At 39.3% G+C, this 243793-nt stretch overlaps 12 protein-coding genes across 17 annotated transcripts; 2 read left to right on the forward strand and 10 right to left on the reverse strand.

Annotated features, from left to right (window-relative positions):
* Positions 1-24965: 24965 nt before the first annotated feature.
* LOC137198149 (CD59 glycoprotein-like) lies at positions 24966-27941 on the reverse strand. Its single transcript, XM_067611809.1, has 3 exons — positions 27854-27941; positions 26148-26255; positions 24966-25260 (listed from the first exon to the last, which is right to left on the reverse strand). The coding sequence occupies exons 1-3, from the start codon at positions 27906-27908 to the stop codon at positions 25100-25102; spliced, it is 324 nt and encodes a 107-aa protein (XP_067467910.1). The 5' UTR covers positions 27909-27941; the 3' UTR covers positions 24966-25099.
* An 11444-nt stretch (positions 27942-39385) lies between these two features.
* Positions 39386-52485, forward strand: slc39a4 (solute carrier family 39 member 4). Its single transcript, XM_067612840.1, has 12 exons — positions 39386-42845; positions 45373-45711; positions 47097-47292; positions 47608-47789; positions 48210-48393; positions 48861-49033; positions 49381-49578; positions 50039-50143; positions 50593-50647; positions 50757-50909; positions 51026-51213; positions 51327-52485. Exons 1-12 carry the CDS (start codon positions 42636-42638, stop codon positions 51453-51455), a joined length of 2112 nt encoding a protein of 703 aa, XP_067468941.1. The 5' UTR covers positions 39386-42635; the 3' UTR covers positions 51456-52485.
* Positions 52486-56238: 3753 nt separating this feature from the next.
* Positions 56239-68785, reverse strand: recql4 (RecQ helicase-like 4). The gene is made up of 28 exons (XM_067612842.1): positions 68380-68785; positions 68127-68160; positions 67878-67996; positions 67599-67745; positions 67275-67432; positions 65818-66937; positions 65645-65727; positions 65451-65550; positions 64906-65092; positions 64380-64490; positions 64062-64223; positions 63830-63922; positions 63469-63605; positions 63280-63363; positions 62744-62932; positions 62413-62595; positions 62075-62276; positions 61687-61880; positions 61305-61388; positions 60670-60807; positions 60421-60561; positions 59922-60207; positions 59185-59314; positions 58861-59027; positions 58577-58754; positions 57854-58007; positions 57657-57765; positions 56239-56543 (listed from the first exon to the last, which is right to left on the reverse strand). The coding sequence occupies exons 1-28, from the start codon at positions 68461-68463 to the stop codon at positions 56422-56424; spliced, it is 4896 nt and encodes a 1631-aa protein (XP_067468943.1). The 5' UTR covers positions 68464-68785; the 3' UTR covers positions 56239-56421.
* A 1209-nt stretch (positions 68786-69994) lies between these two features.
* Positions 69995-79058, reverse strand: cndp2 (carnosine dipeptidase 2). The gene is made up of 12 exons (XM_067612844.1): positions 78842-79058; positions 77227-77304; positions 76675-76818; positions 76345-76507; positions 74506-74594; positions 72599-72799; positions 72420-72504; positions 72115-72275; positions 71841-72005; positions 70957-71098; positions 70428-70575; positions 69995-70200 (listed from the first exon to the last, which is right to left on the reverse strand). Exons 2-12 carry the CDS (start codon positions 77284-77286, stop codon positions 70134-70136), a joined length of 1425 nt encoding a protein of 474 aa, XP_067468945.1. The 5' UTR covers positions 77287-77304; positions 78842-79058; the 3' UTR covers positions 69995-70133.
* Positions 79059-80725: 1667 nt separating this feature from the next.
* Positions 80726-85173, reverse strand: LOC137198859 (zona pellucida sperm-binding protein 4-like). The gene is made up of 12 exons (XM_067612843.1): positions 84931-85173; positions 83790-84074; positions 83595-83707; positions 83271-83460; positions 82852-82974; positions 82573-82745; positions 82078-82175; positions 81757-81905; positions 81458-81635; positions 81234-81369; positions 80905-80979; positions 80726-80827 (listed from the first exon to the last, which is right to left on the reverse strand). The coding sequence occupies exons 1-12, from the start codon at positions 85118-85120 to the stop codon at positions 80819-80821; spliced, it is 1719 nt and encodes a 572-aa protein (XP_067468944.1). The 5' UTR covers positions 85121-85173; the 3' UTR covers positions 80726-80818.
* A 993-nt stretch (positions 85174-86166) lies between these two features.
* On the reverse strand, positions 86167-93772 carry dus3l (dihydrouridine synthase 3-like (S. cerevisiae)). Its single transcript, XM_067612846.1, has 16 exons — positions 93475-93772; positions 93136-93232; positions 92586-92856; positions 92146-92497; positions 91598-91674; positions 91224-91313; positions 90939-90980; positions 90574-90726; positions 90284-90400; positions 89517-89582; positions 89171-89281; positions 87769-87865; positions 87498-87573; positions 86781-86969; positions 86541-86669; positions 86167-86435 (listed from the first exon to the last, which is right to left on the reverse strand). The coding sequence occupies exons 2-16, from the start codon at positions 93210-93212 to the stop codon at positions 86363-86365; spliced, it is 1920 nt and encodes a 639-aa protein (XP_067468947.1). The 5' UTR covers positions 93213-93232; positions 93475-93772; the 3' UTR covers positions 86167-86362.
* Positions 93773-94814: 1042 nt separating this feature from the next.
* Positions 94815-98701, reverse strand: LOC137198863 (transcription termination factor 1, mitochondrial). Of its 2 annotated transcripts, XM_067612848.1 has the most exons (3): positions 98602-98701; positions 97860-97972; positions 94815-97198 (listed from the first exon to the last, which is right to left on the reverse strand). In XM_067612848.1, exon 3 carries the CDS (start codon positions 97147-97149, stop codon positions 95992-95994), a length of 1158 nt encoding a protein of 385 aa, XP_067468949.1. In that variant the 5' UTR covers positions 97150-97198; positions 97860-97972; positions 98602-98701; the 3' UTR covers positions 94815-95991. The 2 variants fall into 2 exon arrangements, with proteins under 2 accessions (XP_067468949.1, XP_067468948.1); XM_067612847.1 differs by lacking the exon at positions 97860-97972.
* A 7267-nt stretch (positions 98702-105968) lies between these two features.
* On the forward strand, positions 105969-176719 carry akap9 (A kinase (PRKA) anchor protein 9). Of its 5 annotated transcripts, none has more exons than XM_067612849.1 (55): positions 105969-106215; positions 117409-117681; positions 120981-121025; positions 122750-122809; positions 125911-126060; positions 126633-126788; positions 126930-127127; positions 127262-130129; positions 131580-131660; positions 132591-132738; positions 132939-133009; positions 133110-133230; positions 133480-133577; positions 133664-133766; positions 134270-134504; positions 137226-137286; positions 138252-138539; positions 138756-139034; positions 142044-142180; positions 142499-142695; positions 144545-144777; positions 150169-150331; positions 152589-152683; positions 153177-153294; positions 154395-154433; positions 155348-155580; positions 157010-157129; positions 160161-160337; positions 160887-160991; positions 161611-161763; positions 162330-162416; positions 162843-163874; positions 164950-165087; positions 165176-165220; positions 165345-165485; positions 165725-165769; positions 165925-166758; positions 167240-167297; positions 167824-167942; positions 168267-168455; positions 168560-168727; positions 169274-169379; positions 169533-169728; positions 170620-170770; positions 170942-171280; positions 171648-171944; positions 172079-172296; positions 172974-173079; positions 173251-173445; positions 173724-173927; positions 174146-174378; positions 174502-174596; positions 174692-174842; positions 175280-175410; positions 176188-176719. In XM_067612849.1, exons 1-55 carry the CDS (start codon positions 106168-106170, stop codon positions 176229-176231), a joined length of 12375 nt encoding a protein of 4124 aa, XP_067468950.1. In that variant the 5' UTR covers positions 105969-106167; the 3' UTR covers positions 176232-176719. The 5 variants fall into 5 exon arrangements, with proteins under 5 accessions (XP_067468950.1, XP_067468951.1, XP_067468954.1 ...); XM_067612850.1 differs by having other exon boundaries at positions 172082-172296; XM_067612853.1 differs by lacking the exon at positions 162330-162416.
* Positions 176720-176858: 139 nt separating this feature from the next.
* On the reverse strand, positions 176859-183621 carry cyp51 (cytochrome P450, family 51). The gene is made up of 10 exons (XM_067612854.1): positions 183262-183621; positions 183045-183143; positions 182172-182348; positions 181867-181993; positions 181273-181447; positions 180701-180820; positions 179981-180176; positions 179463-179558; positions 179140-179308; positions 176859-178678 (listed from the first exon to the last, which is right to left on the reverse strand). Exons 1-10 carry the CDS (start codon positions 183421-183423, stop codon positions 178500-178502), a joined length of 1500 nt encoding a protein of 499 aa, XP_067468955.1. The 5' UTR covers positions 183424-183621; the 3' UTR covers positions 176859-178499.
* Positions 183622-184883: 1262 nt separating this feature from the next.
* krit1 (KRIT1 ankyrin repeat containing) lies at positions 184884-192801 on the reverse strand. The gene is made up of 17 exons (XM_067612856.1): positions 192592-192801; positions 190781-190950; positions 190268-190424; positions 189885-189977; positions 189681-189810; positions 189348-189591; positions 188785-188900; positions 188456-188599; positions 188166-188322; positions 187728-187835; positions 187176-187332; positions 186792-186943; positions 186513-186679; positions 186229-186316; positions 185915-186121; positions 185324-185440; positions 184884-185098 (listed from the first exon to the last, which is right to left on the reverse strand). The coding sequence occupies exons 2-17, from the start codon at positions 190880-190882 to the stop codon at positions 185009-185011; spliced, it is 2229 nt and encodes a 742-aa protein (XP_067468957.1). The 5' UTR covers positions 190883-190950; positions 192592-192801; the 3' UTR covers positions 184884-185008.
* A 1994-nt stretch (positions 192802-194795) lies between these two features.
* rpz2 (rapunzel 2) lies at positions 194796-197142 on the reverse strand. Its single transcript, XM_067612857.1, has 2 exons — positions 197024-197142; positions 194796-195837 (listed from the first exon to the last, which is right to left on the reverse strand). The coding sequence occupies exon 2, from the start codon at positions 195784-195786 to the stop codon at positions 195097-195099; it is 690 nt and encodes a 229-aa protein (XP_067468958.1). The 5' UTR covers positions 195787-195837; positions 197024-197142; the 3' UTR covers positions 194796-195096.
* Positions 197143-205323: 8181 nt separating this feature from the next.
* pard6gb (par-6 family cell polarity regulator gamma b) lies at positions 205324-239385 on the reverse strand. Its single transcript, XM_067612858.1, has 3 exons — positions 239048-239385; positions 233580-233802; positions 205324-206962 (listed from the first exon to the last, which is right to left on the reverse strand). Exons 1-3 carry the CDS (start codon positions 239117-239119, stop codon positions 205881-205883), a joined length of 1377 nt encoding a protein of 458 aa, XP_067468959.1. The 5' UTR covers positions 239120-239385; the 3' UTR covers positions 205324-205880.
* Positions 239386-243793: the final 4408 nt, after the last annotated feature.

Below are 243793 nucleotides of genomic sequence, written 5' to 3' on the forward strand. Positions count from 1 at the left end.
AAGATCTCGGCTTTTTATTCAATCCTGCACCATCTTATGCATATATTTGATAAAAATGCAGAGCAGATGCCTCAGAACCAAAGGTTTCAGGGTGGCAGTCACAAAAAATTGTAATCTAGATGCATTTATCTCCTTTTAAACGACATAAATCATAAATCAAGCATTAGACATTGAATATTATTCAGGAAATATTTTCTGCATTGTGTCGTTTTTATGCAACCTGAGGCATCAGAGGTCAGGTGTGTTTGAAATATGTCCTGCAACTCATGACTCTGACTCTGATTTCAGCTTTGACGTTGAGAGAAAGACACGCAGAGAGGAGGAGGAGGGCGGGGTGAAAGGATAAAATCAATCATTAGAGTCTATTCACTCCGTCTCTATGGTGCCAATGGAAAGGCTCTTAACCTGCTGACACACACACAGGAGCTGTAATGAACAGTCGAGGGAGTCCATTGCCCCTTCTGTTCACATTTAGACTCTTGATTGGGCGACACCTTTGACCATGGAGTTCAAAAGGTCAAAACAGTGACCCTCAGGACAGATCTGTGCGCATGTGTGTGCGGCATTAAGAGGTGTAAGGTCCATAACAAGAGCTAAAACTTGAATATTTTGATGGAGAACTTTAATGGTCAAACACTGATGAGAGTTCAGACTAAATTTTATGAATAAACACATCATAAAGGGGGGCAGAGTGTATAGCGAGTCATGAACTCGAGGTCTGTTTGGATGTGTGGGAACTCCAGTCTGCAGATGACAGCTCGTTAACAGAAGGAGATTTGACCGCCAACCCCAATCACTCTCTTTCTTTCTCTCCCCTTCCCCCCTCAGGCTCTGCAGCAACAAGGTCAAACACAGAGGCGGAATGGGGGGCGAGATGTAGACAGGAAGGTGTTTATGCTGATATTTCACTTAAGCACACACACACACACTAAACTCACTTTTTCTTTGTGTCCAGTCCTGATCAGCTTTTTCTGAAAATCCAGCAGAGTATTGTGAGATACTGCCAAACAATCAGTAACAGGGAGCCCTGGTTCAATTACAGCCAGGAACCTTTGTTGTACATCATACCTGTCTGTCTGTCTGTCTCTCTATCTCCAAATGTTTTCTACAATGTCAACTATCACATAAAGGCAAAAAATCCTTTTAAAACACAAAATAAGGAACCCAGAAATACAGGAAAGATGATATAAACATAAGACTTTTTGTTATAAGATATCACATTACAAGCTGGGCCCAATAATGCACCATGAGTCTTATTGTTTGCAGTGTAAAGGTGAAAACCTTCCTCTCCCTCATTAATTACTGCCCCGATGTCCTTGAGCAAAGCATCCTTTAGTACTGGCATCTGCTCCGGACATACAGTGAGTGTTAATGAAGACGTTTTGATTGGAGCAGGTGATTCGATTTTCTTGCGGGAATAACTCAGCTGTACAATTAGAGGATATTTCACTTGTGAAAAGTTGTGCATATTTCTGTGGAGAGATTGTTAACCTGAAAAGTCTTTCAGTTCCTGAGAAGAGAAATGTTTTTTAAAGTGTTTACTGCTTCTTGTGGAGAGAAGCATGAGCCATCAAACTCTTTTTCAGTCTAATTTCTGTTCATTGTCTCACTGAAATTGAGGCAAAGACATTCTTTTAAACCAAAGACAGCTCAGCTTGTTTCACTTGCACACGCTGAAAGTGTGGGTATTGTAATTGAGGTAACTGGTTGTTTATGTTTTGTGCTGCTCTGCAGTTTGCTTGTTTGCAACACTGTACCGTATGTTAAAAATAGGCAGTAAGTGGAGCAAAACAGCAGTAAAAAGTTCACACAGGGCAACTCGAGGTCAAACTGTTGAATGGAAACACACTAATAAAAGGTCTGCGTAAAGTGAACGTTATTATCAAGCAAATACCTGAAGAAGATATATATTTCAGAGCCCCTTCTTGTGATTAAAATCATATTAATTCCTAATTTCTTATCATTTCTGCCTTCTCTGTATGATCTTTGCCAAATGTGACAGTAATTGCGGGATGCAGAGGCACATGTCAGCAGCGGGATCACTACCTGCAGAGAAGAAGACTGACAAATACAGAAGAGACAGTAAAGTGGGAGAAAATCATGCATTAAGATCCTGCCAACAGAGATCAATGACCAAAATTAAATTCTAAATAACAAACTAGATTCTTTTGCAGTGTAAAGACTGAACAATGTATGACAAAAGAAAAAAAATAAACAAATAGAGGGAAAGGGATGGGTAGGTGTAGAGATAGAGGGAGGTAAAGAATTGGGCCAAGCAGGGATCAGCTTCACACTGAGATCACAGACATGGAGCGCTGTTTTCCTATCTCTTATTTCTGCTGTCTGTCTGTTTACCTCCCTCGCTCCATCTTTACCTCCATCACTGTCTTCTTTTTTTCTCCGTGTGTCTCTACGTCTTAGTCTTTCTCACACAGAGACCGAGAGACAGATAAGATAAGCAGAGACAGAGATGCAGCAGTAAAATCAGGCAGTTATAGAGAAGAAAGACAAGAGGAAATGCAAATAGTTGTTTTATGGCGGGGTCAATGAGAGGAACAATACTTCTCTCTCTCGTTTTTTTTTTTACTCTATAGGCTGTGGACACAGCAATAAGGCAAGAGAGCAACAAACAGTGAGGGTGACAAAAAGACCACACCGTGATCGATAGACATACCCACCAAAAAAACAAAAACAAAATTGTTTTCCTGCTTTCTAGATCCCATTACACCAAACAGTCTATCCCACCATCTACTGCCATCACTGGATATTGGGTAAAAAACAATCAATTTCAGAAATAATAATGCAATTTACAGTATAAGTTATAATCTAATAAAATTTTTGCCAATAATGATGCACTGTTCCCCAGATTCAGACGGTTCTTCCTACTCAGGGAATTTATTCAAATATTATTAAACACTTTTAGGTTTCTATTTATTTTAGTTTTTTTGAGAATTAAATTGTAGCACCTACAATGACAATGTCTTATGTAATTCATTTGCTTTTGCCTACAGCTTTAGAGAAAGCATTTCTTAAAATTGTATATGAAGTCTGTATAGCATGTCTGTGAGTGTATGTGTGTGTGTGCGTGTGTGTGTTTTGTATGATTGGGCAGATTGTGAGGAGAGGAGCAAACGAGAGGAGCTCATGATGACAAAAAATAACATGCACACACTCATACATATACACAGGAAGAAAGGGAACGAGGAGCTTAATCATCTCCAATCAAGATGTTATTGATTTGATGCTTGATTTCTCTCTCTCTCTCCTAACAGCACCTGGCTCTTGTCACAGTAGGACACTGAGGCTCAATAGCAGCAGAGACAGACAGTTATACATCATTATCTTTCTGTCTCACACGCGTACAAACACACACTTTCTCTTTTGAAACACACACGCACACACACACACACACACACACACACACAAAACACTCTGTCTCTCTCGGTCTGCTTCCTGGTCATTGGCTCCGAAACCAAACACACACAGATGTTTTCTGCTCCCTTCTCCTCTCCAATCACGATTCACCGCTCATCTGCAGCCACAACAACTACACACAAACAGAAGATGCTTCCGGTTTTTCTTGGATATTTAGGTGTTTCCATTCAACTTCACATCTCATCTGCTGTACAATAACCTGCTTAATCTCATGTCTGATCATCTTTTCAAACCTCAATGTGATTACCTGTTGTACAGATGCAATGTATCCCAATTCCCTTCTATATACAAATACTATAACATACACATTATGTCCAGCAAATAATGCGAATGATAATCAAAGTTAGTGTAAATGACAGTAATATTGTTGACAGTTTTGTACTGACAGAACAACTGTAAACACTATTAATTTCCGATGTGGTCAGTCAACGCGTCATACAAACCAGTTCAGTTCAGATCGACCATAAAATGACCTTCACACACCAAGACCGTATTTTTATCAGTTCTCTACAGAATCAATGGCACACTCAAAGTAGAAATATTATTTGGTCGATGAAATCTTCTCAACATGTACGTACGTTTATGAGCAGGTTGTGTCTGTTGTGTTGTCAGAGAAACAGTCAAAGGCATCACAAGGGATTCCCCAGATGTGTGTGTGTGTGTGTGCGTCAGTGTCGGTGTGTCTGTAGCCGTATGTTAATCAATGCCGTTAATGTAGCAATGAATTAGTAGTTTAGATGTCACGGGACGCTTAACACAGCTGATCCTTACCAGACACCCACAGAAACACACACACACACATACACACACTCACAACCCACAGGACCCCTGGGGACCACAGGCGGACATTGTATAGTAGGCTAATTATCCCAAATTGCTAAAGTAGTGGAGATGGTATGTGTGTGTGTGCTCTCACAGCTGCTCCTGGTGTCAAGCCTTTGATAGATGAGAGATAGAGAGAGTGTTCATTTACTGCTCGGAGACACACACACACACATGCACACACACCTGACTGCTCATTTATTGGTCTAACAGATTGGTCTTTTGTTGCTCAGTCGCTGGTTCACACTGGAAGAACTGCTGAAGTTCACACTATGATGCTCAGGGGGAAAATGCACCCCGTCATAAGCCATAAATGCTTTAAATGCTGCAACCAGGCCTTGTATGAAATTTGTGGTTATAATTAGGAAATAAGAAGCATCATAAACAGACAGCAGTTTAACAATGAACAGACGCAGGGGAGAATAAGTGTGTGATGGGTGAGTGAATACGATTGCCTTCAGCTCTGACAACCAGGAGTCCCAATTCACTTACAGGGGCTTTCTGTTGTCAGGGAAGTTTTCTTTTGCAAAAGTTTTTTCACTATACCATGACCCAAAGTTTCAGCCAGTATTATCTGTTTAGATTACTCTCTGGATATTTTATTTGTTTAAACATAAGCATGTGTTGTATGTTTAGTGCTATGGACAGTCAGTCGGCCCAGACTGAAATATCTCAGCAACTATTAGACAGATTGCCATGAAATTTGGTTATGCAGCAATATATCCTAACATCTACTGGATGGATTGGCACAAAATAATTTTGTACAAACATTCATGTGTCCTTGACTAATCAATTTGGTGATCTTCTGGCTTTTTGTCTAACAGCACCATTTGTGGTTTTGAATAAAATGTCTTGACAATTATTGAATGTATTGCTATGAAATTTGGTGCAGACATTCATGTTCCCTTCAAGATGAATTGTAATAACTTTGGTAATCCTCTGATTTTTCATCAAGTACCATCATCGGGTAAAAAATTTAGTTTCTGCACAACTTATGACATTCTCATCAGCCTCAGCTATATGTATAGTGCTAATTAGCAAATATTAGCATCCTAACAGGCCAAACTAACATTATGAACATTGTACACATTATACCTGCCTGACATTAACATTTAGCTCAAAGCAGTGCTGTGGCTATGTAGCCTCACAGAGCCTCACAAGACATTTATTAATCTGTTTAAATAAAAATGATTAATCATTTTAGTATCAATCACGGCTTTATAAGATGTATAATACTACCCATATGCTATATTTATTTTAATTGAGCCAAAAATGTGTGCTCCTAACTGCTATTTCCCCTTAAACTCTTCACCCCGAAAAAGCACAGAAGCAGCGACAACCCACCAATACTGCAAAGCCAATATGAGTTTTATGAGTTCTCTTCACCTTACTTTTGTTGTGATATGGTCGTGCCCCGAAGAAAAAACAAAATCTTTAATAACTTCCTATCATACACAAGCATCATAGGATCAGAGCAAAAATTGTGAGAGCAGCAAAGCACTGTTAGTGAGCTCAGACTTTAATCTAAGATTTGTCTTCTTCTTTGTCTTCTCCTTTTTTTCTGAGACAATGCTTCCCCCCCCTTTCCTCTCCTCCCTCCTTCCATCCATCCATCCATCCATCTCCTCATTCCTCCGTCCCTCCATCTCTCCGTTATTGATGAAGTGACGGGGCCACAGGCTGAAAGACACCACCTCATCTGGTTTAAATTACCTACAAACCGCACACACACCTGCACCAGCACCACTACGGCTGTGTGTGTGGGTGGAAAGGATGGGGCGGGTGGGTGAGGAAGGGGGGATAGTGCCTCTGGGATAGGTGGTGGGGGAACGCCCATGACCCCGACCATACAGACAAACACACACACACACAACAGGAAGAGAGCAACAGAGCGGGTGGGGTGTGAAATGAGCTGTAAGGCAGAGGGGATATTAAGCTGCCACATGTGTTCTGTTTACTATTCTCTAATTAACCCCCAGGCTGTCTTATAGACTACACGTACACACTCGCTCACACACACACACACACCTCGTCTTGTCTGCAATAAATTGGCTCTGGTGTCATACAGTCTGAACATCAACAGTGATATTGTGTTGATCCAAACACACATTTAAACTGATGCAACTGTGGACAACAAAACATCTTTGTTGCAGTGTTAAAGCATACAGAACTGCCAGCTAACTGTATATTAAGGATATGTTTGTGTGAAGAAGCTGACCTCCAAGTTTGACTCCTTTACCCGTCTCATGGTGTACAGAGGGCAGCCATCTTATTCATGTCGATGATGGATGGCTCACCAGGAAACACAGACTGGAGATGTATGAGTTTCCTCCACCTGCACCATTTTGTGCGGCCAAAAGAAAGATTAGAGTTGGGTTTAAGGACTCTGTGTAACTGACTAAATGTATGAAAGTAACTACTGGACAGAAATTAGAAGGGTTCTTATCATTGTGCTTGTTTTAGTACATTTAGCCGTCATAGCAGTTAAGGAATGTAAATATTGAAGAATTCTGCAAAATGAAAATTTTACGCAAAACTCTCACTTTCTACAATGTCATGACATTACATGATGGCTAGGCATGATGGTTATGGCAAATAAACTATGGTTGAGGGTTATGATTAGGGAAAAAAAATGTTAAGAAGTTAATAACAAACAAAAACAGTTAATGAAAAGGAAAATGTTAATTGCAGGTCTGTAACAGGGAGCAAACTCTGGTGCATGAAAGTGAGACATGATACACACCCATCCACCACCCCGACCTCCACACAATTACTCGCTACATTAAGGACACACTACTTATTGCATTGGTAATGATCGTTGGCATTGGACGTAAATCGTTGCTGGTGTGGATTCATCCAATATGGATGTAATTCGTAGGGCTGGATTGCATTCATGCTGTTCACGTTAAATGTTTACATTTTCACGAAAATGCATCATATGTTTGCAGCCTAACAAACATGGTTTGCAATTACTTTCTCATAAGGAAATTGTAAATCCCAAATTTCTGAATATTTAGGAAACTGTATTGCTGTCATTCATGTTTACTAGCAATCTTCTTCTTCCCAGCCTTTTGCTGGCAAATTGCAATATTTCTTTGCATTTGATGTGTAGCCATAGCCAGCCTGGTATGTTACATTCATGCAATTCTTTGTATTATTACATTTGCACATTTGCACAATAGTTGGAAATAATGCAGGGAGGAATAGCACAAGCAGAAGCAGCGACAGGGATCATGATGTTTGATTAAGAGCTGCAGACAACCAGCACACCTCCAACAGGTAAACTACTTATTTTACTTTGCAGTACTGTGTAATGGAAAAACACTCACAGCATGCCAGCTCGAACTGAGTCATGGCTCGGTATGACTAACCCCAAATCAATGGAAAAATGCCATTATGTTAGTGGAGCGGAGCAGTATACTCACATGCTGTGTGTGGAGCAGATGACCATATAAAGAAATCCTTCACAAGCCGGCGTTGGCGTGGGCTAAAAGTAGAAAAAAGTGCTGGAAACCAAGTGTTCAGATCAGTATGAAGCTGGTGCTTTTTGCTCACAGGGATTAATTCTACATACGTTTACCTCATTATTTGACACTTTAGCCACGTTTAATATGAATGTTCGACATTGTGACATTATATATATGACTAAAATAAGGAAAACCCCTGTTCCCCTGTAAGCCAGGAAACATTACAAAGAGTTTGTAGCTATCTGGTTAATTTGTATTTCACAACTTTTATCAGGTCTGTATTATTGTTATAACTTCTCAAGATATCCTATTGCTAGAGTACAGTGACAGTTTTATGTACACAATAACCTTGACTTACAACACACAGTGTAGATTGAAAGAACATTACATGAACTTGCTCTCTGCATGTGTGTGTGTGTGTGTGTGTGTGTGTGTGTGTGTGTGGGTATGTGTGTCTGTGTTTGTGCACATGCGATGATATCACCTATAATACAATCAGCTGTCACCACTAATGGTCTCATCTGTTCTAATAGAGTGAGTCAGAGAAGAGAAGAGAAGAGAAGAGAAGAGAAGAGAAGAGAAGAGAAGAGAAGAGAAGAGAAGAGAAGAGAAGAGAAGAGAAGAGAAGTGAAGAGAAGAGAAGAAGAGAAGAGGGCGGACACTTGCTGCGTTTTGAGTGTTGGAAAATGAGCGGCTGCTTAATAGAATTCACCATGGTGTCTTTTCCTAAGGTGTCACACACACACATGCACACTGAACACAGAGACACACTCAGGGCTGTGGGAAGTGAGCAAGTCTAATTGAAAAGAACCAAGCAGAGAGAAATCTGATAGCTGCAGTTTGGCCTGAGGGAGGAGGACGAGCGAGAGAGGAGAGAAAGGGAAGAGAGAAGGTGAAGGATAGAAAGGGAGGAGAGATGGGGTGAGACAAGGAGGCAGAGAGGGATATGGGAGGTACAGAGAGAGTGAGAAAACTGATTGAGATAAAAACATTAGAAGACAAGAGAGAGTAATAAAGACAGATGTCATGAGGTGAAGGCTTCTATTTACTTTTTTTTGATGGATTTTACTTTCCACCAGTGGTATCTAGCCACTTTAGTTTAGTTTTTTCCAGGTTTGAGATATCTATCCTTCCTACCAAAGAAATAGTGCAGACGAAAACTGTTCTGTTCACAACTTGTCCTGTGGATTGATATGGGACCATAGACTGTAAAAAATATGGACGTAGCCACTATGATGTCACCCATTGGTTTCTGAAGAGTGGTTTTGAAGCTCAAAGTGGGCAGTGCCTGACTCCGCCTAAGTCCAGGCTAATCCAAAATGGGCAACAAGGTGGAGCTGAGGCGAGCCAAATGAAGCCTGGTTGTTGAAACAAGCCAACTAGCGGCTAGCGACCTGTCACTCAAAGCGGATACATCCTTCATTATGCATAACTTTACAGCTTAATGAAGTACAGTTGTCATGAAAAGGTAAACATGTTTATTTCTGCTGTAAAGTTGGGCATTTTAACATGGGGGTCTATGGGGATTGACTCACTTTTGGAGCCAGCCTCAAGTGGCCATTCAAGGAACTGCAGTTTTTGGCACTTCTGTGTTGGCTTCATTTTTCCGCCCTGGAGGTTGCCACTTGTGTGGGACATTGTTTCTGGGAGGAGATATTGATGATAAGTTTCTTTAAATGCAATTTTTTTTTCTGAGACAGATATCTCAAAACCTGGACAAATAAAACCAGATTTGTCTGCATGTTCATTAAGTGTAAATAAGGGATTTTTGTAATGTGGGTGAAAGGATGTTTAAAATCAGAGAAGCATTTTCTGTTGCTTTATGGTTGAAGTTGTATAAGTGTTGCTGCAAACAAACTGTAATGTTGGTCTCAGTGCTGACTCAGTCAGAGCTGTCACTGTTCCACTTTCCTCTGGTCTTGAACATTTTTCATATTATAGGCTGTTTTTATTTCTGGCTCATGTGATGTGTCATCATTTTTATTTGTGACTGACATCTCGTATACAGTAAGTTACAGGGCTGATCAGTTGCACACAGAAAAATGAAGGCACTAACTGGAACCAAAAATGGTTCTTGAGTGATGCCATTGAAGAACAAAGGCCCTTTAGGAATTAGGTTGCTCAAAGAACCCCCAAAGGTGCATGAAAGGACTATCAAAAATGGTTCTTTGAGGCACCATAAGAGGAAAACTAGTGCAAAAATGGGTGACTATATTCAATGAAGTTCTTTGTGGACTTTGTTTTTAATGGTTATTCAACCAATTCTAAAAAAATATTAATGGTTCATTGAGTATTTCAAATTGAATCATTGTGTGTAGGGTGAAAAACAGTATGAACACATCGCTCTTATATGAAAGTAAGCATTATCCAATATTTTTTTGAATTTATTTGAAAATATTAAACATTTCAGTAAAAACAGGCAAGTTCAACTGTTAAAAGTACAGCCGGCATCAGGAAATATGATTGATACACACAGTACATACATACAGATTTATATGCATACAAAAACTAAATTCATGTTTAATTTTCTCTGTTCCAAATGAATGTTTGACACCATTTAAAAACTGATATTCTGAGCAAAGCCTATATTAAATGAACCAGTTTGTTGGTTTATTTTGGAAAAACTTCACAATGTCTGTCTGGTAGAGATACAACAGCTAGAGTTTTCTCAGGCAGGCAGAGTGTTGCTTTAGGGCCCCTGTATCAAGATTTAATTTGGTGTTTCACAAAATAGTATTTAGAATTTGGTTTCACAGACACAAACAGTTTCTGCCTTCTCCCTAATTAAATGCTTTTTCCCCTGATAGCACATCTGACCATCTTTTCTTCTTTCTTCTGAGGTTGTTGCAGGTTTCACAGGGAGGACCTCGGGGTCTTTTAACCCACAGCACCATGACAAAATAGAGAGAAAAGGGAGCGACAGTCCTGCATAATGTCCCTTTGTCCTGCCCACACACTTACACACACTCACACACACACACACACACACACACACACACACACACATACATAATGCGATGGGCACACAAAGTTTAGACACCGTCATGGACTAATGAGAGGTAAGAGTAATTTGTGTTACTGAGATATAGTAACAGCAAAGGACACAAAGTGAATTATATTATAACCCAAACAAAGGCCACATGCACACACACACACACACACACACACACACACACACACACACACACACACACACACAACAGCACAGTCTTTGTCTTGTTTCCACCGTCTTAACTCTCACATGTAATTAGCCTCACTCTCTCTGTCCGTCGCAGATACCGATAGCACAGGAGGGGGTGTTTGAGTATGTGTGTGTGTGAGTGGGTTTGGGGACAAGGGGGGTCCCAGCGTCTCAAGGGACAGGTTATGACAAATAAGATTAATGTGTCCCCTATTTCCAGACTGGTGCACTGGCCTCTCCTCTGTTCACACACACACTCATGTAATAAAAAAACACACATACACGCCTCCCTGATAGCTTTTTCTCTCAGGAGAGGGTCCATATGGGGAGTACAGTCGAGAGGGAGTGTGTCTGTGTGTGTGCACCCTGATAGGACGTCACCTCTCGGTCTTTTCCTTTGTTGTCACACACAACTAAAGAGCAATTATAGTTTGAAGATGCAATCCAGAACCTAAATTCTGTCGATATTAATACAGCTGCATTATTTTATCTTTGTATTAAAGTTTTAAACAAAGACATTGTATATCTGATCCAATAAATGTACTTATATATAAACAAAACAGGAACAGCAAAAAACATAAAAGGGAATATAGATACATAAATAAAAATAAATGTTCTAATGACTGTAGCATTTTGTCAACAAAAGACTACCATGGAGCAAATACCAGTAGAACTTTGTCTAATTTAAAGTATTGTTTCTGTGTAAAATTAAGAACAAACAGGAATATCTGGATGATGACATTTGCATTCAGGTGTAGTGAAAAAACTTTAAAGGACAAGTGGTCCTTTATTCAGTTGGTTGCAATCTTCAACCTCACCACTAGATGCCACTAAATCCTATGCACTGCCCCATTAAAAGAAAATAATCTAAAAATCAAACTATTGAAGCAACTTTTTCCATTGTAGGTCTAATATATTCTCTAAAAATATATTGGCAGCAAGTTTAAGTGTAATAATTATATGGATTTATCATTTTACAGTGTTTTTGTTTTAGAGTTTCTGTAAAACTTAATTTGCTCAAACAAAAAAAGAGGTTTGAGTTTCAATTTAAGAAAGACGTTGACTGGCATTATGGTGCAAATGTACATTTTGCTGTTTTTTCAGACTGATACATTTTGCACTACACATTGTTTTATTTTAGTTTAAATAGTTAAAATTTAGAGTACTTTAAGTAGCACATAGTAGTAAGTAATAGTAAGTAGTACTTATGAATATGACTATGTATGTAGAATATGAACTGCATTTTGAAAAGTTATTTGGTAATTTTATAAACATGTACAGATAGCACAAAGTTGTATCACACATCTTATACCATGTTATGAGTTATTTCAAGACCTTCATTTATATTTCTACTGCAAGCTTGTTTCCAAGATAATATATCAACAAGTCTTACAAATTAGACAACATATGTCGCTGATCCATGCCCTCCAGAATGACACAAAAGAGCCCCTATTTGCAGGATGACATAATTGTTTCATAAATAAAAACGTTTTATGACATGACAACACTGTGAGTTTGATTGGATTTGGGCACCAAAACAACTTGGTAAGGTTTAAGGAAAGATCATGGTTTGGATTAAAATAACAACTTGTTTACAGCTAGGGATTGGTTAGTTAAAGGAAGCTAACACTGACTGTCATAGGAAACAGTGATCTCCTGTGTTTAAGTCTGCTGTTTTGTTGACCCACATATCCACCCCAACCTCCTCCCCACAGGGAGGTTGCTCTATAATAATGTCACTTTTCCCTCCTTTGCTGCTGGCAGCAAGGAGTTATAATTCCTACAGCCACTATAGAAGTTTTTTTCTAATTTTTTGGCTTTTTACTGGAATAACTACTGCCCTCATTTTTCTTGGGAGGACAGTCTCTAATATTTAAGAAGTTCTGTTCATCAAAATGTTTTTAAAAACACTATTAAGCAACATTTTATTCATTAAAAAAAAAAAGTTAATTGTATTTCTATCACTTTCTGTTTTTCTTATTTCCTAAAGTTGACAGATATTTGATCATCTGCTGGCAGCATTTGGCTGCAGTTTCAACAACAAACACAACATGTCATCTCATGGTTCAGGTGGCCCGACTCCTGCGACGAAACTCGTTCCATCAGAGGAACATGAGAGCTGATCTGAGTTCAGTGATGATAATGCTGTCAGGTGTGTCAGCAGGCACACTGATGCCCTCTGAGGATTGAAAATGTGTTTGGTGCATTCAGTGGTGGTGCTCACTGAGAACAAGTCATGCACTCACAAGCTCTGCTGAACCGGCACGCCCTGCCCATTTTCACCCTTGACCTCAGCTCTATTGGCTCTCCATGCTTGAGTGGTCATTATGTATGACCAAGACAAAGAGGAAATCTGTCTGTGTGTGAGACAGATACAGAGAAAGAGTGAGAGAAAGCAGGAGAACTGAAGAAACTGTGAATTTATACATATGTGTAACTTTATATAGTACAGTTAACACACGCACGTTTGCTATGTTGGTGAGCTGCAGTTTATTTGAGGTTGTCAAAAATTTACTCCTGCTCAAAACATTTCAACATATGTTAAAATTACATGATGATATGACACTGTTTACTGCACGCTAGATGCCCTTACAGGATATTTTTTGATTAAAGGTCATTTTTTTAAAAGTAATTAGCTTATTTTAGGCCAACACATCTAATTTTTCACTCATATTTTCAATTCATCATATTCTTTGTATATGCAAAAAGTCAAAATAAAGTCAAGTCAAATTAATTTACAGAGCACATTTAAAAATAGTAAGTGTTGACTAAAGTGCTTTACAGATATATTTAAGATAGGGATATTTTCAGGGCCAAACTTCTGTCTCACTTTCATTTAGCTGAAGAAAATTTTGGTCATCCAGGGATATTGAATTTTCTAAAGACATACCTCAATGAAAGCATATATAGTGAAAATAAAATAGGACCTAGGGTGGAGCCTTGGGGTGCACCACAGGAGACATTAGAAGAAGAGGATGAACAATTATCAATATTAATATATATATATATATCAATAATTAATACAGATCTGTGTTGCAGGTATGATTTAAACCACTATAGTGCTTTACACTGTAAAAACAACTTTTACATGACAAAACCCTGCCTGCCTGATCAATAGATGGACAGTCTTTTTTGTCTCACGTTTCTCCGTCCTGCACATGTTTGTTTCTCACAAAGCAAACAAACAATGAACACATAGTCACACATGCACATACAATAAATATCAAGGCTCCTATATATATCTTCCGTAATGGTGTTAACAAAAAAAAGTGCTGATTTGATTTTCCCCCGCTTTACTGAGGGCCTCTTTTCGTCCCTGCCACACACGGTCAGATTTTGCTGCTAGGCGGAAGTAACCGCCCACTAAACACTCTGATTGTCTAAGCACAGATCAACTCACAAGGTGGCCTGGGGTCAGATTTTGATGGATGGAAGGCTATGGTAAACATGGCTGCAAGACTGATAAGACCTTACCAGTTTGAGCCTGAATCACATTCAGATCATTCAGGTGAAAATGACCAGGAACCACATTTTAGAAGAGGGCAGCAGGACGTTTTTGAGTGGTGAGTTGAGTGTGTTTTTATTTTAGTAGGTAACATTTTAGATAACAACGGTTTGTCAGCTAGATAAGTGGATAGCTAGCATCAGGGGTGATTCTAGGATCATACCTTTAGGGGGGGCTGTTTTAGAGTGGACAATCAGTCAGTTAATGAAACCTGAGGCAAAAACTCAATCATAATGACCAGAACTTTCCAAAGTAAGTTAGAGATCGAGTTATTGCAAAGCAGATATGAGAAGAAATGTACAAAACATTGTTTCAGTCTCTGAACCACAAGGGGACAGTCCACTATTTCATCAAGCAATGAGAGAAGCATCATACAATACAGATATTGTCAAATCAGGCCATCCCTCCAATCTGTGCGCCTGGGCAAGAAGCAAACTGATAAGAGATAACAATCTGAGACCAAAAACAACAACAAGAAAAACAACTTTGAAAAAGTTCAGTGGCTGCAGCAATAAGAGAAAGAGTGTATGAGTCACATTTTCTGAATGCTGTACAAATATGGCCTATATGGCATGATGACAAAAAAGAAGCCATTACTTTTTCTAAAAAAAATGGGGGTGAAACTCATCAAAGATCCAAGTGACAAATGGCCCAAAGTACCATGGTCAGAAAAAATTACATCAAAGTTTTTGACTTCACACAAACCCTCACTTTATTGTGCAGACTCAACACAGGGCATCACCCATGTACCCCAATCCCCAAAGGTGCTGATTTTCAATTTACATGCATTTCTGCCCTCAGACAAGTTCACAAAATCTAACATTGGAGGGCTAAAAATGATTGGCTGCTGTGGATGAGCACACTGTTGCTGCCTCACTTAGAAGTTGCTAAATATTTGACAGCCTGGGGATCAAGCCTTAACCGTGAATAGTTTCCAAATAGATTAGATTTATTTTCACAGAGAATTAAAGCCACTTACTCTATGAAAAAGAGACTACTTTTCCCGTTTCATGCTTCAGCCGATGTTTACCTTTCTATAGGTGCACTTGTGGACATTGTGACTGGATGCCCACCGAGATGGAGTATGTGTGCTGCAGGGAGATACCTCAGGTAACGTTACAATTATTATCTGGTTTATATCACTGCATCCACATAACCAATAAAATTGTGGAAAAGGGTCCATAGTGGGTGACAGTACATAAAATAAAGGTGGGAACTATGTGTGCTCAAAAACACTTAGCATCACCTTTTTCCCTTTGTTCCCACTTTTTTTTAATATAATTGTCATATGTAATTTAGCGGTCTATGTAATGTTTTATATAGGTCAGAAGAAGATGTTACCAGCTTCCTGACCCACTGCAGTGCGTGATGGACCACCCAGGCCTGGAACCTGTCTGCCTGAACCCGTATTCACTGCAGAATGCAATGAATATTTACAGGGCTGATTATAGGCCTCTGTGAATCAGAGACATGACAAAGTATGTATTAATTTTGCTGGTGATTCACGTTTTGTCTGAAAAAATAAATAAAAAAATCTGCAGCTGTGGGATGTTATTCCACTCATGTAATCCAGACGTACTCAATGAGGTTGAGGTCATGAGAGAAAGCAAGCCAGGGTAGCACCTGCACAGCACAAAAACACTTCAACCCTATTCAGCACCTGTGGGTGCCCTGGACTGCAGCATCAGGAGACATGACCCTCTACCAACCAAAGGCTTCACCAGGCTGTTCGGGAATAACATTTCACAGCTGCAGATCCATAGGCTTCATTGGCTCTATGTGCAGGAGGTATTAAGCAGTGGTGGCTGCAGCACACATTATCTGATGGACTTTTTCATGCCAGTGTTACATTGTTTACAACATATATTTCTGAATTAGAGTTGCTATTATATTGTCAGCCCAACACTCTTATAAAATTTAATCCGATGGGATCTCATCTGTGTGGAAATATTATTTGTTTGCAAAAGTTTTTCAATGTGAACTCAAATTATCCAAAAAATATAGTTTAGGCTTGTGCTCATATACTAGTTAACTAAATTAAATTACCTTTGAGGTCTTAATTATTGAAGCTGCCAGAAAACTCTGTTGTACAACACCAAGGAGTGTGAGGGTCACTGTAGAGCAGCAGACAAACAGGCAACAGAAGCTTAAGTATGTTTACGGTAATGGCGCCAGACTCATATTACACCAAATCAGACTAGTTGACAATCAGTTAATAGACAAAACATTGACTCAACCTTCAGCATTACCGAGCAAAACTAACAGCATTTCAAGGGACACTCGATACAATTCAACAATAGTATCTGACTTACTTCCTTCATCACTCTTTCTATATGTGCATGTCAGCCCCAGGGGTATAATCTTTTCCCCTTGTACTCCCACTGTGCTCGTCTCTCCCCTAGATCACAGCCTCTACCCCCAACTGGGACAATGAGTATGTGTGTGTGTGTGTGTGTCATGTCCTCCCAGTGTGTGCATGTCACAGATACCCAGGAGACACACACACCCCATGGGATCTCTGACACACACACACACATATGCCTGAGGGCCCCCAAGAAAGCAAAAAAAGAGAACAAGAGAGAGGGGAATGAATGGATAGAAAAAAATAATTTTCAAAAATCGACACAACTCAATCTGTGGGCGAGGGTGGAAATCATGCGCACAATTTAATTGCTTTCGTTTTATTAGTATTATAGTATTAGTAGTAGGAGGAGGAGGAGGAGAAGTAAGAGTTGTGTGCTTTTCCAGAGCTAAAAAGAGGACATGAAAAAAAAGAGGAAGTAAGAACAGATGAAGTGAAATGGACAATTTCTTGGAGCTAATTGGATTAATAGTAAGCAAAATCAGTGTGGGATGATCTGGTGTGTGCACGTCCATGTGTCTCTGTGTAGCAGTTGTTATGCAAGGACAAGCTGGAGAAAAAGATGGAGAAAGAAGTGATGAGAGATTTACATGGACAGAGAAAGATTTGGAGGAAACGATGAAGAAAGAAAATCATTAAGGGAAGAAGAGAGAGAGAGAAGATGTTCCTCATCTCTGTCCTGGGTTGAAACTAATTGGTCCAGGATTAGAGGAGATTATAAAAAACACACACACACACAAATTATACAAATCCTTCCACTGGTCTGGTTTCCATGGCGATAGTCTGCTGTGCAACAGTGCAACAGCAACAGAGAGAGACAATAAAACCAGTTGCTGGCTTGATTACCAAATTGACACAATTACAGCCAGTTTTAGGAGACTATTTAGAGGAACAGTAAAGCTTATTACAGATCCTTACAGGTAGTGAACCTGTGGCTTTGTTACTATAGTCTCTCACTACAACAGTTTTACAGCCTGTTGACACCAGGCAGCTATATTTAACTGTAAAAACAAGAAAGGAGTGTGTATCCTGCTTTTTATGATCTAGATGAAGCTGTACGAGAAAATAAATCACAAAAAACATAAATATAAAGATACAACAAAGACATTTTAAGAAAGAAAAGTGTTCAGGTAGCAATAAAAGTCAGAATGAACTTGCTGCTGATGATTAATTAGCCCTCTAACCATTTTAACAAATGTTATTTGACAGAAAAAAATGGATAGGCTCATATATTATTGTAATTATTATATTATATTGTATTGTATGTAATGATGATAATGATAATATTATATCTTTATAATGTTATTTTAATATTATGATATTATTATAGTGATATTGCTGTTACATCATATATTTATTATCATTATAACATTAACACTATGTCTTTTTCTTTCTCCCTGCACACATGTGGTACTCCTTACTCCACACACCAACATGTTCAGGATCACTAAACACAGATACATATCACAGCCTCTCATATAAACATCCAAACATGCTCCAACACACATTACTCTCACATGGCCTACTTTATCTAATCCCTACTCCTGAATTGTTATCATATCGTCACATACATTGTCGTAACTGCTTCATGGTATTGTCTACATATCTGTCTATTATGTCTATCTTATTTATCTTCTATGTCACTCTTTTTTGTCACACTACTTCAACAATAAAAAAAAGATAGGTTCACAATTTTTCAAGTCTGTCTTAAAGCACAAGACAGGTGTCCATATATATTCCAACACTACTGACGGGTAGTCAGCTTCAGTGTGTCTCTGTATTATACTTTACAGTGTGTTTTTATTATACTGCATATACGTTGACAGATTGGTGAATGTGTTTCTCAATTTGCCTGTTTACTTTCTTTGCAGCATTTTTTCCTAAACGCTGCACATTGTATGTATCCTTGAACACTGAATGCATTTTCTTCCTCATAAGCCACTTAAGAGAAGATTTTTTGAATATTTTTTTAATCCTGTTTGTTTACATCCATGTTTACTTGTTAGCAGACTTCTTCTCCCCTACCTTTGTTGGCTATATGTTTTTTTGCATGTACCGTCAACAACTGTCAATCAGTGGAATAACCTGAAACCCGCCACATGAATGTGTATTGTACTGCCTGCATGCTCACACACATGAATGTGCTTCCTTATTCAGCTTCACAAGAGTAAACAAAGCGGGGACCCATTCATGAAAACATTGATCCATAGCACTACTGGTCAAAAGCTTAACAGGGTACCTATGAGTTATGCAGGGTTGAGCTCTCGGGTCACTGTAAAAAAGACTCCAAAATCACAATCTTGTCACTAGAAGGAATAAAATAGAGTAGATTAGAAAATGATAGAATAAAACAGAACAGAAAAGGAAATGTGTCATATTACAAGTAGAAAACATCAAAAGGAGGTAAAGTGGTTTATCTGCTTGCCACAGGTACATATTTCTGTGCTCAAAAAAAGATTGAAGAATATGTTTTGGTGGCAATGAGGGAAAAATAAACAGGGAAAAACTGATGTCTCGGCCTGTCTGATCAGCCCGTAAGAGTGACAGGGAGAAAAACTTGCTGCTTTAGAGTTGAGTACGTTTCACAGACGAAGCGGCAGCGTGACACCAAAGGAAAAAAAAAAACAACAGCTGACACGTTGTAAAGCCTTTGTTCAAGCACTGAAATATATACAGAGCTGGATTTGAAGCCTAAAGCGGCACATGTGAGTGTTTTAGCTGAGATCCATAAGCAGCCATAATCAGACAGAGTATCAGCTGCTTTTTGAAAGGTAGAGGCCTGTTTTTAATTAACAGCAGATGGGTTTTTTTTGGTGTTAGAACAAGAAGATGCCTCAGCGATTAATTGAAGTTTAACATTTTTGAGAAGTGTTCTTGTTCAGTGTGACGCCTCAGGAGCTTTCTGTTTCTCTTTATACCTCTGCCCTTTCCTCCTTCCCTCTCTCTTTCCCAATTTAAACAGAGTCAATGAGACAGAGGACTTTTTAAAATATTAATGATCACTAATACTGAATATCATGAGATTGTTAGTGTTGCCTTGTGCACTGGCTTGAGAAAAAGAAATGACAGTCCTCCCACTGTGGACTCTTTTTGTGATTAATGCAACCAATTAAACTTGATCTTATGGCAGCATTTAAAAAACTGTAAGACATTTTGCATGTGCACTTATTTATTTTTGTGTTTTGTCTAATATGTCATCATTCATCTCTATTTTTTCTTATTAAGTTGAGTATACTTTACAAGGAGCAACAGAAAACAGCTACATATTTAAAAAGGAGAAAAGCATTTTGTTTCCTAATGAGTCAGATTTCCCTTTAAATAACCTGCATCAGTATTGTAAAATCTAACATGACAAGATGTATTGTTAGTGGGCTTAGAGGCCCAATTAAAGAAGTTGTTTGATATTTTGGTAAATGTGGTAAATGTTCTTGCTGAGAATTAGATGAGAGCAGCAGATTCATGTCTGTTTGGTAGATATAGAGCTGAAGCCAGAGTGGATTAACTCAATTTAGCACAAAGACTAGCTTGCTCTCTACTAAGAAATATGACCAAGACACCTACAGAAACTCCCAGCTCCCCTCGGCTTTATGGAGCTTTATAGCAAGTTTCAGTTCATTGTCTAGCTTTCCAGTTCACTGTCACCACTCTCATTGTGTTGTTTTCAGCTACAGCAGGCAGTTGTTTTCAGAGAAAAAGCTCTAAAAATACACTGTACACTACCTGCTTAGCAGCAAATGGCAAACAGACAAAGTTAGCAGCTAGTTGGTGAACATGGTGGAGCATTTAGCAGCTAAAGAGCCACATATTTCCCTTACGAGCTGGTAGAGACCAGAGCCAAAAGAGAGATATATTATTGTACTTCATTCACCAGGTGGACAGAAACATGGCTCCAAATGAATGATAATGTTGCTCCAAAAACTAAATGAGTTCAAAAACAAATGAGTTCTTAGGTCTATTGGTCTTGCAACTTGGCAGATTGTATCTGTGGCCAGACAGAAGAAGCTTGAACTCCTTGTACTGATGAGGAAGGTCATTCAAGCTGGTGCCTGCAAATTTACTGCAGACTTTGACAATACCCTGCAATCTGTTTCTATTTTTGAAGGTAAGTGACCTGTACCAGCAGACAAAGGTGAATGTGAGGACTGATTCAATAAAACAGGAATAAAACATTTTCATGAAAGTACTGTCAACTGTAAAATTCAAAGCTTACAATAAAAGTAAATGCGCTGATGGGCTTTTCCATACGCAGCATCTACATGAGGATCGAAGGTCAGCTTGTCATCAATTGCAGTGCCAAGATATTTGTACTGCTGCACAAACTCCAGAGCCCGATCGTTAATCACTGCAGGAAAGACGACCATAGAATTCTTCCTAAAATCTATTGTCATCTGTTTGGTTTTCGACACATTGATGTCCAAGTAGGACAACTTGCACTAGTCCGTGAATTCAGGAACAGCATTTTTGAAGATTGACAACTCCTCACTAAAATCATAGACTTTAAAACAATTATAAAAAGTGTTCAGTTCATTAGAAAGGTCAAGGTCTAGCTTGCCATTAAGGGAAATTTGACACTTCTTGGACTGCATCCCCATCATAGACTTCACACCCTCCTCATGCAGGGCATGAATTACCAGTACTGATTATGTTCTCTACTTTGTCCTTGTAACTACACTTAGCAAGCTTAAGTTCCTTTTTTAACTTGTTTCTGTAATTCCCTGTGCAAAATCACATTCCCTTGGTTAAAACTGATATTTTGCTGGTTAACTGTGCTCTTTTGACAGATTTGGAGACCCATGGTTTATTATTTGGATAAATGAAAATTGATTACCGGGGTATGACCAAGTCTTTGCAAAAAGTGATATATGCAGACAGTCTCTGTGAGTTCATCCAGATTATCACAGACATTTTTAAACAAGTCCAAGTCTGTGCAAGGATTACAGTCCTGGAGACATTGGATAGACTCCTCTGACCAGACCAGAACTGAACGTCATTCTGGCTTGTTTGTCTTCAGAACCGGTTTGTAGGATGGAGCCAAATACACAATCAAATAAACCAACTGGAGCTCTATGAAAGGATTTATAAGCTCCCTTGACGGATCAATAACAAAGGTCCAGACACTTGACAAGTCGTGTTGGACAAGTCACATACTGGTAAAAATTACACAACGATCCTCCTGATTTACAGTGATTAAAATCATCCATAACAAAGTTTGGTGCATCCGACACAATCCCTTGAAGCTGTTGCACTGTATTTACCATAGCCCGAGTTGCAATGTCAACCGCAGCCTTCGGGTGAATATACACAAGCGTAACAAACAACTGTGGGAATTCCCTTGGTAAATAAAAGGGTCAAGGGGTGCAGACAAGAGTTCAATGTCGAGTGTGCACAGTGCCTAACGACCACTGAGTTGCACCAGTTTTTGTTGACATAGAGACACAAGTCTCCAACCAGTGATTTACTGGTCCCCGTAGATCCTCTGTCAAGGCGAAAGGGTACTCCATAACCTTCAATTTCCAGATTGAATTTTGTTCTTTGAGCCATGTTTCAGTTAAAGTGAGAAGACAAGCATTGTTATACTCTCTCAGGAACTTGACATTTGTCTGAAGCTTGACAACTTTGTAGTGGAGTGACTGAACATTGGCAAGGATGACTGTGGGGAGGGTTATCCGATGGTGGCACTGTCTCTTGAGCCTCTGGCGCATGCCGCCACATCTTCCCCTTTTCCTCACACCGATCGGCTAGGATGCCCAGCTCCAGTTCCCCGCAGAAGGATCCAGCTAGATGATCTCCACAGGAAGAACTGCAGAGGAATTGTGCAATAGCAAGGAACTCACGGCTAAACTGGAGAGGCTCCCAGTGCTCATAAAGTCCACTCAAAAAGTGGCATAAAACCATCAAAAGGAAGAGAAAGCCTGTCAAACTGACATGAGTCATGGTTGCTTCTGTCACATGCAGATACTACACAACTGCTGCTGCATGTCACCATCACCAGCACCATCTCCCACCCTCCATGTATGATAATATTGCAGATAATATAGTGCACTGGCTAACATAAACTGTATTACACTAGGTCATAGAATAAGTAAGTCCATCTTCAAAACATAGCAACAACTTGCATGCCCAGGAGTGTTCATTAGTTTTTAGTGTCCCCTGGAAACTTTTTTTGTTTTGTAACTTTGTTCTGTTTTGTACTGTGCAGCTTTTCTGTATTTGCTTATGCTTTCCCTTTTTACTTGTGTTTTCTATATTTGCAGCATGTTTTGTTTTGCTGTATATGAATGTGTTGTCAAATTGCTGCAGATGTTTTCTTCATTTGGTTGTATTTTGCCTGTTTTTTCTTTAGTTGTATTGCATGTGTTGAGCTCTCAGGGCCATCATTCTTTTTAACGTGTATCCTGTTTATTAATCTTTGTTATATTCGGATTACATAACCAAAGAGTCTTTCTTTGTCACTCACACACACAGACACATGCACATACACACTCACACACACACCTGGTCTTTTCCTCCCTTGTTGGCCAGATGTTAGCTTTGAGATTTCAATGTAAAATCAAGTGTGAGAAATGTTTTTAATTATCTGGCCACCTGGACAGAGTTGTAAATGCACACACACACACACACACACACACACACACACACACACACACACACACACACAGATACACATACAAATGGCATCAAGCAAAAGCATCACTTGCTTTGACGCACACAAATTAACAATTCCCTGTAACCCTTGACTTTCTAACTTAAAAAATATGTATTTTGCCAGAATCAACTTCAATAAATCTCATTTTGTGAGTGGTGAGAACCTCATGAGGATTGAATAACACACACACACACACACACACACACACACACACACACACACACACACACACATTGTTTCAGGTAACAGATGTTGTCCTTCTTTTAATTAAAGTCAACAAATTAAGACATTGTACTTACTCACTGCTGCAGAAAGGCCCCAACACACACACACACACACACATTTCTGTTCTCACCACATTATAATCAGCTGTAGGGGAATAATGCAGCTTGTTTAAAAACTCAATGCAATCTTAATTATTATTCAAGGGCAGCAGCAGACACTCTTACAATCCTGGACTTTGATGTTGTTTTGTTCTTCAGAGTGTTTTCAGGCTGTTGTTGTGCTTTGGCGGGTTCAGGACTCTCAGTGACTGCTTTTGAAACCACAGGTTTGAATCCAGCCTTCACATACGACACGGAGTGGACATGGTTTGTGCTTCAGCCCACTGAGCTACAAAGAGTGTGGTGTCTGTCCAGATTATATATCTTCTTCCCTCTCCATCTGTCACTCTCAATTTCTTAATCTTTCCGTACTGTGTACTGTCTAATAAGAAGGAAAGGTAGACACATTTCATCTTCAAAAAATGCATTTTTTTCTCGCTCAACCGTTGTTGTTGATAATACAGTAAATCTCTTGACTTAGTGAATGGAACACAATTATGTTTAGCTCTAAGCAGCCTTAAAATACCAGACTAACATTTGGTGTGCACTTTAAGATGAACAAACAAACTCAAAATGTTCTCTTTCTCCCAAAGGCATTACTATAATCTCCATAAAAAAATATGTACATGTCACGTTAAAGGTACATTTCAAAAATTCCATCTTATCTGATTTTTGTCTGATATTGAGCTCAAAAAGGAAAAAAAAAATGCTAATGCAATACTGTATTACCATGCCACTTTCTAATAAGGCACCCTTTATAATGGGTTTAGAATTTGTGACTCATAGCTTAATTAATGGTTAAAAATACAATTGTAAATTAGTTATAAGTCCTTAATAATAACAACTTTTGGGTTACCAGGCTGTGAAAAATCCTCTTAGTAAATTGGACCAGACAGCCACTTACCTTCCAGAGAAGGCCTGCAGAGGACCTTGACCAAAATCCATTTATTAATAACTTTTTCAGCATTTATAAATGAATTATCAATATATATAATAGCGTTATTACCAAATACAACAGAAATAGGGCCAAATTATTACAAGAATGAACATAAAATGGCAACATAAAGTGTGTGCATGTGTGAAAGAAAACAGTAATGACTAAGGAAAGAGACATTCAAAGTGCACTTTCTCTAGAAAGACACTGAATATCAGTAAGCAATCCTGCTGATTTTGTTAACAGTAACTGAGACTGAAGTGCATCATGGAACAAGGTCAGTGCACACATTTTGTTAAGATAATACTTTATTGTTGAGTGTGTTACAATGTAAAACATTGTAAGGGACACAAATAATAATCAACAGACAGAAATTACGACTTAAAACTGTATTGTATTTGATCTTTCTTCTTCTTTATAATTGTTAACCGAGGAAATCCTTAATTTTCTGAAAGAAGCTTTTACTTTCACCATTGCAGAGTTTTGACTGACAGCATTTGAAGTCGAAGTCTGGGAGGGCATATCTGACAGCCAGATGCATGAAGTCACACTCTGCGTACCTCAGACATGAAGTGTAGGTTGTTCCTGAAGTGAGACAGTATATGAGAGACACAGCATTAGTCATTTTAACTTTATTGTTACATTGATTATAACAGAGCTATGCACTGAATCTTTCAATGAAAAATACAGGGAAGGTAAGGGAAGTCATTTCAGAGAAAGGCTGATAAAAGACCATTTCAGAGATGTTTCTTCCAAATATGTGTTTAGAAAATAACCAACAAATTAAAGCAATAAAATAAATAAAAAAATGAAAGTTGAATCTGGTTCAGTGCATCATTATTACAACTTCTGGAAGAGGAAGAGTTTGAAGATTCATTATCGGGCTTGGAAATGGTTGTTTGGCAACCTTTGCACAAAACCCACCTACTGTAAATGTTCCTGAAATTTCAGTCACATCTCATGGCCTTCATCAGTGGATGGAGTTTGTTCAGTTGTCATGGAGATGATTCAGCTACTATTACATGACCTAAAATATGGACTTTCAGTCACGTGATAACAATAAAATAATACTTTATTACATAGTTCGGTCACGTGATCACAGCTAAACCATCTTCATGACAGCTGACCAAAGTCTAACCACTGATGAGGGCCATGAGATGTGGCAGAAAACTCCAATAATTGGACTTTTTTCTAAAAAGCCGTCATTGTTTCAGTTTGTAGGTAATTTGTCAAAATTGGTTGGAACCTAGGAACAATGTAATATGATACTCAAAATTTGTTCACAAATTCAGGAGTGCACCACTTAACATTACTTCAGAGTTTATTAACAATAAACAACAGCCAGTGCACTGCAATTAGTGCCGCTCTGCATCCAGTTGCACAGACATGTGTTTTATGTTCTCGAAATAAGATTTTATGGTGTCCTTAACTGTTGGTGGACTTTTCAACTTCGTTTCTTTTATCATTCTTACCCTCACTGGTGAGTTTCAGGCACGTGTCTTCACCTGGGTTACACTCCTGTTCAACCTCACAGCTGCTGGAGGAGCCATGAGGGCAGGAGTAACACTTCAGAGAGAGGCCTGAAGAGAGGAGACAGAGTTCACATGATTGAGGTTATTTTGGTCCAGTCGGTATTTGTGAACATGAACTCATCTCCCAAAGTTTCAAACTATGTGACTGATACATCACATGAACATTTCAGTGCTCATTTCGGTGCTATTATTAGAAGTGTTCATAATTGAAATCAAACTTGATTTAAAGGTACCTTGTGGAGTTTTCTACCACTAGTTGCGCTATAAAGCAATGTTTTTATTAGTTGGCCCATGTTTTTTGTTTGTTTTTTTTAAATGCTGTTGTTTCACATTATTCCATTGATCTACAGGTGGCGGTAATGCATCAAGAAATGCAGCAATGCATCAGCAAAAGAAGACTGCCAGCAAGTAAGCATAGATGTAAACAATACAGGATTCAAAATGTTTTTAAAAATGGCTTTGCGAATGTTTTATATGTTGGTAGACCAAGATCCATCAAGGATGCACACAATGGGCTTGGGTGAGTAAAACACTGGATATAAACAAAAACTTGCTTTAAAAGAAAACAGACTATCAAGTCATTGGCAGAGGCTGCCAGGCGAAACAGCAACTGGCTCTGGCTGAAAAGGAATGACATAACTGGACAACAAGATAACCATCAGCCAGTAGGAGGGGTAAAAGGGGGGGTGCACCTGATGTCACCGTTGAGCCCTCTGGAGATGTTGTGGACCTATCAACAAAACACCAAGGAAGGAGGGTGCCCACCTGATGACCCCCATGAAGCTTCTACTCCTACCTCCACTGCTGGTTATGATTTACAGTCTGCATAAACAGGACTGAATCATTGAGAGAAGAAACCTGGACTCGACTGATCCTCCTGAAGTCTTGTTGCTGCTGGTTATGATTTACAGTCTGCATAAACAGGACTGAATCATTGAGAGAAGAAACCTGGACTCGACTGATCCTCTTGAAGTTCTGTTGCTGCTGGTTATGATTTACAGTCTGCATAAACAGGACTGACTCACTGAGAGAAGAAACCTGGACTCGACTGATCGTCCTGAAGTCCTGTTGCTGCTCGTTATGATTTACAGTCTGCATAAACAGGACTGAATCATTGAGAGAAGAAACCTGGACTCGACTGATCCTCTTGAAGTTCTGTTGCTGCGTTCAATAAAACACCAAGGAAAGAGGATGCCCACCTGATGACCACAGGGAACCATTTACCCCCTACTCCCACTCAAGGAATGATTGCCAATTATAATACAGGACTGTACAACTTATTCCTATGACCTGAACTATAAATAAGTTAAAATCTTGTCAATAAACCAAACCAAACCAAACCAAAAAGCTGTCACAACTGTTCAGAGAGCAAACTGCAAGTTGTGGGACATCATAGAAAATATTATGAATGAATATTTATCACTGACTCTGCTGTAGTGTGAACTGGAAGCAGATGACACAGCAGCAGCACATGCAAACAGCACACTGATCTGCCAAAATGTTCCCTGGGGCTTGTAAGTGCTGAATACGTTTGCTCTTTGAGAAACATGTAATCTTTCTGACTTAGCCCCACTTGGCTGAGCTTTTCAGAGACAAAAAAGAGTGAGCATTAATGAAAGATTCCTTCTTCAACCCCTTTTTCTTACCAAATCCAAACATGGCAAAGCTGACAGCCAGGAAAAACACCACAGAGCTCCTCATGACTGAAAGTGTTGTCACGCCTGAAAATCAAAACAAAAAGGCACAATTCACAAAATCGCAGCTGGATAAAAGGTAGGGGATTAACTTTGTTGAGGTAAAAAAGGATTGGCACATGCAGGGTGTATAAAAAAACATTTTAAAGCCTGTAAAAACAGAAGGCTTCCACACATAACTTGTGCTTCTGTCTTGCTGTCACAATTTGGTAAAGAAAGTTTTCATAAAAACAAAACCAGCCTCATTTAATGTGTTTCTTCTCACCTTTACTGACTCATTTTTTTTTTGGAGCTTTCTTTCAAATAACTGATGAAATATGACTTAAAATTACTTAAAAGTATAAAAAGACAGAGTTTACCTCAATACTGACATAAAGGTATTCATGTTTGATGATCACATTTTGCTGAGTTATCTAAAAAAGTAAAAAATTGGCACCACAAATTGTTAGCCCTGCAGTCATCCAACACTCACCTGTGAATGTGAAGAAAATGATTTTTAGCTCATGAAGAAGAGGCTTTTTGTAACAGTGTCAACACAAAGTAAACAACCAATTTGTTTGGGTTCAGAGTCTATGTATTGATGTATGGATTGGATTCTGTCTAATATATGGGCCAACGGTGTGTTTTTGTGCATCACAGAGAGATTTTTCTATATTTTTTCCTCACCTTTTTTTTCAGATGACAAATGCACATGTGAAGTACATTCAATAATGTGTAATTTGGCTTTTATTTGATATAGAAATGGAGAGATGACACAGCAGTCATTAGAGGGAAAATGAGGGCAGGCAGGGCATTAACCGATTACATATCACATGATTAGGGTACTTCAGGTTGTGATTTGTGAAAAAACACAGTAATCTTATTGTAGATGTTTAACCAGAGATTTGGTAACAACAGAGAGAGAGGAAGAGGAGCAGAGGGCAAAATGTAAGGGGAGGGAGAAAAATATGAAGAAAGAAAAGAAAGTCTTTGCCATGGAGGACTCTGCCTGAACAATGGAGTCATATACTGTGAGCTGGTAAAAAGTTATTGCTGCAAGATTTGCCCTAAACGTCAGTTATGTGTCTAATATCTTTGTCCATCAAAGAAAGAGAGGAGTTAGCACATTTCAGCTGAGAGAAAATGAATCAGTGTAAACCGAACTGATAGCAGGCACCTTCAGGAGAAAAACAAATGATGGACAGCAAAGTCTCAGGGCTGAACTGCTGAAAAGATGCACTGCTCATGTATTGTACGCTTGATATGCCCCAGAGCATACAGTAGGTTTAATTTCAGAAAAAGTTGGGGGTTTAGCAAATAATAAATGATGCTACAAATTGTGTGTTTATCTGTTTATTTATTTATCAGATAAGATACTACACAAGATGTACAACTGTACATACTTTGTTTGATTATGTTCTGATTTTGTAACTTTTTAACTCTCTTCATAATGCAAGAAGATGCAGCTACATAACACAAGAGCCACAGGCTCTGAAAAACAACCCACATTAGCTTTCCTGCTAAAGTCTCCTTCTTATCTAACTTACAAACATAAACATGTCTTGTCCTGCACCTTAGCTTGTGGAACGAGCCACCAAACACACATTCACCAAAAAGTGGCAGGCTAGGTAGCAAATTATATGCTCCGGTGCAGCAGTGCATTAAACAGCATGTTAATGTGCTCGGAAATGTAACTTTGGTCCAGTGTCTGCTGATTGTATGTTTGGTCATTGATCTTCAAAATCCCTGATAGCAACATACTGTCTGCCCATGACTTGTAGCCACAGCAGTTTGTTTTCTTTGTCTCTGTTGTGTATTGTGTAACTCTGGTAGCCTGCCAGCTAATGTCAATCAAACAAAAAGGAGCATTTCTGATATTTCAGACCTGTTTTCTTTATTCTAATAATACAAAACTATTAACAATACATTTTAAAAACATGTTGGACTTTAATCTTAGAACCAGCTGTCTTGGTTCTTGGATTTTCTGCTGTACACACATCACTAAATCACGCGAGAATCCATCTTGTCATGCTTCAAGTTATGCGCTTGTGTCCGAACCACTGGTAGTCAATCAGCATCCTATGAGGATTCTTGCATGATCTCGCGAATCCAGCTGCCTTGCAAGGTAAGATGGTGATAGACAGTGATAGACAGATGGTTCATCCAATCAACTGCCAAGTATTTTTTAAAAGTGCCTGCCCTTTTCCAAACAGTTTTCATGGACAACTTCTGAGATGGGTCTTAGTAACAAACCGTCTGGCGTGTCAGGTTAGAGAAATATGTTTGTGAAAAGGGATTCAACAATGTCTTAAAGGGACAAAAAGTTGTTTGCAATCTAAGAGGGATCTAAAAGGGCCTCTCAGTTTACAGAACACCAACCCAGATCAGATCAGACATGAGTGTAACAGCAGGTCCTGGAAGAACGCTGGTTAATTAGATTTTGTTTGGGTTCAGTGGTTTTCAGTGGTGTTGACAAAGACCCAAAACCTGTCGCACTAAAATTGGACCCAACCCAGAACAAAGATAAGACCTGTTCAGTACAAGTAAGGTCCTCACATTCACCGCTTAGATCTCAATGATCAAATCCATCTGAAATATTTTCACACTGTGTTTTTCTGTTAACAGCAAACACTGCCAGGAGAGCTTTTTTATTATGAAATGTTCACTGTAAAAATGACTGAACCTTCTACTGTTGTCAGCAGTGACACAGGTTTTATGTCAGTAAACATTCAATCAGGACTGAAACTCTCCTCTGGGTGTTATGAGTTTCATAATCCTGAATTCATATTAAGTCTTCATTCTTCCTCTTCTCTCTCTGTAGATCTTTGTAAGCTTCAGAGCCTGCTGGAGGCGTGAAATCAGAGTTCAGACACACAAATACACATGCATCAGAGGCATGAAATCAAAGTTCATGTTGCAGTTTTTCCACTGTGAAAATTTTCTTTATGGACGTGCAGCAGCTTTTTAGCCTTGGTGCTCGGAGGAAGAGAAAAAGAAATCATTTCAATTGAATAATAGATATGATTATATCACAACTTTATTGCAATAAAACCCTGTCTTCCCCAACCTATGAGTAATAACGATCAATTAAAGAGAATAATCTTATTTGGGAATGAGGCCCGTGTCATGTTTAATTCAGAGAACTCATGTGTATCATTTCTCCCAGGGGGAAGCTCAACATTTTCTCACAGAGGTTTAAACGTCGCCATCTGAAAGCTACATGACTTTCCTTTGCCATTGCAGCTATTTAGGCTAATGACTGGCTGTCGTGCTGCTCATTACTTCTTGTCTGAGGCTGGGCTAAAGGCTGGTGTAATGAGGCAAACCAGCACTTTCATTTGTTTCTGGTGCCAGCTTGGCCTTCAGTGGGTTTTGCTGTGTGCCTTTGCAGTGCTCACACCTCAGCCTACAGAGATGTTTTGTACGTGCTAAACAATATTTCTGTTTATCTATTGGCACAGTAAGAAAGTTGTTGACAACCGGTGTTCATTTTCGCACCTGATTTTTTATTTAGTTTTTGGTCTAATTCTCAGTGGATTGTAGATGAATTTAGTTCATAAATCTGTTTTTATCAAGAATATCAGGTAACAGTATTGAGATAGACATAAATATTTCTGAATGCAAGATGCTTCTTATTATTGGTAGAACAAAAGGTCAGACAGCTGAATCAACTTCCAAACAAGAGATTTTGGGGGGATACTGCTTTATTTGTCAGAAGTTAGGCTACAAAATATGTTACTGCATTAAAACAGTCTTGTCCATTTGTCTGTTTTCATTTGCTGGCAAAATATGTAATATATTTTGTCATAATTGTTGTTTTCAATGGTTACTTTTTATTTCATTTTAGTCTCGCTTTTGTTGTCAAGAAAAGGTTATCAACAAATATTTTTCATCAGTTTCATTGACAGAATTAACACAGTTAACAACTTTGTCTTCAGAGGTAGCAGGTAGTTCTTTGTTGGGTAAAAACTAAACTTGTTAGGCAAATCAGAGCTTTCAGTAAATGGTCAGCATTCTTTGGCCACACCGAGGTGTAAAACTGACTTCCCCTTGTCATTTATATGTGGCTAATATTTTTAGTGGTGTGACTTCAGGGAAACTATTGGATGGATTGCCATGAAATGTGGTATTTTTGGGACATTTCTGGTCTCCAGAGGATGAATCTTTATGAATTTGAAAATCCTCATTTTCCTCTAGTGGCACCATGAGATTGACATTTTAGTTTTTGGTGAAATGTCTCAACTAGACTACTGGATGGATTGTCATGAGATTTGGTACAGATATTCAATACTTGAAATAAGTGTGGTGATCTCTTAACATTCATGCAGCACCGTCATCAGGTCAAGACATTAGTGCAGTAATTTGTCCACTTCGGTTTATGACCAAGTACGTCCAAAACTAATGACATCTCCATCAGTGTCAGTTGTACTCGGGAAACATAATGCCATTTTTCAACATATTGGCCAGAGGGTGCTAAATATAAAATGCTAAATGCTCACTGCCAAAGATCTTAAAGGAATAGTTCATTAGCTTGAGAAATGCCATTATTTGCTTTCGTGCTGAAAGAGAGATGAAAAGATGGACATTGATCTTATGTCTGTGTGGTAAGTACAAAGCTTGAGTCAGAATATGTTTACCTTAGCTTAGCATAAAAATTTGTAGCAGAGGGAAACAGCCAGCCTGGCTCTGTCCAACGTGAAAAAATAAGCCTTTACAGATGCCTTATTTTAATCAATCAATATTACAGTCTATCTTGTTTGTTTAACCCGTACATGCACACTTGATTTTATGTAATGTTGAAATATTATAATATAAATTAGTCTCTGCAAATTAGTGAAGGTTATGGAAAGATTGTGTTCAAATGATGAAAATGTTTATATTAATTCCCATATTTTATTATGAACTTGTGACATCCTGTTTATGAAACCATCTGTCACACAAACAGTTTTTTTTCACCAGGTTTTTCAAGTTTGTTGTTGTGAAAGCGAATGGTCAAAGCTCACTCACTTTTGTTATTTCATCATCACAGATTTACGAGAACTGCACAGCTAAACTCTGATTTACACAAACAGTGCAGTAGCTGCTTCAGTATAACACAAATGCTGACAACAGTTTCAACTGACACATTTACAGATTTGAGCAGTTATTGATTGGTTTTGCATAAATATTGTAATGTCCAACAGCAATAAAACAACTCAAACAGTTCTACAACTCTCCCATAATCCCATCTCTTCTCTCTTCCACTCTCCTGTTCTCAATCTGCATTCCCCTTATTTTTCCTTTTCGCCTGTTTCTCTTTCTTTTTCCCATCCCCCCTTTCCTTCTTTTCTCCATTCATTCACTGCCTCACCCTTTATTTTTTTCTGCTCTCTTTACATCTCTCCTCTCTTTCTCCTTCCCGCTGCCACCATTTCTCTCTGTCTTTCTCTCATTTCCCAGTCCACTGAGTTAAATATGGGAAAACCAAACCAATCAGGCCATGACATGGTTATTATTTTTAAATACTGATTTTTTTTAATTCCCTCTCTCTCAGTCATTACCATTCTTTCTCTTCTTCCTTTCCTCCATCACTTTTTATGCACGCTCTTTCTCTCTCAGTATTCTGTCCATCTGCAAGGTTGAAGAACTTCAGAAGATTTAAACGCCTGAATTAATAAATCATTAACATTTGACCAACATGTGTGAGTGGCTTTTTGAGGGTTCTCTGAAAAAGCCTACTTACCATGAATTAAGAGACCATCTATATGCATACAGATATGTATGCACTTCACTATTTTTTTCATTCAGAAGGTCCATAAGAAACCCTGAACGTAGATTTGCACAAACTACATGTATTATGCTAATCGTGCACCAACTGTGCAAAGTTACTCACCTCATCCAGGGATTGAAACACACATGTTTGAGCTATTCCTGTTGAACAGATTCAAAGTGAGCAGTGAGTATTTACAGTATAACATCTTCAGCAGGGATGAGGAACAGCAAATTGGGTGAATAATGCAGCAGGATAAAAGTAAAGAAGGTAGAAAAAGCAAAAAAATAAATTTTTAGCTCTAGTTTATAATCCCTCAAAATGCTTTGCTCAGTGTTGTCCACTGTGTTACTGTGGGTCATCCCCTAATCAGAAGGTTGTGGTTCGATCCCTGTCTCCTCCTGTCCACATGTTGAAGTGTGGCAAGATACTGAACCCCACATTTCTCCCGATGGTTGCCACCGTCAGTGTGTGAGTGTGTGTGTGTGAATGGGTGAGTGAGCAGCAGAAACATTGTAAAGCACTTTAGATAAAAGCACTATATAAATGCAGCTCTCTATTACTTATATATTGCAATTTACAGTAAAAGATGTCCTACATAATGGCATGTTTTCCTCTGTATAATTCCAAGGTTTTATTACCTGTGATGCTCTGATTCAGGTGCCATTCACACTTTACAATTTCTGACTGTCCCAGCTTAAAAGGGATGTATCATGCACATTTCCAGGTCTTTATTTATATTCTGGGGCTCTACTGGAATATATTTGCATGATTTACAGTTTTAAAAAATCCTTATTTTCTCATATTGGTTCTTTATGCAGCCCCTCAGTTCAGCCTCTGTCTGAAACAGGCCATTTTTAGCTCCTTTCTCTTTAAAGGCCCCCATCCCAATAAAATCATTCATACATGTTCGAGTCTGAATTTGATCCAAAATATGTGAGAGGATGATGTGAACCTTAGCAATAAAGGCTAGAGTTTGTGGGCATGTGGGAAAGATCTGACGTCAGTCCAATGGGGAAGTAGAAGAATCTTTGCAAATGAAGCATTCAGAGCACTTGCAAGGAGCATTTTTACATACGTTTGAACTTTGACTATGTTTAATATAGACATCTGACATCACAACTGTATAAAAATACCAGAAAATCACAAAAAAAGCATGGTATGTCCCCTTTAAAGTTAACAGTCATGAGAGAAAAGTCATGAAATTATTGGTCATAAATCCAAAAAGGTGGTCTTAGTTCGTACTCCACCAGCAGGTAGTTTAGAGCTTTGACAACCACAGACAGACAATGTCAAAATTCGGACAGTGTCAGAAATTAATGTCCAAAGTCAAAGTATTCCATGAAAATTTGACATGCAGAATACACTGGCTGAGGGCAATTTTGGAAAAAGCTTTTAAATATATGGCCTGTACAGTCTGACACACATTGCAACCAACATTTTTTTATTAAACCCATCTCACACAGTGTGCCATACTACGAACCTGTGAGACTGCTGTTACTGCACAGTGTGTAGAGAAACTTTACACCTGCTACACACACCAGCGCCTGCACATGAAAAAAGACTTGTAGGTTAGAGGAAAGGACAAACACTCACTGGATCTCGTAGGACAGCAATTTTTATCTTGCCCGGTCATTTTCAGGACACTGACAATTAAGTGGTGTAACTACCCTTTAATTAGATATAGAAGGAAATAGTGTACTCATTAAGGACATAATTAACTTAATCAATGAACGCTAAAGAGCAGCAATTAAACTTCACATATATGTACAATACGTAAACGGGTCATTTGTGTGCGTGTGTGTGTGTGTGTGTGTGTGTGTGTCAGAGAGAGTTTGTATATGTTTTTATTAACTTGTGGGGTCCAAACGTTAACAAGACTATAGAAAAACTCATGGTCAGTCACGTGAGGGTTAACGAAGTTAATAAATGTTTGAGGGAGACAGAGAGGAAAAAAGCCATAGGTAGTATAATTACCCAGAGTGACCTGTGTGCTCATGCATGTAGGACATACCTGTTCTAGCTCTTTCTCTCTCTCTTGATTTTATGCACAATTTCAGGTAACTTCATCTCTACCTCTCTCATCACCAAGTGAACAATACTGCAGCCTAAAATCTGACACAATTTTCTTTAGTGTTGCATTTTCAAACACAGCCTAAGAGATGTAAAATCAGTATATGAAAAGGTGTTTAGTAACTCATTCCATGCGGAAATTTTGCAGAATCAGTTTTTACGCTGTGAAGATTTCCTGATCATCTACAAGTGCTGATCTGATTCAAAAACCAGGCCGCAAAGGTAAGTGATTAAAGGTCTTATCATATAAAGGAAGTATTGCAAGTATTGTAGAAAACTGAAGAAAACAGGAGAAGACAGGTGATCTACAACTGAACCTATAAGTCAACTATTTAACTTTATTTGGATTTGACTCATAATGTTATTAAAGATCATGTAAAGATTCTGCAGCCTTTTAAAACTGTCTCAAAACCCACTGAGGTAAAAGGAACATAAATCTCATCAAGGTAAAAGAGAAACCTTGAGACAAAATACATGGTGGGTGAAATTCAGGGCCATAAAAAACATCTCTGTTAGCATCATCAGTGCCATCATCAAGGTTGTCATGAGAACGACACTTGTTTGCAACATAGTGCTCCATCTCCGTTTTTTTTTTTATCCCATTTTTGTCTTTTTGATATGCAATTTTGATCTATTAAAGGGATTTTACAATCTCAAAGTCTATTTAAAATTTACCAGTCACAGGAAGTACTACACAGCCTGTAAACACAGTTGTAGTAAGTCTTGTAGTGGCTCTAGAGAAGCTTCATCATGTCTGAGAAAATTACTTTGACTTGAAGACTTCACATTTCTACCAGAATACTGTTGTTGTGTAGGTTTGTGGACATTTACTTGGACAGGGAAGTCTAAGATCCAGTGTTTTTTAGCTTGTAGTGACTAAAAGTCAGAATATCGTGGCCTCTGCTGTATTAATTTTTACCTTTTTAAATTTTTTGGAAGTGCAATAGCTGGAGTATTTTTTAATGTTTGGGAAAAAAAACATACATGCAGTCTAACAAAGAGAAAAGCATCCGCTGTGCTGCTCAAGAGTGTCAAAAGATATTTCACGAAGTCATGATGGGATTGAATCCAGACTGTGACCTCTGTTCTACCTCCTACATCTAAATCCTACATCTAAATAAGTAAATGTAGCCTAAATGATGTTCCTTATGAGAACAGAGAGACACAGAAGGTGAAGTTGAAGACATCGCAGTCAGATCTATGAAAGGTCTTGCTTCCTTTTTTTCATTTCCTTCAGTTCTCCCTATTTTTTTTCACTGTGTAGGAAGGACGTGCAGCTCTGTGGGAAATTGTCTTGAGAGATTACCAGTGTGTGTGTGTGTGAGTGTGTGTGTGTGTGTAATCTGACTTATCCTACTTTCGGGGACACATTTCAGACTCAAGACCAGTTAACTGAGGACAACTTGTCCAATAGGGGACAAAAGCCATGGTTAGGTTTCCTAGTCTCCAGGAAATGATGTAATGTCCCCAAAAGTGTGTGTGTGTGTGTGTGTGTGCGTGCATGTGTGTGTGTGTGTGTGTGTGTGTCTGTGTCTGTGTGTGGATTACCAATGTTTGGTATTTATTTCCAGAGCTCCAGAAAGCTCTTTTTGACTTTTTCACAACATGGGGTCTTGCTTCAATCGCATGCCCCCTGTGAGTGTGTGAGTGTGTTTATTTTCCTCTTTCTATGTGTGTCCACTTGCAACATGTGTGTGCCTCATTTTTGCGCATGCTTTTTTGTGCCTATTTGTGCGTGTATGTATGCATGCATGATATGCATTCAGGTATATGTGTGTGTTTGCGTGTGTGTGCGTGTGTGTGCGCGCGTGCATGTGTGTGTGTGTGTGTGTATGTGTGGGTGTGTGTGTCGTCCAGGGAACATATAACTGGATTAGCCGTCATGCTTTTATTTCTGTAATGGAAACATCAGCCTGAGAAAGAAAGTAGGGCTGAGGCTGAGACGATGGGAGAGAGAGAGAGAGACGTTGTTCAGGATGATCTTCTGAGCTTCTTGAATATTTTAGCATGAAAGTCCATTCACGACCTTTGGGAAGAGTGTATATAACAAAATAATCTGAGCTCAAACGTCCACCGACAGTAGCAGCTTTTTAGAGTTTTCAACCACATCTCATAGTCTTCTTCAGTGGATTGGAGATCGAAAATCAAGAGAAAAACAAACATATTTATGACCCTTGGATAGTATCCTTCCAGCTGCAAGAGGACACATACAAACTCACTGTAAATCTTTGTTTTTAATAAAATTATTAAAGTCAAACATCCTTGCAGAAATGATGACTAGATATAATACATGGCCAAAAGTATGTGAACACCCAAACATTACATCCTTAAGTGAGCATCTCATCGTCTCAGAGGCAGGAAACTGAAGAAGCATTTAAAAAATGTATTATCTTGGCAAAAAAAAAAAAACCCTACAGCCAGAAGAGCTATCTAACTAGTCTCACTTGGCAGCTGTCAATCTACTGCACTGAAAACAACAAACATTACTAAGATAATTGTTCTCAGGTACATGCAGTCATGAAAGGCAAACTCAAGACTCAGCAACCAGGAAACACTAACGGGGCATATATGTGTGTTTGGAAAAAGGTGAAGGCAAGGCAAGTTATGGACCTCGTTTTGTACACAGGGGCACTGTCGGGAAACAGGAAAAGGATCTTCCCCAAACTGTTGCTACAATGTTGTAAATGTACTATGGTCTAAAACATCATCAGGTGTGTCCACATACATGTGGTGATGTGTAGATAATAACCGTGACAAACATAACAAATGCCAGTTAATATTTTATGCAAATATATACTGAAATAGAGATGTATGTGTACACACAGTGTAATAATGATGATGCTGTGAGAGTGTCCACAGGTTTTAATGACAGATATGCATGTAAAAATTGTGTGTGTGTGTGTGTGTGTGTGTGTACAGTGGAGGACTTGATGAATGTGTGTGTTGAGAACATCTACAGGTTTTCATGACAGACAACGTAACAGAGAGTGACATGACAATAGGCGGTGTAAAAACAGGTCACTGTACAGTGTGTGTTTTGTCTCAAAGATTAGCAGCGCGGGGGTCACGGTGCGTGAGTGTGTGTGTGTTGGGTGAACAGGGGCAGATGTCCAGGGTCCCATGGCATATGCGGGTTTGTGTGTGTGTTGCTGTCTGTTCATGTGTGTGAAGTGATGTGCAGCCAATCAACTCAATATCCTCTCCTTCAGTGATTTCTGAGGCCGACAGCGAGTGACCATTGACGTGATTTCACGTCACGTTCTGGAGATGAAACAACAGCAGAACAAGTCAGAATCTGTAAATCTCACCACAGTAGATAAAACAAAGCAATATTATACAGTAGTAATGGACTGATGGATTTTGGAGACAATAAAAAAATGTATTGCACTGCCCTTCTGCATTCTCATTTTATTTTACTTACTGCCTTATTTCTGTCTAAACTCTGGGGAAAAACAAGAAGATTAGAATTAGAAGAAAGAAGATTAGACTTATTGTGAGCAATTTTAGCAATTTCACATTGTTAGAATAGAAAAGGATAAGTTCTTTCCTTACTGTTGCTTGTCATTTTACTCACATAGCTACTGTGAATTATTACAAACTATGGTAAAAACAACTTTTTTCTTTCAATCAGTTCACATTTTATTTTACACATCTGAATATTTTCTTGACTTTATGCAGTTATTACGTTTTAAGTAGCATTTAAGAGCACTGTGCAGTAGCAGACAGTGGATATAGTGGAGAAACATTACAAAAGAGTAGCACAATGTTATTTTCCATTAGAAATAAATGAAAGTTCACACAAAAACATCACTTTTCTGTTTCTAAATAAGCAGCCGTTAATGTAAAATCTTAAATCACATGCTAATATCGATCAAATTATAAAGCACAGTATATGAACAAGTGTTATTCATTGTACTTCAGCAATGATTAAAACAGTTTTCCTCAATATAAACTTAACAGCTAACATGTGTAGTTGATCTAAATAACAGAAGGATGCATTTAAATATAATCTGAAATGTGTAATTTTTTTGATTTGGGGACTTACAGAAGTGTCAAAGAACTGGACAACACAGATGCATAAACTGCTGAAATTACACAGAGCAGCTGCACCATCTGCTGGTTGATATAGTCACACACACACACACACACACACACACACACACACACACACACACACACACACACACACACACACACACACACACACACACACACAAATACAGGTTATAAATCCAATTAGAAGCATTATACAGTAGTGTAGCATATTATCAGGGACAGGTGGATGTAGAAAATAAATTTGAATGTAAACTATGTGAAGAAAATTTAAATATACATAGTAAAGGTTTTTTTTAAACTCATGGATAAACTTCTATTTTTGCTTTTGTTTTTGTTTTGTTTTTGATACCTTGAATAACATTTGACAAGTTATTTTTGCCTCTTTTCTTCTCGCTCTGCTGTGTTTACTGTCATTAACTGGCTTAACCTCATTTAGCCTATTTAAAGAAACATCTAAAGGATATTCACAGTGCAATAATCACAGCAGAGCAGAGTGTAGGTGACGTCATTTTTTTGAGATCGTGTTCCTTTCATAAGTGGTGGACATGTTGATGCAGAGTGCATTGCATTACACACAACTTTAATGTTAAACCCAGACAAACATAAAAACATCATGGCATTTGATCATTAGTGCTTCAGGTTTCTGCAGCTGTCATTTGAAAAAACAGAAGAAAGAAATATGTGACTCGCACTTGCAGAATAAAAATGTGCATTCTCCTGGTAGATTCACACTGAAAAGATGTATTTGCTCTATTCAGTTTCCTTTTTTGCCTCTTGGACATTTGTGTTACAGCATTAAGATAAAAACTGCATGAGCCTACATTATAAGCAACATTAGCAAAAACTAATAGTCAAATCACACAAACACAGCATCCAACATTTAACACAGTGAAGTGAAAGTTAATTTTAAACATTGTGTAGATGAAGCCAGATCATTGTAAATAATTAATGAAGCATGTAAAAATGTAGTATTGTCTTTGGTTAGTGTGATTTGTCTGTCTCCTGTTGTAAATCAAGCAAATTGAATGAATGGTTTTGAGAGAGACTGTTTGCAGTTATCTGTACTCGATAAACAGCTGAGTAGAGCTAAAGGAGGTACAGATTGAAAAGTAAGAAAAAGGAAATAAAAAACAGAACAGTATCATAGTTGTTTTGCATTTCCGTGTGACTAAAGTGCATAATTTGATTACCTGTTGTCTGTTTTTGTTTTGCAAGCAAATAGACAGAATAGTTCACATTCTGGTCCTGACTCAGAACATTTCAATCAAGCCCAGAAACCACATTTAATGTGTTTATTACATGTTCTTGTGCTTGGTGTTCCTGTTCTTGTTCAAGTACTGTCAATCAGGAACCTGAGTCAGTGATAACATGGGTTAATCTAAGCCCTGGGCTAAGACTGTCAGGCTCTCTACTGTCAGTAATGTGTATATACAGATATACAAGTATATATACAATACATAAGTATTGAGTCAAACAGAACCAAAGTCATAAGTTGCTGAACTGTAGCAGAAAATCTTTTTTTCTACCTTTTAGGACATATGGAAGTTTCTTGTTGTAATGACTTACCAACTTATGTTTGTAATGAGAACAGTTGTTTTACTGAGATATGTTGGTTTTGTGAGATAACAAGTTTTGTGTTTCATTATAATATGAAACTGTTTTGTTATAACATGAAAAGGATCTCATAATAACATGAAAAGGATCGTGTTAAAAATGAGAAAAGTTTCTTGTTATATCAGGAAACTGAGCAAATATTTTCTGTCATGGTGGGAAAAATACACTGCTGTAGGAAGCAACTGTAAAGATTGTCTTTTTAACTCTTTAAGCTTCTATTCATGAGACTAAAACTGGTCTTTAAAGTTGTATCTTTAATGTTAAAGAGCATTCATCTGTGAACACTAGAAACTTTCACTGAGCCACTGACACAATGTTTAAATCCTTACAAGAGACAATAACCTGCTCACTCTTCAACCTCTGTCCTGTTTTTATAGCTCTTTTTTTTCCTTACTGCATCGTTGAGGAGCTGAAACTGTCTCATACTTGTGTAATGAGACAATTACAGTAGATGTAACAACAAGGAACTTGGACTTGAACTTGCTGACATGTCTGTCAGTGAACTTCTGAGAAAGTTCTTTTCGTTAAATTGTCACCAGTAAAAAGAGGCTGTCGAGTTGGTGAAGCAATGATTGTGGCAGATAAGTTTTCAGGAAGTCATCATCTTACAAGGAAATGTACTCTGAAATCATACATCCCTCTATTTTTGAAAGACATTGATGTTTTTTTGTCTGTAGACTTTCTTAACACGATATGTCAAGAGACACACGATATCTTCACACTCACACAGCAGGTTCCCATTTAGAGATTACACCATCTCCTTAGAAAGTGTTTAGAAAGTGAAGAGTTAGTCCTCTTAATGAATCACTTAAATATCTTAAGTTATGTTATGTTTACTACATTATTGTTGACAATGGCTGGAAGCTGCGGCTCAGTTTTCCCTTCTTTCTGTAAGCACTGCTTTACCAAAAGATAGATGGGAATCTGTTTGTTGTCCTGGTGATGCCTTGGAGAGCTTTAAATCTCATAGTCGACATGCAGGTGTGATGAAGAGACCCTCTCATGCCTTGTGCAGGTGACAACAGAGTATTGTAGGTTAAGCCACGTCTCAGCCAATCACAATCCAGAGTCCAGGTCCCGTAAATTGCAGCCGTTTTAAACAGATAAGAACGGAGAGCTGAGCCCCATACAGCTCAATGTGTCTTTAGAAATACTTTGGGACTGGATCAGCCTGTATCTACCTACTTTGTGCTGTTTCTTTCCTTCTCAATTAATCATTTCTTTGTATTAAAAAGTAGTTGTTGTTTTTTTTTTTAGAGAAAGATGTCTTCCTCCGTGCTGCTGTTTCTCCCTCTGCTCGTCAGTTGGGGTTTATTCGGTTCTGTTTCGGGTTCTCCCGCCGTGGAGGAGGCGTACAGAGCCGTGATCAGCGTCGTGTCTCCAGGACAGCAGCATCTAACCAGGCAGTCCCTTCGCACCCTCTTTAATACACTAGAGAAACGTGTGCAGTGCGGTGAAGTGTCGTGTGAAAAGGTAAGTTTTATTAGGCTAACTCCGCAGACGGGTCAGAGAGCCAGGTGTTAACACTCAGTTGCAGGCTCTGTGCAAAGAGGTCGAGGTCCAAAAGCTATTAACCAGAGACCCTGCTGATAAACTGAATGTCTCAATGGGGATTTCCAACCGTCTTCAAGTGTAATATTATCTAGCGTATATGTATTTAATTAATTTGACACCTTGTATAAGAATGAAGAGTTTCAAAATTTTGATTCACTCTCCACAGTGATAATTATGTCTGGGCTGCAGACAAAACGTCATATTGTCAGTTTTTTTTTCCCCAAGAGGTCCGTTTTTTGTCAATAACCCTTTCAAATACATTGTTTTTTGTTAAAAGTGTTGTTAAAACGGATTATTTCTGTCTATTATTTATTATTTATTATTATTTAATTTGAAGTGCGCACCTGTTGCGCACCTGACTTAGCAGCAGCTCTGACACTAGTGTTTCAATGAAGGATTTTTCCTATGAAGTCACAACATTACTGCACTGTAATCTTAGGATGACGTATTAAATTTAACCAGCAGGTGCTGTGACCAGAGTATGAAATAGCTATGAAGACTTATTTATACAAATTATAAAAATAGTTACAATTACTTACAATGACTCAGTCTGCAAAACCAGGAGAATAACTACTACACTGCTCATAAAGGGTTCTTTTTTCTTATTCAAGAAAGTAACATGTACATCCAAAGTACAGATTTAGTATAAAAATACAACATATGAACATAACATAAACAGAAATTAAGGGGAACAACAACATCAATAATAATAACTTATTTTATATAGCACCTTAAAAAAGAGCAAATAGAAAAAAAGTCTTTCCAAGCCTTTTACACAAAAACTGCACTAGACAAAAATAATCGGTGGTTATTATTATTTCTATAATCACTGGTTGATGTAATTTGTTTTTGCATTTTTAACCAACAGTTGGCTTCACAATATCTTTAGAGCCTTTTCCCATCTGGACGCTACTTACTAAATGCAGTAGTGACTTTCTGAATTGTGTATAAAAGGATGAAACTGAGAATTTGTTCAGTCAAATCTGTAAATTTTCTCAAAAATCTGTTTTTTTCACTTTGTAAGTCAGTCTATAAAAGGGCAGAATAATGACAACTACCTATCACAAGAACCATCTTAGTCTTAGTCTGATTATGGAGCTGTTTGTATTTTTATAATATATATATATATATATATATTAAACAGCTAACTAATTAATAGAGTCGTTTTTTATGAAAGGCACTGTTCAGTATTTGCAGGCAACTTGTAAAAAAACACTTTATCAGTGTGAGTCCTTGAGCCTCCTTCACATCGATTGTAATCTGCTTGAATAGACAGTGCATTTTATTGATATTGATTGATAATATTTACTGTCAAACAACTACAGTAAGAAAGCTGGCAGAGACTGAATGGACAAAAAGCAAAGAGATTGTGAAGAACTGCTTTACTACACTTAATAGTGCTAATAAAGATGAAGATTCGATAAACTAATAAAACTCATTTGAGCTACAATAAAAGTTTAAAATGTTATGTCATGTCAAAGTGTCCGAACAGTTTGACATTGTGAGTTCAAAGCCTTTATTTCCTATTATGACAGTTAAAAGAGTCAGTTCTGCCAAATTCACTTTTACTGCTAGTTATTCAAGCAGGTAGTTTTATTTGTCCAAGTACTGCTTCTTCTACCGCCATTCCTATACAAATGAGGAGAATGTAATTTAATTTGTGCTGCACAAAGCATTGAAACTATATTTATGAAAACATTTCCATTACTGCCCCAAATCCTCAGAAAATGCTGCCAAAACTTTTCATACTGACTATTTCTTCAGTCAAAGTTACACCAATGAAAAGATTAAATTGGAAAGGAATGTTGCTGCTTTAGGGAGGAGGCAGAAATCTCAGAACCTTGGCAAAAAACCCAAAACTATCTGCATGGCTAGATACCACTTGCAGTTAAGTGAGAAAATATGTTTGAGTAAATCGACCCTTTAATAAAACCCTTTCCCTCCCCCAAGTCAAACTAATAGAGCAACTTTTAAGAAATGTTAATTATTGTGTGTCAGAGTTTCTGGGTCACGATAGATAGTTGTCAGTATTTTATGGAGTTTTCATACTTTTACATTATACCCTACTTCCTCCCCTTCTAGTTATCAGAAAAGCTTGATAGAGCTGATATTCGTGATGACGCTAATTCTATGAAAACCTAACCTTGTTTTTAGTCAAATTTAATAATGAAATCAGCATAACAAAAAAAGGGGTTCATGGTCTTTGATTCAATTATCCAAGACCCTGTTGTCACTGCTGTTTCTTTATGTGTGTTTTCATAGAAGTTAAACATGCATACAAAGCTATTGTTCCCTGGAAATTACTTGAAATCCCTGAGTTTGCTAAATCAAACAGTTTCTATAAGGATACAGTGGAACCTGAAATGTATTTGAAAGATCATTTACATTTTCTGTTGCTTAATTTGATGTGTATGAATGTTTCTGTGTGTGTGTGAATGTTCTGTAGTGTAATCTACTAGATGCTGTCCACCAGCTCATCAGCAATCACTCCATTCACGGAGAGGATGAAACCGGAACAGGCAGGGAAAACTTTACCATCAGCGTAGCCGAGTTCCCTGCCGTCGCTGCTGGCTGCGTCCTGTACCTTACTTCTCCTGGCTTGGTGTGTGCTGCAGTAAGGCAGGGGAGGTGGGGAGAGGAGACCGAACACTTCCTACACAAAATCACACATGGGGAACACCATGAAGAGAGAGAGCCGCATCATGACCATGAGCATATAGATATTCATGGATTAGAAACTGTGCTTCAAGAGCTTCACAACCACTATGAGCCTGCGGACAGTGAGGTAAGCATTCAGCAGACTATTTCTTTAGTAAATGTTTAGTATTAGTTCATCTTTGGTCGATCTATTGCTCTGTTTTTACCAAAAGTGATTCAATATCCTCTATAGTTCATAAATTGACAGTCTTGAAAATACTGCATGACAGTGGTTCCATTACTTTTTCTTTCATGCCCCCTTTTGGGAGCTGAAAAAACAGTTTCCCCCCTCATCATGTGTGCCCACCCCACGGTTTGGAAACCAGTGCTGTATGATAAATAAGATTATGCTGACTTAAGGAGCCAGTTTGTAATATTTCTTGCTTTTTTACCCAATTTTTTCACATGACTTTCGAGATCAGACATCAATCATGCACGTGTTCCTCACAGTAGGATATTTCACTCAGGGGTGTGCTTTAGTCTAATCATGGTCCCCTACAGTATTTATCACTCACCATATCTTATCATACTTGGGTGATGCCTGCTAGGTTATGCCCTGAACTGCCACATCAACGTGACACCCATAATCACACTGAAAAATGCCCTCTTGAATGTTTGGCAATGCCGCGTTGCCAGACACTGAACATAATGTTAGTGAGTAAGCATACAAGTAATTGGTCGAGTAAGATTGCATGTCACCGCAATAGTGATCAATCAGCTTAACATGTGGTCTGTTTTTTTGTTTCCTGGAGTCAAAGTCATTATTTGTAGCAAAGCAAAGTGAGGACAACACTGACAAAACAATCAGCATCCCTTAATGATAGTGCACATGCTCAGTGACTGTAACACAAAGTGTGTATTTAATGTAGATGATGACTAACAAGTTAGCTAATTAACTTTAAAATAAACTGTAAGAGAGCTTTCTGTAAATATATGTCAATCATAACTGAAGAGTCCACAGTGCCAAACATAATATTAAATGTTTAACAAATTCAAGTTATCTTCAGGTTAAAGGATAGTTGTGTTATCTGGTTAACCTTTAAATCTTGCTTTGTGAATTATTCCCCAAACCAGCTGTATGATTAAACACCGAAATAATGATTAAACATCAAAAACGATGCTGCTTAGCTGAAATGGCATTCAGCAGGAATGCTAAAAATCCTCAAAATGTCAGCTTAGTGGTTTCTTGACAACTCTGTAGGCCTTTTTCAAAGAAGACATTTTGACATGTCACAGCAGGAAAATCATACGTGTAAATAATAAAATTAATAATGGCTGAATGCCATTTAGCTACTTCAGTTTCAGCTTCCTGGTCTTGTGCATGTTGGCACTGACACACTGTCATGACTCACTGAGACACTTGAATAGAAAGGAGCCATCATTATTATTATTAACACTTTGTTTTTACCACTATGACAAGTTAAAATAACCCTTCTCTTTGTCCTTCTTCTTCCTTATCACCATGGTAACCAGAGCTGTGTAACAACCGGTGACATCATGACAGAAGTTGGCGTACCCTCAGCAGACCAGCCAGTGGGTGCAGTTTTGGGCCGTGTCCTGTATCACGCCTTGCTAGGTCACTGTTTTGTTAGCCAGACCCTGCCCGAGGAGAGCTTCTTCCTGGACTACATCATGAACCGACTGGGGTCCGAGAATTTCACTGTCGGAGGTCAATGTCCTGCACAAACACAGAAGAACACAGACACAAATGCATGCATAGCTGCAGATAGATTCACCACTCAAAAATCCAGACCCTGTTTTTACTGTATTTGAAGTAAAATAGCCACTAAAAGTATAAATCTGAGGATAATTGAAGATTTTCATGAGCAAAAAATAACCAGAAATGTGTAGTAATTTTCTTGTTGTTAATCAAGTTTTTATTTTCTATATTTTCTTTCTCTTCAGTAGTCATCAGTTCTTACTTTAAATATACTTGAATACCAAATGAATCTGGGTGTTCGTATCTTTTATTTGTGCTCTATAGATCTTGAAGCTCTTATGAGGAGTCTGAACCTCGGACCCAACGACCACGAACATGAGCATGAAAATGAGCATGACCACCATGAAGATGAACACACTGACCATGATTACAGAGATGGAAGATGGAGGAAGAGGAGCAGGCATGAACACCATGAGGAGCATGAGAAAAATGCCACCTGGGAGCAGGTATAAATACCAATGTTGCATATGCACAACGATAAAACATTCAGTTATTGATAATGATAGTGGAATGGTGGTACACTTTAAAACTTGAAGATCAGCAGGTAAAGAATATGTGCATTACTGTGATCATGGATAGAAATGGATATATAATTTTTATAATCTGATTAGGTTTGTAGTGGTAAATGTAGTGTTGTTTTGTTTACTTTCATCTCTCTCCCTGCACAGGCAAAATTGTATTTCAACAAAAAAAACCTATTAAACTAACATGAAACAACTTAGTTGTTTTTTCTCTGCACATTTCCTTGTTTTCATTCATCTTTACAAAAAAACACATACAGTATGTAAGAAACAGCTAATGTAATAGTTTATTACTCTACTAGATCACCAGTTTGTGCTTAAATGTTTCACCTTTCCTTCTCCCAGCACTGTTTCTCAGCTGAAGACTTGGTGCTGATCTACAATCTGCCAGAGAACAGCTCTGCCTCCTCTGGCCTGGGTCGGTCTGACTTGGCTCGGCTCAGCCCGGCGCTTGTCCAGCAGATCCTGAGTGGAGCCTGTACAAACGTCATAGAGCCGGTGCATCCAGATGGGCTCACTAAGACAGAGAGTAAGTGTGCATGTATGTGTGTTTGCATGTGGATTAACACGGTAAAAACACAACCTGTCAATCTATGCCTTTGCCTGCTATTAAAAGTATTAGAAATAACCAGTTAACAGTTATTAAAGACTTATATCCCAGTATTTCTTTATTTCTTAAAACATTAATAAAGGTGTCAAGGTAACTTTTCCAACGATTAAAACCAGCATCTATCTTCTCCTCACACCCCACTTTTTGGCATGGAAGCACTTGAATGTGGCTTTCTAATTACAACTACACATGAAATGTTTAAATTCATTGACAAGGTGCAAGCAGGGTGAGTTCAACTATGCACAGATGTTGTCTCCATTTCAAAGACCGAGTTGCACATCATACTCTCTCAGGATACCTGGATGCACAGGTGGTTTTTGAGCTTTCACACTCAACATGTTGACGACTGACCACCTGCTTTTTCTCTATTCTTTCCTTTCTTGTAGGATACCTCTACGCAACCCTTGCCAACATGGTGATAACACTGGTGTCCATGTTTGGCATTGTGCTGCTGCTGTGTACCTCATGCACCAATTTTTTCCAGCTGTGTATCCAGTTTTGCATCAGCCTGGCAGTAGGTTCACTCAGTGGAGATGCCTTACTGCACCTGCTACCCATGGTGAGTGATTTATACATTTTTAAAGCTTAAACAAGCTTTTTCTTTACAACTAGCAAGCCAAAAGACTCCAAAACAAAATTAATATATAAAAAATCGAATGGTTTACATGTTAGGAAGTAGTTGCCTATACTTACATGCCCACATTACAGGCATCATATTCTAATAATCTCAGTCCAGTATTCACTTTAATATATAGCTCTGGTTTGGGGACATTGTGCTATTCTAGTATTTTTCTTAACCACTAGGCCACCAGGGCATCTTCCCAGCTTTGTCATAACATTAACACATGTTGATTTTTGTGTAGTAGATACTTGTTTTGACTTCTTCTTGCGGGTCTGTGTGTCTAGTTTCTAGGCTTACATGTGCACGGAAACGGCGACAGCGGGCATAGGCATTCAGATCACAGTCATGAGGAAGAAACGCCAGAGTACATATACAAGATGTTGGTAGTGATGGCCGGGATCTACTACTTTTACCTGATGGAAACAATCTTCTCTCTGATCACACGTAAAGATACTACTCACCATCATCAACATCATCATGGGGTAAGCAAAAAATACCATACCAGCATAGATAACTGTTAGCATCACACACAACATTATGTTGATGGAATATATATACGGATACATTCACTTACGTTTACTGTAACATTATCATCCCCTGATTATAATAAATTGGAAGGTGGATTTAATACAGCGGTAATCTTGAAGAATATAACAAGAATGTATCTGGACCAGATGTCAAACATCTATATCTATGGGTGTTTTAAGAGTTATGACTTTTCAAAGGCTATGGGTACCTGTTCTAAAGTTGATAATAATCTTATCCTAAATTTTTTAACAACTAAACTTTGCAAAGTTTAGTTAGTGTTAAATGTAAAATAGTCATGAAACGCAGAAAATCAACCACAAGTGAGACAAATCTTCTTTGCTTCTGTGTGCAAAATACTCACTCTTACTCGGTCTAAGTTTCCTCATGTCCTTGCCTCTCTTTTCCTCTCTTTAGGAAGATTCAGAGCCTCACCACTGTGACCACGGGAGGGTTTTAGAGATGTATCAACAGGAAAGGAGACAAAGAGACAAATCACAGTCAGCATCGAAAGCAGACCTGGTGAGAAACAAACTGACATTAATGGAAGTTTCAGGTCGACAACAGATGTTCAGTTGATTCAGTCACTCAGGATACACGCTGCTGCCACGTGAAAGTATGGTCTAAGTCACCTGCGCAGAACAGGCATTTTGTCTCTCATTACAGTAAAAGTCATAAACCCCAAAGAGGTTTTAGAGCTGTCCTTGACCTCTTACCATAACACTGATGTCAGAGTGACATTACAGCCTCCTGGATCCACTAAAGCTCTAAAGTGTCTTACTCATGTAACTCTTATCGGCTGTTAAAATGTATCTTGTAAAAGATGGTTATAAGTTACCTCAGCTGTTGTGATAAACCTTTTGGTACTTTGGTTGATAGCGTGTAGAAACACACCCCTACGAATACATATACGTCATTGAAAAGAACCAAGTGTTAGATTAAATTAAATTTTAGATTAAATTACATTTCAGGTTGGCGATGAGGGCAATGACATATCGTTTTCAACTCCAGAAGAGCGCACCAGAGGTGAGGAAAGTTATTATGATTATCCAACACAAACACAAGCCTGTCATCATTAAACTGTAGTAATTACTGTCCACCACTAACCATAACTTTGTGTGTCTGCCCCATGCAGAACAGCGTCTGTTGCCTTATATGATAACTCTTGGCGATGGAATCCACAACTTTGCAGATGGCTTAGCAATGGGTGCAGCTTTCTCCCTGTCATGGAAGTCTGGTTTGGCCACATCATTGGCTGTACTCTGCCACGAACTGCCACATGAACTAGGTGAGTAACACACACACACATACTGTAAAAACAACTTCTAGTTTGGTCTTCTGGTCTTTTGGTCTTCAAGTTTTAAAGTTTCTTAACACCCTCCTGTCCCTCTTGTTTCTGTCCAGGTGACTTTGCCATTTTGCTCCATAGCGGCGTGTCTGTCCGCATGGCCCTGCTTTTAAACGTCGGCAGTGCCATGACCTCTTTCATCGGCCTGTATGTCGCTCTGTCTGTAGCCACGGACCTTGCTACCAAACAGTGGATAGCTGCCATCACCGCAGGACTCTTTCTGTATGTGGGACTGGCTGATATGGTGAGTGTTTGTGTTTACAGACCAGAAAGAAAAACAGAGTTAGTTTATAAATGATAAAACATACAGTCAAAGACTGCACTCTTATCTCCCTGCATCTCTTTCTCTCATTCCAGCTTCCCACCATGGTTCATGTGAACCACAAGAGACCCTGGCTGATGTTTCTATTGCAGAATATCGGTCTTCTGAGCGGGTGGGGTATTTTGTTGGTACTGTCACTTTATGAGGAGAGAATCAGCTTTTAATATAAAAACGTTCAAGACAAATATATTGTTCTATTCAGTGGGTTCATCTTACTTCTGGTATAATCTATGCAGATCGTAAAAACTTTGAGCAATGTAGAGACACAGTAACGTGTCCGTCACACATTAACACCTGTGTTCTTTTTCTGAGGGTGTTTGTTGGGCCAATGAGACCACCGGGACAGAGAGAAAAAGCTTATCCAGTAAAGATTACAATTTGCTGGGGCATCCAAAGGCCTCAAACTTTAAAACCAATCAATCACAGATGTGATTATTTGATTAGGTTTCAAATGTTGTTCACTGATACCTCAAGTAGAAAAAAACACCCAGTGGCCTCCTTATATATTTTAATCAGTACAGTAGGATGCCATTTTCTCTGGCACACCAGTGGGAGTGAGTGAAATATCAGAAACACCTTATAAAATAATGTAATCCAGTAAACAAACACCACTAACTTCAGAGTTGGAGGGTTTGGGTTAGGGTTATATATATGTGTCTTGTAGGAAACACACATACACACATTAAATAACTTTAATGGGTCAGTAAAAATAACTTTAACTATGACCCATTAAATAACTTTAATGGGTCATAGTAAGTTGATAATCAATGTTGAACAGTTCAAGTCCAACAAAATCCAACACTGTTTTTCTGGTCATAAATGTGCCAGGTCTGAAGTTTATTTTGCAGCATTGATAAGTGTAAAACAAGGAAATCGACTAACATATATATATATAGAGACAGAATATATACAGTAAGTTCCCCTTTTATTTCTTAATGATGTACTTGTATCAAACAGCTTTGTGCAGAGTTGTTCCTTGTGTGCTTTTTATTAAATGTACGTTGATGAGTCAGAGGAAAAAGTCATCTGTCAAAGCAAAAAATATACAGTTTGAATTGATTTTGACTAAACTAAGAATCCCACCACACTAATTATGATGAAGGTAAATGTATAAAAAGTGTTAATATGTTGGAACATACAGTATGATATATATTTTGTACTTTTGTCCAGTTTGAAAAAATTAAAATGCTTTCAAAACCCATTATCGTTTCTAAGTTTCTTCTACTTAAGTAGCTGATGAATGGTGACTGAAAAATTCTGCATTTACACTTTAGAAACTCTCAGTTTTTATTGTTTCTTGGGTGGTTATAACTTTGTAAACTCTGACTAAAAAATCTGAAACATTTAAATTTCAGGCATAAATGTTTTTTTGTATAATGGAGACGGCATCTTTAAACAGCCATGAGACTAGATGAAAAATATGCTAATAAATTAAAGTCAAATTAGAGTTTGACTAATAAATGAAAAATATTTTATTTCTAAACTTGCCTGAATTGAAAACATAAGCCTGTGTCTATAAACATTACTGATGGCAACAAATCTTGAACAGTACAAGAAAACAATTTTGGGAGTGAAATAAAGTCTTAATTCTGTATTTGTGAAAACAGATCACATCAGAAGAATATGTAATCTTAATGTGAATGAATGAAGCCAGAGGTGGAGGACTTTATCTGTCACATCTAATCTGCTAGACTTACAGGTTATATGAACATTTTCATTAGGGACAGAGTCCACCGACAACTCATCATACAAAGAGGGAGACATAATATGTATATGCTTGCAGCTAAGCATGCATTATATATGTATGCTTAGTCATGTGCTGTATGTGTAACCACAAGCAGTCAGACAAAATTATACATTTAATGACAACATTTAGGTTGTGTGCTGATCCTTTAATCATGCCATAAAGACAGGGGTTAAAGTTCTCAGGCACCTTCTCCGACTTCAGGCATAGAGCAGTTTTAAATTCATGTAATACTTAATTCAATACATTGTGCACATTTCCTCCTGGAAAACTTACCAGGCTAACAAATCTTTTCTTGCTTTAATCCCTGTGTAAAGAACAAATAGTGCAGATTACAGTATGTAGCTGCTGACAAAGGAGAACTACGTTCCCCTAAAACCAGCTTTTCAGCAAATTGACATCCATAATTTTGTAATTCTAGGAGGTTTTATGAGCCGCTGGGATCACGTAACTCACTCTACCAATAAAACACTCTAAAACTGGACCTTTGAGCTTCTCATACATTATACTGGATAATGTGTCTTTCACAGTACTGTTGACTGAGACACCAGCAGATTAACAGGAAGACAGAGAAGGATCAAAAGGGGACTTGTTTAGCTGGACGTGTAGTTTTACAACTTCATAAAGAACTTTGTCAGGCGGTAATGTGCTGCAGTAACACAGAAAGATGAGAAAGGAAAGTAGCTATAAATAAAAACAGCTGCTTCTTTGTGGAAGAAATGTGAAGCCAGACTTATTCTGTTTCTGTAATGTCTGAAGATGGAGTTATTGCAACTGCTGCACCTGCAGTGAGTGTTCGAGTGAATGACTGTTATTAAGGAGAGGTGATGAGTAGTGAACTTCCAGGTGAAGTCTGTGGTGGTCATTTACAGTCAGTGGTTGAATGGTCAGCTGAGTTACAACATGTAGGGAGGTGAGGAAGACGACGAAAGCACTGACAGCAGTTGTGGTTGAACTCTCTCTGTAACCTGCCATCAAAAGACCATTTTGTTTCCTTATTGTCTCTCACATTCAATAAAACTACAAATGTGTCTCTCTGCCATCCAGTCACAAACAAAATACGCAGTCATTATTAATATTATGATGGTAGTTCACTTACTACAGAAATCATCATTCTTTCTTTCAAATATACGTAAGTCCCTGCAAAGTTTGACAACTTATTTTTACATTTATTAATTTGGCAGAGGCTTTAGTCTAAAAACTGAAAGAAATGAGGTACAATGCAAGCTACAATAGATCAAGGAGAAGCTTAGTTTACACACATACAACATTTTAACATTTATTAAAGAAACATGTTTATGCTTTGAAATAGATCTTCATCCTCTACTGAATGTCGGAAAGTTCTGAAAATATCCTCAATACAAACATTAGGTCAGTTATCTGATGAGTTATTTACCCTATGATGAGCATGTGTTGTCTTAAGAGCTGCAATGGTTAATCCATCAACAGAAGGTTAAACAGCAACTATTTTGATCATCATTTTAGTCATTTTTCATGCAAAATTTGTCCAACATTTTGTGGTTCCAGCTTCTCGAATATGACGATTTGCTGTTTTTCTTGATCATATATGACAGTGAATTGAACATCTGAAGGTTTTTAACTGTTAGCCAGACAAAACAAGCAAATGGAAGACATCACCATCGCTGCTGAGAAATTTTGAACGTCATTTTTTCCGATTAATCAATAACCAAAATAATCGGTAGTTGCAGCCTTAGTTGTCTTGGAGCAAAATATTCATATGACTTCCTTTCGCCTTGAATTTTGAGTGTTTAAAACCTGCTCAGTACCATTTTAAAAACTCACATTGATCAAGCATCTGTAATTTACAGCACTGATGTTAAACTGTGAATTGAAATTAATGTGTTCATTGAGATGAATTCTTTCTGTTTGGGGGATTCGACATGTGGAACTTGTTACCCACAGAAATCAAAGAGGAATCAGTCATGTTTTCAAGAGTGATCTGGTGCTTGTCGTTTTATATTTTTATTGTATCATTGTAGATTGTTTGTCTCTTGTGCTGTTTTGTTTATTTTCTTGTTGAGTTTTATGTTTTTCTAAGGCCCATCTCAGAATGGGCATTGCAAACTAGCTCAGGCAATGCTGTGGTGAGTGGCATTAATTCATGCTATACACTTATCCCTTTACAAATAAACATTAAATGAAAGTCTTTCTATCACCTCACTGTATGTATGTTGACCCATATATAAGAATAGAAAAGAACTGGGGTCAGTTTGACTTCATCAAACTCATTTTCACATTCCCTTGTTCGTCAAAGCCACTTGTTCAAGAACAAACTTTCCCAGGAGTGTCGGTTGATCATTGCCATCATTGACCTGCCGAACCTTTCCGAGAAGAGGCTGAGTTTTTCCTGTTTCAGCTGCAGAGATATGAGTATTATCACCTGTAAGCTCATACAACCACAATCCTCTAATCCGGTTGAAGCAGTTCCAGGAAAGCGTCACCAATTTTCAGCCTTTTTTGTATGTTTTAATAGAGTCAGTCAGCATGTCTGTAACATCTGTGCCACTGTTCTCTGCATTGCTGCAGCAGCAAAGTTTAAAATTTACCATCAAATAACAATAATGGACACAGACGTGGAAAAATGAAAGAGAGCTTGAGTTACAGTTCAGTCTCTCAGTCTGAGGGTATCACTACACTGTAGTCTGTCAGCCAATATATACAGAATATGCACCTTGGACAGATATCTTTACATTTTATGACAAGTTGTCAGTGTCGCAGCAGATAGGTATTCTTATATGTTCAGAGTTCACAGTTAAAAGACGCTGAAGTGGTTTTATTGTTCTCTTTAAATCATTGTTCATTCAGATAACCTCCTTTCAGCTTGTAATCAGATTAGAAAAGTGGATCAACTATTAAGATACTTCAATCAATACAGGTCAATATTTGCATTCTTGTCACGTTTTAAGTGTCTTGAGTCAACAGTAATGTTGACACAGTCGGATGGTCGGAGGAGATATCAGTTCATTTCTGGGTCAGGTCTTTTTTTTTTCTTTCTTTCTGATGTTTAAGCATTTGAGTCACTGTACTAATAAAAACCCACCAAAAACAAGACAAGAACTTTTAATTAATGTGACACAAATCTTTAAAAAAAACAAAAAAAAAACAACTCCCCCATCTTCTGACTTGCTAATGAAATATTACTAGCAAACTATTTTTAAATAAATGTCACCGCAAGACCAAGCTAGAAAAATACAAATATTTTATTTAGTTTCAGTCTATAAATAAAAACATTTTAAACATCTGTACAAAAGGGGAGCATGTAGAAAACATCACACTTTAAAATAATTTAACATGATGGAGTACAAGTCATGTAAAAAACAAACCCATCTAAACCAGGTCCACCTGTGCTGACCGGCATGTGCATTTCACTTAAAGTGAATGATTTCCTGAGTGGCCAATCTGATCAGCTGGTTGAAGTCAAACTGGATGTACTTTCTCCAGTAGCGTCTATCTTTTCCATAGGTTTGAGCAGGATAACAAGGGCTGCCTGAAACAGAGATTGGAAGTCCTTACGTGAAGCATAAAGATACTCAACTGATAAATGCACTTTGGGCAGAGTTACCCCTGATTTGCCTCTCCCAACAAGTGGGGCAGAAATATTAGATAGTCTTTTAGAAAAAATGTAACTGCAATTCTTTTTTTCACACAGTCACAGTTTTCTGAGCATGCATACAGTAGCCAATGAGATGAAAATCAGCAAAGAGAAGAGAGGACTTTTGAAATGATGACAATGAAGTCTAGAAGCTTACGGTTTTGCTGGACAGCTGTGACTGGGTAAAGGATAAGATAACTTTAAGATATTATCTTATAAATAAAGAGAATTCAATGAGCATGTATGAGAGACAAAGCCACAGGTGGTGCATTGCTCTCCTCAGCAAGATGATCAATATTAATAATGGTTACTTTATAAAGTTGTTTGCTTGCAAACTGAGAATAGATAGATAAACAAGATTTTTGATTTCCTTCTACCAGCCCTATTAAGTGTGACAATGCCAATCTCTTATTTTTCTCAGTGATCTCATATCGCCCTCTAGAGGTTGAAAGTCTATGTTGAAGTCTAACAGGGCAAACAGACATTAATCATAGTAGTGTACTTACGTTTTTTTGTTTTGGTTTTTCTCTCTTTTCCCTCTTTATTTTAAAGTGACATGTTTGTATTATCTGTATTTTTGTATTGTGTCAAAATGTCAAAATGAATAAAAACTTAAATGACCAAAAAAGAGTTAAACCTGCAGACTTGTACCTGTAAATACCTTCATGTTTAACGCAGAGCAGATAGTGATTTTGTAGAAAAAGTACCTTTTATATTGAGTTCTTCCTAAACATATTTAATAGATTATTTGTTCTTAGGATTCAATTATATCTTTAGTATTTATTTTCAAATATTTTTCACGTCAGACAACAAACACCTGTCTCCATCCACCAGGGACGACCATGGAAATAAGTCCAGGACTTTAGCGTTCTTCCCCTGACGACGTCTGATATGTTGTATTTTATAATATCTTAGAGTTGCCAATAAACCTAAAACGGTGGAGACTAGCACTTGAACATCATGTGGGAAGATAATTGAATGCTTTTGTTTGTGTATGTGTGCTCTCACCTATGCCGTGGAGGATTCTCGCAACAGCTCTTCCAGAGAACTTCTCATCACTTCGGTTGGAAAGAAAACTTCTAATGTCCGCTCTGATCTGATTCTCCCAGTCTAACAACTACAAACGAAAAACAAAAACACACATTAACTTCACGTTCACTTCACACATTCAGTTAAAACTCTGATAATCATCCTGTGTGTTTTACCTTAAATTTGTCAAGCTCCTCGGTGTCCACTGGTTTGAGCGCGTGATCTCGGTCTCGTCTCTTGTCAAAGTACTCAGAGAGAAGGTTTTTCAGCTGCAGACTGCGACTCTCATCCAGATCATCTACACAGGACAATACACTTCGGAACGCAACACTGCAACACAACACAAACACACACAAAGTTAAAAACATACAGTATAAAATGAACACAAAGTAAAGTATACAAGTATACAGACGGGCAGAGGATACAGTAGCACACACACACGGTTGCACATACAAAGAGCAGAGACATAAACAGGAATATAAAAAGGATTAGTCAACACACATGCTTACGACTGAGTCAAATCTCTAAAGCTTATTCTTACGGGTCAACTCTTAATTTATTGAGATTTTCTGCAGAGTCTCTACTGGTGATAATGCCGACAATGTGGGCATTTTTAATAATGGGAGAATCAGATATTTCATAACAACCTTTAAAATGTACAGAAAAAAACTCACTGCTCAATTGGAGTCCTACAATATTCATATTTGTTAAGGCAATGTCAATCACACAGTATAAAATAAAGTGCAACCTTCTGAAACCAATAGAAACAATAACTTCCCATTAAAAAACATCTGAAAACACTCTTCCGACCTATCTTTCAGCAGTGTGAACAAAAACATTTGTCAGCTGCACTGGAAATGTGTGACACATTTCAATAGAGGGTGAAAATGTGAGTGCACCTTTTGAAGGCCTTGAAGCAGGCGGTCAGCTGGTAGAGTTGTGTTCTCTCTTGGTCCTGCACTCGATTATGGAGGAACTGACACACTTTGTCCATCTCCTCATCACTTAGGTCGCCATAGGAACGAAAGTAGAAAGACGGGGAGGAGAATTCGACAAGGACACCACTACGTCCGCCAGCTGAAACACAAATATTTATGAGCAATAGTTTCAGTGTCATTAATCAACTTTTAGTCAGTTTATATAATAATACTAAAAATTTAACCAGTGACACACACACACATACCTCTATCAGTGCTCCACTGCAGCTGTCTGAGTCCTCTTTTCACAAGAGGAAGCTGCCATCCCATAGTGTCCGCTACCTCGACAACATCAAACTCCACCTGATCACACGTCTCCACTCGTTCGCCTGCCATCCGCCTTCTGGCCAGCACCACAGCAATCGGAGGGCAGCTGTGGGGGAAAAATAAAAGTTAAATATAAAAAATTGAACACTAGTCCTTCAACAGTTCTATATCTTTATATAGACAAACACATGGTGACGTTTGGTACATTTCTGTGGCTTTTTAAGTCTAGTGTACCCGAGTGAGGACAGACAGTCATTTCATACATTTTTGTCAGTTTCTTGAGCTGTCTTGGTCCATCGTAGCAGCTGACTTTACACACAGAAAGGGTGGAGTGGAGAAGTTCAACAAAGCGCTGAGGATGCAGCTCCAGATAGCAGAGCAGCGTTTCTACACCTGAAACACACACACACACACACACAAAATGAGAGAAATGGATTCAAAAGTGATATTGTTTTGCTCTCCAAGTAGAAAGTTTACAGATTTTCTTGTACATTCTGTATGTTTTAACTGTTTCTTCTGTTTCAGTGTGTATTTGTTTCCAAATTTTCCTCCAATAAACACGGAGAACATCTATACACTACTACTACTGGACTAACTCTGACTAGAACAGTTCTGCTCCAGCCTGTTCTTTTGCGTTTTCACTTGATTTATTGCATTCAAACACACAAAACTCCTCTATTCTAAATGTACTGTTAAAAAAAATAAATAAGTGTATTGCCGCCTCACAGGACTTGACTGGACCAATTTTCTTCAGTCAGGTCAGGCTGAAAATCTGTCTTCCTGGATCATGTAAAAAAAATATATTTTTATTCTTTTTAAAATACATACCAGTAAGAAAAAGAAAAATACCTCAATAACATTAATGATTTCTATTTATATTCTCCACAGGTGTCTTGTATGTGTACCTACTCTCCCACTCACATATCTATCTGCCCAGCAACATATAGCATCTACTTTTGTTTTCATTCATGTCCATATCCTTGTGTATGTTTCCACATACCCTCCTCTGTAATGTCCAGAGCTTCTACTGTCTCCTGGATGGGAATCGCTCTTTCATGGGTGTGACACACTCGCTCTCTGGGCCAATCGCTTCTCTCCACTTCCTGCTCCCTCGGCCAATCACCAGCTGCCATCACCTCCACATCCTGTTGTTTCACTGAACCATCCGTCTCCTCTTCTTTAACTCCCTTCTCTCCTTCCTCCTCCTCCTGCTGCTTCTCCTCTTCCTTTTGTTCAGCTTTATGTTCTTGGAGAAGTGGCTCCTCTGAATCAGGATGTGACACCACCTTTTAACAAAAACACAGTCACGTCACACACTCACTTCCTATACAGATAATATTGTAAGTTGTCCTCAACAAAAATGATCAACAACACATAGTTCATAGACTTCAATTTCTTGGATTCTGAATTTTTCTCTTATCCACTTCAGTGTCCCATTTTTATTGGGTAAAAGAGTAAAGAATAAGTTCAAATTCAAGACCATTTTCCCTTTTAAATACCTGTGCAGCAGAAGGTTTTGGTATGTCTGCATGGTGACTGTAGTCTGTGGACTGCACCATGTCCTGCTGAGTGGAGGGGTTCAGGCTGCTTTCCTGATCACACACATCCATCATCTCCAACAGCTCCGAGTCCTCAATGTCCTCCAAACACAGACAGATACATACATTTAATATCTTGTGTTTTTAGTCTATAGAGTACCATGGTGTCTCTTGAAGCAGCATTTAAACCACACTGACAGGGAGAGTTACCTTAACAAGTTCCTGTTGTTTCTGGTGTATCTGTTTACATTTGCACGGAGGGAAAACTTTCTGGACCAGTCTCTTTACTGTGTAGTAGTCTACTGTGTCTGCGTAGATGTGACGTCGGAGTTCATGGAGGTCCCCGCCCTACACATAAGAACACAGCCATCAAATTCATTTGTAACATACTGTACAGGTGATAGCACCAAGAAACAGACCACCAGAGAACCACATAGTAAGAAAATGTAGCAGTCAAGAGTACTGGTGTGGGAGGAAAAAAAAAAGAAAGAGTACCTTTACCAGTAATACCAGTACCTTTATTACATAACAATATTATATATTACTAGATTTCTAGCATGTTGTACTGTTGTGAGTGTGACATATTTAGGCATGAAGAAGACAAAAAAAGATTCAAGGCACTATAAAGGACGTAGATAAACACATTTATCAGCTACAGCCAACGTAATTGTATTATGCAATAACATGTTTGACATAAAGTTTAAATGCTAAATCATTGTACATGACTGGAATAAACAGCAAAATAACATGACAAATCCAACTGCAAATCCAGTGATTTTGGCCGTAAGCCCTGAAATGTTTAGGGTCAGGTTAGTTCCTTCCTAAATTGACAGTTCAAGTCTTACCTCAGGGTCAAGGAAAAGGTGACAGTGAGCCGGTTCTCCGTCTCTCCCTGCTCTCCCAATTTCCTGAACGTAACTCTCAAAGCTCTGAAAAAACATTTAGAAGTAAGAAAATTCTGTTAAAGATATGACTTGGGCTGTAATAAACACACATTGAAAGACAGATACCAAACAATCTCTCAAAAAAAGATATATTGACATATTAAAATACTGACGAGTAGATATTAAAAGTGTTTTTGATTTCCTTCGTATTTTTTTGTAAAAGTTATCACACTTTTGTTTGTTAGTTGCACTCCGACACTCAGAGCTGCAATAAGAGTCCAAAATATTTCATTGCTCTTATAAATCCAGTATGAAGAGAGACTGGAATTAGACCACTACGCACCTTGGGCATGTTGTAGTGAATGATACCACGGACGTCAGATTTATCGAGGCCCATTCCAAACGCCACAGTGGCCACCACGATTCTGAGCTCCCCGCACATGAAGTTGTTCTGAACCCGACGGCGTTCTGATCCTGAAAGGCCGGCATGGTACGACTCAGCCTGCCACTTCAGCGGTTTACGAATCTTCTTCCTTGCTGAATGTAGAAAGACAGGGTGGTGGGAAAACAAGAGATGAAAACACTGAGAAAATGCCCGTTAAGTGATGTAAACAGTTTTCCGTACAACATTGTAGCTTGAAATATGGTATGTCTGTGTTTCTCTCTTTCCATTTTAGTGAAAAATAAACTAATTTTCGATCAATCAGAAACACAAAATATCCCACCCTTACCCAGTTCTTTCTTTCTCTGTCCTGCAGGGTTGCTTTGTATCTGGCTGCTGTTACTAATTTGGCGGTTTTCTTTCAACAGCACTCCCTGCAGGCAGGTCCTGAGCAACGCCGCCACACGAGCAGTCTCCTCCCTTCTGGTGCAGTAGACGATGATGGAGTCCAGACAACCAAAACGATCACCTTTCAGCAAGGCTACTAAGGCCTTGAAAAATACAGACAGGAGAGACAGAGAAAAAACAAGAGTGAATTCATTTTAATAAGTCACTTCCTTCCAAACCTGCACTCAGTCTAATTTCATCGTTTACCAGGGACACAAAGAAACACACTAATCATCATACCTGATCCTTCTCTCTGTCCATGGACACAGACAGTTGCAGGTTTGGAGGCACTGCTGCAGATCTGACTGCGATGCCGTCCTGATCATTGATGCCCAGATGTTGAGCGATGTCCAGAGCCGTGGACAGCGTGGCCGTAGCAGTGAGTCCCAGTAAGCACTGCACTCCCAAACGCTCCCTCAGTACCTACAAAGACAAATACATCAGGTTGTTTGCATATACACAACAACATTGTTTTGTGGCTGATTGGCTGCTGATCAGCCGACAGTGATTTCAGCTATCATCAGTAGGCAATAATTATGAAAACTTCAACTATGACTTCAGATTTACTCACCTTACAGAGCCTTAGGTAGCAGGGTCGGAAGTTGTGTGACCATTCTGAGACACAATGAGCTTCATCTATACAGGCAAAGGCCACAGGAGGGAGCTCCTGAGCAGAGGGCAGACACCCCGAACCTGAACCACCGCCACCAACCAGAGCCTCTGGAGAGAGGAGTAACAAACACACCTGACCTGACTTCACCTGTAGAAACAGAGAGAGGAAAGCACACATTCTGGGTTGAAAAAAAAAAACAACAACAAATCTAGAGTTTACAGAAAAAAATAATACCGCCTAGTTGTAGCAGGACTGGATTGAAGCACTTAACTATTTCTGGAAACAATTTGTGATTCTTAAATTACATCCATACACAAATGAGGGGGAGGAGAATTATGATGTGACCTGTAGGGATTAATTTTGATACTAGATTTAAAACTTCGTTATTTTTTATTCCCTGATACATGCAGGAAGATGCTGGGGATCTACACACAGAACTGAAGCATTTCATCCAACCCTGATGGCTTCCTACTACTCTTTACTGTGTGCGTTACCTTTTCTATCGCAGCTTCTCTCTGTTTCATCGTCATGTTGGAGTGGATACAGGCTGCTTTCAGCTTGGCTGGAAGGCCAGACAGCTACACACACACAAACAAGACATTCACAACAGAATTTGTTACTGTAACTGTTCTCAAAAAGTATATTTCTTGTTGCTTGATTTGTGTGTGAGAGAGGGTGCGGACCTGGTCATCCATTAGTGAAACTAGAGGTGAAATTACTAAAGTGATGCAGTTTGATCGCTGTGCGTAAAGGTAAGCTGGGAGCTGATAGCACAATGATTTGCCCATCCCTGTTGACAACACCACAAGGGTAGAGAGACCTAAAGAGAGAGAGAGAGAGAAGTCATTGTCATTTGTCTTTGATTTGTTCCTAACCATCAAGAAGGTGGGTCTTATCCAACATAAGTTGGTCACGGGGCAGACACCAGACAGAGAGAGAGAGGTAGACCTAATCACTAATAATTTTACCAGTACTACTTGTGCCATATACATACATATACAGATATAAATACATATAGTACAAGACTGTGCTGCGCGTGTTTACCTGACAGAATCCTCATGATGGCGTCCTCCTGTCCTGGTCTGAACGACTGATAGCCGAGGTCTTTCAGAGCTGCAAACACTTCGGCTGGTGTTGCTGAACAGACACACACACGTCACGGTCATATGGTTGTGATATAGAAATACACATTTTTTTTTAAAAGTCAAATGCATGACTACTTTTATTCACCGAGTATCATTCAGGTTTTCAATGTAATATCACAAGGTGTTTTTACCCTGAACTTTTCCATCATCTTTGAGATGATAAAGTGGTTCCATGGGTGGTGGAGGAGCGGGGCGTTCATAGTCAGGACGAATCACATTCAGCAACACCTCGTCTTTATTGTCCCCCTCCTTCTCCTGGACCCCCTGCTCCTCTTTGATACCGGGAGTTGATGCTGCAACACACAGACACAACAGAACTCACACACGTTAAACACACACACACAAGCATCTGTCATACTGCAACTAAAGCTTCATGATTTTGCAGCTGTTTTTTCTCATGTTTTGTTGCAACATGCTCATTAAATAGGCAGTAAGTTCAACAGGCTTACATAGCGGCTGGGGTTGCAGCGTTCCTGTTGCCCTGGCAACTTCCTCCAGGGTGGGTAGTTCAAACGGTTCCTCCTCAACAGGTTGGTCCTCAGAAACAGGAGGAGGAGGGGCTGTGAAATAGAGGTCAGAGGTTTTTGGTGTTCATTAATAGCAATAATTCAGAGGTGACATTTAGAGTTTTGTGAGAAGTTTCTCCACATAGCTAAAGATGAAGAATATGAATAGAATATGACTAAGTGAGAAGTAGAAAAACAAAGAAATACGTGGAAGCAAACCCTTGCTCTTGTCTCATCATTTCAATAATAGTCACAACAATTCAAGACATTTGACACTAACCTGTGCTGGCTTGTTTCTACAGAGCAGTTTGTGATGCTGAACGATCATTACTACTCTGGACCTGAAGGGTTCGGTTTTGAACGTGATATTTTCTAAAATGTACCCCGGGAGCTTATATTTGTTGTTAACAAGCAAGGAAATTATAAGTCCTTATGTGTGTGTGTGTGTGTGCACGTCACCCTGTGTTACCTCGTCCTTTGCATTCAATGGCCCAGTGTCCAGTCCCTCCACACTTGAAGCAGGTATCCCCCTGGCGATTGAGGCCCCCTCTGAAGCCCCCTCTAAAGCCCCCTCTGAAGCCACCCCTGCCTCGGCCAAAAAATCCACCACCTCCACCAAAACGCTCCCCTTTCAGCTGGAACTTCTGCATGTACAACTGAAACACATACACAGGAGTCAATTTGTGTTACTCTGGATAAATTTGGCTTTATGTGTTTAAGAATCATGCAAAATTGCATGCATGGTTCAGATTCCTGGGACAAAGACATAGTAAGGGCACTCTTGTCTTATTTCCAGTATATCAATAGCAATAAACAAAGTTGGTTTATCAGATTTGGAGGAGAATTCCCCAACAAGAACTGCATTTTATATTTAGAATTTGTTTAATTTGAAATAACAAATATACCTGTAATGTTTTATTATAATACAACCTCCCTAAACACCAGCAGCAATGAATGTTGGACTAATCCTGCATTCAGTCATAAACATACACACGGACACACACTCATACTTACCTGTTTGCGTAGAGCAATCCCTCTTAGTGCATATCCTTTGACATGAGATTTCTTCTTCAGGTTTATCTTCACAAAGTTACCCTCTGCTCCTTTCATGCTTCTGTAAAGTTCAAATTAAGATTTTTTTGTGCACAGGCTACAAAGAAGAGACACTTCAATACCACTTTGCAGTCTGAGAACATGTATGTTCTTACCTGGCTCTGACAGGCTGCGTATAAGACATTCTCTTAGCTCCAAATTCTTCTTCTATTTCTCCTAACAAGTTCTCTTGGGGGACCTTGACAGGAATAATGTTGTACTTAATGCATCCGCACAAAAACTATAACATACAGTATGATCCAGGATGGATATGAATGAATTGCCTTACCTTTTTTGGTACCTTGGTTTCTTTCTCTTCTTCTGGCTCACCCTCTTCCTCTCCCTTTTTCTTGGTTCTCCTTTTCTTCCTTCCTCCTCCTCCTCCTCCTCCTTCAGCTGGGCTGGGGTTTACGTCAGAGCTCCCCTCTTTCTTTTTGCCTTTTCTCTGCCTCTTCTTTACTCCTCCTTCCTCTGTCATCTCTCCCTCCATGTTCTCTCCCTCTCTCTGCCTCTTCCTCCCTCTCTTCTTTGTAACTTTGGATTTGGGATTACTCGCACTGTCGGCTTCTGGTGTTTGAGGTGGTGTCAGTCCTCTTGCCATCTCAATGTCTCCCTCCCTTATCTCTCTGACTTCCACCCCTCCTTTTCCATGTTTCGGTGCACTTTTACTGATTTTTCTGTCACTAGTAATGCTCTCTAAGCTTTCATCTCTGTCCATGCCTAATCTCCCACTTCTTTCTCCCTCTTCTACCATTGCTCCTTTCCCTCCTCTGTCACCTCCTTGCTTTTCTTCTTCAATTTCTTTTCCCTCTGCTCTCTCTCCCTCTTTTTTTGTCAGCTCTATCTCCTGGTTTCCTGCTCCAGGCCTCTCTTCAGCCCCCATCTCTCCAAACACCTGACACCTCTCTAGCCACCTCCTGTCCACAGAGCTCAGCCTGCTGGCAGGAGAGGGCCTTCCTCTCACTCCTCCTCTGAAACTTCCAACAATCTGTGGGCTTCCTCTCAAGCCAGACAAACTGCCAACACCTGCAGCCCCAATGCCTCCCTGTGAAGTTCCTACAGTTTTGGCATTTCCTTTTATGTCTTCTGAAGCTCTTATACTGTCATTTAACTTCCCTGAGACTCCTGCATCTTCTCTTGAGGTTCCTACACTACCCGGAGGAGACAATGATGTAAACAGGGCAGAGGATTTGAATGGAGAAGCAAGACTCGAAGCATTTTGACTTTGTGAACTAATAACTTCACCATTACTACTCTTAGTACTATTATTATTGCCACTACTACTACTAGTAGCATTTACAGGTTCTTCGCAAGACTCTCTGACAGGTTCAAATGGTTGAAACAGTTCCTCAGGCTCCACTGGATGGAGCTCCTTTGAAGCCAGAGATCCTAGACAAGGTTTCACTCTTCTGTAAACAGAGACACAATTAAAAGGAGGGCTTAAAAACAAAAGATTTATTTGTAGAATGGCCATTTGTATTCAAATACATGTTTTTAAGGGGTACCTGGCTTGAAGCAAAATTATTGGAGGGTTGTGAAAGAGTATGAAATAAAAAGAAATATGGAGTATATGGTTGGGCTGCACAAGTCATTACAAAAGAAAAAGAAACTGCTATATTAACTACTTGTATTTCCCATTTGCCACCGGGTTCAATTATCTGATGTTGTATCTCATATTATAACCAGAATAATAATATGTATGTATCAGTGACAATTGCACTAATAATATGGACCTAACATCATTACCTTGGTGAGAAGGGGCTGGATTCAGGATCAGTGGATGTGGTTCTGGCAGTAGCAGCAGCAGCGACGGGGCTGTTTGTCTGTCCACTTTGTCCATCTCTCAAGGAGTTTAGAGGCAACCGACCAGGAAAGCTTGACTTCTTCAATGAGACGGGTCTCTCCTTGAATAACAGGATATGATAATAATAGTACAAAAATTAAGGAAATCTGTTCTACTGTCTATTCTTCTATCCTATAACAGTTAGAGAGCCCAGATTGTTTTCAAGGGTATAATTCTTCTCTCTCTCACCCCAGTGAGTGTGCTGATTTTTTCCAAGTGTGCCTCACCTTACTGAGAGTACCCAGGTTGTTTTTAAGTTTTAGGCCATAGTACTGAGCTGAGGCCTTAAGACTGTCTCTGTCCTGGGTTGTCAGTTTGGGAGAAGACACCGGCAATGTACTGCGATTCAGATGGGCACCCCAACAATCAGCGTCCTAAATAGACAGAGTAGACAAATACATGGGCTTGTTTTGTAACTTGTTTATGCTTATACACTGTCACATTTACACTGTAAACACATTTATACACACAAAAATATGTATGCGCACACACACTTTCTTCAGTACCTTCTGTGCTGCGTGATTCTCAGCTGTAGATCTGGACTGTTCAGTGTATCTACTGGTTGCATCAGTGCTGCTGCTGTTCTCTTTAGCCAGTTTCAGACTGCGATACTCTTTATACAGATCTGGAAAGAAGACATACGATATTGCATTCCTGTGTCCCTGAACAGATTTTTAATGCAAGAGATGGACCAGAAATAAAGATCAAGGAGACAAATCTGTTTATCTGTGGTGAAATGTATAGTCTGTACTCACTCCTGGTCTCCTCTGGGGCTTGGTCAATATCCTCCTGAAAATGAAAATAATAAACTTTTATGAAAAAAGGGAAACAACCTGTTAGCAACACTAACTGTAGCAGTAAGTTGTACGTCCTGTGGATAAACAGAACTATAATGAGACCACGAGAATAATACAAAATACCTCGTTGTAGTAACGTTAACTCAAAACAATGCGTTGCCCTGTCTTTGCTGCCTGCTAACTCTCAGCTATCATTTAACATTTAAATCACCTTGTTGGGTTTCCTCTGGTGCTGTTTGACAAATCCCTGCTCCCAGCTCTTCAGCAGAAGTTTCACGTCGTTGTAGCGATCCATAATGACTGTAAGGTCAATACTCCCACTACCTGACAGAATGTATAATTTAGCTATCTTTATAATAACGCGTACATATTTTGGGGTTACGTGTTAGGTGAAAGCTAATGTTACAGCAACGCAATGGCTTGCTAACGTTATAAACGCAACGTTTTTAGTAACCGTTAGTAACTTTAGCTTCTTATTTCGCCATTAAAAGTTGCTATAACGTTCGCAGACGAGCACTTTATATTTTTAGTCCATAGCAATCACACTGTTAGCTGCTGCCTGTAGTAAGGAGCAAGAGGGTTGTTTACGATTTTCCCGCGCCGGAAATTGACAGCTTGTGTTGCAAGGTTGCAATAATTTTTTTCCTAGGATGGCGAAGTCTTGACCCGCCCTACTCTACCTCTGATTGGTTTATCCTGGTCAATCTCACGCCTCATTCCTAAACCTAGCCAACCCAACCAATGAAGGCAGTGAAAAGTAGCCAATCAGAGGCATCGCAGGGCAGGTCATGACTTCGCCATCCTATGAGAAATGATTTGGCTGCCAGGTTCGCTCCTCGATCCCTCTTTCCGTCAATTTAATTACGCATAGATTTGTCTTTTCTTACCGGCTTCATTTAATGGTTGAAATTAATTAAATAGTGATGACAACATAACGATGATAGAGATAAAAACTGGTCAGCGTAACAATTGTGGAGCTGCCGAATATCTAACCTGTCCATTAACTGTGCCAAAGAGAAATCTGGCATCCAGATTCAGTGGGATGAGCTTGGGCAGCATGTCCTCCTCATTTAAGTTTGAACTATGATGAAGTAGTGTGTAAAATACATAAATCGACAGTGGTGGAATGTAACTAAATACATGTACTGTACTGTAATTTTGAGGTACTTGTACTTTTATTATAAAATACAAAAAAATTAAGTTAATGATTAAACCATTACTTCCCAAACGTTTTGGCTTGTAACGCTTGTGTGTAGGTAGCTGTGGCTCCTTGTCTTGTTACAGATGTTTGAGCTGTTAGCAGTTCCACCAAATAAATAATTGTTCAGGCCCAAAGAGGTAAAACTGTCCAATAGTTTGGGGGGTTGGCCAGCATTGGACTGTTCTTTCCAAAAATCATATGTTGCACATTGTGAGTGTGCTTCTGCACAGGAACCATATGGAAACCCCTACTAACTGATATGGAGCATTTAAGACTAGAGCCCAAACAATACTGTATTTTTGAGGTATTATGGATATTTGAGAGTTAAAAAAGTAACTATATATCATGAGAACTAAACTTATAAGAACCCTCTAGTGGACAAACTACATAATGGAAACCATAAACCATATCTTTGGCATTTCTGTGCTATTTCTTGTTACTTATTGGCCAAAATATATGCCAAAATTAATATGTGATTAACTAATATTAGCCCAAAGTGGCTGGCTTAATATTATTGGCCTTTAAATACAATAACATTATGGGTAATTATAAGATGGTTATTGATGCAGTTCCTTATGGTAAAATCAAAAACATTTACGGCATTAATGAAACAGGACAACAAAAAGAACAAAGAAAAGCTCTTTTATTATCAGGAGGCAGTGTGTATAAAACTGTTCACTGTGGGAGGTATATCATACTAAGGCTATGGCTCTAATAGAGAGACAGAGATGGATATTATTTCACATTTCTCTTAAGACATCAATTTATTCCAGTTGAGACACCTCGTGGAAGTATGCACCCAGCATCTTGACTCCCTGAATGTAGTTGGACCTGAAAAGGCAAAAAAGAAACAGTGATGACTTTTGTGGTAAAAGTAAAAGTCAAACAGATAGACAGTAGTTAAAAATGGCCTTAATGATGTTCTTTTCCCTCATCATCGCCTCTAAATTAACAAAAAAAGTGATTATTTGCTGCTATGGACTCCTCAGCTCCCTTTCCTCTTTAATCACAGTGGCTCAGGTAGAAAAGGAAGTGAAACTCTGCACTGTGACACACACCTGTTGAGTTTTTCATTCTGGGAGTGAGCACCATCATCAGAGGATCCTACGGGAAGCAGCATGACGTTGCGTCCCGTGGCCTCCTGGAAAGTCAGGGTGACGGGGATACTGCCACCCTCACGGGTCAGGTCAGGCTCCACACCGAAGACTACAGCCCAGCAGGGAGGAGAAGAGAAACAGAAGAGACACTCAATAAGGAAAAAATATATATTCGCAAGAGAAGAATGTATGGTGAAAAAAAAAAAAACTTTTAAACATGCAGATAGTTTCAGGGTTTTGTTTTTTTTTTACATTTGAGATGGGGTTTTGCGACTGTTAAACAATTAGAAAGTTGGAACTATATTCTACAGTTGTAACTTCTGACAATGTCAGAGGTCTGTGGATTATTTTGATGAGTTGAGCACCACAAACAAAATTCCATTAATGTCCATGTATATGTTTTTTGTGTGTTTTGATTGAACTGATGGTTGAACTGAGCAGCTTTAATCATATAGATTTCTATCAGTCTTCTATCACTCAGTCTCTGTACCTGTCTTCATGGCCTTTCGACCAGCCATGTAGTGAGGGTGGTTGAAGTCAGACACCCAGGCTTTGGCCCCGTGGCCCATGCATACATTCAATTTGTTGGGGCTCCCCAGCTCAGCAAACTTCTTCTGCAGATAGTCAGTAACCTTTAAATTAAAAAAAGAGAAAAATGTTAGTGAAATCAAAGCACCAAGAAGATTTTTGACTATTTTGTTTGTGAGGACAAGACATTTGAGGTTATGAAACATGCTGGAGCAGACTAATGCTGAATCAGTCTCGTATTTTAAAGGATTCCTGATAATACACATTTATAATCTTGCATTTTAATGTGATTTTAATGTGCTCTCAATTTTGTGTGTATTCATGGTATGTCACTTGTTTTGTTCGTGTGTTTTTTTCACTTTCACATGAAACACCTGGTAAACTTCTTTTTGACAAAGGATATTAAAGCAATGCTCTGTTAATGTATTACTATATATATTTTTATTGTAGTGGTAGGGGCCACATTACAATATCTTCAACATTTCAATAACTCCACTTGTCCTGGAAAATGGAAGAGGACCCACATTGTTCACTGAGTTATTGTCTTTGAGTATCTTAGTAGCTTTTTGGCCAGTTTGTTATCATAAGCACTGCACAAATACAGGCTGCTCTGTAAAATCTGCTTTACAAGCAACATTTTAGTTGTAGATGCAATATTCTTTTTAAGAAAGCATGACTGGGTGAATCATCATTGTGTCACACTTCCACTAAGGGACTCAAGTGGTTGCCACAATCATAAAGTTTTAAATTCCACTGGTGGATGTTCCACACCACAACCTTTACAACGGTGCAGTCACATGAATACTACCAGATGACAAAGATCATTATAATGTATTTCAGGTCTACCTGCTTCTCCACAACTTTGGGGTCCATGTCAGGGACGAGGCGGATGGAGAATTTGCCGATGACCTTGCGAGGGATGACGGTCTTGGCCCCTGTTTCAGCAAAAGCCCCCTCAATACCATGAAGGGAAAGAGATGGGTACCTCCAGCGGTGCATTAGGATTTGCTCCTACAAGAAAAAGAAATAAAAACAATTTTCCTAACAATGCAGCAACCAAGAGTAGTGCAGCACAGTTCTACTTTTTGAGTCGTGTTAATAACAGACTTAAATTCCTTGCCTTGGTGTCGTGCAGTAGCTGTCCAACTCCAACATCTTTGCAGTACTCATCCAAGTCAAAATCAATTTTCTCATACAGCTTTTTCTCCTCTTCTGTCAGAGGGGCCACGTCGTCGTGCATCCCAGGAACCAAGATCTTCCCCCTCTTGTCTATCAAGGAGCCTGTTGAAGAAAAGACAAACTAAATGTAAAACTCTCCTAAAATCGTCTGTTCAAATAAACAATTTTTTATTGCCAGTGTCTGCCTTCAAGACTGAACTCAAATGAGCTTTATGAGACTTAAGTTCAAACAGCAGCTTCACTTGCCCATAAGTGCAATGAGGTCGGTCATGGCTTCGTGAACAGAACCGCCAAACACCCCTGAGTGTAGGTCCTTGCAACCGCACTCCACCTGTAAATTTAGAGATCATTTAGACAAGGTTGTTTTCCCCACAGTTTAAATGATTCTGCTTAAAGTTTAAAACAGTGCTGCAATCAGACTTCACCTCGATGAAGAAGTAGCAGATCCCTCTCAGACCATAGGTGATGCAGGGTTTGGTCTTGCCCAGCCAATAGTTGTCAGAGATGCAGACATAGTCCACGTCTTTTAAGAAGGTATCTTTTCGGGCAAAGACCAGTTCGTCCAGGCCCTCAGATCCAGATTCCTCCATCCCCTCGAAGCAGAATTTAATGTTGATGGGAAGCTCCTGCAACACAAATATAAACAGAGAAAAAAAAACGTCTATGTTAATAAGTATTATCACCAGGTCTCACTCTTGCACATTGGTGAGACAAGCAACAGGGAAATCAATTTCATGAGAGCAAAGCTGAAGGTACGCAGGTGGAAAATAACAGTATTGTATGTCGATATTTACTATACTATGTATTACAATCATTTTTTTGTTCTGTACCAAGCTACAGTAAACAGCTTCACTAAATGTCCATCACTGTTTCAGGAAAAACTGAAAAGGTGGTTCAAAACAAGAAGCAGACGACACGACTTGGATAATCATTAAGTGAGAGCTGGGATATGACAAGCCACAAGATTACCTATTTTATCCAGAGACCTTTGACCACCGACCCTGCTGACAGCTCTAAAGTAATCAACAAGCAATTACCAAATCAGCTCTGTACTTTAACACAGAGATAGTCCATTTTTAAAAATAATGCACAATCATTGTGGAAAATGACTCGTTGAAATCTACTGTCCTATATCTAAGTATTTTATATCTTTAATTTATGTTTACTCTATCATTTTACCCTGTATTGTATGCTATCAGTAAACTGTGCACATCTCCTGGAATCAAAATTCACAACTTTTAAAAGGACATTTCCACTGAAAAACACTCAATATTGTCATTTATGTCTTGTATATCAGAGTGAATTTGTAAATAATAAAGTATAATAATAGAGCAGTCCAGTCTAAAGACAGATTGATATTTTATATTATGTAGGTAATGATCAATACTGTACTAGTATTGGTGAACTATCAATACTTCACCAGTGTGGCTTTACTTGTTTGTTTTGTGTGGCAGTTAAAAATCACACTGAAAATCCATAAAATATCCAACATCCAGCTAAATACTCTGATTTTATGCAAGGATGGATAGAACTATAGCAACAGCGCTAATAGTCTTTGCCTTTCAAGACAGAGTGAGTTGCATCTCAGATGCAGGAACCAAAATGTTCTGTGGCTTATGGACTACTGTGATCACTGTCACAGCATAATAAACCACAGCTATATAGTTTGCATTCATCCAAAATAACCAGCATCTCTAGCAATCTGTTATGTAATCTCAGAAGTCTAAAAACATAAAATTAAATTGTTGAACAACGCAAGAGATTGATGTAACCTCAAGTTATCATTCTATTCACTTTCAATAAATTCCAAATCAATGTTAACATTTCCCATAAATTAACACGTTACCACTCTGCCTTTCAAACGGCATTCCAGTCCTGATGTTTCCCATCACATTTCAACCACACCCAACTTGCCAAGTGATAAATAAACAGCTTCAGCTTATTTTTGTACAGAACATAACCAACCTCACGCCAAAGTATATTTGTTCTCATTATCTTCAGACTTGTTCTGTCATGCCTCTATGATTAATATCGGCTGGCTGCACATCACACAAAGTCTTGTTACAGAGGTCTGGTCCCACTTCACTCACAGTTCCCACTTTATGTTTTGGATAATCTACGGATACAATTTGTCTCAGCAAATAGACTAAAGAAAGCTTGATTTGTGTGAGTGTGGGTGGGAACTGCTGTCGGACTCAAAGCACCCCTGTAAACAGGACACTGCAGATGTGGTTTTGTCAACTTCAGCTCTTTTTCTGACCCTGATTACAGTGTGCATCGAAGGGTATAAACAGATACTACATTCTGGATGAAACTGTGGTGGGAACTTTACCTGCTTTATCTTCTGGTGGGCCTCAATGCAGTTAAACCAGGCCAATACTGGACCTTTGTCATCAGTGGAACCTCTGCCATAGAGCTTACCTGCAAAGAGAAAAAAGTGGTTTAGCTTCAAGCCCAAGTGTGTAGAATTTTAATGTGATTGTAGCATCTTATGTATTTGTTTGTTGAAAAATGAGACAAACCAAAAAATTCAACAGGTCAGTTCAAGGTCAGATCAGTTTAGTTTATGTTTATTATAGCTGAATATCAAATATGTCTGTCCATTTTGATGTGAAATGAGCATTACAACTAGTCAAGACTTTGTGTTGCTCAAATACACATTTCCAATAAGAAATGAATAGCTAACAGTGAATCAGTTGTGTCTGGTAAAACATAACGAAAGTAAGAATTGAGATGGACAGACAGGAATGAGACAGGAGGAAGTGAATGTGGGTTTTTCTGTCAGCTGACAGCTCACCAAAAAATGCACGAGAACATCTGGGTAAAAAATCCAGCAAAGAAAAAAGGGAAACAATAAAAAACTGTCCCAATATCTGACAGCAAGGTGAAAAATTAACTTTTTTTGTCCACCGGACAAATGGCTAGTGAATGTTCACATTTTACCAGCCACTCAATAGACTACCATTGTTTTTTTGGCTGGTGAGTGAAGCAAATCTACCAGCCACTTGCATATTTTACCAGCATTTGGCTGGTGACTGGTGCTAATTTTGTGCCCTATCTGACAGTTTACCATCCATATGTTGTCAAAGGTGAGCTTGTCTCATTGATGTGATTTATTGGATATTTATATCAGATATAATTTATATTGTCCTAATCTGTAATACTTTATCTGTCAAGTACATCGGCAGACGAGGAAGCTGATCGGGTTAAATTGTGCTGATGCATTACACAGAGGTTACAGGGGTTATAGAAGTTCACACCCAGTTGCTGTTCAATAGTATAGTATTTGTATTATTGTGGAGTCTAACAATGCAATGGCACCAATTTAAAAGCACTGTGACAAGTACAGACAATTTGTAGATGTGTGAATTGGAACTACATTGATGAATAACAAAGAATAATTAAATGACACATATAAAATACATACAGTATGTCCAAAAAGACTGAACAACATTGTCATTGTAGTAATATATTTCCAGAATAAATGATTAATTTGAGCCATTTTTCCCTCTGAAAAGCTGAGTGCATTACTGATCGATGTTGAAAACAGCAGTTCCAGTTAAACTTCACCTGTGAGTTTGGCAGATAAGACATAATTAAGTACTCTACCCTAAAACATAAGGTGACCGGGTCGGACTTTGGAAATATATAGTGATATGATCACAGGTACAAAGCAGATAAAAGTTCAAAGAGCATTTAAACAAGAAGTTGATTAAATGATGATTAAAATAACTTATCTGCTCATGAAAGAAGCTGATTGACGTTGCCGTTATGTGGTAGTGAGATATGAATGACACCGACACATGTGTTAAAGAGGGTTTGATATTAAATTACCAGTTTCATTTTACAAAGGGCGAAAAGGTCATTGCTCAGTTAAACTGTATTTTCCATACTGTTCTTTTTGTTTCTGGTGGGGGAAACAGTCTCTGTAGGGAATATGAAGGCTTTTATGTCAGTAACATTTGATATTGTAAACTTTCTGAAAGTAACCCTGAATTTTATAACATTGCGTATCTTCTTACTGCCCAAACAGCATTCCAGTGTCTTTCAATAACTTCCAGTGAAGCGGTTTCGTTTTGACTGGAAAACTTTCCGGATCATATTGAAACAGCTTCAGGGTTGTTCTGTACAGGACTTGACCAAACAGAAACCGAATATATTCTGCTCTCACCATCTTTCTCCACCAGAGTGAAAGGCTCTGTATCCCATCCGTCATCGATACTGGCTGGCTGGACATCAAGGTGACCATAGATGCACACAGTCTTCTTGCCTGGGTCTGACCCCAAACGCCCCAGAACGATAGGTGGCAGGGGGATCTCCTCTCCAGTGGAAAGCTGCATGGTCAACAGGTATAATGACTATCAGCTGCTAAATTTGTAGGGTACTTGACTGCTTTCAAACAACAAAAATAGTCAAAGAGGCTCCACACTGCTAAATAGGGCAAATTTGAGTTTTAAAAGCAGCAGGTTATATAGGAAAACACACTCTCACACACTCTGACCTTCTGTTTGCCGATGTCCACCAACTCCACTGTTCCCCCCAGCCTCTCAATGTCCTTAGCCGCCATCTCCATCATCTTCTTGATCTCCCCGCGCTTCTCTGGCCAAGCGGACACACTCTGGACTCCCACCCACTCTGCAAGGCGCTGGCAAAGACAAACAATTCTGATCAAACCTCTGCATTGTCTAAACAGAAGTTTAATGTTCACACGTTGTTAGAGCTTCGTTCAAACTGTAAAATGGAGCCAGAGTGAGCGTTTCTAAGCACATTTAGACTTCTGTGAAGTTTAACTACAGCTACAGTTATCATGACACTGAAGCCAATGTGATTTCATGTGGTCCAGTGGTTTTACATTTATGACATTTGGCACAAAAACTCTAACTGACTCCGAGTGAATGAGTTACAATGCTGCTGAAGACTGCTACTTGATCAGGTAAAGGCAGACCTTTGGCTGCAATCTAATCACTGCAATGATTAGTTGACCTAACAGCAAGAGGTCCAATAGGGAACATATTGAACTATTAAGTCAAAATGTTCCTCAGAATGAGCTTACCTGCACATAAAGATCCTGATGTTCGTCCACATACTTGAAAAATGCTGGGAGATGAGCCATCTTTGCCAGTGAGAGGAGCTGAGGGTTAAACAGGCAGAATGGTGTGAGACTCTACCTCGAGGCCTGTGTTATCTTATGGGAGGATAAAAACCCCGCCCTGCCGCAAACCTGCTGACAATTGCTGTATTGTAGCTCCTCTGTCATGCACACAATTTGCCGTAGTGCCAGGAAGTTAGGGTTGTGACAGCTGACTGGCCGATTACTTTGTGAATTTTGTTTGCTTTTTATGAGTAGTATGGAGAGTAAATGTCAAGACACAAAAGGCACAAATTAGGAAGTTACATCATAAAAAAGTACCATTATGGGAGAGGACTCACTTCCCTCCCTCTCAGCTGTATTTGGAGACATTTATCACATCACTGAAAAATCTTGCCACACATTTTTTACTGATTTAAATTTCATTCATTCTATTCTAATTAAGTACCTCACAGTGATCCTCTTATTGAGTTGAGAACAAATCTTACTAAGATATGAGCAGCAAGTTAAACTATTATACGTGTTATTCACTGATTATGGGAAAATAAGCTCTGAAAATTGCTCTGAAGTGGAAATAAGGAAGTATCAGAAAATTTTCAATAACAGCAGAAGAATATTGTATATGTACATGAATATATACAGTACAATTGGGACATAAATATGCGAATACTACAAAAAATTGTGTAATTATTATAAATATACTTCTGTTTAGAGCTGCAATGTTTAGTCGATTAATCAATTATTTGCCAACTACTAAATTAATCGCCATCTACTCTCATAAAATATGAATCGTTTTGTGCCATTTTTAAGAAGAAAAAATCAAAATTCTCTTATTCCAACTTCTCATTAGTGAATATTTTCTGGTTTCTTTAGTCTTCTATGACAATAAACTGAATATATTTGGGTTGAATATGTTGGTCGGGACAAAACAAGACATTTGGGGATGTCATCTTGGGATTTGGGACACAGTGATGTCTGACACACATTTTTCATAATTTTCACCAACTAATCGATTCATCGAGAAAATAATCAACACATCGATAATGAAAATAGTTGCAGCCCTACTTCTGTTAACTGAACATTATTCATATACAGAATTATTGCAAGATTTTGTATATTAATATATATTTGTACATTGGAATTTGAACAATTACATACAATCAATAAAATAGGACATGAAATAGCAAAATGTGCATTTTACCTAAGGCGGAGTTATGATCTGCTTTTAGAGCTAGCGTTAAACATTGTAGCTATTCATAACTAATAATCTGAACTTCAGTGAATTGAAAATTAATTAGATATTGAAGTTTCGATTTTCCTGTACATAAATACAGAGCTTTTAGCAGAGCAGGCCCGTAGCTCAACAGATTTAAAGCAGCTAGGTAACAGTCTGAGTGACAGTAAGGTTGCTGACTGACTAGCTAAACAGTTAAATATCTCCATGAGTAGCAATAGCTGGGTGAGGTAACGTTTCATTGAATGACAGGTAAACTTTACTGTCAAATAGTGTACAAAGATAGCGGTGCCATCTTCTAAAACAGAGAGAATCAACAAACTACTCGCTCAGTTATAAACTCACTTCCTGTTAATTCCTGTGCAGCTGATTTCCACACGTGACTCTTCTCAACTGACAAACACGTTTTGTGTTTGCAGCTTTGCCGACTGACACACCTCGTAGATAAGCTTGAAGATTTGAAATCGTTTCGTTTTATTCTACGCAACAAAACAAGCGACAGGAGCGGAGAGACTTCAGCACACTGGTGGCTGCTTGATTGTATTCATGGCGCAAAGAATTGTGGGTCAGCGGAGATGCTTCGTAATGGTCCAGAGACCCTGTAAAGGGGAGATGTACCCACTCTGATGAATCTACATGTGTCCCCAAAATGAACAGGATGCATGCTACATAATGTGAATATCCCTTACTGTGATGTACGGTTATGATTGTTTTCCTGTGTCTCTCCGGGGACCCCTAAGGCGTCCTTGACGGGGTTCCAGGGGGTCCTCAGCAAAAAGGGGAATAATTTGTATAATAAGCAACACAATGAAAGAATGTATGACTATTTTGGTTACACTTTCTGTAATAAAACATCTAAAAGAAAAAATCTTATCAGATGGAGGTCCGTGGTCTAATTTGTGTCGGTTTAGGGGTCCTTGATGTGAAAAAGTGAGAACTATTGATGTAAACATTATAAGAACTAGACGTGTTCCAATAATTTTTCAGAAGATGTGTTGTTGCCTTCTATTTCTCCTTTGTTTGGACCTCATTAAAGGATGGGTTCACAGTTCTTCCAAGTCTGTCTTAAACTACAGTCATGTACCCAGCTGAACACTGACATGTTTTTCTTGCTGTGATCATTCCTCCTGTTCATACTGGCTATTAAGGGATCATTTTGTGATGCACTTTTAATGGAAGTGATGGGTGGACAAAATCCACAGTCCTTCTGTGCAAAAAAATATGAGGCTTCAGTTGTCCAAATTAGTCATATCAGTTCAATATCTTGAAAGTCTTTTTGTGCCAAAGTCCCTCTTGTTATGATCCTTCCACGGCAGCTGAACAGGAAAACACAAGAGAAAACTTTCCCAAAAAGACTGCAACTGTGGAAGATATCCACTTTGACAAACTCAGATGACTGAAGGCTCATTATCTTCAGATAAACCTTTAAGTATATTTTTGGTCAGAACTAGGGCTGTGGATTTTGTTACCCATCACTTACACTAAGTATTTGGAAAGGATCAGCATGAATGATTACAGCAAGCAAAACCTGTTTCAATGTTCGTTTGGGCACCTGACTTATTTTATGAAAGACTTGAGAGGTTGTGGATCTGTCCTTTTAAACAGGCACATGTAACAATGGGAAGACACATGAACAGTATTGATTTAAAACCCATATAATAATGCAGTGATTGAGCTTAAATCAGTTCAGCATGTATAGGAAGAGTGGCATTTTTAATTCATACATTTGAATGTCAGTCTTTACATCATGTAGACGTCTCAATTTCAAAATTGTCTTTATTCATTGCAGTTAAAAAAAAAAAAAAAGCCTGTAATTATGCTGGTGCCACATTTACTAGACTTGGTGTATGAAAAATACAATATTAGCTACGTCTCTTAAAAGTGGCAAATTGTATCCATTCATGCATTTCAAATGGAGAAACCCCACGATAAGACAATAAAATTGGGAATTAAATGTCCTGTGCAAACATATGTTCTCCAGAGAATTAACTCCTTTTGAAAACTTGGCAACTATAAATTAAATTGACCTAACGCCCCAGGGACCTCTTCATTTGTCATTATGGCTTCCCACAGCTCCATCCTTAGGCCAAATGGATCACAGTCAACATGATATTCATTGTCCCAATATGATTGATTGCAGTGACTTCATGAACATGTACTACCTTTCATGCCAACATTTTTAAATAGATACTGCATAATGCAGAACAGAAGACACCAAGATCCATGATGTACTGTACAATAAAAATTTTAATTTATGCAAGTTCATTATCCACATTTCTTAAGTCTTCATCTGTAAATCCAAGCCAGTTTTTTGGCAAATTCTTAAGATGCCTAGAAGCAGAAGAAATTGATTAGACATTTTAACCAACATGCTAAAAAAATTTGCAAAGTTTAGACTAGAGACTCACCTTTCCATCAAAGCACCGCTGTTCACACGTCTTTTCACCTGGCCTACAAACCTCAGTAGAGCACATGAAATAGATCTGCAGAGGAAACAGCATGTGAGAACACAGTATTCATACATCCTTTAGTTGCCTTTAAGAGTGCCAAGTGAGGCTAGTTTATATATGTGAATAGACAATTCACACTTGAAATCCAGGCAAAGTGTAGTTAATCTCTCATTTTTAGGTTATTTATTACAGCTTTGCAATCAGAACAATGACATTTGAACGAGGCTGGAATACCAGCCATGCAACTGCCTTTTAGGCCACAATGACTTCCTGAATATTGCACTCACTTCTTCATCTAGGTACTTGTTTGTCTTTTGATCCATAAACTGGAAGGCCCTGACCATGAAGCGCCTGTGGTGGCGATTTTTGGGAAGGTCACTGACTACAAGGACGGACACATTTGGATCATAAGGGTTGGCGCACCTACAGAGACAGAATTAACATAAATTGATAGGTAATAGTTAAGGTGAACCTCTGGACATATGCATTGGGTACACACAGTCACACTTACCCTTCATATATAAGCACCAGAGCATTCTTTGCAGAACGAGGGTAAGCTAGACAATAGTTAACAAGAAGCACTGCATCTGGTTTTGGAGACTTCAGGTGCAGTTCAAGATAAACAGGTTTGCCAAGGAGTAGCCGCAAGGGCTGGTGGTAAGTGGGGAAGTAACTTGAATAGGTCGCATCTGTTGGGATTATACACAGGGAATTGGCATTGAAATCATGAAGTACCAAAATGTAACATTTATGGAGATTCTTATTCCAGCTAAAATAATACATTGTTTGGCAAATGCATGAATACCTGACCTTTAGCAATTCGTAATTGAACACCATATAAGCCATTGGAGATCACTGATGATGGCAAACTGGAACTCGGGATCTTGACCATGTAGCCAACACTGGCCAGCGACTGCGGAGCAGCTCCTGTTTTGCTATAGCGGCACTCAACCATGAATCTAAAAAGGAGACATGGAAAGGGCAATCTTTAAGGTTGGTATACAACATGCATGTACAGATTAAAACTTGAACTCAACAGGACCAGATTATTCAGTTACTTGAATGACTTTGATAAAACTTTGTGCCTACAAGTTGTGCCTATAAAGTGAAATCATACTATAATCCACTCACCTAAGTGGATCACTTCTTGTGATTACACCATACTTCAGGTTCAAAGCTTGGACAGTCGTCTGCACTTCAGCCAGGTAGATCTTTGTCTCACCAACTTCCTATTAAGACAAGTCAACGTTTCTCAGGTGGTGGCTCCAGGTCTAAGATTGTTCTCATGCTGATGACATGAACTTCACACAATAAAGCCACCAAGTCTATGTAGTTGTATGATGAAAATGCACACACTTTAATAAGGGCATTACATACAGGGATATTTCCCCTTCTTTAAAAAGCAGTAGCAATCAAGACAACTGGGATCTTGCAATCTCGACATATTACTGACTAGTCACTTGCTTCAGTCCATTTTCTGACATGAACAAGGTGATTGTCAAGTTTGTCAAGTTGAAGTTTTCCCAACTCAGGATGTGCAACTTAACATCTCTTGAGATTAGGTAACAGTAACATTTTAGCTTAATGCACAGATTTAAGAAAAGTAAAGATGGATGACAAACTTACATAAGAACGAGCTCCACATTCTGTAACTTTAAACTTAAAGATGGCAACCTTGTCATTAACAATGACTGGTTTACAGTTTGTATCCTCAGGAATAATGAGCTTGGTGGGATTCACAGGGATGGATGCAGAGTTGTCACGAATGGCAAAAACAAAGTGTTTATCCCCAGTACACTCTAAAGTGAGAAAAGACAGTTATAAATACCAGAACAGTCAGTAACCAACAACTGGAATACAGAAGTTGCATTTTTTATTAGAAGATTTCTAAAACAGAAGTCTTACCATCCAGTGGATAGTAGCAGGCAGATGTAGAAGAATCCACACAGCATCCCATCTTTTTACAATCTGAGGAAGATATTCCTGACTGACCACAAGTCACCTGCTCCCCAGTGGGGACAGCACAGTCTGGAATAAGCAAGTGCAAAATTAAAAGTTAATGCATTCAAAAGTGAAGAAAAAAAAAAAAAAAAAAAAAGAAGTCAGTCAACAAAACAGCATAGTCCTGTTGTCAGAACTTAGGATCTGGATTCTGTGTCTTTCACATGATCAGGTGCAGTGTTAACACTACATGCACCAATTATGCTCTTGTCCCCTCTCCTCTTGTACTAAATTCTTGGCCATCACATCAGCATCACACAATTTGTTAAGTCCTTTCTGAATCCTTGTATTCAGCTCAATTACTGTATAAATTTTGCACTCACTTTGTGCTGTTGATGGTGTTGATGTTGGAGGTGCAGTAGTTGGGTTATTGCACTTTGAAGGCTCGGTTTGGCCACTGACACGAGGAAACAGGCCAGAGTTAAACTTCTGACCATGATCACAAGATGCGGTGACAATTTGTATCTGACCAAGCTCATCGATGTACAGCAACTGCAGGCTGTAGTGGCCAGTCTAATCATTTTAAAAGTAGAGAGACTTTGCTTTAACATTCAAACAGTATTTCTTTTTTTAGAAACAATAAAATAAGCCAGCTACATTCTTTAGTCTTATTATCAAGATATTAGTGAGCCAAGGCAATAACCTACATGTTGTTTCACATGGCACCCATTGAAGGGTACAGTAAAGCTGCTCTGGGAAGGATTCACAATATAACCACAATACTCTGGAGCTTCCATAACAGACAGCAGGTCCGTCGAGTCTGGAGAGGGAAAATAAATTACTGGAGTTGGTTACTTCATAGCATGCATTCATTGGATACAAAGAAAAGTCCAAGTACATACCCAAAACTTTAGCTTCACTTAAAGAACCTGCTGGCAGACTAATTTGGAAGCTAGCTTCACCACAGAAAACATCAAACCCAGGTGAACTTGGACTGGTAATGCTGGTCCAGCTCCTTGGAGGGGCATCTGTAAGTTCTATGCTGGCCCAGTTCCCTAGATCAGAATCTGCCTCCACCTGGAATCCATGGTCAGCAAAAGGGTCAGAGTCGTCACTGGTGGCAGCACCTTCAGTAAATGCATTTACAGGAATTGTATCTTTGCCATCGTCGTAGTCACTGCTGTCATCTGAAGGAGAGAGAGGGGTAGCTGTTACCAAATGTCATGGGATAGCTAGTCAAAAACTTTGTGTTGCCCAGTTCAATAGTTTTTCACTCAGTAAACCATATTTTTGTTAAAGTCTATGAACTAGGGCTGCAATTAACAATTTTAATTTGATTAATCTGAAGACTTTTTTCCTCAAATCAATTAGTCATTTAATTTATAAAATGTCAAAAGAAAAAAGTGAAAGACATCAATCAGCATTTCCCAAAGCCCAAGATGCAACCTAAAATGTCTTGTTTTGTCCTGACCAACAGTCCTTAATCCAAAGATATACAGTTAATGATCATAATTTAAGAAGTTGGAATCAGAAATTAAGCATTTTCTTTCAAAACACGACATTATCAATCAATTATCAAAATCTTGTCAATTTTCTGTGAATTCACTGATTAAATCGACTAATCGTTGCAGCTCTACTACAAATAAGCAGTTTCTCCTATGGATTGATTTCAGCTCTCATTGAAGAGGTGTTTGAGCCTCTGCGTTCAAAATTTAACATACAAACCAATGAAACATGGTCAGCTAGTTCCATGACCTTACAAACCTTCCCCATTTATAGCCACTGTGAGCGGTTTGTTATACCAGACCAAGTAAGGCCTGAATGTTTTAAAGTTGAGTAAGTGTGTCTGCTTCTGAAAATTCAGCTGTTACAGTTACACTGCCTCACTTTCATTTTCAAAAGTTATGTAGGAAAATACTTCTTTATCTTGTGAAGCGGTTTTCTTGCTACTGTAGCACAGGTTTATGTTGATGAAGAAGTGCGAGAACCCACTGACAGTGAACACAACATATAATAATTTGCGCATCGTTTGAGCTATCTGACCATAATTTGGTAGTCCTTTATCTGGCGATGTAAGTCCTTTCCCCGGCGATGTAGGCACGTGTCCCAACTGTCCCCTCTCGTAGAAATTAACAAGTTGACTTCCGTCGATCGTCTCCCACCGCTGGGCTGAAACCAGCAGCAGAGTCCCGGTCAGGACGACCAGCAGCAGCTCGACCCTGACCCAAGCCATGGATCCAAGTGAAAGCCGCCCTGCAGCTGCTGAACACCGAATAAAGACGTGACCTCGTGCTGAGGTACAAGTAGTGGTTTGGCGTTAATTGACTGCACCTGGCAGGTGGCTAATTGGCACTTGGCAGTCAATTTAAGTGAAAACCGCCGACTGGCTGTGAAAGAAAGACCTAGAAAAAAAGATAAATCCCTTTTCGTGTTTCTTATATGTTACAGTTGTTTCTAAATACATTAATTGACCAAAACTATGTAATATGTATGTAAATGACATTTACTGAACATATCCAACAAGTATCTTGCAAAATGTGCAGGTGGTAGGCCTCAATTCTGGCTACAGAAAACAAGACTGCAGACTTTTTGAAAACTTGAAATGTGGCCGACTTCCAAAGTATAACATCAGTATATATTTTTCAGACCTGAATTGAGATTAATTAGCCAACAAAAAAAAATATTTTTCAGCTTTTCCTTAACTTGGTCAATTAATATTTTAACAGCTATAAATTCGCACCATCAATATTCCTTTTTATGCATTTAATCAACACAGGACCTCTGGTTTCAAATCTGACAAAAGTGAGTCTTCCCTGTGTTGACTTGCATGTTCTCCCTCTTGTCTGTCTGGGTTTTCTTACAGGTGCCGCATTATAGTTTGAGACATTATAATATAATATAGTATTAACAATATTAATATTAACATGAGGACCATAGAATAATATAATATTCTATGGTCCTCATGTTAAGTAGTGAGAATGGACAAAAAAATAAATAAATAAACACCAGCTAAAATCTCCAAAATTAATGTTTAAGCCAGCTATCTTTTCTCCTTAACAAAAGCTAAACATCCATGTGAACAACATGTAGACATTTCAGTGTCATTTACAAGGTATGCCATAATAACTTCCATGGAGACCGCCATGTTTCTACAGTATCCCAGAATAGACAAACCAAACACTGGCTCTAGAGAGGGCCAATCTCCAACCTCACTGCCAGATGCCACTTAATACTACACACTGCACCTTCAAGCAGCAGGAAAAAATAATGACAGAAATATCTTGTGGCAAAAGACTTTAATGCATATATTAAGTATACAAACATTCATGTACGTATACTACTGCAAATAAGTAGACTTTTCAATAGTCTTCATCATTTGAAACGCCATACATTTGATTTCTTTAAACTTTCTTCTTCAGATAAAAAAAAAAAAAATCCAAATATCTGGATATAGTTATAGTACTCCAAGAGAAAATCACTTGTAGGCGTTGGCTTTATGTTTGGGCAAAAAGTTGAAATTCTTCGGTACAGGTCCAAGCAGCATTTCACTGGAAAAAAAGTTAAGAGGTTTTAATCAGAAAGTGCGTTAACATGTATTTAGTCTTAGTGCAGCTTGATGTTAAATGGTGCTTCTTAAATAATATGCTGCTCACCTAATCCTAACCCAGTCCCCAACGTTTTGACTGGCCATCAGTGACTCCAGGTAGTTCCTGCCCATGTAGTAAGGAGGTCTCTCATTGATCTTCTGAGGAACTCGCTCCAGCAGGCCCACTGGAATATATCTGAGAAAGAGAGAGAGACAGAGTTGAAGTGAAAATAGAAAAAACTAAGTTTTATAGTGTAAGAAATACAATATTTTGGAATGCATGTTGTTGTTGCCGCCTGTAACCCACCTGCACATGAAGGAGAGCCACTCCAGCAGGAAAGTGCGGGTCTTCTCCACACCGCGGGTGTCGGAGCCCCAGTGCTCCAGACCATAGTTGCTGAAATCCCTGAGGATGTCCAGTCGCTCGCTGGACGAGATGTCCCAGTGCCTGCTCTCTTTTATTTCAGTGAAGATCCAGGGCTTAATGAGGGCACCCCTGAAGAGACAAAAGTCAAACATGCAAAACTGATTCAAAGTCAAGTTCACTACATAAATTATTCCTCTGATCAAGATTAAATGTGAACATACCATCCACTTAGTTACTGAAAGCACAAGTAATGCACTGCTGATGATCCACCACAGCAAATAAACAGCGAACAACACAACAGAAACACTACATAAAAAAACAACTGAATCACATTCACAAGTATCAGCCTTCAGATAATTTTCCAGATTTATGAATGACATTTAAAGAAGTTTAAAGTGACCATCAGTCACAATGGGGTCAAATAAATTTAAAGTCAAACTGCAGTCATAACAGTCACAAAAACTGTGTTGAGATCAACGGTGTCAAAACGTATCATTATAAAACATGTGCAAATGCCAACGTATGATTAAAAATGACACTGCTGTCCTTTAGGCTAGTAGCCATTGATTGCATTAATAACCGCACAATTATTTCATTGTTGTGTGGTGTTTTCATAACTTTTTCTTTACTGTTTGTAATCACTCAAGTGACACTAACCTTGCAATCATAATACCAGAAACTCCAGTCTCTCTGGCTTTCATGGCATCTTCATAGGACAGAATGTCTCCATTACCTGGGATGATAAAAACAGGTCACCTCAGTTCACCTCATAATCTGCAATAACTACTCTTCTACAACCTGTGGATTGTATAACCTAGACAGTCTTTTCACAGTACAAGGAGGAGTTTTTCTTGTATTTTATGTGCTTCTTAACATTCTACCCTAATCTGTACTATATGCAGGTGCATTTTTTTACAAATCCACATACCAAAAAGTGGGACAGGACTAGCCAGCTTTGAGCAGGTGGAGATATAGTCCCAGTCAGCTAACTTAGTGTAGCGCTGCTCCCTGGATCGGCCATGCAGCTGTAAGAAAATCAGCATTATGTCACCACACTTTAAAACAGACTCATATTTCATTGCAAATATTAAAATGGAAACACAAACAAGGAGCACATTAGATTGCATGACTGATAAAGAACAAGGTACATGGAAAAACACGTCAGGGAGGAATCGTGATATGACAGGCGTAAGCATTTAATAAGAGTCAAACAAACTGTAAAATGGGAACACACCCTCTTAGCTGTGTTCCTTCACATGACACTTACATTTGTTAAATTTATTTATTCAATGTTAAATTGATGACCGGTATCAATATACAATTTAGTGTACAATGATTCCTAATAACAAGAAACAACAGTATATGAAAGGATAGGAGTGTTATTAGCTACATTAAATAAGGTTTTGTATAAATATTTAAAACTTTTAAAATGTGATTTTTTTCTTGACAGTATTTAAACGCACAATATGTAATTTCAGCCGCTAGGGGTCTCTCAATCAAAACAAGCTGCTGCTAACACTTGTTCGGTTTATTTCTCTTATAACTTTAGATCCAGATGTTCGGCCGGTTTCTCCTGGGAGCCGAATTATCCGCAGAGGTCTCATCCTCTCCAAAAACAAACATACACGCAGATTAAAATCGTTAAAAATACTAATTAAAGCTGTTTCACCTAAAAAAAAAAAAAAATCAATATTTCTCCGACGATGTTTGGTGACCACTGGAGGGGCTGTTAGCTGAGCTGCTGCTAACGTTTTCCCAGTTTATTTCTCTGATAACTTAAGATCCAGACGTCCAATGACGAAATCTTTCTTCCGGCTAAAAGATATAGTTAAAAACGACCTAAATTTATCATGAAAATGTGGCTTAAAACTGAATAAAAGTCAATTTATAACAGTTTGTAACGCCGATTTATTATCTTTTATTATCTTGTATGTGTGTAAGTTACTCTTTGGTAGACGCCATTGTAGCGGACAAAAACAAAGCCGCCATATACATCTTGTGCGTGTTTACTCTTTGGTAGAGGAGGTATGACGCCATTGACAGGCGACCAAATGAAACGGTCAGTTACTTTAATTACAGATTTCTCTGGGTTTGAAAATTGTTGGACACATTTGGGATAATCTAAGTACACAACTCAACAAAATATATAACATAGGTCTAGTTGTTTTTAGACATTTTAATGTGGAATAATTACATATTATAGCTTTAATCATGATTTTAACAAATATTGTGTGTTGATATCTTTTCAGACTGCTCAGACCCATGTCTCTTTTTACAGTTGCCACAACTTTTGACATTTATTTATGCTTCCTCTATACTAAAAGACTTACTGTAATCATAGAGACGCCCCAATTCTTCATCTCTGGGATGAGTTTGTGTGCAACGTTGCTTTTCTCCTGAACACCAGTGCGGATCTTGACCGTTAAAGGGACATCAAGGACCTTTAGGAAGATGAAATGGTGTTTAGCCTATAACTTTGTGTAAAAAATTAACATGGAATAGAAATTAAAAACTAATTACGTTGCGGTACAATAGTTTTTACACTTTGTTTTGAATCATTACATGTGGTATTTCTTCCTGGCAACCAATAAGACATCCAGCCCCATAAGATATTCATTGTTTCATTGAAAATATACTAATATAAGGTTAGACATTTGTTTAAAAATGCACACTTACATAGTTCATTCCCTTGATTATCTGTTCAAACTTTCGGGTGCGTGTCATCAAGCCGCAGCCTCCACCCTGATGAGGGAAAGCAAACAAACAGCACATGTCATAGTCTGTGATACTGATGTTTCATATTTCCTGTCTGCTGCCAGTGTCTACGCTCTGCGTGCCGGTGAAGCTCTCTGTCATCCTCGTACCATGTGAGTTCAACTTATCTGCCCTGGCTCATTTACCTTCACATTTATCCAATTTGTCCAATTGATTAAGCCTCAGGTACTGTGGAAAAAACATGTCTGTAGCATCAGAAACTTCACCCACAGGTTTGTGAGGGATATTTTAAAGATTTTATATTGGGTTAAAAGAAATACAAACTGATTTAAAGCTTTAATGTGGGACCTAATCCAACCACACTGGGATACTAGCTATTGATTGAAAACTGAGCACTATTATGAAAATGAAAATTCTTTCCAATTCTATCCATATACATAGGTCTATAGCTGTATTATTTCACCTGATACTTGCATTTTTATGCATTTTTTATTGCATTATTGACTCTCATTATTGCTCACATTGATGGATAACAAAACCAGATTATAAGTCTGTGGAGTTGTTTTCTATGTTCTTTAGAAATTAATAAAAGCTAATAAGCCTGACAGGTTTAACATTGTGGCACTTGCCTATAAAGCTGCAATTATATGGACAGAAGGGATAGAAAACATAAAAGAATCAACAACTTGAACCATAATGTAACTGTGTTTTCATCCCAATGAGACTACCTTCTTGTAGACAAGGTCAATGGGGCATCCTGAGTTGATGTCCACAAAGTCAACATCAGTGTTGTTGTTGATAAGCTCTGCACACCTCGTCATGGTGTCGGGGAAGCAGCCCTCCACCTGGAGACACAATTCAGACTTAAGAAATGTAGTCATCTTCACTCTCACACAAAATCCTCTGGTCACAGAAACACAAACATTGCCAAAGTCTACAAGTCATGTTTATAACATCAGAATGAATAGAGTCATTTAACAGCTCTGAATTGTTCTGAAGAGTTTCAGCAATCCTCCACCTGGACGCCAAAAAGATCTTCACTTTCATGCCTCTTCAGGAGGGCCCACTCTGACTGCTGCCCCTGCAGCAGGTTTGTGCACATGGCCATCTCCCCACAGGTGATGTCTGCTCCGAGGCGCTTGCACACACGTCGGAAAGGCAGATTTCCACACTGAGGAAAGAAAGAAAATCACTTAGTCCAAACCTCGTTTACAGGTCAGCATTTGATTTAACTCACTGTATTACTGGTTCTTTAAAGTGGAGTTTTAAATAAACACATGTCCAAAATGACAGGGAATATGATTGGTTTGGCAGGATTTAAATATATAACTACATCAGTAACACTTCTAACTCCAGTGTATGTTTCACTCCGGTGGTACTTACAGTTGTTAGAGGAGCAAGGTAGAGCTTGTCTTGAAAGTCCACCTTGAACACAGAGACATAAAAAACTCACTTATTATTCATTTAGCCTCACTACAAGTGAGTGATTATTATATCAAGTAAATATCATTTCAAACATATTGTTTATGTCAATATTATTATCAAGTGATTTTCCTTCTAGTTGGCTTTTACAGTCTACATTTAGTTTACATCTATATGGACATTAAATGAGCAAGACAAAGTCCAAGTACAAAAGATGATATAGGAGGAAGGGGCTGAGAATTATACCTGCTTCTTTTCACATGCACGCAACTTGATGACATCTGTGTCTGTCAATGGGCCAACAGTCTTCACTGAAGCTGGTTTCTCCAGGCTGGCCTGCAACAAAGCAAACCAGCAACTTTAGCACCCTTCCAGCTGAACGCACCATTTTCAACTCAGTTCTGCTCTCTACCTGCAGTGTATTTCAGAAGTAGTAGATGAACAGGTTCAATAGTTTAAATAATACATGAGACAGATTTATCGAGGGACCCCAACTGTGAGGAAAAAACTTGTCACTCTATGTATGTGTTGTTAAAAAAAAAAGACGGTATTAAACTGCTGTTTTTGCCAACACGTTGGAACTCCTCACGGTTCAGCAGGTTCTGAGTAGAGACTTTTACCTGTGTTTCTGCTTCAGTAGATGCACACTTTGCCTCTCCTGTTGGATCTGGACATACTTCAGCTGCGTGAGCTTGACCTGGGTGTGTCAAACGACTGAATTATAACAACAAATTTAAATCAATTCACATATCACATTTTATACAAGGAAGTCTGGTAGAAGGAATGTTACAATGTGCAGTAACACTGAGTAACTAAATAACTTAAATCATGATGGCAGTTTCAAACACATTGTCATTAAACACCTGCTCAACTCAAATGGTAAAGTATAATATAGGGCGAGTATAAAATAAGGTGAGCTGAGTTAACAAGGTTCCAACAAGAGCCACAGACAAACCTGATACATTAACTTGCTATTGGGTTCAGACCCACTTCCTATTCACTGCTGATTGTTGCACTTCTGTCAGTGTCAGAATCATTTCAAACCACTTAACAGACTCATGGCAAGACTCAGCAAAGAATATGACTGACAGCGTCATGCTTAAAAAAGAGCACCGGAAGAATATTAACAGTATTTTTATTTTACTCAAGTCTATTCAAAGTCTCTTACCATTCCCTTGCTGCTCTCTTTTGTCTTTGTTGTTTGAAAGTGTTTTGAGGTACTCTGCTGACTTCTTGAAATCCACCGCACGTTTCCTCAGACAATTCTGGAGGTCTTTACTTAGGCTGTTCTTCACCACAGTCCTGCCCTCGTAGGCCTTAACTAGATCTGCTTTCTCCATGGTTTTGAAGTCGGGTGTAGTGTGTGCCTTGGCGAAACGGCAGGAGAGACCATACGCACACTTCCCAAAAGTGTCGTAGAGGTAGCAGCTTTCCCCGATGTCGGCGGGCTTTTCGGCCATGTACGCGGCTACGTCATGGTGAAAGTAGCATTTGTCTCCAAAGGGGCATACCTTGTTGTCCTGAATAGAAGGGAGGATACATGATAACAAACAATCCAACGATCGACAAGTATGCAGCATTTGTGAATGCCTGGTTAAAGCTTCATACCTTAATAACTGAGAGACACAGTCGTTTTTCATCATAGGTGGTGGGCTTTACGTGTGGCCTTGACTTATTCTGCCCCCGAAGTCGTTTACCGTCTTGTTTTCCTGTCTTATTCCTCTCCTCAGGGTCCAGCTTGAGCTTTTTAGTTTCAGGTTCCTCCACAGATGTCTCCTTTGACTCCTCAACTGTCTCATTTTCACTGACCTTTTCTCCTTTTGGGCCCTGCCACTTTGAGTCTATAAACTCATGAAATTTTTCTTTGTTTGTTAGGAATCTGCAAATACAATAAGAGGAGATGTTAGTTCACTGTCAGTCTGGTAGCTTAACTACCTGTGTGTACAGACCATTGTGTGAAATGGAAAAACATGTAAATTTAGCCTGACAAAGTCCTGAGGTTGCATACAGCTAGCATTCATGTGTTACAGAGCTGCAACGATTAGTCAAATAATTGTCAGCTATTAAATTAAACTATGATAATTGATTAATCGTATTAAGTCATTTTTTAAGAAAACAATGTCAAAATTCTATGTGTCACGTTGGTCATTTTACTCACTCTGTTTTGAGGGATGCTTCACCCTTCACAGCTACATCTGTCCCCTTTGCGGAGATTTCTTCTGCCGCTTTTTCCATCACTGATTCACCAATCCTCCCTGTGAAACACGACAATGCATCAGCTTATAACTTTAGATCAAACTGCTGCATATTGTTTAATAGGAGAGCCACTAATTACTCCTAATCTGTACACCTGACACAAGGTAAAACTTTGCATCAACACATTTTACCAGCGTGTAATGTCATATGGTATAATTTAATTGTAATTAATTCAACATTCATATCATATAAGTTGACTGTCTTATTAAGCCGAACAATTCATATTATACTAGTTTCTTACCTGTTGTTATTAAGGTCACCAGAGCTAGCAGCTACTTTAGCATGCTTTGCTCAAACAGTTATATTAACTAAATAATTCTGCTAACAAGCTAACAGCTAACGGACGGCTGTTGACGTAAATAAAACTATGAACAGCTAGCAACTGACGTTGTTTTTATGCCGTTTAAAAGTCTCGTTAAACGCTTAAAACTAGACGAATACAGTTAACTTGGATTATACTTCTGTTTTACATCATCACATGCACAGCAACAATCCACAGCGTGAGGAAGTGTTTGTGCGACTCTTTGGTGAGGTCCGTGGTGGACTGAATAGCGAACATTGGTTCCGCACAATACATATGGACAGAATCGGATCACCTTTGTCATCTGTATATGTACAGTTGTGGAAGAAGTATTCAGATCCTTTACGTAAGTAAAAGTAACAGTACAACAATGTAAAAATACTCCATTACAAGTTAAAGTACTGCATGAAAAATCCTACTTAGGTAAAAGTACACTGGCAGCAAAATGTAGTTAAAGTATTAAAGTAAGTATTGCAGTAAAGGTAGTGGTTTGGTCCCTCTGACTGGTATATTATTATATATGACATCATTAGATTATTCATACTGAAGCATCAGTGTGTGAGCAGCATGTTACTGTTGTGGCGGCTGGAGGTGGAGCTAGTTTGAACTTCTTTATACACAGATAGTTTAATCAAGTGGTTCCCAACCTAGGGGTTGGGCCCCTCCAAAGGGTCACCAGATAAATCTGAGGGGTCGTGAGATGATTAATGGGAGAGAAAAGAAGAAAAAACAAAGTTCTGATACACAAATTTGTTTTCTGTATTTGGACTTTTTCTCTAATCTTTGATTTTTGGTGAAATATTGGATCATTTGAACATCTATTGAAATGAAACCATGTGAGAAGTTTAGGGGGGAAAATCACTATTTGGTGGAGCTGTTAACAACTCAGACATCTGAAATGTGACCCTGACTACATGCTGCTTTTTGTAAGACGTCAAAAGCCAAAAAGGTTGGAAACCACTGGTTTTGTCTTTAACAATGTGTTGTATTTTAAAAGCTTGTTATATTATCCATTGTGTCAGATCTTCATCTGAAAAGTAACTAAAGCTGTGAAATAAATGTAGTGGAGTAGAAAGTACAATATTTCCCTCTGAAATGTAGTGGAGTGGAAGTATAAAGTAGCATCAAATGGAAATACTCAAGTAAAGTACCTCAAAATTGTACTTATATACAGTACTTGAGTAAATGTACTTTTCACCACTGTATAGCATATTTCAGTATAAATATAATGTAATATAAAGATCATATAAAGATAGAAATATAAAAGATGTAGACAGATGTTATTCCCTTGTTTCGATGTCACTTTTATTCAAGATTGCATCTTCACATGAATTCCATGAACAGCTTTTCAACATGAACATGTTGAATAATTTATACATCTTTGACCAGCACAAAAATATAATTTCTTACAGTCATACATGTGCATACTAAGAGAAGTGACTTTTGAGCAGCTGCAATGTTAGAAAAATAGTTTTTGTCTAGATATCACTAGGTGTTGGAGCTCTTGTCAGGAGTCAGTTAATCGACTAGTCAGTCGACAGATAATTGAGTAATAGCTGATTTTGATGATGGATTCAACATTGAATGCCAAAAATTTACTACTTCAGCCTCTTGGTTGTGAAGATCTGCTCCTTTCATTGTCTGATGTGATAGTAAATTGAATGTTTGTTGGACTAATGGTTGGAAAAAAACAAGCAAATTGAAGATGTCACCTTGTCCTTTTTCAGTTTTCACTATTTTCTGATATTTCGTTAGTCAAGAAAATATTTGGCAGATGATTGATAATGAAATAATTGTTACTTGCAGCCCTACTAGAAATATTATTATAAGGACATAATTCTTAAAACAATAGTCAGGTGCTCCCAAATGAACATTGAAACAGGTTTTGCTCACTGTAATCAATCCTCCTGTCCATACTGACTAATAGAAGACCCCCTCCAAATGCACTTTCAATGTAAGTGATGGGGGACTAAATCCACAGTCCTTGTTTTGAGCAAAAATGTATTTAAAAGTTTATCTGAAGCTTATATGAGGCTTCAGCAGTCTGAGTTAATCAAGTTAAGTGGATATGTTCCAGAGTTACAGCCTTTTTAGTAAAATAATTCCCTCTTTCTGTCTCAACAGACGGTGTTTTCCTGTTCAGATGCAGTGGACGGATCATAACAAAAAGCAGGAATTTGACACTAAAAAGATTTTAACAGATATTGACTTGATGTGACTCCTGTGGATGGCTAAAGCTTCAAATAAACTTTTAAATATATATTTGCACAGAACGAGGCTTGTAGATTTTGTTCCCCATCATTTACATTGAAAGTGCATTATGAAGGGATCTTCTAGTGGCCAGATATCATAATTTAGTTCTTGGAAAGAAACCAAAAGACATGATTATCTTGAAGCAAATATTAATGAAAGGCACCACCCATCATTATCTTAACATAATAATACTGGCTGCTACATTCAGTCATCTGGTGAGGCAGCAAGTTTTTCCATCTTTGCCACAAACCGCTTTCGACTAGAGTCCAGGATGTTGATGCCATTCTTCTGGAAGTCATATCCAACTCTCTGCAGCTCCTCTAATCGCCCTGTAATGTTCTGTGTGCTGTAGTCCAAAACCTTAGGCTTCTGCAATATCTGTTTCATTGTAATTCCTCCTTTTAGGAGACAGTCCAGTTTAGAGCTCAGCGTATCTGGGCCAATGTACAGAACCATTGGATAGCTGATGATCAGTTTTTTGATGTCAGATTTCGGACAGCCCAGGGAGACCATCTTCTGCTGAAGGCTTTTAATATTCTTTTTCAGATACTCATTGGAAAGATCAAGAATTTCTGCCCCATGGCCTTGAAGGAGATCCAGTAGTTCAGAGTCAGTCAGCTTAAGAGTAGCTCTCAGGTTATCGATGTTTGTCTTGACTCTCTTTGTGCTTCGGATGAGAATGTAGAGGTTTCTGGATATGACAGTTTTGGCAAACTGCTCTGGATCCTTTCCACCAAGCTCCGCACAGATATCTTCCAGACACTCCACCATCTGCCTGTTGAGCTCTAGACTGTTGGAGAATGTCCGTGGCGCTGTGGTCAGCAGCCGGTGGAGATCTTTGGAGTTGAGTCCCAGCGAGGTCAGAAAATGTATGTTCTTCTCTAAGTTCCCATTATCGCTTGAGCGAAAGAAAGACTCGGGTGAGCGATCCAGGATGCTCACAATTTCTTCATCGGTCTGGAAGATGTTTCTCCACAGCTGCCAGCGTTGTTCCAGGTGGTTGATGGAGCGGGTGATGGCGCGAGGATAGCGGGATATGATGCTGGCGATCGCTTTGCGGCTGGCACCTTTGCTTTGCAGAAACTGAGCAAGGCCTTGCTCATTGGTGAAAGCTTTACGAAAAACCCCTGGCTGACGCTGGCGGGCCATGTTCACATCAACTCCCATAAGATTCAGGTTCTCCAGCAGAGATTCATTCTCTGCGTTCACCGCCGGTTTTGGCTCATTATTTTTTGTAGTAACGCTGCAAAGACTCCTTGGAAAGCAGGTTGTTAACTGTACTGCGTTTAGCCCAAAGGCTTGCTGCAATATCAGTGATCGACGGAGGCTGAGAAGAGCCCTGAGTCCAGGTACTGCTGCCATGTTTAATGAGGAGGGCTACACTGTGGCATCACTGTCAGTGTCAGTGCACCTAAAAGAGGAAAAATAAACATGGCATATTCTGCTGAATAATAACAGAGACATCTAGTCAAAGAATGAAACAAGACTTGATCATATCATCAACTTGGCCATAAATAGTGAACAACAGCTAAATGTTTTTTTATCGGTAACTAATAGGAAATAATGTTAGCTTGATGTCTAATATGATGACATCTTTGATGCTATAATTTAACTGGCTGCGGCAGGTTTCATCATTGCACAAATCACATTTCTGTATTTGTATTAGTGGTGTATTTACTTATAAGAAGCATTGTAATGTAGGCCCTAGTAGCTGTTTTAAGTAGGGATCATTTAAATAATGCTGGGTTGTTTAATCTATAATAATGCATTTTTTTTTTAATTTTATTAATTGGTTTGTGTGTAAAATCTGAATCTGAAGAGTGATAGTGACTACTATAGCTGTCAAATACATCCAGTGGAACAAAAGGTACAATATTTCCCTCTGAAATGCAGCTGAGTAGAAGTATGATGTAGCATAAAATGAAAATACTCCAGTAAAGTACTTCAAATTTGTATGTAAGTACAGGGCTTGAGAAAATGGGACTTACTACTTTCCACCACTGCAATGTTCATATAAAAACTCAAACTCAGCCTATAACCAACTCTTACAGGTCATACTCTGTATTACATACATTAATTAAAGCTGCAAGCAGCGATGAACGGGCCCTCGCGCCTCTGCACACGTCGGGCTGCGGTGCAATCGAAGGGTTTCTGTCACGGGCATGTAGATGTCGTCAGACCCAGGCTGTTTTCAGACAGTGCAAGAAGGAGATAAACATCACTTCCTCTGTCCACTATTTTGCCCATTGTTGGGGCTGCTTTACTGAAATTTTGTAGGGGGCGCTATTCAGCCAGTTTGCATCACTGATGGAATATTGTCATGTAGACGTGTTCAGGCCGGGACTCTTTACCAAACACGTAAAGTTTGGTGCAAACTGGAGCATGTACAATAAAGTTCTAGCAACTTCCTCTGTCATGGAGAAGCATCAAATCTCAACGGTGTGAGGATGAGAATTTTCTGCAGGGTGAGACATGGCTGCCTTGCTCACACCTGTGTCATCAAAATCATGCAATCACTATACTAGTCACTAGTCACTCTCCAGATTCAGATTTTACACACAAACCAATTAATAAAATAAAAAATATGCATTATTATAGATTAAACAACCCAGCATTATTTAAATGATCCCTACTTAAAACAGCTACTACATTCATACATTTGTATTCATCCATACTGTCACAACTGCCATAATTTGGTGTTACTTTTTCAGTCCTAAATCACGACTAACTGAAAGATAGCTTTACCGTGTACTATCTATCAATTCTTCAAGCCTTAACCTTGTTGTAGAGATTAAATAAATCCACAGCACGTACCATATGAGCTCGGTTTCATCTGTCACCTACATACCGGTGAGTCGGAACATTTCTGACAGTCCTATCTGCGTTATTTGTATTGCCACCCCGCATTCTACGAAGACCCGCCTCCTCCTCTGCCGCTGATTGGCTCTAACCATAATATACTAACTTTAACCCAATCATCTCACTCCTCATGCCTCAACCTAACCAATCTAACCAACGCAGACAACGAGTACTAGCCAATCAGAAGCAGAGTAAGGCGTGTGGCAAGCTGGAGCGGAAACATGAAACACCAGAATCTCTATTTGAGCGCCATCTATTGCATTGGAGTAAAAAAGTGTTTTAGGTTCACTTTCAACCACTAGATGGAAGTAAAAGGCTTACAGTTAAACGTTACAGGTTTCCTTTGGGTTCCTACTAAGAAATATTGTTATAATTTTGATGATATAATATAATTTTTTTTTTTTACAATTTTTAAAGAATTAACAATATATTCATATATTTACAGTATTTTTTGCTAATATTCTTGGTATGATCGGTTTAGTTTGTATTGTTCTGTTAAAAAGAAATGTTTCCACAGGTTATAGGTAGGGCTGCAACTAACGATTGTTTTCATTATCGATTAATCTGCAGATTATTTTCTTAATTAATCATTTTGTCTATAAAATTACATAAAAATGGTGAAAAATGCCCATTATAATTTTTTAGAGCCCATGGTGACATCCTCAAATGTCTTGTTTTGTCTTATCAACAGTCTGAAATCCAAAGATGTTCAGTTCACTATCATGTATGACACAGAGAAGCTTCAAATCCTCATATCCAAGAAGCTGCATCCAGCAATTTTTTTTTTTTTTTTAGCATTTTTACATTACTTTTCTTTTAACTAAAATGATAGATCAAGTATCAAAATAGTTCCTGTTTAATTTTCTGTCAATCGACTAATCTTTTAATCAATTAATCGCTGCAGCTCTAGTTATAGGATACATGAATGAATGATAATATCATATGCAATAATACATATTGATTTGGAATTATTTTCACCCTGCTCACAATAATGGTAGTGTTTACATTATAAGGCTAGCAATTACTTTTAGGAGTACAACACAGCAATGTTGTTGGTACGGTACAAAGTACATAAAGGATTCAATTCAACCACTCACATAGCTCTTAGTCCATTCATATGTGTATTTTGATGGTTGGCATGGTTAATATTTTCAGTATGATATAAAAAAATACCAAGTTGTAGAGCTTTGGACTGTGGGTTACAGACATTAATACTTAATGCATGTCAGACATACAGCTGATGTCCTTGTATGTCTGTGAGATACAAGAGAGCATTTACCATGTGGCATGTCTCACAGCTTGGCACTGAAAATTCCACTGACCCACTGCCTCTACTGATGAGTCCCACCACTCATGAATATTTTAATACAGCCCAGTGATATCTTCATTATACAAATGAGCCTTCTCTCCACTGCTCTATGATATTGATGTGATTGTGGTGTTTTAATCAAAACAGCTTTCTCCATGATAGATTGAGCAGAGTCTCAATTTTATTTTGTCTTGGTCATCAACAGGACACAGTTTATTTTTCATCACCACACCCAGTCCCACTCTCCTCCCATTTATCCCAAAGCACTTTTGTCTGCATTTGCATAATGATGTGAGGAACTCTTATGGCCTCATATGCTGCTGCCTGTTTTAATCATTTTAGTGTAATACTCAACAAGCAAGACTGTGGTTGGATTTGATCCTACACTAATGAGATAAAATTATTTTTATGCCTGTGAATCAGAGACTATTCATACATTTTATCGCTTTATAAATTTATATACCTTATGGCTGCTTCCGTGGGAAAATCTTACACTCATTTGCCAGTTTATTAGGTACACTTTGCTACTATTCATTTAGAGTTTATTTCTGTGTCATGCCAAATAATTGGCCCATCCCACATGGTATTACAAGACACCGCTATTTATCAAAAACACAAACAAACAAAAAAACAACATGCATCTCCCGATAAGACATATGCAAAACCAAAGGAAAAAAATACAATATGGGCGTTTCTATATACTTTCAAATAACATGCATATAGCAATTTATGTATGAAAAAAAATCAAATACATTGTGCACTGAAGAGCAGAAGAATGAAAAGAAACACTACAAGCCTAAAATTTCTGATAAAGGGATGGCACAATACCTTAATTTTTTTTGTTTAAACTGTTTTAGGGGTTTTTGATTCTAATTATTAATGTTTAGAGGTGTTTTTAATATTTTGTCCACCTCATTTATTTTAATGAGGGTAGGATTTACAGTAATGTGCCCCTGTTGTTTTAGACTGGATTAGTTTAAGCCAGGTGTACCAAATATGCTGGAAACTATAGCTCCCATGTAGCTCCCTCTGAAAATGTTATGTGTTACTGTCATTGCATGAATATGTCTGCTTTTGTGTTTATAATACTACATGGATGTTCTGTCCTGATCCATTTGCTGATGGCCTACCAGGTAAAGTTGCTGGGGTAACTGCTGACACAGTACTCCTGCAGTGAATCAATAATTCAGAAAGTGACAAAAACTTTCAAATGCTCAGTAGTTCCTACGGACGTTGTTGCACAAACGAGTGTTCACAGGTGGGATCAAATTCGTAAGAATGTCCAAAAGAAGATGGGTGGAATTCAAGATCTGTCAGACTATAAGCTGCTCAGCTCCTGTCAGCCGAAGACACAGAGCGTCATCTCCTGCTGCTGCTGCCGCTGGTATGTTTCAAATCAGTCATCTACGAAGCAGAATAGAAAGTTGCACATTTTGGTAACTTGTGAATGTAGTGGGTTTTCTATTACAAAATACTTTGTATGCATATTGAGCCACAAGGTAAATGGACTGCGGCCTAAAATAGTACTTTATAGATATTTGGAGGATGCCACCAAGGTCATAGTTCAAATTCAGAACAAACATTGTGTTGTCTCTGGGAATTTAGGAGGTTTTATAACAACCTGAGGTCAAGGAGGAGTTTACATTCTACGAATAGACAGTTTTTAGGAAAATTACATTAACATTAGTATCTCTCCACCAAGATAATATTCCTGGAAATGTGGGAATTTAAGAGTATAGAGTAGTTGCACTGTTTAAAAAAAATGTGGAAAATGTGAAAAAACTAAAATAATCATTGAATTTTCCAAACTTTCTTTGATTGCGTTTAGCAAATTTGGACTTATGATAAAGTAATATAACATTTATTTGTATAACACAAAATAAACAAATAAGATACAGGAATAAAATAAACAAGGCAGAATCTAGTAAAAAATTACCTCAGCATTTGTGAAACCTGACTGTGTGCTTGGTTATCACTAGCCATGGTTCCAGGTTACCTCTGAAACATTGCCCACATCTCCAATTGGTTTAGCAATTCATGTAGGAGAATTAATGAATGAATGAAGAGAAACAACACGACAATACATTCTGGCTTCTATCAAGCTCAATTATCACTGCTGAATTATATGCTGAAAATGTCTGCAGATATCACATATCTTGATCTAATGAACCATTTTCATACTAAGATCGATTCGACGTGGAGTCTGTCTGTTAGTAAAATATTGGCCATACTGTTCTTTATCACCTCCATCTGTCCAAGAAACCGATGCCAGTCTCTCATGTTACCTGCTGTCCCATTCAGCAAAGGAAGCTCAAATGTTTCCACCATTGTTTGAGATGTTCACAAAATAGCCCAACCAAGTGTCACGCTGTATGATGTGAAGTGATGTCTGAAGCCTTTATTAGGAGAAAATACAGCTTTGAAAATATTTAGTGTTAAAAAGGAAGCCTTTCAACTGGGACAGCTCTGGCAACCTTTCCTCTTGTTACCATAGAAACTGAACAGACGTTTTTTAAGGAGAATTCAGGCTGCATATGATACAATAAAATCCTGGCCATTATGAAAACTATTATCATTAGACATGTTAATTAAATGTTTTATAAGTATAAGAAAACTTGCCGTATATAAACTGTGACATTAAAAGATTCTGTCACATCTGTACCTCTATTAAAACAGAAAAGACACAAAAACAAAATAACAGAGCCATGTGGTCCAATCAAAATGTTAACGCAACATATTTTCTTTTACTATTTTACCAGCTTTTTATCTCTTTAATGGAAAATGCTTACTTTATTGAACAGCAAGCAAAAGTCTACACATCAGTCATACACAATAACATACCAATAACAATAACAAGATTTTACATACAAAACATACAGTATGATGAGCTTTTTAAAATATGCTGGATTGTTATAGATTTCACTACCTGACAGCAGTTTAAGTTAGCTCCACCTTGAGATGCTGGTTATACGTTGATACATCATTAATAATATTCCAATAGTATAATATGATAAATATTATGCTGAATATTGCCATTTTTTATAATGACTACTTTTGCTTTTGATACTTGAAGTACCTATTGTTGCTAATTCTTATGTACCTGTACTTCATAATTTTTTTAATGCAGGACTTCTACTTTTAATGGAGTATTTGTTTGCTGTGGTATTGCTACTTTTACTTAAATATAATATCTTAATACCTCTGTCACCACTGATCAAAACTGTAGTATTGTGTGGTGTACATTAAAGGATAGATTCACAAATTTTCAAGCCTGTCTTAAAACAACAGTCAGGTGCCCATATGAACACTGAAAGAAGTTTTTCTTGCTTTAATCATTCCTCCTGTTCACACTGACCATTAGAAGATCCCCTTCAAGTCAAGTCAAGTCAATTTTATTTATATAGCGCCAAATCACAACAGAAGTTATCTCAGGGCACTTTTCACATTGAGGAGGTCTAGACTGTACTCTAATTTACAGAGACCCAACATTACCCCGTGAGCAAGCATTTGGCAACGGCAGCAAGGAAAAACTCCCCTTTAATGGGAAGAAACCTCGAGCAGAACCAGGCTCTAGGTGGGCGGCCATCTGCTTTGACCGGTTGGGTTGACAGAGAAAGAAGGAGGGGGAGCGTGAGACACAGAGAAACACAGCAACAACATAATAACAATAATAATAATAATAATAATAATAAGAAGAAGAATAGAAATATGACTAATAATAATAGTGGTAGCAGTGGGCAAATATGACTAATAATAATAGTAGTAGCAGAGGGCATCAAGCTGGACCAAGGGGACAGCAGGCAGTCCACAGCCACAGGCAGCAGGTGGTCCACAACCGAATCACAGTGTTCTAGTGGGGTAATAGAGTGCTATGAACTCTTTAAAATATAATGGTGCCTGACCATTAAGGACTTCGTAGATGAGGAGGACTTTAAATTCTATTCTGGATTTTACAGGGAGCTGGAGAGTTTTTAGAGTCTTGTTGGGACATCCTGATAATAGGGAACTGTAATTAACCAGCCTAGAAGTAACAAATGCATGGACTAGTTTTTCTGCATCTTTTTGAGAAAGGATGTGCCTGATTTTTGCAATGTTATGTTGGTGAAATAAGGTAGTTCTTGAAATTTGTTTTATGTAGGAGTTGAAGGACATATCCTGATCAAAGATAACTCCTGGATCCTTACATTGATGCTGGAGGCCAGGGCAATGCCATCTAGAGTAGCTATATCATTGTGTTTCTAAGGTGTTTAGGGACAAACACAATAACTTCAGTTCTGTCTGAGTTTAGTAGCAGAAAATTTCAGGTCATCCAGGTCCTTATGTCCTTAAGTCATGCTTGAAGTTTCTTTATCTGATTGGTTTCATCTGGCTTCATTGATAAATATAATTGGGTATGATCTGCATAATAATAAAAATTTTATGGAGTGTTTTTCCGAATAATATAGCCTAAAGGAAGCATATATAAGGTGAATAGTATTGGTCCAAGCACAGAACCTTGTGGAAATCTGTGTCTAACTTTTGCGTGCATAGAGGATTCATTGTTAATGTGTACAAACTGAAATCGATCTGTTAAATAGGATTTAAACCAGCTTAATGCAGTTTCTTTAATGCCAATTAAATGTTCCAGTCTCTGTAATAGGATGTAATGGTCAACGGTGTCAAATGCAGTATGAAGAACTAACCAGACAAATACAGAGAAGTCCTTTGACCAATGCAGTTAGGAGATCATTTGTAACTTTCACCAGTGCTGTCTCTGTGCTATGGTGCACTCTAAATCCTGACTAAAAATCCTCAAATAAATTACTGTAATGAAGAAAGTCACACAACTGATTGGCGACTGCTTTCTCAAGGATCTTGGAGAGAAAGGGAAGGTTAGGTATAGGTCTATAGTTAGCTGGAACACCTGGATCAAGAATAGGCTTTCTAAGAAGAGGTTTAATTACAGCTACTTTAAAGGACTGTGGTACGTAGCCTGTTACTAAAGACAGATTGATCATATAGTCATAGTAAAGAGGTGTTAACTAAGGGTAAGACTTCCTTAAGCAGTGTAGTTGGGATGGGGTCTTAGAGAAAGGTTGATGGCTTTAGGATGTGGTTAAAACAGTGAGTGAAGCCAGTTGAAGTTTGTTAAGAGTGAGAATTCAGATAAAATTCAAATGCACTTTCAATGTAAGTTATGGGGATGAAATGATGGGGGATGAAATCCACAGTACTTTTTTAAAGCAAAAATGTATTTAAAAGTTTATCTGACGATAATATGAGGCTTCAAAAATATTAAAAATCCATTATAATTTAGTCATCCTGTTTTCCATGCTGTATTTCTGTAATTTGTCTTTCTTGTTCTATTCTGTATATTCTGTACACACAACATCTATTGCATGTCTGTCCTGGGAGAGGGATCCCTCCTCTGTTGCTCTTCCTGAGATTTCTTCTTATTCGAATCAAGGGTGATTTGTGCTATACAAGATATTGGGCTATAAAAAAAAAGACTTGACATGACTTGACTTGATTTGCCATTTGAGCTAGTCAAATAAAGTGGATATTTGGTTATTTAGTACAAAGTTCCCTCCTTGTTTCTTGACGGACAGTGTCATGTTCAGCTGTAGTGGAAGGATCATGACAAAAAGAGGGATTTTGGCACTAAGAAGTAACTTTGAAAGACATATATGACTATAGACTGATTTGGATGGTGGAAGCTTTATATTAGCTTCAAATAAACTTTTAAATAAATTTTTGCACAGAAGGAGGACTGTGGATTTTGTCCCCCATCACTTACGCTGGCAGTGCATCATGAAGGGATCTTCTAATAGCCAGTATGAACAGGAGGAATGATTACAGCAAGAAAAACATGTTTCAGTGTTCATTTTGGCACCTGACCATTGTTTTAGGACAGACTTGAAAAATTGTGAACCCGTCCCGGACATGCAGTGGCATTTTCTGACAGCACTTGAAGGCAACACTAGTGGAATGCCGGTGGGCGTGGCTGCGAAGGCACCTACACGACGTCATCATAGACGGGTCTCATGTTTACGTGGAAAACATGGCGGCGGACTGCCGACAAGGAGACAGCTCCTAGTAAATGCGAGTGGGAAGTCTCTGGCAGCGAGCTGGAAAATCCAGACGAGATATATTTAGCGAGCTGTTTAGATTCTCCTCGTTGATATCTCGTATGAAGCCGTTTCCCTCTTGTTGCAGCCACAGAGACCGCGGTGATGGAAGACGAGCAGAGGCAGAAGAAGCTGGAGGCCGGCAAAGCAAAGGTAGGAGTTTAGTGTTAGTATAACTCACTCGTACTGCTGTCAAGGCTGTAAAGTAGTGACCTAATGTTGTGAACAGCTTGTTTTCTCATTGTTGGGTCTGTCAGCTGTTATTCCCCCCACCCCAACCCCTCCCTCTCAGCTGTCAGGAAACATGCTCTGACAGCCAGGGAGGGGGGGCTAGCATGGCTGCTGCCCGCCACATACTCCTTTGTCATGCCGTTTCCTTTTACTTTTCCTGAAACTGGAATGCGTGATGCACTGCAATCATATTGATCACCTACCAGTCAGGCCGTCACATCGTTATCGAAGGCTTATAAACGCCACCTGAAGGAGTGAGGCTGTCTGGCTGGTGTAACAGGATTTACAGGACGTAACCCCACTAGCTTGAGTAAACACACCGGCCCCACATGCCAAACTTGTGCTACATTTGCTTCATCACCAATTAGGTCAGGACATCCCCCCCCATTCATCCAGTAACTGTTGTAAAACAGCGTTGATACAGACCTTCAGGATAATGCTTAATTTTTCCCCTCTTTAAAATCCTGCTAGAGATCCACGTCATTTTTATTAATTTTGTCACAGATCTGACGCTCTTTCTGTGCTTTGCTTATTCTGGTGAACTATGGCATGATCTTGCAGAGCCTCTCTGTATGTGGCTGATATTTGTATACTTGTGTACTTAGGTTTGAACTCTGTCAGTAATAATCCTGCAAGGAGATTCACTCATTCATTCATTTATTCATTCATTCAATAAAACCTTTATTTTAAGCCTCAAAAATCATTGAGGTTTCCCTTGTTTGCAATGATGTTGAGATACAGAGTTGAAAAGAAAACACGCAGAGTTAAAGAGATGAAACGAGGACAATACCCAGTGAAAACAATTACACACTGAGGTGAAGTGATTTGAATTGTCTAGGGTTAGCGAGAGTGATCTTGAGTATTGTGCTGAAGATAATAATCTTAACAACAATATCTGACAATATTGTCAGAAGCTGGTCAGACCCGCTCCTACTTCACTGACCTCCACTTTGGGCATATTAATAAATAATGAACAGTATGATAATAAAACACCCAGAACACATGTGGCTCTTGGGATCAAGCATGTACACTCACTGAGCACAATACCAATACAACAGCTCTGCTATAAATTCTACTTTTATGAAGCTTATACCGTTTCCGTTTTTGTTGACATTATCAGAAAGGTGATAATTCTACTTTATGTTTATTATGGAGCTTGTAGTGGGTGGTGGTGTACTTGAGTGAATTATATTGAAAAGTGTTCCCAATATTTTGTCCACCCCATTAACATACACGAGGGTATGCACAGAAGTGAAAAATTGTCATCACCACTCTTGTTAATTGTTCATAACTCTTAGAATTACAGTTTTTGTCAAGCTGAGGTTCTCTATAAACCCCTGCCGAAATTATAGTAAGATTTGGTGTTGAGGGTCAGAATGAATTGAATCAAGCAGACCAAACACTTTCCAAGCTTGATCCTGACACTGCAGAGAAACATTCAACATATGTGTTATCTTTGTTGTGTTATTTGGTCAGTTCACTTTTCATTTTGGAGCTGGTGCTCCGGCTTTTAGGTTTGCACAGTGGGAGAGACCACGAGAAAGACCATCTCCTTGGTTGTGGCTTTGGCATTTTGGTTTATAAAAGGCTCCTCTGTACTGCAGGAGGATTTCACCGCTGTTTTTCTACATGGTACCATGTCACCATGCCCTCACATGTAGGGGAGAAACTTCACAAGATATTTCACTGAATAACACATTGTTAATAGTTAGCAGAGATATCCAGGACTTCATCACTCATTCTGCTAGCCTCATAAATGCAGATTGGATCCTGAAAGTTTAGATCTGCTACAAGACTCAAGTCTGGAAAATATTACAAGAACTGACGAAATCCTAAACAGACATGTGTTGGACCAAAGTGTGAACAGTGGGGAGTGTTGAGATGATGGCATGTCTCTATTTGTTGAAATTATTTTTTTTAGGTAAAAAATAAAGTCCGCATAGCATATGTATGCCTCAAAATGTATATTTATACAGAATCAATGTGATTTTCCAGTTAAAAATTCAAAAGCAAAGACCAGAGACAGCTCAGTGGATAATGTGTTTTTTGAATCAGGTGTAGCATGGGTTCATGTTGATGTATGAGGGACGAGAGACGTGTCAGTCATCTATTGTATTGCCTGCTTGAAATGCTGTCTGTCCCAAGCAAGCGCCTATTGAGTCAGACAAGAGAATGAGCAAAACAAAAATTTTGTGGGCTGGTGTTGCCAGGGTATTGTTCTAAGCCTCTAACTGCAGATGTATTGTTGCCTTCACTTTTCTCTGCTACAAAATGGACCATATTGACATGTGCATTAGCAGCATTATGGAGTATGCAGTACTCGGGGTCTGTTCTCCAGTTACACGACAGATGCACTCTCGAGTATCGTCTTAAAAGCTGTACTTGAAAAGCACCCATCACTGCATCATTGGGCCCTGAGGCGGCGTAAAAATTTTGTGTTAGGTCAAAGAAACTCAGACTTTGATAGAAGGGGAGAAGACTGTGACTTGAACACTCTCTCCTTATTACTTTTTTCTTCCAAATCTCTTCCTCACTGTCTAAATCCAGACTGTCAAGATGTGTCAACATGGCCTCTGTAAAGTCACTTTGTAGTGCCACTCACAGGAAAGAATTGTGTAAATTGTCTGTTGTCGAGAAGCACAGTTACATTTTTATCAATTGAAACATCCACAAGAGATGTTTTATCTGAGTGGTTGCTGCCAATAAGTATGTGTCTCTGCACCTATGGTAGCAATTAATTTTTCATGTAGATCTTTCCTTGTAGTCTGAGGATCAGTCCCGCTCTGTCTGTCCACTACTCTGTCACACACAGTATATTGAACGGCATTGATTTTTAATGAAACTTCAGGGAATATCGTGTGTCATTTGCTGTTCCAGCAGTTGTACTGATTGGCTCAGGGTGAGGGCACTGCAGTGTTGGTTTAATTTGGCCCAAGAGATGCCTGCGTCATTCATGGAAGATGTCATGCTTATTTGTTTCTCTGCCTCTCTGATGTGTCTAGTGCTCAATGATTGAAACCAGTTTTTGCCATTATGATAACGGGGTTTTGTACCCATGCAAAGCTCATGTATCCCTCTGCAAAATGAGACATCATGGCAGTGAATTTCATGTGTTTTCTGTTTGTACTTTTGATCACTAATTGTGACTGAATTTGATAAAAAAAAAAAAAGCGCCTTATTTTCATTATTTACAAACCACTGCCATATATTATATCCTGCAAGGACCTTTTATTGCAGCAACGATAAAGTTTGCCTCGATTGAAGAGACCATTTTCTTATCCTAAAGGTCGGTTTCACTGTCAGGCAGCACTGGAGGTTTTAAGAACAGCAAAAGTACAGGTTAATCTACTTATGAAGACCTGAATGTTAAATCCTGCAGGTGACTAATTATGGACATACCCTGCACAGCTCTGTGATGAACAGACTTTGACCACCACAGCTTCTACAGTTTATTAGTTGACTTATTCGACACTCTTGAGTTTTACTTTTAGGCTGCACTCTTTATCATCTGTAATTTCTTTATTGAATACTTTTAAGCTTTTGTAATGCCATGCTGTGATGCTTGAGAAAGGATTGCCAGGTGATTAAATGAATGTGAAGGTCAAACAGCTTTCCAGTTTTAATTAGCTACAGCCTGGATGATGACGAAACCTAACTTTCTGTGCAGTTCTACAAATGCATGTCATTGCAGCCCTAAACTAATGTATCGATGCCACCTTGGAGCCTGTTGAGGCTTCAGTGTCACTGTGAGAGTACAGGTTCCCAGAGAGGAACTAGTATCTGTTTTCTCAACATAGATAATTCATCACAGCTTTAGTGCCAGTAGCTTGACACTTGGGTTGTATTCACGCGATAATACTGTGTACTGTGTGTACAGTGTATTTAAAAACTCCTTAAGTTCAGTTTGTTTGGTCACAAAATACAATTTTTAGGCCCATGTGGTGTGCTCCAAATAACAGACTTAAAAGTGTAGTTCATCATTTTATTCCAGCTGAACTGCAGTTTGTTATGCATTAAAATATATTCTATAATTTAAACAAACTACAGAAAACAACCTGAAATTTTTTGGTATAAGCTTAAATTTGGGAGGGCCATGTCGTGCTGTTGTACATGAATGGTCAAGGTTTAAAAATTCCGACAAGTCCACTAAAAGACCCATCAGACAGGGTGATTGGATTTGTTCTTTCTCTATCAGTCGATGTGGGTCTAATGTAATAAATTGGTCCTGTGTGTTTATCCTTCTAGCTCAGTTTTTTGCCTCATTGGAGTAGCAGCTGTCTCCAGAGACATTTCCCTGTCGCTCGCTGCCTGCTGTTGTTTCTGGGGTTGGGAGGGAGACTGTGCCAGCCGTCGTTAGGTGGATACTGCTGCACGAGAGCCTCAAAATTTCTCAGTAGATTTCATGAGGACACTTGACTTTGATTGTAAGCGTAGAGTTCATGGAAAGGCAAAGACATGTGAGGATGTTATGTAAATATTTGACAGGCAAATGGAATCAGAGCAGCTTATGATTGACGAGAACGCTTTCTGCTGTGCTTGCTGGCAATGCATTGCCTTAATGTTAAATAAACAGTTCCTTTGATTCTTGTCATCATGTTCAACTGTTTGTTCACTGGCAATATGTACATGGTGAAAATCATTGCTGTCTGAGGATAAACCGCTGAAATGACCCGACTTTCCATTGACAATATTGTGAAGAGACTTCTGCATAGACGCTTCTTTCATCCCTCGTCTTTGCATGTACATATATAATTTATGACCAGTAATCCATTTCACAGATGGAGCTCTTACTGTTTTATTAGTGGTGAATCAGGTGCGGCAGAAGTAGTTGCAGTTGCTTTGTTGTCAGGCCTGTTAGCTATTGTTACTTGCTAACTGGAATGAGTGTAAAGCAAATGATTTAGTCTCTGAAGCAGCTCGGTGTTGACTAACACAATGTTGGCGGCACTGTCACAGACACATGACATGGGAGGTTGTGACCGTCTCCTCTGGGCTCCACAACTTTTCTGTTTTCAGCAATTCTTTGTTTCTCACAGGCAACCAACAAACTACAGAACTCCACTTAGTTATTTATTTATATAATAACACATTTTGTAATTCACACCTGTAAACAGTATATTAAGCAATGACCAGGGGTCACATGTACTTAACTGCTTTTCCAGTTGGTGATGAAGTGCTTTAAATAGACTCGTGCATTCAGTGTACTTTTTCCTGAGGCATAAAAGTTATGATCATCTGAGACGACCATTGAGTTTTCGTACGTCATGAGTTCACAAATGCAAAAGAGTTATTGATGTTGAAAGGTGATTCCTGAGCTTTGCATCTCTATATTTATCATACCTTCCACAATGTTGTCATGTGTTCATTTGTTTCTTTCAAAAGCATTTTAAATGAAGTTTTATCATGCACTGATTTTTGCTATAATGACAGTTGAGATTAATTCTAGTTAAAGCCAGAAGATCAAGATGCTAATGAGCCATAATGTCATGTCATTTGTCAGGTTTTGGTGGTTTTCTTAGTTAGTGATATTCAACCAAATATCTTTTGGATTTTGGACTGTTGGTTGAACAAACCAGGCAATTTGAAGATGTCACCTTGGACTTAAGGAAATTGTGATGGACATTTTTCACTGTTTTCAGATGTTTTTTAGACCAAACAATCAGCCGATTAATCGGGAAAATAATCAGCTGACTAATAGATATTGAAAATAATCGTTAGTTGTTGCTCTAGATCAATCCTGCTCATTGATTCCAACTTTGCCCACAATAGCTAACACACCTAGAGTTATTAAAGGTATAGCCACCTCAGTATAAACATTGTGGCAAAGTATCTTAGAGTAGACAAATTAAAATCAGCTCATGGTTCATACCCTATTATCGTCCAACTGTGCTACAGTGTGTTGTTTCTGTAATGTCTTGAAACTGAAACTTAACCTGATGAAAAACAAATTTAATTTGAGTTTTCATAATTTCTAAAATTACACAAATAAAAGATTTAGACATATAACAACAAATCATGAACAGCAGTGCTCATCCTTAAATCAAAATACTGTTTTTTGTCGCCCACCTCTTTCAGAAACACTAGGTTGTAATTGCATTTTAGTGTATTTTACTGCCTAAAAAAACAGTTTACTTGGATGTTGTTAGTGATGCTGTTAGTCAGCCACTATCAGATGCAGATTTTTAAAAAAGCCTGTGTAAAAAATATGCCTGTGTAAATGTTTTCAGACAGCAGATGGTGGTACACCTACGTAGTCTCTGCTTTCCCAGATGGAGATACAGCTACACAGTCTCCATTACTCCATATGCTCAGCCAATGCTCTGCTCTGCCCAGCCAAGTAGGGCAGCCTGCTATGATAAGCAGCTCACCAACAGCCTGGCGTTTCCTAGATGTTTCCAAAGACTCATGGTTATTTCTGCTGGCAGGTCCACTGCATACTATCGCACACCACTGCTAGTGTGTAATTGTGTCAAAATCAAAGGATAGCCATGTTATTGTGTTATCAGCCTCCTGTTATCAGAACCTCTCTGTCATTGTAACCACCAAATTTTCCACCCTGTATGGCTGTAATGCATTCATATCTCATTCAGTGTGCCCCGGTATTTGATGGATAAAACACTTCTGGAAGTACAGATAGGTGGGTATATTTGGACGAGGGGTGGGGCATGTGTGGAGGTGCAAAGGCACATATCAGAAGCCCTTTGAGCTTTTAGCTGTGAGTTGTAGGTGGGGGACTTGGCCCTGACACCCACTCTTAGCTCTGTCGTGTCAGCCTTTAACCTTTTGTACAGGAACACCAAGCCAGACCTGTTTAAAAATGCTTACTTTTTTTTTGCTGATCTTGCTGCAACAGGAGTGGGGTATACCAGATAGGTTCATAAAATCAGCACTGCCAGAGCAAAGTACTTTAAAGTCAATTAACAATTGCTGAGTTTACTTTAACAACTTAATTGGGACTGCAATTAAGGATTATTTTCATTATTGATTATTTTTCTAAACACCTGGAGCGAAGCATCACTCACTCTCCGGCAGTCTGGAGAGTCTTCGATAGAGCTAGAACAACGTGGGAAAGAGAGTTTGTGCCCCATCTGAGCTGCTATATCATAGCTTTTGGTAAGGAGGTCATTTTGGTCATTGGTCATCAGTGATCCTGCACTGCAGGCATGGACAACGGGCATCCAGTCTAAGGGTTTCATCTGGATACTATCAGAGGGACAATGGAAGCATCAAGGGCAGACATCTGATCTAGACCATATTGGGGGGCATCCTTGATGACAGCCAAAGCCCTGCAGTCAGGTCAGTAGGTGGAGGAACGCCTCGGGGTCTGGCCAGCACCTCTGAAGTTCGTCAGTGTATGGCTCAGAGGGTGGAACTCTGAGGGCAGATGGTTGTGAGGTGTGCTTGAAAAAAGCATTAAAGGGAGCCGCCTCTACAGGGGCAGCATCCAGACAAAGCTGTGAGATGGCCAATAGGATGGCTTGCTTAACTGTGGAAAGACCAGCCTCAGCATCCTCAAGAAGTCTGCTCTTGATCCATGAGAGCCTTTTACTGAGAAGAGGGGGGACCCCCTCTCCAGTTCCTGCTGTTCTGCTTCCTTGTCAGTAAAAAAAAAAATTTTAGCAATAGATAGTGTGTCATCATCATGCTGGCTAGCAACAAAGGCTAGAGTAGGTAGGCCATCCCTTTCATCATAGGTCTGGAGTGGTGGCACTGAAGCAGCAGCGACAGCAGCAGCAGAGGGGTCACCAGCCTGTAAATTAAGAAGGGCCATAATCTGGGCAAACTCACAGGTCAATATGTCTACTTTAAGGGCCGAAGGTTCATCACACTTCTGTTTCTTCTTAATACTGGAGGCATCACCCTGTGTGTGCCTATGGTGCTTCGAACCTGAAGTGGGGCTGAATGCAGGCATTCTTGAAGGAGTTAAGGCAGCCTCAACAATGCCAGATCTGACCAACCTCAGGGTCCTCTGTACCAACGGCATGCAGCTGCAATTAATGCAAGCATTCTCTTTCAGTGCTTTCCTCAGGTGTTCAATGCCAAGGCATGATGGGCATCTGTCATGGCCGCCCTCTGTGCTGAGAGGGACCAAGCAGGAGTTACAAACAGAGAGCATAATAGCTGCAAGGCTAGCAATGCAGCAGAAGAGTGAGAAACACTAGCACCTTTATCACTGTAATGCTAGTGTTGTAGCAGTAGAGCGAGAGACACTCAGCTACAAATCCAGACTGCTAGTGTTGCTGGCAATTCACACAGGTCACCCTGGTAGGTGTAATTGCATGTAATTATTTTTAACAGTGTTAAGTCAGTAGCCAAGGAGTGAAACAAAACACTCTCCACTACGGTTCCCCAACTATCGACACCAGCCATCGTAACAAGGTGAAAACACCTCAGTGAGACTAGTCGGTCAAGTATAAAATCCAGAAGCTAATACAGCACACGATAGCAATTCACCCACAATGAGCGGAGTGGGTAACTTAGCAAGGCACATCCGCCAGAGAAATAAGTCACATGACCTGGAAAAGTCTAACACTTTGTGGTCAGAATTTCAGCAAAACTCCCAGCAGAGATGAGCACCGGCTATGCCGCCTCTGGAGGACAGAATCGTAGCTCCATCTGATAGGTTACGAGGCTACTGGCATAGGTGGTAAAGCACTGATGCTAGCTAGTGCTAACAACATACAAGACCTGCATGTTTAGGTGAGAAAATGAAAAGGACACGACTGCCGGATGCCAGGCCCCGTTATCAGTTTGCTTGCCTCGCCCAGGTCACACGTGTGACTTTGTTAGTATTATGTCTCGACCTTCTGTGCATGCGCATCTTATCCAGATATTTCATACCATCTCTGGCGGTCAGGAAGAATGAAATAGAAGCAGAAAATCCTCACATTGGTGGAGCTGCAGCCAGAGAATTTTGGCATTTTTGTTTTATAAATTTCTGATTGATTAATCAGTTGTTAAAATAGTAGCAGATTTATTTTCTGTAAATCAACTAATCAGTTAATCAATCAGTTGTTTCAGCTTTCATGGACAGTTTACTTGATGCAGTATTTAAACCTGCAATAACACTAACTTTGTCTGTTTGCCATTTGGTTCTGGGCAGGTAGAATACAGCTGGTTTTCAGAGCTTATTTGTTTTAAACAGCTGCCTCTTTCAGCAGAAAACGACATTATGAGAGTTCTAGTGAACCAACACAGTAAATTTGCAGGCCCTAAAACCAAAACAATGAGCTGAAAGACCTTATAAAGTTCTGTAGAGCTGAGTAGCCCCTTTCTCAAACGTTTTCACAAGTAGAAATATGATTATTGCTGCTTTAAACATGTAGCCCCTGAAATAAACACTTTTAAACCAGTAACAATGCTAAACAGTGATGTCAAACCAATGTCCTTATTCTCTGTCATATGGTACACGGGCATTTCCCAGACAGGTGAGCAGGCATTAGCGTGGTATCCTTGGGAACAGACTGTCTATGGCAATCCACGCAGCACCTGTGGTGACACCTGTAGCCCCTGCTGCTGTCTGTCCTGCTCAGCTGACTCTGTCACCTCTTTGCGGTCGCTGGTTGCTCATACATAATGGATATCAGTAGTACTAACTGTCGAGACTGTTTAATTAGTATCATCATATCTGCGATGATGATTAAATGATTAAATGAGTGTCAGTGTGTAAATGAGATCAGTACAGTGTGTAGTGGACTTGGATACAAGTGTAATGATCCAATTGATCAATTTCAATTACTTGTGTACATCATGTCAGCTTAACATTAAAAAATGTCTACAAGCAAACATACACTTAAACATATCTGAAGAGTAAAGAGTATTTATTTGAGTTGAAATGGAGCCATTCTTTCAAAGAAAAAAATATTTTTCTTATAATTAGTACCAAATTGTAGGCCTGCAACTAATGAGTATTTTCATTATCGGTTAATCGATTAGTTGTTTGGTCTATAAAATGTTAAAAAATGATGATCACTGTTTCCTGGAAACCCAAGATGCAACCTAAAATGTCATTTTTTTGTACCAACCAACAGTCCACAACCCAAATATATTCAGTTTTCTATCATAGATTACTAAAGAAACTAGAAAATATTCACATGTAAGAAGTTGTAACAGGATAATTTTCAAGTCAAAACAATGAATCAATCATCAATAGTTGGCGATTAATTTTCTGTCATTTGACTAATTGATTAATCGACCAATTATTGTTATTATCTCTACCAAATTACATTGTTCTTTCCAGAAGACTTCCTAGGGAACTGATAGTTTTTAGGGCTACAACAAATGGAAAGATGATTGTAGAATTGGCATTTTCAAGTTTCTGTTTCTCTTCAAAGGGGAAATTAATGACAGTGAATGAGACAAACCTACCAGCATGATATTACTGTGAATATTAGGGAAGACTTTTGTAATACCAAATATGAAACCTCCATTAGCACAAGCACTCAAGCTTATTAAATAGATATGGAGCATACCCACATAAAAAGTTATTTCTATCATGAGTCCATGGGTCTTAACAATGTGAAACGTTTCCCAGGAAACAAGAGACAATCCTGATTTTTTTTTTTTTTTTTTTTTTTTTTTCTCATTCTGAGTAAAGAGACTGTTTAGACTGATCATTGACATAGTTTAAAAATGTAATCCCTTTAGTCAGGATTAGCACCTGGCACAGCAAGAGGCATGCGTTGGATCATATGGACACAGGGAGGGAGGATTCATTCGGAGCAAGGAAGACGCTTTTATTGGTGCACACAATGTTTCGTTTGAGTTTCGCTAAACTGTGTAGACTCAGAGTAGGTTGATATGTATTTTTTTTTTTAAAATTTGTTAGATTATTAGGATTGACTCTGTGCTAGGAATACTAATGGAGTTTTAAATTTGTTGTAAAGCAAATGGTACTTGCCCTAAAGTCTGAGCAATGTGGTCGGATAAACAAAGATCTGAATGGAAGCTACAACTGGAAATGTAGACCAGAATAACACTTATAAGAGATGGCGGTTAAAGTGTAGCTAAATGCTTTTTTTTTTTTTTTTTTTAACTTCCAAGTACCACCTTTGTAGCAGAAATGATCATTTCTGTCTCTAACTCTGCCTCTCCCCCACCCCTCTTTCTCTCCAGTTGGCTGAGTACCGCCAGAGAAAAGCTCACGCAGACTCCCAGAAGAAACAGAAAAAGAAGAAGAAAAAGAAGCCAGGGGAGGACTCGGAGGGAGATTCGCAAGGAAGGGTGGAGGTCGAGCCGGATCAGCCTGTGGGAGGAGAGGAGGTCTCTGTTGGAGGAAAGGATGGATCACAGGGAGGAAACAAAGACCCACCCACTACGGAGTTCACCTTTGCAAGGACGCTGCGGAGCGGAGAGACAGTCAAGCATGATCAGACCTACACCATAGAGGTAGACACACACACTTCCTAATGTAACGTATCAGAACCATTAATGATTATTGCAAGAATTGGCACATACTGAGTCTAATCCTTTGCTTTCTATTAATAATATGTAAAATATACTTATAATATAAATATATTGTTTTGCTGAAAAAATTAGGCATGTGTGCCACTGAAACTTAACTCAGTTAATACAGAAATAATTGTAATTTTGTCATGAAATCTTAATATATTTTAATACCCTAGAATGGGAACAAAGCAGGTATAAACTTTGCAATTCTTAAGTTTGATCATAGCAGCTGACTTCTTGTATTTTGTGTATTTCCAAGTAGATTATGGTTGTTGTTGTTTTGTTTTTGGGGGGAGGGGGGATTTTTGATCAATTTTCAGACATCGCTTCAGTGAAACCTTCAGACTACTCCAAGAAACCAGACAAATAATGACTTGCTCCCAATCAGTGAACTGATGTGAACACATCTCTTTTTTTCAAGACATCTGCAGCTGATGCATCATGTGAACAAGTCAGCAATCACAATTTAGGTGTTTGAACATTACAACATTCGTTCATTTGTTTCCATGCAAATATTTGCGAGACATGTTGTGACAGTAAGACAATGATGCACCATATGTCACTTTATTTTATGGGATGAATTATTACATCTGATGACACAACATTTCTTTCAGTGATTCATTAGTCATACAAAGAAGGCAAAACATATTATGTAAATATATGATTATTTAAATCTGTCAGCAATTATAGCCATTCAATCACATTTTTATTATGTATTTTGCACACATTCATTCCATTTTTAGAAAGCAGCATTGCAGATGAAGTGCTGCTTGCTCCCCTGATACTGCTTATTTTTGGATTTGTGTGCAGTCTCATCCGTCTGCTCCTCCTGCACCCAGAAAGCTTTTAAACATTTGGTTCTGCAGGTTGATTCTGTAGCTTTTTTTTTATTATTAACACAGACTTATGAGATTAATATGAATTCATAATCACAGATCCTTATTAAAAATGGTCATTGCCCTCTCCTGATTCTTCCTGGAGCTGAATGAACCTGCTTTAGCTGTCATGACAACCACTGGGAGCACCGAAGAGTGCTTCCAGCAGGTAATAATGAAATAAAAAAAATATTTATTGCCTCAGTTCCTTCAGAATATTAAAATTAAGTGTTTTAATAAATGAAAATAGTCCAGTCAGAGATGGATAATTGTAGCTTCACTTGTATTGCATCACTGATTCTCACAATTGAATGAAAACCTCTATTATAAAAAATACTAATTTCTGAGAAATTTTATTTATAAACTTTGTCTACAAGCAAGCATACTCTTCAGCATATATGATGAATAAAGTTTTCAATAATAAATTGATAATGAATTCATAATTTCTTGGGTTTAAATGGAGCTGTTCTTAGCCTATTTTCCCTATAAATCTCTTTCAGTTTTTTTCAAGGAACCTTCATAGAAAATTCTCAGGATATGATGGATCCTTATAATCAGACCAAGAAGCACATTACAAAAAAAAATGTATATACAGAGACCCTTTCTACTTGTTGAAAGGAAATTTATCTTTGACTTTGTATCCCGAGAGTAGAGTTTGGACTTTTCAAAATGCCTCTAATACTCTTTGAGACTTACAGACTTAATGCTATGGTGTTGAACAAAACACAATAAAGTAAAATGGAAGATAAGAAGAATTTTTTTGAGTGTAAATTGCAAACTGAAGTTTTTGGATGTGCTGGGGGTTTTGTCACACTTTAAGCTGCTTATTCCTCCTTTTACATGATACATCACTGGCAGATAATAACTTCATCTTGCACACTATTTGAAACCCAACAACACATGGATGACAAAGATCCATGTTGATGCATTTGCTGAATGGATTTCACATTCACTGACAAAACTACAATCCTTGCAAGGCTTCATTGTAATATAAAAATGGACTTACCAGTCTAAGAAATTTGATTTTTTAAGCTTTACAAACTGGCTGTGGATTCCTATATATTACAAGATAAATAGAAAAGTTGGAGCCTGAACATTCACTAGTCTCAACAAATGATGTTTCTGATAAATAAATATTCTACTTCTTACATTGTTCTGCGTAAAATCAGCTAATTTACAACAGTTTAAAATATATGCAAAAACCCGAGAGCTCTCGCACATATTTTTTTTCTCCATCATTTGAATCCTCTCAGCCTCTTTCATCGGCACTGTGCAGCCACTCTTTCCATGAACCCACTGTACATTTGATGCAGTACGTGCCCACAAAACTACCAGTTGCCATGGAAACAGACAATTGCCTTTAAACAGGTTGAGATGCGTCGGTCTGGTGTGACCAATTCCTGTGGCCTTGCAACACTTTCCAGCAGACCTTAAGGTTGATTGAATGTATGAATGTTTTGTTGCACGGCGAGTTTTTTTTTTACCTTGAGAGTGACCCACATCCTCTCTGTTACAAAAGGCTCTGGGACATATTGTATTTTTCTGCCGCCTGTATGGAAGCTGTTATGTACCACTTACAAATGAAACTCGTGATTTTTAAGAGATTGAGCCATACAGTGCACTATCTGTAAATAATTTACGTAGATAAATTATTTGACCACTTAAAATTTAATGGTTTATTTCCCTCCTATCTTTTTTTTCTCATCTTTTTTTTTTCCGGTGCTTTCTGTGAGCAGGGTGGGGTTGCTGTGGAAACGCAACAACATCAAAGTTTTTCATTCTTCACAGGCATCTGAAAGAACCATGGATATGCTTGTAATTACAAATGCATTAAGTGTGTTGAGTCATTGCTGCTTTCAAGCTGGACTCAGCTGCAAGTAAACTTTACTCTTATCAATGAGGCAAGAACACAGTCTTCACATGTCATACTTGTGGTACATGTACATGGCCAACGTGCTTGTTTGCACACGTTGCTCTTGATGTTCAAGATCTGTTCAATCTATTGACGCAAAACCTGCCATTTCTATCCCTTTCTGGCCCCACACAGTTTCAATTAATGACCTAAGAATTAACCTGAAAATAGATTTCAATAACGCCTGCTATTACTCTGTGGAAGTGCGAAAGGAGCTGTGTGGCAGAAGTAGGTTAGACCCATATTTGAATGCAGAGTGCTTTCTGAAATAGCACGTAAGATAACAAGATAACATTTCAGTGTGTGCATTATCGTTTTTTTATTGTAAGAATTCTGTAATCACAATAATGAATCTTCGTTTTGTTATGACCACTTTTCATTGCACTCATTACTGTTAAAAACTCCTACATAATTGGTCAAGATTGAAACTCGTTTACTCCTCTCTATTGCAGCCTGAGAGTGAAGTGTCCACTACTGCTGAAGACTATTCCTCTGAGGTAAGATGACCTTTCTCAAAATGTTTTATCACTTTGTCAGATGAACTTTCTGTCCTTTCTCTGTTCTTCTTCTCCTGTTCTTTTTGGTAACTCTAAATTAGCTCTAAGAGGTGTGGCTTTGTAGATGGCAGTGTCTGTCGGTTGGCTGGTCCACTACCTTCATGCACACTTAAATATCTCATTAACTATGGGATGTATTGCCATGAAATTTGGCACAGATATCCGTGGAGCATAGACGATGAGTCCTAAAGATGTTGGTGATCCCGTGACTTTTTCTGTAGCACCACCAACACTTTAACATTTGTGGTTTTGAGTGAGACGTCTTGAAAATTATTGAATGGATTGCCATGAAAATATGTACACACATTCATGCCCCCCCGACCCACCAGGATGAACTGTGACAACTTTGGTGACCCCTTCACTTTTCATCTAATGCCATCATCAGGTCAAAATGGCTATTTGTTTGGTAAATTGGTTTATGAGTAAATAGCTGCAAAACTAAAAATGACATTCCCATCAGTCTCAGCTGCACTTTGTCATCGTGCTTATTCGCACATTGGCATGCTAACACGTTAAACTAAGATGGTGAACATGGTAAACATAACACGTACCAAACATCAGTATATTAGCATTGTCATTGTGAGCACATTAATATGCTGACATTGTCGTTAAGCACCACCGTGCCTAAGTACAGCCTGACAGAGATACTAACGTGGCTGTAGACTCTTAATTTTGTGTTTGCAATGTCAAATTTACACTGATTCATCTTTGTTTCATCTCTGCTGATAGGGTTGAGTTATAGGGCCACATCTGCAACTTCATTTCTGTTCTGAAGAATCCTAATTATGAAGCCTCTGGAATGACTGACTGTTTTTTGGAATTTTAGTAGATTGGGGAAGATTTTTCATGTGGCTGATTACTTGTCTTATACACAATTCCACTTTTTGTCAAAGTTTTCATTTATATTTAATTTATAAGCTAGGGTTTTGCATAACTTTCCTGTTGTTTACATTGAAAATCATATTAGTGACCGCAAAGGAGACAAAAGAAGAAATGAAGATAAGTAGAGCACAGAAGTCAGTCAATGGGGCAGCTTATCTCAGTGACACTGAGTCATACTACTGACTGGTGATAAAAGTTTTCATGTGGCGATAAAATTTGTCTTTGATGGATAAATCACTAAATGTCACCTGCCAACTCAGCCACTAATTTTCAGGAAAATAACAAGTGAATATTTTAAGTTTATGTTTATAGTTTTATATTTATTTATTATTATAAAGTTTTTATGTTCCTGTTCTTACACAGTGTCTCTGCTGGCTACCACACACACTCTGACTGTGAGTCATCAAATAAAAGCAAAACAGTTGACTAATGGGACTCCTCAGTAGCATATGATGTTTCCTGATGATTTTCTGTAGTTTATAATTTAAGAGAAGTGATGTGACACTAAATATAACATTAAAAACAATTATTGTGTGATCAAATGAAACCGCTTTAAGTCTACTCACATCAGTAAGAGGATGATTTAGATTATATCATAGCTTTGTCCTAGCAAAACCAACATTTGAAAATACTTGTACTTGGGAATAAATCTTAACACTTTAATAATCACATACTCACGTAACAGCACAAATCTACCCAGTGATGACTTCTGAACATATGTGGGCTCTTCCATCACCGTTTCCACATCTTAATGTTTCACTGACAGCATTGTTAATTAACAGGTAAATGGGTGCCATGAGATGACAGAGAACCTTATGATGTCTTCGAAGGATTTTATCTGGGTACAGTAATCCGATCCGATCTTTTGGCTCTGCTAGCAAACCCACTGGCTGCTGGACTTCACTCTCTATTTGCTTAACATTTAAGTCTTCTGCAAGATTTCCCGTAACCCACTAACCAAGCCTGTTCTATACTGTAGTCTCATTTTAAATGTGATTATATACCATGTTAGGAATGATTTGAAAACTGTGCTGTAGGTAAAAGAAAAAAAAAATCTTATTATCTTTATAAATGATCAGTTTGAGAGCACAAATGGCTGAGGAGTTTAGGATTGAACAGGGCATTGTGACATTTTAGAGGTGTAAATGAAAGCTGCCTGGAGGAGGATGAAGGGAGGGAGTGGTGAATGATGGAAAAGAATAGAGATGACAGTGAAGTGCTCGGAGGAGAGAAGACAGGGTGTTACACAAAGAGATGTTCTCTTTGGATTCACTAAGGTGATGTACGAACAGGGGAGACAGAAAGCAGGGAGGTACTGATCAGTACAGCTGGGATAGATGGAGAAAAAAAATCAGATATGTGGTTGAAAAGTGAGATTCCCACTGCAGTAAGATGTGTGATGTTAATAATGAGTATTAGTGCCTTAACCAAGTTAAAACTAATCTATGGACTAAATATTGTTTCAAATTAGACATTTTTCAAATGAGATTTATCTTTAAGGTTTCATTCCCTCTGTGTGAGATGAAACTTGCAGTAGAACTCATATCTTTTAAAATGTATTTGTGGATTTGAGGCAAAGGCAGATAAGAGACAAAGCAAAGCCGCGGACGTTCCGGCTGACCAAGTTGATACCCTCAGCCTTGCCTCTAGGTGTCATGAAGTGAAGATGATGTCATATGGACAGTGATATGATGATTTTTGATGAAGGAACAAATAACTTATAACAGCAGTCCAGTGCTTGACATTACCCTACAGGTGCAGGTCTGTACCGCGGCAGGTCACTGCCAAAGAGTGGGCAGCTGCCACGTAGGGTAAAGTAGTCGATCTGTTGCCAGCTTTAAGCCGGCGCAAATCAAATAGTCCGGTGCGGGGTTATCAACCCTCCTCAGTAGCCCGGTAGTTTAGTAGGAAGAGATCGGCATCCTCCAGAGTGTTGAAAATCATGTCAATGTCGGTACCTTTAGTTACTCAAAGCCGTGCAGGGTAGAGGAATCCATCTCCCATCGTAGGTCAGAGGGGAGTTCTCCCGTGCCAGCTGCAATATTTTCTCCTTCATGCGAAAGCTGTGGATCCTGGCTATCATGACACGAGGACGTGCCCCGGCGTCAGGTGGCTGCCCCAGTCTGTGTGCTCTATCAACCTCTATTGGTGTGGGGAAGTTAGCAGGACCCAGCAAATCAAACAGAAAATTGGCAAAAAAATCCACAGGGTTTTTACCCTCAGCTCTCTCTGGCAGGCCCACCACTTTGATATTCTGGCGTCTGGAGCGTGCCTCAAGGTCGGTGATCTTCTCCTGGAGCAGTCTGTGACTCGCATCTAACTGCAGATATTGTTGCTTTAGCTGGGTTAGCCTGGGTTAGTGTCATGGTCACTGCAGGCCGCCTCCACAGTCGAAATCCGAGAGTCGTGTTCGGTCAAGGTGGTCTGAGTAGCTTGTAAGGACGCCTCCAGGTTGTTGAACCGGTCTTCCATCCTTTTACTCATGTCGTTTATAGCCGCGAGTATGACGGATGTCTCTGCGTTTGCCTTGGCCACCAGCGGGGTCGGCTCTGGAGCATCCTCATTACCTGCGATGCCAACGCTAGCATTAGCCTCACGTGCTGGGTTTGCAGAGGGTGCTTTTTTGGCATTAGACTGCTGTTTCTGGTCTCTAATGGTAGCCATAAGTGTACTACGAAAAATGAACGTAATGCCCGACTTTTTAGCAGGTGAAAGCAGCAGAGAAATGTTATATTGCTTGAATCTCGATGTATCAGATGGGAGCTCTGAGAAAGTGTGTCTACACCATAACGCGCGCTCTAGCGACCCTGACAAAGCAATATTTGAACAATGTTGAATATAGAACAATGTTTTGCTTGTGCTGAAGTTACAGTACAATGAAACTTGTAGAAACACTGTGGATTGCATTCTTAATTATCTTGCACAAAAGAAATAGCAAATGTTGGCATTTTTCCCACTGATTTCCCTTTAATTACTGTGAGAGTTGACAAAAATCCAACCTAATTCATTATCAACAACCTTCAAATGTCAAGAAAACCAGGAAAGGGGAAATGCATTTTCACAACACTTTTGCAGTTTTTAACAGAGGTAGCTAAACTAGATCTACAACCTCACTGTTTGTCTTTTTATTATTAGCTCAAGTTTTAAGTAACAATCTCGAAGATCTCTGTTTTGTTCTCTTTGGTGGCACCTATTGTGATAAGTGGTAATTGCAGGTGTGTTTTTTGACCTCACTTCCTAGAGATGCAAACAGCGTTGTCTGTGTGACATCATGCTAGAAGAGACCAGAAAAACTTGAAGAGCAAGTCTGTTGTATTAGCTACGCCTACCCTCTCTGGGGGACCAACCACTGCAGGGTGATGGAAAATGCGTCACTAACTGTGCGCCACTTGTGATTTTTTGTGATTTTTTTTTTTTTTTTAAATTTTTGTCGCCACTGACACCCAGTTCTTATTACTGCAAATGCAAGGGCTTTCATCAGTGGGCCACAGGCTCAATCACCATTGTGTTACCTCAGTGATAGATGAGTTAACAGGCATTTATTTAAATGAAAATCTTTGAGATTATTACTTTAATTACCTTTCAGGTAATTAAATAAATTTCTGCTTATAGAACTAACTCAGACAGACTTTTCCTAACTCCTTTGGGTTATTCGCTGCTTGGGTTATAGTGCATTTCGACCAGTATCTTTAAAGCTGGTTTCGGCTACAGCAGTCACCTAATTTGGAATATTTATCTCTTTTAAACAAGTATCCATTTTAAACAGGAACAATTAATAACATTAACATATTTACTACATTCCTTTATGTGGCTCCTGGCTTTTGTAACTAACTACTGTCGCTCTTGGGTGGTGACTAAGTTCTAAGCTAATTTGTGAAACCTCACCTCGTTTGCCTTAACGGAAGCCTGTAAATGCTTTACTAGCTCTTATTTTCTTCCTTAGGAGGAGGTGGAGCCTCTGCAACAGGTAACAAAGGGAGGCACGATGCAGGATATGGAGGATGCGCTAGCTGCAAAGTCGCAGGCAGTGGAGGAACTAAGTCGAGAGCTTGAGGAAATCAGAGCAGCTTTCGGCACAGAAGGAGTACAGCAGGTAAATGTTTTAATTACTGAATTATAGATCCTACTGAGTTTTAGCATGTGTTCATTAAGGATATATTTCTGCCAGTGCATTGAGAAAATGTTGTTAGTGTGAGTTGAGCAGCTTCCTTGTGCCAAAGTTATCAGATTTACAATTATAAGTGATTCTCTTCTGTAATTTTAACCTTTTTTGCCCATAGATGGCTGACACGTTTGCACATGAATGTATCTTCCAGTTTGTTTTCATTTGGTCGCTGATAAATGGGTATAATACTACTGGTGCCACAACATTGTCATACATTTAAAAGGATTTTCCCATCATGAGAATAGACTTGTTGCTCCAAATTTTTATTTACATTGACTCAACTAGTTAATGGTTGAAGTGATAAAAGTGAGAACTGTTTTATTCCTCCACTATAAGGATTTACTCTTCTAAAACACCTATATTCAGCCTTGCAAGTATGTTTCCTTCACTACTTTTTGAAAGCGCTGTCTTGTCCACCTCTCTGTTCTCTGTTCTATCTTGCCATTAATACTTGAGCTGTATATGAGATCATTTTACTCAACTACATTTCACTTTTATAGCTGCAGGACTTTGAGGCTGCTCTAAAGCAGCGAGATGGCATCATCACCCAGCTCACAGCTAATCTTCAGCAGGCTCGTGAAGAGAAAGACGAGATCATGAAAGAATTCCTGGAGCTGACAGAGCAAAGTCAGAAACTGCATATTCAGTTCCAGCAGGTGGGATCTCTTTATGTTATTTACATAATTATTGTTTTCCACTACCTCATGTTATTCATTTGTGTATCATATTATTATTAGGAGCTGTTTTTTACCTTAATTTTTCTGTAACTTTACCACCTGCTGATCTGACATTTACAGCTGCAGGCAGGCGAGACGTTAAGGAACACCAGTCACAGCAGCACAGCAGCTGATCTTCTGCAAGCCAGGCAGCAGCTCATGCAGTACCAACAGCTGCAGGAGGAAATGAACACTGAGGTCAAAAAGAACCAGGAGAGGAACAGTGAGCAGCTGGAGCACATCAGCCAGCTCCAGCACAAGCTCAGTGAGATGGAGATGGTGAGAAGTTGCCTACTGTGTTCATACTAAATTGTCACAAATATAATTTAGACATATTGTGTGTCATTCAAGTGGTCAGACAGCAAGTTTTCAATGTTGCTCCTGTATTTCTAATACTTGTTTTGTCTTTGCAGTCTGGAAGAAGATCAGAGGAATCATTTATGCAAAGGATAAACGAGAAGGACCTCGTGATTGCTGAACATGAAAAGATTATTTTGAGTCAGGAGCAGTCCCTGACAGAATTGAGAAAAAAGGAGGCATCTTTTGCACAAACAATGAAAGAGAAAAATCAGTTAATTTCAGAGCAAACTGCAATAATCACAGAACATGAGCGGTCATTGACACTGCTCAGAGATGAACTTGCTCATGTGGGAAAGACTACAGATGAGAATACTATAGAACAGTTAAATGACAAAGACCTGAGGATAGTAGCGCTGGAAAGATGCGTTTCAGACCGCGACTGCTCTATAACCCAGCTTGAGGATGAGCTGGACTCCACTGAAAATCACCTACATGACCTCCAGCAGCGAATGGCTGCAAAAGAATCCGAGCTTGAAAAATGCCTGGATGAGTTGGAAAGCTGTAAAAGTGAAATGGAGAGTTGTAAATTAGAATTGGAGAAAGAGCGAACAGAGTTAGAAAGCTGCAAAGGTGAACTCGCAACTTCCAAACAAAAGGAGCGAATGTCATCTAATGAAATCATGCAGCTCATGGGCACAGTAGAAGACCTGCAGAAGCGCTATCACAAGGGCAGCCTGTCTGAGAGTGACACCATCCAAAAAATGCAGCAAGAGACTGAGAGGAAGCTTGAAGTTCTCAGGGCAGAGCTGGATGAGATGTACGGCCAGCAAATAGTCCAGATGAAGCAGGAGCTTAATTTGCGTCATGCGGCGAAAGTGGAGCAAATGACTGAGCAACATCGTGCTGAACTTGAGCTTCTAAAAGCACAAAGCTCCACTGATAGTGCTGCTGAGGTGGACACTCTCAATGCTAGAATTAGAGAGCTTCAAGAGACATTAGAGCAATTCCAAGCAATGCACAATAAAGCCACACATGAGCTAACCCAAGTCACCCAAGAAAAGGTCAACCTGCAGGTGAAGGTTGAGGATCTTCTTCAAGATCTCCGTTCTGCTAATGAAAAAGCGGAGCTGGTCTCCCGCAGTCTTACCTCTCAGGAAAGCCAACAAGGTGAACTGCAGCGCCTTCAGGAAACCACTGACAGTCTGAAGTGCCAACTGGCTGCTGCTCAGGAAGCTGCACTAGAGGCAGAGACGAAACACGAATCCGAAATAACCAATTACAAGATCAAGTTGGAGATGCTGGAGAGGGAGAAGGATGCCGTGCTTGACCGCATGGCGGAGTCGCAGGAAGCAGAGCTGGAACGACTGAGGACTCAGCTTCTGTTTAGCCACGAGGAAGAGCTCACCCATCTTAGAGAAGAACTACAGAGAGAGGGTTTCCTAAACACAGAAAACCTTCTCAATGAAGCTGCTATCAAACATGAGAGAGCTTTGGATGAGCTGCGCATTCGTTACGAAGAAGAACTGCACTTGTTACAAAGAGAGAAGGCAAGTTTTGCCACAGAGCGAGATGATCTTTTGCACCAAATTCTTGGCCTGAAAGAAGATCTAAAGCTAGCTTTGAACAGCTCCAAAGCGGATGAGCTCGTCCAGCAGCTTCAGGAACTTCAGGTAGAGCTCGAGGAACTGAGAAGAGGAGGAGAAGAACGAGTTAGAATGGAGAACGAAATTCAGACATTACTAAAAAAGACGGAGGTGCTTGAAAATCAGGCAAAAGAGAAAGAACAAAGTTGGGAGAAAAAATGGAAAGAGGAGGAACGGGAAAAGGAGACACTGACAGAATCTAATAACACTTTGAAAGAGGAGTTGGACTCAAAAATTATAAAAATTGAGACACTCACAGCAGAGAACAATCAAATACAGCAACAAGTAGCTGAGCTTAGCGAGGAAATTGAAAAGCAGAGGAATACTTTCTCTTTTGCTGAAAAGAATTTCGAAGTAAATTATCAGGAGCTGAAAGAGGAATACACATGTCTCATTGAGGCAAAGACACAGTTAGAGGAGAGGACGTTGAAGGAGACACTTGAATTTGAGGCGAAAATTGCCAGCCTTCAGTCACAGATTCGGGAGGTGGAGGAGAGCAGCAAGGATATCAAAATGGAGGAAATGCACACAGATAGTAAAGCTGTGATAGAAAAAGATACTACTGAGCTAATGGAGAAGCTTAATGTTACGTTGAGTGAGAAGGAAAGCCTGGCCGGGAGGCTTTCCGAAGTTACAGAGCAACTGAGGTCTACAGAGAGCAAAGTGGGACAGCTGGAAGAAGACCTGATGAAAGTGAGACAAGAAAATGCCAAGGTCATCGCCCAGAATGAAAGCCTCGGGAAAGAACTGAAAAAGAAGCAAGAGATTATAAGAAAGCAGACGAGAGGGCAGGATGCCCAGAGAAAAGCTAAGCTCGAGCAAGAGGAGCAAGCTGTTGAGCCAGTTGCTTCAGTTCTTTCTTTTGAAGATCATCACCTTCAGATTCAATCTCTGCAAAGGGAAATAGAGGCTCTTCAGTCCCTCTTACAGGCAGCCGAAGCCGAGAGAGACAGCATCCGGCAGACCGTGGAGCTCCAGAAGCTTTCACCGACTCCATCTCCAGCAGCAGCTGTCCAGTCCTTGGGGGAGGTACCTGTTGAAGGACAATCCTCCCCGCAAAAGTCCACAGCCTCAGGGTCAAGCAGGCGCAAGAGACGGCAGAGGTCGAAGCAGGAGCGCAAACTGGGCACTGCTCTCTCAGACAGCAGAGAAGAAAAACAAAGGGAGGAGGAAGAGGAGGCAGCGGTGGAGGAAGAGAGAGCTACAAGTGCCGCAGAGCAGGAGATGCAGCCTCAGATGGAGAGACAGGTTATGTCATGTTCACAAGAGAGGGGCAGTAAGGAGGACTCTGCTGACGGGTACCAGGGAGACGGAGCGAGAGACCACGTCAACAAGCAGGTAAGAACTCACATGCATCTACTGCACCACTTTCTTGTAAAATAGCTCCGCTGCCTTTTCTCTGCCTTTTTTTTTAAAAGTCTGATCAAATTGCATGTTTGATTCAATGATTAAAGGGCTTTTCAAAAACCGTGCATGTCAAAAGAAAGCGCAGTTGAAATTGTATGCTTCAAGTATATCATTTTGACAACTAATGCTGTGATGTTTAATATTGTTATCAGCTTTATCAACAATACATGGACTACATTCATAGCTAGATCAGATTTTAATATTGAAGAGAATATAACGGAGGCATTTCAGCATTGAAATGTTTTCTCTCCAGTGACTAACACTCATGATTGCCGATTGTCGAGTGTCTGCAGGCTTGCTCTCTAAGGTAGCAGCACAGTCGGACTGTTGTGTTCAAAGATATAGACATTCGTTTTTACGTTTGTGCTGACCATTCAACGACATTGAGTGTGCTTATTGTGGGAAAAATAATGTAAAAGACAACATTCCTACACAGTGCAGCCTGCATATAACAGTGATGTGTGAAGACTCCATCAATATTCTGCTCATTTCTACTTTTAAAGGGGATTTATACAATATTTATAGTCTGCTTTTATTTGATGCTGCTCATCCTCAAACTGAATTCGATGTTGGTTTTGAAAAGGACTGAAAAATATATTTTTTTAAAAAACAATCACCCAGTCTGCTGATAGTTATGAATCGTTGCCGTTGTGTAGAAATGTGTACATTCTAGTTTCTTTCCATCCTGCAGGGAGTAAAGGGTTTGAGGTGAGACACCATTTTACCCCAGTCACTTCTGTGTCTGTGTCACTTCAGGCTGTGTCTCAATTACACAAGGCAAAAGAGAGTGTACAGCGTCTGTCTGCCATTTCATGTCTGTGTTTCATGTTGTTTTTCCACCTCCTGGGTTGGAACACCAGATGTGGTCCAGAATCACATTTTCAATACATGATTTATCTGTCCAACAACACACCTGCAATGTCAAAGTATTTTAAAATGGTTGCAAAATTTAGTTATGATACTAAATAACCTCACACAGTACTTGGCACTGGAAAACATGTTTTATTATATATATTATTGATCTTTGTTTAAATCTGTACATTTGTGCACATGAAAAATGAGGTTCTGTGTATAGACAAACATATAGTACATAATGGCATACTTTTAACAAAGATAATAAACAACACATTAAAGAAAGAACTAGAATTCAAATAAAGGCAAAATAGGTGATGCTCAGTCATTTCACTGTGAATTATAGTGGATATTTTAACTAAGAAGTTGCTTTTACTATGCAATTGCTCTCTGTTCCCTCTCAGGAAGTGATCCATAATGCTGCATCTTGTCTTTCTGTCCATCAATGTCTTACTTGTCTGCATTTGTACTGGGGTAATATTTTAGACAATCATAAAAAGTATATTGTTTTCTTCTGCTTGTTTATCAGGTGAGCAGACATGGGACGAGCCACCAAACAAAGCCTGTCGTGTGTGAGGGAGCAGAAGAAGAGGGAGCGACTACTGAGCATGTAAATGTCACTTAAGCTCACATCCTGCCCTTTGGTTTAAAGTGTCAGTTGTTGCTTTGATACATCATACAGTATAAAGATCAATAAATAGATGCTCTTACAGATGAAATACAGTAAATGTGGCGTAAGTTTAGTGCTGAAACAGTCAGTTTCTTAGTAAACCTGTATCATTTTCATAATAGAAGTATTTCTGCTTTTGTTGTTGGTGTGCGTGTGGCATCGGCACATCATAACACAGCCGCCATCTGTTTGTTAGTCACTTATCGTCCCTTATCTGCATGTTTTAAGCAGAAACATCTGATTGGTTGCATGTTTGAAAGGACTCTCTGCAGTTCCTTTGTTGGATGTACTGCGGATGTATCATAACAAAACCTTTTAAATACGGCCTAATTAAAATGTAGAGTGCACTTAAAACCATCTGACATCAAAGGTGACGGAATTGCAATTTCATAATTGTGTAACCTTAACGAATTTATACTAATGCATAATGCAAGAGAGAAAGCGGCCTCTCCTTGCCTTTTGTTCTCTGTGACAGAAGTGATAATAGCAGACCTCTTTTCCTGAACACAGATGGCTTGTGCCAATACTGTCATAGAAATAGGATTGGTGGAATTATGTTATTTAATCATTTATCTCCCCTGATTAGCAAATGGATTTACCATGCTGCATGGTAGTTATGCATGCTGCATAATGTAATTAGTGATAATTTATAATTGACATGTATATAATACTTTGTACACCTTTTTTTATCAGGCTCAGCAGCATTTTCTTTTTTTAATCAGTGTCATTTACTGTTTTCATGTCGACCATTTTTGGGAATATTAAGACAAACATGACTATGTGAAATCAGATTATATAAATGGAAAGGCATATTCCTGTGTGGATTATTCCACCCGTTTTAATGGGATGAAAACTTCTTCCTGTGTCAAGGGTGAGTGCAGGCTGCGGATGGAGGCGCAGCGCATCAGCATGTCTCAGATCCACGCCGCCCAGCTGGAGCTGCTGCATGAGGAGATGGACGCCCGCGCACACACTCTGGAGCTGAAACTGCAGAATGTGAAAGATCACTGTGACCAGGGTGAGCTGATGTGTAGTTTGTTGCCTTTGTGTGCATCTGTGACTTGATTTATCATTCTTGACAAATCAAAACAGGACAGGTTTCTGGTTGGATGACGTATCCAGTGTTATTTATGCCCTTTGTTGGTTATAGTTGTGTTTGTGAGAAACATTTTAAACATTTCAGTAAATTGTCTCCAACTTTCTGCTTATTTTTCACAGATGAGCCAAAAATCTCCAGATACCAGAACATGTTACAAGCTGTGTCGGAAGAATGCAGTGAGATCATTCAGGTAAATATTAAAGACAAGTTGTAGCGGGTAGTTTAGTAGATTATTAATATGCATTGCCAAGGTACCACAGAGTGTAACTATGTTTCTGTTCTGTCTTCAGTCTTTTCGAAAGATGTTTGGTAAAGAGTTCTTGGAGTGTGTTGATGCGGAGGAACGACCGCCCACTTCAATGGAAAGACTAGAAACTGGTGAAGCCACCTCCACTGTACTGGAGGCCAGAGGTAATTTATCTAATAAAGAAATTAAATTACAGTTTAAAACAAGTATTACAAATAATTTAACACACATTTCTGTTGAAGGTAACATTGTGGGCTATATTGAATTCACTTCATACTTACAAGTGCTTAAATTTCTATCTCTGTTTATTCAAACTTGGCAGCACATTTACACATACTCATTTACAATCATCCACTTACTCCGTTGAGATCAGTCAAATTTAATTAAAAAAACATGTTGCATTCTCTCTGTAGAGCTCTACAGAGATCTTCAGCAGATGAAGGGGAGGATTGAGCAGGAACATCATCGACTGTCACAGCTCCAGGCTCTATTGAGAGCTGATGGGAACAAGGTAAAGATAGATACTTAGTTTGTTAGAGGAACAAAGAGGATTACAGTGCCAACAGAAACACACTAACAAATCTGTTGGTTTATTAGATGATGGAGCTGCAGATGGCATTCGATGAACTGAGGAGCAGCAGTGAGAAGGAGATCTCTGACCTGCGTGTGCAAGTTGCCAACTTAAGCCTCTCAAGCAAAGGTAAAGAGTTAAACTCGGCTTCCCCTTGCTGAGATAAAATAAAAAGCAAATAGATCGAGTACTTATGTCACATCACAGAAGCTAAACACAGAGCGGTGTAATAAGATGGTAAGATGTTTAATCTTTTATTTGGGTTTATTGAATATTCTGTCTGTTCTCTGTATTCTGTAGCTGTAGGCTTTAAGGATTTTCCAGGTGTACTGGAGGTCACAGTTAAACCTCACTGATTACTGGCATGCCAGATATAGGCCACACACCCTGAGCTTTTGCCAGTGTGTGTTTTGTGATTAAATGTCTGTAGGTCATCTACAAAGAAATATAAAATAGTGACCCTGCCCCTGCTTTTCAGCCATTATTCATCTAGCATTTATCAACCAATTAATATGGTCATTTGCCACTGCAGTGACCCATTTTCTCCAGAGGAAACATTAAACTTTAATGTAATTGATTCTAATCTGTCCAGTTGCATATTGGATTTCACATTTCACCTCTCCATCGGTTAGATCCAGAGGAGCGGGCCGCTGCACCATCTACCTCCCCTTCCAAGGAATTACAGATGCTGAGGGCCGAGGCACAGGAGAAGCAGCTGCAGTTAGAGGAGAGTCACAGACAAGAGATGGAGCTTCTCAGAGCCCACTACCAGCAGCAGACTGCAGAGACAGAGGAGCGATACGCCACCGAGCTCTTCATGCTGCAGCAGCGACTGCAGGAGGTCACAGGCACTCAGACCCACTACAGGTGATGACACTGTGAAAACACATGACTATTAATTCTTCATTTTTACATATATGGAGTATATTTTCATGTTTTCAGATGTAAGCAAATGCATATGTACAGCAAACTCTCCTCACACAGACACTTTCATAAAAGGAAAGTTAAACACAGGTTACTTATAGCAGCGAACTGCTTTAAACTCAACTCAGTTCACAGTTGAGTTTGCTGAACTCAGAAAATTTTTTAGGGGCTCTTAAAATGTGCTCCACAATAGCCATCTGTTGTGCGGGGCTGAACAGGTGAGCCCAATTGTAGACTCAGAAGAGGAGACAGGAATAAGGTAAATAAGATTGAAGGGCACAGGGAAGATTGGGTGCAGGCCAGGGAAAGCTTGGGCTGACAGCTGAAAACCAGCGCTGAGGCTTGAGTGGGTGGCTGGAAACCAGGAACTGAGGCTGGGGCAAGGGGAGTTAGGGGCTGAGGTAAGAAGGTCTGGAGTGGGATCTAAGGTAGCTGAGAAGAGCAGGGTTCCAGGGCAGGGAAGCAGGGCTGACACAACGAGGGACAGGAGACACGGACCAGAGTCAGAGCAGGCAGAACTGCAGGGGAGAGGAGAAACAGCATCAGCCTAATGATAACAGGCAACAACAAGAGCTGGGTATTTCTAGAGGGCTTGATTATGGTGATGGTGGAGGTGCAGCTGGTGTGGCTCTGCTCTGACTCCAGAACACCTGCAGGGAGAGAGAGGGAGAGAGCCGCTGGGGAAGTGACAACAGGTTAGTTAGACACAGAATGGGATGTGGAGGGATTGTCAGGGGAGGTTGCTGAGGCAAATGTGACACCATCAGTTTCTGAAGTTGTAAGTAAACAAAAATCTATTAGCTTATCTCAGACTTGATAGCGGTTTGGAACAAGTATATTATGATATACAGTAAATCAAAGGCAGTACTGGGTGTTTAACATTTAAATAGCACCATTAATGGATTCATGCAGCCTCTCATTGGTCAGGTGGCATAACTCTCTCCCATACAAAGTACACTTTTCATCAGAGGAACTCATTTTGATAGTTGAATTTTGATGGATTGATATAATAAATGAGTCTGAAGAAAGAAAGTCTAAAGAAAAGTCTGACATGATGCCTTACAGCTAACTCCTAATAGAAGCTGTTCTGCACATTTTGTGTTGCACATGGAAGCAACCTGAACCAGTTCAGTTGACAACAAAACCTCAACTAATGAAATATTCACTATGTTGTTGAAAGCATTATTCATGCCTTTTGTTAGCCCACTAACCTATCAAAGTACATTTTCAGCCATTCCAGATGGCTTCCTGAGAGAGGTGATCACTGAAGTGCTGTGTAGGAAACAAGATCAATGTGACCTTGTAGGCATTACTCACTCAATTTGTTACATTGAAAAGAGTTTTCTGAAAAAAATTCAGGCCCACACTGAAATGTATTAGGTATTTGTTCAAGTGTTAGAGGTGCACATGATCTTCTGTATCACCCACATATAATGCTACGCCTGAATGGCAGATGACACAGAATAAAATGTGAGCCTGTACAGGAGTTTTAACAGTTACTATATTGAGGAATGTTTGAGGAGACCACCTATATTTCTGACATACTGACTGTTTATGCACACATATAAAAATATATCCTATCCAAACTATATTATTCTAAGTGAGTTCTTCCTTGTGGCTCAAGAGAATCACAGTAGTAATATTCCTACATTCAGTTTACTGAAAACTGAGATGCTACTGCCCTCCACTGTTTGATTTGGTAAATATTATTACTACTGTACTTTTCAAGACTAATGACCATATATTTTGAAGGGCAGTGTCTTTGCTTTTATTATCACTTCAGTTTGTGTTGTTCATATTAGTTTTAAATTGTATTTTAGTCCTAAATTTTTATCTGCTGTCATGTGATGTGTCTTATGTGCCTCATTAGTGGCAAATGGTTACATTTATACATTTTTTTGTGATTATGGCAAAAATCAACTAGCTCAAGTGTTTTATCAGGTTCATTTGAAAAATGTATATACTGTAAGGCCAGGGTCATACTTGTATTCTTGCAACTAGAAAGCATGTTAGCTTAGCAAGTCTTGAGTTTTTTACTTGATTGATTTGAAAGTACATAGGATAATCTCCATCATATTGCTGTAGAATTTGTTGTTAATGGCAATCTAGTATGTAGGGCTGCAACTACTGATTATTTTTCATTGTTGATGAATAATGATTATTATTTTCTCTATTAATCAATGTCTTTGGTCTAAAAAATGTCAGAAAATGGTAAAAAAAATGTCGATTACGGTTTCCCAAAGCCCAAGATGCAATCTAAGATGTCTTGTTTTGTCCAGACCAACAGTCTACTATCCAAAGATATTTAGTTTACTATCATAGAGGACTAAAGAAACCAGAAAATATGAAGCTGGAACCAGAGAATTGTAGCATTCATTCTTTAAAAAATCACTTAAAACAATGAATCGATTATTGAAATAGTGGATGTTTAATTTTCCGTTGATCGATTAATCAACTAATAGGTGCAGCTTTACCAGTATTTCAGACAGTAACCTGCTTTCTGATCCTTATGTGTACATTTTAACTATTTACACTGACACTGTACTTACCTGTGAAATAGCAATAAAACACTTAGAGCAACCAGGTAAATAATTTTGGAAAAGAAATCTCCTATTCAGGATTTTAGGACAATTAATTTTGACATTGCATTGTTTCTTTTTTCAGCCTGGCTGGTGTTCAAGAGTCCAGCTCAGAGAAGAATGAGGAGCTCAGAGAGCAACTAAAGGTTTGGCTGCTGCATTTTGCCCTCATCTAAATCTTCCGTGTCACATGCATCACATCTTACTACGGGCTGAAATGTGCACATGCATTAAGACGCTATGGCAGTGAGGGTGGATAGGAGGGAGGCGGTTGCAGCCTTAAGGCTAAAACATGGCCTAAATCCCCAGCTTTGCCCCAGAAGCAGCAGTATGAATGGTCTTATATCTAATGATTAAAAGGGTTGGACGTTACATAACCCGCCTTTATAGCGTGTTACTCCTGAACCAAGCGGACGTTCTCTGGTCATGGTGGCTGCATGAAAGGAGGATTCTGTCTTGCGTGAATGAACTGCACTCCATTTGAGCCATCCCTCACTCACATCACTCCCAACTTTCCATCCTGTCTCAGTTTTGTCATTCACGCTCAGTCCAACCTCAAAACTACCACAGCTCGTGCTCGCTCGTGGCTCTTACATCCTCATGCAGAGATAGAGAGGAAGATAAGAGAGGAGAAGATTGACAGAAGCACAGGAGGAACAACCGGAGAGAAACCGAAAAGAACTGGGCATGATACACTTTCAGATGTTGTATGTTTGGTTTGGAAATATTGAGCTTGAGGCGAGTGGTACTGAAGAAGCTGAATGACTGTAAAATAGACAAGTCAGGGATTCATCACAAGACAAGAGTGGTAGTGTGTCAGGGGAAAATGTAGCTGTAATGTAATGCAAGACAACTCTTTATCGCTCTATCATCCCTGGGAGGGTAGTGGAGAACAAAATGGTGTATTTATCAGTGGCTAAAGATTGGGCGGGGTTTAGCTAAAGTAAAGAGGACCTGTTTATTTCAGGAACAGTCTTGGGGAACATTTTCTTGTTGTCTGCCTCATTTTAAGACACTGTTATCTTGTACATCACTTTTAATGTGCAGCATTACTTGTAGCTTTTCTGTCTAACCATCTCCTCCTTATTTCTACACTCTTCTCTCTGAGCAGGACCTTGGTGTGGAGGAATTGTCAGAGGGAGGTGTTGAGTTGCGCTGGCCTGCCAGTTCTGCAGGCCTGACAGCACAGCTGCAGGTACTGAGGAAAGCCCTCTACCACAAGTATGTCCAAGAAGTAGCTGCTCTGAAAGAGCAGCACAGTAGCGAGCTGAGGAGACTGAGAGAAGAAAAAGAGCAGGAGAGGAAAAGAGGAAGCTCTTTTGACAGCTCCAACCTTGCTGGGCAGTTCGTGCTGGAAGAGAAACAACACTGGGAGAGAGTGGAGGAGGAAGTTGCCAAGGTAGGTGGCCATTTAATTGTGTTTTCATACAACTCTTGTGTCTAGTTTTAAGGTTACAGTAGATCAATTTATCCATATTTTAAAAAATCTGAATGGAGAAACACAATGACAAGAGTTATTCTTTAAAGTTTGACTCCTAAATTGCCCATAACACTCTTTGTCTCTATGTCTTATCAAGTCATATGACACTTTGTTTGGATTCGTATTTTCTGACAGGCCATCGTTCAGATGTCAGTGGAGTTTGCGCAGCAGACTGAGCTGGCCCGACTCAACAAGCGTGTCGGCCAAACGAACACCTCCATGCAGACCCAGTCAGACGAAGAGGAGGTGGAGGAGAGGGAGAACGAGGAACGGGCTCCCAGAGTTTCTCACACCACAGGCGCCTGGCTGAAGGAGGTGGAGAGGGAGCAACTGGAGAGGGAGCTGGAGGAGAGGAACGCAGAGATCCAAAAATTAAAGGAGGAGCTGCTGAAAACGGAATCAGGACCTGAGCAGGTCAGTGTCGCTAGCTGGGCTGTTGCGCCTGAATCACAGTTAATGTGTTGATTTACACTCCGCTTCGCCACCCTTCACAGTTTTCAGTAATTTCAGTGGAGAGAATTCATTACTGCTGCGTCATTAATTTTCAGATGCACTGTGTCGCAATGCAGGCATTGTAATGATCAGATTCACTCTAAATACTGTATCACTGATTAAGCTTGAACTGAAATTGGTTAAAATATTTGTCTATGTGCAGAACTATCAATAATCTGGTTGAAGCTGTTTTTAACCACCATCTGAATGTAAAACTGTGCAGCAACGTGTACTTTTCAGCAACGTTCATGCACTATAGGCAGAGTGGGAAGTTAGTAAAATCTCCTTTTTAAGCTATTTTCAACAAAAAACATACAAACAGTTCATTCAAATATGTGCAACTCTCACCAGAAGTAGCACAGAAACATGTAAAACAAGATACACAAACCTACATATACTCACTATTACACTCTTTAAAAAACAGTACAGAATCCTTTTACTGTTCTATACTTTATTATACTTTATAGTACAATAAACTTATGACTGGAGTCTTTTATTAATGATGTAAGGGGCTAGCACACACCAAAACAACTATAACCAATATCAGAAGAAAACATATCTTAATAATTTGACCATATTTGTTTATTTACTGCTGTCAAAGAAGAATATTTTAGCGTCTAATTATGTTGACATACTTTCATCTATCCACTGTTCATGCACTGGTTTCCTCATGTTGAATTGGGATTTTTTTAATAGCACTCCTCATGCCTTGAAGAGCTAATCCCTGGCCGGGCCTGCTAGGCTTTCACTAACCATTTATTGCATGATTAGGCTTTAACTGTGTGATAGCAGTGGCTGTCAGGTTCAGTGTTCTTTGTTAGATGAGTTGCTCCAACACACTGTAAGTGGTGTTTCAGTGATGATCATCTAGTTAAAAAAAAAAAAAAAAAAAAGTTCTATAACTTCAGTAATTGGGTCAGATGAGTTTTGATGATGAGAAAAATGTTTGAAGTTGTTTAATTTCTGTAAAAACAAACTTGGCCAGAAATGTTCAGAGATGATACATAGAAAACTGTGAACTTTGATGTAGATGATACACTGTAGAAACCAGACTTTTATAGCTTATATTTTAGGCGAATTGTTTACATTCTCTAGACTCTTTAAGATCTAGATGAAGCAGTTTAAATTTTGACGTTGTAGATTTGGCATCTTAAGTTTATGTAACAAGCTAAAAAAAATCAAGAGACTAAACATTTTTAAAACAGAAAAAAAAAAACTGATGTTTGACATCAGCAGTTCAATACAAGAGCTTTTTGTTTGTTCCATATTTAAATTGGGGTGGATACAAAATAAATATTTCAGTATTATGCAATCTCGTGCAATATCACCACAAACCATGCACTCAAAAATTACTGCAAGTTAACAAGTGCTATTATTCTTATTATTAAATAATTACCTCTGATGATTTATTAAACATTTCTGTCTCAAAAACATGTTCACAAGTGTAGTATTTTGCTGGAGTGTATTGGTTCCCAACCTAGGGGTTCCGACTCCCATTACGGGTTAGCAAAGCCTCACAGGGGTTGCGAGGCTCTCTTGATTTTAAGAAGTGTAAGAAAACTTTTCTTTTGATATATGTCTCAGCATCTCATTGAATTTTGTGAAGAAAACAACTACATGTAATTGTGAGTTAAATCTATATTATTACTTACAATATGAACCTAAAAAAGGGATAAGGGCACAGGGTAGATGTGAGCACAAGCCATATTCACAGAGCCTTCACTCTGCTAGTGTAGCAAGCCAGCTGCATTAGAAAAGTATGCAGTTAAAACAACAACAAAGAGCTAATGGCACAATGGCTTAGCATCAGGAAGAAAAGAATACTGAATGTGTCAAAAGAAGCCTGTTAATTATGTATGACAGTAGCTTTATTCATGTATGTATGTATGTGTATATATGTATTAATGTAACTGTAATGGACGAGTACTCATACCACTAAACTTGTCCGTATTTTTCATCTTCGGAAACGAGCATTAAGAATCATCAACTGTGTACATCAAACTCATTCATCTCAACCATTGTTTGTCCAGTCAAGCATCAAGTCAACCAACCTCAGATCACTTTATTTGTATACAGTTCTTTAAACAGGAGCCTTTCCTCAAATTTTTGTGAACAGTATTCCTACAATCATCAATTCCGCAATTATTCCACTTGAAATAACTAGAATCTCAGTCCTCCTATCTGTTGAACATCTCAATCACAGTTTGGTTTAATTTACGGAGGTTCAGTGGTATGGAACACCATCTCGTATTTGAAACTTAGCACCTGCATAATTTAAGAGAGCTGTTAAAGGCTTGTAGTTATCTCTGCAATGTTATCCTTATGGCTTATCTTTGTAATCTGCCCACTAATAATTAGTCATTTTCATTTTATTTAATTACTTTGTGTATGAATGTCTGTTAGTGTGTGCTATCTAGTATTTTGTCTTTTTTTCTCTCTCTTTCTCATCCTTTTAATATTTTTTCAATAGTTTTTGGCTCATGCAGATTCTGCACAGTTTACTGTAGTATTATATTTAATTATCATGTAAAGCAATTTGAACTGTGTTTATATGAAATAGTGCTATACAAATCTGAGAGTGAACAAACTGGAGAAGCACAGCTGCATTTCTAATGTTTACCCAGGAGGTGGAGCTATCGCCTCTCCCTCTCTCAGTGCCTCAGGTGCACCTGTTGCCATAGCAGCACAAAGATAGTAGTGTTTCTCCCAGCTCCAAGGGAGTTAGAAGTGCGTCTTTGTGTTTGTGTTTGTATGTGTCTGTGTGCTGGTTAAAGAGCGGTTTGTCTGCATGAATTTGAATTCAGTTTTACTAATGGTCATGCATACTGCCGCACTGTGGTTTGCTATTTAGAGTTTTCAGGAGTCAATTTATCAAACTGCAACTTTGCAATGACGGGGCTGCTGTCCGTGTTCTCTCTCCTGCCTGTCCAGGCCTTAAAGAAGAAAGAAGACGGCCAAGAAAAAGTTGAGGATGAGGAAGATCCAAGGGGGGCGGAAATAAAGCAGGCTGGTGCACTCAGATTGTCATCGCAGGGTGATGAAGATTCATCCGATAAGGACACTGAAAGGTAGTGACAGAAACTGCATTCATACTGTTCAATAATAATCTACTTTGCACACAGAGATGCTGTGTTTATAAAAGAGAATTCATAATATCTCCTTAACCAGTTGCATGTTTGTTTGTGTTACTGCTGTACATGCATTACAAAAAAATATTAATTTCAAGTTGAAGCCAAAGAAGACTCAATTTTCAGTGTGTGAAAAATATGTTACGCTAATCAATTCAAGTCTTTCCTTTAGCCATTCTTTCTTGAATAACTACAGATATTTAAGAAACTTTTCATTACTGTGGTACGTTTTAACTTTAACTGTTCTGCTGCTTTCAGAAACCTCTTGCGTATGGCCAACGAGAAGCTTAGTCAGGTGCTTGTTGATGTCCTGAAGACTACAGCAGCAGCGGAGGAAACCATGGGCCTCCACATGCAGAGTCTGCGTGATGCGTCAAGTGGAGGTCAGCAGGCTGCACCGCCCCGCTCCACCACACAGAGAGCAACTTGGCAGCCTGTGAGATCTTACGCTGCAGGCAAGTAACATCAGGTGTAACTAATAGTTAATTCTGGCATCCGTGTTTGAGCAACAGGAAAACAGGAAACAGACTACAAAACCTACAAGATGTAATTATGCGTACAATCACCTGAAAGAAAATAGCACTTAAAACTATGCTGTGCTCTGCAAATATTAACACCACTGCAGCTGTGCTTTTTAATAAGTATCCAAGACCATCATTACACTGGCATCCCACATCTAAATTTTGGCATTCTATAGACTGAATCGCTTTGCTTTTAATCAGGCCCGGATAAGAAAAAGGCATGAAAAAACATATTTGCAAAGTTAAACCACATTTTTAGAAAGTTTTAAATCTGTTTTAAATCAGATTTTTAGACTTGAACTTCAGATGAGATTTGTGACACCTGTAACAAAACAGAGCACATAGCATTGATGTCACAGGGAGAGTGTTGTTAGCAACTTGGCTAACTATGCTAAGCAACTAAGCTAACCTCCACTGGATTCTGCTCCAAGACTACATAATTCTATTGTTTGAACAAAGAGTGGGTCCTCCTCCTTTAGCACAGAGTTTGTTGTTTAGTTTCTACACTGGAAAAACACACCAGCAGTTAGCTTATCTATGCAAGTCTATAGTATGTTGTCACCACAGCAACCATTGTAAATAGGTCAATAATGGCTGATGGCTGAGGGACAAATTCAATCTGATCACATGCAAATAATAGTGACGACAGTTAAGCCTGTAATTCAGATGTCAGAAAAATAAAGGATTTGCTTGCAGTCTGAATGGTTCATTATGAATGAATGTGGAGACTCCATGGGAGCTAAAGACAACAAAGTCTCATGTTGACACATAAATCCAGATATAGTTATCTTAATTCCCCCCAAACCATAGCTGCTTATGTTAATCATGGTACAGTCACTCAAGGACACTAGATACATGGTTACTGCTGGTCCAATCATATACCTATATGCAAATTATGGTTCATGCTTGTCAAATTGCATACTTGCATGAAAATAAGCCTATGCAACAGCGGCAGCACTTTATCTAATCGTCTGTTTTTATGTAAATCATTTTCAAATAACGTTCAGCAGTGTTATTCAAGTAAAACACACAAAACAGTAATACAATACAGAGGAGAGACCACAGCACTGAAGATGTGTTGTGGGGCTTGATGTTTTGTGCTCATTTAATTCAATAATTAACTATTTAAATAAATTCATCCTTGACCCCCAATTCTCTAAAAAATATCTGCCACATTACCATAATGAGTTCTTTTATTCAACCATGGAGCTGCTGACATTTCACACATTATGACGTGTCTGATGAAGTCTGATGAAAATAATTAAATTCTGCAGTAACCATCGAGTTGCATATTACCTTAACCTGCCACTATGCTTCAGATGATCCACTGCTCTGTCCTGGCATGTGTGCATGTCTACTGTCTTATAATTGAATCCATACTGCCCCACACTACCTCCTGCTGTCACAATAATCCATTGAGAGTGTGAACTTTAGGTTACAAGGTCAGATAATTAAATGTGAATGATGTCATGCAAACTAGCTTCAGGGCACAGTTAAGAGTACAGTGTACTCTTTCAAACTGGACGATGTATGCGCATACACCCTTAGTGTGGTTATATTTTTAGCCCTGCTTTGCATCCTGTTCTGTTATGAATACAAACTACATCACAAGCTTTTTTTTTTACATTTTACATGGTTGTGTGGTTCATCCATCTGAATTTAGGGCATAAAGGGAAAAAAAAACCTACAAGCTCTCCAAGAAAGCTGTAATAGATTAAGTCACTAAACATCTCAGTGAAATTTAAATGTGTTTAAATGTGTGAAATGTATGTGATCACTCCAGGTCACTCTGCAGAAAGTTGCCAGGGCAGCGAGACCGGCGCAGATGACGTGAGTGTGTGGTCTGGGGAGACGGACGCTGACGAGGGCCTGGAGGTGTCCCAGCAGCTGATGGACAGCCTGCTGCGGGGGGCAGGGACACAGCTAAAGAACGAGGAATATCTGATGGGCATCAGCAGCCGACTCCAGACGGCTTTGGAGAAGATGTTGATGGCCATCAGCGACACCACCAACCAGGTACAAACTGAATGTTGTTGGTTAAGTGATCTGTGATCTATGTTGTCGACTCCCATTCAGAGAACTGATTGGTCAGCTCACTTAATTTTCTTGTCGTACTGCATAAGACACTCTACTAGCGTTTAATCTGAGGAGGTCAACTCTTCTCCCTGATGAAAACTATTAGCAACTATGAATTTTTTTGCAAACAGGTACCCATTCTGTATAATATCAAATAAATTATAATGATATATTATAATTAATAATAAAACTAAATATATATACAGATACATAACAAATACATAAAATAAATAAAGTCAAATAAATGTAAGTCAAAAGTAATAAAGTATAATGTAAGTTAACCAAATGAATGAAGAAAAATAAAATGTCAGTTCAGTCAAATGAGGCTAGACATGAGTTATGGTACAAAAGAGATAAATAGAATTGAGTTTCTGTACAGATACTCAAACAATACTTTTTTCAGTACCTTAGTTTGTGGAACATGAACATGTTTAGTGTTTCACCATATATTTATGTATACAAATTGCAAACATACACTTACACATAATTTAAAACTGATGACAATAATTCACCCAAGTGCCTAAACAGCTTCAAATTAATGAATAAATGCAAAAAACTGACAGAATTATAATATATTATAGAAATATGCCAAACTTCTCAAAGCATCAGTGTTACAAAAATAAAGTATTTTCTAAAGTTTCTTGATTTATGTCGATCAGGATAATAAAGTCAAAGGATGAGTAAACAAGCCTAACAAGCTGACCAAACCTTCATAGCCAATGTTAGATACTGGAATTGATATTCATATTTGATGCTATGGACACAGTTGAGTTTGTACTCACAAAGTAACAAGTGAAATAAAGGAGTTTGAGGTTTCAGAAGGATTCATCATGAACAGTCCTGTGTGTTTGTGCCTAAAAGTTACCAATAAACAGAAAGCCCTAGTGACACATTTAAGCTTTGTCAAAACATTCAAATACCCACACTCAACACTGTCCAGCCCCTCTGTGGGTTTCTACGCCCGTTCATGGAGACATAATGGAAATGAGTCTGCAGAATGTGGCCAGCAACAAAGTTGGTTTGTCTAGAATTCACACACAAAAGAGCTGCCTCATTCCCAGCGGTTGCCTATAGATACGAGCTGTATTTACATGGAGCTTTTGTGCCGCCGGCCAGCCTATCATAGTCCAGTTGGATAGCAGAACTCCTCCTCCACCTCCCCTTAGGCGAACCGTGTAGTGCGCCCGCTGTGTCCAGTGTCAGCCCACAGAGACGGGGCCAGTTTAACTAGGCCACTGAATGTGTTACCGTAACTGACTGCACAGAACATCCTCCCATTGGTTGAAATTCATGCGTTATTCACGCTGAGATGGGTTTTATCATGGTGATCTAAAAATAGCTTTAAAGAATTTTCAAGCCAGGCATCAGTGTTGTTTCAGCATCTACTATCTACAACATTGAGTGTGTGTTGGTCGAATCTTATCTTTTCTCTTTTTTTTTTAAGCTAAATTCACCACATTTTGGTTACAGTACACCCACTCACACCCCTAAACTCTCTCTAAAAACATTATTTTGCATCATGTAATAGAGAATAATCAAACAAATTGATTTTCTCTGCTTGTCATCTTTATTATTATTATTACATATTGTGGCTCTACAACTCATTTACTATGTACATTTGTATACCACAATGTCACAAAGTCAGGAAATTCTGATTTGCTCTAGTAACAGAGGGTTGCTTAGATACAGAGCTGAAATTATTTGCTGATCAATGGATCACTTGAATGATAGGATTGATTGATCAGTATTTTTTTTAAGCAAAAATGCCAGAAAATTCATTGGTTCCAGCTTTAAAATTTAAATATTTGTTGGTTTTCTTGGTCTTCTATAAAAGTAAATAGGATATCTTATAACAAGAAAAAAAAATGTCAACATGGGCTGTGGGAAATTGTTTGTAGGTATCTTTTTTTTTTTTACTATTTTCTGAAATATTATACAATAGTAGTTAATCACAGCCCCAGTAAAGAACCACTGTAGTTTTTACGAGCGGTTTACATTTTACACGATTTACATCTCTTCTAAGAACACGCTATTAACAGCACAATAAACTTGTAATCAACAAAGACTCTAATGGTTTGTTCAATGATTTTCCTGCTGCTATTGATCTAGTGTACATTAGTCTTGTCAGTAAGCATTGCTGGATCATGATGTCTTGCCTGGGAAGCAGCGTTGTGAACAGAGATTGATGTAACAAGCCGGTCAGGAATGTTAAGTGTCTTTGTTGAACTACCGCTGTAAATTATTTGCCTGTAGGAAGGTGTTTGCTCACTCACCTCCCATTATCTACCGGTGAGACGCCACCAATGAAACGTGAAAATTGTTCATGTGCATAAAGTATGACGGTCGACATGCCAAACAGAGACAGTGGGTGGGACTAAGAGGCAGCATGTCAGAACGCCTTAATTGCTTCTTTTTTTTTTTTTTTTTTTGCAACTACGGAGGGTGCAATTCCAGTTTGACAACTTTTTGTGAGAAGGGTGTGTGTTGTCTGTGGGTTATTTGAGTGCCTGTGATCTATTTGCAAATCTACCTGGCTCTCTTGCCCTAAGAATTGAAGCCACACCTGCTCCCCTCCCACTTGTTCTGAACAGTATCCTGCTGTGTGCGATCAATGTAGGAAGTGGAGGAAGAAGCCTCTCTTCTGAGTGGTGAAAACTGCCCTGGAAGTCTGGGATCTTTTTTTTTTTAAAGCACATGGGTAGACAAAGGCAAAGTGAGTGTAACAGAGTGACAGTAGCCTGCCTGAAGTAAGTAAACCTCGCATGACGGGAGAGAGATCCAGCCACAGTGAGTAACGTTATGGTACAAGCGAGGGGATATGCGTGGAGAGGGAATGACAGCGATCCTAGAAGGAAGTAATAAGGAAAGAGTGAGCGACTTTAAAACCGGCCGCTGTCATTTCTCCCTCGGCTGCCTGTCGCTTGGACTAAACAATTAAAAGGGGCCCCTGGGAGGCTTCCCTGCAGGTCGTTGTTGCTACGGCGGCATAGTATTGTTAATGAATCTCCAGAGAGAGAGAGAGAGAGAGAGAGAGAGATAGAGAGAGAGAGCAAGCCAGAGCAGATGCGGGGGTGTGAGCTTCACCGAGAGGCATGATATGGTTTTGCTCTGAAGAAAGAAGGTCAGTAAGAACACACAGAGAGGGCTGGAGATCTTTCAAGAGGGCAAGAAGAGGAGAAATGCTTGCCTTTGTATTTATACACCTCCCGCGGTCATGTTCAGGAATGCCCTTTAAGCTGCTGGACACAGATGTGACTTCCCCCGGCTGCCGAGGATGACATGTTTTGTTAGGACTTTTCTTCTTCCCTGCCATAAATATTCTCACCTTCCCGGATGATTTTCTGTCTCATTATTTAAGGAACTTAGCATGGAACTTATTCTACCTCAGCCAGGCAGCACGTGATTGAGATGACGTGAATGTCGCAGTCTCCAAATGCTGTTTACACTTCTTGTGTGTGCTGCAAACACATAGAAACTGTTGCTTGGAGCTATTCCACAACGTCGCTCACTTGCTTCATCCCCCACTGGACTTTATTCTCATTTTCGGTCGCACGGCAGGCATCAGCTCAGCCTGACGAATCATGGCAAACAGAAAACCCTTTTGATGACTCCAGGAAAGGAGCGCCACCATAATAAAACAAGGTTGGAAGTTCCCCCTTCATCCATCCATCCTTCACCATGGATTCCTACCGCTCTTACTGGAACTCGAGCATGCAGAACACCACGTGGGTGGAAGGGGAGGACCAGGATGTGTACGAGGTAGAATCTCGTGTACCCCTTCCCCGACCTTTTCCGCTCTCCAACACCTTGAATGAGAAAAATGCCGTGGTGGTACAGACCCAGATCTCGCATGTCAATCACAGGACTAACGGTCACCTTCTTAAAGTCATCTCTAAAATCTCCCTGCCCACCCCTCCCTATACAGTAAGTTCACACCTGGTAACCCACAGTTGTACTGTGATGGACTGTGTTTAAATTATACATAGAGAATGTCAGCAGTCTATAATTTAGATGGAGAATATGTGCTGATGGAGAATATGTGCTGATTAATATTTTATTGCTGCATTATCTCACAGCTTGTTTTATGTAGTTCAGGTCCACACATGCAAATGTGATGTTGAGTTAAATGTAATTCCACACAGGTGCACAGCATATCTTTTGTGGTGTATTTGAAACAGTAGGTGAAAGATTATATGACTTCCATGTGGCAGGGTCACATTACCACTTCCTGGTTCCCATAATATTACAAAAAGACCTTTGCTCAGGGAGATATGGAAATCTATACAGTCAGTGTGGAATGAGTGTGGGAGTGCTGTGGGGTTTATTACATTATGATGATATAATAGCTGTTCTGCCAGGAAAAACTGCCTTCTGTCACCTGATCAGACGGTCATAATATAAATGTGATATCATGACCTCAGTACATTTCTGGTGTACCTGTGCATTATTTTGTTATTAAATGGTGTTGTGCCAGTATACTTGTATTGGAGTCTGTCTTAAAAATAATGTACCGTATGCATAGAGCACATGAATAGTGTTGTCAAACATACATAGTTTTGGTATTTCCTGTAAGCTGACAACAAAGTGCTTTTCTTAGTCAGTTTAGAATAATTTAATTAACATAATGACTTATTTTTTCCTCCCTGCTGCAAATCATTTAAGTCAATCAAACTTGACTAAGAGCCCATCTTATACAGTGTAATAAATCATCTGTTTTCTAAATTAAGCCGGCATATATGGTTGAAATGATATCAATAAGAATATCCTCTACTATCAGTATATATCACAATATTTCGACAGCAACACTATAATATGATGTGATCATATCGTCAAGATACAATTCTGCTGAAAATTACTAAGAGATTAAATATAATTATCGCTCAGCTCTATTTCCAAATATGCAAAAGAGGTAAAATTGGCAAACTCCTTCCTCCATGTCACAGGACAGGTGAGTGTAGCTGTTCCTGACAGTGTCATAAACAGCTCATTTCACATTATGAGCAGTTTTTCTGCCATGATACTTGATATATTTACTGCCTTGTATGGGTCAAGTTCCTCAAACACAGGTCTTAAATGCTCACTTCTTTAACACCCCACACCTATAATTTGTAACTTCGGCTTTCTGTTGAAAAGTCCCAAGCCAAGATAACCCTGATTATACATTATAAAATTTCTTTATTTCTTTAGTACTCCTCATGTTAAGAAAACTGATCTATGTTGAGAAAACTGATCTTCATTCATAAATTGTTGGGGTTGCCCCTTTAGGCCAATCGATTAATTTATGTTTGCGGTTCTGAGATAATTTAACACACTGTCTCTTTCCCCTCTTAGCTCGAACATGCCCGGATGACCCAGACCGAGCTGATGCGGGAATCCTTCCGCCACAATCAGGAGATGAACGAGCTGCTGCAGAAGCAGGAGGAGCTGCAGGAGAGGTTGTCCGAGGAGGCGCGGGCACGCGAGCAGCTGGCTCTGGAACTCCATCGAGCTGAGGGTGAGATTTTCTGGTGATGTTTGTTTAACATCAAAAAATCTGCATTAGTCATTTTTTTACAAATATAGATCAGCATGAAATAACATGACATGCATTAGTTAGTTAGTTTGATTAAAATGTTGATCGATTTTTATGTGGGCCTTAAAGTCTGCGATATACCAGCATCCACTGTTTTAAAGCCTTCCGAAAGAAATTTCCTTCAACGTAGCCTTTTTAAACGTTACTCTGATAATGTGTGTCGGCATGTCAGAATGATTACAGAAAACACTGCATTATAGAGCATAAGGAGCTGAAGTGGGAATGCATGTGTGCATGTGTTTGGGGGAGGGGGAGTGTTAAAGGGAGTGATGAGATCAGCTGTTTGAAAGGGAGAGTAAAGGAGTGCGAGACCATCTGTGGTGAGAAATTGACAAATGACAATTTGTGTTTGAACATCTGACTGCGTGCGTTTCAACTAAAATAAGAGGATTTTGTATGTAGATGTTCACTGATGGAAGTGAAGGTATTTCTGTGAGATTTTAAAGAAAATAAATCTCACTGTGAGTGGAACGGCAGTGAGAAGTTTTGCCTCTTGAGAGCAGTTTAAGCGCTGTGACAGATCTTGTTGCGGGGAGCTAACTTAACGTCCCATCCATGTCAGAGACAGCTGGTCCATGAGGGTCAACTGTTCTAGTCTCACACACACACACACACACCAAACCCAGTTGACTTTTAAGTCCCACACTCAATTTATCAAGTGACACAAGAACTACAGTCAATTCGTTCTGTCTGGCTTTTTGGACACACTGAATAATGGTGAGTTTATAGCCATCTCCAACTTTTATATATTGACTTTAACTTAAGTAGCATCCTGTAGCGATGTTTGTTTTCTGTAATCCTATAGAGGTTCTAAAGATGGGCTAATATTTGCTGCCATAAAAAGCAAAGAGGGAGAGCATGTGGCAAGCTTTGGAAAGAAAAATGAAAAACATTATTAATAATAAATGCTACAACACACATGGTGGAGCAGCTGTGCTGAGGTGAAACAAATTCATGTGTAATATCTGGTCATGTGGCATACTTCTCCATTAACCATGAGGGAGTGTTTGAAATCTGCTATGTCTCTTGGACATCTACTTGACCAAATGCCATTGAAGTGGAAGAGAAGAATTCTCCTCCTATTGTGTGAATGATGCATGCAGGTGAAAGCTCAGGGTGCGGCCTTTACAAACTGTGTGTGTGTTGTTGTTGTTTTTTAAATTAACCTAACAAACAGGCTAGGCACTGAAAAAAGATCCTCTTCAGTGACAAGTAGAAAGCAATAGATGTCAGTGAAAAAATTTAACAGGGTGAGAAATGTGTTATGTTTGATCCTGGGAGAAAAGCTAAGACAGATAGCTAAAATGTCATGACGATGTGTTGTCATTTTTGTATTGTACAGTAAATATAATGGTGAAGGAACACTGTGTAGTTGGTGGACGATGTTTTCTTCACTCAGTAATCATGTGCTTTTGATTGCTGTGTATCATGGAGAGATTCCCTCCTTAGGCAAACTTTACACACAGCTTTGGTTCCTGCTCAGATGTCTGAAATGAGTTTATCTATTGACAACACAGGTGACATTTACCGACTGCCTCTCTCTTAGTTTTCAGTAGCACTGAGAGCTCATTGAACCCATACAAGCTACTGTCAGAAAATGTACCTTACTTTACCTTACAGCTGGTCTGATTTTTGCCAGTTTGTGTTTCACAGTTGCACCTACAGTAGATGAATAGATTTCTCACCCATCTATTAGTGTGCACATGCCTCCTTTCTCTTGTCTCTATGAGCTGAATGCCATCCTGGTGCATAATGCTTGCTGACCTGTGAAAGAGCAGTACAGTAGTTATAGAGCATTTCATTGTGTTTACGGCTCAGTCTTAGTCGTACTTCATGTCAAGCAAAATGGGTCAGACATGCTCACTTGTATTCATCTCTTTATTTGCGTGCGTGTTTGCGGGCATCGCCTTATGTTTTTGTTTGTTTTTGTTGTTGTCGGTAACCGTGGATTTTGTATCTCGCTGTTAAGTGTTCATCTGGATGGCTGCCTTGTGTGTGTCTGTGTGTGTGACTGAAGTGAGACAACAAAGCTTAAAGTGATTCCTCTACATCCTTCTGAAGATAGATAGCATAACATGCAAAAACCTGATGAAAGGGAAATACCAAATTGCCTAATATGAATGTGTGTGAGTTTCTGTTTTTTTTCCAACTGTCCTTCTCTCACTTATCCCGCATTCAGGTCTGATTGACGGCTACACGGGCGAACGGGCTGTGCTAGAGGAGCAGTTGCGTCAGAAGGAAGAGCTCCAGCTGAGCCTGGAGCAAGAGCTGCAGGTTAGGCATTCCAGCTTCCAGAGGATGAAAATTAATTACCTTTTTTTTTTTCTGGGATAGCACATGCCTTGACAATGTTGAAGGTAGATTTCTGGGTTTCGCCTCTGGCACAGTATAGCGGTAACACAAGTTCAAACTCAATCCGGTTCAAATTTCTGCCAGAAGAGCCAGAAAAAAAGTATAAAACATGTACATGTAAGAGCAAATGTGAGCCAGAGAGAACTTTTAGCTGCTAGCTCTCTCTCCAATACAAAAACAAGTAAACTTCAGTTGTCCGTGAAATAAACTATATGTTAAGATATGAACACTATGTAAAATACTTTAAAAATGCACAATATACTGTATATGTGCCTATAAGATATAAATCATTACATATTGAAAGACCCTGTTCCTTTACAAATATTGTCTTATCCATGTCAACTCAACTCATTTTGCCTCAAAATATAAATGAAAATAAAGTTGCAAACTAACTTAAAGTCATTTTTCCCTGCAGGTTACAGCTAGCCGGCTGCACGAGTTGGAGCAGGAGAGGCTTCAGATGCAGGAGGAGCGGGAGCTGCTGTCAAGGCAACAGGACGCCATGAGGGAGCACGCTGGGCCCCGTGAGCTTCGTACGTATCCCAGAATTCCCTTAATGGAGAAGGAAAAAAAAATAGGCAGGGATTTGATAAGAATAACCTACTCATAGAAAGGTGTGACATGAAAGGGAAATATTAGGACATGAATTAAGTCAACATGGTCTAAACTTTGTTGCATCATACAAAAAACATAGTGTACATCAGGAAACAAAAACGCAAAATATCACCTGTTTTATGACTGAAAGTTTTCTGTTTTTTTTTTTTTTTATCAAGGCTCAAATTTAAAGAGACATTTTGTTTAGTATAGCTATATTAAAAGGAGTCAAAAGTTACTCACCTAAATTAAAACATAAATTGTTCCTTGAATTACACAAGACAGCATGATTCAGTGTGTCAGCTACATGTCATACAGTAGTTATTATCATTTTTTTCAGCTCCTGTTTCAAAGTGTTGTACTGTATACAGTATATTGACAGTACACAATTCCTTTCTGCATTTATACTGGTTTGAAATGGTTGGAAATGGCTACAGCTTTGATTTAAAGGTGTGCAGACCTCATTTAGATTTCTTTGGTAGTTCTTATTGTTGAAAATGAAAATGAAACATTTGAGATATAAGTGGGCAACATTATCAGTGACAGGAATAAAGACCAAGGATCAAAAAGTCATTAAAAATTTTATTTTAGATGCTGCAGCAGCTTAGTCAGCTTATCTACATTTCTGGGAGTTGTGTCACGAATCATAAATGTACAGGTATTTGCCAAGAAGTACACCGGAAACATGAAGCTTGATAACTGTATCTGCTAATTTTGCACTATAACCCCTTTATTATCAAGAAGGTATCCCATCAGTATCATTCTCTGATAAGAAAACGTGAGTATTCTGTATGTAAGGGTGTACATCTAAAAGGGGCTATTTCAGAAACTTCTTCCTTTCACGACATTTGCTTCTCCATCTCCATCCTTTGGCGACACAGCCTTAACCTACTACTGTGAAACAGACAGAAAAGCACTGCCATCCTATCTCCACCTTTCTCTGACTTTTTTTTTTCTCAAAGAGTTTTCCTGTTCATGACAACAACAAAAAAAAACACAAGAGCATGTTAAATTCCTGTGCTTTCTTATTCTCCTGTAGGCCTAGTTGAAGCTGCAATGGTTGCAGCACCTGAAGCAGGTGTGTCCACTTTGAGCATGGCTCAGTTATATCTATGTTCTTTAATTGTCCTAGCTGAGTGACAGTATATCTCTCTCTAACCCTAATCCAGCAACTCACCAACAAAGCTTGAGAGCTTGCTTGCTATGGGCTCACAAACTCACTCAGTTCAGTCACTAACCTTCGCTTCAGCTTTTCATTTTGATTGATTTTGTCCTGGTTTGTCATTTTAATGTCTTTGAGTCGATGTTAGTCCTCATTTTAGCATGACGAAATGGAAGTAATCTTCAGACATTTATCTGTAGTCATTATTTCCTAATTGTCAATCATCTACTCTCTGAATTGTCTTTTTTTTTTAAGGTTAAACTGTATATTGAGAGAATTTCTTTCAGTGAGTGAGATGATTGGCTGTTCGGGAATTCCCTCTCCCCTGCCTGTAAATGCTTATTGGGCATGGATATTGCAATGTCTGGACTGTCCACGTGTTTGATCTGTCATTCGCACTCTCACACCCTGTTACTTTTGCACTAATCCTGTGGGGGTTTGATCCTGGGTGAACTGGTGTTGGTTGTTCACTGGTGGCAGCAGAAGGGTAAAGAGGTATCATGTTTGGGGGATCATGTTTGATAATGGGGCATTATGTTGGAAAGCGGAATGAGATGTTGGAAGAGCCTGAGGTTAGCCATTTATTCAGATGGAGCGGAGTTATAAAAGTGACTACATTGCACAAGATTTTTTAACACCACATAATTAAACATGGCAAAATCTGATCTTGTCACAAGGCTCACAAACCTCAGACTCTTCAGTAGCTTCATCTCAGCATGCTGTTCATCACCAAAGTTAAATCTGAACAATTAAATAACCAAAATAAGTCAGCTTTAATTTCCAGGCAGTAACACCTAAACCTCTCCTCCTTTCTCCGTCGTGTTCTCTAGACCTGCTGGAGGAGACGGAGAAGCTGATGAAAGAGAAAGTGGAGGTCCAACGTCAGGCGGAGAAGGAGAACGCCGACCTTCTGAAGCAGGTGAAGCTGCTGGAGGCGGAGCTGGAGGAGCAGGTCAACAAGGTGATCGAGCTGGAGCATGCTCAGAGGACGGAGAACGGAGACCTCCAGCAGCAGATCCAAGCTCTTGAGAAACAGCTGGAGAAGAACAGGAGGTTCCTTGATGTAAGTAGCACAACAGGTCAAAAAATGACTTCTGGTATCATGTCACAGCACTATCCACTATGTACCAGAAGAATGCACTATTTTCTAAGGTCAATTACAAAGCTGTTCTTTGTGAGCATCCTTACAACATGCCCAGAATCCTTATCCAAGATCCCATTGTCTTTCTTTTTTTGAAAACACTTTTGCAAAGATCCCTTTTTTTTTCTGCGAAGCACATACTGCTAATTGTGCCTTATTAGTTTTGGACACGGCCAGAGCAACATGAAACCTCATGGAAACAATTTTAAAGCTCATTACAATTTGTATCTTGAAAGATGTGTAATGATGATGAGTGTTTCTCGTTATTAACAGCACTTTTATATTTGAATGTTGGCTTACTTTTGCTTGAAACAGGAATTAGGTTAATGCTACTTAGATGTCCAGGCTCAAGCTAGTCAAAGTAAACTAAGAGCCAACTTAATGATTTCATTTTTTCCCCCACATTTGGCTCATGGTCTAATGAGTTGTGTTCCCATTATCATAATTGGGCCACTTGGCCAGGAGTTGGCATGTGATTGTCTCGATGTGGTTTGAATCCAGATTCTTTCTGCTCTGTTCTGTTGATGTCGGTTACACTCAAATATGAAATGAGCATATTTGTAAATAATTTTCTTTACTGTATTACCAGACATCTGTAGTTTGCTTTAGTCTTATATTTGTCTGTAGTGTGCAGTAAAAATTGGAAATCCAGATATCAGTTGTGTTTCTATTGTGACAGCCAGTAATGCAACATTTTTTCAGTTTTCTCTCGAGCTCAGTCTGACACTCTAACATACTCATCTTTTTTATGAAAATATTGGCCTGAAATCTCAACCATTGTTGGGAACTTGTAAATATTTTCTCTCTAAATCTGAAAGAAAAATTTTTAGATTTTTTAAAAAAGCTGCTGGCACCAACAGCAGATGTGTCACTCCTGCCATGTATTCACATTTATGTGAAATACGCCTAAAGATTTGTTACTGGAGTAAAAAAACAGCACCATATGTCATCTCTTACCTTATCAGATACTCAACATAATGCTTACAAACCCCAAATTATATCAAATCCACAAAACATGGCTGACTAAGTACATCAGCTGGCCCTTAAAGCTTACTGCCTCATTCAGTTCAGACTTGTGTACTACAATGTTGACTAGATTAAAAAAAACATTTAAATATGGTAGGAAAAAATAACACAGATGATTGCTCTCAATGCCTCCAATCATTAAAAAATGTTTATTGGGAGGCTCAGGAAAACCAATTCCTCAACACAACAGTTAGGTTCAAGATGTCTTTGTACATTAGACCAACTCCTTGTAGCTTGCAAGCAAATTGTGTTCAGGAGCTGTTTTAACCTTTCAATTCTTGCTCTATTTATTTCTGTATCTTCATGTCTTTATTTTGGCATCCAGGAACAAGCTGTGGACCGAGAACACGAGAGGGATTTCTTCCAGCAGGAGATCCAAAAACTGGAGCAGCAGCTGAAGAATCCACAGAAGCTTCAGACCGTCTCTGAGCAAAGAAACCAAGAGGTAACAGGAGAAAGCTCTGTTGTTTAGCTAGAGGAACAGGCTGTAATAGAGATGCTTATTTTCTGAGCACAACACTGCTTTGGCCACAAACATTTGGCTCAGAGTCACACAGCAGAACAATAAAGCTGGTAGAATTACCTGTGCTGCCTCGAAAATGATACCAAAGTTGTTGTAGTGGGAATGTTACGCAGGTGAAAGAGTGAGAGTGGGAATAATTCTTGTCTTCTGAACAGTTGGTTTTACTTCCGTGATGAACAAATACATAATGCAGTAAAATTATAAAGAGATTGTGTGATTGCCATAAGATTTGCTGATGTTAAACAGTGAAATGTTGTGGCTTTTATTCAAATTCAATAAGAAGAGATCCATATTTATTAATCCTCCTGAACATCCTAGAGATAATGCTGATAATGGGTTGTATAATAGCAGGAATGAGAATGAGAGGATCACAGTGATATAGAAGAACATCTGAGGACTGTTTGGCTTCAGGATCAGAGGCAGAAAGATGATTGGTCAGATATGGCGATGTCAGAATTCATGAATGTCAGAGACTTTGACAGCGTGGGAAAGTGGAGGATTTGAGCGGGAAGGAAAGTCCAAAATTCACCCATAGAGGAATAAAGGCAAAACTTGAGAGAAAAGATCTTCCTTATTGAATTTTTGCTACATCACTCACTTTCAGATGCAAATATTTATGTCAGAAGGTGACGACCGATTTGCTTTTTCTCTGCACAAACTAGTGATGGTTCGGTGGCTGAATTGAGATGATTCTGCTGAATACTTGTGCTACAGAAACTCACATCACACCCCTGCACAACAATATCACTGATGGGCAACGATCTTGTTTTCTACAGCGTGTAAAAAAATCAGTGCATTTTGTCGATCACATCTTCCCAACTTCTTCAAGTAGCAGAATGTTATTTCATCAAAGCAGAAACCGCTTTCAATTTCACAGTGAATGTTGTTTATTTGCTTTGTCTGTGGTATGAATGCTGTTTGGTTTTTTTTTAGGTCATTTACTGTCTTTTTTTATCAAGTCACCATCTAGCCTCCGATTCACTCTGGGCAAGAAGAAATGTAATTTTAGCAACCCTGCTGTCATGGTATTTCTGCACAATAGAAATGATGGTATTGCTGCATATTTGAAGTACTAAGGTCCTCAAACTAATCGCTTATTAGATCCTTGCCCAGTTTATTGTAAAGACACTGTAAATAGTAAAGACAAACAGTTACATTCAACAAATTCTCCTTTAGAAGATGTAAAATAGTACAATCAGATGTAGAAAATCAGCTGTTCTGGGCTATGACAATGTTTTATTTGACAGACAGTTTGTTCCAACTTAATTAGAAAACGATCTGCATAATATAGTTTCTAATCGCTGTGATTGGTGTACAATAGATAGTTATAAACTTTGTAGTAATATTCAAAACTCTTAATCCTGCAGTGTGTTTTGTGTGCTTCAAACTCACAGGCTAATACCACCAAGATAACCTCTACCATTTCTATAATTTCCAGAGACAGACTCCTGCCACATTTTTATCTCTAAGGACTTTTTGTCTTCCTCTGCTTCCTCCTCGGCTCACCTCTCTCCTTTTGCCCTCAAATTCTCCATCCTCTGGTCCTCTATGCCTCTGCCTTCTCTCTCCCTGGCTTATTGCAGGTGGATGGAGTAACCTTAAAGGTATTGCTTCTAGCTACATATAGAATTAAGTTTCCCCAGAGAGCATTTGCTGCATTATAGTGATCCCGCCCACCCCGTAGCAATTAATGGCCTATCTCTCTCATCCTCTTCTTACTCCTTTGTCCAGTTTGATCCTCCTCTACCGTACTTTATGTATCCTCATTCAGAAGCTACTCAACCTCAAAACATTGTCCTTTTCACTCTGATCCCACCTCTTGTCTCTCCCTCCAATGTCCCAGTATGAACAAACAGTAAATCTCACAGTAGATCAGAATTAACCTTAAATACACTAAATTATCCTCCTGCTTTTTAACACAACAGTTACACCAAGTTCTCTTTTTAGCATATTTCAATTCCTAAGAAATCAGTATGACATCTTTGCATTAGGCTAATCAAAGTCAGAAAATCAATGTATGCCAAATTAAAAGTATAACATTTAAAAGATACAAAATGTAGTCTGTAAAACTAATCGCCCTGCTTGCTTTAACACTGTTTATTTACCAGCCTTTCTTATTTTATCTTTAAATTTCATTAAGAAACTCTAAAACATGAATTGCTTTAAACCTGTTTCTGTGCCAATAAAAGAAAGACTTGCAGGTCTCCTGCTACGTTTATCCTGAATGTCAAGCGGAAAACTGGATAGAAAAACACTCTACTATAGTTCACTAAAATCCATCTGTAAGGGAACCTCAAGGGACATTCTGGTAATGCTTAAACATATATAAATAGCCCATTCTATGCTTGTGAAGAGTCATCTTTCACTCCACTCATATTAATATTTAATGAAGGCCTGCCAGTGAAGGGATGTATTTCATCTGCCTTACTACAATTTCTTCATTTCATAATTCATTTGAATAGAATTTCTTTGGCTCAAGATCCTGAAAATGTACAACAGTATACACAAAATTAATCTTTTATGAAGGACTGTGTCATAATTTCATGATTAACCAAGCAGGGGGAACAGTTTATCATCTAGATATTAATTGCATTTCCAGTTTCTTCATCATCCTAAGTAAACCTTCCTCCTGTTGACCCCTCTTCCTCCCAATCATTGATCTGCTGCTGTTCTCCCCATCTCACAGGTGGATCAGTTACCTGCCAGCCGTCCTCCTGGTTAATGTGTTGCTCTGTGGTTTGTGTCACCCTGAATGAAATCTCTCTCCCTTCTGTTCCCTGCACCTTTTCTCACTCCCGGCCCCCTCCTTTCTCAGGTGGATCAGCTGACCTCCCAGCTAGCTGTACATGTACCAGCTACACTGTAGCTAGTGGTTTCTGAGAGCGAATCTCATTAAACGATCCCCCCTCTCTCTCTCCTGCTCTCCTCGTCTCTCTCTCTCCCTCACTACCAGGTGGACCAGCTGACCTCCCAGCTGAAGGAGAAGGCGGATTGGTGCAGTGAGCTGCTGCTCAGCTCAGAGCAGCTGCGTCGTGAGTTGGGAGAGCGCGACGAAGAGATTGACAAGCTGGAGAGCCGCATCCGTGAGCTGGAGCAGGCCCTGCTGGCCAGTGCTGAGTCCCTGGAGAAGGTGAGGAAGGGGAGGGGGGGGAGGGGGAAGAGGGAGATGAAGGATGAGCTGGAGACTGATGCAGAGACGGCAGTAGAGAAAAAGCCGTAAGAACAATAGCTGTGGAGCATGGCAGAGGGTGTGTGTGAGAGCATGTAGATGAGGTGACAGCTAGAGGAGGAATGGGAGGAGGGAGAGGATGCACAGAGGGGGAGAAAAATGTGTGGGTGGGTATACTTCAGCCACCCCGGCAGTATGCTGTTTGTGATGACACTGAGCTATGGCTAGCAACTGTCAAGATTGCCACCCAGTGTTCGCGGAGGGCTGTGGTGAGTGAACAAAAAGAGCAGTGTAGGAAATGCTCCGAATGCTGCGCTGCTGCTCAGTTGACAAATTGCACAGTTCCAGCTGGACCATAAAGGATACAATATGGACAACGTGCATTTGAATCCTTGAAAATCTATTTTGTCACGAGAGTTTGCTCCTTTGTGCCATTGTGCAAATGTAGTAAATAACTGCTGAGCTAAACATTAGTTTCTTATGTGTGTGTGTGTGTTGTATGTGTCGCAGGTTGAACAAAAGAAGCAGCATGTATCCGTCACCGAGGCAAAACAGTCCACACTGGAGGCTCAGTTACAAACGGAGCGAGAAGCTTTGGAGCGGAAAGAGAAAGAGGTAGTGCACTGTTCACTTTATTCTTTGCGGTTTTTCAAAGCAACCTCATTCTGTTGTTTTAGCCCAGTTTTCAATATCAGAACTCTGATAGCAGACAGTTTACATTAAATGGACATTCATTACACATTTACACGTGCATTGAGAATTATTTTGATGATTTGTTGATGTTGATACTTACTTACTTACTTAATATGTCATAAACTAAAGTGGTTGATTCACTTTTGGAAAACAAGAGCAAGAATACGTGTTAACATACATGTTGTAATAATATTAGGCTATCTGGGATTAGCTTTTTTTGCTCAAATGTGTTTGCAGATGGCACCTGAATCATTATTAAATTCTGCAAAATTTAAACTAGTCAAATGCAAGTATTTTCCTCCACCATGCAAAGGACTAGATTAACATGAAGAAAACAGTGCTGCAGGGGAAAACCATTAGTGCTATACTATCTTATCATATCAAGATCTGCAATTATGTTTAACTACTAGAGCAGTTAGATTTATTAGCTCACTAGTGCCACAGAGAAAATCTGTGGTGTTGGTTTTTCAGTCATATCAGTGAGATGCATGCATTGTGTAGTGTCCTCTAAAGTGCTTGTCATGATTACCTGTTGCCTCAGATCTGTAACCTGGAGGAGCAGCTGGAACAGTTCAGAGAGGAGCTGGAGAACAAGAGCGAGGAGGTGCAGCAGCTTCACATGCAGCTGGAGATCCAAAGGAAGGAGATCAGCAGCCAGCAGCAATACCTAGAAACAAGGGATAGCATGCTCCAGGTAATCAGCCATCCCACTGCAAGGGACATATTACAGTATCTTTACACAAGATTGTAAAGCACAGAGTCTGGTTCTGATGTGAATTGTAGACATTCTCAAAACCTGCAGATGGCTTGTCAGACAGATACTAGCCAAAATGTACTCTTAACACCCACTGTATGTTTATTTTCTGTCTCTTTTCTATTTGCAAACAGCTCTATTAAAAAGTAAATTATAAACTTCTGGTTACTGGTGACCTCTAAACTGTTGACTGATGTGAAAAATGCTAGATAAGCTTGTAATGAAACTGTAAAGTGAACAAAAGGTCTGGCTTATTCACACAACCTACAATGCCTCCCAACAGTCAAAAACTGGACATTTTTTTATCTGTAATAGATCTGATCACAAACCACTTTTTAAAGTTAATTTTGTTTTATGTCAAAGTTTTTTGCCCATTACTTACTGCTGCTGCCAACATGTTTCTTCTGTGACTCAAACGGTGAATTTTCTCTGCCACAAGGCAAACTGGACTTTCACATGACCTTGTTTATTAATAGCCATCACATTATAATCTCTGACTTTTGAAGGTGATGGAGGAGAAGGACAGGGAAATAGCACTTCTTAATGAACAGATCACTAAGCTCCAACACATGGAAACAGCCTCTGATAACAAGGTAACGCAATATGCGTATACGAAATAGAATAAAAGTCTATTTCGAATATGCGTGTATTCGTGGAAGTGCATCAGTGTGTGTTCTCTGGTTTTTATTTTTGTTCGCTTTCATTTTTGTTGGCTCCATTTTTCATTTTTTTGTGGTTTTTTTTGTTGGGTGGTTTTTGCTTGATTTGTCTCGGTAAGTAGATCCACAGCACCATCTTTTGTTGTGAGGTGATCGTTTATTCATTTGAGGTGGCTTATTAAACCTCTGAGTCTCTATAGAGCACTTACAATTTGAGATACAATCTAACATTCATTCTGGCCCCAAAAAAATAATTTCTTGCACTGCAGGGACTCAGACGTTTATCCAAATAATGGGACAGCCATGGACTCCTAAAATATGATATTTTTATGGTTTGATAATGTCTGTCTTACTCTTTAGGAAATTGATGAGCGAGATGAGCTGATAAAAGACCTGGAGTCCCAGGTGGAGTGCCTGCGGAGCGAACAAGAACGCCTGAAGAGGAATAATGAGGAGGAGCTCGACCAGCTGAATGCAGTCATAGACAAACTTCAGCAGGAACTGGCCAATATTGAGCAGAAACAGACTACAGAGGAAGACGAGGACACCCAGGCTGAGCCGGAGAGTGGAGTGTGGGGGCCGAGTAAAGAGGAATACGATGAGATGAAGCAGAAAAAGGACCTGGCTGCCAAAGAGCTTGATAAACTCAAAACAGAGCACAGTAAGCTGTTGGAAACATATCTGCGTTTGAAAGAGAGTGCAGAAGCTTTGACTGAAACAGAAAAACTGGAGAGCCCAGAGGATGAGCTTGAAGAAGCTCTCAGGGAGAAAACTGCTGGCCTTGTTGTCATGCAGGCCCAAGTACAAGCTCTAGAGCAGAGTGCAACGTCCAGAGTGGAAGAGTTAGGTCTCCGCATCCGGGAGCTTGAGGACTTGGTGGGTGAAAAGGACTCTGAGTTAAGCCGCTGTCGCCTCCTTGTGGAGCAAACTCGGAGCGATGCAGATGGTCTCCAACAGAAGGTCTCTAATCTGGAGGCAAATCTGAGGGAGAAAGTGGCTTCAGTGCTCGTCAGTCAAGCCACCTTGGAGGCTTTCCAGGAGCAGCAGGAGCAGCGTCGGCAGTCACAGATATCCAAAGAGGACCAGGAGCTGCAGAGACATGTGGAGCCACATGCAGATGACTTAGCTGAATTTGGTATTCCCCAAATGGATTTCAGTGAACTAGGTCAAGTGAGACAAGCTCCCACAGGGAAGGTTGTCCATCTGACCCAGAAGCTTCGCGAGCTTGAGGCCGGTCTCAGTGGGGTGCAGAAAGACCAGGAGCTCCAGAAGCAGCTGCTCTCCAGCTCAGAGGAGGAGGTTATGGAGTACGAGAGGAGGCTGGCGGTGCTCATGGATCTGCTCAGTCAGATGAAGGTCAGGACGCATCAGAAGACATCACCAGCTGTGGAGGTAAGAGTTCAGAAGTTACTGCTCCTGGTTAAGAAATAGACCTGCTCATAATCCCTCTTCATAACATCACCCCCCATAAAACCACAAAGTGACACTTGTACACTTCAGAGATAACACACGTTAATTAGTGAGCTTTAGAGGTGCTGATGGTGGATTTTGTTAGCTAAAGAGCCAAGCTAGATGTTTCTCTCTGTTTCCAGTCTTTGTGCTAAGCTAACCAGCTTCTGGTTCCAGCTACATATTTACCAGACAGACAGGAAAGTGATATCAATCTTCTCCTCTAATTCTCTGCTGCAAGAATCCAAATAATATAAAATATAGAAACTATTCTTTTAAAGAATTCAGGCGCCTCCTTTAAAGTGTCAATCCAGGGTGTGTTTATTATTTATGGTTATACACAAAGAGAATCCAGAATAACAGGATGTGCTGATAGATGGTGATTTCTTTGCAAATTTGAGATCTCACTGAGAAGGACTTTTAGTTCATATTTGTTTGTGATATAAATAGAACACCATGAAAATATGCAGTGTTTGAAATTTTATTGAGCTGTCACATACTTTCATGTTTTAATAGATTCATTTGAATCAAGTTGATCAAGGACTGAAGTGTCTGTATAGTGATAAATGATGATAGTAGTGTTGAAACTACTGTTACCAACAATACCAATGAGCTCCAGTTCCAGGTTGGACTCATTTTTTTGATAATAAACTGAAATGTTTTTATTAAAGTGTTAATAGAGAGATAGAAGTCTTAGGATGAAAGAAGAACTAGATCTTTTTCATCTAAAAATAATAAATTTAAACTTGCAGATAAAAAGCAGAGTGAGTGATTGCAATGTTTGTACACAGTGTGATCAGAACCAAATCTCTGTACTGTATGGATTCATAAAAGTTTTAGTAGCAGCACTTCTTTAGTCACTAACAGGGCACATTAGTGTAACTTTGAGTATACTCTGATTAATTTTTATCCATTGATAACCCATTGAAGGCATTGTGATGAGGTGTCAGACTCTGAAATACTGTCCCTTACCCAATACAGCTCTGTTAAGTCTGAATCTCTGTGACCTTTTTATCAGGGCGTCTCCGCTCATGACCAGCCGGCTGTGTCGGAGCTTCTGCAGGAGTTGCAGGAGGTCAGAGACGAGGCCTCGGCCACCAAAGAGCAGCTCGACAACTATAAGGAGACCTGCAGTAAACTCCAGGAAGAGCTCACAGTATGTAACTGCATCTTGGTGTTCATACCACTTGTGAGAGTATTTTTGATGTTTGGTGAGACTCATGAACTCGTCTCTTTGTCTTTAGGAAAAAACTGAAACACTAGAGAGACTCCAGGACCAACTTCAAAGGGTAGGAAGAATTTTTTTTTTATTCTCCACAGTGTATATTTTCTATAAACTGTTTTTTTTTCTTCTCAGAAGCGAGCATGAGTACTGGCAATTCTTGTCTAATACCTCAACTTTGTCACTTTTAGGAATCTTCTGGAGGTGGTGAAGAGACAAAGGTATCTGACCTTAACCGGGAACTCATGTCGGCTCAAAATGAAGCAGCTGCTACCAAAGAAGAGCTGAACAGCTGCAAGGAGAGCTTAGAGAAGCTACAGGAGTTGCTGCAGGTATAGAGCCAGTTGGACACTGAAAATCATTACAAATATATTCTCTTTATCCTCTGTTTTAACTTTCTACAAAAAAAAGCAGATTTTTATAAACTTAATCTGAAATAGACACTTTTGGTGAAAGGAAAAATTTAGCTCAGCTTTAAGTTTGTAAGCTCTTGTTTTTATTGAAATAACATGTTACTCCTCATACGTATGTACAGTTTTTAATTACTTACAATTTATTTATTTTTTTAAAGGAGCGGGAAATGACCATTGCTCACCTTAAAGGAGAACTTTTCCAAGTAAGTAGAAAATGTTTCACAGCTTCATTTTGTTCCATTGTGTATTTATATATCTTGAAAACTTATAATATTCTTGATTTTTATGAAAAAGTTTGTCATATTCTAACATGATACCTGCCTGTATGTATTTTACCACCTGCTCAATCGTCCTTCAGGTAAAAGCTGGTGAGGACAGAGCCAACAAGACGGAGCTTCTCAAAGAGCTCCAGGAGGTCAGAAATGACGCAGATTCCACCAAAGAAGAACTCAACAGCTACAGGCAGCATAATGAGAAGCTTCAGGAGGACATCCAAGTCCGTGAAGTTTCTATTTCTAAACTCAAAGAGGAGCTCCAAGAGGTCAAGATGAATGTGGGTGCCACCAAAGAAGAACTGAACAGCTACAGGCAGCACAACGAGAAACTACAGGACGAACTCCACGTCCGTGAACTCTCCATTTCAAAGCTCAAAGAGGAGCTCCAGGAGGTACAATCAGCCCTGATGAAGACAGCAGACTCAGTTCCTCAATCTCCGTCTCCATCTCCTTCTCCTCAGCCTGTTTCCACTGCTTCTTCCACCTCCACCACCCAGCCCAAAAGGAAAGGAGGCAAACAGCCAGCTGGTAAGGGAAGCAGTGCCAAAGATAAACCAGCTCTCTCCAGGAAAAACTCTGCTACTTCCAGCCAGTCCTCCAACAAATCTCACAGCACTCGGCTAAACAGCAGCTCTGAGCAGCAACACGTTGCCGTAACGGACTCGTTCACACAGACTGAAACGCTCCAAATGTCTGACAGCAAGTCTCCTTCAGCTGCCAACAAAGAGGAGATAGAGGAGGTGATCACAGAGTTCCAGGAGAAGATTGTACAGATGCAGGAGCTCCATGCAGCAGAAATCCTGGACATGGAGGCCCGGCATATTTCAGAGAGCGACACCCTCCGCAGGGACACACAGGCTCTAGAGAACGAATGTAAAGCCCTCAAGGCCGTCATTGACAAGCTGCGCTTGACTGAGGTGAGGACTGCAAACTGTTTGTTCTGCACTATTGTAATGCAGTAATAGAAGGATGTGGAGATGTTTCATAATATATAAGTCACGACTGTAGTTACAATATAATTATGTATGTGCTTCATACTGTAATTAGTTTTGTGTTGACATGTTTGAGAAGTTGCAGAGCATTTTGTTTTATTGACATTAGGGATTTTGTGGTAATTTTATATCAGGAACTGCTATTATCATATTCAGTCTGACAACTTCCATATGTGCACAAATGAGATATGAGGTAATATGTGCTGCACCAACTTTTAATGAGTCTTCTTCTTCTGCTGAGTACCATACATGCTTCATTACAAGATATAAATGAATGTGTTAAAGTAGCAATTTTGGGGGGGATTTTGAATATGCGAAGGATCAACATGCAAAGATTACTTGTATCATATTTATTTGTCATCCATACATTGAAAGAATGATCTTAATCATAGTTCATCCTTTCTAGACCCCTTCATCAAGACAAGACCGTCCTGCTTCACAATTCAAAGATGGCTACACCAGCGGTAAAATACAACTCATTCAACTCCATTGTTTATATTAGTGTTTCAGATATCTCACGTCAGATTGTTCTCCAGTATTTTATTGTCTAACGATTAAACCTTTTCTCCCAGTATTCTTAATATATTTGGCGGTTACATTATGTGGCAATAGAGCTATAATGGGGGTTTTGATTTATGTTCTACATACTAGAAATGCTTCCAATGCTTAAATCTTGTTCTTTGAATACATTTTCCTAATCAATCATCAGTTTAAAAAAGTTTGTCATGACCTCTAGTTTCAATTTTACACATTTACACACATGCTGTGATGCTTCACTATTGCCATGTGAAAGCAGGGGAAACACTAACCCCTCAGTTTATTTAATTGTTACAGCAACCAAGACGTATTTCCACGTGCATGTGGACACGTCATTATTGTGTTGAGACAGACTTAAAAAAACCCCGAACCTTCCCTTTAAGCACATATGAACGCTCTTGTCATTCACCATTTTCTGTATTTTGTTATAAGACAGTTTTTGTCCACTTGCAGACAGCAGCTCAGACTACAGCCAACAGACCGGAAATGACGTCCCGAGTTTGCAGCAGGAGTTCAGGACAACTCCAGACGGCGCCAAGTGCACTGACGATCCACTACCTGATCGAATCAAAGTACAACTTGTCCTCATTAATGAATTTTTGATATCAGACTATCACCTGGGATTTGGGTTATGTTAGTGATTATTGTAGTAATGCACATAGTAATGCTGTCTTTTCCTGGTTTTAAAGGCTGGATTGAATTTAGCTTTAGAAGTTATTTGTTGTAGTGATGTGGGAGAAAATGTGTTTTCCTGTAGCTATATTATATGCTGTGTGTAATCCGTTCTGGCCTATCGAACCTAATTCCCCCAGGGAAATGTATGTTATAAGGCTGATTTCTTTTGTTGCTTTGCCCATTCATCAGGCATTATTAACAAAAGTGTTTTTATCATTCAGAAATTGCTCCGTGAGGTGCACCAGGAGGGCATGCACGTTCTCTCTCTGTCAGAGCTTCCTCTCTCTGAAGGCGAGCCGAGCAGCCAGTTCAACGTCCAAGGCTGGGCAAAGGAAAGAGATGCCTTGCTGGCAACTGTTGAGTCTCTCAAAGACCTCATCACCCAGATGCAGACACACAGGGGAACACAGGTAGAAGAAACAAACACTGCAGAAGTTTTTTAAAAGCTCAAACAGTCAGTCACTTCAGAGCTGACAAATGGATGACTCCTCTTCTGTCTGTTTCTCTGCTGCAGACTTCAGGCAGCGCAGACTGGCGAGGGCAGCTCCTGGATGCAGTGCGACAGGTGTTTGTGAGGGAGCGCAGCGTGCTGAAGAACGCTGTCTACAGCCAGTTAGACCTGCTAGACACCAGTGATGCCATCATACACCTCAATCAGCTGGAACGCAGACTGGCTGAACAGGTCTGTTAAAACCTCATCTCACACTCAATTTACTCCAAATTAAGATTAGTTTGTCGTGTTCACTGTTGTTCATGCGTTTTAAATGAAGCAGGAAAGACAAGATATTTGATTATAGTGATTAATATAAGGTGCATTCTGAAAAGATGCTCTTCATGTATCTTTATAGTTAATATTCAATGCTGGCACAGATGCTATAGCATTAATTAGAAACTACATTCTGTCTACCAACTCAAAAATTGACCAAATGACTTTTTTTCTTTAATAACGAACAATTGTTGAAGGCAGTGGCCCATAAAAAGTAAAAAAAAAAAAAAAAAAGGTGTGTCCTATGTCAACTGTGGTATTTGATGTTGTTGAACTGAATTATTGGCATGACATTATCTAAATGTCTGGCTTTCATGTGAGAGATAACCTAAATCTGCAAATCATTGGACAGACGTAAACAGCAGGTACTCAGATTTTCTGGTACACCTCTCCTGTCTTTCCTGTCCACTTTTCATCATTTGAGCCGGTCAGTAACCAAACATGTTGTGTTTTATGATCCAGGATGCCCAGCACAGAGAGGCGATGGGTTCTCTCCACACTGCAGACAGGTCCAGTCTCATGTCTGAGATTCATCAGCTCCGCAGTCAACTGGAGCAACTTCATCAAGGTTTCAGAAATATCACACAACATGAACACGAACCCACATTTATTGCCATTTTTCAAACTTGTCTGCTGAGTAAATATGAAAAACATAATTCTATTGAGTGGGAGGACGTCCTGTGATTTTTTTTTAATCTAATTTCTAATTGTTGTTGTTCAGGTACCCAGTCTGCCGTGTCATTGGCTGGCGAGTGTAGCGTGAAGGAGCAGAGGGAGGGAGGAGGAGCTGATAGGGCAGCAGATGCCGACAGGCTGCTGGTGGAGGAGCTGAAGGTTGAACTGTCCCAGACTAAACTGGAACTGGAGACAACACTCAAGGCTCAGCACAAACACCTCAAAGAGCTGGACACACTCAGGTTAGATATGATGTTTTTGTTCACAAATGTGAACTCAACACCTGGATACATTACAGTAACCATAAAACAGTAGAAATACTGTACTTGAAAGACATATGCAAGTATTACTGTGATCAGAGATTTTTTCTGCATTATTTTTAGTACCAATAAACGGGATTGCCACAGTGTCAGAAAGTTTGATAATGTAGTAATAATGATAATAGTAATAAATACATTGAGTACAATGAGCTGATAAATTAAAAAACTAAAAATAATTTTTAAAAGATAATGATAAAAAAATTTAAATAACAGATATGTGGCACACCTTCCCAATCACTTCAATGAGAAAGTGTGTCCAAACTTTGACTGGTGCTGTATTTAATATAATATATATGCTTAAGTCATTTAAATAACAGTGATTTTAAGGTCTTTTGTTTTATTCCTACAGAAAGACTTTTTTTCTTTTCCTCAAGTAAGTTAACACTGATATTAATCTAGTATATCATATCTCAGACAAACTGAGAGGTGTCTAATTCATTTCAGATTAAACAAAAGTTATTTCTTATTGTTATAATAGCTTGTTAAGCTGCAATTTATATAATATTGAAAGAACTGCAAAAAGAATTTATCCAGTCCCCACTGTCGCTTTTTCTTCGTAATAAACTTAAAAAATACATTACAAGATATTACATAAACAAATACCTGAAATTTGCTAATAATTTTCATCTACAGCTGTTGGGATGCAATAATGTGGTAGACCTGTGCTGCTGCTTGATGCTTTAAAGTCCAAGAGAATGACAGACAATGCTTAAACCTTGACAACAATGAAAAATAACAAGTGTTCAGTTTTTCACAATCCTAAATTTAAATGTCCATTAGCTCTCACCTCAATGACATTATCTTTGTCTACAGGGCAGAGGTATCGCAGAAGGCTGCAGAGGTGGACACACTGAATGACCAGCTGTCAGGGGAGAAAAAGAGAAGCCGAGATCTTCAGTGGGCAGTGGAGAAAGAGAAGTGTCGAACTGAAAGGAATGAGGAGAGTAAGCGAGAAGAACTGGAGGTAAGAACCTTTACACTGGTCTCTTTTGTATCTTGGAGCTTTTTAACCTGAAGTTAAAAGCCTAACCAGGTATGGGAGTGAACTTCTTTACTTCGTCTAGTTATATTTTCCTTTCTTGCATTGTATTATTCACTTTTAAAAACAAGTGGTATTTCCATTTTCCATTTCCAGGACCTGCACCTCACTCTGGAGGAACAGAAGAGAAGCGTGACCCAGCTGACCTCGGCCTTGGAGCAGGAACGCCAGGCTTCCTCTCAGCTCTCCCAGCAGGCTGAGCAGGAACGCCTGAGCCTCCACAGACACCTCCAGGAGCTCCAGGTCCAGCTGGAGACGGAGCGAGCCAAGGCCCAGGAGATGAGCACTGCCCTGGGGAGGGAGAGGGAGCTGCGGGTAGGGGTCTCCTCAGACAGTGGTCCAGAGCAGCGGGCAGTGGAGGACTGGAGGGGGCTTGAGGAAGAAGGGAGCCTTCTGGAAAGACTTCAGAGGGAGCTGGATGACAAGCATGCACAGGTGACAACAAATAGCCACAAGATGGAGGACAAAAAATATAAATGTTTATTCGCTATGACGTAACTCTGCTAGCTAACTCTGCCCTCAAAAGTTATTCAAATGAAAAAATCTAAGAAGGGACAATCACTTTTAAATTGAAGTGCTCACAAATCATTAAGAATACATTGTGAAGCACTGTGCTTAAATATATTTAAACACACAAGGTCAAACGCTCTTCCAGTGGTTCTTACATATCAATGAGCACTTTGAGTGTTATTGTTTTAACTTCTTACCCCTCAATGAAGCTGTGATAGTCCCGTAATAGAGCAAAAGGGCAGAAGTTTGTTGCTAACATCTTCTTTTATTTGACCTGATTGTTCTTCTCTAGGTGGTGCATCTCCTCAGTCAGGTGGAGGCCCAGAAGCTTGAGGTTGTAAGAAAAGATGAGGAGCTGACTTTGACGGGTCAGAGGTCAAGACGAGACCAAGAGGCACTGCTGGAGGCTCGGTCCCAGCTGGAGAACCTGGAAGCACGAATGTCGGAGGCCCAGGAGCAGCTTGAGACAGAGCTGGAGAGGAGGAAGAGCTTAGAGGAGGAGAAAGAGAGACTGGAGGAGAGGTTGGTCCAACTAGGAGAGCAGAGAGAGAGGGAGGGGAGCGGACCTCTGCAGGCTGATGGCCGCAATGTGAGTATCAACTACCAGTTATTAACTCCTGACTTTTCAGTCACTATTTACAGTGCCTTTATTTGTCTTTTTTCCATGTATTTTGATGACACGTAAAGCAGCTAATCCATGTTGTGTTAATCTAAAAACATCAGCAGGCTGAGTGGCACAGTGAGTCCACCAACCGCACTAAAGACTGGGTGTTCCAGCAGAAGAGTTCCAGTTCCAGCGTGTCCCCCCACCTGGAGGTCACTACAATGGGTAACACCAGCGGACTGCACCACGGTCCTTGGCGCACAGTCGACAAGATCCTCGGTAAACTCCACCTCATTTCCTCGAAAATCCGCAGCATGGCCAGCAAGAATACTGGCAGGTAATTAAAGCAGCTATAATCAATATTTTTATGTTGACAACAGATAACATGACTACTACTACTATGTGAAAAGGGTCGCTTGTAGTGATGAGCCCACAAAGAATTATCACCTGACTCTGCATTTCACCTAAGCTCTACTTGTTTTTTAGTGTCTTTCAGCTCATTGTTTTGATTTTACAAACACAACTTTACTGTTTTGGTTCACTCCCACCACTCTCATCAGCATCTTTTGCAGCAGTTTCAGTGAAAAAGCTCTAAAAATCAACTGTACGCTGCCTGCTCAGCACTAGAGATACCAAAGTTACCAACTAGCAGGTTGAACGTAATGAAGCATTTAACAGAAGCAGGACTAAAAGGAATTGAATATTGGACAGAAACACAACTCCAAATGAATACTAATGTTACTCCGAATCTGTTGGATGTGTAAATAAGTTTATAATATCAACTTCAAAGGTGATAAAATGTCAGTGTTGTGTTCATAGCTTGTTTCTGCAGCCCCCAAGTGGCCTAAAGTTATGGCAGGTTTAACATTATAAAACATTATAAAACATTATAAAAAAGATATTAGAATACAGAATTAACATTTCATATGTGTTTATTTACAGCAACAGAATCCATATTATGTAGGACTTTTCTAAAAACTGAACTAATTATTAATCTGTTTATGTTCTGTACAGGATGACTGCAGAGGTCGACAGTGAAGAGTTATCATTGGTCCAGTCCAATGTTGATGAGGTCATCACTATGCTGCAGCAATCCCCAGGTCTACCCTCCGTCCCTGAGGTCAGAATTTTATTTATTTATTTTTTTTACAACCTTGTTTTGAATAGTATGACCTCTGGGTTGAATATTTCTGTATTTTGGTGAAATTCTCATTTCACCCACTCGTCACTTTGATGAGCCAAAATCAACTGTTCATGCTGCTTGTTGATCCTCCCGTGTCTTTTCCCTCAGAGCGCGTCCCTGCTGGCAGGAGGCTCCTCCAGCTCCTCCAACTCCCTGACGGAGCGGCTGCTCAGGCAGAATGCCGAGCTGACAGGTTTTGTTAGCCGCCTGACAGAAGAGAAGAACGACCTGAGAAACCACACGCTCCGCTTGGAAGAAGAGCTCCGACGCTACCGACAGGCTGGACTGGGATCAGGCGATAGCGTGAGTGCATGACAGGAAATACTACTGATAGAGACGATTATCTCTACTGATTGTCTCTTTTAAAATTGCTTTGTCATGACATGCAAAACTAAAATTAATCTCACCATGTAGCAGGAATATTGCAGCCATAACAATAAGATATATTAGACACCAGAAACACTATTCGTTTCACACGTTGATAAGCTCAAATATAATCTTGAACTTTAAATTGTTATTATCTCCTGTCATTTCATGCAGCAGCTTCTGACTAAACTCCATTATTTCTTTTCCTCCTGCAGTCCAGCAGCAGGAGAGGAGTCTCAAAAGCGGACTCGACAGGGATGCTGCTCTCTCAGGAGCGAGAAGCTTGGACTCGAGAGAAGGTCCGCTTAGAGAAAGCCTTACATCTGGCCCAGGCCCAGGTGGCCCGACTCAGGGCAGAGATAAGGACCGACACCCTGCAAGAGATAACTGGACCTGAGGCTGACAATGCAGCACTGAAGGTCAGATAATAACAGCTAATAAGTCGCTGCAATTCAACTTGTATCAACTTATAAAACTGTTTTAAATATGGCCACTGAGAAGTAGTGAACATTAGCTAAATGCTGCAATTCATTGCTGATGAGCACATTTTAGCCACCAAAGCTAAACAGGAGAATAACTGCTGTTAACAAAAGCTCATCTTTTCACTCCTTCTCTCCTCTCTATCTGCTGCCTCCAGAGGATGTATGGGAAGTACCTGAGGTCAGAAAGTTTCCGAAAAGCACTGATCTACCAGAAGAAGTATCTGCTGTTGCTGCTGGGCGGCTTCCAGGAGTGTGAGGAAGCCACGCTGTCACTCCTCTCCAGGATGGGCAGCCGGCCATCACTCTCCAGCTTGGAGTCCCTCAGCCAGCGTCGGCGGGGGCTGATGCGCTTCCGCTCTGCCGTCCGAGTGTCTATCGCCCTCTCCAGGTAGGCAGCTGGAGCTGTTTTGATGACTTGGTTTGGCTTGTGAATTCCTATATTCCATTACAAAAGCCAGCTACAGCTCTTACTTTAAAACTAAAACCTACACTAAATTTTCTGTTCATGCAGGATGCGTTTCCTTGTGAAGCGTTGGCACAAGGCAACAGGGATGAGCTCCACAACCTCCTGCAGTGTCAACAAGAATGGAGCAGGACAAACAATAGGTGACCACAACGTGTCATATGTTATAGCCTCTACATGTCATTTAAAAGTGACACTCAGTAAATTGTTTTTTTCTTTTTCTTTTCATCCTCCTCAGGTACGGAGGTGAGAGACTCGCCTTATCTTCACCCAGGCAGCGTGGACATATACAGAGAACGAGGAAGTGGAGGAGGAGGAGGAGTCTCCAGCGCCAGGGGGCGAAGTGGGCGTGAATCCCCAAGATCGGCTATCTCCTCCACACATCACAGGTTAAACTTACAATGATGCTGCAACTAACAATAACTGTTGTTATCAATTATATTTTTTTTCTGATTAGTCTATGTAGTTTAGTCTACTTACATTTACTTACTTTGACCAACATTAAAAAAACAAAAAGAGTATATAAGTAATAATCATTTGAACAAGATAAAAGCAGGCATATCCTCATATATGAGAAGAGAATTTTTAATTGATAAATAACTTCAGTGAGTAATCAGTGATCCTTTCTGTCAATAAATGAATCTGCTAGTAACTAAGCAACTAACTGACAAGTCATTTCTGCACTGATCACTACTGTACAGACAATATATGAGCAGAATGGAACAGAATAGGATAGAGCATATATTTGCAAATCAGGGCTCAACTGTGTAAAATGAGTGACATATTGTGAAATCAGTACTGAAAGGGTGATAAATCTGTTGTGCAGGTTTCACCTAGCAGGAGACCACGGAGCTCTCACCTGTTCCCACCTACAGAGCTACGACCCCGACCGAGCGCTCACCGACTACATCTCTAGACTGGAGGCCCTGCAGAGGAGGCTGGGGAGTGTGACATCAGGTAACACATACAAGCACTTAATGACTAATATGTAAGATTTAGTGGCATCTAGCGGTGAGGTTGCAGATTGCAACCAACTGAATACCCCTCCCATCATCCTCCCCATCCAAGCGTGAAGGAGAACCTACTGTAGCCGTAAAACTTGGAAAAAATGCGAAAGGCCCTCTCTAGAGCCAGTAGTTGGTTTGTCTGTTCTGGGCTGCTGTAAAAACATGACAGTGCAACTTGGCGGCCTCTGTGGAAGAGGAACAGCTCCTTATGTAGATATAAAGGGCTCATTCTAAGGTAACAAAAACACAACAACTCTTATTTTCAGGTGATTTTCAGGCGTTTACTGTATGAAGTGTGAAAGTTGGATTTTTTTCAGAACTTTCAGAAAAGTCAGAGTTTGCACGAACGCTATAATAACGTCAAAAATAAACTTCCATATTTTCTGTTATTTTAAGAATTTCAGAAACAGTCACAACTGGAAAGACAGCAGCAGAGGGTTGTTTATATGGATATTCATAAACACAACCACATTTTTAGGCTCCATCTCACACAGACAAACATCCAAGAGATTATTTGACAATGTAGAAACGTGTAGACTATGAAATTAAATTATGTGGAGGATGGAAGTTACAATCTTGCAATGGTTTGCATAAAAATGAAACTAAAACTGAATAATGGTTTGCCTCCTAATCAGTATTCCAGTGTTTCCAGTCACACATTGTTGTTCCTTAATCTCGAAAAAAGTGTTTTTCTAAATTTGCTTACCCACTTTCATTTTCTCTGCAGGTGCTTCTTCATATGCTCAATTGCACTTTGGCTTGAGAAGATAGATGCTGACAACTCACTTTGGCTTGAAGAAACTCAGTTGCCTTTTCTCGTGCTGAGCGCTCTGCTGTTTTCTATCATTCTGGTGTGGACTGTATCTTTCCATGTGGACCAAAACACATTTTTTATTAGTGTACGACATATTGTATTCAGGCTTTTTGTCGCCAGCACTTGAAAACAGCTATGTTTGTAATTTAATCTGCCTCTTTGTTGTGGATGATCTATAATCATGTATATTTGTCTAATGCTAATTTAAAACCTTGTGATTAATTTATATGTTTATGTTGTATGGGTGGAACGTTGCGTAGAGAATGTTTGGGTTTATCGTTAAGGAGGCTGCTACTGGATATTCTACACTACACTGTGTTTTGTTTAGGCCAGACAGACTACAGAGGACATTTGTAGAGAACGTATTTTTGTAAAGCGTTAGGCGCTTTGAATTTTCTGGGTATTTTGTCAAAAACTGAAATAAAGAGGACTATGATATTTGAAAGAGTTGTGTATTTCTCATTTCTTGTTTATTCATTGGCAAGAGAGTGTTTTTATTGGGTCTTATGGTAAAATCATTATCATACATTTTTCTGCAAAGGAAGGTTAAAATTGTGAGGACAAAACATTTTTGTGCATGGATGTCAAACATTATCAACACAGTTTTATTCTGGATGGAAAGAACTAAAAACAGAAAAAACACAAACAACAAAATATACCAAAATATACTATTGATATGCACCGTTTTATTTGTCATTTAAAGTTTTGCACTTTTACACTGTCAGTTTGATTCTGTACAGCTTGTGCATTGAAACTTGCTGTTCACACAAGAGGTCGTTAGTGCTCATTAACTTAACGAGGTCCAGCAGGAAAAACGCCTCATCAGGTCACCTTTTAAAAGCTTCTAATTCAAAGGCACTGCACACCTATATTGTTAACCCACACAGGTGTTATCACTTATTTTGCCTAATTGCACCTCTACTGCAGGCATGTTCAGACTGTTTGACAAACCCCTCACTCTACTCTTTGCTATTTTGCACTTTTTAGAGTGGGACAACTTACACCTTTATCATTTCAGCAGATATGATATCTCAAAATGCTCAGCATAGCTTCACCAACCTTCAACCTGAGTAGATCTGAGTCTAATCAGCCAAAATAACTGAAAACACCTGTGGGAGTGGGGGAGCCTTTAAGTTACAGCAAGAAAAACAAAACTTACACAAAGCGTGGTAGTGCTGTAACTCCTTCAGACCCTTCTGTAGGATCAGTATAGTGTTCTCTAAATGGGATCAGTTCGCAGAATGGCATCCGACTGCCTCGGGGTGTGACGGGCGCTCTTTGAAACGATCCGGGATAGTGTGATAACATCTGATAATTCAGAGGCTCATTGTTTCTGTGCAGTCACAGCTAATCTGTCTTTTTCACAGCAGAAATTTTGCCTTTTCATAGTAGGAAAAAGCACAGGTGTTACTAATAACATTAACAATGGCTCTGTTCTATTATAGTGTCCCAGTGAGCCATGACAGTGAGTCAGCATGCACAGTACCAGGACCTTCAAACTGAAGCTGCTAAATGGAATTCACTTATCATTAATTTTATTATCTACACCTTGATGTCAAAACGTCTATAGTGGAAAAGACCTGTCATGGTTGTTATTGTTTTGATGTTATCTATACCATTTCTGCATTGTTTCAATGTAATTTTAGTCGGTGATGGGTTTTTCTGACATCAGTGCAAATTCACTCTGTAGGAAAAGTCCACAGGCTTCTCTCAGGAACTAAGATGTATAAAGTTTTCTTTGTAACCATGCTGAGAAAACTCCTAAACAGTCCCTCAAAAACGGACTTAAGTAAAATTCTTCTCCTGGTTTTACTCATTGCAATTATCCACTGAGGAAAACCTGCTTTGAACGATGGATCCAGAGGCTTAATTCAGTCAACAGACATTCTTTCTCATCATCAAGGCACCCTACTAGTCAAACTGTCCATTTCTATTTTTTAAGAGTTCATTTTGTGTATATGAGCCTCAGTGTTCCAAGTCAGTGTTATACAGCCAGTGTATTTATCTCTGGAAACATAAAATTCATGAATTATGTTGACATTCAGAAAAAGGACTGGACTCCAGACTGTATAAAGGAAGCTGGAGACAAAAAGTAAAAGGTTTGACATTTAGAAACGGCAAAGTGCTTTCATCTAAATTTTCCCTAAATTCCAGTCCCACTCAGGATGTTTGTTTGTTTCCTTGTGTCTTCGCTCCTCGTCCCTCCAGTGTCCTCCGTCAGTCTCTCACTGTTTCCTCCTCTTGTATCTGATGACGGGGTTGTGAGGGGTGTGAATCATTGTGGTGTAGTTGATTGTGGGGAAATATCCATCCACCAGGTCAAAGTCGAACATGCGGAGTAAAGTGGACCAGATGGTTTTGATCTGGACGTAGGCGAAGTTCTCCCCAATGCAGCGATGACGGCCTGAAGATGGAGAGGAGGACCAAAGCGGGAGTTTTAGTTTGGTTTAATACATAGTTAAGCATTTTGTTTCTAGTGTGCTCTGTTTTAAAGCTAGAAGGAAAACAGAAATGTCATTAAATATTGAAAAGATACTACTTTCCTATATTCCTATACACATTGCTAGTGATATATGTCAATAGTTAAACCTGGTTTATCCTATTAATTATTGAGAAATAGTTAATTAGTAATAGGTTTAATACTTATGAGAGAATGTATAATCATTAATCAACTTTTTATGTAACTGAAAGTGATTTAAATGCACAGAAAGTGACTCTGAGCCTCATAATCATATAACAACAAAATGAATGTGGGTTGAATCATTTTCCAGTGAACTGATTATGGCTTTCAAGAGAAAGTAAAACTAACCTTTTTTTTTATAAAGTAGACAGTCTTTACAAAATATTCATTCAACTAATTCTCACCAGCTCCAAATGGCACATAGGCGAACTTCTCCCCTGCTGCAGGGTTGTCATTGAGATAGCGGTCAGGCCTGAACTCCATCCTCTCGTCCCAGGTGTCATGCAGACGGTGGTTAACAGTCGGGGAGACACAGACCTGGTGGCCCACAGGGATGGTGTAACCTGCTGCAGTCTGAGGAAGAAAAAGGGGCAATACACACAAAATTAAAGAATTACAAAGAGCAATTTCTACAATATGCCTGGACATAATTGAGAGCTTGTGAATGGAAACAACGGTAAAGACAACGCAGTATGTTTAACTTTTAAACCCAGCCTGTTGGTCTTACCTGAGGAGAGCGAGCCATCCTCATCATGGTCATAATGGGTGGACGGAGCCGCAGGGTTTCCTTTAAACAGCGCTCCAACATGTTGAGATCCTTCAGCTGAGGACGACACCAGGACAATCTTAGCACTAACAAAGTGATTCATCACAGCCCAGAACTAATTCTTATTTCACACCGAGTGCAGAAAATATCTGGAGCATGTCTGTAGTCAGTTTTCATTATTTACACTCTGTATGACTTTTATATTGTGTCCAATCTCTTTTATCTTTCCATACTGGGTAAAAATCAATGATGGCGCTATAAAGTAGGCTTTCACCTTCAACCAGTAAGCCTTTTATGGAGAAGTAAATATTCTGTCAACTGTTTTTACTGTGCATTATTTTGCTGAAATATATTTATGTTTATTGAAAAACGTTTTGTGATTTCTTTTAAATCACTGATGTTAAATTTGGATCTGAAAAATGTTCATATCCAGATGATGTTGTATATTGTGATCATTTGAATAATATGCTGTAACCTACCTGATCGAATTCAAGCGGCGGCAGGTCTTCTCCGCACACAGCCTTCTGCTCTGCGTAGCAGCGCTCCTGCAGATCTTTGTCTCTTGCCAGGAAGAAGCCCATCCAGGCGCTGGTGGTGGAGGACGTGTGCTGACCCGCCAAGAGGAGACCAATTAGCATCCCCGCTATCTCGTTATCATCCAGGGGCCGTCCGTCTCTGGAGAGGAAACAAAGTCATTTTGTTTTTCCTTTTATATGATTCAGCTGCAGTGAGACAATGTTACCCATTCAGACTTTTTGCTGATTCTCTCTTTGATAGAAATTTTAGTAACTACTGAGCCTGTACCAAACATCAACTACTGGGAAGAATGTTTTAAATGGTGGAAAGGTCCTCAGCTCAGTCGCTCCTTACTTGTAGATTAAAATTAAGTACTATTGCTGTCTTTATATGATGTATATTGACTTTTACTCTTCACTTATGAAAACCCTTTGATTAAGAAGGTTTTTATTTCCATTGAAGGTTCACAAGCTGCTTCTAAGGTTTTCTTTTATCTTAAAAAGTTCTAAGAGACATACGAATACTGAGAGAGATGTCTTTAATGATCCATGTGAACATTAAAGGTGAAAATGTAATGCAGTAGCATGATCCTGGACTTAAAATCATGTTATCACATTGTGGTGTTCCTGGACAATGTCCCTGCACATTTTCATGGATTTCTGGAGTCACTGAAGTTGTCTTACTTGTAGGTGGCATCAACGAGGGTCTGCAGGATGTCGTCCACTTTCTCTCCAGATTTCCTGCGCTTCTGAATCACCTTGAAGAAGATGTTCTTGATCTCCGTGTGAGCTCTGTCCCTCTTCCTAACAACAAAAAATATATGTACATATTTTCTTTTTATCCAAAGTAGAGAAGTTTGTACATTTCCATCTGGAGAAACAGTTAGATGGGAATTTGCTTGTACATCTGATATACTGACAATGAACAACTGAAAAATACTAGCTAAGTTGATGTTGGGTCTATTTTATGTATAAATGTATTTTTCTCTTTTTGAAGGGGCTATTACAGTGAAAAAATAATCTTTTTTTCTACAAAGAAACATGAAAACATTTTTTGTTATATAATTTTCTGAAATGTTTTGAAAATTTTAAGCATTACCAACAGTTTTTTTGACATCTTTGGTATTGTAATATTCCAAATGCTCTAGTTTCTTGTTAGGAATATCTTTCTTTCTAGTTAAATGAAATCTAGTCTCAGCTTCATCCTAGAGCAGATGTCCTATCCGGTGCTTTCTGAGCTCCTCCAGCGGTCCTACCTGAAGCTGGGCAGGGGCAGCCAGCCGGGCAGGAGCCAAGCGGCGTGACTGAATCCTCCGTCCAGGTCAGCATAGAGCTGGGCCACTCGCTCGTTCAGCATGCTGCGGATCTCCTTCCCGTGGAGGCAGCTGCTGGCTGTCAGGATGATCAGCTCAGACAGGGCCTCGAACAGGTCTGAAACAGGCAGAAGTTACTTCAGTTAGAACGAGCAACAATCCAAAGCTTTTACCACAATTACGTACATGAATACATGACATGGGATAACAGTCTTGTAACAGCAAAACTGACACTTTTAAAAACAGACAGTCATCATTTTTTAAGATAATTACACAACAAATGAGTGATTTCTTGTTACTATTCCAAAATGTGTCTTACTGATAATACACTTTTGTAGGTAATGCAGGTTTGGATTCACTATAAGGCTGCACAACACATCGTAAAATAATGCAAACAGCAGTCAAAAATACAACTTTGAATACTCCACAAAACTACGACAAGAACAAACTGAAAGAATTCTGATTACAAATGATTTATGTAACGGGTTAATTTTCTAATATTTATGTTTTCATCAATGGATCTGTGAGGGATCTTACTTCTCTCCCCACTGTCTCCCCATCTCTGAAAATACTCTATGGTCTCATCCTCAATGATCTTGACATGTTGCTTGAAATGAGCAATGTTCAGTCCAGTCTTCAGCATCTTCTTTTGTTCCAGGAAGATCTGCAACATATTAAAGAAAATGCATATTGCACCTGGTGAGCATTATCTGCAATATACAGTAGTTTGTTCTTAAGTAATCATTAACTTGGCAGGATCTTTTCCCTTCTGCTGATTTGACACTTATTGTACTGCTGTGGATTTATTGATAAATGTGATTTGACGTTTCTGATGGACTCACAGGGTTCGGCACATCATAAGCCACTCCTTTGCCAAACACTGGAGTGGTCAGTCTGGAGTAGACGTCCTCTGCGTTCAGGTCTTCATTCTTGCTGTTGAAGAGCAATGTGGCTGCTTCACTGCCCAGCAAGTAGGTGAAAGTTTTCCCCACCATGGTAAAACTGAACACGGGGCCGTACTGTGGAGGATAGTAGACATACAGGGTTTTAAAACACTGGTTCCCAGCCTAAGGGTCAGGACAAGGGGTCACAAAATAAATCTAAGGGGTTGCAAGACATTTAATCTTATCTATTCTTGTCCTATCTCTTCTTATTTTTTTGTTAACAACTGGATAATTGTGCCAGTTCAGGCTTCAAATAAAACAAGATGAAAAAATTACTTTTTGGCTGCCTTGTTCATATTCAATACATGTATATCTATAGCTTATGATCATGGGTCATTTAAGGTGTCACAAGCCATAAAAGTCAGGAAACTCTTGTTTTAGAAGATCTTCAAAGTGCGTACGTGTGTTGGACTGAGTGTGACAAAAAACAAGAAAGTGTCCTGTGCTGTGCATGGGTGCAAACTGTAACACAGGGCTGCAACAAACAATTATTTCCATAACAGATTAATCATTTTGGTCCATAAAATAGCATAAAATGTTTCCAAAAGCAAAGTTTGACATATTCAAATTGCAGTTAAAACCCAAATACTTAGTTTAAGATCATAGAGGACTTAGAAAACCAGCAATTATTCACATTAGAGAAGCTGTTATGAGTGACTTTTGTGCATTTTTGCTCAAAATTGACTTATAAATAGTTGCTGATTAGTTTGCTGCAATCAAATGATCAGTGATTCTACTAATAGTTTGAGCAGTAGCTACTGTAATACTCACTTTTTCATAAGCATTTTCAAGAAATTCAATGGGGCTTTTTCCAAATGCAATAGCATGACCCAGGAAGGGGATGCTAGAGGGTATGTAAGGTGGATGTTTCTGCAAAAAAAAAAAAAAAAAAAAAAAAGAGGAAACAACAGTGAATGATGAATACAAGCTTACTAAACAGTTCAACCACAATTTTTGGCATTGAATTTATGATCTTGAGCTAACTTACCAGATCCTTGTCAGAGGCCTGTTTGAGTAGTGTTTTAGAAATATATCCCAGGGTGAGAGTGATGACTGAAGCTGCCAGCAACACGGATGTCAGGTTGTCGTTCACTTTCCCAACAGTGTCCCCAAGCAGTTTGCTGCTCAACTGATACAAATGCATAGACATTTTGACCTCTTCGGCTGGATCTGTCCCTCAAAAAGAAACGATTCACAGACCCACCACAACCTGGAGACCGTAAAACTGAGCTCTTTCGTATAAAGATAACCGCTCACTTCCTCGAAGTAACAACGGCTGAAAGATGTCCAGTCGGTCTGATGCTCATGTCGGGGCCGGTTGGTAATATTTCCCTAACATCTCTACCTGTCAATACTGGTCCTGCCCCCGCCTGACCAACTGAGGCTTTCTATTGGCTGTTGGCCGCGTGTCCGTCAAACAACTGCTACTCTGATTGGCTGTCGCTACCTGAACCGATGTCTTGCTATATGATGTCATTGCAGCAAGACAAAAACGGTCTGTCCCATCGATTGATGTTCTGGTAGATACACTATCAAATAATCGTTATATTTTGCCTTAAACGTGTTCCTTTTCCTTAACACACGTTACTGATCGTGATTTAATTAAAAAAAGGAGTTTAACTTATTTTCTGTGTTCCAGATAAGTGGCCGAAATACACCTGAGTACCAAGACATTGATTATTTATTAGAGAAACTTAACGTTAGCTGGCAGTTCGTTGTCTTTGTGGCAACTAAATTCAGATGTGGCCGCAAGATATTCCGTAAAATTATTATTGAGATACATATTTGTAAATTTGTAAACTGGAAGAGTAAAACTATCAACCTCATCTCAACAAAGGCACATAGTTCAGTTTAAACATTTACATACATTGTAAGCATAGCAAAGAATATAAAGTTTTATTTAAAAAAATCAATGCTAACAACCCTGAAAAACCATGATTTATGGACTGAGTACATTTGCAAAATTTAGATATAAGGTATTAAATAAAGAACCAAACACACTGCTCTATATTATATACTTCACGCAAAACATGTGCACAATATGTTTCATGACATTACAAGGTCATGTACTACATGAAATACTGTAGTATTTCAATGTTAGCTGGTTTGGTGCACAAATATTAGCTGCTGCTAAGATCATTAAATGATAAAGCACTCAGTCTATTTCTTATTTTAAGCAGTGCGTTACATGATTGCACCTTCTGTATCACCTAAAATTAATTTTCTACCATCAAGTAGTTTATCAAACTCTAGAGCTGTCTCTGACTTTAATTTCTGTGTTGCGTCTAGACGGTACAAAGCAAATACTATTCCTTTGTAGAGGTTATTATTTTACTTCCCTTGGTTTAAAGTCATTTGCCTCAACAGGTCATGTTATAATTTTCCATCCTTCAGCCAAATTCTGAAAAAAAGTTTCATATTTTGTTTGTTTTTAAGATTATAAAGATTAAAAATTACCAACAAAAAGACCAATACATTCTTATTCATACATTATTCAGTTTATTAAAACAAAACATTAAATAAACATATTTACATGCAATGAAAATATAGGACTCATCAAAAACACACAAAATGTGAAGTTTTGAAATACTTCTGTAAGACTAATATACAAAATTAGGCCTTTTTGGAGAGACCAGCGGCTTTGCCCTCCGTCCAGAGTTACTGCAGTCAGATGAGAGTCAGTAAGAAGAACCTGCGCTGAGATCTTTGGCAGCTGTGTTGTCTTCATCAGTTTTTCAGCCATAGGCATATTTGTCTGATGCACCTTTATCATTTGGGGTTATCTGTCCACTCAGCTTCATTAAAAGCTTCACAATAAGGCCAGCCTGTGAATAAACAATTAACATAAGAGACAACTTTCATACTTCAACTTGAACATATTCATTACAACACATAAACATTTCAAACTTAAATTGTCACTCCTGAGAAGATTGTCAAAATATAAACCTTTATAATTTATATAAATTATAATTCTATTTAACTACAATTCCTTTTACAATATATTTTGAAAACAATGTTGAACCACTTAAATGGTCACCTTGAGCCGTTACCTGTTTTGTGTGGACAATGAAGTTCATTTTGTTTTCACCACTGTGTATCTGGAAGTACTGGTCAGCGTGTCCAAGCTGCCACATGAATGTGCCGTACTCTAAACTGATGAGAAGGACCTGGGAGTGCAAAAGTTAATTATTATACTGAACATGCATTCAAAATGTTAAATTAAAACAATGAAAAAAATCTTAAAATCAATCTTTAACTTGTTGAAATCATGAACAATAACCATTAACAGAGATGTTCCAGCCCACACTACGCTTACAGGAATAGACTATTAAATATAAGCCTGTAGTGTTCATTTTTCCCCGCTTACAAATTATTAAGCACAATTACCCACTTCAACTGTCCGAGCAACTTGTACGGCAAAATAGCAGGTTTGAAAAATTTCCTCTAGTTACAAACTTTAACAAACTTTGATATGAGGGTGGGTAAGGACTGAATTTTCACTGTGGATTAGTTTAATTAAATAATATATTTAATATATATTTGTATAGGTTCAAATCTTTAGAAAAACTTTTCTCATGAAGCTTTACATCACGCAGATCACATAGGAAATTTGGGCGTATACTTGAAGCTTGGTGGGATACCTTTGTCTCCATATTCATGAGGTGCAGACCCTTTGTGTTGACCCCGACGTAGACACGGATGACTTTGTGGTTGCTGGCGCTGGCCTTCGTGTAGACCTGACCCGTGAAGAAGGCTGCTCCATATGTCGGGATGTCCCAGCAGTTCTGCAGGAAGAGTCGCTGCAGGTGGTGCATCTCTTTGCTCACCCCCTCACTGGTGCTCAAGGCCTGTCAGAGAGTGAGGGAGGGGAAAAAAGCCTTGAGTAACCTCAGGGGGTAGTGTGATTTGATTTAAACGGTGAAAGGAATATTTAGGATGAAAAATTCAAGCTTACTTTGTATTCGTGAAGAATCCTGTTGGTCCAGTGGTAAGCTTTGCTTTTCACCTTAGATATCGGCACAATTGACTTCAAGTTTTCCTCACTATTGGAAAAAACAGAGAAAAACACAAACTTGAACAGTATTCAAGATGTTTCTGCACTTCAAAAACACAGCATTTAACTGGTAACAAGTAATCAATGCAATTTTCTGATAGTGCGTAAGACAGAAATGATATTTCACCATCAAATATGTCCACTATGTATTTAATCAGAAATATAATTTATAAACGGTCATTTACTTGAGGAACCCTTGCTTGTGCTTCTTGCTCTCATAGTTGCCGTAGATGATCTGCAGGAGTAGGCTGGCCAGTGTGATTAGCTTGGTGTCAGGAGCAGGAAAGAAGCCCTTCAGGAGGCAGTGACGCGCCTCATCAAACAGGATGAGGATGGCCAGCGGATCCTCCACCTGGGACAAAACAGTAAGTGGTGGAGTGAGGAATCGTTCTCAAATACTTGACATCTAAATAACATATATACAATAAATCAGAAACAAATAGCTTCTTATAGATGTGAGCTACCTTTTTCTCAACATCTAGAGGCAACCGAACATCCCTGCGTAGGAAGAGCTGAGGTGTCTCCCTCTGAGGATCCAGCACCGTCAGGTCCGTCACAATCTCTGTCCAGATCCGCAGGTGCTGCAGGGGCTTGTGGTACGGCTTCAGCTGCAGGTCTGTCACACGTGTACGCAAACACACATGCACATTACCGTTACTGCAACGTAGGTTTGCCATGACAACAGGAAAGGCTACTAATTCAAGAATGTATGATGCAACAACTGATCAAACGTCTTAAGATGTAAAGAAAAAAAGTTTGATCAAAAGCTTCTCCCGTAAAATTAACTAAGCAGGTTGGTATTTTGGATACATTTGGGAGTGTTTGTTTTTTTTAATGTGTGGACTTACGGAGGTTCTCGGAGCAGATCCAGATGGTAAAGTACTGCTGGGTCTCCTGAGAAAGACGCATTCCCTCCATGATCTGCTGCACTGTTGTATTGTTGCCGTGTTTCAGCTCCACAGAGCGATACGAGCCATCCATGCGGTAGATTCGCACCTTCTCATACTGCGGAACAAAAAAACATACAGACAAAACCAAGTGAGACATAGCTTAGTCCTTTGATACAAAAAGTCAGATTCTGGTGGACACCTGGGTCTATACTTGAGGAAATAGCACCATCTAGTGAACAGAAGACTTAACTGCAGTGGAGTCATATAAGAGAAACAGAATAAACGTCGTGCCCCTAAAGCACTCGCACACTCCTGCATCATGTGTGTATTCATACACATACTTTTCTTCACATAGAATTGAATATACACAATATATACAATTCCTTTAGGTACTGTACCAAATAGCCTCAAAAAATTAGGACATATGCTGCTCTGTTATTGGTAGTTTGTTCCTTTCCGTCCTCCTTTCTTTGCGACATGTTTGCGATAAAAGTCTGATGTGTGACTCACAGGTTTGCTGTTGGCTTGCTGCAGAAGCTTCACCGTCTCCTCCCATTCATTCTGTTTGTTCTCCTCACACACTTGCAGAGGCGATCTCTTCTGCTGGTCCTCTATGTGCTGTTGGTGGGGAAGTCAATATCAATATTTACCATTTTATTGTTTACAACTGTAATTACATCATGAGATTTATTATGGTCATTTTATATCAGTTACAATACGAAGCCGTTACTACATAAGTCAAATTTACATTACATTTAACTTCCCAATATCACACAGTCCAGTGTAATGAATATCAAGTAAACAATTTGACAAGTAATAAACACATTATTGATTTTATTATTCAAAAGGAAATAAATCATTCTTGATGAAAAATAGCGCATGTATGATGTACAAATAAATATTAATTCCTTGTTAATAATGATCCACAGCAACATAACTTAATCGTACCCGGTCAATCTCAGGATGCTGCAGCAGGAGCTGTACTATCTCTACGTGGCCTCCTCTGGCTGCAAAGTGCAGAGGGGAGCTGAGCTGGCCGTTGAGCAAGTTTGGATTACAGTTACCTTTCTCCAGCAACAGCTTGGTCGCCTCCACTTTACCGTGCCTAAAGGGAACCACACAGATGTCAGACTTAATCACGACTCATCATGAACAAGATAAACTGAAGTTGAAGAAAATAAAAAACACTTATGGATACTTCTGACTTTTTTGGGCAGTTGGATGAACGTCAGACTCACCAGCAGGCGTAGTGAATGGGAGCCCAGTGGTCGCTGTCCAGCTGCTTGACTGAGAAGCCGCTGTCCAGAAGCTTGGAGAGCAGCTCTGTGTCTCCTTCACAGGCACTGCGGTGGAGGGGGAAGTCATCCACCCACTGACGCTCCCTGTGGAGAAAGGAGTTTGTGTTGATTGTTTATACAGTAAGACATTTATGAGGTGGAAAGGAACAGATGAAATTCACACTATCCTGCTGACTTTACAGGATGCCCCAAAAGGAGAAGAAATTAGACACACAAATAAGAGGAATATGACAATAGGTGACAGTGTGATTCATGTAAGAATAACTCACTTGTCTTCTGTCACACAGTTGGGACTGTGCTGCCACTTCTCCCTCTTCGGGATCTGGATCTTGGAATAGTCCGGCGCTCCAAGCCCAAAGTATGGGTTGATGATAACTTTGTCCACCTACAAATAAAAGGCCAGACAGGCATGCAGAACAAGGAAAAAGGGGCTAAGTTTATATGATTAATTAACAGCATTTTTATTCGAGACTGGAACCATGTAGGAACAGCTTGACTGGCTCTGTCCAAAGGAAACAAAACCCACTTACCAGGTCCTCTAAATAAATCCAAACAAAAATCGAATTGGACTATTTCTTGGCCTGTTTTCACATTGTCTCATCCAACTCTCAACAAGAAAGCGAATGAGTGTTTTTCTCAAAATGTCAAATTATTCCTTCAGATTTTTCAGAAAATATTAGAACTGTCTCTTGGACTTTAGTTGAAATCTTCCAACAGTAAATTTATTCATTTTCTAGTCTTTCAAGTCTCTTCCGGTATTAAAAAAACCCACCAGAGGTCCTAATCTAGAAACATTTCCCTTTAAATAAACACCACTTTTTAAGTCTCTCACCCGGTTGGTGTACTGCAGATCAGAGCCATAGAGCGGATTAAGGATGCACATGTCCGCCTTTTCCAGGGACATCATTTTGCTCTTGATTTCCAGGGCAGTGTAGCCCATGTGCAGACCTTCATCACTCAGTTTGCCTTCGCTGCTGTAGGCCGGGTTGCTCACGTTAGTCTTTACCCGCTCCATGGGTGCTGGCCGGAACAGAGCAGGGATGGCGTGAGGCACAGTGTGCTGCTCCGCTAACCATCTATGGAGGTAAAAGAGGCAATGTTAAAGCCTTGTTTTACTTCCCAGTGCTATTTCCTGGCAAAGGGAAGACCAAATATATATCCTCACTTGTCTAAGGCCAGGAGCATCTTGGAGGTGCTGGGGCAGAAGTGGGTGCTGGTCTCACTGCACACCCGCATGATGTCTTGGAAGCAGTAGAAGCTCGGGCTCCCGGCACTATACACAGGCTTGCTGTTGTCTGTTCAGAATGACTCATTAATTTACTGCTGAGCTACAAAAACTGTGGAATCAGATTTATTGTGTTTTGCTCACCTTTAACACTGACTGGCACAACAAAAAGCGAGGCCTCTCTCCCTTCATTGTCTCCATCCAGGGGGAATTTCTTCATGTGCACCACACGTTTTCCTAAAAGACAAAATTGTGTTTAAACCAGCAGTCCCCAACCTGAGCGTCAGGATAAATCTGAAGGGAACCATGACAATGAAAAGGATTTTTACTGTGAAATACTGGACAATTATAAAAAACTATTAAAATGAAACAAGCAGTCTGAGAAGCAGACTTCAGCCTTTGGTTGCACTGCCTGCATCTCATAAATATACGCAACCAGTAACAAGGGGTTGTGAGTAAACCTTTGCTTTCCCAAAAAATGGTTGCGAACCACTGGTTTTAATTAAAGTCAGTAGTCCCACACTTACCTATGAAGCCTTGGTTATTGGATATTGGTCTGATTGTTTCATCAACATAATCCAAAATGGATTTGGATTTGTCTCCTCCTGCATGGATCTTTGTCGCCAGGAGGACTTTCTTTCTTTTCTTCTCCTTCCCTTCCAAAGGCACTTCACTCAACAGGATCTTCACAGACACCAGAGGAAACATGGAAACTGACAGTGAGATAAAATCTCTGGACTGGTGGGTTGAATATCTGGTTAGATGTCATTGGCTGTTGCAGCTGTCCACATTTTCAATGTAAGAACATTTATTTATTGAAAATTGCATTATTAATGAGTTTAGGTTATTAACTGTCGTCAGCTGGTCAGGATTTATGATGTTAATTTAAGAAATTCTGTTAATTGTCAGTTTTACGTTAACTTCTCAAGAAAATTTAAATAAGACCAAACTAACAACTGTTAACGTCTAGCTTTTTCCTGTAGTTTTGGACTAAATGTTGAGGAGAGCATGACATCAACTGTCAGACTCGGCACATTTACCTCATAGGCTTTGGCTCTGTACTCCTTTGAGCTCAGGCTGACTTGACTCTTTGGGCGAATGACAGCCACAAACACATCCTCAAGGCTGTCCTCGTTGCCCATCGTGCTGACTTTTCCTCACTCCCGACAAAACATCCTACACAAGGGCCAAATGCTGTGGAGAGGCATGCCTGAAACACACAATCACAGGGGAAGAAAATGTTATCAGGACTGATGAGCGGAGTAAATTCATTCCAACAACACTGACATCCAGCTTGTTTATATCCCGGTTCAATATAGCTGTTCATCTCTAACTCACTATAGTCTTTATTTGATAACAGAGCCGGATTATCTGTTAATGCTTTCATACAGGTTGATCTTAATTAGAACCCAAATGATTAGTTGAATCATAGAGAAACAACAGAAAATTGATAACCAACTATTCTGATAGTAAAATACTAATTTAAGTCATATTTCAAGCATAAACTGCTCCTGTTTCTCAGATTTGAGGATTCGCTTTTCTTTGTGTTATAGCAGTAAAGTAAACTAAGTAAACTAAGTATTTTAGGGTTTAGGACTGGTGGTTGGATCAAACAAGCGATTTGAAGATGTCACCTCGGGCACTGGGAAACTGCAACAACACAGCAATTTTTCACTATTTTCAGTAGGGCTGCAACTCATGATTATTTACATTATCAATTAATCTGTCAAGTATTTTCTTGATTAACCGATCAGTTGTTCGGTCCATAGAATGTCAGAAAATGGTGAAAAATGTCAATGGCTGCTTCCCACAGCCCAACATGATGTCCTTAAATGTCTTCTTTTGTCCCAATCACAACCACAACCCAAAGATATTTAGTTTATTATAACAGAGGACTAAAGAAACCAGAAAAAATATTCACATCTGAGAAGCTGGAACCAGAGAATTTGGCTCACAACTTTTAATCAACTGTCAAATCAGTTGGCAATTAAACGTTGCAGCTCTAATTTTGACATTTGATAGAGCAAACAACTACTCAGTTAATCGAGACAACAAAAATTTGATTAATCAAAAATAACAAACAATTATTAGTTTCAGCCATAATCTCAACTAGGACTGAGTGTTCTTGATGTCTCAGAAAATATTATTTGTGTGGACACGAAAAGCCAAATAATCATCGCTCATTAACCTTGGTTAGAAAAGTCAACTAACTTGATAAATGAACTTAACAACATTTGATGTACATTATGGTTATAATTCTTTATAAATGTAATACATTATATTTATAACTTTTCATGCACAATATATAAAGCTTATACAACCTGAGACACTTGATACTGAGTGTTAAGATCGTACCTGTGATGCCTTATGGTTGCTGTTATAAGACATCAAAATACATTGAAAGCTTTGCTTCTTTCATTTTGCATCATGAGTAATGTGTGTAGTTAATGCATTTTGCAGGTGTCTGCAATAACAGGTTTTATCCACTCTAAGGACAAATGTTGACTGCAAGTGTTGTGTACAGCGATCAACAATGTAAAAGAGAAATGAAATAAAATAGAAGCGAATAAAACTTTCATCTGACGGCTGTGGTTAACACATTAATAAGCATCAGTTCAGAAATCAGCTTGAGTTCAGAGGAGGGTCACGCCCCGGAAACCAAACGCTCTGTTGTCTTTAAACAATTATTGTATGTTATATACTGTATTTTACATTACACATTGAATTACTGGTTCTATCCACGGTTGATATATATTCTTCTTCACACCAAACAACTTTTTTTTTTAACTGAATCAACAGTTGTAGCCGGGATGCTACCGCTTTTTCCGCTAGTTGAGCCGCTGAAACTTACCGAAAGGGACGCGACGTTTTCCTCAAACAGCTTTCCACAAACTCCGTCTTTACGTCGGCCCTCACGGTGTTAAATGTGACAGTCCTCAGCCGGGACACTGATCCAGTTGAACTCCCACAGCAGATATTTGTGTTGAAGTAGTCGCAGGCCCATAATTTGGGGCTGGGCTGCAGAGACAAATAGAGGAGTCACGTTACGTTCACTTACAGCAGCTCCAGTTGGACAACAGAGAACTCTGGCGGTGCGGGGGAGTCAGTGCGGGCTGACGAAGAGAAACGTTATATATTACAGAGTATTTTAGGATGTAATGCCTAGATGCAAGTAGTTTTTTTAGTTTGAGTACTTCTGGACCGGATGTAAAATGCATTCTAGCGGGATATTGGGCCTACGGACCTAATGATGTGGACTATACTACTAAAACAAGGGGTCATTATAATATGAATACAATAATATGATAAATATAGGAACATTACAAGGATATTGTAAAATTACTGATTAAATTACTGATTTTTGGTGAGAGTGTTTTATTAGTAACATTTTAATTTCTCTGTTTTTCTATAGTATATAGCAGTGGTTCTCAAAGTGGGGTCCGGGAACCCCCAGGGGTCTTTGAGTGGGTTCCAGGGGGTCCCTTGCATAAAGGGTAATAATTTATTACCACTATAATTCCATCCATAAGTAACACAATGACAGAATGTATGACTATTTTGGTCATGAGTTTCATACACTTTGTGTAATAAAACATCTAAGAGCCAAAATCTTATCAGATGAGGGACCCTAGGACAAAATCTTGTCAATGGGGGTCTGTGGTCTAATTTGTGTCAGTTTAGGGGTTCTTGATATGAAAAAGTTTGAGAACCACTGGTTTAGAGTCACAAAGTGTTCAGTAGCCTATAAAATAAATAAAGCAACACCAGGAAATGAGTAATTATTTGATTATATGCAGACAAAATATATAACATAACTCTGAAATTGTAAAATAATCCAAAACCCAGCTCTTCTTCTTTTCTCAATAGCAGAGTTTTTCACTCTTATTTCTCAACAACATTTTTCACGTTGACTGTTGACCAATTATGGGATTGACTGTCCCTATAGCTATTAGATTATGTTAGTTCAATTCAGTTCAGCGAAATTCGGCTTGCAGCAGAGCACAGATAAACAATGACGATACACACAGACACTGTAACAATAAAATCAATAAAAAAATGAATTTTGGAGAGGACTAGATAAGATAAAGTGCTACAGTAAAGTATAGTATATTACCTTTTGTGCAAACATGTTATATTATGTTTTATATTTTGTCTGTATTCATTCATTGGAATTTTTATTTCTAAAATGTATTTTAATCTAGACACTAATCTAAACACTTTGGATCTCCACAGCCTGTTTCAGCTCTTCATTGAAGCGGTATGATGTTTACACTTTGTGACATTTTCAAACCCAAGACTCCATATTGTTATAGCTGCACCATACCATCACATGGGAAAATAATAAATATCTTGTACATCATTTTATTCAAATTTGCCCAAATTCAGCCTGACACATTTGGTATCTTTGGAAACATTTGGATCACTACAATTAAAAATATTTTAACAGTTTTGAAATGATTGATCCACTAGTGGGTCAGGAAGGTTTTAACATCTTTATACAATTGGTTCCTTGTGAAATTGCCCTTCTTTTCCTTTGGGGATTTCTCTTTGTTTACCAGTTTCTTGTGATATGATGACAACTAGTTGGTGGTCCTACATTTGGCTTGTTTGGAGATCAGTGAGATTGGCCTGCCTAATCTTTCTTTTTTGTCATTTTCCCCTGGTCAAACTACTTCTAAATGTGACCTATTTTCTTATGTATTGACACCATAAAGACATTATTACTGTATTTCCTGTTGCAAGGCTCCTTTCCACATAGTGCAGATATACTGTGTTACGCAATGAGATAAAGGAAGTTTTTGTTTCAATCAGGGCTAGATGAATTCAACTGATGTTTTAAGAACTGGTTTTTCAAGAAAAGGAAGTTTGTGCATGTGTTTGTGTGTTTGTTGTATGGATGTTAAGTACTCATCCATGCCCTTATAGAAGGCCTTATAATAAATGTTAGTACAGCATGACTTTTTCATGTGTAAATTGTTGGTTTTAATAGAGATGAAATGGATTTCACAAATATACAACTTAATCAGATAATAATTTCTATATTTTAGTCGAAGAGATTGTATAAAACTTCCACATTTATTGGCATGTCACACATAACAGCAGAAACATAGTGGTCTCTTTCAACAACAATAACATATAATATCGATATAATAACCAAATTGCTGCAATAACAATATCATGTGGAGCTCAAAAGCACAAACAAAGGAGAATATGGCTTCTGTTATACATTATATGTATATGTATATTTATATTATAACATGATTTGTCTTTTCTCATTGGTCCACAGCTGAGAGTATACATTTTGGTACTGTTCCCCTCCAAACCTAGCAGACATCCACTCTCTGCTGGTCTATGTTCAGGAGGGGTTTTTGTCTTTGCACTGACTGAGCACCTCCTGCATCTTCATCTGGATATCCTCCACCCTCTTGGCCCACTTCTCCCGCACCTCATCTTCGTCATCCTCTGTAACTGCTGTGTAGGCCATGAGGGCGATGAGACCCATGTGGAACAGGTGAGTGATGTGTGAACAGCGGCGCTCCATGATCTCACGGTTGCCATCACAGTTATCCAGGTACACCTTCAGCAGGGGTCTTCCAAACAGCAAGTTGATACCCATCACACCGCGGTAGTACACATCCAGGCTCATGTCACTCTTGTCTCTCTCATAAATCTTCTCGAAGGTCTCCATGTAGCGTTTTGTGTTATCTGGATCTTTCTTCATCTGCGCCACCATGCTGTTGAAGGCAGTGTACTGGTGCTTGATGTACTCCTCATACTTGCCGTAGGTTTCGTTCACCTCGTCAATGCGGATCTGTCTCAGGCATTGCTGGTTCTTTTGGGAGATGCTCTCCAGTTTGGTGTGGATCGCCTGGAAGTCCTTGTCCAGAGCGTGGCCCTCCTCGTCCATCAGGCCCTTGCGAGCAACCCCGACCAGAGAGGAGACGATGCCAAAGATGGGGTCAATGGAGGAGGCGAAGGAGGACACCTTTTCCACGCAGCACAACACCTTGGCTGCAGTTTTCTTGATCTGTCCTGCATCAGCCATCACTGCTGCTTTTCTTCTGCCACGTTAAGGTCAACACAGACACTCTTGAGGCTGGAAAGAAAGAAAAAAGCAACACATGTTCTATAAAACTGAATCCATACTCTGCCTGGTACCTTCAGTGTCTGGCCAAAACCTTTCTGGATATAATAAACCAACCAGATCTTTAATAGAATTATCGGTCACAGAGGTTCTCAAATGTTTTTTTCTTCTGGGATTACCATAAAAATTAAGCACAAAGCTGACTCTCAGGTTGCTGAGCCCACAGACCTCATGTCACCAGCTGCTGCACATTTGCCATATTGAAAATGGTGTCATCTTACATGCTAACGTTACTGGCAACAGGTGTCAATGAAGGCCTCTGTTTTCTGTAATGATAAAAAGCTTCGGCACGTGAGCAGAGGGGGAAAACTGGGGCTGGAAGTAACAAATATTTTCATCAATCTTTAAATTATTTTCTCGAGAAATCACAAAAAAAAAAAAGCCAAGTTGACATGTTAAAATTGCTTTTTTTTTATCTACCAACAGTCCAAACCCAGAGATATTTAGTTTAATATCATATAAGGACTATAAATCTAGCAAAGGTTTACATCAGAGAAGTTGGAAAAGTGAATTTCTGGCATTAAAAAATTACTCAGACAATTATTCAACATTCAAAATAGTTGCCTGTTAATTTCTTTGTCCATCAACTAACTGATTAATCAACTTATCATTGCAGATGAAGATAAAGCAAAGTATTGTGTTTTGGGAAATCATTTTTATAAAACATTGTTTATAATGAAGCACTTCAGTAGGCTCGATCTTCTACTAGTTCCTGAGACTGCAGACTCAAATCCAATATAATTAATGTTTCTCATAGTTCTGACATTAATCATCCTTCTCAATGCTGTTCTTCAGGAAAAATAACTCAGGGACAACAGTGGGTGTGTCTTCATAGTAACAAGAAAGACTGGAAATAAACAAATGGTTACAAGTCCCAACATTTCATCCGTCTTCTTTAACAGTTCAAATAAGATACAGAAGCTTTTTGGAAACTTTAACTTTAACTCAAGATGTGGTACTGTTGTGTTTTTAAGCCAGTTTCTCTCATTTCCTGATTCCCAACCACACACACATATACACATAAATCATGTACTTTGCTTGCATTCAATCAGTCCCAGCTGACTCAGCTATCACACAGAATTCAAACCTCCTTCAGAGCACAGATTACAAAGCCATGAGGCAGCAGATGTTTACTCACCAGAGATAAAATTGTTGGTATCCTTCTGTCTACTGAAGCTGTCCGTCTTTACGTTCCACCATTTTCCTCCCTAGTCGAATAAAGACACACCCCTCTTGCCATATAAGGGAGTAAACATCAGGAAGTGACTCATGCATGCCTCGAGCTGATTGGATAAAGGGGAGTTCTTCCAAGTGCACTGCAGCAGCAAACTCCAATCACAGCCTGTTACACACAGTGAATGACAGAGTATCCTTTTCCTTACTGAGTTTCAATTTTAGGTCCAAACCAGTATGGGTGACCAGATACCACAGAGATTATCAGTAGACAGAAATGCAAGACAATGTCACACTTTATAACCAGGAAACAGAATTACTTTCATTGTTTTGGGGTCTTAGTATCAATGATAATGCTGTGAAGATTTTATAAAATTACTTTTCAGTCAGAATTCATACACAGTTGGTAATATTCCATCATTTTTCTGATATGTTTAAAGAAAATCTAAAGGGTCAGTTCACCCAAATTACAAAAGAGATATTTTCTCACTTATATGTCTATTGGTATCTAGCCAATCAGACAGATGTGGTTTTATTAGCCAAGGTTTTGAGATACAATCAAGACAAATGGAATTTTATTTGTAGTGCTCAGTGCATTAAATAAATAATTGGCGATTTGCAATTTACAGTGTCACAGAAAAAGTTTGTATAAGAGATGTTGTCATAGTGATTGTATAAAACTTCACCAGTATTTCTTTGCATGTAACACGATGTAGCTGTTTTTGAAACTACAAATCAAACAATTTTTTATTTTTTTGTAATTTATTTGTTTTTCAGGGACGATGCAAAAAACCCCCCATTGTAACAGGTTAAAGTCACATGACACAGATGTATTGCATATAGGATTTCTAGCCAAGGCTAATTGGCGACCCCTGTCCCTGGTTAGGCTTTTCTACTTAAAAATAGTCATAACATATCATTACCAGAAATACATTGTTTATACAATTACCCAAAATATTTAATAGGGACAGAAAGTGCAACTTGAGTGAACATGCAGATGCAAACATGACATGAGATATAGCAAAAACTATATTTTAAAAAAACTTCAACAAAAACATTTCTTTCCAGAGACAATGTCACACAATACGCCGTTGACTACGCCGTTGGATTATTTCTGCAAAAGGAGAAACCACTCAAATGACAAAAAAACACAGCTTTACTGTAGCACTATATACCAACCAGTGTAGGTGAGAGAATATGAGAACTTTTTGTTTTGTGTGTGTGTGTAATTTGAGTGGACTGACCCTTTAAAATGCAGGAAAGCTGGTGGTGACCTTAATGTTCAGTTGATGTCAAGGAAAGTGAAGTTCCAAGTAAGATGAGGTGTACAAAAGTCATGGAAAAAACAAGTAAGTTTCTGGCCAGATGATGTACCGATATACTGTATTCATGGCTGTAGCTTGCAGGATTTCAGAAATGTTGAGGTCGTGAGCATACAGTCAATGATCATGAGTGCACCCCCCTAAAAGAAATCTTTGACCAGCCAACAAAAAAAAAAATCAGTATAATTTCTAAATATTCAAATCTTTTAACATTTTATATATTGATTAACTACACAGGTTTAAATAATAAAATCAATGGCGGTTGAATTCAGTTTATCTGCTTCAGTTCCAGGTTTCGGATATTGTGCAGACAGGCTCACTGTGACACTGTCATGACTTACTGGGACACTTGAATAGAACAGAGCCATTGTTAATCTTATTAGATTAACGATGGCTTTATACCTACTATGTCAAGTCAAAATGTTTGCTGTGAAAAAGGCCTGTAGTAGTTGCAATCCTGACAGGCTTAAGCAAAGAAAATAATGACAAATTTAATTTAAGAGGAAAAATTGTTCACAATCACCTCCTAAAAGGCATGCTTAGGGTGCGTAGATACAGTGAAATTAAACAGAAATCTCAAGAGATGGCTTTTCTGCAGGAGCGTGTGTGTGTGTGTGTGTTTGTTTGTATGTCCTAACCTAACTAACTAACCTATTTTGAATTCAGATCTCTGCCTTTATAGATGACTTTATTGTAATAAAGGTTCTAAATTGAACATTATTCTTTTTTATGATCTATTTTTGTTTACAGGCAAGTAGCTGAAATACACAAAATCACATTGTCAGTTTGTAGCAAAAATATCAAAACAATGCCAACAGTAACAAGGATTACACAATAAGGAAATGAGGTATCAGTTTAAGTCCACAAACAAATGCAAACATGGGTTTTGGGAAGACATTACATTGGTGAACAGCTGACAATATGGACGTCTCTATTTTTTTCCACAAAATCTGCAGGGCTTCACTCTGCAGGTTCATGTTCAGGAGGAGTTCTCCTCTTTGCATGGACTGAGCACCTCCTGCATCATCTTCTGGATGTCCTCCACCCTTCGACCACTTATCCTGAACCTCGTCTTCATCATCCTTTCTAAAACTTCTATCGCCCATAGCTTTGGCAAGGCAAGAGAAGTTAATTTATACAGTACATTTCATTACACAAAGACAATTTAAAGTGCTTTACTCAATGTATGATGCTTTTTGTAGCAGTCGGAGTACTTGAAACTGAAGGCCACTGTGTGTAAAAATTAAAAATGTCTTACATTGGTGCCATCTAGTGATAGTAAAAAGAATAACGCTGTGGCTGTTTGCAGTGCTTTCTGCTGTACCCTTAAACTCCGCCTCCTCCTCAGCTTCCTGCATATGAGAGGTTCATCTATGGCTGCTCTTGTCATGAAGGTGATGGAGATGTTTGCATAGGTATGATGGTCTTTCATTCCCCAATATAATATCATGTTAAAATCCAATTTCATGTCACTTTAGGATCAAAGATTAACCAATAGCCAAGCAAAATATAAACATTTTCCACCCTCACAATTTCATTTACAGTATTGCTGATACAGTTACTGACAACATACAGTGTATGTTTAGCTTTAAGCATGTTGAGAAGCACATTTTTCCTTTGGTTTTATATTTAGATTTATAGTTTTGTAGAAACCTTGAATGTTTGCATTGTCTTTGGTTCAACAGTTCCAAGCTTTTACATGGATTCACTTGTCCTGATTACTTAATGAAAACTGCAGGAACTTCTATTCTATACACTCTGTGTGTAAAATATGTACCAATAGGTAACCAAATATTATTCAACAGGACAAGGGTGTTGTGTAATGTTTGACTTCCTATGTTGTGATATCAGACAAAAACATCTGCTGATCTTTCCATGTACAACACACACATACATACACACACACACACACACACACACACCCCTTGGAGCAGAGGACCACGTGTTCCCTCAGCCTGTGTCCTTTAGGGGGACGAGTTGAGATGAATTATTCTGTGGGATGCTTGTCCAAAAATGTTAATTTCAAGCATGTCATAATGATGTCACTTGGTAGAAGACCTCTAAGATGTGGTGCTCTCTTATGTTTTTCCAATACAGTGGTCGTTTGGCAGATAGTTCATGACCTGGTGGGTCATTGGTGTCAACACAAGAACCTGCTCTACCAGGGAAACTATTTAAAATACAAACACATATATGTCATTAACAGATTTGTGCATATTAGGTGCTACTAGGTTCCACAAAAAGTTAACAAGCTACTACCATGATCACAATTAATGCAACACATTCATTAATAGTTTGATACAACAATAGAATAGAAATGCATAAACACAGTCAACTAAAGTCTTACAACTTCATGATTTTCAGTTTTTGCATGTGTGATATTTTGATGTATCAAACAGAATATTGTTTGTATTGCATTAATTGTCATCATGCTAGACATTCATTCAGACATTCATTATGTTTTTGTGAAACATGGCATCTTATTTCATAGTGTTATGTTTTATGCTGCTCTCCTGGAGTAAATTTGGTTAATTGTCAAGGTTACTAGTTATTTTAACTTGAGGAAAGAGAAATTGGAGCTCACAGATCAGCTTGCAGTGTTAAGTTTTCAAGAAGACAAATGTCTGGAGAGCATATATGTCTTCTTCAGAGTCCAACTGAAGTGCAAGATCACTGTGATCTATCTATACATCTCCTTACTCATTTTCTATGGGTAAAATGAGTAAGGAAGGAATGTTACTCTAAAAATCTTTCGAATACCACCATCCTTCAGCAAGGACAAGGTGAACTAAGATAAAGCTAACTGCTACTTCTCGCCAAATTAAGGTGAAGCTGTATTTTACCAAAAATGGACTCCTAACATTTCCCCACTTCCAGCAGGGCGCTGTACATTATCCACCTCCACCAGAGCCTGGATGTATTCTATGTAAATCGCAGGATGTAAGGGTAAATTTCTTAAATTCTGGATTTTTAGGAACACTTTTGAATGAGGTGTTCGCAGTACCCAAATGTCAAACTCCAAATAATGAAATTTTAATAGGCTGAAATACAAGTATGTGCCATAATAGAGGCAGCTTTTGTTACTAGAAAAATGGGTACAATGAAAAGGTCTTCCAATTTTCCTGAAAACTTGATCAAATGAATATGGGGTGGGTTTTAATCGAGAAATGGGTAAAATTAGTAAGACTGGGTTTCAGTCGAAAAATGGTTCAAATGAGTAAGGGGGGAGGGGGTGTTACTCGAAAAATGGGTAAAGTGAAAAGGGCTTCCGATTGTCCCGAAAACTTGATAAAATGAATATGGGATGGGTGTTAATTGAGAAATGGATAAAATTAGTAAGATTTGGTGACTGTAGGAAAAAATGGGTTGTTAGGCGAAAAATGGGTAAAATGAACAAGGCAGCCATATTACCTGAAAATCTGTTAAAAGGGGGGGGGGGTAGCAAGTTGCGGTCTCCTGGGATTTCATCTGGGTGAGCTGTGTCCTGGGGAAATGTTGAGTTGCCACTGAAATGAGAGATTATTTAATGTAAGGTATAATCTGGGTAGTTAGCAAGCGTCTCTTTTCAAAAATGAATACAAGTGCCACTCCTTTCGCATTTAATCAGAATAAAATTCACTACGAGAACAGTAAAAACCCCAAAAAATGAAGATTGCCTAATAAGTCAGTAAAAATCTCAAAGAATAGATTACAGGCTGAACAAAGAAATATATAATAGTAAAACAGCTTATTTTTTTGGATGTTGTGATCAAATGGCATGGTAAGGGCCAGAAGTAAGGGCATATAGCAAAAGTCAAATTGATTGAAAATATAATGTATTTTTCCTATGCTACCAAGCAGAACAAAAAGGAACTCACCTATTGACTTGCTGGATGCAAATGGGTGAAAAATCACACTCCACTCTCCAGGCAGACGTGCCAACTCTCTATTGTTGTTGAGAGCTCCTACTACTGCTGCTGCTCCAGCAGCAAGTTTTTAAATCTTGTAGCGCCACCTACAGGTGTAATTGTATTAAATGCTACAGACTTGCTCAGCATCCTTATCTGTACCATTTTGCTGATCATGCATCAGTGCAACATGGTGAGGAATGAAACCTTTACTGCTATTGGTTCATAAATAGACAATTTATGTTCATCATATTACGTTAATTCATGCTGACTTCCGTCCAACATCCGTCCAGATTCTTCTGGTTGTCCTCCTTTACCTCAAACCTCCATACATCCCTCCTCAGGTCAGACTGCTGACTGACTGCAGCCCCCCCCCCCCCCCCCCCCCCATTCAGTGATCTTCACACAGTCTTTATAATGTTTATCAAAAATTAATTAGTTAGGAAAATGTATATCAAGAAAAGAGCCTTTGCAAATCAAGTCAGTCTCTGGGCCAGGACACTGCAAAAAAGATTGTCAGTGTCAGTGAGGCTTTTCAAGGTTAAACTAAGTTTAAGTAATAATAAATGAATTAATAAAAATAACAACAATAATGCCTTTAAACGGTAAATGTCATAGCTGTTTCATGGTCAGACCGTCTTTTATTCAAGTCAGAGCAGTCCTCTACATTTTGCAGAACATAATTTTAGTGTTTGAAACATTGGAAGTGATCTGAAAAAGACTAATTTGGACAATTTTCTCATTAATTTCTTTCTATTGTTACTGTTATATTTACACAGAATGCAGTGATAAAGGTAGATTAAAATAAATCAGTGACTTATATTTACATATTAACTATAAGATTGTGCATGGTAGCTGTATAAAAAAAGACACCAGAAGAGGAATGGATTGAACAGATGGCCTTATTGTTAACAAAACATAACTGCATTTCTATTATCATCACAGGGCCGCCTTGTGGTCGTTGATGGCACGCCTTGACTTTTGACTTACCTTGACCTTTCAGCTTGAGTGTGCTTTGTGGGGCGGCCACGCCACGTTGCCAGCACACCTCACATGTCTTCAGAAATTTTGCATTTTCTAGTAGTAAGGTGCAAATGTCAGTATTTTGTGATACTCATGTCTCACACATTGTTGATGTATTACACAGTTCATGAAATACCATGTCATTGTAATCTTAGCCAGCAGATGGCAGCCCAAATAATGACATGGCAAAGGGCATTAGTGGTTTGCACAGTTCTGATGGACATACTCTGTTGTTTAAGTTTATCACACCTTTCTACTTACAAAATATATCGTTAAAAAAATACTCATACTTACTTACTGTCATGATTGCTTATTAAGAATTATCAATTGATTTGACAGCTTATCTAATAATCAATTTATTTGAGAATGTGCAGCAATTAATTTTCCTCAATATAAAACACACATTTGAACATGCTAAAGTAAGATAATGACACAGGTGGCATTAAATTGACATCATTTGAGTATTTTTTGCACATCAATGAGTAGAATTTTCTCATTAAAAAAAAAAAAATTAACAAGGCTTGTATTCCACACTTGGAACCCCAATTTTCTGGCAGAGCATCTGTGTCACATGTGAGGAACACTCTCATTTCTAACAATAAGGACTCACTGCGAATCAATATCTTCTGCTGATAATATAACTTCAGATGCAGGGTGCCACATGATTGAAACTTGCACCAATTGCAAAGATTGATTGTATGACATCCAGGATAGTGGGATTGTGACATCCCACAATCTGCTGATTACAGCAAAAGCAGACCAGTTGGGTGTCTGTGATCTATTAGCTGTTTGAGCAGAGTGGCATCCCGAGTAAACACAGCAGATAAACATTAATTAGCAGAGAGGTGAAAGGAGTTTGTTGCTGCTGAAGGCCCTTTGACCCAAGAGAGCAACTCTACTGCTGCATGTCCAGGTTGGATGTATTGCACGATAAAGACCAGTTGTGTCTGAAAAAGGAAAATGTAACATACTGTCTTCACTTTGTGATGTGTAGAGCGCAAAAGGAATTCATGAAACTTTGTAAATGATTGCACCTAATATATCACCTCAACCTTACAATTCTACTGCCTAAGCTGTAGATTTACATGACTGTAGTGAGGTCAAAGTGACGATGAAAGTGCTTTACAGCTTTCTGAGTTAAATTACTTGTCATCTTTGAACAATCATGGGTAATTAGTGTGATTTTACCTAATTCGTTGTAGGCACTGAGGTGGTGGAAAAGGGGAAATCCACCAAATATTTTGTAAGCTATCTTTGCTGTTTTCACTGTAGTTGCAGAATGGTTTCAGCACAAACACAAAAAGCAGTCACATCCCTTATAACATGCATAACATTTTTTGGCTATGCATACTGGTCTACAGATGCTGCTGTTGGTAAATGCTGGTGAGATGTGAGTGGTATGTCTAGAGAGGAACTCTTGGTTTTTAGGGGCTGATGCCAAATCCTGATGTTTGATGTTGATGTCTTGTATAATTTTCCTCCAAAGTCAATCTAAGTTGAGCTGGAAATATCTTGATGGGACGTCACAAAGTCTTTGTTCGTCCAGTTTGTTGTCATTAACATGCATCTGCTGTATGTTTAGGCAAGGATTTTAGATAAAGCTTTTCTTTGTTCTTCGCATCTTTCTTTGGTAAAAAACAAATCAAATTATAGCAAAATTATGTACCCACAACTGTAACTAAGTGATGAAATTGGAGATTTAAAATGAGGTTAAACAGACACAAATAGAATCACACAAACTTTAATCTGTCAATTTAACATTTCTATCCACTCTTTCAACCTTTTGACTCAAGTTACCTCTCTTTTTTGTTTTGGGGTATTTTCTGATATGCGATACAGCACTATTTTCAGTCCAAAAAATAACTTAAGGGAAAATAATTTTTGCCCATAAGTGGTTAAAAACCAATTAGCTAGTTAAGTAGTTGTGTCGCCAGAATTAAATGAATCAGTGACTTTTAAATCACACAGTCCAAATATTATGGAATCAAACATGTAAATGCTAAAACAAAAGATCACATTTCAGATTTACAAAATTGAGAGACTTAGAATAATTTATTGGAACAGATACAAGGATTTGATCACAATCATCAATGCATAAAAGAACTATTAAAAAAAAAAATCATACTCTACACAGCATTTATCAGAATATAAGAAATATAGATTTACTCTTTAAAAACATCCATAAGCAAACCCCAAGTTGGTCCCAGTAATAAGAATGAAAAGAATCATAATAAAAAGTGGTCACTAACAAAAGATATCAGGCTGTTGCCACATTCAGAATTCTAGGATACAGTGGACTTGCCTAAAAACAGTTTTTTGTTCTGATGCTTATTACTTACATACGTACAAATCTTTTGATGTAAGACAAAAAGAACTTTTAAAAATACAAAAAATATATACATTAAGTTTTCTTGTTTCCTGGTTTGCAACTTCCAATCATCAACCAATCATCTTGTAAAAACAAACAGAAGTTACAAAATTAGTATCTTGACAAAACACACTCATGCTCATATTTATCCGGCCTGGTGTTCCAGTTTTAGTCTCTGAGCAGTTGGGATGTTTCTGTCTCTGTGCAGAAATTTTATAAGTATTATAGAGTAATGACAGTGCCGTCCTCCTCCACCCCTCCCCTGGGCAGTGCAAGACTGTGTCGTGGGTCCGTTTTCAGGGAGCTGAGGATTTTGTGCAGGCTGCCGTTGCTGTGGCGGAGGGCGGGGTTGCTGCTGTGATGCGGAGGCTGTACATGATGATGATGACTGTGCTGGGACTGTTGGTGCGGGTTGTGCTGCAGGTTCAGGTCTCTGTGGAGCTGGTAGCTGAGGCTGCTGTGTTGGTGGTGGTGATGGTGGGAGCCTCCGTTAAGGCTTGGTTGGGAATGGAAGGAGGCAGTGGAGACCACCGATGAGGGACGTGTGGGAGGGCTGGGAGGTGCCGCCGGGCCTGAGGCGGTTGTTGGCGTCTGCTGATGCGTGCGAGACAAGCTGGACGCTAGGGAAGCATTGGACCTCTGAGATGGCCGCTTGAGGCTGCTCTCAATGACAATATCTGCATCGTCATCACTTTCCAGGTCGTCTTGGTACCCATGTGCTCCAGAGGACATCACCCCAACTGAGGCTACTGACAAACTCGGGTAACCAGTTGACCCGCTGCTGTCAGATGACTGGCCTGAACTGCCAGAGATCCTGCTACTGCGGACCACATTATTGCGCTGGTTCACCGGCTTGACTGTCACAATCAGGTTGTGGCTGTTGGCAATCATCATATCCGTCACTTGATCTAGCGACTTTCCAGTCACCTCAATGCCGTTCACCTCCAGCACCTCGTCATTAACTGCCAGCAGTCCAGTGCTCTCCGCCAATCCTCCCGGCACCAGCCGAGATATGAAGATGCCTGGGACTTTCTCAAGCCCGTGTGGTGTCACACGGACACTGGTTCCATCTCGGATGTAAAAGCCCAGGGGTTTGTCAGAGCCGTGACGATACAGTCGGACACGGCGGTGAGATTCAGGTAGGATGTCCACATCAATGATAGAGGAGACGGGCCGGAAGTCCTGTGGCATGCCAATGCGGATGTGTGGCCGCTTGCGGTTGACGTCATTGTTGCGCAGTGCGACCACCGCCTTCTTCTTGCGCGTTATTGTGTTGGTGGCAAAGTTAGCATAGTCGACCTCTTCTGCAAAAAAATATAAGGAAACAGAGAAACAGAAAGAAGAAGAAAAATTAGATGTTAAGTCCTAAGATCTCACAATTTAAACTGACAACAGAAAAAGTTTCCATTATGGAACAACAAAAACTGTGCATGAACATTCCAGTGTTTGCCTACACCTTTAAATCAAACCACCTGCCTTATAAACTCAAGAACCTTTATTTAAATGACGCACAGATGTGATTGAGAAGAGTCTTACTGTGAGAGACCTGCAATCATTTAAATGGATTTCATTCCATATGTGACATTAACACAGTTCTTATTACTGAAGCCATAAAACAGGCCTGAGTGCTTCCTGCTTTAATCTACAATAAACAACATTTTTAGAAAAATGAGCCCAACCTAAATGTGATAAATGACATGTGAATATGTCAACTGGATTCACATACTGCTACTACTGAGAAGCTGTGAGTGCATGTTCTGATAAAATGCTGAGTGTGCAGAGCTTTCCTGCCTGTGCTGACAGAGGTGACCCACCCTTCTGCTACCAGGCAGCAGCTGTAGGGATTCCTAGTATACTTTTCTGCACACAGATACACAGGCACATGCATGTACAAACACAAAACTCAATAAATATAAAAATAGCCTGATTGTGCTTTTTGGTATTATACAGTTATGCAAGGATTAAAAGCCAGTGCTCCACTACAGATTATGTGACCTCAAAGGAATAAAAGATAATGTGGAAAAAATAAGCTCTTAGGGAAGATTTGTTTTGTAATCTTGGTTAAAGCATGATGTTTACAACCAGAGATTTAGAGTAATCAATGAAACAATGAAAACTTTCATGGAGGATTAGATCATCCTCGCAACTAGAGAGTGACTTCTTCAGCACAACATAGCTGCTGCCAAACATACTAATGCACTCTCTTAGATAAAATAAAGAAGGAAAGACTGAGGCTCTGAGTCACACTTATGAAAAAGGCCTAAAATGCATTGACGTGTGTTTTTGAGAGAGACGGCATGTAATAGAGAGAAAGTTAATATCATCCAAAATGAAAAAAATAACTTGATAGCTCTCTAATCTTCCCTTCTCAGGCAGGAAATCTGGACACAGCAAAGCATGATGTGACAGGAAGTGAAGGTCCCTAGGCAGGAGCATCAGCTCCTGCACTTCCATGGCAACAACAATGAGTCATCTTTGCCCCACTGTTTGGGACACCTGCTTTATGAAATTGTGGGGGGAGAGGGAGGGGGGGTGCATCTGTGGGTGTGCACACTGTAATTTTTGGCCCTGTCTTCAAAGTATACTGTGGAACGAGAGAACATTGAAACAAATAGGGAGTCTGAGAGGAGAGCCAGCTGGCTAGTCATCCCTCCAGCCTCAGAGAAGAGTGGACCTCTGCCATACAACTCCCTATGCAATGCTGAGTCATCATTACTATACGTCTTCTTCTTCCTCCAGTGGCTCTCTCTTGCTCCCTTTGCAGAATGTTGACTAAGCAATGCCATGTTATACTACAGTTTCAGAAATGAAATGGGGTATAGAGAGTCTGGGGACAGAGAGTGAAATTTTAATGTCTTCGCTGTCAGGTGAAAAGAAGCAGTTTGTGAGGGTCAGCAGTGACACCGACCACAGTGCAAACAGGGAAATGGCAATGAATAAAATTGGGGGAAAATAAAGAACATGACAAAAAATAAGAATGATAAATGAGTGTTGGTGAAATGGCAGTTTGACGTCTCTTGGCACAGCATTAAATGATGCAATCAAGTGCTCACGGGCTCAAGCCAAACTGCAGTGCCAAAACAACCTGATAAAGAAAGGGCCTGGGAAATGCCTCCTATTAACTTTTGCTGTTTTAAAATCATATATTTTTTTAACAACGCCATTTTTGCGAGACCTTCTGAGTATCATCAAACTAAGGGGCATGGTGTTCTTAGCATGATATACTTAATTTTCTCTGCATGTCGTGGCAGAAGCTGTTTTGATTGAATCCAGACAAGGGGATTTGCTACAGGGCTGGAATTTCTGCCACAAGTGCAAGTCTCCATGATAGGAACCATATTGGAGAGAATTGCTGCAGAGTCTCGTTACAGGTCTGTGCTGCAACACCCTCCTTCCACACCCTCACCTCAGTCTGAAACCAATGCCACACAACACAGCACACCACATCACCGATGAAACTGGTAGAACAGATGATCTTTCAGTCACAAATCTTATGTGTACAACTGTAATTATACTTTCTCTGTGTAATGTCTCGCAGCTGTTCTGCATAATCCCATAAGAAGCCCACGCTGGTGTAATTTGTTTGAAGAAACTTACAAATACAAAGACATAGAGTGTACTTTTATATATCCTCAGGTGGTAGTTGAAGAGGAGAGATTTTAGTTAAGCCGAGCAGGGGTTAAATATGGGTTTGGTACACCTTGTGTTGATTACACTGGTAACAATCCATCGGGAAGAGTGCTTCATTTAAAGGGTCGATGTGTAAATTCTGCCTCAACGATGTCCTCTATTGCTCAGCAATGTGACTAAAAACCAAAAATTGATAACATATTTCCCTTTTCTTTCTCTTTTAACAAGCAATACCAGAGACTTCATATTGAAACGTAGCGAGAAGAAACCTAGCACAAGCCCAGTGTATACCAACCAATATACTCTCAGTCACACAGGTACTGACTTTGTAAGTATGGCTGTTTACTAGTGGTGTAACAGAACGCAGTTGATCCGTACGGATCGCCCCCCATGGTTCGACACACATGTGAAACACGGAGTAATTGCAAAATTTAATGTCTCATTTAAGACAAAATAAATAAACTGCTGTAAGTAAAAGTCATGGACAGACAGTGTGTCACTAACAGGGATTTTGAAGAGCAACGACCAAACCAGCATCTAACGGGTCCGAAGTTACATTTGCAGATATGTTTACATGCTGTTTAATGTGCTGCAGCTGAGCAGCTAATTGGCTATCTAACTGCTAACTGACGTTAGTGGTGCACTTTTCCCTGGTGAATGTTTGTTTGGTGGCTCGTTCAACAAACTAAGCTGCAGGACAAGACGTGTTCATGTTTATAAGTTATCATCAAGTTTTGATGATGTGGACACAGGCTGTTGTTTCATTCCCTACCGTGTTTAAAACAGGAAGATATGCCTCATATTGCAATTTAATTTGATAATTGAGCATTGAATATTTTAAATATTTTAAGATTTTATTGAAACATTGGACATCTTGAATGTTGTTTTCATTTAAGACCATGGGCAAAAGTTCCTTGCTGTAAGTTTTACAGAATATGGAAAGCAAAGTTTTATTGTAAAGTGGTTGGACAAAACAAGCAATCTTTAAAATCACTTAAGATTTCACTGTTTTCCAACATTTATAGACAAAACAAATGATCTATTAATTGATGATAATAGTAATTGTTAGTTACTACTATTAAGTGCTAATGCTTTCCATAACAAGCAAGGCTGAAGCTGTATTCCTCTTATAAATAAAACCCCTGGAGCATTATGGGATCACACAGTCTGGAGATGCCAGACAAATTAAGATGTCTAGTCACAGAGCCAGACTGTGGCAGCAGCACCCTGTCTATCTGTCTGTCTGAGGGCCGGGGTATTACATTCTGGACCACTGCATTTGTCAAAGTGAAAAGGGTTTTTCAAAGTAAAAATAATATTTCTCTGCTACTGTAGCGAATTCATAGGCCTGGCAGATTAAAAAACTAGAAAAAAAGATGTACATGTGCATCTTTTAAAACTAGAGTTTTAAACCAAATTGGATCTACAATGACAGAAGAAAACTGCAGATCACAAAAGACTTTCCTTGGCCAATTCAATCTCATAAAGGTCACTGATTACTTTAAAGAAGTTAAGTGGGGATGAACTATCAGGTGTCACAGCTTTCTAGTCCTAACTCAGTCCTGCCAAGTGTGGGAGTCACACACACACAGGGATCCTGGCGCGAAGCTGGACTAAGTGCGCACGTTCCAGCTGATCACTCAAAGGTTATCGTAACAACTCCTGACAAACCTAATCCCCACTACACTGAAGCATGATGGGTAAACTAAAGTGAACCCGTTGATCAAAGACTATCGGGTCATTGCCAGGCATCTGCAAGCTTGACAGCACCTAATAACTAAAGCCTATTAGAATAGTTTTGTGTTTCAATTAGCCATTAGTCAATATTTCCACAATGTTAAGTATTATCAAATGTAATTTTACTATCAGGGTGTGGAACATAAAATGACAATTTAGGTGATACACAATCTAGGAACACACTGTGCACAGAGAAGGCATGCACACACTAGCTTTTTGCATTTAATCAAATCTTCAGTTTGTTCTATACTTAAAGTCAGGGAAATTCTCCAAGAAATCCAGCTAATAGCTAGGCTAAATGCTGACAAGGGTGGAAAAACATTTATTCACTTAAATAACATTAAACATCTGTGGTAAAGAGTATCAGTGAGGGTAATACGAGAGCCGTGACACAGTTTGGTGGATAAAGAAATAAGGTCAGAAACTGACAGTAGGAAATTAAACTTTGCCAAGTTTTCCAGCATTGTAAATCTAAATTCACTGACTAGACTGCCCTGCAATACTGACATAAAATTAGGAATGCTCAAGCTGACCTGAGGCAAAAAACCCCATGATGCCAGAAAATGCCACCTAATGTGGCTCCAATCCACAACCCCACACAAGGTCAGGGGAAAGAGGTCAGAGGTGAAAAGATGGCTTCAGGACGACTTCTACATTCTGTTCTCTGTTGATGTGTGCATGTCTGCCTGTGTGTGTGTGTGTGTGTGTGTGTGCGCGCATGAGACTCGAGGAATGTGGGGATAAATGTAGTTGGGGATATCTCTGGACAGACTGAAGACCTGCATAACTTCTTGAGACAGGCGAGGGCTGCTTTGACCCAAAGCAACTGGCTAGTTTAAGCTTGCCAAGTAATGTTGATCACTGGCATATTGCCAATCTTTTTAACAGCCTTACTCAATATTAACTTTAATGAAAACTGAGAACCTGACAAACTTAAGATTCTTCCTGCATGCACTTGGGAAGAGAAAAGAAACAGACCCAGTAGAAGTGAGCTTGTTATTGAATGCCCCACGCTGTTCTCATACTTGCAAAGCAAAGGAAAAAGAGGAAAAATAGTCTTTGTTCCACTGAAGCCCACCTCTAGTTAACCAAAGCTGTGAAAAGAAGGTCATTTAAAGCCCTACTGCTTTTCCACCATCTCCCATAAAAGACAGGAATCTAAAGAGTTTTATGATCAACCATTAGGGGCCTCTGTGCACACTTGTTCCTGGCAGGTCTTCATACGTTCACTTCTGACTCAACAACTGTAAACGGAGACAGAAAATACGATGGAAATGAACCAAAACAAAAAACACTTCTATTTGGACACAGTATTTGAAATTCTTTTTATGCTTTGGTAATTTTATGTGTGATGTAATGACAGTAATACACCAGTGTGTGCCTGCACCAGCATGAGCAGTAACGTGAAAAAGTAAACTGTTACAAACAAACACAAACACAAGCTCTTGGCTTTACATCAGTGAATATGCAACACTGTAGCCACAACATGACTGAAATGCTTTTGGTTCCCCGAGCGGCACCAATCACTAAACAGAAGTTCAGACTAATTATGTTTGAAGAAGTGTATGGGGGCCGGCCTCATGTGTGATATTTCACACAAAGCGTTGTGAAAGTTGGCACACTACATTAAGTATTTTTGTTGTACCTGTGTTGGCAAAGAGAACATCACAAGGACAAGAGATGAAAACACTAGTTGTTTGCGTAACCAGAGCCAGAATTGGTATTTTTTTCTTGTTTGTGCTGTGTGTACAATACTAGCATGTGTTTATGCACAGTGGCTGCGTGTCACACATGAACATGTTAATCTGTATGAATGGAAATCTTTGTGCTTGGTAGCCAGTAAAAAGGGGATACATACTGGATTCATCTTTATATAAAAAAAAGCACCAATTCTCAGCTCTGATTGGTTGAGTCACTGTCAAAGCCGCTGTGAGAAAACATGTATTAATAACATACTGTAAAAGCACAACGGTGACCACAATGTCTTGAAAAGTGCCAATTAGACTTTTAACATTTAATCATTACTGATTTTAAAAACATAACTTTATCAGTGGAAAGCCTTGTTATTATGTGCGTGTGAGGCTTGGGGTAGAGGCGACAACATCAACACCCTGCTAACAGCTTTAGTGGTGGCCCCTCGGGGCTGTGACCCCCTGGTAATGATATTTTTACCCAGTGACATGACCCAGACATAGCAGCCTTGGTGAGGAATTTACAAACACACAGTCCTTTCAGACGGCTTCACAGAAGCAATATGGCCAGCTACCGAGGTAATGCCAGACCATGCGAGGAATACTACTTACAGTTGGGTAATTGAGACTTGTTAAGCATATATGAAATTCTAATTAAATGCTACATGCTAGATTTAACATCTAGTCTTTGCTTCGATACATGATTTCTGTCCTGTGAAAACCATGTATCTAAATTTGTTTTGAATTCCTCTGACTTAAAAAAGGAGTAGTTTGACATTTTGAGAAATACACTTATTTACTTTCTTGCCAAACAGTTAGATGACAAGATCGATGTGCACTCTCATGTCCGTACGATAGAGAGCCAAAGTGAAACCGAAACTTTCAAATTCTGTTCCACAAGTAGGAAAACCTAGTTTAATATTGCTGTTTATTCAATATTGTTGTTATTGCTCCTTTTAACTAACCCTATTTCCAATAATCCTTAGACCATTGCAGTTAAACACCAAGGCTTGAAAAAAGAGGCATTAGCAAGACAGGGGGCCGCACTTAATTCAGACATGCTTGTTATAACAGCAGGACAGAAAGAAGTTTTTAGACAGTAGAGATTACAGCTTAAGAGTTGGAAAATTGACTTTAGGCATAAGAAAATACTATAGAAATGGATGAAACCAAGTTATAGTTTTCATGGGAGCTTTAGTTTTTGTTTATTTTTTTAACTTTGTCAAAATCAGAAAGATTTCAACGTCTAAAAGCAAGTGCTGTAATGGATGCTAATTTGTCCTAGAATAAAGAAAGTATAAACCTCAGGACGTCATGATTTTGTCTCGCTATATAGTGCCAGCAGCTGGTTAGCTTCGGTTAACAGAGTGGAAACAGGAGGAGACAGCTAGCCTCACTCTGTCCAAAGGTCTGCCCATACTTTGGTTTTTGTGTGGATTTAACAAACAAGATATAACATAATTGGTGAGCTTTAGAGGTGTTGGTAGGTGGATTTGTTACCTTTGGACAGAGCCAGACTAGTGGTTTCCCCATTTCCAGTCTTTATGTTGAGCCAAGCTAACTGGCTGTTAGCTGTAGCTTCACATTTACCATACAGATATGTATGCTCAAACTACAGCCTATGACCTACACCCTGTTGCTCTGTCTACAGCATATCCAGCTACAGTCCATCTATGCAAGTGACATTCCTGCACCCCAACAACCCCCCCCCCCCCCAGCCCCCATCATGGTTTTCGGCCAAGCGTGACAAAGTGCTTAGTGACAGGAGAGACCATAATCACTGGAGAGGGGGAGAGACAAGGCACATAGAGAGAATAGTGAATAGTGCTAGACCCTGCTGCCTTTTGCATTAGGTCACTGGATGCTGTGGCAGTGGGCTTCATTCCTGGGCCCCACAGAGCAGACACACACACACACACACACACGCACACAGCTGGAAGATCCTTACTTTTAAAACCACCAGGAATATGGCATAAAGTAGAACTGGATGAAACGGCACATGACAGAGCAGAGCCATGCAGGACGAAACAAAGCAGTTCAGGACAATGCTGTACAGTAAGCATTCTGTGTCCACTGAAACATTCTTCCTTTTCCCACATTTGAATTTTTTTTTTACCCTGTTTGCATTAGAAAAGACATGATTTAATGAAATGCAGAGTGCTTTGTATTGCTTTCTCCTCATAGCGTGGGGTCAGAAATAGCTGGTTTTCATGACTCTCCAGCAGTTTCAAACAACACATCCAAATAGAATAAAATGAGCTGAATAGCACTTTTCTCTCCCATGTAACAGAACTGAGGCAAGTACTACAACAGGCGTTTCTCTTCTAAAGCCACATGCAGCAGCTTTTAGTTGCCAGATCATGTGGAGCCCCTTCAAATGGGAGGTAGTGGCGTGGTGTGACTTTTCTCTATGGCCCTGTCAGGAAGCCAGCTGCTGGTTTCTAAAAGTTTAAAAAAGTACCTTTTGGTGGCCACTTAGCAACTCCTTTCACTTCACAATTATCACCACAGTACCACAACGATCAATATACAATTTGTCTGCCTTCAGGGAGTAAATGTTATCTAATAAGGGAGCACCAATTGGACGAAAAAAATCGCCCAATCTGGCAACATTTCTCAGGTGTAAAAATTTCCACACCAGATTCAGTTACGTTCGGCGTGCAGCGTCAACCAATCAGTGGCAACCAGGAAAAGCCAAACATATTACACACATACCGCCCTCGGGTGGAGAAGATACGCCCTTCAGCATACAGACAAAGACTGTAGGCAGCACTTTTTCATTAGTCATTGCACGTTTCTGTAATTATGTATGATTTATATGACAACTGAAATTTACACACACACAAACAACAATAATAAAAACAATCATTCATTAAAATAAGTATTTCACAATTGGAATTGCAGGAGAGGCGACACCCCAGTGCCCTTAATGGACCACCCACTCCTGAGAGGTACACATATAAATGTAAGGAATGACCCAAAACAATCAGTATTCTTGGACGTCTCTTCTCTTCCCCATCGGAGACGGTCTCTGTGTTTAGGGGCTGCTGCCAACACATTCAGCTAACACTAACATGGAAAAAGAAACCAGACAGAATAAAGAAGAACCTTTTTTTTTTTTTTAAACATGCAAACATATTTCACATTCTTGCAGGGGTGGTTGAGGCAGGGCCCGGGTGGAAATTTGGAGAAGCTCGATAAACGTACATGGTTATAATCGACAGCTGCGCTGAAGGTTTGGGTAGGAACTTACTGGAAGTTTCTGTGATCTCGTTGTGTTATGCCGGCTGCATGGAAAGGAATGAAGGTACAGGCAGTGGTGGAAAGTAAATACATTTACTCAATTACTGTGCTTCAGTGCAATTTTGAGGTAATTGCACTGCTACTTATTCTTCTACTTCACTGTATTTCAGAGGGAAGTAGTGTACTTTTAACTCCACTTCATTTATCTGACAACTATAGTTAGTAGATACTTAAGAAATGAAGATTTAATTTACAAATCATATGATCAGTTTACCAAATAAAATATATTGCTATAGTCTTTAAGACAAAAAGTAAGATGTATTGTTATAGTAGTCAATAAGTCAAAAGTGAGTAAAATAGCTTTGCTTTGACCAGATACAACATTAAACTGCTGCTTACAAGTTAATGCACCCCCTCCATTCTTTTACTCCCTGCACTCATTTCACTAGCAGTTACTGCAGCATACAGGGGCCGGGCTGCACATCTGGGACAAGTTAAATGGAGCTGCCTTGTCTGCTCCGTTCTGGCTCGGTCTGCATGGTGGGGTAGGAAGGGGAAGGAGTCGCAGGTTTAAGATTCGCTGCAGGTATCACACACACCCGACCCCACACACCACCAGCAACTTTATTCACACACACATGCAGATGTCGGGGCCGAATCACAAGGGTAACAGAGTTTAAGACCAAGAGAAGGGTATTTAAAGAGAAGGGAAGTAGGAGAGTGCACGTGCATACATAAGGAGATTAACCTGTGTTTGTGTGTGGGGGAGCTGACACACAGCAGAGGAGGGGAGGGTGAAACATCAAAGACGGAGGAAGAGGAGAGCGACGGAGTAGACAGATCTCGCATTCCTCCAAACTTTCAATAGGAACATTCTCCACTCCATCAAGTGCTCCCCTCTTCAGAAAAAAAAAAACCTAACCTAACCTTCCTCCCTCTTTCTTTCTCTCGAAAATAACTAACTACTGCTTCTGGTTTTAATCCAGCGGCCTCTCTGCTGATCATATGCATGTTTCCAACTCAGAAAACACATGCTGTTGATTTAAGCTCCACAAAGGCTTCACTGCCATCTGGCCCACAGGTACCAAGCTTGCCTTCACTGCTTGCTACCCATTTGAAGATATAAATAAAATGTCAATGTAGAATATAAAGTTAATGGAAATCTTGGACTCTTTACTTAGCAAAAGATTTATTAAGCCATAAGCAGTGGACAGGTTTTTATTTCAAATAGAAAAAATAAGATTCTGACTCAAGTGTAAACATTAAAAACACACTCAAGTCCTGTAACTATATGACAAATAATATATTCAATGGGCTTTTTTTGTTTTCTTGGCAAAGATGGGATCATGGGAAATAGATTCTGGTGTTACAAGTCACAGCAGCAGACTTGGACTTGAGTCTTTACCACCTGTCTGGCCTTCTGTTTGTGTGAGAGTCCATGTGAGTGATTAAGTGGGTGTGTGTAAGAGAGAAGAAAGATTTAAATGAGACAGACTTAAGGAAAACATTGACAACAGAATGACTTTGAATGCCCTACAACTATGAGGAAACATATGGTATTTTTTTTCTGATATTCAACTGTGGCTGTGGTCACAAGCAGCAATTACAGGATAACAGAAAATGCTAAAATGTAGAGTAACGATAGCACGCAAAAAGAAGAATCATACAGTCAGCTTATTAATGCAATAATATTTGTTACATAGCAATATTTATTGAAAGCTAGCATTAGTCATCATAAGCTACTCGTCATACCAGACCATATAAGGCTGTAGCAGCAAGACCTCTGAGGGTATTTGATTGAGCAAGGATGAGTTTTATTTCTTACGAGTTCAACTTTGACAAAGTAAAAGACTTAATGTGCTGTTTCTTCTTTCAGAAATTACATTGTGCCACTTTTTATGACTCAACATAATAGAGACTGCTGTATAAAGTAGGGCTACAACTATTGTGACAATTATTTTAATTTATCGACTGATCTGAGGATTTTCTCAATTGATAAATATAAAATGCTATAAAACCTGCTATAAAATGTTAGAAAATAGTGAAAAATGCATGTTAAACTTCTCTAAAGCTCAAGTTGATGTTGTCAAATAACTAAATAATCACCCAAATGCCCCAAAATGATTGATTTACTATCACAATCCTCAAAATTGAGAAGCAATATTTTTGCTTGAAAAAGGACTTGATTATCACAATAGTTTCCAATTCATTTCCTATCAAATAATTAATCAACTTAATTTTCAGATTTATTATAAATTCTCAATTCCTTTCAGACACTCACAAATCCACAAGCGTAGCAGCTTCCAGTCTCTTCGACCACCAAATAATGTTTAATGAGCCCCAGGCTGAAAAGATTTGCTCTCAATTGTATTTGCTTCACATCTGAAGAGAACAATGTTTACGAGTCCTATGTGAATATTATTCATGTGGGCTCACTTCAGGAGTGGGGAAAAAGGGAATATGGTTCATTTGTAATAGCTTGTTGAGATAGTTTTACAGTTAAGAAAATGGCTAAACTCATCCAGGGTTGTAGATGTGTTGAAATTATTTGTGTTATTTAAAACAGTGGCAAACAGGTTTAGTGAATTGCCATAAAAAAAAGTGGCCATACTGGCAAGGAGAGCTAAGAATAGTAAACCCACATGTAAAGAGAATGCAGTGGTTTCTGCGGAGGGTGGGTGAACTCAAATATACTATACGGTATAAACCAACTAAATTGAGCTAAACCACTGACAACAACATATATCAGTCTGTGTATTTAGCTGTCTCACATGAGAACGTCTCAGAAGCTAGATATAGGAACTGGCACATATAAATAGTTATATTATACATTACTAATAAACTTTAAAAGGAGACATAACTCTGTATGGGCCTCCTGGTTTGCATGTATTTGCTGCTACCCTTATTTATAACCTCCACCTTTGTCCTCATGAACCTTTTGGCGCTGATCTGTGCCAGAGTCACTTTCTAATCTTTTATCGGCTGCAAGTGATAAGCAACAAGCAGACTAGGAGGATTATGTCTCTCTCACTGACTCACACAGACACATACATACTGTAAACAAGCCGAGAAATGCTGGAGGATGTGACATTCAAACAGACAGGTAAGGGAAATGAGACAATCAAGGACAAAGGAAGATTTGAAAGTTGAGAAATTTCCCTCTGTAAACAGGTGAAAAGAGTGACAATCTGCCATACTCCATGGGAGCCAATTTCTATTTCTTTTGCGGTAAACTGCCGGGCTTACGGGAGAACAGAAAGCAAGACTGTCACCAATTGTCTCACGGAAGACGTCTTGCTGAGAGAGTCTTACATCAACCCACGGGAAAAGCGATCCTTTGTTATTATGAAATTGCCTCTGGAGACGTTCATTTCATTCACAATGTAGGCAAGAAAAACAACCCACCACATTACAACTCGATTTATAAGCGACCAGAGAAAATGTTGTCTCCAAAGATGAATGAGATAATTTTTTTTTATCTTTTTTTATCCAAGCAGACAAATACAGAAGCAGGGGGGGGGGGGGGGTGAATAAAGTCACACACACCTTATCTACTGAGAAGCAGTCAAGTGTGATTTGTTTTGTTACAAATCAACGATAGTTTGAACTTTTGTCAGTGATTCATATTACAATTCTTAATCCTTTGAACAGGATTCAGCATGAGCTTTGTACTTGTATGAGTGCAATTAGAGTGAGCACCCTCACTGACCCCTATTCACTCATGAACAAGGGTCAATGAAAAAGCCCCTTCCTGGCTTCCAGGTGAGGGCCCCTCATTCCTTGAACGTGATTGGGTAAATCCTTTGCAAGCTCGGACAGGCCCGGTGCTCATCCTCCCGTGCACCTGAAACACCAACACCCTTTCTTACACAACCACAGAGCAGAACAGAACACTTCCTGTGTGTGTGTGGTGACACATATCCTTGGTTCTTCCTGCTCTGCTCCACTGCCTCCATTTGCGGCTTTCCTCATCTAGTCTCTGCACTCAAACCACAACTCTATCTCTCTTTCTTTATCTCTCTCTCTTTTGTACACACACACACACACATCAAAACTGTCTGTGGTGGCATTTCCACATGAGCTGTCAGTGTCTATTGTTTCAACGGGTCTCTAGGACACAATTCATATCAGGACAAGAGTCAGGGCTCATTCTTCCCCTCCTCCATTCTTTTCCTTCCTCTCCCATCCTGAACTGCTGAGTTGGCCTGATTCAACCACCAACTCGTGGCCCACATGTTTGGAGAAGGGGTGGGAGGAGTGGGTGGGATAAGGGGGCAGCGTCTTCTCACGGTGTGTCTGTCTATTCCTGCCAGACATCTGTGAGTCAGCTCAGGAGCTCATAAGACGGTGTATTTTACTGCAGATCAAAGCTTTAGGTAAAAATCTGAATTTGTGAAAGTTTGATGTTTGCATCAGTGCTGCACTCATCCAAAACGGGCTCAACGGCAGACAGTGAATCAGACAAGTGCACCTTTATGTGACTATGACTGAAAGGAATGCAATAACGGGTGATTTTATAATAAAATTGCAGCTATTCACTTTAAGCTCTTCTTTCCTTTCTAAGACGACATTTATCTAACATCTAACTATCCTGCAAAATTTCCATTTGGTACTTATATGGGGGTATGATCCTGAATGACAGATGTATTTATCATAAGTATTTCTAATGATTCAACTGATCTTACAGTAAAGAGATTGGCTATATGGCAGGGCAAAACACAACATGATCAAATGATGAGTAAAAATGAATAATCAATTACACCACGCGCAAACCAGAGATGAGACGCATGTTTGAGATCCCCTTTGTGATTTACTTTGATGTTGAAGTTTGCAGTGGCTACTGTCAGGCTCATTGCCAGCTCTGGTGATTTGTGACAGCCAATCAGAAATACGTCTGTCTCTATTCTAGCCAATCGAAGCCCTCCAGTGCAAGTTATGGCTGAACAATGGTCAGGCTGGTGAGGGGCATGACAGCTTATGTCATTGTTTTAGCCTCATGACCTATATATGGCTATACTTATTCATTTAGTCGGCTGTAATTGTTCCTTTAATTCCTCAAGCGTGCACACACACACACACACACACACACACACACACACACACACACACACACACACACACACACACACACACAGTTGATACTGGTGCAAAGGACCAGATTATATGAACAATTGTTAAATTCTATTCATATTCAGACAGCCATTGGAAAAAGTGATAAATAACTCTAAAATGCAGCCCCCTTCCTTCCTTAAAAAAAGAAACAACAAAATGGCTTCTGATTTCGTCAGTGTGGCTTGGCCACAAGGGGATATGAGAAGAGTAAACAACCCTAAAGAAACAGTCAACTCCCTCTCAGCTGGACCAGATTAGGCCATTTCAAGGGGAAAAAAAACACATCTATTCAATGGGTTGTGACACATAAACATGCCTTTTTAATGCTAAAGGCATGATCTGCTGTCCAGCATGCAGCATCGCATGTAATCATGTTAGTGCATGCCCATGTGTGTGCACATACCATGTGACCGAGTCTCCCCAAAGTTAGAGATCCAATGTCTCACTGACCAAACACAAAGACACACACAAATAAAAAACACGGACCCTGACTTGGACAGAAACACTGTGTCAATACCGGCTAAAGGACGCAGTTAAAAGAGTTCATACAGTGCACGTGCACACAGCCCGTATAGCCATATTTGCACAGGCTTTCATGTTGAGTGGATTTAGTTCTGTATGGTTTTTGTCTCTGGGAGTGTGAACTTCTGACCAGGGTCATCAAATGGGGAAAATAAATGGTTTCACATGCTTCAAGACTGAGCACATCTGATTGGTTTCAGGGGATGAAGTAGGTGTGTGTTTGCAATGTACAGTATTTATAGCATATGGGCCTGCCATGTGCATCAGTGGCATTTCTTACTTATATCTGAAAATAAGGGAGGGTGATAGAGTTGCTTGTTTATTAAGTAAAATTTAGGGTAGCTATCAGCAGTGAGCATCAGCCTGTTTTTGTAGCCAAGACACAGCCTACCTTAAAGTGAGCAGGGTGGCTCTGCAGCCAATCTTGCCAATGGTGAGTGCGTTTGCTGCGGGTGAGCTGTCAAGAAGCAAAGTCAGTCCCTCCTTTGTAATTATGGACTCCCAAAATAACCCTTTTGCAGAGGCAGTACTAGGTTGATGTTATGCTAGCTACCAAACACTTCTCAAGGCTCAACTTATGTATGCCAGAGAGCTGCCTGTTGTCTCTGAGGCCATACCTGAAGTAGATGTAGTCTTATATGGCTTAGAGGATTATGAAGATTCAAGTGAGCGGTTTTGAAATGATCCTTGAAAAGTCACTTCCATTGGAAATTAAAGGGTGAAATACACCCAAAGGTTACTAGAATATTTCAAACTGTATCCCAGGTCTATGCAGAACAGATCAAAACAAAACTCTGACAAATCCAACATTTTAATCTGATGTGTGCATCTGTGACAACCACTCTTTTCAAACCAACCTGTACGCTTTGATAAAATGAGGTAAATTAGGATTCCCTCAAACGACACAAATCCTTTGCTCATGCTTGCAGTCGTATGTGTGAATTAGCTTGAGTTTTCCAGAGCTACACACATACACACAGATACACAGGCAGAGCAAGCCTGGCCTTGTCTTCCAGCAGAGCTGTAATTAAGGAGGAACTGCAGTGAGCAGTCTCACAGCGAGCCGTCTCTGCACAAACCAGCAACTCCTCCCTCAAAAAACCCACTAACACCCACCCAGCGTTCATATTCCCCGTTCTCTCTAACCCCAAATCTTCACTCTCTGCCTTCACTTCACTCATGGCTTGGTTCTAAACTCGGCTTGGGAATTTTCCACTGCATTCTCTTATACAACCATTGTCAGTATTGTTTCTGTCCTGTTTAAAAAAAATCTGTCCCTGCACTAGTGTATATCATTAATCTGTGCAGTTTCATGCGTTACATTAAATTTCTTTCAAATTTTCTGATTAAATGTGTTTGCTGAGCCCTCAACGTGTAAAGTGAACTTCAGCAAATTCCTATATTTCTCAAAATTATGTTAAAACCCAACATAACATAGGTGGACTTACATGTGGGTGAACAGAGTTAATAGCTACTGTGATAACTGCATTGCTTTCTTGTCTACTGCAATGATCCTATGGCTGTATGATAAAACTGTTATCTCTGCCTCTTGTGATTGTCCTCTCAATGTAAAGTGGTGAATCTAAAAACAAGCTGTTGCTCTTTAACCCTGAGGAACAGACAGCAAAACTTTAAGGATTGGTATAGCATTTTGGGAAATATGCTTATTTATTATAAAATTTGCCTACCAACACCTCTTAAACCCACTAATGAACTAACAAATTATTTTTGTATGGATTAATCAAACTAGATGTAACATGTTAATTAGTGAGTTTATGAATTCCTGGTAGGCAGATTTTACACTCTCTATCCATTCAATATAAGCTTACAGCCAGCAGCCGGTTAAGTTAGCTCAGCATAAAGACTGGACACAGGAAGTAACAGCTCTGTCAGAAGGTAACAAAATCTGCCCACCAGTACCTCTGAAGCTCACTAATTAACATGTTATATGTCATTTGTTTAATCTGTAAAAAGTCAAGCCTGTTTCCAATCTTTAAGCTAAGCTAAGATAACGGGCTACTTGCTGTAGCCTTACATATTGAGAGTGTTACCAATCTCCTTATCACTCCTAGCAAGAAAGTGAATGTGTATTTCCCAAAATGGCGACCAAAACTTTCTTTAAAGTTGATTTGTTTTTACCAAAAACTTTTTAAAAGAATTGAAAGATTAAGCATGGATGTGGATACTTTTTGTTAAATGTTACTACAGGACTCAAAAGTAAAATACTATAGAAAAACCCCAAACTCAGTTAAAATCTTATTCTATGGATGATCTGAACTGTCAGGATTGCCCATTTGAGTTTTCTATAATTAAAACAGAAGAAAAGCCCAAACCAAAACCCTCCTCCTCCTCTATTCTTATGACATTATACAAACAAACATAAGCACCGAACAAAAACCCCCACATAGAGGAGAAATTCAAAGTTACACATGTCACAGGATCTCATTCTACTTTCAAGCCGTAAACCAAGGAAAGAAACAAGGGACTGAAGTATTTCAAGCTTGTTTTCTCTCTTTGAAGGTTCATGCTACTGAGGAGTGGCTGTGGCAGTGGTAGCGGCTTAGGAAGTTGTTTGTTTGTCCCTGAAGGACCGGCTATATTCATCACATCTAGCATACAATTTCCAGAGCCTGCGTCTCTGGGCTTATTTAGATGCAGAATTAGGTCAATTTCAACTCAGCTACAGGCTTTTTGAGAATCTGAGTAGTCATAACAGAAACTCTGTTGAGGTGTGATGGGATTCTTGAATGGAGAGCAGCTGTGTATATAGCAGAGTTTTACCAATATGAATAACTGCAAATCAGCTACATCCTTCAGGAAATTTGCACTGCAAACAGTGGAGAAAAACATCCAAGCAATCTTGTTAGAAGGATGAAGCTTCTAGTCACTGTAACTTTTTTTTTTTTGTGACAATTTCTGACCATACAAAAAACAAAAAGGAAACATTGTTGACTCTGGGATTTAAAACTGTAAAAATAAATCCATGAAATGCTCATCAACATAGGAGAAATGTCCTATTTGGAAGCACCCGAACACGAACCCTCCTGTCCCACAATGTCTGGAAATTTCATTGTGGGGGAGTGGGGATGCAGTTCAAAGCAGGGTCGTAAACCAAAATGAAAGCAGGGACTTAGGAAACACAAACACCAATATAGGTTTGCCAAACACAACAGCCCTTACAAGTTTAATTAAAACTTAGGACCTCCCCTCCCAAGCTTCAAGAGCATAAGGAGGGGTCAAATATGTGTGTCAGCTGTGATTTGTGATGCATAGGAACATGTTGTAGTCAGAGGGAAAACAAGCACATCTTCAAGGAAAGGCTTTAGGACATTTTTTTGGAGTCAAAGGGAAAGACTGCTGTGGTGTCATGGTCATTAAATGACTCACAAAAATACAATCACAAATAGGATGTAATGAAACAGAAAGTGTGTGTACACAATGGTATCTAGCTCCATATTTAGTATGGGCGTGGATTTGTGATTGTGCTCACTTATGCACATGTTTGTCCCTTTAAGTGCCAGCAGACATGATTTACAGCATCCTCCATGCTGGTCTGCAGCAGCTTTGTAATAAGAGGCACAAAGAGACGGCAGCTCCCCATCGGACACGGCTGTTGCTGCTCTGTCCTGCTCCTGGCAGGCACCAGGCATCTCCATCACACTTTAACTACGGCTGGCATTGTCTGAAGACATGCCAAGAATAGGCCACACACAGGTTTTACTGAGGAGCCCACACACACAACTTAAATGGTTTTTACGGCACAGAAACTTTTCCCCTGTAGAGACGGGGATTTATTTGGTATGGCGTAGAGATGCACAGGGACACATGCATGCACAACAAGTGGGAAGAATTTCACACACCGACTAGGCCTTGAACACCTCACTTGTCTGAGATGAAGCATTTTCAAAAGGCGGTGAGTTTCCCCACGCTGCTGCCCTCCGAATGTGACCCAGATGTGTCATCAAAGTATCTGTCTAAACCTTACAAAAAGCTCTGATAAAAAGCCTTTTTGTCTCATATTGTACATGATATTTGCTTGCATGGACTTCCCCTCGTCTTCAGATCGTTTCTCTGATTTCTGTTGGCTCAGCTTGCAACAAGAGGATAACAGCCAGACCACAGGATGGAGGTGGGCTCAACCTGCCCAGTCCTCCCTCCTTCCTTCCTTCTCTCTGCTTGTCTGTCTTTTTCTCTGTCAGGCTGACTCCCCACTGTCTGCAGTGGTTTTCTCCCCCTTTGGCCTTGACAATTGAGTCATGCCTGAGCTCTAATGTGAAAAGAATGAGGATCGCTCTAAGTAGCTACCTAAAACAGCATTCCTGAATGTCGACCAAGATGATTGGACAGACTGGTTGCGATGTTTTGTTGGCGTCTCTCAAACAGGAATCGCACACTTTCACCGCTGTGCTCAGGAAAAGGGAAAGCTTAGCAGGGTGGAGATGTAACAAAGAAAACAAACACACGAGACAGAAAAAAAAAACAGAGATGGGCTTTAACTGACAGCTGATGTCTTCTTCTCCTTCGAGGAGCAGTAGGCAGAGTGCGTGCTTGTTGTTCATTGAAAACCCTTTCACTCAACCAGCTCCTTCATCGCACAGCCTCAGGCCCCTCTATAGCACCGAGACCAGGTACTGGCAGCCTCGGCATAACAGACCACACTCAAAGTCACATTTAATGACTGATGTTCAACAAAGGGAGTCACAAAAGCACAATAAGGCAAGACAATGAGGCAGTGCCCTTACATGACCAAAATAGATCTGCTGGTATGAGGAAAAAATGCCTTCTCTCTATTATGGTATTTGTCTGCGTGGCTGGCATGGGAGTTGATAATCCACTGAAAAGCTTCCAAAATGCAAATGAGCAAAGAAGACAAAATAGAAAAACCTGCACACTGGCACGAATATATTTAGAATTTTCTATACTAATCAAGAGATTGTTTTAATCCAGTGTCCAAGAACTAAATCAGCTTTGTGTGGCCTGGCTGGGATAAAGAGCCAACGCTAATTACTGAGGTGGCCCTTCCTCTTGTCTACATGGATCAAAAGCTGTCGGGTCAAAGATTTAACCTTCAGTGACCATGACTGAGCACTGGCATGTTGACACATCTGTCACACAATCCCATTTAGTGAAGAGAGCTTGTGGACAAAAGTACAAACACACACACACGTTCTCAGAAGCCCTTTGGCCATGGTGCGAGAGAGGCCAGATGTGCTGACAGGATCCCTGCAGCTGGCCACCACAAGAGCACACAGACAGGGAGAGGAACACTGCATGGATCTAAAACACATAATAGCTGATTTATGCATCTATATAGAGACATTTATCTTTATCTTATCCACCTTCTGGTGCTGAAGTACACTGACAATGACACAAAAACATGACATACAAGAGCTACTGCATATAATGACAAAACTGAAACAATTAAGAAACCTTCCATCTTCCAAAGTTACTGACAATTCAGATGTAAAAAATAAGTTCAACATTAAAATGGAAATTCTAGCATCAAGAGAACTGAAGAGCATGAGAATTGATGAAATTAGATGTATGAAATCAGATGTCTGCCTCCAATCATTTTTTTTCTTTTATGAGAGGAAATAAGATATTATGACAATTTAAGCAAATCTACTTCAGCGAAACCAGACAAAAACAAGAAAAACACGAGCCCACCAAACTTCCTCTCTGTTTCAACATTTGGACAGTAACCATTTCAGGCATTAGACTGTGGCCATGGCAGCAGAGTTTCTGTCTCACAGACTTTCATGAAGTAATGTTTCTTCATTCTGTCTTATGTTTTCTCTATTCATAATCTGCGCAGTGAAAAAGCGGGCTGAATGATTTAGAACCAAATTCCATGAAAAACTCCAGAGAAATTTATGGGTGGCTGACGGTTGACCAGAAACTCATGCTCCTATAGCAGTGTGAGTGCATAGTTGGAAAAGGTCAGGTCAGGTTAAATTCAAGCCTTTGCCAAATCATCCACATCCCCTAACATCTCTGTACACACCTGATACCCTGAAAATACATGCTGTGACAACTTCTTTCAAAACTCTTATTCTAGAACAAAACAAAGCACCCATTTTATTCTTATGCATGTTTTCCTCATTGGTAGAAATGAAATTTAAAGTCAGGATGTTAACAGTTTCCGGTGAACCGACGATGACTAATTCACTAAAACAATTGATGAACTTTTCACTCGACCGACTCCAACATGCTACATTCCTGTTGTAGGCTATCTTAGCACCAAAGAGGTTTGAGTGTAAATGACACCTTTCTATTCACAGCCTGCCAAGCTTTGCTCTGTTAACAACACATTTATGATTTAACTGATGCAAGAACAAAAAGCGAGAGAGCCAAGTATGGAAAGGCAGCAGAGTGCAGAGACAGTCATGGCAGCCATAGAAATACAATAATGCTAGTCTTTCATCTCTAAGCAACTGTGCCGTCCAAGTTGTTGAGAAACAGCACCGGTGTCTGGATGTCTGCACTTTTGGTTCAGCTTTAGCTGGCATAGCCGCTGTTACATTCTGGCTCTTATTTGTGCTGCGATGCCACATCTCTCAGTTTTGCTGATGTTGATAATCTGGCCCTGTAGTTTTCACAGGTGTGGAGAGCAGTTGGGTTGCTGGACCTGCAAACCTCCAGCGCCCAGCATGCTAGATATGAAGCCACACAGACACGACCTTGGCCTACCCTGTCTGCTCTATTTATTTAAACTTTCAGCCCTTTGCCAAACAGGGGTCTCTTCTCTTTGTTGAAAGTTTAGTCTGTGTGTAGGCCACTGGCACTGTCTACAAAAACTTCATTTTCCTCCAAAATGGAGCTTTCAGGAACAGGCCTGTGTTTTGCTTGGCTAAAGACAGTAATGTGTAGACCATTAGTGCAATTACAGGTAAAATCTCAATTCACATAGCCTTATTTGAACTCTACTTGTCTTTGACTGTGCATAGATTATAATAAATGGCTATCATCAAGATTACTATAGTCATTAGTGTAGTGTGGGAAATTAGTAGCTATGCACCAACGCCTGGTAGATTGTCTGTGTCTACTACATTTTCCTACTACAGCCTTTTAGTACATTAACAGCACAGCACATTTTACTCTAAAAATGGATTTGCAGGAATCAAGACAAGATGTTTTTTCACTGCTAAACTCCAGGTTTTCTCCACAAGGGATCATTAACATTTTGTCTTTAATCTCAATGTATAACAGTGGCAGAGGCTGGCGAAAAGTGGAAATCCATGAGCCCAGTGGCCGGTTTCCTGTGTGAGTTATCTTTGCCTTAAATAAACAATGTAGGCAGCCTTCCCTCTCAGGCTTATCTATATCCTAATTTGCATGATTTGGCACAAGAGTCAGAATATGAATGAACAGTTAGTACTCTCAATAGTTTCCCTAGATAAACATACCATAAACCTTTGACAAAACGTCAGACCGCTTAGATAAGTGCTGTATATTCAACTTGCCTCTGAGCACGATGTGTCAGGTGCAGCAGGACCGACAACTTTTGAGTTAACTGTATTAAATAGGAAACTAAAAGTACTGGTATTGTATCCTTTCCCCTGTACTGACATGCAGAAACTAACACAGCCATTTCAGAGCTGAGATGTGCATGTGACCTCGATCTAACATGAATCATCAGTTGATTACACATGACTGAACGACTACAATCACAAACCGACACATTCAACCGGACAAGGAGTCCACCTCCACATACAGGGCTGGTTCACTCACTCCGCTTTGACTACAAATCTCTGGATGCGTCCCATTTCTTCCCATCACTTGCTTTCCCCTCCCCCTCCTGAGTGTGCACGCATGAGAAACGTACAAGAGTCCCAGTACAAAACTTCCCTCTGAGAAGTGACTACCCTCCCCCCATCTCTCTACAGATGGATTTTTCACCGCAGGTTCTGGCATTGTTAGTTACCTGGAATACCTTTCACATTGTTTAACAAAAAAAGGAAGGAAAAAAAGGATGACTTTTAACACCCTTTGTCTTTATGTTGTTATTTCCATTCTGCTGTTGTTGGACACTGATGATGCTTTATAGTCACAAATGATGCTACTCCAAAGTGAGAACTCTGAAGCAGGTGGAAGGGTTAAAGGATAGAAAATCATACTTTTGACATAGTTACTGTGCCATCTCAAATGTCTCAGTTAATGTAAATAGGTACTGAAAAAAAAGTTTGCCGCACGTGCCAACACCCCGTTGTTATTTACATAGCAATCATTCAATAACCCTACATAATTATTTATACACTTTGTACATGTAAACATTCATAAACAGGTAAGCAGCCCAAGTTTTCTCTCATTTAGTTTCTCCATGTTAACAATTACACTAAAACAGACGTGTGTCTACTGCTTGTGGTTTAAGGTATTGTAAAGAATTTAAGAGTGTGCAAGAAGGCTCCCATCTACTGGGTTAGGGTTTTTCTGTGCAGTGAAACATATGCAAGATGAAAAATGTTCACAGCTGTCTTAATAACACAACCTGAAATGACACGGAGGTGACGATTAACAAAGATGCTGTAAGTTAAAAAAACAAACAACACAGGTTTATCCTTTAACTTCCCCTTGCTCTGACTAAAGGCAGGGACTGTGTAATCATCTATTTTGAGAGGTTACTGTGTATTGCTGGGAATAAACCGCAAAGTAGGATCCTCTATTCTTCAGGTAAAGGTCATAATTAAACAAGCCTGCCATCATTCTCCACAGGGCGTAACAGGTATCATCAGCAGGATTACTGCTGTATCGCTGCACAACTGCTGCACGTGCTCAAGTGATCTTACCAACAATGGCAATCTCCACCCGGAAGGGGGGTGTCAGGTAGATAAAAGAGAGACACACAGACACAGTATAACACCTATTGTTACATGGAGCAAAAGTGCGGACACACACACACACACACACACACAGCGGACTAGTCACAGATACTTGTCTGATCTCAGGGTGGAGGGGAGGGTCTGTCTGAGTAATGAAATACAAAAATGGGAGTTATTAGCCTTGTAAAGCAAACCATTGCTGTCTGCACACCTTGATGCATCATAGGATTTTTTTTCTGACAAATAGACGAACATGCAACCTTGATAAACCCTCCTTTCCTTAGTTTTCCTTCTATTTTCCCCCCTTTCACCTCCTGTCTCTCTGTTTCATCTTTATCTCTGATGAAACACAAAAGGCTCTTGTTGTACAAAGTATCCATGAACTTGGAAATTTTTAACATTTTGTTCTATGCGGCAGCTTTTTTTGGAAACAAATGAATGTTTTACTCATTGTAACAACTTTTTTCACAGTTGAGATGGCCTTTTTCTTTTTTTAACTTTTTATGGAGACAGAAAGAGACAAAGGCTGTCAGGGGAGCAGTCCAATTAAATGTTATTTTTCCACACTCATGCATGTGAAAGACCAGTTTATGTTACACCAAATGTCCCCACTGTGACTGAATGGTGAGTCACACTGTCTTTATACATGTGTGAAGCCATTTCTGTCATCTGGGTGGTCTGCTGACCGAGAAAAGAGACGATAAACGGTGACACCGAGAGCTCGCTCACTGATGACCTGTGCTGGTAGGCTGGTACTGACCGACACAGTCATTATCACACACATTCTCGTGCATGTACCATACTGAGCTCTTCTGAGACATGTGGAACTCACACAGTGATACACACACCTCTTTGTCTAGCAACTAACAATAGACTGCAGTGAGGGTTAAGATGTGCAGACTGCTGCAGCATTACCAGTCACAACAGTGCACATTCCCCTAAACCACATCACCATGTCAGTGTTGTGTTTACGCCACAATAACACTACATGAGCTCCTTCATAGCCACCACATCTGTTCTTTAACAAGGATCACTCAGTCTGTCTGGTGTTTTGTGGCATTTCTCCTATATTTTTGACAGTGAAAAAAGTGGGATGAAAGGAGGACAGTGTTAATGTCATAGGTAGCTGATGCTTGATATACATGTTATCCTAGGAAACACAGTATCTGCATTGATTTTGATAAACAGCAGGACAGGACAGAGAACAAACTGCTGGTACAAACTACCAGGACACTGACTACAAGTTTCAGGAATGAAGTCATTATTCAGAAGTGACAGTGTGTAACATAAGAGAAGCCTGAATAAAGTTAAATTTCCATTTTGCAAAGCAAACTAAAGTAAAGAGAGCAAGGTCAAAGCTATTGATACTTAAAAAATAAATGTTAAACAATAGTGGGAGAACGGGGAGAGATAATTAATGGGGGGAAGAGGATAGAAAGGGGAAAGATTTTGAAGTTGGGTCTTATTCAATGAAGGGTTGTTTAACATACTTGTTAAGATAAAAGGAATAGTTCGACATTTTGGGAAATGTGCTCATGTCTGTCTGTTAAATATGAAGCTAGAACCAGGAGACAGTTAGCTTAGCTTAGCTTAAAGACAGGAAGCAGGTGGAAACTGCTAGCCTAGCTCTGTCCAAGGTTACAATATCTGCACCAGCACTTCTAAAACTCACAACTTAACAACACATTATATCTCATTTGTATAATGAGTATAAGGGAATAAGCATCTTTCCCAAAATGTTGAACTAAAATGTTCACAAAATTTCAATAATCTGTGTTTTCTGGCAGACACTGAGCAAAGCCAAACGCAATTGAATTTTTGTTGTCCTGACATCTATAAGCAACTCTAAAACCAACATATGGCTGCATTTATGAGGCAAACTCTGCAGATTTGTGCAGAAAAGACCTTTAATTATCTTTAAACGGCCTTGTGATTTTGCACTAATACATGTGTCCTAAAGACATTCAGTGTTTAACGAAGTTAATTATTAATGTAGCCAATCTGTGCGACCCGAGTTCGAAAAACCAACAATCATCATAACTTTAATTTTCACATTATACAACTTTGGCAGATGTCCTATCAGCAAACGTACAATGAGTTAATTCAGCTCCAGCCATATGAGCTCTCAAGACTCTGAAATCACACAATAGAGAAGTCTGGTGGGGCCTCTTGAATATCCAAACCCTTTTTCTTACAGGAAATCTGCGACAAGATAATTCACCGCACTGTGCCTATCTTTTGTAGTCGAACCGCTGGACGACAATTAAAACAATACCCTGGAGTGTACATGTTCATTACACAACCGAGCCAGGGACATTCCAAGAAGGATTGAGGGTATGAATAGATGTGAATGGTGATAGATTCATTAGTATGCTCGCTGACTGGCTGGCAGGCAGTCAAGACCCACTCCAGAGTTGGGATCAGTGTGAGAGAGTGGGAGAGAGATGGAGAGGACTGGTTCCCATTCAGGGTATGGTAGTGTTGTCTTTGAACAAATACACACTCACATGCACTCACACACCAACACATAAATGGAGGGAGCCCAGTAAGGAGTCTCTCTTTTCATGCAGATCTTTTGTCTCTCAGTAATGTCTGGTATGCCGGGATACAGGCTTTGCTCAATGACCTGATTTCTATGGGCTGCCGAGGCACCGGCCTGTGTGTATGCATGTGTGGGTGTGTGTGTGTGTGTGTGTGCGTGTGTGTGTTCATCTGCCTGCGAGCTCTTCCTTTGGATAAGACATAGGACTTAGCTAGGCAGACAGACACAGACTGAGACAGATCCAGCCAATAAGAGGGCAGGAAACACAAAAATACACACATTCAGATACACACACACACACACACAGAGCCTTGCATGAAGTAAACAAAAAGGCTTCGAGTTCCCATAGCGGGAAGACAGACATAATTGGATAAGGAAATATTCTGTGGGGAAACTTGATTCGAGTCAGCACAATAATTGCGGCCCAAGACAGAGTTAATGCGATAGATGAGTTTTTAATAGGTTTACCAGTTGCAGGATATTTGAAAACCAATATCCATCCAGTGTTTATTTAAACTAACAAGCAGTTTTAAGAAATAATCTTTAGGATTTTAATGTTGCAATCCTGATCCTTGGTTGGCAGTAAATATAAGAAATGATCTTTAAAGCTTTCCAAACAACCTACCTTGTCTCTGTATAAAGATCCTGAGCAGTGGGTGAGCTGTTGACACCGCCTTGCAGAAGTTGTCGTCGTTGTTGATCGGCAGCAGGTCACCGTGGACATCAGCGTAGCCGATCATTACCTCCATGTTGGCGATGCGGTGAATATGCAGAATGAGTTTGTAAAACTCCTCAAACTTGCCGGGCTTGACCCGGTCCACCGAGAACCGGCGGAACTCTGCTCCATACTGAAGAGAAAAAAAGATCAAAAGAGAGAGGACATTGAAGGGACGGTCACTAGGGCAACCAAACAGGAAGAGGAAACCTGGGAAGTCCGACCTCATGCATTCATCTGAACCATCTGACTGGTACACATAAAATGAACAGATAGGAAGTCAGCTGAGCTCTGTCAATGCTGTGGTCAAGAACATATGAAAAACATGGCACAGGGAAAGCAATTTCTACATAATAAAGAATCTAAATTAGCTTTAATCCTGTGCAAAACAGGTTTCAACACAGCCGAAGCAATAGCATTTATGATACATTTGCATGTTACACTCTACAAAAAAAGTCAACACCTCAGGAAGAGTTTGACATTTACAGAAAAATACAAATCAACAGCGCAGTAAATCCTCATTATTCAACAACTTGTGCATAAATTAATACACGCAAAATATGGGTGTCTCTGTATATATGAAAGACTGGTGTTTTATTGAGGAGGCGGCAATGACACCTCCATTACAATCATAAATAATCTATTCACTTTGATGAAATGTAACATTGACCTTCTGAAAGCAGAGGTGCTTTTCACACAGCAAATGCCACAAAAGGGATAGTGTGACATTTTGGGAAATACGCCTATTTGCTTTCTTGCTAAGAGTTAGATGAGAAGATTGATACCACTCCCACGTCTTAGTGTGGTATCAATCTTCTCACCTAACTCTCTGCAAGAAAGCAAATAATAATAATAATAAAAATAATGATAATAACTTTATTTATATTCTGTTGTTTATGTCATTATCTACTAAGTAAATTGATTCCAGAATGCATGTCTTTTGGATCTGTGTAGCTTACCACCTTTAAAGCTAAACTATTTCCTGGGGGAAACCTTGTAGCTATGTGTTTACACTGCAGGCTACGATCATATTGCATAAACTAATATCAGCTGCATATCACTTGTAACTTTGACCAAGAAAATAGCAGGAAATGGGAAGGGGGTGGTGGGAGGGGGGGGTGTTGCTGTACAATAGAACAATACAGGTGGATGAGTAAGCTGCCTCAGCATATATAAATGACAGTGGCAGGCAGCCCCACCTCCCACCCACAGTTTATGCACAAGAGCACAGACTTGAACAATAATGTGCTACAGCTTTCCCGGCTAGGTCGTTGAACCACCAATGAGAGCACAGCTGAGGGTCACAGTGGGGTCATCATGTGACTCACAGATGAGTATGGAGGTGGGGGGAGAGAGAGACGTGAGGAGGAGAGATATAACTGAGGCACAAAAGCTCAGCTCAATAAACCACAACAACAGACAATTGCAGGAGCACCGGTGTCTGACTCACAGTGGTAATATGTAGACTAAGGTGCTGTTTGTTACTGTAATCATCAGCTCACAGTGGAGGGAAGATGACAGCAGAGGGAAAGAGTAAGGAGATGATCCAGGAGCAGGATAATGGGGGGGGATTGCTGACAAGAGTAGCAGAATAGAGGAACAGATTACTTAATAGAAGGAGAGAAGAAGAGGGGGGATACATTAACCAACCCTGCTCTGTAATTAGAAGATAACATATAAATTTAAGAGGCGTGTTAGGAGATTGGTGGGGTGGGAGGGTAGTTTACAACCTTACTGTAAAGCACTCAGGTGTACCTGCATTTTGAACGTGTGGCACCCAACTTGGATTCCAGCTAATAAAACTCAACCTACATAACATATGAGAAGTTGACAAACAGGTTTGTTAAGAGTTCAGTCGGTGTCGTTAGCATTTAAATTGAAACCTAGACGTGAACGGTAATTAACGCTGCAAGACTTCAACGCACTTGACTTATCAAACGATAATTATACTTTGGTATATCAGTGAGTTCCATAACTGCTCTGAATCTGAATGCTCTCTTGGCATTGCATGCCATGATCAGTCTGAACAGTCTCTTTCTTACAAGTAGAACTTGGCCCCTGGGTACGAGCAAGTCTGAACATGGGATGATTAATCACGGCTTCAATACTAAATCCAAACCTAAGAATACATCACTACAAATATGACATCACTTGTCTTCCTGGCCTATCAGAGCAAAGTGATGTCAACAGGTTGAAACATGTTTGGAGAGAAAATGGAAGATAACTGACATCTGTTTTTGGTCCTTGCCTAACGTTTTACATATCAGGAACAACTCACCTGAGAAGTAAGGTGCAGGTTCTTGGCAGAGACAAATAAATGAATACAGTACACAACATGATCTGCATAGTGACTCATTGTGACAGGACAAAGGTTCAAACTGACAATGTGCTGATAAAGTTTTTCAAAAATAAAGAAAATGTGGATAAATCAAAGTAAGGGCAGGAGGAATGGAGCAAAATTCCCACCCAACCCCCCAACATGCCCACGCACTCTCCCTGTCTCTGATAAGAGCTTTAAGTGAGTGAAACCAGCTCCTGGCCGAGGCTCCACGACAGGCAGCCAGACACCTCCGGTGTTATCCCTGATAAGCTTATCACTGGAACAGTTTCCCCAGGGAAAACCAAACGTGAACCGGTGAGAAACAGGCACATAACATACACAGCACTACAGTCAACCAACCTGAACGCAGACACACCAATGGAGCTGCAATGATTAGTCGAATAATCGATTAGTTTTATGTACAGAAAGTTAATCGCCAACTTCCAATAACTGTTTTGCGTAGCTCTGTGTAATTTCTTAAAGAAAAAATGCCAAATTCTCTTATTCCAGCTTCTTAAAAGTGAATATTTTCTGGTTTCTTTAGTCCCCTATGATAGTATACTGAAACTCTCAGGGCTGTGGACTGTTGGTCGAGAAAAAACAAGACATTTTAGGTTTCATCTTGGGCTTTTTTAAACTTTGATCAACATTTTTCACCATTTTCTGACATTTTATAAACAACTAATTGATTAATCAAGAAAATAATCAACAGATTAAATTGATTATGAAAATAATCGTTAGTTGCTGCCCTACATACCAAAATCAATTTTTGACATTGAGTCCAGTCCTAATAGGCATTGATTGACCTATTAGGACTGGATCAGGCGGAACCACGCATGCAAATGACTAACTAGCTCTTATGTGAAGCTTCAATGATTATGTATACAGTATGTACTGAAAGCACAGTGTCAATCTCCTATTAAATTAGCATCTGATGCTGAGAGAATAATGTCTGCTAGTTTTCCATCAGTAAGTCCTACTCTTTAAAAAAATGTGCAGAAAAAAAAAGACCCATTCTGCACATTTCAAGTTTCATTCCAAGTAGGGCGGCAACCAACAATTATTTTCATAATGGATTAATATAATATAATAATAGTTATTAATAATTATTATTTTCTTGATTAATCCATTAATCCATCTATAAAATGTCAGAAAATGTCAATCACTGTTTCCCCGAAGCCCAAGATGCAGCTTAAAATGTCTTCTTTCGTCCCACCCAACAGTCCACAATCCAGAGAGTTTCATCTTATTATCATAGAGGACTAAAGAAACCATAAAATATTCACATTTTAGAAGCTGGAAAAGAGAAGAGAATTTTTTTTTAATATCTTAGAAAAAACAACAACAATCGATTATCAAAACAGGTGATGAATTTTCTGTCAATCAACTAATTGATTCATCTACTAATTGCTTTACGGAGACTCAAAAGTAGTGGAGCTACTTGCTAGATAAGGTTGTTTTTTCTAAAGTAGGCTATTCAAATATCCTCATCTTCAATTCTGGTTTAGTCAAACATAACTAAAAGGATTCACACTACATTTGTCTTCTCCTCAAACCATCTGCTTTTCTTCTTTATTTGGATTCTCCCATCAAATCTCTTGATGAGGAGGACCTGAGGTGAAACTACAAGGCCTCCAGTAAACACACTGCTCATAACGAAACCACTAGAAATAGAACAATGGGACCAAACATTTAATTGTGAGTAAGTTACACCTGAACCAAAAATGGAAACATGTGACGTATGCAGTGAGTCAGCTCCGCAGTGGTGACGTGATGATGTTGTTAAACCTGCCTGTTCCAGCCACGCAGCTCCTGGCTTGTCAGTCCAAACCACAAACAACCTCTGGTAGCTACAAAGTGACCAAAAAGTCTCTGTGGAACAAACACGAAACTGACCAAAGCGATTTTGTGTATTGAGGATCATTTGTATGAGCATCCTGGGATGAATTTGCCTCTCCACTCCTTTTACCCACCTACCATCAGCAACTGTCAGTGTATATCTGTTGCCCAACTCTGCATTCCCAGGTCTCTACCCCCCACCACCTCACTGAAACTGGGCAGCCAAAACTAAAAGTGTAAAGGACCTCTGGACTGGATGAGTCACCTCTTGCAACACCATCTGAATTTGACATGTTAGGAACTCATCCTTCAATTATATGCAAATACATTTTTGTGTGCTGATTATGCATGTACACATATGTACATACATACCAGTTTAGACTGACATCACTTTAATGGAAACTACAGAAAACTATTGGTCACAAGAGGTCCTTGTGAGATGAGAAAATTATAAGTAGTGCATTGTTATTTTATGGTCAGGATTGGGCACAGTGCCACGTGTGTATCTGTTTTGAATCCCACTATGCGCACATATGCTATGAATAGTTGTAAGTTCTGTGCCAAACTACAGACAATTAGCTTAACTCTTATCAAACAGGCCTAATGTGGGGCTACTGTACTCGATGTGGCTTGGATAAATTAGTGTACTGTCTGTTTATTTTCTGTAGAAATAAGTGATCTCCATTACATAAGCTTAAATTGACAGGTAATTCTGTTGATTTACTTGCTGGTTAAGTTAATTTATGCAGCCATTAAGCTACACTGTCAGCCTCTCACAAACTATCCAAAACAATGAGTAGGCTGAAACTATGTTGCACAAAACCCGTGCTGAATGTCGTAAAAACATCCGATTTGACAAATGATTGTTGTAACAAATGCTAAAAATGCTAGCCTATTCTAAAACAATGTTTCCAATTTTTTTTCCAGCAGCTTCGTGACAGAGGGGGGAAAGAGCCAAAATCAGCACAAGCTGCACAGTGGGAACTAAGAGGAAAATAACCAGTCTGCAAATGACAGAAACCTCCAGAAACTGCTGCGTTCAACTCCCGTTTCGTGAACCAGATAAGAGCTTTGTCAACGAAAGGGGAAAACCTGTGAGTGAAGTTGCAGACAGTTTGTCCGACGAACTAGAGCTCCGTTACGGGACGACCATGTGAGCTCTTTATTTTCTTCCTAAATCCCAATTTAGAGCCTGTATATCAGAACCCCTAGAACTCACCTTGCTCTTCACCTCCACTGCGTTACAGTCCACATTCCGCAGAGGTTGCGACTTATTAAAGCTCCGATTCATTTTTTTTGTGGTTGCAGTTTTAAAAAAAAAAAAAGTTCAGCCGCTTTTTTCCCGCAGAAAGAGGGGCTCTGGTCCGCGTTTCTAGTATAAAATCCTTCTGCGTCGCCTCTAGCAGACAGCTTCGTGTTTTTCTTCCGTTTATTTCACCTCCTCGAGTTTTTAAAAATATGTTCCGCCACACATGAGGAAAAGGCTTTACAGGAGAAGAGGAGGTGAGCAACTCTCCGCGTTGACTTGGGAGTGTGAGTTAAGTTTTGAAATGACATCAGCCCTCCCAAAAAGGGGATCCTGTGATGCGTTCATATGATACTCGTTATTTCCAGTTTCCTTGGTGAGCACCACGTGTTGTCGCTAGCAGTGTTTACTTCTACCATCATAGATTGCACCTACTAAATATAACAACAACAACAACAACAACAACAACAATAATAATGACATTATAACATTTCAAACCATCAGTTAAGAAAACTCCATAAGATAAAAATGACAAAAAGATTTAAAAGACTCACCATTATAAACCATTATAAAAATATAAACTGTATGGAGTCGAAAAAATACAACAATTCCAACTATTCATATAGTTAAAAAAAATGTATATACAAAATATTGCACAACAACACATTAGTTTGTGTTATCATCTGCTAAAGTTGCGTACTGGTTTGAAAAATCAGAAGGCTCACCAGAAAGTCTAAAATATATTATATCTCAGTGAAATACATCATATTTATTGATGGTCATAATCCTCTTCCCCACCTCACTTTGCTAATTGAAGTGCAATATTAAAGCAAATACATTAACTTAAATCGTTCACTGATTTGCCAAGTTTCAGAAAGCTTTTGATTAATATAGAACACAGAATTTTAAATGACACGCGTTTTTTTAAAAGGCAGATATACATGATTACTAATAACAAAGACTTAATCTTTCCCATTCCTGTCCTGACCACTTCACTATGAACCACACACAACTAATAATTTTAATATTTCCTACAGTGCCTGAAGGGGGCATGACGCACACTGGTCCTCCAGTGCGCCAGAGGACGCATTTGTCAAAAACAAATTGTTCTGTACACTTCTCCTAAATTACAGTTAGCTAGATTATACTGGAAAATAGTGCAAATTGGAATTAGCAACTGCTCTAATCCCCACATTCATCTTATCTACAGTGAATGTTTGTAGAGCATTTCAACAATAATCATGTACTCTGCAAGCTGTGCAGCCATAACACAAGCATTAAAGTATTTAAAGTGTTTTGTGGTATCTGTGTATGTGTGTGCTGGTACAGAGAGTTTTCACTGTAAATGACAGAGAAATATGCAGAGACATGAGACAAGGTACACAGTGTTATTATCAGCTCTGTAAATGGTTCCTTTCCTGTCATTACAACCCGTACAGGTAAGTTTATCACCATTCAAACAAGGCAAGACAGTAGATCTGTGAGATCTGTGATCTTAGGAATATGAAGACCTTCCCAAAGCATCATTACTTTTCATTCACATGGAGATAAAAACAGTGATAATTTATTGTTCTATCTAGTGCTCAAACATGACCTGCCATGTATTTAAAAACAAATATGATGTAATGGTAAAAGCTAATTATCTGTTATTATCTATCATTACTTGCTCAACTTGTCAGGCAAGCCAAGTGAATATACATTAAATTACAGTATTTTTATTAAATTCTGTTCAGAAGTCCCACCTTCGAAAACATAAATAAAGGCCCACCTAAGTCCACCATATAGAGTGAAACTGGGAAGATCATTCTTCACCTGAAGTTCATGAGGTCCCACTAAACAGAATCTAAATTACCTAATTTTTCAAAATGCAATTTGTATACTTGGCCATTTGTAATTGCAACATGACTCATAAATGTTATGCAGGTCACAACATAACAAAAGAAGCGACAATTCCTTCAGGGCATCCTGGTATTTCATAATGATTTCGCCACAGCCACACCTCACTGTAACCAACACTCACAGTGTACGAGGCTTTAGGAAATACATGGTAAAGGGTATTCCTGACTGCTGTCTTGCTCTACAGCATTCCTGGGCTCCTAAAGCTGCCTGTATACAACAGCTGCAGACTGCAGTGACCCCCCAGTAGCTGAAACTACTGCTTGTTTACTCACTACAGGAATGTGTTGACCAGTCACAAACCCCTCTAGGTACACTCTCAGATGCTTATTTCACTGTGGCACTGAGGGTAAATGAATGTTTTAATGTAATTCTGTGAAGTGGTAGGTACTCCACAGAGATAGTTTTAGTAATAATTTCATAATTATTTCCTTTGTCACTTTTATCATCAGGATTACAACTAATTTTGTTTTGTAAAATTAGACATAATGTATTATTATTAACTTTGAATTACTTTTAAAATGTCCTATTACTGACATCACACCACATCATTGCAGACTGTATAGGTATGACAGTATCAGATGATATAGACTCCTCATGAGTACTGTCGATTCAAAATACGACACCAAAGGTTGTTTTAACATCCGCTAAAGTTGTTTACTGGTTGCAAAAATCAGAAGGCTCATAAGTTACAACATGAGGTAGACAAAACATTTTGGATGTGAGGTGATACCAGTCATTTGAGATAATAATGCACACTATGAAGAAATGATAACTTATAGAGTGAACTGAAGTGTTTAAGTTAATGTAATAGTGCTAATATATTGAGATAGTCTCTGGTACAAGGTAACACAGATAAATCTGGTACTCAAGCTGATGGCGCCCACTCAAGGTCAATATTGAGTATTGCACGTGTCTCCCTCATGTCACTTCTTGTAGAAGTGTAGCTACTTTGGTCACTGTTTTTTTTCCACAAAATTAGAAAAGAAAATGACATGTATTTTTACAAAGTTGAAGGTTCAATCAATAATATTTTACTGTAAAAACTGGGATGCACTTTACCCTGATGAGGATCGATGGAACAAAGAGGGTTAGTGCCGCCTTTGCTTTTTAGAAATTTAAAAAAAAAAAAAAAAGACTTTCTTTGACAGCCATATTTCATCCATCCATTTTGGAGATTCTCTTTCAGACGCAAATATTTTATGTGGAACCTATTGCACATAATTACATCACATGTATGTTAGAGAGAAATATTTAACATCATATGTGCTGCTTAGATTTGAGGTTATAGCTACAACTTTGATTACCATTCAAAATGAAAGTAATTCTGCCTTTGAGTGGAGTCTCGGTAGATAAATCATCCTAGTCATAAATACATACAGGGGTATCAGCTGTGCTTTTGTCCTGGAGAACCTTCCTCTGAGTCTTTACAGTCAACAGGGATTGCAGGGCAAATATAAAAATGTAAACATGCAATCAAAAAATTACAAAAAAAAAACAACATTTGTGAACTAAATCAAATAAAAAATTCAAAATTCTATACAGGAGTAATAAAAAGTCAGTACTATATATCAGGATCAGGCCTTGGCTTGACAAAGCCTAAACCTAATAAGGCCTGAAACCTGTTCAGCATGACTTTAACTCATGACTTTAACTAATATTTTAGATGGTGACAGAAATCAGTTATTTCATTGTTTGAATGTTTTCATTAAGTACATCACTATTGTTAATACAACAACATACATGTGTCATGTAAATCAATGATATTCCAAGGTTTTTGATGCTAGACAAGTGTATGTGAAGGGAATCCTGTTTAAAGGTAATTTTAATGCATTTCTGCTTTTTTAAAAGTTTACAGAAGAAAAAAAGAGAGAGAAAGGGAAAAGATGAGCTGAAGCAAACGAGACAGACTGGAGCTGTATTCACATGCACACAGCAGATTTTCCTTATTCTTTGACAGTTTCATTCTGACATTCGAGTCTGAAAGTAATAAATCAAGTAATAAAACCCAAATCAAATAATTTTCTAAAAGGTAAATCTACTGTCTTTCTTCAAAGCCAATAAAAAAAACAAAAACATAACGCACATATGAGCATGTAGTTATTTTTCTATTTGTATACTGCAGTAGGTAGAACTTGAGTTTCACAGTGACAGAGTCAGTGAAGTTGTCTCTGGGTAACTTTTAATACTTTTCTCCTCTAATGGAGTAGTTCCATATATGACCAGCGGAGGTCAGCACACACCAATATAAGGCACATACAACAGATACTCCTTCAAGTGGAGATGCAGAGGGTTTTGTGAGAGCACTGTCACAACAATTACAAAGCATGTTTCTTCACTTTGAACCTTTATATGAGACACAGAATGCAGAATTTCACTTTACAACATGCACACACACATAAATAGTTTTTTCCCTCGGCAGAAGGAGAACATGGACTTTTCACCCAAAATCAGATAATTCAACACTATATTTTGTTATGGTCATGCCAATAAAGCTATTTGAATTGAATTAAATTAATTCTCTTTCTCGTCTGGAAGGTTATGAAGAAGGGAGAATAAAGCCTTGACTAAAGTCAAGGCTAAATATTACCAGTTTTTTGGACAGATGACTATTAAGGCCAATCACACAATGTCTATTTATGTAGACCAAAGCATAAAAACCAATTATCATAGCAACAATTTTTTGCACCATGTGGGGACAGCTGAAGCTCGGTGAAAGAGTGGTTTATTATTTAAATGTTTTCGTATGCATTACGGATGCTGTCTCCCCTGCATGTCTGTTTTATATAAACACCAATTCAGTATCATTAGTAATCACTATAG

The sequence above is a fragment of the Thunnus thynnus genome, chromosome 15, assembly GCF_963924715.1.
Source record: "Thunnus thynnus chromosome 15, fThuThy2.1, whole genome shotgun sequence".
NCBI lineage: Eukaryota > Metazoa > Chordata > Actinopteri > Scombriformes > Scombridae > Thunnus > Thunnus thynnus.

Excerpts from the sequence above, each read along its gene's own strand:
- LOC137198149 (XM_067611809.1), bottom strand. The coding sequence starts at position 27,908 with ATGAGGAGCTCTGTGGTGTTTTTCCTGGCTGTCAGCTTTGCCATGTTT. Across the intron at positions 26,256-27,853 it reads CTTTGCCATGTTTGGATTTG|GCCTCTCTCTGAAGTGTTAC; the intron begins GTAAGAAAAAGG and ends TCCTCTCTTCAG. Across the intron at positions 25,261-26,147 it reads CCTGAAACTCACCAGTGAGG|GAACAACCTACACTTCATGT; the intron begins GTAAGAATGATA and ends GTCTCACTTCAG.
- slc39a4 (XM_067612840.1), top strand. The coding sequence starts at position 42,636 with ATGTCTTCCTCCGTGCTGCTGTTTCTCCCTCTGCTCGTCAGTTGGGGT. Across the intron at positions 49,579-50,038 it reads ATCATCAACATCATCATGGG|GAAGATTCAGAGCCTCACCA; the intron begins GTAAGCAAAAAA and ends TCCTCTCTTTAG. Across the intron at positions 50,648-50,756 it reads TCCAGAAGAGCGCACCAGAG|AACAGCGTCTGTTGCCTTAT; the intron begins GTGAGGAAAGTT and ends TGCCCCATGCAG.
- recql4 (XM_067612842.1), bottom strand. The coding sequence starts at position 68,463 with ATGGATCGCTACAACGACGTGAAACTTCTGCTGAAGAGCTGGGAGCAG. Across the intron at positions 63,923-64,061 it reads AGATGATGGAAAAGTTCAGG|CAACACCAGCCGAAGTGTTT; the intron begins GTAAAAACACCT and ends GTGTCTGTTCAG. Across the intron at positions 59,028-59,184 it reads CTCAAGAAACTGACAAAAAT|CTGCCCTCCGATTGCTGTGG; the intron begins GTATGAAATGAC and ends TTTCCCCCACAG.
- cndp2 (XM_067612844.1), bottom strand. The coding sequence starts at position 77,286 with ATGGCTCATCTCCCAGCATTTTTCAAGTATGTGGACGAACATCAGGAT. Across the intron at positions 72,006-72,114 it reads AGCTACTGCACGACACCAAG|GAGCAAATCCTAATGCACCG; the intron begins GCAAGGAATTTA and ends TTTTTCTTGTAG. Across the intron at positions 70,576-70,956 it reads TCGAAAGGCCATGAAGACAG|TCTTCGGTGTGGAGCCTGAC; the intron begins GTACAGAGACTG and ends GCTGGGCTGTAG.
- LOC137198859 (XM_067612843.1), bottom strand. The coding sequence starts at position 85,120 with ATGGCTTGGGTCAGGGTCGAGCTGCTGCTGGTCGTCCTGACCGGGACT. Across the intron at positions 83,708-83,789 it reads AAGTGAAGCTAAAGTTTTGG|ACTCGACGGACCTGCTGTCT; the intron begins GTATGTACTTGG and ends TTCCCTCTCCAG. Across the intron at positions 83,461-83,594 it reads GGTGCCATGTGAAACAACAT|ACTGGCCACTACAGCCTGCA; the intron begins GTAGGTTATTGC and ends TAAAATGATTAG.
- dus3l (XM_067612846.1), bottom strand. The coding sequence starts at position 93,212 with ATGGAAAAAGCGGCAGAAGAAATCTCCGCAAAGGGGACAGATGTAGCT. Across the intron at positions 92,498-92,585 it reads TGTGTCTCTCAGTTATTAAG|GACAACAAGGTATGCCCCTT; the intron begins GTATGAAGCTTT and ends CCTTCTATTCAG. Across the intron at positions 90,981-91,223 it reads GTGCATGTGAAAAGAAGCAG|GTGGACTTTCAAGACAAGCT; the intron begins GTATAATTCTCA and ends TCTGTGTTCAAG.
- LOC137198863 (XM_067612847.1), bottom strand. The coding sequence starts at position 97,149 with ATGGCAGCAGTACCTGGACTCAGGGCTCTTCTCAGCCTCCGTCGATCA.
- akap9 (XM_067612849.1), top strand. The coding sequence starts at position 106,168 with ATGGAAGACGAGCAGAGGCAGAAGAAGCTGGAGGCCGGCAAAGCAAAG. Across the intron at positions 132,739-132,938 it reads GAAAGATCACTGTGACCAGG|ATGAGCCAAAAATCTCCAGA; the intron begins GTGAGCTGATGT and ends TATTTTTCACAG. Across the intron at positions 165,088-165,175 it reads AACTCCAGGAAGAGCTCACA|GAAAAAACTGAAACACTAGA; the intron begins GTATGTAACTGC and ends CTTTGTCTTTAG.
- cyp51 (XM_067612854.1), bottom strand. The coding sequence starts at position 183,423 with ATGTCTATGCATTTGTATCAGTTGAGCAGCAAACTGCTTGGGGACACT. Across the intron at positions 182,349-183,044 it reads TTGAAAATGCTTATGAAAAA|TACGGCCCCGTGTTCAGTTT; the intron begins GTGAGTATTACA and ends TATCCTCCACAG. Across the intron at positions 181,448-181,866 it reads GGGAGACAGTGGGGAGAGAA|ACCTGTTCGAGGCCCTGTCT; the intron begins GTAAGATCCCTC and ends TGCCTGTTTCAG.
- krit1 (XM_067612856.1), bottom strand. The coding sequence starts at position 190,882 with ATGGGCAACGAGGACAGCCTTGAGGATGTGTTTGTGGCTGTCATTCGC. Across the intron at positions 188,323-188,455 it reads CCCATTCACTACGCCTGCTG|GCACGGTAAAGTGGAGGCGA; the intron begins GTGAGTCTGACG and ends GGTTCCCTTTAG. Across the intron at positions 186,317-186,512 it reads CACAAGCAAGGGTTCCTCAA|TGAGGAAAACTTGAAGTCAA; the intron begins GTAAATGACCGT and ends TTTTTCCAATAG.
- rpz2 (XM_067612857.1), bottom strand. The coding sequence starts at position 195,786 with ATGGCTGATGCAGGACAGATCAAGAAAACTGCAGCCAAGGTGTTGTGC.
- pard6gb (XM_067612858.1), bottom strand. The coding sequence starts at position 239,119 with ATGAATCGGAGCTTTAATAAGTCGCAACCTCTGCGGAATGTGGACTGT. Across the intron at positions 233,803-239,047 it reads CAGTGGAGGTGAAGAGCAAG|TATGGAGCAGAGTTCCGCCG; the intron begins GTGAGTTCTAGG and ends TTTTCTCTTCAG. Across the intron at positions 206,963-233,579 it reads GATCTTTATACAGAGACAAG|AAGAGGTCGACTATGCTAAC; the intron begins GTAGGTTGTTTG and ends ATTTTTTTGCAG.